We start from the raw sequence: 288,358 nt of genomic DNA, 5'->3' as shown, positions 1-288,358 counted from the left end.
TGTACTTACAGCTGTAGGGTTCGTCAAACATCTTAGTTCTCTAAAATAGCTAAGTGTTATATTTAATAATGTGATGGATTGGATAAATCGATGATGTTGTGGATAAAAATTTCTAGGTTCCGGGACAGCGGGTACATAGGATGAATGGATTAATAGATGAATGATACTGTCCAGTCGATCTACTGATTAAATATATTCTATTATATAAAGAAATAAAATATTTTAGTAAATCAAGAAAGAAAATATAATACTAAGATGGTATCCGTAATGCTTTTCATTTATGTTGATGATGAAAAGCATCTATGATGTTAAGTAATATCCGTAATATTACTTAACATCAAGCATAACATCCCGCAGCTTATTTACTATTCCAATAACATAAAATAAATGTATTATTTCTATATATGAATACATCGAAATAATACTTTAATGCCTGAAAAGATACATTACCGTAAACTCTTGCTTTGATAAAGTAACCAAAATATTATTATTCCTTATTCGTATCTGAATGAATAACGGCCTACCTCCTAAATTAGTGCCAAGTACATTCCTTATTACGTGTGTTTCGACTTTGTATTCAATTGCGGTACTCCTCTTGTGAAGAATGGCGTCGGAACAAATAAAAGAAGCGTGTAATGTGATTTACTACAACCCCTATCAAGGCACAGAATCGCGTAAGGGTCAAACGCCAACGAGGCCCGACGATAAATAATCTCTCTTGTATCTCCTTACGGAAAGAAATGGGTATAAATACATAAAAGTTTTTTATGACATTGCATATTACCTTAAATTCTCTTTTGTCTGCAAATGAATTGTTTTATGTGTCATTGAAGTCTATGTTATAATAGTACGGCCACCATGCGACTATCTGGCAGGTGGAGAAAATTGGAACACTTACCCAAATATGAGTATTGCCATTTTATTTTATAACAAAAATATTATTATTATTTCAACATTCATTATTATTTTAGTAAAATATACTTAAAAGCTTTTTAAAAACCTACTATTTCTTGTTATAAAACCTAGTTCCTAATATTTAAAGTAAATATAGTATATATACACGCAATGCAAACGGATTGTAAAAAATTGTACATTTAAAACAGTTTTACTTTACATGTAACATGGCGTCAAGCTAAATGCAAATTTCAATTTTACTGCACTCACGATCCTTGAAATATAAAAAAACAACCGTCGTTGCCAAAAGTGCCAAGTATCATGCATTAAAAAACTAGTTGACGGTCTTCCTGGAGGTAAGTGGTAACCACCAACTATATACATGACAGCACTATGACGATCACGTTATCATGTGGTACCCATGATAATGTTATGCCTATTAACATACAATTTCGCTGTATTTTCTCACCTTACAATCAAAACAGCTTACAAAGCAAGATGCTTGATGGCTGCAATGGGTGAAATTGAAGTACCCTGTATGGGTACTCCAGTCTCACCTATTCCAGCCGATTAAAAACTCGTTACTTGTTATCTTTAAAAGCAACAGAAATATTTTTTGTAAAGAGTCACAATTCGATGGTTCTTTGGTTTTATTTTATGCATAGTTTTTTCCAATGTACTTAATTTTTCCATTGTTTTTTTTTAATAAACCACTTAGTTCGAACTAAATTTTCCTTCTAATTTAGCTAAGATTGAAGTCCTCTTTTCTGTCTGGTCTGGACATCAAAGGGATCAAAAACCAGCTTTACATGTTACTTTCGCGCTGAGTGAGGACAAAATTGAGTTTTATTGGCAGATTACAGGAAATTAATCGTTATGATTTCTGTAGTGCGGAATTTTCTAAAGAAGTCTAAGAGAAAGTAACACGAATTACTTAAACCGATATTTTAAATGTTAGTTAAATATAATATTAAATTAATATTTTTAGCCTCTTGTATAGTCATATAATATAAAGATTGAATATATCACACGATATAAAGCTCCAAAATTCAAATGAAACACGCGGGTACAAGAAACCCTCACAGGGCCTCAGTTATAATTAAACGTCTTTGAACCGTAGTAATTTAATAATTTAAAATTGAGTTTATAAGGGTTACTTGTGAAGGAGCAATATATTCGTATACTTAATGTCTTCTAATTATATATATGCTAATCAGTAGCTTTATCTAGAGACACAATGTGAGATAAAGTACCTACTCGGCACACGTACGTCAAAAGACTCCTACAATCTCTTAGAGCTAGCTGAAGATGCGATTTTTACTTATGGAGATAATCCGTTCTCCAAATCAGCAATTTGATATATAAAGTATTAATATACCTCTCAATATACACCGATAATATTATAGTTATTGAAATTATAAATTTTATAATGTGCATTTATGTGAGTATGTTGCATGGTTTCAATTGGTTTTGATTATAGAATTACCTCACTAAAAAAAGTAGTTGGAAAAGCGTCTGATGGTTTATTAAAGTTATTAACAAATATTTATATATTACTTACTAATTATCCCCACAACCGTTATTGCTATTGCTATTGGGTGAAAATTTAGGTTTATATGTGTTTTTTTGTTTAATGTGGCATCATTATAATAAAAAAAACTGACCAAAAACAATAAAAATAAAAGTGCTGGTCAACCCGACCGACCGAGAATATGCATATAAAATTTCATAAAAAATCGGTCAAGCCGGTCCGGAGGAGTATGGTAACATTGTGACACGAGAGTTTTATAAGATAGGATTAGATTTAATTCTAACCACAGATAACACATCTATTAAACAAATTATACAGTTTAATTTGGGTACCTTTACTATTACTTAAGAAATATATTTGAGCAATTTATTTTAGAATATTTATAATTAAACTTATTTGTAAATTTCTTTAACACGTTTTCATATTTTACCATTATACCTATACATACAATTGACATAAAATAAGCTATTAAACCCGGGCGAAGTCGGGGTTTATTATGAACTTCAAAAAAGGAAAAAGGATATAGAATAAATCATTATAATTGTGAGATGGTATGTGTGAGAAGGACGTGAAAACAGGAATAACGGCTGACAGGCCGAAAGAATAAAAGAGGAAATTATACTGCGGAGAGCCTAAATAATGGGATAATGGAAAGGTTATATTGTGTTAAGCCAATTACATGTCTATATTAAAATGTTAATTAGAGATTTAATAATATCTTAAATTAATAACAAGAATAATATAAAAAAACATGCCTATAGATTTTTGCCTAGACTTTTTTTGTTATTGCTTCTAATTCTTAGGGGAAAAAATCCTTTTAAAATCTGGTCGGTAACGTAGCCACTCGGTTCACCGTTCAATCCAGACCCAACCAACCATACTGTATGCATAATCGATTTTACTGGACATGGATAACAATTCTGGGGCGACTATTAAGCAGTCTCGGCAGGCGAGCATCCAATATTAACGGCTTTAAATCCTAGCTCCAATTAGCCGTAACGCCAAACAAGCCAGATCATTTGCTCTGAATCGTATTAATGTACCAATCTACCTACATAATTACTTCTAGGAAACACAATGACAGAACATTATGGTGGTCTTCTAATTTTAAAATTTAAACTTTTTGGTCGAAATAAAATTCTGTACAATATAAAACAACATATCAGGCTTGCGTCACTAAAAACAAAATAATTACTGTAAGAATCTGTGTAACAGTTTTTTTTTCAACAGGCATACTAATATAAATTTATTTGGTTAGCTTTATACACATGTTCAAGTCCGCCTTAATTAAAAGAAAACAATTTTATGTGAAACTGTGCAAACATACTTTTATCTTTACTTTAATTATCATAATTAATTAATCATATTATAGTATGGGATGCCACGTGTGTGGATACATTGGCACCAAGTCATGTGTCTGGATCGTCCTCTCGTCCTGGCACGGCAGCAACACAGGCGGCAATTTTAAAAAGACGAAAATATACGATCTATCTGGAGGGGTCGTATTGGTTTTTACCATTTGCCGTGGAGACGTTGGGCCCATGGAGCCCGGAAGCCAAATTGTTTTTAACATATATTTCAGCGCGGCTCATTGAGGTTACTTGTGACCCGAGAGCTGGTAGCTATTTTGCCCAAAGGCTAAGTATGGCCATTCAAAGAGGCAACGCTGCCAGTATCTTGGGTACGCTGCCTCGATGTGCCGCGTTGAATTACAATGATCGTTTTTTGTAATTGTTTGTATTGAATTATGAAATTGATAGGCTGTTGATTAAATGTTCTTAAAGTAAAAAAAAAAAGTTGTCTGTGGAATTTATTTTATTGTTTCTCTATTCAAAAATGAACATATTTTTATCATGTTCACTGAGCAAGTGACCACAATGATATTAGTGCTAAGAAGAAGAACAACAAAAATATATTCATATTTGGGCGTATAATACTCGGTTGTTTTTATTATGTAAATAAAAAATTGTCTTTTAAACAATATTGCAACAAATTTTTTATTTAAATAAAACTATTTTTTATAACACAGTTAACTGTTCACCAAAATTGAATATGGTAACCGTTAACTATTATAGAAATAACTCTACAGATGGTTCTTAACGAAAAGCGTGAAAATATTGTAACATAAGGATACTATGACTTAAATCTTAATAAAAACATACCATGTGGCGTGTAACATTTAATATTATGTTTCAATTACTAATTTTGGTACGCAAAGTATTTTAGGATCTAATGTACAGACAACAAAATCCATATAATTTATAGCCAACCCAAATTATTAGTTTTGTGCCCATCTGGACCTGTAAACTATAAATTTTACGCATTGTTATATAATAGATTGAACCGAACAAAGGTGAAATGGTATATTTCATAACGATAACAAAATTTAATATCAAAGCTGACTTTATTTGAACCAACTTTAAAACGAAGACATTTCAATAAAATTATATCCACAGTAACATTATTATAAGTGCGAAAATTTGTCTGTTTGTACCTTTTAACAACTAAACAGCTGATAATATTTTATCATGAGATAGAACGGGTTATGTTTTATATCAAAAAAGCTATTTAGTATTCTTTACTTCTTTTCTTCTTTAGTATAGTATAAAATAAAATTGCTGCCGCTGTATGTTCGCTTATATGTTTTAAATTACTAAACGGATTTTATTGCAGTTATATGAGATAGAGTGATTTAAGAGGAAAGTTTATATATATACGTTGTAGTAAGAATAAGCCAAGAAATTCAAAGATTTGTAATGCATCCGGGAAAAGCTAGGACGGGTCGCTAGTCGTTTATTAATATAATTTTTTTAATTTCTTAAGTACTGCAACGATTGTAGCATTTGTTACTTATATTGCAAACCATTAACATTTTGTTCTGAAGTAAATAATATTTTTATTGAAGTGCCCATTCACTTCGGGAGAATTTTTTAAGCAACGGCGAGAGTACAAAAACAGTCGGAGTCACGGGTAAGCAGTTTTACATACCTAAAGGATAGTTTTAAAGGCTGTTAGATGAATAAAATCCATATGGGATATCCTTGTTATCCACCTATTCATACGTCACGTGCGATCCTTATCTCTATGCAAGAATAATATGACCTTTTAAACATATTTTGATAGTCACTCACTGATCATCAAAACCTTTTGGCCTTTACCTTTCAAATAAAAACAGAATAGAACGTTTAACATGGGTATACGACCTCGTTGAATTCAAAAATAAAGTGAGGTAAGATATTATATACAATAATAATACCTCTGGACTATTCACACAACGTCATCTAGTTCCAAGATAAGCAGAGCTTGTTATGGGTACAAAACCCTCGGTACATACATACATAATATATATATAGAAAACACCCAGACCGGTACAAACAATCATACTCATGAATACAAATGTTTGCACCGTGCAAGGAATCGAAGCCGCGACCACCGAAAAGTAAGGCGTCAGGCTGTCTATATACTAACATTAACATTAGTAAATTATTACAATTAGTCTTTATATATATGAAAAGTGTCTGATAACATGGAACACAGATATTCTTCATTGTAACGTCTTATCTAAAATGGAATGTGGCTTGCGGAGACATAAATGACGTATGGTTGGAATAATGTTATTTTAATAGTATATTTCAAATAAGATTTGTATTCAAATGTCATTTTAGAGGACACAAAATATATTTTGTGTTCTTTGATTTGTTTTATAATTAAATAGAACATGTATTTTCCTGTCTAATATAAGAGTCAGGAGTTTATGGCAACCGTATGTATACATGAGACGAGTTCTGTTGTATTCCTATCTAACACAGGAGTCAGGAGGAGGGGGGAAGGGGATTGTTAGTAATGGAAACTAGTAATTCCCATTGCTAGCAATGTACCATGTTAGGTCTACCTCCACGCGGTTCCTCCTGGAAACGATCGTGATAAATTCATAGTGAATTTGTCACGATGGGCTGACTGACCTGACCTCATGTTCATCTTATATCGTCCTCCACTGGTGCCCCGACAGTTAGCGCAGACGGTGCACCTATTCATTCTCATAAAAAAAAACACAGGAGTCAATGGTAACCGCATATAGGGATGAGACGAGTTTCGGAGTATTCCTGTTTAACGCATGAATCTATGGTAATCGTATGTATGCTTGAGACGAGTTCTGTTGTATTCCTATCTAACACAAGAGTCTATGGTAACCATATGTATGCATAAGACAAGTTATGTAAGTTACATACTTACATAACTTGTCTTATGCATACATACAGCAATGTGTCTTACCCGTAAGTAACCGTTATAATAGACATGATACCACTACTTTCATATTTTTATGTAGTTATAATAATAAACTGAACAATTCACACAGCGCCATCTAGTCCCAAACTGCTCTGAGCTTCTATTATAGATACTAGACAACTAATATAAAAACTTACATATATTAATCATAAATACAAAAATAATATGTATAGGAAACACCCAAACTTTTACAAACAATCATACTTGTGAATATAATTCTTATACCGTGTGAGGAATCGAACCCGCGATCGTCATAAATAATGCAGTATGCGCCACACCGCTAAACAACTAAGGCCATCAAATATAATATTTATACTCCTAATATTGTAGTCTATAGTCTGTATTCGAGGTGTCTTACCCGTCGGATGCCGTACGTAAACATAGACAATTATATTATGACTAGTATCAGATGTTTTATGTAGCTTCATTGTAACTTTGTTACTATTGTAAGGCATTAAAATGATAAGACATAGAGACATGACATCTTAGTTCTCCGGAATTGCAACGCATGAGTGTTATCACGCATGTCACATAATGACGTGATGCCAGCGGTGCTGTTCAAATTCATAGGCAAATAATTCCACATATCATTAATTGAGCACTCAACTTGTTTGCCTTACCAAGTACATAGCAACAGAGCAATTTTATGAAGTCTCCTTGATGTTCTTTGACCATATACGAGGCGATCTAGGGAGCAATCCAGGGCGTTCCGCATCACTGCTCCAATATTGCCCCTGAGTTTAGTGTGGCGTGATGGCCATTTAACCAGTTTCTGAATTTAAAAATAAAGAATAATATAAATATAAATATTTTTTTATTATATAATTTGTCCAACAACAGATTTATCTGGTGTTAATAAATCTACTGTTGGACAAACCTATTTCAAATACCGTTAATGATCATTTTCTACAAAAAATATGCTTTTATTTACTGACAAAAATACCTCTACAGTTAAGAATCGTCTCCTTTTGAGAATCTGTTAAACTCCAAACAGAAGGCAATTATACCAATTTAAGGGACGCATTAAAATATCAGCCTACTAAAAACATAATCGGGGAAAAGAACGTTCACATTTCATAAGTGAAAGAAAAACATTTTCTTTCAATTACAATCAGCGCTCCGTTTTATACCGTTCCCTGAGGTAATTAGCATTAACTGAATGGAATTTATGAAATAGGTCAAATGTTTAGTTATAAATTATATACACAAATTAAAATAAGTACAACATTATTCTATTTTGTTCGGTTATATGCCCTCATTACAGTGAATATTGTTTTAGGTTACTTTACTAAGTTGCGCATTTCTAACATATTTATTAGGATTATTCTATGATATCTTAAAATGTCTGCCAATTGACAGGCTTTTATGGATATTATACGATACTGGGATAAATAATATAACACTCTGTACGCTCGCAGAGGATATCGGAGAATGGCATAGTCTTCACTACATAGTATAAAACAAAGTCGCTGTCGCTGTCTGTCCCTATGTATGATTAAATCTTTAAAACTACGCAACGGATTTTGAAGCGGTTTTTTAATAGAGTGAAGTGGAAGGTTTATATGTATAATACATGCATAATATTGTAGAGAAACACTGATAAATTTAGAGAGGAGAGTGATGTCGTATATAAACGCTTACATTGTAAACGCTAGTTGACCCCACGAGTAAAAATGTACTACAGTATTGTACACCTTAAAAAGGTCATGGTATAAAAAGGTCATATATCTATCTCTTAAGGATAACCCACAATAACCATTTATGATCCTTTATATTTTACAGGAAAAACTGGCTTATTTACGAAGTGATTTTAAGCAATGCAGCATTATTTTCTTACCTAATTAAGTACCTTAAATACATTGTCCATTTAATATAGATGAATATGGTCATTTACAGCATGTAATTTAAATGAATATTTCCGAAGATATTACAGATTAAAATTCAGAGACATAGCAGTGCGGCGGTACCGGCTCGGCCGGGGTTCGCGGCGGCGCTAAACAAAACATGTTTGTTCTGTCAATGACAAAAAAGCTGTAGACGTTGTTTATAAGGACATTCTGTAGTAGATAGGTATATTTAGTATCGACATTGCACCTGTGTGTAGCCGGGGCGGGTCACTAGTATTACATAAGAAAACATAATCCTATAAAATACACAAAATGTTGGAGTGTAAAATATTAAAATTGTAATAACTGAATTGTTTACAATGTATTTTTTTTAGTATCTATTCCCACTGTTACCTAAATATACCTATCGAAATATCTCACAGATATGAGACTAAATACTATTAATGTTTACTTTATACACCATTGTATATTTTAAACATTACGGTTTTACCATCGTAATCTTCCTTGAAAAGTAAAATTTTAACTAAAAATATTTTACACTTTTTCTATTGTAAAAAATATGCTTTTACCTTTCTAGTCATCTTACTGATAATGAAAAAGTAGCAATAGAGTCATTAATTTCAGTTATTAAAAAACAATGAATAGACGAACTATGTCCCCTAAATCATAAAATAAAACATGTAGAATATAAAAATAATTTAGTAAATAGTACCTAATTCTATATACTTCATAATGTATTAAAGAAATGAGCCTATTTCATGTCAGTATTATCTAGTCTGTTCTGTTATATGGATTCACTTGAAGGGTTTTTTAAAAAAACTTATCTTAATTAAAACAGCGCTCGAGGCTGAAGGCAATCGTTTATGACCGAGAGTGAATACAGACTGACTTGGTATCTATCTTATCCCACTTCCAAGCAAGCCAGATGCTGACCCAGCAATGTGTGGTCGCCAGGGCAGCACTATAGGCTACAGAGTCGGAGTATAACAGTTCGAACTAGGGTTACCAACCATACTTATCTTATCATATTATCATATAATAATACTGTTAGATTATATATAATACTGTTTTCATTAAGCTGGTTAAATGAACAAACTTAATATTTTTTTCCAAAATAACCTAACATCGCATTTAAGAAAAAACGAAACTTGCAATGTCAAGCACAAGCATCTCGCGAATACACTGCATTTTAGCACACCGAACATAACCTTATTCTTTTGGGCACTTTATATTATTTATTTTACTAAAATACTGTATTTTTATTTCCGCCCTTAATATTCTTTCTGTTTTTCTTTATTTTTTGGGTAACCAAAGCAAGAATGGCAAACAGGCTGAAGTTAAGTGGTAAGCTGTCACCAATACAGTCACGGACATCAATTCATTGATAATGTCCATAACTATATCATGTAGTACGCCCGTAGTTCATACATTACCATTTCGAAAGACTAAGATGTTATGCTTCCGTACTCTATAATTATACTGCCATATCTCAACCTCCAAATAAAACGCAGCTTTCAAAGAAGCTGCTTTGCCGCTACCAGAAATGTGTGACACAAAGGTAGACGTGTGCAATCGACTGTGTACAAAATTTACATATTATCACGTTATTTTTTGTATAATAAGTTAGAAACCCTAGTTCGAATGTAATTGCTTGTTTATGTAATTAGTAAGTTAATGTAATTTGTTGCCATAGACAAAATACTTAGATACATATGACAAAGGTGTGAAAATATAAGCAGTGTACAACAATAATATTAAATGCATTTCCCATCTGTTATTCTGATTACTAGATTTCAATCCAGTAAACAGAATTCCTAATGAACATAAAATTGGTTTGATTCATTTAATATTAAATATGTTATATTATTGTAATAATAATTACTAGCAATTAAAAAGAAATCTGAATGCAACTGCTATTAAGTATTATCTTTAATAGTTCTTCGATGAAATTAATCTTTATTTTCCAAGTAATATATATTACTTTAGTTAAGAATTGATACAGGTTAATTCACGGCTATAATAGGTTTTTTATGAACGAAATAATTTTTAATGAATATTTCATAAATTCTATTGAAAATTGTTACCAGTAACGTAATTAGTATTATAGCAACATTGCAATAGATGTGAAGCATAAATAAAAACTTTGGTGCACATTATCATGTTGTTATTCAATACACATACAATTCGTTTTCCGAACTCACACTAAACATACATAACTTATGATAAAAGTACCCAAAACTTGCAACTCATAATAACTTGTTGTACGACTGTTTTATTTGTTTTATTCTCTAACTTCCTTAACAGCATATCCTTAACTGAATATAAAACGTGATTTAGGAGTTCGAAAGCATTTTCTATTGTAATATATATTGAAATTACGTGTATCTATAATTTCACACTTAAATCGTAGAAAAAATATTTGCAACAACATAATAATAACTTAAACAGTTAAATAAACTTGCTACTGTAAAAATATAAATCGCAAGAAGTCTCAACATCACTAATATACTTTCACGGCTGTTATCCCTGATTGGGTAATCAGGCTTTATCAAATGTAGATGCTATGATGAACACAACAGTAAACATGCTCATGATTTACTGGATACATTTGGAACCACCAGAAAGCGAAGCTCTATCTTTCAAAAAAATAAATAAATATGATTCTTTTCAAAATAAAAAAAGCAAATAAATATCATTACTGTAAATTCAGAAGGTTGTGGTAAATGTAAAACTTGACATACCCACATTATGTTAAACATATTCAAATCCAACATGGCAGGGAGCTTACCGCCTTTACTCGAAATTTCATTTATTATCAGTCTTTTTATCGTCGTCATTTTAAGCAAACATCCATAGATTTGTTGTTGTCGTATTCAAACCTTTAAAGTCAACGGTAATATATTTATATACATATGATTGATTATATATGTGTTAAGTAAATAAACTTAATTTCATAATTGAATATAATAAAATAAGTATAGTGTTAGAAAGGGAAGCCTGCTGTAAACCGTAAGTAGTACTTAACTTTCTAAACTTCTTACACATATATAAAGAACTTTTGAAGTGTATTGTAAGCCAAGATAGTAACATACCATTACCACCCCCACTGTACTATGACGCTCCAAATTCTGACACAAACTTTTGTGTAATATATTTTATACATGTATAAATTTCTATTCTTATAACGTTTTTTTTAAATTCTGCGTCTTTTAACATTCTCTAGCACTCATACTACTTGTTAATATTAGAAGAAATAAACGAAACTTAATTAAATATTAATTTACTAGCAATATATTTTTATTTGTAAACCGGTTCGAATAAAAGTAACACAAATTACGCATAGAAATGGGTTAAGTTTTTTCTGAGATTAGCACAAAGTCGCAGATAAAAAGCACAACTTCTAGCAATCACTCTTTTGAGTTGATAATATCCCCCAATTACATTTTACATGCACAAACAAAACAGCTATTATTAACGATTTTTATTATAGAATATAGATAACCAGTCCTACTATCCCATAACTCACTTTCAGCACTAGATATTGCTGATCTATCAATAGATACTTTTCTCCAGTCGTCATATAAAACCCACCGTAATATCCCGAAAGCTATCGCCTCGCTGAATACGACTGTTGACATAAAGTTCTGTATGGCATAATAGTTATGAATACAAAAGCAGTCTTCACAAGATAATATTCATCCAATTCCGATGCCCCTATAACGACTTTATCGATAACTGGTAAAATATTGCAGGGTTATTAATTATTACGAGTTATGCGAGACTTCAAACGAAAATAAAATATCGAATAATCCAGTTTAAAAGTATCGTGTAATCCCCGGAATACTGAATCGATATTAAAAATTCATTCATTACGCTCCCAAAATTGACTGCATGCATTTTATTTTTGTCCCACAAAAAATCATGCAGTGAATGAAATATATTGCGAATGGGAGATAACTTTACTTACGGGGTTTTTTACTCTGTTTCTTTTTTTATGTAATTGAAATGGCTAGCTAACTGAAGCGCTGAACGTAGCACATACATATACATGAATAGCACTACGGAGATCACATTGACGCCCATGATATAATGCGTTTCTATTCCAGAATAATAAGATGCAATTAATACTACTTATACAACATTTGTACCACCTAATCAAACACAGGTTACAAAGCAAGTAGCTTGGCGGCAGAGATAAGTGACACAAAGTTGACTGCGCATATATTTTATTATAATATACCTTTGATTGTTTATACTAGTTTTATTGTACGAGAAAAACAAGTAAGGTAAAATAGTTAAGGATTTTTTTTTCTAAGAGTCTTTTATTAATTAATATTACTTTGGTGTAGTTTTCCCAGAAGTAAAACTTTGTAAAACTAAAAGAAATTGTGGAGTAGTTAAGAAATATATAAATGATCACATGTACATGTAAATACATATATGCAAGAGACAGGCCGTGCTACTGCAAATTTAATTCTCTCTTATTTAATTCATAAGAATTTTAACTTTCATCCGTGGTTAACAAAATAATGTAATTGAATAATTAACTAGAATAGATAAAGTAAAAAATTTAAATTCAATACTGGTCCTATAGCGTTTGCGGTGGGCAACTTTTAAAACCGTTTCCGACGGGGCCTAATGACTGAAAAGTTTTTGGATAGACAAAAAAAACGGTGAACTCCAAACGGGCGGGATCGTCTAAAGTAATTTGGTGGAAGCGAATGGATACACGGTGAAAGGAAAAAAGTTCCTGTGCGGCTTGATCTGAATAATAATAATGTGCCTACGTGATGCCTATTTGTACATATTATGGGAGGAAAACGAGCCATTTGTTGCACACGTCTGCTTACTTAACTATTTCTGTCCTCCTCATGTTTATAAACGATCGTTTTATATTATTTATATTATAATAGCGGTTACTCGTTATGATTTTTTTAAAAGTAACCTACGTCTAAAGATAGATAACAATACTAAGGTCGTATTGATATCTCCCTTTAGGTCAAATTTTATTAAGATTCGTTCAGCCGTTTAGTATGGTAACAAACAATCAGAGAGTCACACTTTCGCATCTATATTACTAGCTGTTAGCTGCGACTTTGTCCCTGTTTCAGACAACAGATAGCCTCCATGCATCCTTGTGATATCGTATTATTAAATTACATTAAGAACAAATATACAGATATATCTTATTTATCCCAACGAATACTTAATCGTACTCAATATAATATGCTCATTGTTACTTTGTGTATTCAGTTACGTGACTATTCGTAGAAGCAACGTTAGATATCTGTGTCAGAATTTAACTACCTGCACTAGAAATTGATCAGTTCGTATGTGTGTGCGCAAATGCAATAAGTGTTTGTGTCGGTACTGAATCCATGTCGAACGTTTTGTGTGTCACAATTGTGAAATTGAGAAATGGTACTAATATATGTAAATTAAACAAGTAAATGTATGTAATAACAACAACTAATATATGTAAACACAAACAATCTATCATTCACCCAAAAAAGCTTTTAACTGAAATTTATTTTATGCTCAAAATTAACAACAGCTAACTTTTCTGCATTTGTGTCATACGTTAAGATTTACCGCAAGGCCTCCGCTGAAAAACAGCATTCTAGCCTGCAGCAATATGCTAAGAGGACTTCCGTTTAGCAAATATTTTATAGCATATTTATACGTACAATTAGGAAAAATTACAGGATCTTACCCGTACTAGTCTGTTGTTACCTGCGATCATAGCGGTTGAAACACTGCCGAAATATCCGAGAACTCAATAAAAATAAATAAATAATTTATAGCATTAGTATGGAAGCTCTGTGCATTAAAACAAGTATTAAAGTGCAATAACAAAGCTAATACTATAAGTAAATAGCGTCACGTATTGCCGATCTATTTTATATTTGTAATCTAAAAGAGACAGCATTATGTCTGTCGGGTTGCGATACAGTAGTTATTTGTAGAATGATTTTATTCGTTATTTTGGCGCGATCGAAAAGCGCATCTTGTTTTATCTGTGGTTTGTGTTTCTCATTCTTAACGATTGTTTGTTTCAATAGTAATTTCAAATAGCGAACCTAAAAATATAGGTCCAGTAGTATTTATAAGACTAGACTTATGTTATTCGATCTAGATGAACCGGGTCAACAACGGCGCCATTCCATTAGCGTATTTCCAAGAAAGGCGTTGTCGGTACGAGCCGTCGACTCTTATCGGATATATATGGGGGCACTAGACATATTCAGTTAGATAATAATAATAAATCGAAAAGCTAGTTTAACTTTTTCTTATATAAGAGGAATTGTGAAATCCGGCGCCTACATACATACTAAAAAACATTACGAATATCACGTATCATTTCGGAGGATTAAGATGTCTTGCCTCTTATCTTGCAATTTCATTGCTTTATACTCTTCAACCGAAACATGGCTTACTGATTGGCGGCTGAAATGGGCAGAGGTACCCACATAGATGCGTCTATCTCAGATTCATGTGTCTATCTCACTTTGTGTGTCTATCTCAGATAATAGAGAAATAGAAACAGAAATATTCTTTATTCAATTAAACTCAATATTTAGCATCTTTGAAGAATCGTATTTTATTCTACCACTCATTCGGAAAGACTCATCACAAGAATAACGAGGAACAGACCTGCGTGACGCTCATATATGCTCTTTTAAATAAATGTTATTTTGAATAGATAAATACACGTCACAATTAGGAGGCATGCGATTATCAACATACAAATGCCTACTCATTCTTTGTGCAATCGGATATTTTTTTTATTTGTTTTAGGCAACTTAATCATCATTATCATTACCATCATTATCATCATTACATAGTTATTAAATATTATAAAATAAATTCGCTGTCGCTGTCTGTCCCTATGTATGCTTAAATCTTTAAAACTATTACACTATGGATCCCAACACTAATGGAATTGTGCCTGTTGTGCTCACGCTTAAGACTGCTTTGCTTTGGTATGTCTGTCCACGGCTGCGACAACTTTTATTTAGCTTGCTCATTTATATCCAAGCTACCCGCATTTTAGGAACATTATTGTTTTTTAAACTAGGTGATGTAGTTATGAGTTTATATTATCCGTATATATTCAATATATTATTATGTCCACACTACTTCATTTCAATTAATCTGATTTCTATGATGTTTATTTATTTTACTGTAAAAATTCGATACGTATAATACAAATGCGCATAACAAAATAACTATTTATTACCAGAACGTACGCGGCCTTAGATCCAAAACTACTACATTCTTTAGAAACATTTGTACTCAATTGTACGACATCGTTGTCCTAACGGAGACATGGTTATTAGATGGCATAATGGATAGTGAATTATTTGATGACCGCTATGTCGTATGGCGTCGGGATAGGAATTATACACTGACGGAACAGTCGCGCGGGGGTGGTGTGCTAATTGCTACACGCAGAGACCTATTCGCTACGCCTCAACTCTCATTCAATTCTACTGCGGAGGATCTATGGCTCACTTTATCATTTAAGCAGCAATCAAATAAAATTCCATTACAATTGCATATTTGTGTATTATATTTGTGCAAACAAAACTTGGGTCTTTCTTTTTCACAGCAATTAGCAAACTATTTATTCAAATTAAATGATAATATATTATTAAAACCACACGATAAGTACTTGATCGTCGGCGACTTTAATCTTAGTGGCATTAGCTGGGTATGTGACCATGAAAATGGTAATGCATTCCGACCTACTAATTACAGTAGTCCCGATGAACTGTTACTTATAGATGAACTATATACTCACAACTTATCGCAATTTAATGGTATAACAAATAAATTTGGCCGGACTTTAGATCTAGTTCTTTCGAATACAGATGTAATGGTATCGGAGTGTGACGAACCATTAGTACCATTAGACCCCCATCATAACGCTCTTCTTGTCTCTATAGATATTGTCGAAAGGGAAATTCTCAAGCCCGCTACAAGGATCAAGTATCTGTACAAAAAAGGCAATTATGACAAAATTAATAATTACTTATTGGAACTTGACTGGGCTACCGAGATATCGTCACGAACCTTCGAGGAAGCTGTGGATTTTTTCTATTCAGTGGTGAAGGACCTTCGTAATAAGTATATTCCATCTAAAATAGATACAAAAGGTTTTAGACCACCTTGGTTTACACAGTCTCTTATAAAATCAATCAAAGAAAAAAAAAAATATTTTCGTAAGTTTAAGATATATCATAACCTATCCGATTTACATACCTACAATTTACTTAAGAAGCGTGTTAAGATCATAGAAGCAGAATGTCACAAAAAATATTTAAATTCTGTAGAAAATTCAATTCGATGCAATTCTAAATACTTCTGGTCATATATAAAATCATGTACCTCTTCCCAGTCCATCCCCAATAGCATGAAATACGGTGATGTCACAGTACAAACAGGTGAAAATATATGTAATGCTTTCTCTTCTTACTTCCAATCTAACTTTCTTAGTCCGCAACTTCTCACTTCCTCTAATGAATTATTGCTATCTGACTCAACGACCACATCTGATATTGTGTCCATCTATATTGATAATGACGAAGTCGAAAAACTTCTATCTAAACTAGATATCAACAAATCCCCAGGACCAGATGACATATCAGCCCACTTTCTTGTCTCTTGCTGCAAAAGTATATCCATCCCTATCGCTCTTTTGTTCAAACGTTCACTAGTTGAAAGCAAAGTGCCATCAATATGGAAATCAGCATTTATCACACCTGTACACAAAAAGGGCTCCAAAACTGATATCGCGAACTACAGACCCATTTCTAAGTTGTGCCACATCTCGAAAGTGTTCGAAAAAATAGTGTATGTCCAACTATATTCTGCAATAAAAATGTCATTAAACATCTTTCAACATGGTTTCTTAAAGGGGCGATCCACAGTTTCCAATCTAGTGCTTTTAAACGAATATCTCACAGATGCTATGGATGGTGGGCACCAGGTTGATGTTATATATACCGACTATAGCAAATGCTTTGATCGTATAGACCACTATATTCTGCTGCATAAGCTCCAACTTATCGGTATCCGAGGTGATCTCTTTCGATGGATGACTTCATATATTAGCAATCGCTCTCAAGCCGTCGTAGTAGATAATTATATATCGAGTTGGATACTCACACCTAGCGGGGTCCCTCAAGGTTCCCTGCTCGGGCCGTTATTATTTGCTATTTTTGTTAATGATATCGGCAACTGTTTTCATTACTCCCAATTACTGTGCTTTGCAGATGATATGAAAGTATTTATGACAATATCGTCACCAAGTGATATGTATCGCCTTCAGTCAGATCTCGAGCGCCTTGACAATTATTGCAATTTGAACAATTTAGATCTTAACCCAAATAAATGTTTTACGGTCACATACACTCGGAAATTTAAATTTATTGAAACGCGGTATACACTACGGGGTAAGGAGCTTCAGAAAAAAATATCAATGAAGGACTTGGGTGTTACACATGATTCAAAATTACTCTTCGACAACCACATTGATAACGTTGTTACGAAAGCTACACAAGCACTCGGTTTTCTTATGCGTAACTCAAGTCTTTTTCAGCAAGCCAAAACCTTAAAAATATTATACTGCACGTTGGTTAGAAGTAAATTGGAATACGCTTCGCAGATTTGGAATCCTAGGTACAAAACCTACATACTACGTCTCGAAAATATTCAAAAGAAATTTATTCGTTTTTTAGCCTACAGATTACGAGATCCGTATGATTCATCTAGGTATCTTGAGTTTTGTAAAAAACACCACCTTCTGCCTATTGAGAAGCGTAGGGAAATCGCGGATATTACATATCTCATGAGAATAGCCTCTGGTGCTGTCGACTGCCCAAATCTCCTGGGTAAATTATCCATTAATGTACCACGAGTATCAACAAGGCACAATCCTTTCTATCTGTTCCCCTAGTGTCATCGAACTATAAGCAGAATTCATTTCTCTGGCGAGCTAGCAACAATTTTAATAAACTATCTAAAACAGTTAATATAGATATATTTTGTAATAATATTAAATCAACGAGACACCAACTAAGTGAGCCCTTCTTTAAATAACAATTAATTATTATTGAAAATCATGTATATATTTACATACTTTATTTTATATACATGTTATATATATTTCTATAAATTTACTATTTGTTACTGTACTCTTGTTAATTAATTTCATATTCTCTGTTAACTTTATAATGCCTTTATACGTAGTGATGTAAATTTTTTAAGAATTAGTCTATTGTTATTAGTGAAAGCCTGTCAGTGGCTTACTGTGACATATATATTGATTTTATTTAAGATGTACTTGAATAGCCTTGGTTTTCCTTTAATAAATAAATAAAATAAATAAAAACTACGCAACGGATTTTGAAGCGGTTTTTTAAATAGATAACTCTCTGCCACGGCAGCGGCAGCGGTATGAAACTCCCTTCGGCTAGTAGTATTTTTGAACAAAACATTATTATCGTTTACAATAAAGTAAAAATAAAAAGTCAGTTAAAATAAAAGAATCGTTGTTTATCAGATTTTGACTAATGGCAATATATTGAAGCTATTACTAGTATTCTTAATCCATTAAAATAAGTCAGTTTCAATAACGGTGCCTCACATTTTGTAAACTTGTATATACATTTTAAATATACGACAATTACATTCCAAATGCGTTGTTTACTCGAAAATATTAATAACAGAAGCGGCTTTTATATTTTTGTATCTTTACGAAACAGGTATTTGAAACAATGAAAATTGACGGGTTGTGATTATGAAAGCTTTCAGAACAATTGTAGGTAAACATTGTGAAGGGAACACGGACATAAACATGCATCATTATATTTCATTTTACTTTGAATCATGCTTGCCTTTCTGCTTTTTGTTGCCTTTTCACCAACAATTCTTTTGTACTTAGGAGTTTATTTATATATTTGCTTTATTGACCACTAAAATTGGTACAAAAGGTGGACTTAATGCTATAGCATTCTCTCCCAGTCAACCTTAGGGATGTGCAGAGATACATGAATGCGGCTAATAGAATTAATATAAAAAAATACACATAAAAAATGTACATACATTAATAGAATTGACCTACTTTTTAATACAATGAATACACTAATTACATACACTCACATGTAATATATAAATATATACAAATATACATACATTAACAATTAAGAAGATGAATAATACCAGCACCAGATATTATGCCACTACTAACTAGTTTTATTAAGGCTGAAGGCTTAGCAGATGAACACGAACTCGTTTTTTAAATGTGTATTTATTGGTAAGTGCTCGAATGTATTCAGGGAGTGAGTTCCAATCTTTTACATTCTACTTTACATTCGACTATGTTATAACATATACTTTCCTACTGCATTCAATTGGAAAAAAAGAAAATAACTTTAATACTATTACATTATTGTATTACCTAGTGTATAATTCTAATTAATTAATCTTAACGAAATTAAAATATCTAATAATAATTAAAATACACTTTTAAAATAGTAATAAGTATACAATTACCTGAGTGCTGTCTTTACTTGTGTTAGTTAAATTAATATAGTCTTTACACTTCAAACAATCTTAATTAATTGTACAACAAACAAAAACAAACGATGTTATTTCATAATGTAAATTATAATAACTTAGGACAATTCACACAGCGCTATCTTGTCTGAAACTAAACAAAACTTGTACAACTAGACTGAAATACATAATATATAATATGCATGTTAATAGCTATGTATTTCGTAATTACATAGCTATTTAATATGCATTTATAATATTGTAAACCTATGAATGCTCGTTAAGTAGGTACCCACCTATACACATACGTCCATAAAACATACAAATTGAGATAAAAGAAAAATATTAAAAATTTCTCCCATTAGCGAGAGGTAGTTATAGTCTACTCCTCATTTATGAACCGGAATACTAAGTAATACCGCCTTAGTAACGAGCAAAACATATTAAATTTTAGTACATGAGAACTTTAAAAATTCAGCACTCGCCCATTTCGCCTGTGCAAACGAAAACCGCGGCATATGCTTGAATGTTTTAAGCAAATAGAAACCACATTAACTGTCACAGTTCCCACATAGCAAGCAGTTGAAATTCAACTCTGAGAATTAGCAATGTGTATGTCGGAAGCGAGATTGTGCACAGAATAATCGGACATTGGTGAATTTTGTATCTCGCTAACACTTAATCCAAAATTCCTTGTACGGTTGGATATTCACGGAACAAATTCTTGGACAAATATCGTACCAAATAGATTCATTCCTATAACAGAATGTAATGTAAAACCTATTTTTTTATTTACTTCTAAGCAATAGAGTTTCCTGTATTTTTAATACATCATTATGTGAGGAGGTATAATCAATCAATAGAAATTCTTCATAAAACTGAGTATTTAAAACTGTGGGTCGACTAATCTAATCTGTCGGATATATATGAGGGCCTTAGACATAATCAGTTCGATAATAATAATAAATCAAAAACTTTTTCTTATATAAGTGGAATTGTGGAAACCGGCGCCTACATGCATACTAAAAAGCACAACGAATATCACGTATCATTTCTGAGGACTAAGATGTCTTGCCTCTTATCTTGCAATTTCATTGCTTTATGCTCTTCAACCGAAACATGGCTTACTGATTGGTGGCTGAAATGGGCAGAGGTAGCCACACAAATTTCTTTATAATTTACTTCGGATAATAGAAAAATACATACAGAAATATTCTTTATTCTAATAAACTCAACATAAGGACCTTTGAATAGTCGTATTTTCTTTATTCTACCACTCATTCGAAACGCAAACTCCACAAGTAGAACGAGCAAGAAACTTGTGTGATGCTCTTTTAAATAAGTGTTAATTTAAATAAATAAATACAAAACAAGTAGGAGACATACGATAATCAATATATAATACAAACCTATAGAGGTATGTACTTATTCTTTGTGCAATCAGATAATATTTTTTATTTATTTGAGGCAACTTAATATATTATACCTTAAGAAATAACATATATAGAAAATAATAGAAACATAAAATAAGTCACTTTATGGTCACTACAGTCACTACGGCAATCTGCCACGGCAGTGACGGTACACAACTCCCTTCAGCCAGTAGTCTTCCTTCATGAAGGAAAATTGTCATTACTAAGAATTTAAGTTTTTTCTACAAACATTATTACCGTTTAATACACTAAAAGTAAAAATCTGTTAAAATAAAAGGGTCGGTATCTATCAGATTTGGACTAATGGCAATACATTGAAACTTTTACTAGATTATTAATCCACTAAAACAAATCAGATTCATTAAAGGTACCTCAATTTTAAAGTTGTATTGTATATACATTTTAAATGTAGGACAATTACATTCCAAATGGTTACAGGTATGGTAAATAATCTGATTTTACACCTGATGGTAAGTGGTAACTGTCACCTATATACCTACATAAACGGTACATCATGTTTATGATGCCCATGATCCACCTTATCGTTATCTATTGTTCAAAAGGACTAAGAAGTCTTGCTACATATATATATAATATTTAATAGTATGTGGATAGTATGATCTTAACAAAACATACAGGTTAAATAATCTGTATAGAAAATAATTGGTATACTTCATTTACTATTAGTTTTCATATTCCCTTATCTATAGTCTACATGGGTATGTTACATACGCAGAGCACAGCCCTATCGAAAGGTACTTAACAGCAGAACCTGCACACGACAAAAAATTATCGTGATGGCATTATCCTAATCTCAGTATAGTAGTTTGACAGTTTTATTAAGAATATTGTAAATTTTATCTTTAGTCGCTAAAACGCTGTCTGTGGTCACGTGGAAACTGTGGTTTGCGATACGAGTTCAGAGATACGTGCCTTCAAACGTCGAACGGTGTTACAGCTATTTTAGTTATATTCGTAATTACTAAGAATGTGTTCTAATTTATTTAAAATTAAATTTAAGTTTAAAATGATACTTTTTACCAGGTGGATGCGACTATTAATATTATTTGGATGTTGACATGTTTAATACACACACAATATATAGTTGGAAATTTTAGTTTTTTAACTTATAAACCGGAGAAACAATTGACGAATAAATACATGTTCTAAGAGCGTGGTTAAAAAATCTACGTATATATGCAAAACTTAGAATTATGCACTTAAATTTTATATATTATATTCGGGGCGGATTTTACTTATGTTAGTAATCGTAATAACATAATTTGTAGGTAGCATTCTTTGATCTCAAAAGTTTCTAAGCAACCTCCAATATATATATTACCAAATACAATAATATATATTATTATTATTATATATAATATATATATTATATTATTATTATATATATATTATAAATATAATAATAATAATCATATATAATTGAATTACGTAAAATATATATCTACTGAATTTAATTTAATAAATATGTTAAATAATGTCCATTTGCGGTAAATATCTGCTATTTTAAAAACCCAAAGCCTTATCACGTTTAAGAAGTTGGATAGAAGTGAAGTGAAGTACTTCGCTTTTCGTAGTAACTATCAGTTCACTGGAAATCTATTAAAATGTTCACAAAAGAACGACTTAAACGGTCAGTTTGAAGACAAATGCTCACCGACAGAATGCAATGAGTCTTCAGGCGAGTTAATTGAATTGAATCCACGACCGCACCTAGACTACAGTGCAGTGTTGACTGTTGACTATCTGGTATACCCCCAATCATATAAACATACTGTCAAGACGGCTATCTATCCCAGATGGGGTAGTCAGAGGCTTTGTGAAGTGTTGATGCGATAAACTCAAGAAATGGTAATTTTCCTGAATATATCTAACGTGGCAGTTGATGAGGTTAATGTCGTCTCTCGGAATAAAATCCCCCGCAAGTGTAGGTTTTGAAGAAAACCCTGTCCTATAAAGAAATCTGTATCCTGACGACCTTTTTTTATTGACTGCTTGTCCTTATTTTGAAACTTCAATCGCATCACGAAACTGATGCCTTTTAGGCCGCTTCAGTGAGTTTATAAAATTGATGATCTTCTTCAGGCCGTCTGTTTTACATTACTGGTTCATTGTTATCTAGAAGGCCTGTGTTCTTGTTTTTAGGGCTGAATGTACGTCAGAACTCTCTTACAAAGCCCATCCTCAATTTGTTTTCCACACATTTATTGCCTCAAATTTTTTCCCATTCCCATATTTTACCCCAAATTTGTGGCAAACTCCCAATCTGGCATCATTGCTAGAGGGTGCGCCAACAAGAGCTTGGCTCAGCAACGGTGTAAGCTACCAGTCGCTCGTTTTAAATGAGATTTGTAGAAAGCTGTCCAAGTTCGTTGTTTCTAGTGAAATTACATTTGTCTCTTTGAATTATTTTACTTGGAACTGTCAACAACTAAGGTAATTACAATTATTTATTTACCACTCTTATAAAACATACTATCTAAGAATTGAGACGCGTCGTACGTGTGTATGTGTAGATTGCCATCAATTAATGAGGATTCAACAACAACAATGAATAAACCATGGGTACAACTCAATATTGGACATATTCACAAAATCAATTCACCTATTCAAGAGTTATTTTTCTCAACTTTCTTTAACTAATTCTTATGGGATAAAGAATACGAAAAATAGAACACCCATATTACACCTATTAGTAACATATTCTATGACATTTTCATCCTAATACCTGAAGCCGTTTTTAGGTAAAACCTTACCACACAATTAGACAAATGATAAACAGATGTTTTCGCCTCTTTCTGATTTTACAATTTTATACGTAAAGTTAAATAATATATACCCTACATCAATTTGTACGGTATATACACTTTTTTTACTTTTATAAATTGAAAAATAAGTTATCATAATAATATTATTTAAGAGATCCGGATCGACTGGAGCCGTGACCAAGACGTTTGTAATAGCGATAGAGTTCCTAAATTAAATTATCATGGTAAACTACCACTACCACTCGACTTCGGACGATTGTACTAATTTTTTTTTTAATTTCTCAACTTGTTCGCGTGTGGTATACATATAAACCTTCCTCTTGAATTACTCTATTGTTGAAAATGCATTCAACTATTGACTTATAATATAATATTATATTAAATTATGTTACATATGTATTAAATATAAGCAAACAGCAGTGGCGGCTACATTTTTTATACTAAGTAAAAATGTACAGTTGTGTTAACAGAGACATCAATCTATCATGTTGTCATTCCATTTTATCGGTTGCTATTTTTTTTAATATTCATCCAAAATGAGACAGCATAAAGCGGAATATAAATTTTAACGTCAGTGGCACGTGCCACGTTGAAATTACAGAACAAATTCTCAAATTTAAACTTGTAAACATATTATATTATATGCTACTCCAATTAACCTACATCAAACAAAATGGTTTCTTGACTAACGCTTCTAATTATTATATAAAATTTAAATGAGTTGAAACAGTCTGTTTGGTGTCGTGTTGCAGCTATTGTCTGAGCGTCAGTCACAGTCTTACTAAATTACAGTACCGTATAATATTATACATATTATATATTATATTATATATATTATACCGTATAATGTTATTACTCTAGGTTATTGTACTGTTAATATTGACGTCCTCTGTAATGTAACAGTTACCTAATTGACGCAGATTCAATTCCCGGTACAATACAAACATTTATATTCCGAAGTTTAATTTTAATTGCACCTATTTGTCTGAGTTTTCTATGTTTAATTGATAGAAAACATACAATTTTTTCACACAGCGCCATCTAGTCCCAAGTTAAGCTATCTATAGCTTGTGTTACGGGTACTAGATAACTGATATAAGTACATAGATAATATTTTTTTTCGTAAATACATACATATTATACATAGAAAATATTGAACTGTTTCTTTCAATTGTTGAGTACTCATAGCACGAAGCTTTATTTAGTTTGAGGCTAAATTATGGTGAAAGTAACACTGTTATTTGTCCGGGGTTATATAAAAGTTAAATAATCTCAACATTTCTTTTCTAACTATAACTACTATCTTTTAAAGAAAGCCAAGATCAATAAAAGCAATTGCATTTTGAAACAATCATAAATAATAATACGGATCGGTGAATAATAATAATGTACGTGAAATTTAATAGTAGATCTATTATATTACAATTCAAACAAAAATAATTAAAAACTACGGTACAACAACAATAAATTATACCCAAAATCATAACATATAAAAAGAACTGTTTATTATTATTAAATTTATATTTTTTAAATTTAATAATAATAACAATCCAAAGGGAATTCGCGCCAGTCGGTCACCAAAAATTGAAATATTTGTATGTTGCTAAGAAAGAACCCGCAATCGTCTTTTAGTGAGACAGTGTGTGAAACCCTTACACCACAAAGGTAGTCAAAACGTGATCGAAAAACATATCTTACAATAATGACCCGTCCAATAAATTTTCTTTCTTTTGTGATCCCAACATGATTTAGGCCTATTATACTCGTGAATGGGCTCACATAGGTCTATGAATATAAACGAGATTAAAAAAGTTTCTTGTATACCACGTACGAGTAGGTAGCTAATAAGGTGTTCTGTGGTAATAGGTACATAGTTAACTTACCACTTAGGGTAAACTCACGAGTAAGTATTAGATATTACATATTCTACGGCTTGGATAGTATTTTAGAAAAAGTTCTCAGTCTTAGGAATAATGTAAAGGCGCCAAGTGTGTTCGTTGCCTTGTTAAGTGTTATGATAATGTGTTTTTATCTGTTTTTTTACATATACTTTAAGGGAATAGTAAATAATAATTTTATTATTCACTTTCATGAAAATTTTAATGAATTGCTTAGTCAATAACAAACGACCAATTACGAGGCATGGGGCATGAAAACCTAGTCCTCAAAAATTGTGGTGGTGTTCATGATCATTACTCAAATAAATAGGTAAAACTGTGTGTTGATTCAATTACATACAATGAATTTACTACGGCTTAAAACGGTACCGCAATTGGAGATATTCAGTGGATATGCAGCAGTAAATATAATTTAGGATATATCGTATCACATTATAGTAGTATATATACTATATGATATTACTGTTTGTAAGGAACTGTAGAAGAGTAGTAATTTTAAATGTGATGGATTAATCTTTTTCATTTCAGCCAATGTCCCTAATACGGTTTCTTAATCCAGTACAGTTTTAATACACTTTACAATTTAAATAATATACATAATATAAGACAACAAGTAGTAGAGTAAACAATAATAGCAAAATAATAAGAAAATTAAATATTCTTAAAATTAATATTAATTACTAGATTACCAATTAATAAAATCGGGCATAGGCTGTCATTTCAGCCACTGTGGCTAATAGTTATTGTAATCGTAATATCAGTTCTGAAGTTATAGGATGGTTACAAAAATAAAATACTATCGACACGTACGTTATTAGTGGTGTGTACAGTATATATATTATTAAAGTACTCTCCCAACATGCCTCCGTTAAAATCTTAGTAAGCCACAATAAGAAAAGAAATACCTCTCAATGCTTCCAAGCTTTTAGAGCAAATTACTTGTGGTACGAATAGGCCTCCGATGCCTTTTGATGTCTTAATTAGAACAGAACGCTTCCCGCTGTTTAAGTCTGTCAAGTCGGGTTTGTAGTTTAACCGACTTGTAAAACGAAAATATGTTTTCAAGCCAACAAAGTCTTTTTTACCGTTATAACTATAACTTTTTTGAAAAACAAATTGTTGCCAATATTTTCAAGTATAATTAGCAAGACAAAAAAAACAAGACAAAAATAACTATGTGATATGCAATGCACTTAGCTTGAGGCGAGACTTTGCATCGCTTTGTGTGTTCTACCGAATATACAACGGACTGTGTTCTGATGAATTGTTTGACATGATGCCTACGGCTACCTTTTACCATCGCACCGCTCGCCATCGACAGGGAATTCATCCCCACACGCTGGAACCTAAGTGGTCTCGGACAGTGCGGTTTCAGAGGAGCTTCCTCCCGCGTACATTTAGATTGTGGAATGAACTACCTGCCGAGGTTTTCTCGAGAGACTACAGCATGGGGGTTTTCAAGAAGGGTATATTAAGGTTTCTTAAGGGTCGGCAACGCGTATGTGACACCTCTGGTGTTTCAGGCGTCCATAGGCTACGGTAACCGTTTACCATCAGATGGGCCGTATGCTTGTTTGCCACCTAAGTGGTATAAAAAAAAAATGTAGTAATAATACACATAGTTATATTGGAAAGTATGGAAATGGAATATGTTATTTTGTTAATTGATCACTAGTAGTAGTGCCTATAGTTTTAGCCGCATGTAATAGCCTATATGCTATTCTGATGTATAAGCTATATTACTGTAAAGTTTCATCAAAACCCGTTCCGTTCTTTTTGCGTGAAAGAATTACAAACATCTATGCATCTATCTATACTCAGAAACTTTCGCATTTATAATATTAGTAAGATATAAAACTGCTTCTCCAATGGAGTAAACTTTAGTCTAAACATAGGTTTTATAATTCTAGGCAGTTAAAGAATGAAGTACCTATAATTATAAAAGGTATATACCTTTATATGATGTTTTGCATATGCAAAACATCATATATTGCATACTACCTATCTATATATATAAATGAAATTGGAGTGTCTGTTTGTAATATTGAATTAACTGGTTTTTTACTACGTGCATATGAATATAAATACGGTACATACACCAAAAAACCTCATTTTACAATTTTTGTCTGTCTGTCTGTCTGTTTGTTCCGGCTAATGTCTGAAATGGCTGAACCAATTTGACGGGACTTTTTTTAGCAGGTAGCTGATGTAATAAGGAAACACTTAGGCAACTTTCATTTTTAAAAAATTGTTTATTTTAGAAAAATTAAATTAAATTCCACGCGGGCGAAGTCGCAGGTTCAGCTAGTATAACATATGAGTATGAATTTTAATTCGAACCTATTGCTTTGTTTAACTAAATATTTTGAAAATGCCTATAGAATTTTACATACCTAACTAAATATTAAATTGGATACAGCGTAGATAAAAATGAAAATAAACAAAATATTTCTGTCCAATATTAAAAATTTTTTTATTCGTTAGGAAATATTGTATAAATAAAATCCAATTGTACTCCAATATACGTTTGATATGACTAACATTTATTTTAAAATTTAATTATCAAATTAGGAAAATATGAAATACCAGCAGTGACTGCGAATTCGCGTTATATTAATAATAATTATTAAGAACTTAACTATTTATTCTAATGAAAACAAAAAATATTCCGGCGTAATATATTGGACATAAGTAAAACCCGCCTCCTACATTAGAGTGCCTAAACATATTTATAAACAGACAAAAATTCTAAAAGAATCAATTTTATGACCTCGCTAAAATATTTTCAAAATGTACAAAATAATATAGCATACCCTTAATAATTAACAATAATTTCTTATACTAACAATAAAAAACAGCTTCTGTATCCAATATAAACCTCCAACTTTTAAAAGAACTCAAGCGTCTATTTAATGATGAGATGCGTCCATGTTTTTTTTTCTCTTCACCCCAATATTTCATATTGGCAATAGGCAAAGGAAATATCTTGTAAGAATTTAATATCCCTTTGTCAATACTAATAAGTGAAATATTTAAGAAGCACTGGTCCTAAGTCTTTTTTCAAATTTTGTTGACATCTCTATTATAGGGTTCTTAATTATAGGATAGGTACAATATTGTCGTTTCTGAAAAGACAACGCATGCAAGGTACCCAAGCGACATATTTTGATAAGCTTCTGTTAATAATAAGTGATGATTACTACTTATCACCAGGTTTTATTTTTATTGGGGGTTTTGGGCTATTGTCAGGGGCTAAGATATAATAGATCTATGCAGGTCGCTGTTATACAGAACAGCTACCTGCATAGATCTATCATGCTAGACTGTTTTCAAAGTTCGCCACCTAGATCGTTGAGGGAAGAATTGAATTGAAGGATATTCTTTGGAGCGATGATTTTTATCTCGTCAGGATATAGTATCATGCATATTTCCAAAGGAGATATTTCGTTTATGCATGAATGGGCTATAGCCAGGTGTGTAGTGGCGTTCTGCTTGGAAAAATCTGCAGATTGTTGTTAAGCTAAGGCCTAATTTCGCCATGTGTTTATTCAGTTTACAATTGGCTTATCCGTCATACTCGTGAATGGGTACTGCTTGTGGGGACTGGTCTGTTCGGGTTACGAACACTAATTACACTATTTGCTTTTGACAAAATTGCAATAGCATATGCTGGTGGTGTCTCCATTCCCCAAATTTGTATTTAAAAATGAATCCGTAATATTGTAAATAATATTTGAAACGAATGCGAGTTGAGTTTCTTGACAGTTCTTCTCATCTCGAAAGCATTCCAAATTGACTATAGATTTGACATCTCATAAGAGTCTATAATAGACCTACATGAATAAAATATTTTGATTTCATTTGCAGTGTCCAGTGAAAGCCCTAATCAGGATGCATATATTGTTTTACTCAATAGCAATAGTATATTGGAGTATTGATTTGAATCAATCGAGAGTATCGCCAATTTGTTAGTCAGCTTGTTTGCCATTTCAGTTAAAAAAAGTCATTATAAAAACGGCGAACTTTGAATTGGGGCCGGGTCTCGATAAGATATTCGGTTTTGAATTTTTCCTCTTCAATTTAATGATGAAAATCTCGCCGGGTGGCTGTAAACATTTTACAATGTCGTTATTATTTATGTAGGTGCGTTACCATAAAACAGTAAAACGATATTTTACGACCAACTGATCCGGAGCTTACATATAAAGACCTACATCTCCTTTGCTCAATACCAGTTCAGAGATATGCACATAAGCACGTACAAGTACATGTATTAAAAAATACACACGAAATGGCTTTTGTTTCTTTTTTTAGCTTTTTTTTTTTACATTTTATTTATTTATTTTTTTACATTCACGTCCATATCATTATTATAAATTTAAAAGCGTGTCTGTCTGTCAGTTTGTTTTTTACCTTTACACAATTAAACCACTAAAGAGATCTTAAGGTTTGACGTTAATATACATTGTATCAAAAAAACTTACATAGACAAGGCTGTCTTTTATTTTTAAATCTCTTAAAATTTGCATCCATTCAGCTTTTTAGCCCTAATAGTAAATAAATAGGCAGACAGATACACTTTCAAATTTATAACATTAGTATACATAAAGATGTGTGTAAATCTATATATAATATTTCTTAAAGTAAATAAAAATCAATATTCTATTTAATATTCTATTGAATATATATATTATTTATTTTGTATTTATTCTATCTATTATTTCTTCCTATCTATCTATTATATTTTAACGCCACGTCCCTTACGGGTATACATGTAATTAAATTAAAGTTTCCTCTTTCCGGGACAATTGTTAAGAAAAACCGCAAGTAACCCTATTAACCTAACCCTTGTACCCTTCAGGGAAAGCCCAATAAGAGGCTCGAGAATAAAATGTCAGCACTTTCACGATCCTTATAGCGATAGGAGTGTATCTTTCATTACATTTCAGATATTTTGCAATTACTAATTTTATTATAGTTAATTTATTATTTACTATATTAATGTTGGTCACAACTAGCTTTTAACTTCATCGAACAATAGGGGGCTGAATAGAGAGGGCATTATTATATTATTTTATTTTATAGTAGTACACGTTTTGGCTTCGCATGAGTGGATGAGGATAACATGATGTCCGTAATACTGTCCATGTATATAACGACGGTTGCTATTTACTATCAGGTAGACCATAAGATTTTTGGGTATTCTAATTAGTTAAAAAAGAAATCTACATTATCACTTATCAGTATTAAACTGTACTTGTTATTTAAAAAATAGTAAGGACTCTTGCGATAATTTGGTACATATGTGTGAAGTCGGAGGGAATTGCTAGTGGATATATGTATATTTACCTATCATAAAAAATATTTATCAAATTTCTCTAATGAATATTTTTAAGTGTTAAATTCACGTGTATTTTATTTTTATTTTTTTTATAACACAGGGGACAAACGAGCATGCGGCTCATCTGATGGTAAGTGATTACCGCCGCCCATGAGCACCCGCAACACCAGGGGAATTGCAAGTACGTTGTCGGCCTTTTAAAAAGGAATAAGCTCTTTTCTTGAAGGTTTCAATATCGTATCGGTTCGGAAATACCATTGCTGGAAGGTGATTCCATAATGTGGTTGTGCGAGGCAAAAAGTTTCTAGAAAACTGCACTGTGGAAGACCGCCATTCATCCAGATGATCAGGATGGTATTTCAGTTTCTGGCGGGTGGTACGGTGGTGAAACTCAGCAGCTGGTATTAATCCGAACAATTCCTCAGAACACTCCCCGTGATATATGCGGTAGAAAATGCACAGAGATGCAATATCACGCCGCAAAGCCAATGGGTCGAGTCTGTCACATAGACGTTGATTACCAATGATTCTGGCTGCTCGGTTCTGAATGCGGTCAAATGGAAGTAGCTGGTATTGTGGTGCTCCCGCCCAGAGGTGAGAACAGTATTCCATGTGCGGCCGGATCTGCGCCTTGTATAATTGCAAGCGATGGGCCTGTTCCGGTACTCTATAACTTTTGCCTGCGACATATTAGCATGGCCGCTATACAAGGCATCTCCGGTACTGTCATCCGCATAGCAATGAATGTTGTTGATTTGTAACATGTCATTGATATGCAGAAGGAACAGAGTCGGAGATTATTGACCATCCTTCCAATAAAATATACCGACGGTGCACAATTTTGTTCTATAAACCATTCTATATAAATCGTACAATATTACGATCCTCGAAAACTAATTCCATTTGAAATATTGAGTAGCATTTTTCGTAACAACATCCTTTGTTCACGTATTCTATAGGAAATTGCCCACAGCAACAGCACTTTTACAGTTGATCTGTACGTGTATTTTATTAAGGAATCGGATATAAAATAAATGAGGACGGCGGCAGGTGGTCCGCAGAACGCACGCCTGGGAACCGTAAGACCTGATTGAACAGATCGCATGAATAGTATTCGGATAATAGTACTCACGTACGTCACGAACACGTTTCCAAGTGTCTCAATTTAAATCTAATACTTAAACGTGTTGGAAAACTGTTAGTCTAGCAGTTTGAGCTCGTTAATTTTTTCTGACAACGAAAAAACAGGATAATTTTATTTTTTTCTATTTATTTGTTTATTTCAGGCTACTAGGTCCATATTATAAACACCTTATATAGACTAACATACATATGAATTGGTATTATAAAACTAATATATTGATATATTGGAATTAGCTGTGGCGCTGATAATAATAATAATAATAATCTTAGGACAATTTACACAGCTCCATCTAGACCCAAATTAAGCTAGCTAAAGCTTGTGTTATGTGTGCTAAATAACTGATACATATACATAGATATTTTTGTAAATACATACATATTATACAAAGAAAACACCCAGAACGATACAAACAATCATACTCATGAATACAAATGTTTGTGCCGTGCGAGGAATTGAACCCGCGACCATCGGTTGTAAAGCGGTGTGGTAGACCGCTAGACCACCGTGGTCGTCATGATATACGTCACTGATGTAGGCAATCTACCACGGTAGTGCCAATAGACTACACACCCTTTGGCCAGTAATCCTCCTTCATGAAGGTGGGCAGCATGTTGGGACCTAGGTCACAAACGCCATGAAGCTCGCATTGTGACTCGACTCCAGCCTCAATGTCAGGTTACTCTTGGTTCGTATATAATCGACAATACTCCTTACTGTTTATTCTAATGTTTATTCTATTATAATGGTTTTTTCTGTGGATTTTTTTTTCGAAAAAAGCCAGTGTTGAAAATTTGCATTGTAGACGGGCACGAATACGTTTCGTTAGGTTCGTTCTAGTTAAAAGATTTGGTTCAAATAAAAGTACATTGGTATAAAAATTTGTACAACCGGGTATATATATTGACTGTAAATAACAATAAATAAAATGTCATTTTTTATTCGCGACTCGGTAATCAAACGAAAACTGGAATAGGGGGAATGAAATTTGCATATACTTAACCTTTGATCCTGAAATACGATGTTGTATCAAAGACTATTCTTTTATGACCTCCTCAGTGGGATGTACTCAGATATTGCGTTGTTCATGATAAATATCAAGTTACAGTCGCAGTGTTCATTAAATAAGAAAAAAATAATACCAATAAACACAATAACCAAAACATTAATATTTTTTATATTTATTAATACCAATTTTTTAATTTCTATTTTACGATATGTATTCAATAACTGTTTCAAATAAGAATGTATTTGTTGATACTTAGTTGATGACTGACCGCCGCAAACTCTTTTGATATTTTTTATTATTTCTAAAATTTATATTTTTACAATAGTTCTTTTTATAACATGTTATTGATATATTTCACTTCTTGTTACATAGTCTTTCCATACTTCGTAGTTCGCAGCTGTATATCAATATATTTCATTATCACAATCTACATATGTGTTTTCATACAGTCCACTAAACCATTACACCACATACACTTAAAATATTTATAATTGTTTGTAATGTGACTATAAAAATACATAGTATGTTTCATAAATGTAATTTTAAATTGAAACTCGTATCAGTGAATCAGGAGTAACAGAAGAACAACATAGCATTCTTATAACAAAACGATTCTTTAAGCCTGGTAGGTAGTATCTGCAGAGACGTATTCAGGGCAGTTATATTTACTGACCACAGACTAAATTATAGTAAATAGTTTATTTATATAAGTGGAATGAAAATAGCAATAGGCGCCTATATATATGAATAGTACAAGAGACAACAGGTGTTATGTAAACGCAGTAGTAACTATGAATAGTTGCCTCATCTGAGAACTAAGATGATGATGTCCTAATCTTCAGGTGGTATTACAAAACTTTTAAGGATATTGTTACTTATTTGAAGGTTTTGTAATTTCACTGCCACATATACCTTATAATAATCATAAAACATATTATGTTAGATTTTTCTATTTATGTTATTATGATTCAATTATACTTCGCTACATTAATTATGGTAGGTATCTTCCAAAATATATCAAGCTCGTTTTGTTTTCAAAGTTTATCCAACACCGAAAATAACGTCAGCCAACAATCAGTCTATTGTGTACATTAATATCATTTGTATGTATAAATAATAGAAAAATTAAAATGCATGGCGAGAGCAAGGCTATGTAAGGATTGCGCTGTACACAACCTGAACAAAACTTCCGAATGAAATCGAATCAATTGTCGCGAAAGAAGAAACCATAGTAAGTTCTTTAAATTCGTAATACATATTTATAATAAAAAATTAATATAAGTTTAAAAAATAATAAGAAATTAATTTCTTAATTCGATACTGGTAGCTTTGAAAGTTTTCTTAGCGATCGCAAAGAAACCTCTCCGATTTGAACTCGAAACTATTAAAACTTTCGGTGTCTGCGGTCTGCAGTTTTTATTGTGGAGTTAATTCAAAATTGAAACTGCAGCAGGAAGCTCTTGTATTTCTTCGTTTTTTTGTAGCTGTAATAGCAAACAAGCTTAGTTCCCACTTTTGATAAATGGTAGCGTAGTACGGCTCAAGTGTTGGCATTCCGCCACTTCCTAAACCAACCCTTCAACCAAATATAATCTTACAAAGCAAGCTGCAACTGAAATAGGTAAGACAGAGATACCCCTGTAGATGTCTTTATAAGATAGAAGATGAGCCTCTAAAAAGTAGTTTCATAATCACTTTATTCAACCAACTTATAATCTGTAGTATTTTTTTGCCAATTCCAATAAGATATTAATTAATCGGGTTGCAATCAATAAATAATATGTATTTACTGCTATATAACGTGTCTATTATGTATATTGAATGCAACAGCCCATATATTGCTCAGTACATTCGAATCTAACCCATCCTGATTTCATATTGCTATTCTCATATATATACTGGCATTACTAATAATCTCCCCAGAAATAAAATAAATTGGTGATAATTTTCAATACTTAAGAAACCAAGAACCTCAGAAATTCGCAGAATTGCAATAACTATTCGGCTTGTAAAAATAACTGCGATATTTTCTCTTTATTGAATTCCTCATTAACAAGATTATAAATAGACATAAAAAGTTTATATTTTTTGCGTAACTAAAACTAACTAATGCCTGATATCAAATGTAGATCGATTTTTATCACATTAAATACCTATAGACCTCTCAAACTACGGGCCTCGTTAAGAATCTATACAAATGCTACTAATCTAAGTACCTACCCTACCTCACATATAAATGTACCTTTGGATTCTTTGTGTATATATACATACATATATGCACGTATACCAGGGTGAAGAAAATTATTTCAAATATATTTTATCTATTTAGTAGGTACATGAATTTTGAAATGTAATATGGGAACATACATTATTAATATAAACCCTATGGACTTAATTTTACTTCCACATAGGTAGTATAAGGAATATTTCAAAATTAAACGAAGGAATGAATAATTTAAATTTTATAATAAGGTAAAGACTGATATAGTTCAAGTTCCTTAAGTGATTATTAATTAATATTTTGTTTTGCTTAGACTATCATCATCATTGTCATTCTATCACTGGGTCGACTTAATATTACTCTCATATTTTCATATTTGTTAGTAGTGATTTCGATATTTCCTCTTTTTCTTATATTTCATTTTCATTTAGTTCTATATATACTCTATTGTAGTAAAATATGCTATCGTAACTATAATATTTTTGAACTATAAAGTTGAATAACACAACATGGCTACTACGTGTACTATGTGTACCTGCACATAACTCTCAAAGGACTCGTATTATGAGATTCATACTGACACCGATTGTCAGGCAAGTCGTAAAAAATACTCATCCAATTCTTCATCAAGTGAAAACCGGATAACATAATGACATTATCAACCTAATCATTACACAGGGCGACGGACAATAGACCTTGTTTAGATACCGTCGACACGGCAAATCATAAAACGTTGTAAAAGCCTCTCATTTAGAAGTCTTTCGGCGGCGCTAAGGTTAAAGCTCATTTACTCCGTGTCAACGTGAAATACGGTAATGTCTTCCATGATTTTACCGCGGGAAATTTAGGAGAAAAGCGGAAATAAATTCAAACGTGGAACAATCCGAACCATTGCATCATTAAACAAGATTAATAATCCAGCCGCCGGCTTAAGTACCTACTCACTTTAAATAATAAAATATGTCGCGTCACGGACCGCCGTGCTAGTATTTGGCTATAATGCTCCCCTTGTGAAATTTTTATGCTGCTGAAAGCAAAGTTGAGAATTACATATTTTGTGCTAAACAAATATGTAGTATATAAGGAACTAATTACTTTCTTATTATATAAAAGTAATTGGAAACAAAATCAGGGTCCGCATTATGAAAAGTGGCAACCGTTGCCTATAACCCTATAGACAGGAACAACACCACTTTCAACACATCTCATAAAGGCTGTGCTACTCCTCGTGCCATAACATGTCCACAAAAAAATTCACAGACTGGTACTGTACATCATTAGCCTGCGAGGTACTACTGTATGTCACCCTTAGAAATGGAGCTCTATAAAAAGTGCTTAGATTTGAGGAAATATAGTATTATAACGACACATAATAAGACAGTGGTGAGTAAGTATCTGGCTAAGAACAGAGAAATCTCCAACAATTAATCTGCAACCGTTTATTCCTTATGCTAGAGTTTTTGTGACTAATCTATTCCCATCACCATGTCTACGTTTATCGTAAAGTAGCAAGGATATGTTGTTTATTTTAGTTTAGAGAATGTAAAAGCTAGAACAAAACTTATATATTTATTTTTAACTAATGTTGCAACTGCATTCACTCGAAACAATCTATTTCTCCCGGCGGTCTATTTCTCTGTATTAGTAGGTACATGTTTTATCTTTTAAACATAGCTGAGGTTATAATTCATTTCTGCGGTTAAACAATGACCTTAAATTCGAAAATTGAAACACAATAATATGGCTAATATTATTATGTTTCAATTTTCGAAATTAAGTAAGTTGTACTAGTATGAACGTATTCACATCAGTATAATGCTATATACTAAATAAGTACAATCTGTAAACCACACTTACCATTTATGTATATTGGATTACAATTAGCTACCGATGAGTCACCGTTTTTTTTATGTAACTGGAATACACTCACCTCACTCAACATACATAAAGATAACCACAAACCTCCCGTCGTCATATAAAGCCATGGTACCATTAATGCGTTGCCATTCCTAAAAGTGTCATAAAGCAAGACTTGAAAAGTACAATAGATATAAAGTATCGATATAATAAAAAAAAAATCCAAATCACTTTATATTTCAACTCGAATTTTATATATATTAAAATAATAGGTATGATAATATACCCCATGTCACTTTGGAATAATGTACATTTCAAACAGCTAAAGAATTTCTCGGAACAGTGGAGTAGTTCCGGAGTTTATCCTCATAACAAAATCCGCTCTCTCTCTCTCTCTTTATAATATTACAGAAGTAGAAAGTTTTCAGCATCAGTGCTCGTATTTAACGTTTAAAATCTGCGACCACGTCTTAAAATCAATTCAGTACTGACTTACTTGTTGTGAATCCCGTCTGCGGATTTAAAATCCAAAATCCTTTCGTATAAAAATAAGCTGCCGTCGAGTATAGCTGCATCGGAAACTCCGTCCGCATTAGCTCGATTACATTTCGTATTCGATGTTACTGATGGGATAGGTATGGGATGGATATATATGTACACATTTCAAATCGTATGTTATTTACGTTGAAATCAAACGTATGTCTTTGGGAATGGAATAAAGTGATATTCTGTCATAATGTGTTGAAGTTATTGATATCATTTGTATCATTGGGAGTTGTTTTCTGAATAAATGAAAACTCTTTATTTTTCTCACAGAATATACAGTCAGACATACTAATAATAACCAAGACATAGACATAACAATGAGCGGCTTAATCGCTAAAAAGGAAGTGATCTCTTTCAGATAAACTTAGGACTGAGAAAAGTGATTAGACTTGCGTCTAGTAGAGGTATAACAATAATAACAATATTGTCTTTTCTCGTCTTCTACTTTTTTTAAGAATTGCCACCATCGATAAATATTATTATAACTGTATAATATTTTAAATAAATATGTTTAAAAAACCTGATTAACTTATATACAGGCAATGTTTTTTGTCTTAAATTTATATATTTCTTTTATGCTGATTGATCGAATGGAATGAACTAGACTAAGAGGCTGCGGTTAATATTCAACTGTTTTTTTTTAATATCTACGAATAGAATACAAAAAGGTTACGGTAAACATATAAACATAGCGCCATTAAATATTTATATTATATAAACAATCAAATATTTGCATCATGCCAGGTACGAACCCGTATCCGCCGCTATTAGAAGTAAGGCTAAACGACTGGACCGCCGAGATCGTCGCATGTAATAAAATTATGAATGAAACGCTCGTTTAAAAATAGTATTGATATTACCATTGACAGAAATCAACCGCATATTTCTTGCCCGCAGGACAAAATAAACGGAATTTTTTTGATGCTTTTGTGTTATTCTTTCATCCCCTAACAGTCTTACTCAAGATTTTCACTCGCGGGACGCAAGAAACACTGGTTTATCTCATAATGGAATAAGCGGGTTTTATCCCACCTGTTTCATCCCTGGCTTTCAACCCTCTTAACAATGCGGTTTTTCTCAACTCCAATGCATTTTTTATATGTTACGCACCATTTTTTAAATCGACTGTGTTTAACCGTAATTTTTTTACGTTTAATTTTTAAATAAATATTAATTATAATAAGTTCAAGTTAATTCTCTTTTTAACTGTATATTTTGAAATATTTGCGTCCATTTTATTTATTTGCTCTTATATATACACACAATTCTTATATAATTTACAGCACGACTTAATGCCTACTGATATAATCTACCATTTTTTTGTCAATTATATATTGTAGGTACCAACTATAAAAAGTGTGAAACAAAACACTAACACGGGAATGCAAATTACAATTGTTCATTAGATTTTAAATAAATGACAATCTGTATCTTCATAAAATGGTGTGGCCATTGCATAAATATCATCAAGTCTCTTAAAATCTTAATAATTAAAAAAATATGTTATAATTTTTCGAAACATATAATCTTATCTTTATTAATATTATATAGCTGAAGAGTATGTTTGTTTAAACGCGCTAATCTAACTACTAATTCGAGTTCAAAAATATTTTGGTGTTGGATAGCCAATTTAATTAAACGAAGAAGTTTATAGGCTATATAACATCACGCTACAAACAATAGAAGCAGAAAAACAATGAAAAATATTATAAACGCGGTGTCGGTGTTAGTAAAAATACATCGATATATTTAGCTAGTTCGGGCCGTCCCTTCTTTCAAGTTGATAAGAACTGGTATACCTTTCCATTCTTCGTTGAGGATTTTCAAAGACGTGATTATGTTGTCTGTGTGTACGTTTATATTGATCGAATGCTTTCAAGCGTTTCTCTTGGTATTTCTCTTATTTTTTATTGTTATTGCGTTCTTATTCTTTAGATATTTTGTTTAGAAATACGTCATTTACTATTAACTTATAGATAATATATTATGAAGTATAAAATAGTCAAAATAGTAATGATTATGTTGGAACACTTATGCATCGACAATCCAGAAAGTTTCTTATTTGACTAGATAAATAAGATAAGACAAATGTAATAATTTGATTTTTATAAATAACTAGCTGTACCCGCTTCATCGTCCGCGTGGAATTTACTTATTTTTCCAAAATAAGATAATTTTACTAAAATAAAAGTAACCTAAGTTACTCTTTATTATATCATCTTACCCACCAAGAAAAGTTCCGTCAAAATCAGTAATAATAATAATAATAATAATAATCTTTATTTATTGCTCACAAGGAAACTTACAATATTGACAAAGTAACAAAAGTATATATTTAATCTTACAAACTATTCCTCAAAATCAGTGCAGCCATTTTAGAGATTAGCCGAAACATACAGACAGACACAAATTGTAAAAATGTTATTTTGGTGTATGTCCGTATTAATATTCATGTGCATATAGTAAAAAACAGTTATTTCAATATTAGAAACAGACACTACAATTTTATTTATATGTATAGATTGTTATTCATTTGATGTTTATATACTCTCATCATAATGCCCATGCTCATAATTCATTTTATATAAATTAAAATATAATTCCTTGGTACTTTTAGTGTGACTGACTTACTTACATAATTAGTATGATTTTTAGTATTATTGAAACTTTTCAAATCTCTATGAAATCTCCGACCTCCCTAGTATACATATATCTAAATAACGTAATAAGGTTATGGTCCATACTATGTAATATACGTGTGATACCACGGTATACTGTATTGTATATACCTATAGTCCATTTTTATTTCATTATATATATACACATCCTCATAGGTTGTATCAATTGAATTCGAATATGGATAGATTAATCTGTTATTCCACTGGGTATAGTTTATTTTTATCTAAACCAACTGTGATTAGATAAAGCAAATAAAAAACTAATAAATCTCCGCCCTCGTCTAACATAATGTTTATTTTGCCCACGTATAATTGAAGTAATAAAATATAGAGGAGTTATAAATCCTACCTTTGAACACAACGTATGAAACAACCCACTATTTTTTCATTCGTCCCATGTCAAATGGAATAATGTTGATAGAGCGAAATTCGTTAACATGTGAAAGGTTCCGTAATCCAACAATTTATTTCGAGAGTGTTATTGTAAAAACAAGTATAGCCGTATTTTATAGAAATTGAATTGAGAAGAGCAATATATGATACACTTATAAATAGATAAATCTCACAGCCCCGTCTTGTTTCAAACAAAGCAAAACTCGTACAATGGCTACTATATAAGTAGGTAATATCTTTTTCTATGTCGTTGGAATGGCAAACAAGCTATCGACGGTGATGGTAAGCAGTTACCGTCGCCTATACATGAATGGCATTGCGGATATCATGTAATTATGTGACGTTGTATTAACACTCATTCCGGAAGATTGAGATGTTTCTTATCCTGTAATTTCACTATATTAAATGGATAGACAGATGTACAGATTTTTATAAAGTCTATCTCGCTGAAGTAAATCTAGAATCTAGAACCTTTAAATGCATCTTCACACCAATCTTTAGTGAGGTAGGCAAACTTCCAGAGTTCCATTTACTTCAGAATTTTCCCTTCATTTGCATTCATAACACATCATCCTAATGCACGCAGGTTTCGGAGACTTTTGACTCCTGCATCAGACAACCTAAGTAATATGAATTATACTTAAATACTTTTTATGAAACACCCATACCAATATAACCTAGCACACATGAATACAAATATTTGTACTATACGGGAATCGAATTAACAACCATGGCAAGGCAGTATATTAAACCAGGTCGGTTTGGTCCGGTAGACTACTATAGTTACCGTATTATATATTTATCTTTAAATATGTAGATGTTCAGTACAATTATTTATTAATTAGAACGTTCATCTTGATAGAGGAAAATAATATGTACAATTCAATTCTGAGACAGAAAAAGATGTCAATAAATCTCTTATTTTATTATACATGGTTCGTTACATAAAATAATACTAAAGACAGATGCCTTAAAATATACTAGAATAATATTATATTACATATATTAGAAAAAATATTAATATGAAATCATATATGATCGAATATAATACTTTTATACTTTCTTTTCTTTATAAATCACTATTTATAAAAGTATAAAACTATATTAGCTACGACGAAAAGTAGTAGCATAAATACTATTTATAATCCTAGAAATTTCGAAATGACTGCTGAAAATCACTTAAAGTTAAGAATATCGACTTTAAAGTATTAACTTTAATGTCTAGTTGCAATAATTTGTTTTTTTTATGTTCATGCTGCATTATATTAAGTGTGTATGAAAGCTATATATGCGAACTCAGGAAGTAAAGATGTGAAAATATAGATACATATATATGTACTTTTGTACTATGTTAAATAGAAATCTATGTCAGTTATTGCTATTAGTTCTGATGGTACTATCAACGTCATAAGAAAACGACGTAGCTTCCAGTCTACGTATCTGAGGCCTACGATTATCTGTGCCACGACTGTCGAATTGATTGTTAATATAAATTTATTTAAACCTTTAAATGCATTAATTCTTTAAGGACGATAATACAAAAAACATTATGTTCTAAATTATAACAGCCATATACCTACCTAAATTTATTTCTTTGTTATGTCTCCACACTAAATATATAGTCTATATATATGATAGACAAAACTACTTACTGCTTATCTAGTAGCAATAATACAAATATTTTATACAAATCTTTGTTTTCTCTTATTAAGGCTGTGCGTGAGTGAGTATTGGAAAAAAAAGATTAAAACCCCGCAGTAAGAGACAATAATAAAAGTATTCAAATTCTTATACCGTTATGACCTAATGCACTGAAGTCAAAAGTTCAAACGTCTTACACGCGGAACCCTAATAAAAAGAAATGTCGTCGTATCTAGTAGGGACTGGCACGTAATTACGGTGTAATCCTGTAATAAAGACGCTGGCAAATTCGCTTTCTGTCCTGCGCTGATAAACGGAAGACTATATAACACGCAACAAGGCAAGCCCTCTCGCTTACCCTAATGACAAAATTATATTTTTATCTCTCTCCGCCGTTAATACCTAGGGTAATTACAGTTCCGACAGAATGAAGAAGGGAATTAGAAAGAATGTATGGTAGTACTGACAGGCCGGCCGTAAATATTGTGCTAACGTCTGCAACACATTTATACAAACACATCTTAACCGGCTGACTGCTGATTCATTGTTGTTAAGTTGAACCCACATTATTACAGAAACATTGTTCAAAGCACAGATCATCATCGCATAGTTTTCCGCCCACTATTTGGGGTCGGTTCAATGTTTTCGTTTTCTAGTTACCAAAGACCTCAACCAAATGAATTAACATTAAAAGTTCTTGCAAATATATTATCTTTTATACTCAATAAAAGATAATATATTTGCAGTGTTCTAAATTTAAAATATTATAACTAAGAAAATAAAACATAAAGATAAAATAAGCTTACCAAGATATATTTTGTAAAAAGTCATCTCCGCAGATACCTCAGTCTCACGTATTTCACCCGCTGATCTTTCAGGTTGCATTGCAACATGTCGTTTTAAAAGTAATAAGGCTAATCAATAAACTATATCATGCAATCTTAGTCTTCTGAAATAGTAATGCATGAGTGGTAACACCGGCTTCACCTAACAACGTAATGTCATAGTGCTGTTCACGAGCGTATTTAGATGATGGTAACCATTTAACGTCAGTTCGATTTCTATTAAATAAACAGAAGGTACCAGCTGAAGTCATGAATATTCGTAATTTATCCACATATTTTTATTTATTAAGAAATTTATTACCGTAAAAATACCTATATGTATTCCTGGGTTATTATTTTTTATAGAAATCATGACAGAACAGTAATGACGCTAATACGCTAATAATAGAATACGCTAGTTGGACTTAAAGGCAGGAAGGTACTTAGCGCACCGGCAAGTTGGTTGCTTATATACGGAGTGTTTTTAATTTTACAACTACGGCCGCTTATTTAAGTTTTTTTTAATCAGGTAATGCTAAAAAACAAAAACTTAAATCTTAAGTAACTTTTCCGAGTCTAGTTTGTACAAACTACTGCAGATATCCATAGAAATAGAGAGTAGACTGAATGAAACCTTCATTTAAGACGCATAAGCATAGAACAACACATTTTTACTATATTTATTGTATAATAGCTATGCCAGCTCTGATGTATGAGCAATATTACTGTAAAGTTTCATCAAAATCTATTCAATAATATTTGCATGAAGAGTAACATCCATCCATCTATACTCACCCATTAGTTGCTGGTTCATGGACAAAAATTGTCTAATGATCTGTCTTAATTACCACGACTCTATGCAAGGGAATCCTGGTGGACAAAGCTACACTGAACAGATATATAGCCGTTATATTATACATGGAAATTTAACTATATTGTTAAGTACAAAATGAGAATTTCCACGTCAGTAAAATTAAATAATATTATTTGAAAAATATGTCTTTTTAACTTATTCATTATATCATCACTAGAACTTCTTGATAATTAAAATGTGCTGGCGACGCGACGTGAAAATTATTTTAATAACGCTTTTATGTTAACAGTCTCGCAGTGGTATGAAAGTTAAATTATACGAGTTAAGACACGACTCATTTTTAATAATCGCCATTCTCTGAATTCATCAACTGTTTACTGGTCTTAGCATTCCTAATATCGCTGATTAATACATTATTTTAATAATAATATTATGACTTCTCGAAAAGATAAAACACCACCATACCATTAGAAATATAACTAAAATACGGGATATAAATGTCAAACTAGACAGCTGAAATGATGCTGGATTGGACAGACATTATGTGGAAAGGATAAATGGTGCAAGGTCATAACTACTTGATACCAAAGACAAGTATAAAGGCAAAGAAAATGATCAAATAGAAGATGGGAAGATGAAATAGTTAAAACAGCAGGGAAACTATGGACAAGAATCACTTAAGACAAAACAGAGTGGAAAATATTAGACGAGGCCTTTGTTTGGACTTCCAAGCAAAGGCCTAGTCAGCTCACTTGAGCAGACGACCAAGAACTACTTTATATAGTGTTCACAGCAAAAACAAAACATTACGTCTAAATAAAGTGTTATAATAAAATAATATTATAACTTCTCTGTAGAGAAGAGTTTACTTTTTTTCATACTACTATGGTGGCAAACAAGCATACGGCCCATCTGATGGTAAATGGTTACCGTGGCCTATGGACGAATGAAACACCAGGGGGTTACTACCTTACCTTACTACCTCGAATTTCCATGAGGTCGTTCAAATCTGGCGTATACTAAAAAAGAAACTCTGCGCGTCTGTTTATAATTCTGACTGTCTGTACCCGTTGATGGAAAAACATCATCTAGTCAAAAATTAAACCGGCAGTAGGCGCGGTAGTAGAATCGTTCCTTCTATTATACATTGGATTCTAAATATACCCAGCGAATTGTGGGCTGTTCTAGTGTCGCATTCAACACAATATCCACTTTTGACAATGCCTCTTACTCAGAAGTAACAGTGACGATATGTTATGTTTATATATCCACTGCATCCAGAGGTATCATAGGTAGACATTTTAACGTTCCTAAATTTCGCAGAATATATTGTATAGACTTATCGTCATTTTTAAAGCTAGAACGACGAAATTTTAATTTTGTATTTTTAGGTTTTTGTTTTTTATTACAGTTTTGGAACTGTTACAAATGATGAGTATCGGGTACAAAACAGTACTAAATAGTACAGCACATGTACACTGTACCGAAGTACCTTATCACTTTTGAATTCTTCTAATTACTAGTTACTGTGGTTACTTAATGAACGTAGTTGTCTAAGTTCAGAAGCTCATTACATACTGTCGTTATGTAGTTATTCTTAGCTATTGCAGTTACTTAGTTCCTGTAAGTATCTCCTTACTGATGGTATAACTGTTATTGCATCCAGTTATTTATCAAAATGAAAGTTATCAAAATTAAAATAATTTAGTTTAATAAAAAAATAAAATACAGAAACAATTACGTACAGTTGTAGTTTAAAATATTTAGTGTTAAATAAAAGAGTGCGATTTAAAAACGAACACAATTACGATCTAAAAACATGGTGCACTCTCAATTGTATCAAAAGTAAAGAGTAAGTACATAGTAGTACTCTAAGAACGAGTATATTTTAGTAATTAGTGCGTACACTACTCTATTCGTTGTTACAGCTCTCTTTCTCTAATATTTGCAGTGATATTTTAGATAACAGACTCTACAGAATCACATTAATGAACGGACCGAAGAAGTTACAGTTTGCCCAAGACAAATTAGACTCGCAAAGAGACTCACTGTCAACACTGCTTTCTAATTTGCGAATCATTAGCATATTTGTAAAGAGCAAATATGAAACGAATACGTACATACATTTTGAAGATGTTTACTTTAATTTCAATGTTTTTCAACACGGTTGGAACAAGTGGAGGCTGTTCAATAAAGAGTAAAAAGAAGTATACCTTTGCAATATCATTTTATGCAATCAATTACATTTATTAATTAATTCAAAATCTGCAAGATTCAAATGTCGTATGAAATACTTTCTGTGTAAAAGTGCTTAATATAAAATTGAAGAGTTTGTAAATGATAATAACGTTTTTGTAGAAAAAACTTAAAATTCGTAGTGCTGACAATATTATCTGATTGCATTAGGAATGAGTGCGTAGCAGTTTCTATACGCATGCCTCTTACTTGTTATGGTGTAATTATTTATTTAAAATAATATTTATTCAAAAGAGCAACAAATAATTTTCTTGATCATTCTTCTTAAGATGAGCCTTCTTTCCGAAATAGTGGTAGAATAAAACATATGACTATTCAAAAGTTTTTGTATTGCGTTTATTTGAATAAACAATATTTCAAATTATTATATTTTATTTTTAAATAATTGAAATGGCTAACAAACTGACGGTATACCTGCTGGTAAGTGGTGCCCTCGCGTTATCATGTGATGCTTGTAAGACTACTCATGTTATGTCATTCTACAGGACTCAGATTTGATGGCTCATCTCATTCTTCCACCGAGTCACGACTTGCTTGGTCAGCAAACTGTGTTTCTGTGTTGAACTGAGAGTATAGACGTAAATGACGTTATAAAAAATACTTCTAATCAGATATCATATGTTCAATAGACTAGCTTAATAATTAATATTTAAATCATTCGTTCTTTAAAGGAAGAAAATAGTTTATTTGGTAAATAACAATATATTTTTTTTTTATTTAAATTACATAGTGATTTGTATTAATTACATAGTACCAAATAGGTCTCCGCTCAGCATATGTCGTGTCGTGTCTTTACATCTTATTAATATTATAAACAAGAAAGTTTGTGAGTATGGATGGATATTTGTTACTCTTTCACGAAAAATTTTTAAACGGATTTTGATGAAACTTTACAGGAATATAGCTTATATATCAGAATAACATATAGGCTATAAATTTAATGCGGGTGAAACCGCCGGCACAGCTAGTAGTAAATAATGCAGTAATACCAATATTTAATTCATTTCATTCATTCATTCATACGATGTCAACTGGAAAATATGTAACCACATTTTGCGATTTCAATTGTCAATTACAACGTATTTGTGACAATAAGTATTTAATAACTTTATGTATGGAGTATACTATAATGTAACACTCATTGTGATTCACATCCCTATACTTGTACATTATATTATCATATATATTATGGATATACATAATTACATATATAATTATTTGGGTACAGTAATTAATTACATTATTGACAATAATATAGTGATAAGTTCGAAACAATTACATACCTAAAACGAACTAACTAATATTGACATCATTGACAATTCTAATTCATGTACATTCAAAAACTTCCATGACCCCAACAAAGCCATCATAATGGCCGGGCGAATGGAACCCAATAATTTCTGTAATTAAGTGCTCCACTGCTGATAATCTTGTAAAACGGGGATAATAACACTTATGTATTCTACAGATAGCTATCAGTATATGTAAGAGAATAAATTCCATGCTCTATCACTGTAATTAAGAAGGTCAGGGTTAGTGTGTCCACTGGATCGGTAGAGAAATACGGGATTAAGTTTAAAATACCATTTACAAATTTACAAAATAGAATCAATTTTGCCATTAGTACGTAATGACATTTTTTAAATACCATTATGTACGAATGACACTTTGAACAGTCATAATTCATTAAATAATACATACAAACATAGTGTAAGATGACACACAGACAACATCCGCTGTATATCAAAACGACGTCAAATTTACCTACTGCTGAGAATCAATATGGAATATATATTGCAGGACCATTTCTAATAATAATGTATGATTGAGGCTTATGTTGAGCCGTGCACAATGAGCTGGGGACCTAATGAGGTCCTCTTACATCCTAATAGAATTTAGTATAATCAGTCAAAAAGTATTTATTATTTAATACGTCCCAACTACAAGAGCCTATTAATTTTGACGGCTTATAAAAAGAACTGATAAACACAAAATACTAAAAAAATATTGTTAATGTTTAAATGTATAACGGCGGATTTGTGAAAATAGTAAAGTAAACTTATATAAGACATACAAGCAGATTAACAATGTTAACCATATTATAGGTACTTATGAATAAAGAAGTGCGCAATCGGAAACATAAAAAAAATTATAAAAAGGTAAAGACTTGCGTCTTCACTCCAATAATCAACATATCCCTATAAAATCGGATTACTTGGGTACAGTAGCCAGGACCTTTAATATAGCTCGACCTCTCTTTACAAGTACATTATACTCTAGTAGGCATCTTGGGGTGTAATATGACTTAAAATAATAGAGTACCAAGTTAAACAGTCTACCAAACAAACGACTCTATAAAGGACCCGTTTCTAATTGCAATTTCTAAATAACTTTGAACATTATTAAAATCTTTAATGACAGTTCTGACAAAGGCAAGGTAGTATTTGTTCGTTAATCACTTTGTTGTTACTCGTCTAAGTATCTACATTGATTATGGAATTTCAATTTATACCGAAAATATATGGCATTGCTTTGTTCTAGACTAAAAACACAATTTTCTACTGAATACGAAATTTTATTTCTTTCATATACATACTTAATTGATTCGCCGATTAATTGTATTTATTATATTCATTAATGATTATAGTATTTGAAAAATTTTGAGATGAGGTGTTTGAAATAATAGGTTATTCCTTGTAATTCATACAGCTCTAAATGCATTTAAAGATATTGAACCAAATGATATCTCTGCATATATATATGATAGTATTCACTGCAAGTCGTAGTTAAACCGCAAACTATAAAACAAAATGGTAGTATTTGAGTAAGCAATAAAATATATCAGAGTAAAATGCGGATGTAAATTCTGCATTCGAATGATAAGGTAAATTGCTTTTAAAACTATTTTATTTATTATAGCATTCTATAGATAATATTAAAAATAAACTTAGACAATTCCAAGCTAAGCAGAACTTGTGTAATGGGTACTAAACAACTGTTATAAATACATAGATATTTTTTTTTGTAAATACATATATATGCTTAGAAAATACCCAGACCGAGATAAAGAATCGCGAGGAATCGAATCCGCGATTATCGGAAGTAAAGCGGTATGCTAAACCGCTAGACCACTGAGGCCGTCAAAAAGATAAAAATTATAATTGAAGATTGAGAATAACAAGTACAAGAATAGCAAGAAAGCTAGCGGGGATCTAATGGTAAATGGCAAACATTACATTTTACGCGACCTGTGTTTGATTTCTAAATATTTAAAAATATAATTGAGGGTACAAAAGAAAGACAACCCAAATGACAATAACAGATATTCAAACGTAGTAAACATCTACCTATCCTTATTATTTATCTCATGTATTATGTATTTTAGATTCAGTATTCAAAGTCCCATCAATATCTTATTGTTAGTCATTTTATGTTTATTTTGCTGTTATACGAGTGCCGTACTCACTATCTTTTAAGCTTAAGTAGTAAGCATTAAGCTGGTTACTACTTAAGCTTAAAAGGTACTGAATAGAATCTGGACGGCACCAAAAAACTTTATTTATTCTAATTTTATTATGACTCACACACATATGATAACCACATTAATCCGAATTTGGTAGGATAGCTCCTTTCCGTATTAGATTCACATATACTGAGCAAAATATGGGCATGTAAATCGTTGCGTTTACTATAATATAACTTTTTCGACAACACCTCCGACTACCCTATCCCACACAGGTTATGAGGTTATGCTTCACCGGCGTGAAGATGTAACTATATAGCTGAAATAATGTTATTTTGACAGCCTCGGTGGTCTAGTGGTTTAGCACACCGTTTACTATCCGATGGTCGTGGGTTCGATTCCTCGCACGGTACAAACATTTGTTTTCATGAGTATGATTGTTTGTATCGGTCTGGGTGTTTTCTATATATAATATGTATTTATTTACAAAAAAATATATATGCATGTATTTATATCGGTTGTCTAGTACCCATAACACAAGCTCTGCTTAGCTTGGGACTAGATGGCGCTGTGTGAATTGTCCTGAGATATTATTATATTATATTATTATTATTTTTAAATAGTATACTTTTATCCCAGGTTTTTCTTAATTCTCCGAATATCTCTCGCATTTATATACATTGCTTTTTCTAGATAGGTTTCCTCTAGTGATCTCATGAAGTAAAAGGAAAAGGTTGATCATACATTGAGGAAAAATGGAATCACGCTCCAAAAGGCCACTGAACATAAGAGAACATTACAGGCAGATGCACGAAAATAACATTGGATTTTCTCTCTATCCTTGGTTTTATTAACAGGGATAGAGAAAATAAGACATTCTTACTTTGATACATATTTGTTTATATTGAGGTTGAAAGAACTTAAATAATACTTGATGAGTTTGTAAAACTTTATTTATTTGTATAACATATATACCTAAGTATCACGAGCCTATAACCTGGCCAGCATAGCAAAAACGAGTAATAGTACAAATTTCACTTCTAAAGACAAGAGGTTCAGACTCAGATTCGAGACATTTTAGGTGGTATTATTATGTACTAATGTACATCTCGAATCTGAGCTTATGGTATATAGTTATACCATATAAATAGTAGACAATCCTATTATTAATATATGTAAGTTATATGTTAATATTTGTAAGTTTTTGAATATTTTTTCCTCAATTACAATAAAACATCTGTTTGTATAAAATTTTATATTCAAACTTACCGAAATTATTGAAATATCTATTACCGAAATTGATACTAGAAATGTTGAGTGATATAAGTTTGAACGTACATACATAGTAGGCATCTGTCTATTCTTAAGTGATATTAACACTACTAGAATTGTATACCTTCTAATATATGGCCAACATACAACGTACCTAATAGTTAAACATTTTTACATGATCTGAAACTAATAGAATATACAAACTAAATAGCATTCGTTTCGTGCACGATGTCGGGAATATCGACTGCATTTTACATTACGTAGATACGATGTACGAACGGATTGCAATGTTTCCTGCTTAGTGTGTTTACTTAAATGCGGACCCATGTCACACGTGATCGTAACATTTGCCTACACTTTGTTCGGAACAACCTTTGTTTCAATATCTTTAACTCGTCTAAACACTGTTGACTCTTAGTACAGGATTTAACTTAGTAATATTATAAACGCGGAAGTTTATGAGTATGGATGGATGGATGCTTTATTACTCTTTCACACAAAAACTACTGAACAGATTTTCAGTAGTTTTTGTTTGAAAGAGTAATAAGCAAGACACGGAATTGTTCCGTTTAAAAATAATCGTAAAAAGTACCTGGTAAATTTACTACAACGGGCATACTGACCTAACGTCACTAACTACTAAACAACTAAATGCTATTATTAGGACTAAACTGCTAAACAGTGGCTTAGCAGTTTAGTCCTAATAATAGCATAATCAAATTACAGGAGGATAGACATAGAATAATAAAATTACATGGTGCCACTATACCATGTAATTTTATTATTCTATGTCTTCAAAACAAACCAACTTGCTTATAAAACATACAGCAATTATTTATTTTTTATTTATTACTAGCTGTACCCGCGACTTTGTTCGCGTGGAATTTAACTTTATTTTTCTAAAATAAAAGTAGCCTAAGTTACTCCTTATTACATCAGCTACCTGCCAATAAAAGAACAAACAGACAGACAAAAATTGTAAAAAATGTTATTTTGGTGTATGTACCGTATTTATATTCACATGCATGTAGTAAAAAACGGTTATTTCAATGTTACAAACAGACACTCCACTTTTATTAATATGTATTGATTAAAAACAATAAATATTGACAATTAAAATTAAGTTACTGTGTGCTATAAAACAGGGTAGCTATAATTGAAAACGGTATTTCAGTCCTTACAGTCGGTACTCTGACGACTTTATACAAAGTCCTTTAGCGTATAAGTATAATTAGTAGGAAAAATAACATTATTCTCGCCAATTACGTACTACAACAGGATATTCGGTGTTACAACCACCCAACAGTTTCTTCTAGTTGATTCTAGCGCATTGCGAAGGACTTTCAAAGCGTCCGTATAAATAAAAGATGGTATTATACCAAATAGCCTGCTATCCAGAAACACGTAGATATTGGGAACAGCGCTGTAAAATCGACGCTACACCCCTGGCTGAGCAAATTTATTAACAAATTCATGAATTGAAAATGAACACCTTTTGATTTTTTCCTGCCCAACGAATTTCGGGGTACGCGTCCAATTTGCGAAGTAGTATTAAAATTTAATAAATTATTTGAACAATTTTTTTTATAATTTCAATTTATGTTTACGTTCATAGAAGTTTGTCAATAATTTCGTAAACTCGCGAGCTAATATTATTTAAAATGCTTGTACCTTTACAATACTTGTTTTCATAATAATAACAATATACCTAAAGAAGGGTTACAGTCATAAATATATATTATTTTATTTTTTAAATAAATATTATAAATATTTATAACAACATAGCATCTTATTTCTGTATGGTCTGAAGAATACAAAAGTATAGATTTAATGGGGTCTAAACTATTTTCCTAATTAATCTCTTTTCGTATTTGATAAATCTTTGATTAAGAGAGGATTTACTGAAATTTCTCCGATATCGTAGTAAATAACAAATTATGGATATTTATTTTAGGCTACTAATGGCCCATGTTATAAATACCTTATAGACTAACATGACAGTGAAATAATCATATGTTTAATGTTTATGAATTAACCGATTGTTACAAGACCTGCATTTTCATTTATTTTAGACAGAGACCACTCAGTGCAACAAACCGAATACTATTGTATAAATTGTATATTAAATTACTAAACTATAATAACAAAGTAATAGGTATACTAAAATTGTGATATTGGATTACAATCAAATATAGCTCGTATATCTTTTTAATATTAAAGAATGCTTCTGGACTGGAATATATTTAGGATTCCTTATTGTGTGCCAGAGAAAAATAAACCTTTTTTTTAACATCTAGTGCATTTTGTAACTTACGAAATATGAGATTCTATTATATTTTGATTTCTATTTTTTCGATATTACAAACTTCATCGTATTCATAACGGCTCTATAAATTTATACATCATTGGAACCGAAAAAACGTGCCTGAGTAATAAAAACTAATATATTCACAGCCGAAACCATAAACTCACTGGCTAAAATACAAATAAATCGACTAAACTTTTGTATAAAAGCCTGGTCAACCGTTTGAGAACCCGACAACTGGAGTGCTCCTCACTCAACACATAAAGCTTAGTTACAGCAGGGTAACGCCTCCAGCATTTCGGGAACAATGGCACACATTTATCTTTTGGTTTTGAATATCGAAAGATTCCCTCGTTTTTCGCAAGAATTGTAAGTGAATTCAGTATGAAAGTTCGTGAAGATATTGAATATGTTTTTAAATTTTCAAATATTTGTCCTGTGTTTAGTGGATCGATCGTATAGCACTAAATAAAAAATAATAACATTTTTTATTTAGTGGCTATACAATCGATTAGATTTACTGTTATTTTAAAAATTACTAAATACAGGACAAATATTTGAAATAAACTGAAAATAATAAAGTCGTTATTGAGTCGAATAATCGATGTTGAGAAAAATAATATTAGGCATAATAATAAGACAGGAAAAAATATTGAATCAAGAAATACTGTCTATTTATATTGAAAAAAATATACCGGTACGATCGTCTTAATATTTATGTATGTGATTCAAGAATGAGGAATTTCTTAGAATTATGCGCCCACCAATGTTTTTTTATTATAATATTTATTGGGGAATATTGTTTTTAAATGCTACTACGTTACGGTTTATTCAAGTATTTGTAAAGTTATTTAAAAGCGATGCTATTGGTCAGAGCGGAACTCACGTAGAAGTCTACAACAACAAATTTCAATGACATTAGATAAGTGTAAAGTTATCTGTCTGTTTATGGGTATTTATAATTATTGCGATTTAATTTGACATTTAGACATAAATTACATTTGTTTTATAAAAAATATGAGCAAAGAACCATTGTCCGAAACCTGACTGAAGCTCTAACAGTCGATATACGAGTTTAAGATAAATAATACCTTATAAGATTTATAAAACATAATTTAGTACTCATATCAACATATACATGAACTGAGGTTCAATTTAATTAGACACATAGGCAGGCAATAGTTTTTTTTTAATTTATGATTATATTTAACAAAAATCTGACTTCAACCAACGACCTTAGTACAAGTTACTCACCACGAGATTAAACCATGCCGATTGCAAAGTTTATCAAACTGTTGCTGTGTATCCACGAACCACAAGTGCCACAATCCTACCAATGGGAATTGACTATAAACGGATTGTGGACAGTGATGCCATATTGGAAATTATCCCTCTAAATTCAGGAGGATATTATAGCAATGGAGGATTACTTTGTGAGATTTGTGGAGAGAAAAAACAGAAGCTGGGTTGTGAAAGTTTCGCAGCTTCATATATGATGAAAAAACAGAACATTTGCCTGCTGAAGCAAACAAGGACTATGTTATAAGAAGCCAAGAAAGGTCAAACTTTACCAATGCCATCAATACATATACATAAAAAAATAAGAATTGTTATAGAATAAGCGGCCCAAATAAACGTCAACGAAATAAATTCTACATTAGGAAATTGTGATTGTCATTTTAATTGGGGGGGCTTTTAAAATGTCGTTAAAATTTTGGGGAGAAACCAGATGGTCATCCGGCAACACAGATAGTGGGTATGGTAATTAATTTAGTTGGTCGCATAAGGTTTACTCCCGCTACGGTGCAGCGACTCGGAACATTTCCTTATAGTTACTTAGATAAGTCTAAGCAAATGTTGGTAAACATACGACTTCTAATATTATAAATACGGCCATATTAATATTATAAATACGAGTCTGTCTGTCTGTTTATCTTTTCACGACTGAATGGCTAAACGGATCTTAATGTTTGACATAAAGATACCTTGTATCATTACAACACACTTAGTCTTCTCTTTGTTCTCAAAAGCGACAAAAATCGCAAGTAATAACTAATACACACGACTTTCAAAGGAAATTTTAAAAAATGACATTATTTCAATAACATGGTTGTACCACTATGTTTTTTCTGTATGGATGATGATGGGAAAATGCACCCGCTGCGCTAACGGTATACGCTGGCGGGGCGAAGGATGAGAAGATTAGTATAAACTCAGATCAGCTAGCTCATCGTGGGAAATTCAGGAATTAACGAGCCTACGGCTCATCTGTTACCGTATCCTATGGAAGCCTGAAACACCAGGGGTATCACGTGCGTATTGCGCAGCCCTAAGAAACCTTAATATATCCTTCTTGAAAAACCACATGCTGTAGTCTCTCGAGAAATTCACGGCAGCTTATTTCCCAATCTAAATGTACCTACCCGTAGTCAGTCGAACAAAATAAAGTTCGATCACAATAACAAACCGTATGTTTCTATTGTAAATCATCGGCTTGTAACAAACAGACGGAAGCTGCAAACATGTTTATTAGACAAGTAGCTCCTTACTCTCCAGGCCCCCAGCTGTATTCTACAACGGCTACGGATACAAATGGTAGATTGTTAATTAGTAATTTGATTAAATGATGCCTTTATGATGCCTTAACGGCACACCGTCTCAGTTCGGATGGTTGCGGATTCGATTCTTCGCACGCTACACATCTATATTCATATTCGTAGGACTGTTTGTATTGTGCTGGATGTTTTCTCTGTATATTAAGCATCTATTTACAAAAAAAAAATATTTAAGTATTTCAATCAGTTGTCTATGCCATACCATAGCACAACCCCTGAGCTCTCCAACTGAAATACATATGTATGTAAGATTGCAGACGACTTTTTACAAACTATAACTCATATATCTGTACCTTAATTTTACCCTTCAACTAAAACACAGTTAACAAAGGCAAGCTGCTTTTTTATATAATTAGGCTTTTGCTTACCATCCCTTTTTTTGCGTTTCGGTTTAAATTCTATTTGTTCTTTTTATTCCTCACTTGCGCCGCGGTTTTGTTTTTTAAAAGAAGGTAATATATAATCGAAAATCTAATATCACCGCGCAACCTGCTTGTCGACTAAAATATGTAAAACATACCCACGCGTACGACTTCATACAAAAGTTACAATAAATCAAATAAAAATATATTCTATCGACCTGAAATTTAATTTCCGATGTGTGTTCGGTCCATCTTGAATGTGTTCATTTTATTTACAGTCCCATATTGATAACGATGTTTATCAATAATATGACAAATGAAACCTCAAATATGTATCAAACACTTGAATACAAAGAGGAATTTTTATTTCTAGCTCATAATATTACTTTTCTTTATTTAGTCATCCTGCTGTAGCTCTGTTACATCCTCTTAAATGGAATCAGGGAAACAATCGGCTCTACGCAAAATATGAAATATCTGATTTCGCTATCTACACTAGGCAATGTTAATGAAAAAAATTACAAAATCTGAGATACTTGATTTTTTTAATGAGAAAAATAAGCATAGAGACTCGTCCGCCCCGGGGGTTACAAGCGGGTATAGTAAAACTCCTACTTACTAAAAATACCAAGATGTCCCTCGTTTAACTTCACATACCAGGGTCACGGGATCGCGATAACAGTCCACCGCGACTCCGATTCCGAAAGTAAAGAAAACATCCCGAAAGGATAATCTAAAACTCCTCCTAGTAGGGTACTACGAGAGGTTTTAGATTATGTGATACTTCATTTCAATTTTAGTATTAAAACACGAAAAATTTTAATCACTAAAATGTGACCAACAACGACAGGCAAGAGGTAAAAGTTCCTAAAATTGGAGTGATGTATTTTGTAGTAATTGTCATGATTCCCTCGCTTGTTAAGCATATCCTAATACAAACCAGTTTTACTACGGTTTATACATACCTATTTAGTTATCGTATTTTGCTTAAACTCTTCTTTCATTTTCTTGGACAAATAAATAAATACGTAAAGCTACAGATAAACTAACAACAGAAACCCCTAATCATCCAGTTTTAGAATATTGATGTTAGCGCGTACAATTCTAAAAATAACTGATCCGGGGTCCCTTCCATTGTACACAGGCTGGTTAATATTGGAGAAAAATCCCTTCGACATTATTTGTCAAAATTTTCGGGTAAAGATTTCATTATTTTGTTTCAGTCGTTAACATTGTACGCCTACTAATTGATCTTACTTTATAATTACGACATTTAAATGTACAAACAAGGCATATAAAGGTATTATAGAATGATTATGGAATGGTACGCCCGCTTGTGCTAATGGTATATGTGAAGAGTGTACCAATGGTAGATGATATGTGAATGAATCGTGGCGAATTCACAAGGAACTGTTTCAACTGACTGATGCAATTTCATCATCAATCTTAGAACCGTGAGTACCAACACTTAAGAAATGGAACATAACCTATTATAAAATTCTCATAAATAACACCAAATCAACGTATATACGGTATTTAGTATTTTATTTAAAAAAACTAATCCCAGTAACTGAACCCCGGGATAGCACGCTATCTGAAAGGACTTTAAGAATTTAATATTCTCATTCGACATTTACTCCCGTCTCTATTCCACAAACGGCGTATCGTATTTGTCATAATATCTCAGAACTGCTCTATCCCCTTCCAAATGCTGGGATATTGCTGTACTGAGTGCTTCTATCAGTTCCACCGTCGACTTGCTTATTGGTATTTCCCGGATGAACCCGAAAAAAGAAGAACGTTCCGTTTCCATTATTTGTGACAGCTATAACAAATTAAAATTTAATAGTTCAAAATAAATAATATTTAGGTGTAATAAACCACTTACCATTTTAATTAAACACTCTATAATTATGCCCTCATAATTAATAAACTTATTTGCAGATAGTATAAAAAATCGCATGCCGTTCCTTCCGGAGGACATGCCTCCAAATCCTGTAATTTTACTGCCTTATCTCACCTTTCAACCAAGCTACTTGGTGTCTTAACTGAGTGAGACGGATGATTTTGCACAAAGTCGACTTCGGTATCGGAATTAAACACTTAACTGCAATCTATATGAAGCTGACTGTACTTCCCTTACTATTACATTAAACGTTATACACAGTTGCGTTAAAGTTTAAGCACAAAAAGCATTATCATCCGTTGTCCCCATAAGTACATAGTACGTACCTATAATTCGTCTCGAACTTTGCAATTTGCCCCAAATTAATGTGATGTGGGTAGACAGTTATGCAAAGATAAAAAGCAAATTCTTGTCATTCTCAACATTAAGCATGAGTGAAAACTTTTCTTAGTATATAAATAAATATTAGTCTTTTGATTTATTGACGAAATAGTTAAGTTTTTTTACGGATGATGATGGATGATGGAATGTTCCAGCCGCCTGCCCTGACGTTACATGCTTTCAGTGCACCAGTGAGGGATGATAGGATCAACATGGTGTTAGTTTAGTTAATTCATCAAAAGTGTGATGTGATTATTTTGATGTGAGATAGCTTGGATGTCGACCTAACATGGTGTATTATTAGCAATGATGTCAATAAGGGAAATATTACAGACCTATATTACTAACAAAGGATTGTTACAAGCAGGAGCCTATTAGGCTTCCAGTTAAAGTAAAAGTTAGTCTATTCTGATTCCGTACCAATCACTTTTTAATTTTATGCATAAGTAACTTCTGTATATCTTTACATTTCTGTTACAACCAGAGATGATTATCTCGTCTAAAACTACCATACCATACATGAATTCAGAATTTACCGAACTTCAAATAACTTTCAGAACTGTATTATTATTAGACAGCCTCGGTGATCTAGTGGTTTAGCACACCGCTTTACTATCCGATGGTCGTGGGTTCGATTCCTCTCACGGTACAAACATTTGTATTTATGAGTATAATTGTTTGCATTGATCTGGGTGTTTTCTATGTATATTATGTATGTATTTACAAAAAAAATGTATCCATGTATTTATATCAGTTGTCTAGTACAAGTAGTAGTCCCATAACACAAGCTCTGCTTAGCTTGGGCCTAGATGGCGCTGTGTGAATTGTCCTGAAATATTATTATTATTATTATGAATAGTTTAATACGCCACCTACTATTTTATTAATTAATAATAATAAACCTAGGACACAGTGCCATCTAATACCAAACTAAACAGAACATGTGTTATAGGTACTACAACACTGATATAAATATTTATATATATTTTTTGCAAATACATATATAATATACGTAGAAAACACGCAGAAGTAAGCATTCAATTTTACCATTACGCCCTATTATATAAGTAAAATTTGTTTTATGTATCTAGTATCGCCAAAGCTGTTGGAAGAGGTCTTCAAGCATCTGGACTGGAGCGGGCTGGGTTAACATTAACGGCGAGTACATCAATCATCTTCGATTTGCCGACGATGTCGTGATCATGGCTGAGACCCTGGAAGACCTTAGCAATATGCTCGACGAAGAACTCAGTAAAGTCTCACAAGGAGTAAGTCTTAAAATGAACATGGACAAGACGAAAATCATGTCAAACACCCATGTCGTACCTGCTCCCGTAAAAATAGAGGATTTTACACTCGAAATTGTAGATGACTATGTATACTTAGGGCAAACTATCCAGCTAGGTAAGTCCAATTTTGAGAAAGAGGTCAATCGTCGAATCCAAAAAAGATCGACGCGTTCGGGGAGCTCCAATATATCTTTTCGTCCAAATTAAGTCACACTAGAGAAAGCGAGTCTCAAGAGGTATGACTATCAAAACAACCAAACTACATCAATAAAAAAATATATCAATACGTACCGCAATACCTGAGTTTTCGTATATGATATAAATAATAATGTTACACTTTATTGTGTTAAGAAATATAGCTGTCATTTTCGTATTACATTATCAAATACTGATTGCCATGCGAAGGCGTGCATTTCAAGATGTTTCTTGTTTCAAGTAATAATAATAGTTTGAACATAAATATTTGATGTTTTAAATATTATTGTATATTACTTGTTTCACAATATTGAATTTTATAGTTACATTCGTTTAATAGCAATAGATTTTTGACGATGTATTTTATATAAAAATATATTTTATCTGAAAATACTGTACTAATGGTCAGTGCATAATATATCATTGTGAAGCCCGATATGTGTGAAATTCTTACTCATTAAAAACCACGTGGTGTACCTACACGCTGACGATGGACCATTAAGCCCTATGGCTAGTGTGCCTACACTTGTAATATTTCTCTCAACACTCAAGAGCTGCAGATCACATACTTTTTCATATAGTTAAGTGTAACGTCAGTCCACGTCCTGACTCCGCGGCGAATGTACTACTAATAAGCCATGTAGCACCCTACCAAATAAACTTATTATTGTACCTACAATATTTAGTCCAATTATTTCACCTGTATGCTCACTACCCACATATAATACTACAATAAAATATAAATTATGTAGTGACACCTCATCACATATACACCGTGTGGCAGTGGTGAGGTGATAACCACCCGCTACATAAGCAACATCTTTGTGTTCAGCCAGATAATACTATTAGCGGAGGTGCACCATTCCTTTATCATCCTATTAAAAACATTTACGAAACGCATGTTTTTTTCTAACAATATTTCTAAAAATTCAGGTATTCATACCAAATTAAACTAGACAAAATTACATTCAATTGTTCAGTACGAAAGAAAAACAAATATTTGACCTTAAGAATAATGTATTAAATTATAAAATTCATAAACAATATACAGTAAATCACAGTACCACTTATTTTCAAGGCAAGGCCTCCATGGTATGATAATATCATGTCTTGAAAATTAGTATATCTTTACATATAATCATTACATAGAAGAATATTTTTAAATTTGATGTGGCGACAACTGTCTGTTTGTCTGTTTATTTGTGTGTGCGTTAAGGTTTCACATAAAAACGGCATGTGAACATTGGATGAAAGTTTCACTGGATACATTGTTAAAATGTTAAATATGGATCAACTTGCAAAGGGATGAAATAATAAATTTATAAATAGTTTTAATATGCCACTTTCTTTTTTATTCATTAATAGTAATAATACCCTTAAACAATAGACATGATGACGCTAACTAAGAATGAGCGAAATTACGATTTCACGTAAATTTCTCATATATAAACAATAAAACAGTATAAATAAAAGTGAAAATTATGACTTATTTTATATAAAGATAGATTGTAGGAACGTCGTGGAGAGTTTTTTTTAAATCAGTCATCATGCCTATTCACTCAATGTCATCTAGTCCCAAGCGAGAAAAACTTGTATTATGGGTACTAGAGAACTGATATAAATACTTATACATTTTTTTTAAATACATGTATAATATACATAGAAAACATCCAGAACGGTACAAACAATCATCCTCATGAATACAAATCTTTGCAGCGTGCGAGGAATCAAACCCGCGACCATCGGAAGTAGAGTGGTATGTTAAACCGCTGGACCACCAAGGCCGTCATGAGTTCGTTTATTAATAAACTGATAGATGGCGTTTAAAAATGTACGTGCGAAGTCAGGCAACACTAGTAATAAAATGCATACTAAAAACTGAGACGTGACCACTACTATCCCTTGACAGTGACCAGTGTGTTGGCATACTGGAACTCTGGACTGTTTTCATACTCGGACATATCGAGAGCTACCTCACAACTCTCGCGTACCACGGGACGTGGGTCGTTCAAATACCTGCAAGTAAGAAAAAAACAATTTCTAATCATAACATGGATTAAATTTGACAATAAAATCAAAAACAATCTGACTAAGATCTGGACAGTTTTTTTAAGAAACAAAGAAATTGAAAAATTGTTCATTTAGTGTTCTATGCAAATATGCAGCTGGTTTTTAGTAGCACCAGTATGATTAGAGAGAGAGGGCACCACTTTAAAATATTAATAGTAATAAATGACACATGAGCGAACGACAATAGAACAACAACAATAGAACAACAACCAAATATAAAGAATTTACTAGTATTACAATAGTATTTATAGTACTGGTAGACTTTGTATGAAGCCTTCTGAGTGGGTACTTTTGCATCACATATTTTAGCCGCTAAGTAACTTACTTTGTAAGATGTGTTTGAGTTGAAGTAGTCATCCTTCTATTGAAACCGAAACACATGTTAAGGCCTGTAAAATTACATGACCTAGAACTCTAGAGGCATGTCATCTTAATCCTCCATAATAGAGTATCAGGAGGAACAAATGATAAAGGTGATGGTTACCACTGACCATCAGGTGGATCAATGAATGTTTACTATTCCAATCATAAAAAAAGGATGCATTATACTATAAATGTGTATATAAACCTTGTATCACATTTGAAACTCAATGATAATTAATGATTTGACAGATTACAATGAGATTTCATATACAAAGAGATTATATATATCCTACATTATTTAGGATAAAGCCTGTCATAATTGAGACTTATTAAATACTTGTCTTCATATTTGAAGGGGATACAGCTGCAAAATGCTACTAGTATATAAATAAAATATTTTAACCTTTTTAGCACTTCTGTGCATTCTTCAGTAGCGATGGAGCCCAAGGCTTCTGCAGCCTCATGCCGCACCATCTCATGTTCAGATGTATCTTCTAATGTCTTCTTCAGGTAGGGTATGCTCCTTTCATCCTGCATTTGTCCAAAAACAAATGCCACCTCATGACGAAATAGTGCACTACTGGCTTTGAAACCTGAAATGTAATAGTGACATTTATGATTTAAGTAAATTAAATTAACTTCAAATCTTATTTAAAAAATACTTTGAAGGAATCAATAAGAAAAAAGATGATTTTTTAAAAAGTAAACACTTATATTGTCAGACTTACAACATACTTTTTTATGCTGATAGATTGTTTTAGTGTCACTCGCACTAATTATGTATGCTAAACCTAAAATCAAACCTAAAGCAATGCTCTCTTAATAAAGTCGTAAAGGCTAAACTAGAAGAGAGCAGTCTCTAACTCTAAATCTCTAACATATGTATAACCCTTTTCTGCATCTCACTCTAAAAACAGTCCATGCAAGCAAATCTAATTGGTAGTAAAAATAAATTACTTGCCATAACAAGTAAATTTTTGTCATGTGAAATAAAAGTAAAATATCATACCTTCGCCTAATGCATTGATACTGTCAGTAGTCGCCATATTCCTCAAACTAAACATAGCCCTATATCTTTCATACAAAGGTTTATTTTCATCCATTAGAATTTTGGTTAATCTCTGTACATCATTGTCACTGCTTGGTGGTGCTGGATCCACTGAACAATATGGACTTTTAGATAGACTTTCCTTGCTGGAGTCATTAGCAACCCAATTAAGTCTCTCTAGAGCTATTTGGCATGTTTCAGCTACTTCTATTGCTGGGTCAGTTATGTATTTCTCAAGTAATTCTCGTAGATTGGGATCCCCTATAGCTCCTAGTGCTTCACCTAGAAATTAATTATTGAAACATAATTAATATTTATTGTTAATGAAAGAATTTCTTCAAAAATACATGGAATAATTTTTCAAAGTAATCTTAGAGCATTATTACATGTTAATGTATTGTAAAAAGTAAAAGAACATATGTAATAATAATTTTTGGTGGGTATCAAATGAATACAAGATTTTATTCTGTAATTAAAGCAAGTCTAATAGATATATGTAATTGAACTTATGTATCTGTAATTATAATTATGTAAATAAATTACATAATTCCATTTGTACATAAAATAAAATGTGTAGATAAACTAATTTTATTCTATGTACAAATTCAATTATGTCTATCTATTATGTGTGCTATGTGTGTATTCACAGTTAAGTAGGCTCCACTATACCATTTTTTTTATTTTCAGTGGTATTTCTAAGTGGGGTGCTGGAAAGTTATTTTATACTATTAGTAGAATAAAATCCCAATGGCACTTTAAATTAAGCTTCACACCAAGGCACTAGGGGTGTCATGTATTTCTTGTACTTAGCTACAGTAACCTATTTTAATTTTTTCGTGGATGATAATGGAATGGTCACTCGTCTGTGCATACAGTTTACGCTGACGGGGCACAAGTGGAGGATGAAAAGATGAGCATGAGGTCAGGTCAGTTTGCCCATTGTGATTAAATAACCAGTAATTAACCACAATGGTTTCCAGGGGGAACCGCATGGAGGTCGACCTAACATGGTACATTGCCAGCAATGGGAACTAGACCTCATTACTAACAAATCCCTTCCCCCTCAGTAACCTATTACTATCAGATGGATATATGTTGGGTTTCCACCGTAACATTCACACAGACACACAAACCATCACAACTTTTATCCCAAATGGAGTAGTCAGAGACACTGTCAATTTTGTTAGTGTATTGAGGCCTAGTGGTTTACTACCCTGAATTACACCCAAGAGGTAATGAGTTCAAATTTTACTGACACCAAAAGAAAAAATAAATCCTAATTATAAACACATTTAATTATGAGTTGTATTTGAAGAAATATCTAATACCTGCTTAATGCAGCGAATATTTTTTAAACATAAATATTTTATTTATATACATTAGAGGAATAAAAAGTCAAATTATGAAATTGCACATGCAAAATTAATCAAAATGTTAGTAGTATTAAAAGTAGTTATCTAATTTTATTTTTAATAATAATAAAATTATTATTAATAATAAAATCATAGTTCAATTAAGTTTATAAACTAAATATGCTTATGACGTGACTCATAGTAATTAGTATATAATTTGTAGGTTAATTGTCACGAAATTACTACATACAATTACAATTGCATTAGTATTACAACAATTTGTGAGTTCAGTTCTTATAACCTAATCAACTAATGCTTCTTAACTCGTAAAAAGGGCTTAACTTATACAGTTTTTATCAAAATTTATCAAGTACGTGATCAAAAAACATTGATAGCAAAACCTACACTTACCGGCTTCGTGACGAACTATTGGATCCTGGTTTTTGTCTTCCAATACATCCCGTAGTATAGGAATAGCTATTTTGTCTTGCATTTGTCCTAAACAGTATGCTAATTCGTGTTTTAACAACACAGATTCATCAGTAAAACACTGACTAATACATTGTATAGAAGCCTCGCCACCCAAATTTCTAAGGGTAAAAAGTGCTCTAAAACGCTCCTTCATGGGCCTCGTGGGATCATTAAGCACTTTTCCTATATTATTTATTGCAGTATCACTAACATTAGACATTTTTAAATAAATTAAACAAAACAGTAACAAGAAAACGTGAGAGGACAAACGTAATTCACATGTTATTAAACGTCAATGTCAAATCAAAGAAGAGAATGACAACGTTAGTTGACAGTTGGCACGTCAGAGGAACTCTGAATTGCCAATAACAAAATTTAAGCGTATTTACAAGTTACATACATTACCTATGTAGTATGTATAACAATACAATATTTATTTTTAATTAATAAAATTAAATTTCTACACATAAAATTCTTCCGATGTTGATGTATTTAAATATTGTACATATGTATGTCAGCAGGCCGCTTCATTAAAATAATAATTTGTAATGAATTGTGGTACTGGATAGATTATTATACGATAGACATAGGTATTCATACGTTGGTATTTACTCCATTGTTAATAACCAAATAGAATTAATATTACGGCTAGTACGATGTGTATCATTCATATACTTAAGACACTTGTTACGCACTGTATAGTGGCTAGACGAATTGATGCAATAGATAAATATCTTTAGGAATGATAATTGTATTAATTGTTATTTAATACATTACTTTAAATCAAATTAACAAAACCTGACACAATTGAACACAAATAGAGTTAAGAAAACTTGTTGAAAATATTATTTGTATCCATTACTTGATAAGCGTGTAGACATATACCGACATAAACCTACCAACTAAATTAAGATAATATAACTTAAATCAAATAGTTCATTAAGTAATTGCTTTGATAAATTACTTCAAGTATTTCTGCATTTTTTGTTCCCATCAATGTGTCTTTAAATAACTGAACAAACATACTAACAGCTCTGCCTTTCTATATATATACAATCAGTCTATTAGTAACACTTGGGCGACACTCATGTGCACTCACATATCTGTTAGTATGAGCAGTTCACATGGCCGATGTAATACTTAATTTTTGCTGTAGACTCCGTAACAAACATGTTTCAAACATAAAAACCATATTTTAATCAAGATTTATACACAAATTATTGTTTAAAAGTGACATAAACTATATGTTTACAATTATGTTCGGTAAGCGTTTTAAATTTATTACTTTAGTCTAGATAAATATTTACTTTCAACCTCGGGAGTCTACCGGTTTAGCACATCGTCTTTCTTTTTAATGTTGAAGGGTTTGATTCCCGAAATACACAACAATTAGTATATAACAGTAGGTGTATTTATTTGGTATTTTATTATTTTCGTACGTATTTTCTATCATTTAGTAAGATTCGTTCATGCCATGATCAAATTTTGCTTTTGCTCTACATACTGACGGCTTCAGTGGTCTAGTTATTTAGCACACCTAGTTACTTCCGGTGGTCGCGCATTCGATTCTTTGTAAGAGTACAAACATTTGTATTCACGAATATGATCGTTTGTATTTGTTTTGGTATATATGTTTATTATGTAGGTAAATATTTACAAAAAATATATAATTATCATTCCATTAGTACTCATAACATAAGCTTAGCTTAGTTTGGGACTACTATTTGAATTGTCCTAGATTATTACTATTACCTGATACGATAATTTTAAAAGTTAGGTACCTACAACAATTAATTTTCGACAAAAATATACTGTACTTTTGTATTTCAACTCCAAATGCGTACCTTTACGTATGTAGAGACAAAAAACGTCATGCAAACTACATACCTATATACTATACATACCCAGTTACGACTTTTCAACTCCAGACATATATAAATATATAAATTAACGCGAACGCAAAAGCTAGTATAGATATATATAATACTAGCTTTTGCGCTCGCGTTAATTTATCCCCTTAGGGGTCGAATTTAGCACAATCCTTTCTTAGCGGATACCTACGTCATAACATCTACCTGCATGCCAAATTTTTGCCCGATCCGTCCAGTGGTTTGGGCTGTGCGTTGATAGATCACTACGTCAGTCACCTTTGAGTTATATATATTTAGATATAGAAACTTTTTTAAGTCGAATACTTAACCCGCCTACACTAATGATATACTCTAGTGAGTCCACGTTGAAGCTAGAACTATACAAGACAGGAAAAAGAATGAAGTCAAATCAGTTTGTTATTTGACGTTTTTGGTTTTATTTTACTCTATATAGATAGATAATACAAATATATTAAAACTTCGTCCGAATTTCATCATATAGATAATACATGACATATATAATATTCTATGTCCATCTAAAATGAAGTATCTGACAACACTCTTGTAACTCACTTAAACAGTGGATCGTTAATAATGGGAAAAGTGACCTCAACCATGTGAGGTCGACATCTACTCCTTCCCATTGAAGCCATAGTGGTTGATAATTAATTCTGGTGAATTCTCCACGATAAGCTAATTGACCTGACTTTATCCTCTCCTTGCCATCCTCCACGCTAGAGTATACCGTTACCGCAGACACCATTCCATTATACATATTCCACCAAAAAATCATAATTTGTATCTTGCATTTACTCTATACTGTTAATATAATATGACTATTAATTTCGCAGCGTATATTCAAAGGGTTTCTTTCTTACTTGAGTTATATTAACTAAATTTCTTATTTTATTCTGCTTCATGTATATTATTAAATCCAATGGAATAAATTATCTACAATAGCAATTTAAAAGGTCTACCAAATATGTATAAATATATACCTACTTGCATATATTTATCGAATAGATACAATACAACGACACAAGCAGTAAACAAATATGAAATACGGTCAAGTAAACAAGATGTATATTTACGAGAATTTGTATCATGTAGGTACATGATTCTGTGACCTTGAATATGTATACAAAATGGTTAATGACTAGTTTTTTTGTCAGGCAACACAAAATTAAGTAATTAAATATCGGAGGTGTGTTTTTAGAGCCTGTTGGATTCATTATTTTACAGAGCGTTCGTTGTCAATTTCGTAGCGTCTTGATTACCTATCATCATCTTGTTGCACGATTTTTTAAAAAACTGACGGTAATTGATTTTAAGTGGTAACCGTCACAATAACAGCTTCACTTTATTATGTGACGGTACCTACTCAACCATTCTCTCCATACCCTGAGATTTTACTTCCTTATCTCACCGTCCAATCGAAACACATCTTACAAGAGCAATCTGCTTGGCACCTAGAAAATTAGGCGAAATAGTTTAGATAGAGGTACATTTACTACATAGGCAGACGATTTTTTTTACAAAGCCTATCTGTCTATCTCGGTAAACATTGCTTTCACGTCCCCATTACGGTAATAACATATTTTAATAACCTTTAATATTTTTTTACAGGTATTGGAGGATTTCTCAACAATTTGTGGTGGGGAGGAAACCCAGATGAGTTGCATCCGATTACAGGTCTCTCCCGTCGTGACGTGTACGCCGTGCAACGCTCATGGTCTCGGATCTACTCAGACCCTGGCAAATATGGACTAATGTTGTTCATCAAGTCAGTAAATTTTTCCAAATTATTCACTTTTATTAGCTTCTAACGATATATAAACATGAAAACAAAATATACTTTACTACGTCGATCAAATTCCGATGGCCGAGGGTTTTATTCCTCGCAGTGGAAACATTTGGCTTTATGAATATGATTGTTTATATCAGTCTGAGTATTTTCTATTCTACATTATATATATATGTATTTACAATAAATAAATATACATTATATATACAGTATTTATTTCAGTTGTCTAGTAGCAAGCTCTGTTTAGATGAAGACTATGTAGTCATCTGACGTTGTGTGGATTTTACTGGGTTATTATTATTATTCAAATACACGTCCTAATTCGGGCTAAATTTTGAGCTAAATTTACACAATATGCAAGCATGTATTTTTTATTACATTTCGAAGTCTTAAGGGTACGTAGTATTAAGGGTTGAGTAATTTTGTACAAAGCCATCGGCGTAGAAATACATTAAAATCTTATCGACTATGGATATGTATAGGTCTGTATATTAACTTCAAAAAGGGGAAGGCAAAGATTCAATCAATGAGGTCGCCATAAAAACAGCCTTCACTCCGATCGAAGGTACCTTAAGAAGACATTAAAAAAACTTAAAAATTGTTTTTATTTTTGATAAAACTAAAAGATGACCTGTAAAGCTATTCTGTAAGCATCACTTACGAATTCGAAGGCGGATTCGGTGGTGAGATTGTACATTGGTATTAAATTCGATAGTGAGTGCAGTGCCATACACGCTCAAGAGCGGGATGGAGGTAAAACAAACACTAGTGTTTTTTAGAAATGTAAGCAGATTCGATAGCACAGTAAGAACTTTATATTTGACAAGTGAATACAAGTGCCTTGAGTGCCTTCAGTGCGACGGGAGCACCATACCATCCATAACATATAATACAAAACCCTAAATATATTTTCACAGGCTATTCAGAGCAGATCCTGAAACAAAATCATTCTTCAAAACCATCCGAAATATGGGAGAAGAGGAACTTTCTAACAGTTTTCAGTTCAGAGCTCACGCAATCAATTTGATGACCTCCATTAACGCTGCGGTTGTCAGCCTCCATCAGCCTGAGGTAGTGATTATACTCATGAATAAATTGGGCGAATCCCACCATAAGAGACATGTGGAAGCAAAACATTTTGAGGTGAGCTCTATAACAAGCTACTCATTTATTGTATACGAACTCATGGATACATGAAACTGAATTTCTGAATAGTATTCATAAGACTTCACAATTTTCCCGAGGAAATATTATACAGAATACTGAAAATTAATTTAGAAGTTCTTGGGGCAATGTTTACAGTTTAATTTCATGTTTCATAAGCCTTTTCATAATCATTTTTCTGTTAATAAAATCCTTACATAAACCACCCAGATTTTTTTTAATTTAGTATATTTATTTAGATTTTAAAATAATTAAAATAACTTTTCAGTTCATAAAGACATAAATATAATAACAGTAAATGAAAATATAATATATTTATTTATTTTTATAGAAATTGGCAAATTGAAAGCGAATTGAAATAATACAATATTTTGTCTAGAAATTATTATTTGAATAAATAAATACCTACTTGTTTAGCTATAATGCGTTTACATTTTGTATAACAAAACAGAATATTAAGTATTGTTATATTTTTTTTACATAATATAAGATACCTAATCTAAGTAATTGTTTTTTTGCAGGAGGTGAAGGCCGTGTTAGTAGATATATTGAAGACAGAATTGAAAGCTAACCAATCCCTCATAGAGTCATGGGGAAAATTTGTGGATTTTATTTACAAACATATATTTGAGAAATTATGCGATGAACCAGACTGACATTGTGTGCAAACTAAATTATATAGAGTACATAGATGCTGTGATGTGTTTTAGTTTTACTTAAGAAACATACAAGTAATATAATATAAAGCACGAGAAAGAAATGAAAATAGATTATTTAAGAACAAAACCAAACGTAGAAAATAAACTATTTTATATTTAATTAGTTTCATTAAAAAACGAATTTCGTCAATTGTACTAAATATATTTTAAAGGACAATCAATTATTTGTAATTTACATTATATTATTTTATTAAAGATGGTATGATAAAATACAGTAACAACGCCAAAAATATTACACCACTCCTTTTCATTCCCAGTATATTGATTATATATTTGAGAACAAAATACTAGGATTAAAATAATTTAATCCTAGTATTTTATATATCGCACATCCCGTGTAAAAAGGCCGCAACTACACTTGCGTCAAAAATGTTTTATTACATAAATAAAGCGAGCTTCACGGTTTACACCTTCTGTCAAAATCTCATGAAGCTATCGACAAAAATGAAGGAATAAATGCAAAAATACTAAAATTTTGCGACTTTAGAAAACATAAAATTCCAGCATAAAATAGAGGTATGCGTATTTGCATTTATTCGCTTTACAATTATCCCGTTCATAAAGTCATAATTGTATTTACGTAAATTTTAAAAGAAGATTTACAAAAAAATGTTTAACGCAAATATACTTAAATACTTGTTCCTATATCTTACAATCTAGGACTATTGTGTAATTCTAATTACTTACTTCTTCTACGAAACTTTTAGCTGATAGTTTATGTGTGATTATTGTTACATACTTTCCCCCCAGCAAAACTTCACAATGCCTAAAGTGTAGTTGTAGTTACTTCTTTATTACACGTAACATTTTATACCTGATGTTGGGTAATTTTAAATACAGCATGTATTTACAAGAAAAAAAAAAAAAGAATATGTTCATGTAATTAAAATTAAGTAAAAAAATAAACTACATATTTTTAGCTAATTGTATAAGCTGACGGGCACCAATGATGGATGATAGGAGGAGCAGGAGATCAGATGAATTTGCCAGGAATAGTAATAATAAATGATAGAAAAATCGATCTGCTTTTAGACATTTATCATAAAAGAGCGAATTGACAGAAATGAAGATAAAAAGAATACTTCTACTTTAAATATGGATAAACGAATATACAATTGCCAGTGAATCTTATTGTAGGTCTAACAGGAATTAACTAACGATGGTTTCCAGGATGGACCGCGTGGAACTAAATGTACCTTATATTGCTAGCAATAATATTCAATATTAATTCCCACTGAATAGGTACACATACAATACTAGCTGGTCCCGCAAACGTTACTTTGTTATAAATTACTAGCTGTGCTCGCGTTAAATTTCAATAAAAAATATATCCTGTGTTTTTCAGATGCATAAGCTATATTAGTGTAAAGTTTAGTAAAAATCTATTCAGTAGTTTTTGCGTGAAAGAGCAACAAAAATCCATACTTACAAACTTTCACGTTTAGAATATTATATTAAGATTAAGATTTCTGAAAACTATTAAAGTACTAATCATCATAATTTCAACTTGTGTCTATCCACAGTTGGATATAGGCCTGTCCCAATTTGGCTTTGGTGATCTAGCGGTTAAGCACACCGATTTACTTCCAATGGTCGCGGGTTCGATTCCTCGGACGGTGCAGATATTTGTATTCATGAGTAAGATTGTTTGTGTGGGTCTGGGTGTTTTCTATGTATATGTTTCATGTATGTATATAAAATCTAAGTATTTATTGATATAAAGCTCTTCATACCGTGTGACTAGAAGGCGCTGTTAATTGTTGAGTATTATTTATTTATTTCCCAATTTCTTACACCATGTGCGATCTTCCGCCTTTTGTTTCCATCGACTCCCGGTCACCTTCGTGATATCTTCGGTTCATCTTGCAGGAAGGCGCCGGACACTCCTTAACTTATATTACAACTAATATCGCTATTAAAATGTAGGAGTTGATGGTAGAAGGAGGAAATGTAGGAGTTCGATGTATGTATTATTATGATTTTTTTATGATTCAGTTAACGATGAAGGTGGTCCAAATCTAGAAGGTTGTCGATAACATACTAATAGATCAATCAAAATAAGAAGTAAACCTAAAATGTGATTGATCAAATTAATATGTTTCCACATAAAGAATCGCATTATCTCCGCAATCTAACAATGATAAATTCTAGATGAAAAGCATAATTGCGCTAAAATGCATCGTTTATACTTATAGTGCATTAAGAAAAACCCAGATTATGAAAATGTTACTCCAGCCTCTCAGAGATGGTACTATAATATTAGGTCCTTACATATGAAATTGGTGTTTTGTCGTACTGGCCACTTTGATCTCAAATATCTCCTCTTTCGCCAGGAATTCAAAGTTCAAATTTGTACAGTTATTTACTCATGCATTTGTTTTTCGAAAACCGTAATCCATATGTTTTTTCCATCTTTGGTTTTTTCTTTACGTCACTGAGTTTACAAAATGGAAAACATAAAATATCACGTTTTTTAAGAGTACGAATTCCGTCGTGGCACCAGTGTGCAGAAACGATTCGAAGAATTAATGATGTGTATGGCGATGGTGTCGCAAAAGAAAACACAGTGCGTTTTTGGTTCCAATGTTTTCGTTCTGGAAATTTCGATCTGCAAAACAAGCCCCGTGAGCAGCCAGAGTCCAAGGTTGATAATGAAGAATTAAAGGCTAATGTGGAAGCGGATCCATCGCTAACCACGTCCGAGTTAACTGCAGGCTGCAGTGTTAGTAACAAAACTGTTTTAATCCACTTGAGGCAAATTGGGAAGGTGAAAAAAGCTTGAAAAGATCATGAATTGAATGGAGCAAATCGACAAACGCGCGTAGACTGCTGCGTTATTAGCCAACCGGCATAATAATGAAGGGATTTTAAATCGGATTATTACCTGTTATGAAAAGTGGATCTTGTACGATAAACGGAAACACTCATCGCAATGGCTGAATCCTAGCAAACTAACCAAATCCTGCCCCAAGCGAAAATTCAAACTCAAAAAAAGTTACTTGTGAGCACTTAGTGGACTAGTGTCTGTGTTGTTCACTTCAGCTTTCTTATATCTGGCCAGAATATTACGGCAGATGTGTATTGTCAGCAATTGCAAACCATGATGAAAAAGCTAGCTGCTAAACAACCGAGACTGGTCAATCACCGTAGGCCACTGCTGCTTCAGGACAACGTTACGAAATTAGAAGAGCTTCAAATGTCCAATATATCCACCGTACTTCCCGGATCTTGCTTTTTTTCAAAATTTGGATAACTTCTTGCAAAGGAAAAAATTCAAGTCCGATTTATCGATACCCATCCTAATGGTTTTTTAGTAAAGGGATCAATAAAACTACCTATCAAATGGCAAAAGTGCATGAATAGCAATGGACCATATTTTGATTAAATAAATGTGTTATATTTTGAAAAATCAACTGAAATTGGCGTTTTACTTTTCTTTTTCTTACAAATTTTATATGTTAGGACAATTTGATATTTACTACACGAGTTGGAGTCAAATTAAAGAGATTTCGGCAGATCCTCAATGTCCGGGGAAATTCCAAATAAAATACGCATTCGCTGATGAGACACCAAATAATAGACAAATAGAAGGGGAAGAGTTATGAGAAAAAAAGAGCTGCACACAGCGAACCTTCTGAAATCAAGCATTAGTATGATGCACCGCTACCGATACCTAAAATATATACAAAGACTTCATGAATCTATATAAAGATAAAAACATACCACCACACTATCGACATTTTATAAGAACTTAAGTACTAAATCTAAGACTAAACTAAACTAAACCACAGAGTCCGATTCCAAAGTTGAGGATAATGAACATTAATAAAAATAATAAAAGATATCACTATTTTGAACATTTTTTGATTAAGTTGATTATGGAGGCAATAAACATTTCTTTAAAAATAATAATAAATTAATAATAACCCTGCTTGTTTTAATATTCTCTAAATTAATTTGACCCTATATTTATACTTTTGACTTACATGCACGCACATAATAGACTATTTACTGTAAGAAGTAGGTATTACATGATACAAATTAAATATTCAGTTACTTTCCGCATTATAAAAGCTATTTTTATAAATACACTAACTAAACTAAAATAAATGGCTCCCTAGAAATACGTAACTCGATGTACAAAAAATGATATTTCGTTAAATAACAACGTAATTATACTTGCAATTCTAGATTTTAATGAAATATAGGAGAGTATAAAGGCGTAAGTAGAGTTAAATTTGTTCATATATTTCAAAATACATAACAATAAAGCAATAATTGTAGTTAACCCTGCAAATGTTCTTTGTGTTTCGTGGAATATAGAAGTAACCGTGTTTTTTTAGATTATCTGGAAGTACATGAAGCTGTTCCTAAATTAAATGACACATGTAGTTGAAGGCAACTGTGACCTACGATTTTCTCTTTGAAACTTATTTCTAGAACTCATACAAAAAATATAGGACAGTTTTTTTAAGCTCCTGAAAAGTTGGTGAAAATCACTTACTTCCTTTTTCCACGAATGGTGCGATATATCCTCCTAATAATAGGAGGATATATGTTCACTTAACTGAATATGAATTTCGCTATTCAATAATAGATTCATGGCATTGCGTACTACATGGTCAGTGGGCTGATGATGATGATGATGATAATGTTAATTGAGTAATACGATAATACAGTAAGTACATGTACGCCGAAGAATATATTTGTAATGTAATTGAGTGACAGCTTTTATATAATATAAAGATTTATTTATTACTTATTTTCAAATTTGTGTAATATTTATTTTCTCTAAATGGCAAACAAGCTGTGGGCCTACCAGGTAAACAATAAGGATCGCATGAGCGGTAACACAGATATCACGTTAACATGTGACGTTCGTTGTAGCATTCGTGCATTCCCATTCCTGAGGAGTAACGTGCCTTATTTACCTATATAACAATACATATTTATAAAATAATAATATCTCTAAATAATACATACAACGCCTACAATATATTTATTTACTATACGACAATGAAAACTACCGGTACTGCTGCACCGATTTGAGAAATGCTAGCAATGTTTAAAAGGTACATTATTCCTGAGCAATATGAGCTATAATCGTACTATCTGTTATATAGCTGCTATCCGGGACTTAGTCTGACTGTTTTATATAAAAGTTGACCTATGTTCGTCCTCCTGATACAGTCCATATTCATATTAAATTTCATTAAAATCCATTCAGCTATTTATACTTTGTGAAAAAGTAATAAACACATACAGACACACTTCTATAAAATTAATATTAGTAAAATTAATATTAGATTAATACTCGTATATATAAAACATACAGGGTTATAAACATTACAAACAATAATGTGGATCATACTATTATATTTTATTATAGAAATATCTCAAGCTAAAATATCGTATATTGTGTTTAAGAAATTACTGCATGAAATAAGTATTCATATAAGTATGTATACTACTAATGAAGCTTGTCCACCGATAAACAATCATATTTACACACTCAATAAACACACAATCGCTATACAATTCCGTATAAATCGGAAAGATAAATAATATAATTAAATTTATCGACAGATATGAACAAAACATTTTTATTAACACTGTAATGCAAAATCATGCGCACTGTATAATAACATTTATGAAATTAATTTAGACCCGGATGGAAGAGATGCAATAAATCTTGGTTATGTCATCATTGTCAACAGTTCAAGGGGTTATAACAGCTAATTTACGCGAATCATATCAGAATTAATTTTGAGGATTGCTGCTGTTAACCAGATATTTCTATTAAATTCACTAGAACTGCATATAATAACGTATCCCTGAACATGGCATGGCTTCGTAGGCGTATGAAGAGAATCTTCATACGCCTACAATTTATTTTAAGGAAAATGATATATTTGTAATATTATATATAATATATGGAAAATGTTATATTTGAATGTGGATGGTTATAAGAGCAGAGGGAGGCCGAGGAAGATATGGATGGACTATGTGAAAGACGATATGGCAATAAAGAGAGTAAATAATGAGATAAAGAGAAAATCATATTATGCTAACCCGAAATAATATCAGATATGGGAAAACTGATGATGAACGTATCATTGAACATAGGTATAAACTGTGACATATCCATTTTTATGTCATCAAACTGGTAGAAAACCAGTTCCACCAATTCATAATCATATTTAACCTAATTTTTATTCTAGAATAAATAATGTTATGATTGCTAATTATAATTACATTAGCCTGTTAATTTTAAATTCTTGGAATCAATTCCAAATGGCTTTTGAAATTAATATCAAATTCGTATACCAAAGATAATATAATTTATGAGAAAATGTTATATAACTAGTATGCTTGTTAATGCCAGTCCTTAATGGTTTAACCAATTGCCTTTTGAATTTAAGTAGCATTAGAGTTAGGGAAGGAAATAACATACTCCATTCATGGTTACACGTACAAAGTCATGAGTAGTAGATAGCTGAACTATAGTCAAAGTAAAAATTATTCACAGCTTACTTCTTGCCATTATTATGCTATATACTAATTCTGTCCGTGGTTTCACCCGCGTAAAATATATAGCCTATGTGTTATCCTAATGTATAAGCTATACTACTGAAAAGTTTTATCAAAATCTGTTAGTATCTATGACTATCCGTGAGTAGTTTATGCACGAAAGAGTAACACACATCCATCCTTACTCACAAACATTCACATTTATAATATTCGTAAGACTATTTTTTATCACCATATCTACGGTTTGATTCAAGATATGGCAATAAAATGAAATGGTTCCTCCCCATACCATTTGTAATATTGTGTTATCTGTGCCATGTATACATATCTAGGGGTATATCGCTCAAGATGCATATTCTTCTATACCATCATAGGTTCGTCGACTCCTGGCAGAGTCTAGGACATCAATTAGTATTCTGAACTCGTATCCAGTTCCCATATACACGTACCTACGAGTAGTTTGCAATGAATAATAATACATAAAGCCAACAATGGATCATTAGCAGATGGTTATCGCTTATTAATCAGTAATTCCATCGCTGAAATCACTATAACTTTGTAGCGCCTTACTTGCATGTTTCTTTGGGTTTTCTTGCCAAAATTCATTATAAGTTGGGTTAAGAAAGGGTATATCGGCCAACAATCAATTTAACAATTTACCATTTATACTTTAGTAAATCACAGAAAGATAAATAATTTTAGAGACAACCTTGCCTGGCGTTAGTTGATCAAAAAAGTGATTTTTGATATTTTAAACTACTGAGTAACTAGTTGTGCCCGCGTTATATTTATAGCCTATGTGTTATTCTGGTGTCCTAGGTATTTCATATTTAAGTTTCATTTAAAATCCATTTACTAGTTTTTGCTTGAAAGAGTAACATACATTCATCCATCCATACTCACAAACTTTCGCGTTTATAATATTAGACATATACACTATTTGACCTTAATGCTTCTTTTTAGATTGAATCTAATAAAAAAAATAATATAAAAATTTACCAGTCACTTGCCAGTTCTTCTCATATCAACTGAACAACCTGATGGAACAATGAGTAAAAAATATATATATGCATAAGTATACCGAAAATATCCTACAATTTTGAGTTAAGTTTTGAGTTTGAAAGAATTGACGACTGAGAGCTAAACCCTGTAAATGACGGTCTTTCTTTAACGCTAGACATTCTTTTAATGATGTGTCGAGGCAAACCGATTGGCAACACTAGGCAGGTATCAATCCATAAGTGTAAAAACAACTAAGATATAGTAATAGGGAAACCCCAAATAATGATATAGATATAATATCTAGTAAGTCATAGTCATATAACGTTACTGTTTAAGAAGATTAATCAGATTGATCGTATGTAACAGACGACAAAATGTTGCATGTACCTACTGGTAATATTAAAGTCTTCGAACTCCTCGCTAATATTAAACATCGTTGCAAAGCTCGTTAACCCTGCCATCTTGTATTAAAATTTATGCTCAACGAAATGAGAATAAACGTTCTCCAAGAAAGCAACACGACATAACAACTCTGTCTAACCCATCTGGAATTAGAATCACATAAGTATAGTGATCACAATATATTCATTCAAAACATAAGTTTATTTTTATTGACACTAATGTACTTCTACTGAGATGTACTTTATACATAGTAATTTGTTTGCCTTTATAAGATGTATTTCAGTTGTAAGCTGAGTTATGGTAGTGAATTTACAGGATTAGTACATTCAAAAGCCGGGTAACAATAACGGGCCACCCGAATCATTACTCTAATAGATTATAGCTATAGAGTAAAACCAATACATGCATCAAGACTAAGGCCCTTTGAGGGCAAATTGAATATACGCATAGCAAACATAGACGTACCTCAACAAAATCTGCAGATTTTGCCAAGCTGAAGAGGAAACGTCACTACACATCCTATATGGTTGCATGCATAAACGAAATATCTCCTTTGGAAAGTACACTCTAGATAAAAACCATCGCTCCTAGGAATATCCTTCAATTCTTGTCCCTGACGTTCTTCTAGGTAGCGAACTTTGAAAAGAGGGCGAACACAATAGATGACAAGCAGGTCGCAATACTAGAGGCCCTTAGCACCAGACAATAATCCAAAACCCTCAATAAAAAATACAGTAGTGAAATTATAGAGTACAGAGGCATTTTAATCCTACGGAATATAATAACAACGCATGAGTGGTACCCGTACCACGACATGATAACGTGATTTCCGTGGTGCTGTTCATTTATAGGCGATGGTTACCACTTCCCATCAGGTAGAGTACGGGTACTTTCCCGTATGCTTGTATTTCCAGTTACAGAATAATCGAAATATAATGCGATATGTTTTAAGTATTTAGATAATGTGATAAAAATATTATAATGAATTATTTTTTGGCCGCAATTTTGCCCATACAGCCATACGGTCATGTGTTTGTCCGAGATATAAATTGACATACTATTATGTCCTTTTTCATCTTGCAATTTCTATGTAAATGTGAATTTTCATAATGATTAGTTACGCACTTAAGGTGTGAAGGCGTAATCAAAATGACATAGTTTTCAAATAATTCTTATATCAGCTTTAGCTTACGGTACGGCCCGTAATATATTGGATAAAAAGCATAATTTTTAATCTAGAATGTGATTATTTTCTTTTTATTGAAACTATAACAAACATCCATATGAACGTATTAACATCTTCACAAACTTTAACATATACGATATTATTAGTAGGTACATAACAAACATCTAGCATCTCTATAACAATACATTACAGTACTCATATTTTTTATGTAACTGTAATAGTAAATATGCTGAAGACCCACCTGATGGTAAATGGGTTACCATTTACCATCCATTAACCATTTACCGTCGTCTATATACATGAACGGCATCACCCCAGATAATAAGAATCATAAGCATCACGCTGATACGTGACGCACTTGGCAATTCATGTTTTGAGGAGTAAGATGTCATCTTATCAGGTAATTTCATGATTTATCCTACCGAAACATAGATTACAGAACAACATTCTAGTCGACTAAAATAAGTAGTCATAGGTCCCAGGTAGACGACAATTTGCAAAGCGTAATTCGGTGAAATTATATAAATTATTAGATAATATATATTTATATACTCTATGGAAATGAAAATTGCCAGGAAGCTACTTTGAAGTCCAAAAATGGAGAAGTAATCATAAATTCAAGACGGCGAATGCAATCGATAGCAACAAGTATCATCTTAGCGTACAAATATGTCACACAAAGTATTATATATTTTTTAATTCTTTGCCACCACTCGATTCCCACCAAACATAGTAGGTAATACTAGTGTGAGGTGCTTATTAATTACACCAGGCAGCAACCTTGGTAAGTTTTGGCTGAAAACCAAGTACTAAACGCTCAAAAGTCACGATTGTTTAGAAGTATAGACCTTAGGAGGCTGTCACACGTATCGCATAAATCATATTTACATAAGGACAATCCCGCCATAAATTTCAATCATAGCGATTTTTTGTTTATTGTCAGGATTTACGTAAAATATTTCGAAAAACAATCCTGCTACCTTGACGTTTCACTTTGAATATATATCTAATCCATCAAGGAAAAAACTTATATAAGCATACTTTCAATCCTAACTCACGAGTATTAAGCCACAGTTCGGTAATATGGTCGAAGTTTGAAATTAATTATTATAATTTTATTATATTTTTTGTAATGGCCCCCAGTGTCCAATCCTATACATCTGAGTACTAAATTGTTTAATCTCAGAACGTATCTTATGAAGCAACTGCTTGCAATTTTTGTCATAAACCAGCAAAGGTTAAATTCATGAGCTTTGTAGAACATTCACTCAGCTGTATAACATTCATCCTTATGAATACGCATATAATATAACTATTGTCAAATTTTACAGATTTCGAAAATTGTTTTTAGTAGATATTGAAAATCTATGAGAATTAAAAAAGACATAATGGTTAGGCAGTTATCTGGTAAAATGCACCGCAAACGTTATAGTTTACGTTTACTCCAGAACTTTGATGGGCCTAACAGCCTAATATTTTCACTGAGTTTATTGCTATCAATGGCAAATGGCAATGAATGGTTAATTTGACAGAAATATGATTTGATGTATTTGATCGTATCTGAATCGCTAATAATTTTATTGTAGTATAGCATAATTTCTTAACTTTGACTAAAATTTCAAAACGTAAATAACTTCATAATTAAATTAACTAACAAATTATTTACTAAGTACCTAGATAATTATATTTCTATTATGGTTTAGTATGATTTTATATATATATATAAACCCAATATATAGATATATGATACTCAATGAATAAACTCTATCACTAACTAGACATTAACCTGAATATTTTACTAGTTAAGTTATCAAACAAGTTATGACTGAAATAAAAATACAGGCATACTCGTATTTGACAACGCTACTAGATACATATATAACAGAAATGAACTATAAAATAGAGTTCTCTACATAAGGCAAACAGAAACTCGTTACCAATTACAGACACCTACATCCTTGGACAACATTGTGTACCAAACACGGGTAAGCTGCAATATCTCACGTACCGAGAGCAATCAGTATGGTTACCCCTTTAGCCATACTATTATCCGATAGGGCTTCGACATTAGGGCGGGCGGGCGGCGGGCGTAGCGTAGTAAACAAGTCAGTACTCTATTGTATCGAGACACGGTAGCACGTGTCGCACAGTTATTGCCTCGAAAAGTAACCAAGCAAATTATAACTGAAAGCGAACGCGCGCGAAATTCGCCGAGACTCTGAAAAACGTTCTAACTTGTAAGTATTTCATCAGTTATACACTTAAATTGCGTGAAACATAAAAGATTCATGTTTTATGCTCGGTATTAACGCCGGCAAGACAATCCTTACACTTGCTTTGTTGTTTTATTAGGAGACGTATTAATTTTTTTAGAAACTGTTGTGTTAAACTAGATTTAAATGAAGTGAGTTATATCTAATTAGAGTGATAATCGAAAGTTGTTTATTTATCATTTATGAATAGAAATTATCGTGCCTGATATGATAATAGTTTATTATAGTAGTCATAACAACAAGATAAACAGTTTTATGCACTTCAAGTCAATTGATATTTATAACTAATATAAATGATAAAACAGTTAAAAATATTGACTGATTGTCATACTTAATTGGTGTACTGAAATTATGTTCATAATATTTTTCTAAAACTCGATTACAATTAGGAAACTTGTCCGATATCGCTGAATATTTTTCGTCAAACTCACATAGCTGGTGACATAAAATGGCCATAAAATTAATCTTTACGACATTCCGACCTTGCACGACACTAAAATTGGCAATTATTTTAAGTACCTACTTACAGACCTCCGAACTGTACTTAAACTTTTTACATATTTTTAATCGAATTAGGTACATAACTATTCTAGTGTAATCATTTTCTTAAAAAGACTATTTTCTTAAAATATCATCTAGAACATATCAATATAAAAATATAAAGTATAAATTAAATATTAACATCTACTAAATAAGTCACGCTTCAAGTATTTTCGTCGCGTCTAATTCTATTCACATGTTCCAATCAGTAAACTTCCTTTTGCGTTATTATTTAACAATATGCATATTAGACATTTTTAGCTAAAATTATAAATATTCAAACACATTTCTAAGAAACGAAGTTTAAAACTTACCTACGTATATTAGATGTCCATACCAATATTATAAAACCTATGCGAGTGTATATGTATATGTGTTTATTACCATTTCACGACTAAATGGCTAATAGTTAGTATTTTATATTCATTCGCACCAAAATAACCGTTACATAATCTAAGCGTTGCATATTTGTTTTTGTTCTAGTAAACAGCGTAGTAATATTATTGACTCTACCTGTTGTTTCTCTTAGTCCAAGTATTTGTACAGTTATCTAGACTTACCATAATTACGGAGCTAACGTATATAAATACAGTTTTTTTTATGTAATTGCAATTACAAACAAACTGTCGATCAGAAGTCAGGTGGGCACCTGATAATAAACAAAAACTGTTGCCTATATGTACCCACCTATATCATAAACATACGACACTCATGCGTTGCTATTCCAGAGAACTAAGGTGTTATAATTTCACGCTACATCCAAAACAGGTTACAAAGAAAGCTGCTTGGATTCTGAAACTGAAAAGAGTGAGGTGCTCATGCATACTTTTTGAGTCGTCGACAACATTAGACGAAATCGACCCTTGGACCTGTGCAAATAGAGGACTATAGAAATATATATAATTATATATATCGCCAAAAAATATATACTCTGTAATATTGAATCAAATTTTAAATATTTCTATATAGTTTTATATATATGCCACTCGTCAAAATACATAGGTATAATTACCTTATAAAAAAACGTTTCTATGATGCCGTATTTTATGCATTCTAGTAATAATAAAGATATTATTATAATAATAACTAGAAAAATGATACAATTTGTAAGTAGCACAATGGTACTATTCTTTTATAGGTTTTAATTAGCTAATAAACGAATAAGAATAAATCTACATAATGTGTCTATAAATAAGTTATCGTAAAATAACAGATTACATATCTGTTATTTAAAATAGCAAGTAATTATACTTAAATTATTAATAAAAATATAATACAAAATACAGTAAAAAAGATAGCGATAATAGTCGAATTTAAAGTTGTATCAGTATGTCCCACAAGTCTAAGAGAAATGCTAATTTCGAGGAGAATTAGGTATGAGTTAATAATAACTTTTGTAGTGTAGGAAAGCCGAAATGCCATTCTCTAAATAATATTCTAAAAGTTATTACTATCATTTTTACACATTTTTTAATATTATCACTAAAGTATATGTTTTTAATAGTAATTATAGGTGCTAATCCCGAAAATAAATTTAATAATTATTCTCTGCTCTTCCTATAGTTGACTGGTAGAAAGTATCCCATGACGCTAATTTGACTAATGTAAATACTTATTGTACTGTGTGCACTAAAGTTGTATATAATAATAAATAAGTAAATAATATCATATACTTTCAGAGCTATTCCAAATTAGGTAGTCAGAGGTATTGTCATTTGTCTTTAATTCGCTTGGTAATAAAAGAATTTACATAAACTATAAGACAAGGTATTAAGTAGATAGGAGTTTACGTACAATAAACAAACTATTTAAGGAAATTAAGATGTTCCATTACGTTTAATTACAAACCAAACAATTGTTTCCACGTCAAGGAATTCCATATATTACTCGTAGATGTGACTCATATTCGTGGAAAGTACTTGTTCATTCACATTACTAAAGGTCAAAAGTGAATTAGTGACAATAATAATAATCATTATGTAAATTTTAGTAGTTCGATAAGGGCCCATGTATACGGTACAGTTATATTCGACCTTATGTGACATGGTGATAATGTTGATAGTAATGATAGTTGAGTTAAATTAATAAATTATAATATAATTCCTTGAAAACAAAGATGGGGTGAAAGTTGAAGTTATGGATTTTTAGGAAAGCCAGGCTTTTTTCGTGGAACGCCAAATAAGGTGACGGCTCGCCTGATGGTAAGTGGTAACCGCCGCTTATAAAACAGCACTATTGACACCACGTTATCACTTGATACCAGTGAGACCAATCATGCGTTGCCAGTCCAAATCTCATTGCTTTATATATTATAAAAACATAACTTACAAAGCAAACAGCGATCAGGTTGTTTTACAAAGTCTACCTCTCTTAAATTATAATAATTTCGTAAATGTTATCAATTTAACTCAATAACATAATACAGACGTGATAATATGCAATATAGTGTAATTTACTCATACAATAATGACTAATCTGAGTGACATTGCTATACCTACATTTTCATTATGAAATAAGATTAAAGTGACAAATTACATGTCACTCACACCAATTTATGAATCATTCATTATGCAATGTGAATCCCAAAGATTAAGAAACAACTACCACGAAAGGAACCAATAAAACCGGAATTTAAAAATATTATAACAGACTTCAAAAACGAGATTCAATTCGATTGTACTACTTACTCGATAATATCGGTATTTGTAAATTCATTTTGTAATATATATTTGATTATATTGTTTTCATCTCAGTTCCAAGCGAATTAAAAAAAAATTGTAATGAATAGTGTGTACCAACCGGAAATAAGTGACGTCCGACCGAAATTTCGATTTCGATTAAGACACCTAAAAAAATTAAGTAGGTAGTAATAACAACGTATAAGTAAACAGAAATTGAATGAAATCACTAATTTTATTACTAATTTATTATCATAACTGATTCTCAGATAAATTATTTTATTTTATTAGTATATTTCATTTACATTATACCTTAATAAAATACTGCTCTAATTGTTGGATAGATGACATATTTGGCACAATCCCATGAACTAAAAAGCACCTTTTAATTAAATTATACCTATACTATTAAAATCACAAATATAAAAATTACCTTTTTTGAAACGAATACCGAAATTTGGATCTACAATTTTCGGTTAATAACTAAATTACAAAAAAAACATTGTATTTAGTTGATTTTAGAACAACATCCTCTAAATACAATGTTTATATCGTAAAAATCTTATTATAATTCCACAAAATTAATATGCACTCTACCATATTCTGATCGGATTACTCAAAGTCAGTTTGATGTTAATAAAACTCTTCAATTAATTTGACTAAGTAAATTTATTCAAGGGATTGAAGACAGGTATAGTACACGTTCTAAGGTAGAAGCTTTGCTCACATTAATTTAGTAAAGATTAAACTGTGATGAACTCATACAGAATTTTTTTAAACATATCTGATAGAATTCTGAATCTTTTTATTATGCTTCGTTTATGTATCAAATGGAAATTACAATTATTCAGTTAGATTTTGTAATAACATACATAGTCATACTGCGTCGATCCCAAATAATTGGAAAAGGCGATGATGATTTTATACTAACAAAAGTACCTATTAAGTGTACAAATGTTTTTTTTTAATATTTTATGTACACATACGGCTCATTTACGATTTTACATATGTATGATAATTCTTCACAGTTACCATTCGTAAATAACACTACAGGAGTATGTTGTAAGCACTATTTTTTGTAAACATTCAGTGCCTATTAAAATTCATTAACCTGTCGCGTCGCTCACATAATACAACAAAAATAGCCAAATATACTTCTCTCATATGAACTCTATTGAAACATAATAAGGATCAGAATTGTTCAGTTCACCTACTTTCGCATAAATACAGCTCATGTAGTGGTTATTTAAAGCAGCACACAGCACTACAGCTGACAGCGTGTGACATTGTAAAGCCCCTGTCAGAAATGATCACTTTAAATAAATAGCTCTGATATTCAATGGATGAATGTTCTATTACCATACACCCGCCTGCTCTAACAGAATATTCTGGTGGGCATAATAATAGAATAACCATGAAGTCAGGTCGGTTAGCCCGTTGTGGCGAATTCACTAGGAATTAACGTATCCAGGAGGGACAAGTGTAGGGCAATCTGACATGGTTGTTTGTAAGCCAATTACTAATAACAACAAAATATCTTATTTTTTTCGGAGTTAATGAATATGGAATTGCGATAAAGAAGTCTATGAACTAGTTACTAAGACTTAAGGCAGTTAAGATGTAGAACATTTATAATCGTTATAAACATTTTTATATTTCATTTATTAGATTTAATATAGTCATTCATTCCATATTTGAAATAAATAACTTAAACAATTGTGTCACTAATAAATAAGATAAAAGTTTATATTTATTTTGTTTTATATATGACTGGTACAAAACAAAATATTTCGCACCGCCAGCTTTGTGATTCAGGCCACATTTCTTCCATAATTTCTCGTTGGCAGAATTTTGTTTTCTGTTTATTTCAAAAGTTGAGCGTAATAATTCCGACCGCAGAATGAAAAATTTTGTTGGAACGCTTCATATTGCGTACCTCTAAATCGTTGCCGCTTGCCATTATAATCCGTTTTCACCATCCCACTGAAACAAGTGAGCCAAAGTGCCTTTTATTATAGCACAAATAAAATAAAATATTAAATGCATCCCTAGAAAAATAAAATGAATATACTTATTCAGTAATGAAAAGTAAAACCTCCTTCTATATTTTAACAATTATTGTACAATGATCGGTCACTTTCATAGAAATGAAAAAAATGCTTGAAAGGAAACGACTACAGTTATATAGATATAAAATAGGTGTCATGGAAGGTCGACGTTTTTATGAAAAACAACAATGATTACAAAATTGACTCTACGAAAATGCGAAAAAATAGTTTTTTGTACTTTACATAGATATTGCAACAGTTATGATAAGAGAGACTTAAAGTCATCTATGTATATAACTCTGTCTCACTTCTGCCGCCAAGCAAATTGCTTTGTAAGCTATAGAAGTGAAAAACAAGATACAATATCTATTATACTAGTAACCAGAAATGGCAATAAATTAGAATTATTTTACGTGTGTATAATATGTAAACAGTATATGTGTTATTTTTTTTCTTTTTTTTCGGACTACCCCAATGCTGTTGGCCGCAGGCCTTTACAGCTTCACCGGACGATAAGGGGCGAGTGCAGATGGCACTCCAAACCCGCGGAAGGACTTATGGAGCGGCTGAAGGTCAACTCCCGCCTGACGGATACGACTTTAGCCTGAGGGCACCGCTAGGGGTTCCAACCTCGGCTCAGGCCGTCGTAACATCGGTCTCCGTTTGAATTGGATGAGGGATAGATCAGAGGGGGTGTGTTATATACGCGTTCTATTTTGGACGGAATATTTTACGTTTTTATGATTTTTATGAGCTCCTCTTATTTGCGTCTAAATATTAGATTACATTACAAGAATCCTGAACACATATTACATATTATATAATTGTAAAGAACCGTGAAAAAATTTAAAACAGAGTTATGCCTATAGTCTATGAACCACTTCCCAATTGGCACCTAAATAACAATGTGATTGCGCTAGACATTTACACCCACATTTTAAACTCAACACACTTGTTATTCAACATCGCGCCACGGTTAATAAGCTAAAGCGATCAACGAAAGGTCAATCTGAGATTACCGTTTAATGTACCAAAGTTCAAAGGGTACCCTTCCTCAACTTTATTTATAAATGCACGATTGACACCGCATATTACATTTATATACACAATAGGTTAACGTTAAAATGTTAAATATAATTAAAGTTAAATATATATTAATAGTTGTTACTCGCAACTTGCTGTCGTTTTTATATCGTCCTCGTGAAATAATCCTTCAGGTCAAATTTCATTAGGACCAGTTTAGCCATTATTATCCATTTATTCGTGAAAAGGCAACAAACGACTAACACGTCATCACATTTATAGTAAAAAAAGGCGAGTATGTTTATTTTATCATTTTGAAAATAATTAGCCATTTGGTTTAAACACATGCGAACCATGTGATGGAAAGAAAACATCGTTTATATGCATAATCACAACCACTCAGGAAAATAACATAGTCCGTGGACCTTTCACGCATTATCCTTCGGAAGCGCTCAAATTGAGAGCACTGTGTCCCAATAATAATTTGGATATATAACTGAACATTTATTCAGGAAATTAAAAAGACAATAGATTAAATGTGTATTTAATTTTTATTTCCTTCTTTATAATTTACTAGCAACACGTCCCGGCTTCGCACTTATGCATTACAAATCTTTGAATTTCTCGGCTTGTTCTATACTATAACACGCGTGTATTACATATATAAACCTTCCTCTTGAATCACTCTATCTGTTTCGTAATTCAACATATGTATATAAGCGAACAAACTGCGGTGGCGACATTTTACTAGGTAAAAAAGATAATACTTGCAATAAAAAAAACACTAGAATAAGAATATTTCAATAATGGTTACGATTATGTTTTAATTATAAAACTACAAGTCATCGATATGACAAAAAACAAATGATTATGATCCCAATTCATACGTGCTGATTATCTACGAGTATATTTTATGATATCGATAAGATAATTCACTTAACCCTATTATTTTTTTCTAGACCTACATACTTTTGAATTTTATTATCGCTTATTAATTAGAAATTGCAATGTTTTAGGACTACTAATACGATATTTCTCTGTAAGATCTTAAAAGTAGCTTGTAATGATTATAAATCATCATCCCCATCATGATCTTGATTGGCCACAAATAATGAATTGTTACTATTACTGCTCATAATTAAATTAAAAGTTGTTAATCGAGACACAACGGTCTACAATCTAGAGAAGACAGTGAGTTCATCCTCTCTGCTGGTCTGTTATAAATATTTTAGGTAAATTGTTACATTAAAAAAAACTTCAACGACGACGATAACATTTAAATTCCAAACAATCCTCTAGTAACAAACTAAACATAAAAATTGACAATAACATTTTTTTCTCTCACAAACGAAACGGTTGAGACAGACAGAGCTACCGCAGTGTTTATTACGACTTAAGGGGGTCTTCCTATGTGACGGCCTGTTTTTTAGGGATATTTTAGGATTTTTTTTCTACGACCAGTAAATATTTAGAGCTTCAAGTTTTTTATCATTTATTAACACATATTTGGACAGTATAAATATAAAATTTCAGCTAAAAATATTCAGTCAAACTAGAGTTACAGCGCTCTGAACACCCCCGCCTCGAAAAAAAGAGCTCCCACTTCCTCCACGATTCCGGCTGATCGGCTTATCTGAAAAAAAAAAAACGGCGTTTTAATTTGTAGGCTTAAAAGCACGGAATGACCTATAATCAAATGAATATAAAAAAAATTGGATTTTTGATAGACATTTGAAATAAAAGTTGCAAATTAGGCGTTTTTTTTTTTGTTTTTTGCTATAAAAAAATCGAAGTTTTGAAAATTTTCGATAGTTCATTCCATGCGTTTACATATATTGAGTGTGCCCTGTATTCTTTCTTCAGAGTATTCCTTCCTCTTCCTCGTGAAACTCTTTTAAAGCAGATTGTTCAGCTCTTGAGTCAATCCTGGCTTGTTTAACGACATCACTTACGCGCCGCTCAGAGCGTAATATTCGCTTTTCATCCCGTTTCTCAACATACGCTTGGGCTTCACGACCAACAGGGCATCCCATAATCGACATAACTTTTAAAATACCTTGAAAACCTTCATTAAAGATAATAACTGCTAAGTAGCTAGCAATTTCAACAACTTTGGGACCAGAATGAAGATGTTTAGGAGCGAAAGTCCAAATCAAAGAATTCAAAGATTCGTTATTGTTTTGTGTCTCTGCTCCTAAACAACGAATTAATAATTCGTCTTTCGATAAATCTTCGAAAACCGGTTTGATAGCTTCTTGGACTTGCGGAATTAGAGGTGGTTTATCGTGATGAAATTGGTCCAGTTCATTATTAGCTTCAGCCTTACGCCATTTACACCAACTGTCTTCGCCTTCTGGACAAAATTGATGCTGAGGGTTTTCATCAGAAGAACATTTGTGATAGTACGTTGCCCAAACTTCCTTTCTCATATCTTCAAGCGAATCTGGATGGCGTCGAATTGCTAATCCGTAGAATTTTGTAATTTCTTGGATAACTTTATCAGTAAGTTTACCTGCTCCTTTTCCTGTTTAAGTCTGTAGAAACGTGTCTAAACTTGTATAAACAAATATATTAATAAAAGGGAGGCCAGGTATAAAGCCGACGGTACACAATAGGCCCGGTCTCTAACTGCCAACTCACCGCTCCGAACCGCTCTTTCTTTTACCTGCTGTATCTTTAAAACGACTTCGAATTTTCTAAAATCGCTTTACTACCGTATTCTAGACATGTTAAGGGAGCAATTTATGAAAAAAAAAAAATCGATTTTTTCAACCCATCACATAGGAAGACCCCATTAAGCTGGTAACATACAGTCGGTCAGTCGTCAGGTTGCCAAAAAGCAACCAACATTAGAAACGTTGGTCCCATTAGGTAACCTCACAGCTAATGGACTGTATGTTACCAGTCTAAGAGTATAAGTTATGTTTTAACAAAATTCATAAAATTAAATATATATCTTTCAATACTCCATGTTGACAAATCAAGACCATTGAAGGTTCACATTGAAATAAAATATTAGCACGTGTAAACCTTAGTAATATTGTCTATTATGTATGTTATTTTATCATTCACCATACATACGCCAATTTGTATAACTTACGTCGCATTTTTATATTCATTACTACTACATTACTGAGGAGTCATACATATTCTATTTCATTACATACCATACAATGCAGCTAGATAAAGGTTAGTCTTAGATAAATGTGAGACTTTAAATCTTAATATTATAAATACAAAACTGAGTCAGTTTATTAAATGTTTGAGGCCTAGCGGTTTAACACAACGTCTTACTCCTGGTGGTCGCGTTCGATTCCTTGCATGGTACAAACATTTGTATTCATAATTATGATTATTTGTATTGGTCTGTATATATTCTATGTATATTTTTAATGGAATGGTGTACCCGCCTGCGCTAACGTTATACGCTGGTGGGGTACCAGTTGTTTAGTACCTATAACTCAAATTCTGCATAGCTGCAAATTTGTAAGCTTTTTCTGTTATAGATAATGGAGAATAAGTTCTACATTTTATTTTTATTCATTAACCAATTAATATTAAAAAAAAAAAATTATTTCTTAAAGAATTACTCAAACAAAGTCACGAGCGGAAGCTAGTTATTTAAATAACATCGCTATACTTCTTAAATTTGTCTTATAAAAGCCTGTACTTAATCAAATCATTTTATCAAATGATCCTCCCCAGACAGAACGCTCTATGGATCTGGCAACTCAGGTAATCCATTTATGAAATAAAACGTTACGTGACCTGACCCTTATAATCGGAATTACGGCCAAACTAGCAATCAGCCGCGACTTCGCTCGCGCTTGTATATTTAATAATTAATAAAACCCCCAATAACTGAAGTAATTATCCATACCTACTATTATTACAAACTCGAAAATGTGCCGTGCGTCAGTATATTTGTATGTCGGTCTGCTTTTACCTGAAAGAATCAGATGAAATCGCTGACAACAGCTAGTACATAATAATTCTAAAAAGTTTTAAAAAATCGGATGATATAATAAAAATTATCATACAATTTTTTCTGTGTCCGTATTTTTGATACATTAAATTTCATTAGGATCCATTCAACCGTTTAATCATCAATTGTTAATAAATGGATAGAGAATCAGACGAGCAAATGAGATGAAATAATAAGAGTTAGCATAATTTTTTTAAGTCTGTATTCGTGATACAACCTATCTTCGGACCTATAAACGGACAGACATTCAGACGATCAAATCGAATGAAAGAATTATTGAATGTTCAGCCGTTTAGTTGTGATATAATAAACGAACATACAGACATACTTATTTCTAATATTAGTGAAGAAGTATATTGCCGTAGACTCGGAGTCTTATTCCGAGCACGTTTGGCGGTAGAAGGCGGGGCCTAATTAAAATCTATGGACAAAGATGTCTCATAGGTACACTATATCGTACACTACGTACATATTTATTCACATTGTATTACTTCGCTTTACTTTCGATGGCCACGGGTTCTCTTTCGGTCCCACTCATTCGAAAAGCTGTCTCATCAGTAAACAAATAAGCAAGAACCTTGCGTGTTCTGTTTTAATAAATATTTCTTTTACATTTTAAAATTAAAATGTGTGAATACAAAGTGCCAAGTAACGCTAATTCATTAATGTCTATATATCGAATATACAATCAACTGGTTGAGTAACTAAATAAGATTAAATTAGTCTTAATGATTAGAGCAGACTAAAAGATTTAACATAATATTTTTTTTCATTGCGCTTCACATGAGCTTGTCACCATTCGTTTAAAGCCATCCTACTTAATAAGTCCATTATTTTAATGCCAACCAAGTTGCAGACAATATAAATAATTTATCCTAAACAATATGACCGAAGAATATAAAATTAAAAAATGAGACGCCACTAGAATTATAATGGCTTTGTTAAAAACTGTACGTCTAGAATAATTATTTAATACGTACCTACATACATATTAGTGTATTATACATATGTACAATTGATATATATTTATGAGAGGTTGCTTGTAATAAATTGTGTATTGAATAAATTTCAATATAATGTCACGTAAATTTGTTTAAATTAATGACAAATATATTTATAATGGTATGTTATCATCTAAAATCATGCAAAAAAAAGTTTAAAGTTTCACATCTAGACTGAACTTCAACTGAACTATATTGTATATATATAATTATATAGTATTGAAAAATTAGTAGATGACACTCTCGGCTTCTTCAGTATTTATTTTGGATAGAATGTGGTACACTTTCTATCTAAAAAGATACTGAAATAGAAGTATGTACTAAACCGTTAAATAGAAAAAAGTAAGAAAGATCTAACGGACGGTTATCATTTATAATATATCAGTACTAGAGGTACTATTTTGTGATCTTTACATATAATCATAATAGATTATAGATCAATTCCAAGAAGATAGCGTTCTAATCAATAATTACGAGATACAAATCTAATCGAATAAGATTCGTTGTCTATGTAGGTAACATATAACGAATATTACTATACTATATACCGTTAAAACTTCGTCCCATGAAGGCACAGAGTAATTAACGCTACATTTTATAGGAATTGCCACCGTGCTATAAGAATTGAAACAAAATTGAATCCATGTAACAACCTGCAGTAAAAAAAGAAAAATTTGCACAGTGTCAAACAAAAATCGTTTAGTTTTAATTGTGGTAGGGTTGATTATTGGGGTTTTCAAACTTACAATTAGTAAATTTCATCTCCTTGAATTGAGTATGATATTTGTATGATTCTTCGAATATTACACTATTTATTTCAACACGCCAACCGTTATTTATTTCATGTAGGACTTTTTAGCCGCTTATCAACGTCAAAATTTTTTATATTATTGTATTTACCTTTAGATACATGCTTTGATACAATTAGTATTTTTGTATTATTATCAACATCTTTTGTAGCATTTATTGAGCAATCAATATTTAAATTCAATTTTCGAATATAAACAAGTTTTCTTGATATGAAAATTAAATAACTAACCTCGTATCAAAATGAAAATAAAAAATTAGAAAGGTCACTGACCCTAACCCTGAGTGACCTTTCTAATTTTTTAATTGTAATTGTTATTCTTTCTTTTGTTTACTTTCTAATTGTTATTCTTCGCGATTTACTGATAGAGAAGCAAACTCCTTTAGTACCTACTACTTAAGATAGAGTACATATCGTTTTAGCCTTTCCATTATATTTACAACGTACATACAACCATATACTAATTTGAAAAATTCTCCATTCGCCTAACTGGTTTACCTACAATGTTTCTTTTTTAATAGAACATTTTTCTCCTGCAGTTATCTCATAGTAATTTTGCTCGAACAAAACCTGTGTTAAAATTTCCAGGCCATCAATTTTGACTATTTTGTAATTTTAATTGGGTTATAATACGCACCTACTTATTAATTTCAATGATTTGAGAATGAATTGTTTCCACATTTATTTATAGTAATTTATATTGCGCCACATATTCATTAACCGTCCGAATATATTAATCCATTTTATTGTTCTGACATTTGCCCCGAGATAATTTTTGATAGCCTTTCATGCGTCCTTACGATAGAACGAGAATACTAAAACACTATCTTTATCAACATAACAACATGATGTTTTTTGTTTGATATTTTTGTAACTTAGTATGCGTGCATGCGTAGTTATTATGAACAAAACAAGGTAATACGGTAAGTTTTTGTGATTACTAAAATAGGTAGGTATGCTTATGTATGGTATGTTTAAGTGGTATATTTTGTAAACAGTTTTGTCGTATCTTTATACTAATATTAATCGTTTAAAATAAAAAAGACAAAACGAAAAGTAGTTTAGTCAATTATACACCTATACTTAAAAAAACTTATACAATTTACTAAATAATAGATTTATAATTTTCCGGATAATAGATAATCATAATCTATCTTCACATCAAGATCTGTTCAGCCATGTAGTCGTAGTAGTTAATGATAAAGAAATAAATGACAGACAGGCACACTTTCGGATATAATATTAGTATGGATGGCTAAATAGAAAATAAAATATATTTATTAAATTTTATTGACTCAAACGATTTGGGCCGCCATATTCAACTTCAAATGGAAAACAGGGAAATCAACGCGAATCAAAATAATGTATTTAATTTAACTTCTACCATAGAGTCAGAAGAATATAGACTTAAAATATCTCCAAAGTGTATAGGTATACGAATAAAGCTAATGAACAAGATAATTCAACAAACAAGACGCTATAAAGACGTGTATATATATTCTACTTAAATTCGTACCTACATACATTTTATTGGTCCTGTTTTAATTTTGTCATGACAGAAGCCAGTTAATTGATTGTGTAACAAAATATAGTAGTTAAGGACACTGGTATTAAAACATTAATTGATATAACCAGTTAACCACATTCCACAATTGTCACTTATAGAGGTTCAATTTGGGTGCCGAGGGGTCACTCATCAAACTCCAATTATTACCGACAAATGCTAGCAACCTACAGACATTGTATGATGTAAATAGGGCTGTCAAATATTACATGACAATTATATGTTTATAAGAAATTCGAAATTCTAATAAATCGTTAATTCTAATCTGTGATGGCTACACAATTTTATCAAGTATAGGTAATGCCGGGAAATGTATTTTGAAGAACATTTCGAATACAGAAATTCTAAAATATTTAGCTGCAACAATGAGCCTATCTAGCCCTTGCCTATATAAACGAACCCAATCTATGTCATAACTGACAAAATAGACTGATAAAATTTTATTGTTGTTTTGTTTGCTGCAACACCAGTATTACCTCTCCAGAAAAACCTCTAAAATCCTGACGTTTGGAATAAGTACTTCCATACAAAATTACCTACATATACATATATTAGTTTCAAAATTTGGTACTTGCCTGATTCTAACTAATGACCTAGATTACCTAAATTTACCTAGCCTAGACTCCTTTCAAAAATTTTAAAGATAATTAATTAAATTAACATTAAAATTTTTGGCTCTCTTGCTAAATAAAATAATCTAAAGTATACTTTAAAATATATATTACAATACATTATAAAACATTAGAACAGAAAAGAATCGGTATTTATTTTTTTTAATCTTAACTGGCAACCTTAACTTCAAGAAGATATGTTCGTAATTAATATTTTGCTAAATTTTTATTAGGTTTTTTTTAGCGACAACCACTCGATGACAGTAAGCGACAACTGTATTTTAACGTATTACGTATTTACTCGCTTTTTCATATATGTATTTTTGCTATCTAAGGTCTATCTAAGATTAGTCCTTAAATCATTATTTAAAAAAAAAGAAGAAGAATAATTTTACACTGCTTGACAAATTACATTCATACATTAAATATAAACTTTCATAACTTTAATTTTAAAAAGTATCAGTCAAATTTGTACATTGTAGGTTTTCCGAAAGTGGCAATAGAAATAATAAATATTATTATAACAATGTATATAGGTACTTAAGTTTTAGTCTATTCTATTTTAAGCAATTACGACCTAATAATACGCAATTTAGAATCGCATCAAACAAACATACTTACATAATAACAAATACTTGTACGACACTCTACCTACTAAAAGTATATGTATAACAATATTGACGGAGCGTTCGTTGCCTCCTAACATGTGACTTGACATCACAAATATTGACACTGTTACGGTTGCTCTCCTTATCAGAGACGAAAACAGAAAACGGCTAACACACGCTTCATAAGGTTTTTTTAAGCTGCTGGAATAGCAAATATGCTGAGAGTTCACCTGATCGTGGCAGCAAATATCACCTCTATACTTACATGAACAGCACAACGAAAACAACGTCATCATGCGACGCCCTTTACTGACTTACATGTTCCCATTTCGGAAGATTAACGTGTAATGTTTCATACCCTGTAATTTCGCTGATTTCAACCGAAACACTCCTTACAAAGCAAACAAATTTCTCTCACTTTATAAAATATATATTCCAAGGAAGGAGATCTTCCGACACTTACGTTATTATAATAATTATGGGAACTAGAAAACTGATATAAACTTATTTTGTAAGTATAAACATTTTGTAAGTAAATGCATAATATTACGTATAGAAAACACCATGATCGATACACCAATCATACTCATGAAAATAAATGTTTATACCGTACGAGGAGTCGAACCTGTGACCATCGGAAGCAAAGCAGTGAATTAAACCGTTAGACCACCGAGGCCGTCAAAATGTAAGCACATATCTACTAAAATATAGAAATGCAAAATAAATATATCTAATACAATCATGTGACCACATACATGTGACACAAAAGCAATGATACATAAAAATGTTGTGTTTGTTGTTTATATGATTTACTTATATTTCTCTTCTCATTTATTTATTTTAAGTGACTATTCATTACAAAATATTCGTATAAAGCCGCTCAGTTCGTATATATTAAACAAAGAGTGAAGTTGTATTATTTTCTATATTAACAATATCTAATAAATAAAAACATATTTTTTTAATTATATATAATGTTACTGTACATATATTTTTCTTCAATATGTCTCCTATTATCTGCGATTCTCGTGCTAAAAAAAATTAAGACTGGAAAAAAGGTAAATAAATTAGGCTAAAAATTATCTTACACATATATAAAATTCTCGTGTCACAGTTTTCGTTCCCATACTCCTCCGAAACGGCTTGACCGATTCTCATGAAATTTTGTGATCGTATTGAGTAGGTCTGAGAATCGGCCAACATCTATTTTTCATCCCCCTAAATGTTAGGGGTAGTCCACCCCTAAATTTTTTATTTTATTTTAAGGCAAAACAACGTTTGCCTGGACAGCTAGTTTTATATAAAAACGTTTAAAGTACAAACTGAATATTTAATATTACAAAGATTATACTTCTGTAGAGACCTTGATTATAAAAACGTTAAATTATCTAATACTCGTTTTATTCTACTTCTTATTCAATCTAGTTATTATTCTACTCTGTGCTTTTCTATCGAGCTGTAATATTAATTTGAAAGCAAGTGACAAAATAAATAGTAAAAATTAATACGCGCTTTAAAATTTCATTGCCACTGAAAAACCAATTTCAATTTAGCTAAAATGTGATAGACTATGCGTAAGTAAACATTTCCGATTCCCAAATTTTAACGGCTCAAATAATAAATTGTATTCTATAACTCATTTTTAAAGTTTTTAATTCATTGGAATAACAAACAAGTTGACGACTTATCTAACGGTAAGAGGTAACCGTTTATTTCACTGTCATATCTCACCCTGAACCGAAACAGGTAACAAAGCAAGTTGCTTAGCGACCGAAATAGGCTGAAGTACCTACACAAACATTTTACGGTGCCTAGACTAGACTTTTTAAAGAAAAGAGGCTCTTACATATATCCATTATATCATATTTTGAATATATAAACATCATGACATATTTTGAAGAATACTGTACTTTAATTGCTTAATCAATGATTCCTCAGGTAACGATGGGGGGTTGGCTCAGTTATTTGTGGTGGGGAGGCGACCCCGACCTACGGAACCCTCTGTCGGGGTTGACAAGACGCGAGGTGTACGCCGTACAGAAATCATGGGCCCCCGTGTACGCAGACGCTGCCAACACCGGCACTGAATTATTAAAAAGGTAAAATAGATAAACTACAGAACATAAATCGATACAGAAAAGTCATTACATTACTTTTCATATCACTTCGAATGTTACGTAGTTAATTATTTATTGATGACTAAATATGTGTTGCCATAGTGTTCACAAAATTGAACTAATATTTTCGTTCATTTTAAAGATACATTCATGATAATTATCCTAGATGAAATAGTCAAAGGTATAATCATTTGGAGGTATCTTGGTAATCGTAACACTTAACATAGTTTTTGCTAAGTTCTTATATTATAACCCAATAACAATGCCTATGATATTGGATTTGGTCTAGTCGAATGTTTTTGATTAAACATTCGACTTCATTTTTTTATTTATACAATTAAAAAAAAATCCCTGAAGAAGGGCTCATTTGCAATGTTGTAGACAGGATATTCCTGATATGGCGCTTATGTTACTTTCTACTGTGTTAAACTGCCATCATTCAAAAATTCAAATCGATCGATACATAACATTGCCGTCGTGAAGGAATTTGTACCTAATGTCAAGTTATTATTACATAATTAGGCTAATTGAAGGCAATCGATATCACATTAAACATATGCTGTTACTAAGTGAACGATTACTTAACAGATGAGCATATTATGACGTAAATTTAATAAATACAATTTTTACCCATTCTTCTAGTCTGCAGCGGTATTCCAAATGCTGCGGTAGAATTAAAAATTATGACCGTACAAATATGTTAATCTCAATGAAGATCATTTTTTATGTAAATGGAATGGTGAACATAATGACGGGACCCTTGATTGAAAATGGTATTAGTCATCTATGTACCCGAATAACAGCAAGGATATCAGGTCATTATGTGATGTCCATGTCAATTATGTATTACCACATCAGAGAACTAAAATATGACAAAGTTTGGATAACGTTGTATTTATTATTGTAGACTAGAGTCTATTCTATTCCAATTAAATTAATTTAAGAGGTCAAATAAATATAATTAAATAGATATTATCCGACTCGCCTAGCAACGCTCACCAAATACAAATTGACGTCTGTACGAGTATAACTCTGCAATATAACAACAACAATACACAATTGAATCACTTCATACGATGTCGTGTAATATGAATGTAAATTCAATTCGGCCTCATTGCTTGCTCTATGACTGGATAGAACGTCAATTTCTATTTAATATATTGGTGTAACGACCCAACACGACTTGGGACTTGGTACCACTTTTGTTAGCTATATTATTGACTTGTTTTGTAGATAACAAACAGACATACAGCAATCATAAAAAGTGCTTCTAGTTTAGTACTTTAAATGGTAATAACAATTCTCAGTAACTTATCTTATTTTCTATCCTATTAGATGCAAGTCAACCCAAAAGGTCGTTATAAAAATTTGGATGACACCAAGAAAACTGCGTTTATAGAAAGACTCTCCATTAAAGGAAACACCAATATCACAGATACCGATACAAAACAATAAACAATCCGATACACAGAGATAGGCTCTGAACTTACTTCACTACCATAGGGTAGTGAAGTAATGATACCCGGTGAAATGTTTACTTGTCAAGTATTGCTTTCACCACAACATCAACAGTTAACAATACCTCTGGCCATCCCACTTAAGTAACAGTCATGACCGTATCTTATTAGGTAGGTACATATATTATATTGATTATCATATCCAGAAACTTGTAAAATAAATACAGAGCATTAATTCGTTGACCGTTTTAAAAAAATATCGTTTTTCTTACGATTTCACAATGGAGAAGTTTCTCAATGTCTATAACTTTGTACACGTAAACATGTAGGAATTTAGGAACAAATACAAATTCGGATTAAGTAGATAATTAGTAAGATTAGTAAGTGCTGTTGAGGATTCTTTTATCGATTAAATTTCCTGCCTTTTCGATATTAAGTATGTACCCTAAATCGTGATATTGTTTCACTAGTGATATCGATTATTTCTTGAAGAAACACTAGTTGTTTCGTTTGCTACGACTTTTCAATTCTATATAGTTAGCAACTGTGCCATGGCAACAACATTACAACTGATAAATGTGATCCAGAAGTAACGATTTATCGTGACGATTTGTTTCTGACAGCGAAGTCAGGGCAGCAGTTGGTCGGAAGAGCTCTACCCAAGCCGCAACCAAGAAACAAATTGCCTATGAAAATTATTCCTATAACAATAAGTGAGTTATTTATTGTCATAGGTATTACATACAAATTGACTAGACAGGTCAATTTGTTTGATTTGTTTTGATGGTAAAATATGATCTCATAAATTTCTATGTATCTACTACTAGCGACAACGACTTGCAAATAGAATTATATATACTAGAGATAAACATAAAACAGACGTAGACTGTAAAACATGGTAAGGGTATCCACTCCGATGAAATGATACGGTCTAATATAGAATGTCCATAAAAGGACGCCACTTTTCACATCAATTTCGATAGCATTGGAATTATTACAATCGAATCTGCTGTCTCCTCCCTATTTCACAATATAACAATAACAACGATTAGGGTCGCAACTCACGACATTTGCAAATAAAGGAAAACTTCTAAGTCCACAATATCGATAGCTTTGCCAGGTGGCACGATTTGCAGGGGACTTTTCCCCAGCAGCAATGGGACAAAAGTTTAATCTTTTTTGTCTTTGTCGACAAAATTGTTTTCAACTTCGTTCTCCGATTGTTTTTAAATTTATCTAAAAACAACCATTGTTTAAGTCTTGCTCCGAATATAAATTTGAATTAAGAGAAGAAAATTAATGGAAATCAACTGAATAATTTATAAGTATATATTTGGATACTTTTTACATATATGTATAGATATTATTTGTTCAACATCCGATGCTTTTGTATAATCATCTTCTATACTACTATTAAATATTTTACTAACTTATAAGTTATTTCTTATAGATCCTTGACTTTAAAACTATAGCACAAAGATTAAACTTACTTACTACTACTTAAATGAATGATTATTATGTTGAATAAAACATTTGAACCTGTTATAACATTAATAGGTAGGTAATAATGTCAAATATCTTGTACAAGTTCAAATGATTATCAACTGTGTTCACGATTTCTAGTTTTTCAAAAAATATGTCCATATAAATGCTTAAATGGCAGTACACTAACAACCTTAGTCTCTGATTTTCATGCATATATGTCGGTTACAATTCAAATGTAGTCAATCATCTCTTTTGCTGGTCAATCAATATTTTTTTTTTATTTTAATAATATTTTATGGGCTAGGTCAAAATTTGGGGCACTCGCCTGTTAACAACAGAAATAAATAGGAACCCGAAACCACAATCAAATTAGTGATATAATGAATCACACGGGCTTTCTTTTGTCTCACGCAATTTATAGGTCAACCGCATAGATTTATTATGTATCTACACGCTATTCACTTACTACAAGTAGAGTAGGCCCGATGCCAAACTAATTTACAATGAAAATGAAAAAAGAGGATACATCTTAAGAGGTATAATTTTTCTGTGTATTTTTGTCACCTAACTCATACTAAACGGCAAGATTGGTTGTATACTAATATAATCAATATATATCTATGTATTCCTGAACAGTTTCAAAACACAGTTGAACCGGTAATAGTAACGTGCTGATTTTCTGGGCAATATATGTCTGCATAGTCCGCTGGTAGAAATGTATAAATGTTGTAGAATTCTCTGAATATTTATCCACTAATATAGCGTCTCAGCCTTCGATTTTAGTAAATAAAAACGAGAAAATAATGCTGAACAAATGAATCAGTGCCCTCAAGTCCCTAAGTATTAAACAGAGCTTGTACCTACTGTATTTTACCTACACTACAACTAAAAGACAAACTGAAATATTTGGTACTGGTCTTGATGTTGGCCTTAAGTAATATTCTTACCATTACCTTTTTTTATTAGGGTATACATAGTTTATTTACCTACGTGTAAATTTACTACAACATCCTCGCATCGAAATTAAAATCAACTCAATATAAACTTTATGATCTACTAAAATTTTATTTTCAATGGCCGCTTAATTTTATGGGCTGTCCAGATCAAAACACATGTTTATTGGACGAGCTTCTATCTACACTCTGACGCCATTGATTTATGAGCATTCTAAAAATCTTAGTGGAATTGTGCTGATTTATTTATTTATATAGCTTAGCCCTAACCCAATTTATATTCTTTTATATTACGAAATGTGTTTGTCTTGTAAAATTGTACGTATATTACAAATAGTCAATCGCCAAATTGGACAAGTTGATTCAATCTGTATAAGAATTGATCGCTACCATACTCATAATATATAAAAAGCTAGTACTCTTACTCAAGCTTTCTAGCGTCTTTCTTCCCGTTGTGATATAGCCCCTCCGAGATTTTTACATGAGATGAACATTCTGAAAAACAACTCTTTTATAATTTATCTTATATTGTGTATGGAGACAAGTGTATGTATGATGTGTGTATGTTTCCTATAGACTTGACTCGTGACCTTCAAACAGTACCCAATCATTTAAACATTACGTATCAGTCAATATTCAATGTTATTTTGATTATATTACAGATTCTTCCGAGCGTACCCCGACGCGAAGGACTTCTTCAAAATGCTAAAGAATGTACCCGAAGAGGAATTTTCTGGAAATATACAATTCAAAGCGCATGTAATCAATTTAATGTCGGCACTGAACTTGGCAGTCGTAAACCTCAACCAACCTGAAATTGTCGCCGCACTGATGGTCAAAATCGGAGATTCCCACAAGAAAAGACAAATCAAAGAAAAGAATTTCCATGTAAGAATAATCAGTTTAATTTAGCGTCTTTTGAGCCCTTTCTGTGAGGCACATTAAATATCTAGACATACTTAATTTTAATATTTATGTATACCTTTACTATTTTTATGTGAATGTATGCTGTATATTATCTATTTCTGTATCTCCGAGTATAGTAGATATACTTACTGTTATTCGTATAGTGTATAGTGTAGTAGTGTATAGTGCATTACCTAACTTTTCTTTAGTCAAAGCTTTTATTTCGTAGATTTGACACTTGATTAGATTAGACACTTTTTGTTTGGTACATTTATTTAATGTTTTATTTTGTAATTATTTTTCAGTGCGCAAAAAATAGTGTTATTATTACTTTATGGTCGCGAAATAATAATACATCAAAATTAGCTCACTTAATATTGTATTTATTTCAGGATTTGAAAGAAGTCATCGTGAAAATGTTCATAGAAGTGCTGAAATTAGACAACTCAACTCTAGGCGCTTGGGCCAAAGCAGTGGATTTCTGGTATAAAAACATTTTCAATTCATTAAACTCGACAGAGGTGAGGTAACAGCTGTACGCAATTGTTAAACCTTTGTAACAAATCTACCTACAGCTGACCAAAGTTGCAATAATAATTCGTCGGTCTCCGAAGGCTTATACAATTTAATTTTATTAATCAGTGTAATGTTATATACATTGATTAAATAAGCTTGCTTTTTGTTTAGTTAGCACGCTATAAAGCTTTTATCACGTTTAGGATATTTTCTTTATGTTTATTACGTACCTCAATTGTCGTTTATCCAAAAACTATAAAAAAAGGAAAATCGATTTAAAATTGCATCAGTAATATTTATCAAATAAAATAAATTAGGTATCCTTAACTAAAAAAAATTTTATTTACTTCGTCAAATTTACTTATTGGATACCTACCAAAGAGAATACGAACCAATTATAAAAAATTCTATATTTTAAATATATCTTAGTTATAGTAATAATTAATTAGTATTTTATAAATACATCAACACTGATTCTATGCACTTTACTAACTTCTAAATCTGTTACTGACATTAAATAAAATTACTTTAAATATATGTTTACGTACTACCTAAATGAGATTATTGTACATTTAATATTGTAAGTCAGTTGTATTAACCATATATCTACCTACCGTATAACTATGTATCCATACATCGATTGATTTATGTTATTTTGATATTCCGATATCATTTACGTTTCATGTATAAAATATGTTATAATGTCATAGGTATTTGCGTCAAATGTTTATATGATTATTTATTGTTTAGCTATTATAAGGTTCAATAAATAAATAATTGTGAATTATATATACTTTCATATATGTAATCAATAAATTCTCGCATAAGATTTGCACATATAGCAGTCGAATTCATTGTCTTATATATAAGTTTTTTTATATTAATGACGTTTGTTACATTTGAAACTCAGAATTTTATACTCATCTTCACACAGGTAAAGATAAGTAACATTTTATTATACAGAAGTAATTTATAAATGTTGTCAGCAGAATGTATATATATCTACATATATAATAAAAGAATATTCATTGTACCTAATTAATGTAATGCGAGTATCTCTTCCATTTTGTAGTGACTTATGTAAATATTATCTAGGTACTTACTTACAGAATGTAAATGAAGGCATTTTTATAATTTTTGTTTTACTTCAAACCTACTTAAACGAGTAACCCCTTTTCTCTGAAATAATAAGCTGAACAGTAGGTACGGCCACAGATAACATAATATTACATAGGTAGTACATAGAATTTAATTTCAATACTGAATTCAGTTATCGTTCCACAATTCTTCACAAATCACAAATTTCTTCACAATTCACAAATCGTGAAACACAATTAATAGCAAACGATTAGTTATAATGTTAATAAAGAGTTAAGTTGAATTACCATGAAATATAAAACATACATTCTAGCAACGCATATAGTTCCTAGAATACCATTCAAATTTACAATTCTACATTTTTTATGTAACTCTATTGGCATAGAAGTTGTCGGCTTACCTAATAGTAGGTAAGTTTTTTTAGTGGATATTTTTTTTTGTGGATGATAATGGAATGGTGCACCCGCCTGCGCTAACGGTTTACCCTGGCGGGGCACCAGTGGAGGATGATAAGATGAGCATGAGGTCAGGTCAATTAGCCCATCGTGACAAATTCACCTGGAATTTAACACGATTGTTTCCAGGGAGAACCGCGTGGAGGTCGACCTGATATGGTACATTGCTAGCAATGGGGTTATCAATGCACATTACTAACAATCCCCTTCCCCCTTAAGTGGATGTTACTAGAATGATGCACCCGCCTGCGCTAATGGTTTACTCTGGCAAGGCACCAGTGGAGGATTATAGGATGAACATGAAGTCAGGTCAGTTAGCCCATCGTGATAAATTTACCGGGAATTTATCCAAATAGTTTCCGGGGAGAACCGCGTGGAGGTTCCCCCTTGAACCTGACATGGTACATTGCTAGTAATGGGATCATCAGTCCACATTATTAACAATCTCCTTCCCCCAATAGTAGGTAAGTGGTAACCGTAGCCTATACACGAACAGCGCTACTTTACCATGTGACGCCCATGGTATCACTGATGCATTGTCACTCTGGAGGATTCAGATTTCATGCTCATTCACGCCCAATGTAATATTTTCTTTCTACCAAAACACATTACACAGAGCAAGCGATAAGACACAGGACCCCAAGAAAACGACTTAGTAAAAAGAATCAAAACACATCTTGATGCAAATTATTTTAACACTAAAGCAGTTAGCAAGTCATATCAGAAAGTTCTCTGTTCCACTTCACGTGAAACAATGGGTCTGCATTCTACTCTCTGGGGTACCTATTCTATTTGCTCAAACACTTATTCCACATTTTAAATCTCCCATTAAGTCAAGCGTGCTTAACCCTACTCAGTCTGCAACTCAAGGGCAAATTATGTACCCCTAGACATACCTCATATTTTTAACATGTGAGATATATTCTATAGCTATTAATCCTGTCTGTCTGTCTGTATCTACTGAACCGATTTAAATGAAATTTGGTACACAGTTAATAGTATGGAAGAATTGTCAATTTTAAAAATAGAAGCTAGAAACTTTTACATTGTTGAATAAATATAAATATGACATTCCATATATAGAAAAATGTTACACTTGCTTTCATTCCCTATTTTATTTACCCCCGTAAATAAAATAGGGGATGAAAGATTATGGAAATTCGTCATTTTTGAAGAACAATGAAATTTTTTTGTTTGGATACTTTGGGTTAGTTTATTGTATTGAATATTCTTTCTTTATTATATCACTATAACATGCGGACGAAGTCGCGGGCACAGCTAGTATAGTAATAAACTATCTGTTACCCGCGACGTAGTATGTCATTTATAATAGACAGCCTATGTTCGCTCTCGGTATAGATCGCATTTTCACTTCAAATTTCATTAAGATCCATTTAGTCGTGAAAAATAACAAAGAGAAACAAAGAAAAAATTTCAAAATTACGCAATTTTAAAAATTACGCACTTATAGGAAATACTTATTAAGTATAGTATAAAGTCGTCTAATATGCCTAAATACTAGCAACTAAGATCTAATTAGTTTAATCTATTTTTATGTAATAGATTATTAAAAAGAAATCTATCCAAAAAGGTTACAAAACAGCCACATTGAATAACAATAATCACACTCAAAAACATTTTATGCAAAGGCAATGTTCCAAGTTCTAACAAGACAATAAACCATTTTGTTTCGCAACATAAACACACTGCGTTACAGGGTAAAAAACGCCAATTTCCAAACATATCCATTTATTTTAAAAAGTACTGTAGAATGAAATCAATTTGAATAAATCAGTTTTTCAAGAGATTAAAATATTTCTTTTATCGTTGATTGGTTTGCTATTGAACAATAAAATACCATTACAACTAGTACCCCTGATGGGGTGATCAGAGCCATGGGGTACTGTCAACGTAGTGGTAGTCACACTTGATATGCCCACATTTCGTTAAGTATATTTGAATATAGGTACCCTGCTAGTGGGCGGATCTACCACAGTCTCTCAGTTCAAATTACGATTATGGTAAAATAAAAATTATACACGGTTAATAAATCAGAAAATTTGTACGGACATGTGACAATTTTTTTTGTTATGCTAAAATTATTTTTGTTTTGTTAGATAAGATATTCGTTATAATCGAATAAGAATAAGTAGGTACAAATATCCCAAGACCACGGTTACAGTCAACATTTTAAAATTATTGTCTAAATACATTGAGTGCATTGCATGACAATAGTTGTTCATGCAAGGGATTTTCATTCAATGTTACACATAGACACCTATATAAGTACCAAAACAAAGTAAGTAAACCGACTTTTCAAAAAAAGCAATTTTGTTAAGTATATTGCCAGTTACCTACACGATTTTTGAAACGAACTGACGACTTCTCTAAGTCCAGGTAATAAACCACTGGACCACAATGACTTGATCGACCTATTGATGTATTATGACGAAATATAAGGGTCAGTTGTTAAAGTCAGTGTCCATGTGGTATATAGGACAGTTACATATGCTTTCTAATAACCATATCAAAATTTAATGGATAAATATATCAAAATAGGACCAAAACTGATATTTTATAACAGTATCATTAGATAAAAAAAACTGATATCAGATAAATAACAACCAAGTGACTGATACATTCTTAATTTTCTGACTGGTTTTAAATTAATACTTTCGTCATTCTGTAATACGTAGTTAGTTATTGTTCTTATGACTAGTGTAGGATTGAAGTTTATATTTCAGAGAGAACAGATTTTGTTCTCCGCAGAATCATTTATCCCTCTGAGTTTTTTTAGCTATTTGTTTAACCATCAATATCATAACATGACACAACTAGACTTAGGGAGAAGGGAAGGGAAGTATAAATAAAACAATACGTTTTTATTGATTTTTTATTTTTTTTTTACAATTAATCAGTAACATATATATCAAACCAGCCCAAGTATGGCTAAACCCATTTATTTATTACTTATGAACAATACACGAAATTGATATAGTATATATATGTATAGTATTTTTATATTATATAATATGCATTCACTCTACTACATCGAAATCTACAACCTACTTACTCATAATCTAGTTTTGCAAGAGCTCCAAGTAAATATGCCCAAAAGAAATATTGTTGAACTATGAATTACATACAATACATATTACTTTTTGGCAATTAATTGAGTATCATTTCTGTGCATAGCAAAATTAATTTTCTTTAACATGTAACTTAGATCTTATTTATAGAGGCCACAAATATAACATGCGTTTCTGTATTCAGTTCGATTACATAGGGACTTTTTGTTTAACATTATTTATTCCTATACTATAAACATTACTCTTATCGAAATGTAAGAAAAATATCCTTACGCAATAACTGAATTAGTCTAGCAGTGCTGTGCAGTGAGAGTCGAGGGTCTACAGGTGGTGGAGTGGTACGTTGCAGAATTTGTATTTAGATGGACGCGAACGTTGCCGCCGCGTCCGTACGCACCACTCGACCCGCCTCACCGTTGTGCGTACACATTGCGCTAACGATACGATACAATACGATACAACACTTCACATAATGATCAAAACAACTATTTGTCACCTACATAAAATTTGCTCCAAATGTTTATATTAAAATATCGTCTATCGTCTACTTATTGTAACTTCTAATTAGTTACAGCCAACTTTACAAATAATTGATACATTAGACTCTCAAATAGATCTCTACTAACTATTTATTAATTAATGGTAAAAATAAAAAATAAAATACTTCTAAACATTGCATTTCAATCACATAAGGTTTAGTTTAATTATACAATAGATATTATAACATTTTTTAAAACCCGAAAATAAGTATTAATATAAGAACATTGATATCGTTGAGTTCTGGAATGGAAAATAGCACACTTAAATTCACTAACTGTTACACTTATATAATAATTATTGTTCTCCTGTTTTGTTTGTAAAATACATTGCTTCTAGGTATCAGAAAAATAACAGGAAAATATATCGACTATTTGATACACTGATAAAGACCTTAAATTAACTTAATGAGAAGAATGTGTGTACCAAATAACAGTGCAGTGTGCATGATAAGTACGGAGATAAAAATAGTCTGATATAGGACACTATGTGAGGTTACACAATGAGGTAATAGATAAAGAAGTTGAAACCGCCGCCAACGGAACTTCTCAAAACTAGATCAACCATTGCCCTCCAGCCGAACTGGACACCTATTCCACCACCAACTCCACTGAACACTTCCACATATAAACGTATTTCTGTATATTACAAAAACTCTATTGAAATACACCAAACAACAACAATAGAACATTTAAAAGTGGAATTGTTCACATTATTTTCAATACATTATTTAGGCCATTAACCAACTTTGCCATACAATTGGCATCCTGTGACCGGAACATAAGGGCTGGTCGAGTTTTAGAGATTAGTTGCTCGGCTCTATTATTTGGTACGTGACGGATCACAGACGACACAGTAAATACAAGAATAATAATAGTTTCTTGAAAATACAAGAGGTTGGTGTACGCATATATCACTATTAAGGCAGCCATTTGTACAAAACTATTTTAAAAAATACAATTGTTTGTTACAATGTGATGATCTTTTCAATTATTAAACAGAGTAATTATAAATTCACCAAATAAATACCAACAAAGTTAATTTGAATATGAACATAACAAAGTCTATAGTAGCAATCAAATTGCGAACACATTTGTACTACACAAAAATAATACACAACCCTTTGCGCGAAAAGACTGAAAAGTTCAACTTTTAAAGTCACATGAAGCCGGGTCCTAACTTAATGTAAGACTATTTTCCCATACATTTTACTATTTCGGGAACTACATAGTACGACCCTCGTTCACTTTCAGTTAATACTAGTTTTCTAGAATATTTTTTTTGCCATCACAGAGCACTTTTGCACAGAAAATTGTTATTTTATTATTACTTATTCACATAATTTAGTATCTGCCTATTACAATTAGTATAAGTGTACCAATAAATATATTGAGGAGAATAATTATTAATTGGTGTATGTGAGACGAGACAGCTTAGATGTACGCTTAACTTAATGCTAATCGATTTCACATTATACTGATATTGTTTTAATGAATACATGTACGTCAATGAAACACGCATTATTTATATAACTACATTGTACTTTAAATCAAAGGTGGTACCGAAATATATTAAATTTTCTTACAAACATCGCCAATCATTACTTTTTTTCTATTTTAATGAAATACTACAATACTACAGGCATCCAATTTAGTTTCGATTATTTTAACTTAAAATTTTAATAGATATTAAACTTAACTCATATGGGAATTATTTAATTGGGGATATGAATACAACAAAATAATTCGAATTAGAAATGTAGTCGATATGCAACGTTCAAGATCAAATAAGTTTCAAATGACATCGGTGGTATTACATATAGATAATAATTTATTTATTTTATTTGTCAGTCTCTGTATGCGCCGATACACTGATGTCACGTAAACATTACCTACATAGGATAGACTTATTGTTTCACGTTCAATCATTGCGATTGTTAGCTAGATCATCGTGGTGGGGTTCATTACAAATTTAAACTTGTTCGTTACTTTGTACAATCTAAACCAATTAGAATAGTAGTCGTCCACGGATAAAATAGTATTTGTATATCTATGTGTGTACGTAGAGACGATACATCGCTAAAGTTAAACGTTCTCCCGTCACATACGGTATGTGCCGGTGGCAGTAGGAAACCTCTAATAAAATAAATATCCTCATTTCACTCACTGGACAATATTAAAAATATTTTATTTAATCACAGATATCAGTCTGTCAAAATTTAAATTAAGTATATTTCAGAATTGGATTAGTCGTTCCTCACTTATTAGATTTATTATTCAAGTACAATCAAGGTACAAAGTGACTAATTAAGACCGCAGAGTATTTATTGATTTTGACGTCAACATTGTATCGACGTAGTGAGGGATTATCGAATGGAACAAACGTTTTGGTCATTATATTAAAATTACGTATATAAAATGAAGCGCGGTGACGTCGAGACCTTACAGTTCTCTTATAGTACAAATGAACATTGAATATAAACAATTTCACACAGGTACAACAGAGATCTAATGAAAAATAATACGAATATAAACTAGAGTCAATATTAGGATATGCAGATTAATTATGCGCGACGACGTAAACTTATTTTAAAGCAATGTTTAATGCGAGAGAGACTAGAGAAGCAGTGTCTTGTGTAATTAGCGAGCAGTACCTTGGAGTCTACTGCATCAATTAACTGTGTGGTGAGTGGGTTGGCCCTGGTACACTGTACACGTACGTAATAAGTACATATATAATATTTACTCGTCGTATAAAACAAACAAAACTAAAATGCAGATACACTGAATTGATTACTTGCTCAGAAAGTCATCCGCATCATCGCCGTGAAAACGGGTGTTGTAGAACGTGAATAGCGACCGATCGCGGTGAAAGGTACGTACTGGATTCCTATACAAGCTGCGTGACGCGGAGTGACGCCGCGTAACACCGCCTAACAACCGACCCGCTTCGCACGGCGCTAATGCACTGTATGGGGTACATACTACAATAAAATCATCGGTGCATATCATTTCGAAGTACCGCTCGGAGAGCTAACGTATGACTTACTGATCTATAACTATACATATAGCAGATAAAAATATTCTCAGCGATCACATTTAGATATTATCCATATAGAGAATTTAGCTTAGTTCAACATTTTTATCAATGGCCCTCTGTTTACACGTAAAGTCACTCAGTACATTTTTTATTTTGTATTAATCAGTTGTTTGTGTTTATCAAGAACACCCTTTGACTTATAGCTATATACCAATAATACAAAAATCCATTCACTATAATTAAGGTAAATTTTAGATATTTAAATACTAAAATGTAAAATATGAAACATCCTAAATAAACTCTGATATTCCAATTTTAGGCATTAGCTCAATTAATTAAAAATATATGTTTCGAGTGACTATTATACAAAAAGAGAAATAAATGCATTATAATAATACTAACCAACCATTCCCTTGTAACATTTCACAGGGTTCCAAGCTGCTCGGGCGACCTATCATAACCTCTACACTACATGAAAGCCTTCGTTATTTTATATTTGGTATTCACTTAACCGCACCACATAACAAGACTAGAGGAATGATTGCCTCTTGTGCTGACGTCGCATCTCCGCCACAATCCGTAAATAAGGAAGACTAGTTTCTTTGTAGATATCACCTAATGTGTTCTATTGTATTAGGACGTCAACGTCGTAACGTACAAAAATATATATAAATAAAGACAACAAGCAAAACTTTAACCTTAAATATTTTAAATTAAAAGGCCCACATGAATATATTGTATGTACACTATATATCACTACCGTAATAACTTCGTAATTAAGATTTATGCGACGGCAAAACGTTATCAACAATGGAAAAATCAATGTCTTTTAGTACGGGTCAATTCGGCTTGTGGGAAATTGGTGAAAAACTATAATAATAAATATTTTGGTCCCTATATCCGAGAATAGTCTAGAAATAAGTAACGTGTGCTGACTTATTAGTGTTCAAGAGTATTAAGTAAACGTTAGAAAGACGAAATGAAACACTGAACAGAGCGTGTAAACACTTTACACAAGGATTCGCTTTGTATAACCCGCCGGCGAAAATGTGCGAGTCAGCTATTGTTACGCCTACAACGCGAGAGACCTATAAAACTTGGCGAGTTATTGAAAGCGAACCCTATTAAGAGTGATGTAAAGTGACGTCATTAGATCCCTAGGAACCTGCCTAGAGCCACACCCACCCAAATTATTGCATTATTTAATCGGTTTTTTCGATAGCAAGATGCATTGATAATACTTTTGTTTTCTGATTTTAAATGCACGGTAGGAACACAGTTGGGTTCGAGTGACTGGTGTGGTACAGGCAGGTTTGTATTCGCCTAATATGTATCACGTTATTTAGGCGGTGTTATCTATTGACCAATAACGTCTCAATAACGTTTATGGTCCATTATAATTAATCAAGAACATTAAAAGCTAAATTGGCGATTACAAAATATTTATAGGATTTCACTACAAAACGAAGAGAAAACATTAATTTATTAGTGTTCAGGACTTACTAGTTCAGTACTCATGTCAGTATAATAAAAAAAATAATGTCATTTGGTATGGTCATATTATGCACTTTATAAATTGTGATATAGATTTACATGAACATACAAACAATTGTAGATTAAGGCAAGTAACAATGTCTACTAATAAAAACTGGTCCTGTACTGAACTGGTATGTCGACTGTCTTAAGATAATAAAAAATTAAAATTAACAACAATATTATGAGCAAACTACTATGTATTTCAATACTTGAGCTAAATTATACCAGAGCAGCTTGGATAGAACAACGACCTTAACGATAGCTGTTTAATATAATGGCTCCCATTTGTACGATCAAAAATTTGTTGTGATGTCGAGATCTACGCACGTTATCTTAGAACATTAATTGTCGTTGATGGCAATCAGACATCGACTTTGGCATTCGAGTGTTTATAGGTATATTGCAAGTTAACATTTCAGTTCGCACGACTCACGTGATTATTGTAAAACGAATCCAATGATAAAAGCAACACAAGTTACACGTCAACACGGGTAAACTTCATTGAAAACCGAAATAAATATAAAAAAATATTTACACACATATGTAGGTACATCATATAAAATGTTGATTGATGACATAACACTTACAATAAAAGTAAAACACAGCTAAGCTCATTGATGATTACACAAGGCATGGGCGCGGGCCGCCGCTCGCAGCCTTATATTGTCTACAGCTAGTCACGAGCGCTCGCGCGGTGCCTAGCGCACAATTCATTATAATAAATTTTTTGAAGGAAACGATTACACCTGCCATTGGTTACGGTAACGTACCACAGTTCATTGAGGCACAATCATTGGTTTCTTTTAATTGCTTTTCTTTTTTTTCGTTTTTTTTTTTATTTTTATTTTTTATAATTATAATTGTGTCCTTACATATACACCTATGATAATTATTATAATTACTTTTAGGTACGTAAATTTATTCTAAATAACAAACAAGTCACAAGAAAATGTTAAAAGTGAAAGCGTGAAGCGTATTAAATCTTCTTTTATGAATATAAATCTCACAATATATACATATTACAGTTTAGACGTAGGATATAAATATACAACAACATAATAATAACACAGACTAAATTGCACATGGCGCAATTGTGTGCAGGAAATAATGACGCAGTCATTGAACCGAGAGGAGATTCAGTAAACGCGACGGCGCGTGCCGCCTCTCACAACCTTGATGTCCGCTCGCGCCCGACGGCCCTCGCAGCCGCCCGGCTCTCCTGACACCTAACACCATTATACCACAACACCTACAATTATGTCCCCATTACAATATCATATTTAAGTACTGTTTACTTTATATCGACTAAAAAACTCTCAAGGCAAAGACTTCTTTCGTATATAATCTATGGACAACGTATTCTAAACAGGGCACAGGATCATTATACTTTCCGTTAACTTGGCTTGTCTAATTTTAAAAATTGAAAAAATGTTATAAAAATTAATATATATTTTCTCTTTATTTTATTGCTGCGTAATTATTAAAATTCAGATAATCACGAGTAAATCACTGCTTTCGAGGCATTTTCTCTAATGTTGGTATAGACGTGGACAGAACAATATCAGATAAAATACATCTTTTTTTATATTATAACAGATAAAAGAAACATCCTTGCTTAAATTGAGCTCGACAACAATAGAATTGACACTTTAGTTACCGCAACTATTGTTGTATAGACATTAACACGAATGTTTTAGGAACATCAGATCATTACCCGTACCAATATTAAACAATTTTTAATTAATTTGGAAGAAATGCCACTAAACAAAGACACCATGTTGTTCCAGTCCAGACACCTATCTTTGATAATCACTCTTTGGCAATCTAATTAATAATTATGGCCCCATCAAAGGCGAAATCAAGTCGGTGTGATTGCATATCATAACGTGCCTTTACAGTGGTTCGAGTAACATTAATTTGACAACAACTTTACCTACTAGGAATGACATAGTTACACATTAACTAAATTCGTGGTTGTAATTTGTATTACAATAAAAGGCAACAAACAATATGCAATTCGTGGAAAGAGACACGTTATTACTCTTCATCGGTCCCTATTATGTAAGGTATAAATGTAGTAATGAGAATTGTTAAATTTCTTTCTAATTGAACACATCATACATCGAAACATTTAATACTATAACTACAGGTCCGAAGCTATCAGAAAGCATAACCCAACTTAATATTTTAGTTTGTGAAGAGTTTCGAGCGTGAGGCTCGACAAGGTACAGCAATTACTTAAACACCTAACTTAGTACTAAATGATTAACATTAATTGTAAGATCACTGGAAGATGTACGCGATAAGATAATGTACACATTATTATAATAGTCATTCGCTTTGTGTGATCGATCGTGGTGATCGTAAAGCGTGGTGGGTCCGTCGTCGACGGTCATGGGCCGGAGCCCGGAGTCTCTCGTCAGGGGCGGAGGCGAGGCGGTGGTCGCTCTCTCCCTCTCTCTCTCTACTACCTACCATCAGCTATTTCAGTCTCGCTCCACACAGTCGAGACCTAAACCCCTATGCGACCTAACCGACACCTCGCCTCGTCTTAGCTAATCCCGTAATATATGGTAATGATTAATTTTGGCAGAGTATCTCTGTGGCACACCATTAATAAATTAAAAGTAAATAAAAATGTAAATAAACTTTTATCATATAACATTCATGTCATCGTTGCCATATATTTTAAGTAGTATGCTTATATAAACCTATAATAGGGCTCCTAGTATAACTTATAACTATCTTGAAGTATTATAATACCGACACAGATCCTACTACTTACTACAAGTATATTATTAACAGAATATCTAAAGCATGTCGCTTTCAATAACGTTTAAATTGAGCCTATAGAAAATACCACAAATCTTTTATTAAATAGATATGATATGGCTAAATTTAAGTTAGAACTTTATCCTTACCTATACACAAAAGTGTAATATTTTAAATTACGGTCATAGCTTTATTATTTTATTTATAAGAAGACGTCTCACAAATGTATGTAATATAAAATGATAAAACAATTTTCAATTTAATATATTAGAATACCCTTACATTAATCGTATATTCTAGATAATCGATTCATATATTAAACATAAAGTGGCACTTGAATCACAAATACTGGAAATAATTTGGGGAAACATCAGCATCAACGGAGGCCGACTACCGGCAACTCGCTCTAATATGATACTCTCCAACAAAATAGATTATTCTTATATTAGGCAAGATATTATACATCACAGGATTACTGGATTGCAATGGAGCGCGCCCCGCCCCGTACTCGCGGCCTCGCTACCACCGCTACCACCGCTACCATCTACCATCGCGGACATGTGCGCGAGCGCCGGCGCCGCACGCTCCCAACGTATATTTGTATATACTTATTTCCACCTCAGACTATACGGCTTAAAAGTAATTTACCACTACAAGAATGCACTTTAAATCTCATTATTTTCAATTTTGTTATTATTATAAACTCACCAAAAATGCACTTGTTTACGTGTCCTTTATTGCTGGATAAAAATATCACTAATGGAAAACGAAAAGCTCATTACGAGTGAGAATTCAAAAACAGAATAAATAATATTTATAATACATCAGTATGGAGAAAACGATATAATTAATAAAAACGACTCCAAAGAAAATCGAAACGAATCGCTCGACGGGCGAAACAACAACAGCCCACGAGCGCAACAAAATAAATACAGACTAAAATAAGGCCACGGGACGAGTGACTGAGGTAGCCCGCGACGCAACTACTCTACTTCGACAGCTATTATTATTTGGTAGGTTTAAAGGAGCGAACCGTTGCGTTCGTCCATTAAATCGAATACGAATACAAATACGAATAGTCGTACGATGGCGGACGAGCGGCGCACGCGGCCGCGTGTTACACTCGCGACGGCGTCCGCCGAGCCACGAGCCATCCTCACCTACTACTATTATATTATTAAATAATACACAATTCGTTACACATTATATGTCTGGATTTGTATATGTATAATTTTATGTACACTAAAATACACTAAGCTGAACACTTACAACACAGTGGATAATAAGTATCGTGGACAGTTGGCTATCGCGATCGCGCCGTGACGCGACGCAACGCGTCCGTCCGTCACGATCTGACTAGGCGAATAAAATTAGTCTATCCCCGTACGGGGGACGATAAAGCGTAATTACAACTTAACACGTACCACATTCGATTCGGAAATCGCGACTCGTCCAATCTTCACCGTCAGTGTGTCACCGATTCGAACGAGATGAAATTCGTAGGGGAGCCACTTTCCCGCCACAGAGCTGGATGCCGCGCGGCGATCGTTCGGTTTACGAGTTCCGAGTCGCAGACGTGGGGCGTCGTAGGGCGGCGCGGGGTGAGCTGTGGAGGTACTTAGATGGACTCGCCGCCGAGCAGGTCGGGCGGCAGGAACGAGTTGAGCGAGGAGGGCGTGGCGCGCTGCTCGTGCTGGTCGGGCCACAGGCCGGGGAAGGCGCCCCAGCTGTCCTTGCCGCCGCCGCCGCGCCAGCCGCCGCCGCCGCCGTTGCCCAGGTGCTGCAGTATCATCTGCACCTCCGACTCCGCCGGCGACTCCGCGAAGATGGTCGTGTTGCTAAGTACGCAGTTGTTTAGCGCCATCTGGGCCTGCGCAACCGGACATTTCACATTCAATCATACCCTATGTTATGTTACCTGATATAATAGACTATTTTAAACGATCTCGTGACTGTACTATATCTTATGAACTATTAAAATTAATATTAAGCTTAACCTATTTTTCACAATGAAGTAAAAATATGAAGTCAATTACAAAAAGTAAAGGAAGCGATATGGCTGACATTGTTTACAGTGTCCTTGTTTATTTTAATGGCTAACTACGGGATGGTAGTAGTAGTAGAATTAATATAAAAAAGATTCAAATTACTGTACCTTAGCCGCCTCCTCGCGAGTAGAGTAGCGGGCGAGAGCGAATCCCTGGTTCAAATACAAGTGGAAGTTTTGCAAGGGACCGTGTTGTACGCAGAGCGTTTTCAAGGTAGATCCGTCGATCTGTAACCAAAGAAAACATGTAAGACATCGAAGTAGTTACATTTTTTTTAATATCAATTTACAGAAATAGATATGTACATGTTATTTTTTACCGAAACATATGTCCACCCAACTAAAACAATCGAGGACGAGATTGACAAGACTGAGCCTTTCGGTAAATCTTGTATTTTTTTTGTCCCGATAAAGTGAGAGAAATGAAGGACAGCATGTGGGTATAAGGAGGCACGTACCTGCGCGGTGAGGTTCTTGAGCAGGAGCCAAGTGGAGGCCTGCCAGGTGTGCGTGCGCGGCGGGGGCGCGTGGTGCGGCCAGGGCTTGTTGAGGCCGGGCGGCGCGGGGCGCGGCTTGGCGCCGCCCCACGCGTCGGCGGGCGGCTTGGAGCCGGCGGCGGCGGCGCCCGCGCTGGTGGCCGGCGGGGCGTAGCTCCACGTCGACGACGACAGCAGGCGCTCGCCGGGCGGGGAGCTCTTCCCGCCCAGCATGTCCGAGTCCTTGATGGCGGCCAGCGACAGCGGCGACCGCACCACCGAGCCCGGGGTCATCGCCGGGTCCTCCTCGGTGCTCTTCATCTGGTTGCCCTGTATATTTTGAGTTTGAGTTCGAAACGGGCCCTTTTATTAGAGGTTAGTCAGATATGAGGTGGAAATAGCGATAGCATGCATTTATAGCTAATATTAGTTAAGTAACTGTGTTATTTGATAATATAATTTAAATATATAGTTACAAAGTGACCAAAACCATAAATGAGAATAGAAAGGAAACAAAGGCTATTTACAACCTTGAAAGGCCTTGGCTAAGAATGTTTAATAATCAAATGTAAATGTTTTTACATAATTAAGAAAAAAGTATTGTCACAATATAATTCACTATTTATATTAAATAAATGAGTGAATCTAAACCTCTACACAATTACTGATGCTTCAACTAGGTTCTATAACATTAACCATAATATGTTCAATGAAATTTTGCAATTAGAATTTTTCACAAATAGCCGACAGAGAACAGTTCTAAAGAAGACATTACCTTCCAGGGCTTGCCAGGTTCGAATTCAGGAACCAAATCATATACAGGCGGATGCGTGTGGGTCGGCCAGGCGTCCTTGCCGTCTGCGACGTCCGCTCCGCTGTCACCCCATCCCTCGGCACCGCGGCCAACTCCCCATGTACTAAATTAAAAATAAAAATGACATTTTTTAAAGAATAAAATTCTGAATTCAACTGGCAAAGATTTCAAATTCATTGGCAAAGCTTGATAAAAACTTTGCCAAATATGAACCGATTTTGATTATTACTTTGCAATCGCAAGAATTTAATTCGCTTTAAGTCTATTTTACTGCCAAAATCATGATTAAACTTTTTTTTATCGAACAATATGTGATTTTATATAATAAACAAACATACTTGAAAGTAAAAATTTTCGTCGATATCATTAGAGTGGTTCCATGAAAATAAATATAAGGTACATTATTAGATAAGAAAACCGATAACAACTTTAAGAGCATGTCATAAATCCAGTCAGTTATAAAATATGATAATTATACAAATATTCAACAATAAAGTTTCAAATGCAAGTACATGTTGTTAGTGTCAGTAGCGTACCAAAATCTACTGATGTGTACAATGCTAGGGTAAGAATATAAGTGTCAACAATCCCGGCTACTGAAATTACTGTAGTATATGCCATATATTCGAAAAAAAACTGTGAATAAATGTGACTTGTGTGTGAGTTGATTGCTATTATACTTACGAGTCAGGTTGTAGACTGAGTTGGTTCAGTTGTGGGCTGGTAGTAGACTTGGCAGTTCCAGGAGCACGGCTGAACTCAGAACCTTCGCCATCTTTATCCAGGGATGGCAATTTCCACTGATTGAGACGTGATTGTTGGTTGCCACTCGCACCATAAGACTAAACAAATTATTTTAATCATTAATATTCCAACAACTAACAATAAACAAATTCTATCTTTAATAATATAATATATATCAGAAAATGGTGACAATGCAACTGACTTTGTGGTAAGAATTCACATAATGACGGCAATAAGAACGCAACTTTCGCAGAATGTACGTCACGTGAAAAAAGTCAACATATAATAAAAAAAAAATGCTGTGAAACATCACATATCGTCCCTATTATTATTTTTATCAATATTTTGCATTACCAACATGGTCAGTCACAATTAGTTTATAAATTACCTTATATAGAAAGTCATTTTAAAAAATCTATTATAAATAAATAAGTTATATATAATTACCGCTTGTGAATCCTTAGTAATGCTCATATCGCTGAAATTATTCTGCAATTGAGCTAAAGGATCATGCGTGGGTTTGAACAGATCCCCACCGCCAGCCTGTTGCTTCATGAACAGGGCCTGTTGCGTAGCTATTTGATTCTGTAAACAAAACGCATATAAGAGACTATGTCAAGTAGGAAATATGCTGTGAAGTCCACAAACATCCACTAATATTTTAAGAAAATTAAAGGGAAGACATTCTTAGACAGGCTTTGAACCGACATAAATTTTAATTGTCATTATAATTTAAAGCAAAGTCACTGGTTTCACCAGTTTCTTCACTAACTTCTTAGTTGATAATCTTATAAGGTGCAAGGATAAGTTGCTTGCTATCATCATATATATATGTATATCATATGCAAATACTAAAAGTTACCTGCAGAGCAGCAATTTGTTGTTTTGCCTTAGATATTTGCATTGAGTACTGCAATGCAAGTGTTGAATTTCCTTTAGTCATAGTATGCGAGCTCTGTTGCAACTGCTGAAGCACTTTAATCTGGAAATAAATTGAAATTATGAAGTATATTCTTTTCTATTAGATTGACATACCTTATTATCATACAAATTAAAAATAAACGTGCTTTAATTTTGTCTGCACTTACTTGTTGCAACAGCTGGTTTAACAGCACAAGTGTCTGCGAGGCCAGTGGCTGATTCAGAATCTGGTGGTTGAGATATCCAGCTGATACTGCCATTTGTATTTGCTGCACTAGCATACGCAGTTGCGCAGCACTTGGCTGACCACTGCCAGAACCACTATAAAAAAAATATTTACTATAAATTCTATGTAGGTAAACATAGATAAACGAAAAGGATAGGAAAGGGATGGAAATGTCAATCTAATGATCTCTTTATTGATCTTAAGTTAAGTGACAAACTTCTTAGCATTTTATGGATTTACAGTGCGGGTGCCGGGTACATGAAATAGGGTGTAGGTTTAAGGAGCCTCAACTTCAACTCTCGTGTTTCTTCCCTGCACAGCCAAATTTTGTAGGAGACTGCTAGTGCAGCTTTAGATACACGTTCTAGTATAGAATTTACTGCCATGCCAATGCCAATATATTTTAGAAGATTGCAGGGATTCCGCTGATATACCTCTCGCTCCCACTTCGACCTCATTTAAATTAACCGCATAGACATTTTTCGTTCATTCATTTATTAGGTCATAAAATTTATTCACTAGCATTACACATTTATAGTAATATATTAATGTAGTTATTGAAGACTTAAGATAGATAAAAGTTTCAACTCAATTATGAACTAAAATTATTTAGGGCCTTTTGACAAAAGTTGGACAACAGATAACTGGATATCAATAAAGGAAACAAGATAGACAAAAAGTCAAAGGCAAATTCCATTGTTTGTGTAATATCACATCATAATAAATATTACCTGTTAGGATATGAGTGATGATGTTGCACAGTCTGAGGAGGCGGTTGGTTAAGTAACTTCTGCACGACAGCTGGCGAAACGGTTGGTACACTCGGTGGAGGTTGGAAAGGCCCATGATGCCCACCAAACTGGTCATCTCTCCTCCACTGTTCTCCACGAGCATTGGTCAGCATTTCCAAAGCCTCTTCGGCATTCATATCACGGCTACGCAACGCGGCTTCTGCATCTTCTTTTTTGAAACCCATCTCCACCAATAATCTAAAAATAGTGAATCAGGGATATAGAATGAGATAATAACATTCTTAAACATATTAAAAACATGCAATAGCACAATGACACAATATTACCATGGATGATAGTATAAATTTTGAATATTTTATATTCAGACTTATGACTATCACTTCCATAGGAATCCATTTTTTAGCATTCCAATTACCTAAATTGCTTGCTGCTCCATACAATCTCTTTAGGGAGTTGCTTCCCGAGAGGGCCACCGGCCTGTGGCGGTTTTGGACCACCCCATTCTCCGATATCTTCTGTCCATCCTCCGGGTCCGTTAGGCTTCGGTTTGGGCACCGACCAGAGTCCCGGTCCGGAGGCTGCGTCCGGCCAGGCGGGTGCCTCGCGGTCGGGCCAGGCAGGCGTGTGTGGTTCCTCCCAAGTGCCGTTGCGCTGGCCGTGCGCGCCCCATACGCCGCCGTCTGGCTTGGTCGGCGTGGGTGGGATCCGCTGTTGCACGGGCGGGCCCTGAGGGGCCCCGCGTCCGGCCATACCACCCATACCGGCTCGCTGGGCCCACAGTGAGGTCCCGTCGTCGAATCCTGAAGCCGCACGTCTGGATGCCGGTGGAGATGGCTCTTCCCATCCGGAACCCTTTATCGGGTCTTTAGGACCCTGCGCACTCCACTGGTTGACGGCTCCACTGGGCATCATCTTGTTCGGTCCGCCGCCGTGCTGGTGATGTTGGCTCCACATGTCGCCATTGAGACGGCCAGAGATTCCGCCGCGCAGGTCGTGGCGCGGGTCTGACGGCTGCTGACGTAGATCAGATGAGCGGTGCGGGTCGAGACGTGGATCTGCCGGCCTATGAGGTTCGCCCCATGCGTTCCAGTCGTCCTTCTTTTGAACTGGCCACTGTTGTGCATGCTGGGGAGGTCCAGCCGGCCACTGTTGCGGTGGAGGTGGTCCGGTCCAAACGTTGGCTGAATCAGCGTTGTCGTCGTCTTCGCCCCAGGTTCCACCGATGTTAGTGGTGGGTGTATGGCCCCATGGAGTCTTGGTCGCAGGTTGAGGAGGTGGTTGTCCACCGTTTCTTAAATTGGCTTCCCAAAGATCAGTTCCGAGGAAAGCACCGTTATTTACGTTCGGTTTCCAAGCCGGCGGACCGCCCGCGGTTGGTTCGATCTTTGAACCTGGTTCAGGAGACCCTGGTACGTCCCAGTTGGTATCTTGATTAACGTGTTGCTGTAAATATTTAGTACAAATTAATGTTATATACAAAAAATAATGCTTTATATATTATACAATTAAAACTAAAGTAATGACCAAATCATAAGGTACTTACACCACCCCAACCATCTTGGCTGTACAAAACTTCTCTCATGAAATTCAGCTGTTCTATCTTAGCAGACGATCCGGTTATAGCGTTACCGTTATTGCCATTGCCGACTGTGGGTCCATTGGCATTTGCAGTTGGATTAGGATTGGCGCCACCATTTGCAGCATTAATAGTGCCTAAAAAAATTATAATGTAAAATTGTTTTATTTAGTTATAAATGTATAGGTAGGTATGTGTAGAGACAGAGATTGCTTAATTTATTTTACCATTATTTGCAGGTGCACCATTGTTATTGGACTGAGAATTTGGCATGTTTTGTGTGGAACCTTGCCAATTCTGCGCCGAGGCTGCACTGGTAGGCGGCATTTGATTATCATTTCCTTTGTTGCTGTTCACTGCAAGAAACATTTCTAACATATATACAAGCCCGATGGATGGAACTACATATTGTTGTAACTTTTAAAAAAGTATATTTGGTTCCACACAAAATCTAATTAGGAAACCACACAAAATCCGCATGGTACCATTACGGGAGTAAATACTATGTTGCCAAATGATCAAAATCCATTCAGTTTCTGTGAAGATATCGAGTTTCATACACATAAGATTTCTGTTAAATTGACACTCTAAAGTGTGGTGAAACGACCATGTGAATATTATAACAGTTCTAAAACTTACTGTCTGCTTGAGAAGTAGGCGGGCGTTGGGCCGAGTTATTCCATTGAGTATTATTAGATGAATTATTTGTTTGGCCACTGGAGTTGCCAGCCCAATTCCCTGGTATAAAAGAAATACATAACAGATAAAAAAAAATACCCTCTTATATCAATTTACTACATATATAATTAACTAAGAAATTTCTTAGTCAAGCATACACTTTGTCTCTAGATATGGAACTCTACAAATATGATATAGAGATGGAATGTGAACAGATAAGGAAAATAAACGAGAAACAAAACATTTAGGTAGATATTATTTTAAATACATATGATTAAAACGAGTACAATTTTTTATGTAATTAGAATGAAAAAGAGACTGACGGCCCATGTGATGGAAAGTGATAATCATCGCCTCGCCATGTACATGAACGACACAATGTATGTCAACTTGTAAAGTAACAGCATGTATTGCTTTTCCAGGAGATTAAGTGAAAACTGTAATGAAGGAATGACAATTTCTCCGTGTAATTTAATTTCCATATCTCACTATTCAAACCGAAAAGGCTAGAATCGAATTGCCTAGCGGGAGACAGGTGAGACAAGCCTGTCTGTGACACAAATCATTGTACAAAATGTACATTATCAATATCATATACCACTAAAGGTGTAAGCAATATTTACCAGTATTGTTAGAAGCGGGCGGGCTGCCCCATCCGCTTGCGGCGTTGAGTGAGCTCTCGCCACCGCCGCAGAGACGCATGCGACGTGGTACACCCCAACTATCCAGTTCCTCTTTCTTCATATCTTTTATCATTCGGTCTTCATTTTTCGTGAGTTCCAACATTGCATCGAAAGTGAGATCACCATTAGGAAATTCTCTAATTATTTCACCAATTTTATTGTCATGATACTCCCTCGATGGCTTGTCTTTGTGAGTAATACAAATCATTCGAGATTTCGTTTTGCATATAATATTATGAGCAGACTTTTCGTTTAGTTGCGACTTACAAGGCTCATGTCGTATAACACAAACGGGGGATTTAAAAGCGTAATCAGACTTGTTCATATACTCCGGCGTTCGGGATGCCATCTTACACTTTACGTTAAAGCTACACAAATACGGGTCACTGTATGAGATACCCTGGACTGTTATGGCGTTATTTATTAAAGGAATGCAGTAGTTAGGCGTTTCGCCAATCATTTGGTTTTGCTGGATCCTATCAACAACATCTACATTATAAATATTATTAATATCTAACATTTTTACAATAACTTGACTCTCATTCTCCTTATAGACTCGCTCAAGAGCACCAATTTATTTGTGTTCACCATCAGCTACTAGGTGAAGTGTTTACATTGCATTGGTTCGGTAACAGTTTATACTGGAGTAACAATTATACTTAATTAGATACGGAACACATAATATTACAGAAACATTAGACATCAGACAATTATTATAAATAATTTGCTACAATATCCTCCTAACATTTAAGTTCACAGACTTGCATATTGTTTCAATTACAGACTAAGTAACAATGGTTCGTAGTGATGCAGTCAAATAAGCAGGTAGCAGTGTTTAGTGCCTCTGTAACAGAGGGCAGGGTGAGATCACCGCTGGAAGCTGCTGAGGACTCGCCTGCTAGCCCCAAGTGGCCCAGCCCTGTGGATAAACACACACACACAAATTAATGTACTTACATACACAACAACTTAGTTTCTATTAGATAATATACTAGTACTTAAGAAATATCTAATCTGTCAGTTTTTATTTAAGTAAATATGACAATAAAATTTAGGATGTCCAATAAAGACATCCATCTAATTTGTTGTATTTCATGGTCATATAAAAACTGCTTTATAGTTATATTTATTAGACCATACTATATTTTGGGTAATAAAAGGGGTTTTTATTTTATTAATAATAAATGAAACCATAATAAAATATAAACTACATGAATAATATAAAAATAACAAATCCTTAATAGAAACTGAGCATTTTTTTTATATTTTCTATTTAATTTGCATTCCTAACTGAATAACCTAACAAAAACTGTGATAATTTATATTAAATAATTTACAAATTATTCGAAGTGAAAATTGTAATCATAATTATGGATATTATTGATAAAAACAACAATACAGACAATTAATCGCGACGTTCTTATCTGAAGCCTTAGGCCCTAATCACAAGTTTCATCATAATTCATTAAAATTAATTAAAATTAATTTTAATAACTAGTTTTTTGTTCATTATTCCTTCTTTTTGCATAATTGCATAGAATAAAAAAAGGTACAGTGAAATTGTAATAAATTACAGTGCAGGTTGTAAACATGTTTTTATTACTTTATTTGACCTACCATCAGGTGTCGAACCTATAACTTGTGACCTTGGAAAATCTATTGTAAATTATAAACATGGCTTTTAAAATAATCTAGAAATCTTGACAAAAAAAAAATTCCATATATATTTATAGCTTTATATATATCATATATGTGAGTGTGTCGAGTATACATGTGAATACATGTACCATAGTCTTAGTTTATTCTTTTTATGATATTTGCACCACCTACAATTTTTCTCTGCATAACCTGTGGTTGAAAATGCCGCAAGGTGTTACATATGTACAAGTCTGTTTCGAATTTTTAAACTTATATATTATTACTATGAAAAATTACAACATTGCAAGAACTTTTTTCATATTTTTTTTTGTAGTGAGAAAAAGTGAGTAAATATAATTTACTGACTGAAGCTCATTCAAATGGTAAATTATATTTGCTCACTCTTGCAATGGAAATAATTGTAATCCAATAAATAAGAGTGTAAGTATGTTAAGGATATCTAAGAACTATTTTACTATTGTAGAATATTTTAAATCATATCTTAAAGTGTTCAATATAATTAAACAAAATATAATTTAAAAAAATGCTCAACCAAGTGTCAGTGTTTCAATTTATTTATGCATGAATCAAATGTCTAATTGTGTCATAATTTCCTTATTTTTTAACTGTAAATATCCATAGTATATTTAATTTAAATGTGACAAATATTTGTATACATTAGTACCTAATTTAAACAAAGTTAATGAATAACATTCAAAAATATGTACTTTTGTACATGTAAAACAAAAATAGCAGCTTAACTTGTGTCCATTGTAAACTATACACCTTAGTTACAAAATATATATATGTCTTTACATGTACATACACAAAACTGTCAATTACAGTCTATTGCAATCAAGGATTGCTAGCAATTGTGTTACATATATAATTTGTGGAAACTAATAATGATTCCTGTAAGTAAATCCTACTTACAGGAAAAGTATAAAAGTATCCAATATGACAAAGGATTAAATTTTTACCTATCTATTTTATTCAATGTCGGTAAAAAACAGTTTACAATTTAATTCTAAGTAATGTAACATGTTCCATCTAAACATACCATTTTATTAGTTAAAAACTATCAATTATTGTATTTATATTTATTTATGTACATTTTTGTGCTAAATCAGTGTTTCCCATCCATTTTAGCCATAGACCTAGGCATTGAAGCAAAATTTTCCATTAATATAAAAACACTGCTTACTACACATGATGATTTGATGATATTTATCATTAGTACTAATAATAAGCCCGGACAAGTCACAAAGTGGTACCTTATGCCATACTGCTAAGTGTAACTTGATTATGAATACTAGAAAACATATGCAAATACTTTTTTTGTAAAAACACAATATGCATAGAAAATAACCAACCTAATACATCATAATAACCTAATCTTACTAATGAATATAAACCTTTGTACTATGTGAAACATCTAACCCGCTACCTTGGGACGGAAGCCACAATATAGCATATAACTAGAATACCGAAAGCTGAATTAGTGAATGGTCTTTGGACCATTTTCTAATTTGGCCATTCAACCATTTACTAATATGATACAGAGGAGTTCCATAAATATATTTGCGAGTCAACTAGCAACCAACTCTGTGGACCACAGCTTAAAGAACGCTGATCTAGACAGGAAAATTGAAGAGGATTGTAAATAAAACAAAAGGCTGTCTTAATGCTAAATAACATCTTTTTGATAACATTTGTTAGTAGGTGATTTAAAAAAAAAATGGATAGTGCAGTAATGAATACAGGTTATAAATTTAAAGGAGTGCTCTGTACACCTTAGTAAGTATACCTTGTCATGATGACAATGATGACGATGAAAATGTTGCACATCAATATATATTACACAATTGTATTGTTTTTGTTATATTTGTCACATATTGGATAATATTACTATTACTACAAATAAGTAAATACATGATGTCATTCTATCATCCATACATTAATACCTACCTAGAGGAAATAATAAATCTGATAAAATTCATAAATACGCACTCACCTTATAGGACGGACGAGAGGCTGAGCTGTATATCACAGATAATGCGGGCCCGGCAGATCCTTCAAGCAGCTTTGCAGTCAGCTCGTAATGTTTTCTATGAACACAAAGAATTACAAAATTAGAATTCTGTATTTTATAATCGTTAAAAAGTTGTATCTGTTCTGTGGTATATACACTATATTGCGTTACTTTCGTGCATAAATTTGTATTTTCACAAAAGTAAAAAAAAGTACGAAAATTTTAAGGTTATCTCAAGGACTTCAAACCTATATACTTAATCGAACAAATACCTATCAAGATGTATATTCACGATTCGGAATGATAAAATACATTGGTGTTCGAAATAATTAGGTAGATACTGCTATTCACCTATCTACGCCATTTAGTTGGAACCAACCAATGTACGAGTACATGAAAGCTTACCAGTAACACCACAGTACGTGAAAAAAATAAATATCACAATATGGCCATAAAAACATAGTAAAGCAACCCGATAGAGTTAATTTCTTACACCACATACGTATTTATGTATTTCTCGGCCTTGAGCCTCGACCACTCGATGTTGAATATCTACAGCCTCGTTTATACATAACTATCTATATAATCATCCACAGTGCCTATCTATATCTAGAGTGAAAGTTAGCCCGACCCATTTCAATGTTTCGCAAATATATTTTCTTATCCGAATATTGCACATAAGACACAAATAGGTATAGAAAATATTCACTACAAATGTTTAATGAAATACATCTATTTTCCCAGCAAAAATACAAAAAAAATCTTACGTGACACGACCGAGCACAACGGTGTTATATTACTAGAAAGAATGAGACAGACAATGACCCATGTTCTGACTTTCCGGTTATTAGAGCGAGACAAGAGATTTGCCTGAGAAAGCGATGCCATAAATGCTCAAAGCATTTGCGGAATTATACAACTATTGTTTTCTACACAAAAACACTTTTTATGCATACCTTTGTTTTGTATTGTTGTTGGCACATTAACTTTAGAGATTTATACAAAATCACAATCCCAAACCCCCGAGAACACGGCTTCGACGGCTGGATGGAATGATTTCGTCGTCGGGGTTCGCACGTAAAGCAACAGAATACAACTTTTCATATTGAACACAACTGTCATACGAATGGAGGACGGATTGAGTCTTTTTATCACGGGCGTATAATAGCAATTTTCTATACATACATACCCAACAGTATTTTATATAGATACCGTAAGCATTATCTATAGCGGCAGCATCTATAAACAATGTATAGTGTATACATATATACATAACTATATATAAATTGTATGGACACAATATCGTCATCCGTGCGATTGTATGGGTAGGTATCTAATTATTTTTATACCTACAGGTTTACAGTAAACATTGTTGAAATATTTGTAGCTGCTATATGAAATTATGGTGAATGGTAAAAGGAATAATTTATTGGACTTATCATAATACTATGTATATGTAAATAGGCAGGTATATACGTAGTAGCTCATTGCCTAGCTAAATATCATTACGTAGTTAAAAGGTAGGATACCTATTTACATCTAGCTTTGGTATACATAGTGTAGGATTAACTTTTCTCCTAAAATATGTAGATATAGACAGAATACCTACATTGTAATACGTAGGTAGGTACTTACCCAAGTATTTATACACAAATAAGTCCTATTGATAAAACTCAGAATAAAGTACAATTTTAATGGGTTCATTTATATACCTACCTATAATAGTTTCATAGATGGAAGCAAAGAATATACTACTCAAGAGCAAGACTGGTTTTAGTTTATAGGAATATTGTTATCGCTACGCAATTTAGTTCGACCCATACCACTGCCTGGGCCCGGCCGTGCAAACTACGAATACAAGCCACGAAAGGGCCGTATACATGACGCAATCTATGAATCTCAGTGATACCATCTACTCAAAGTAAGATGAAGCGTATTTCCAATAACAGTATAAAACGTTAATGTTTAGATAGGTTTGTTTTAAACTAACTGGCATGCAATGAAGTACCTAACATCACATTTTATCATTATTATAGTGGTCATTTTATAAGTTCCAGAATGAATTACCGATTTTTGGCGCTACAAAAGATTGCAGTCCGATTTGCACCTGATCGGATTTTTAGTCTTCATTTATTTACTGAAGCTGAAAATATACCTAAATAGTTTTCTTATTGGTACTTACTGATGTATTAATAATTAGTAAACAATGTTATCTTAAAATAATTTTAAAACATTATGACCAACATTTTTATAAGTAGAATACCTACCTACATAGTCTATAAAGGTAGATAGGTATATATATATAAACACCTCTTTGGGCACTTTGTTGATCACGCCACAACCTAAACACTTGCCGATTCCACCTTTTGCACTGAATAACTTGACTCCTATCGCGTATATCTCAGGCGGTATGGCAACGTCGCATTCTATTTTGCGATGTGGCCATATATATTCGTCGATAGTACGATATACTCGACACTTTTTTTACTAATAATTCGTGACTGAATGGCTCCGAACGGCTAAATTTTTGGTATACACAAAGACTTTTTGGCTCTGAATATATTCCAAAAATCAATTAATTATGTTGATCACTTTATATACTCGTCCTTACTGCGATACTTACTTTCATCCGAATATATATAGATACCGTAACGGTCTATCAATTATGACTTTATTAATTTACTAATGTAGATATTTTATATTCGCAATGCTCCATACATGCAAGCTCCAGCAACGGTGGAGGCAGGGTCCCCCCTGCACCGTACACCGCACCCCGCGCACACAAACAAATTAGATATTTTTTGAATACACAAAGACTTTTTGGCTCTGTATATATATTTCAAAAATCAGTTAATTGTGTTGATCACTTTATATACTGGTCCTTACTGCGATACTTATTTTAATCCGAATATATATAGATACCGTAACGGTCTATCAATTATGAATTTACTAATCTACATATTTTATATTCGCAATGCTCCATACATGCAAGCTCCAGCAACGGTGGAGGCAGGGGGAGCACCGTACACCGCACCCCGCGCACATAAACAAATTAGAATAAATTAAATTCATAAGATTATTTATATATTTCGACTGCCTCGGTGGTCACACCGCTTTACATCCGATGGTCGCGGGTTCGATTTCTCGCACGATGCAAACATTTGTACTCATCGGTCATCGATTGTTTTCATCGGTCTGGATGTTTTATATGTATATTATATATGTATTTACAAAATAAAAATATCTATTTATATCAGTTCAGTATCAGTCTGTGTTAATTGTCCAGGGTTATTTATTATATTTTTATAAACGGTTATCTTTTTCCATCGCACCGCTCGCTATCGACAGTGAATTCATAGAAATGTCACTCTAAAAACAAAAATAGTTTTGTGTTTTGTATTTCAAATACTAAATGCAAAATAGGTATTTTCAAAATACTTTTTAAAAATTAAGTACCTTTTGAATTTTTGTCCAAACCTCAGATATTTTATTTATTTTAGGTATATCAATCATTACATAGTAATATAAAAACAAAGTCGCTGTCGCATCTAACAGTACATAAACAAAGAAAGAAGACTTTGGCTCTGATACCGTAACGGCCTATGAATTATGAATTTATTATACCTAATCTAGATATTTTATATTCGCAATGCTACGTACATTGTAATATCCGCCTCCATTCATTGTAACGGTGGAGTGACTAAATAGTTGAATAAAACTGAATAAGCAGTTGCTCCACTCTATAGGTACTGCGTCGTCGTCGTATGCTGTTCATTTTTTCACTCGTTTTGGCGCCAAGAGAGGGTCACATAGTCGTGGTCAAGTTAAGAACTTATAATTTAATTTTGATAACAATAGATACAAGTAAAATGTAGGTATTATATTAATGTACGTAAGTACTGTACTTAAAAATATTTATTCTTTACTGTATGTACATTTGAAAAACTTAACACTTAAGGACTTGTACATATACACGTACATACTGCCATTTTCTCTTAAAGACATCCAGAGAAGCACTATTTATCAAATACGCGGGGTGCACCGACCTTTGACCTTATAACATCTGATTCGCGCGTAACGAATTACATTGCTACTTTTTGGTATTTTATAGTGGATATGTCACTATAAAATATTATTATTTCTTTAGATTATGACATAATAACATAGTTTACATGATTTTAAGGGAAACATACGATAAAAAAAAATCCCGTAAAATGTAAAAGATAAAAAATGGTTATTGTTGGTTATCCTTAAGAGATAGACATATACCATCACGGACTTTTTTGTTGACCTTATTTTGATACATCTCAAAGCACTAGACAACACGCATTTTCATTAAACAGTATTGTATTTTTTTATTTCTTTAACTTTAATGCACAAAAAAATTTGTACATGTGGCGGACTTAATATTTTGCCGCGTTATTTACCAGGCAACCATGAGTGGTGCAGCGAAAGATTATTGGCGGTGCACTAATATAAATAAGAAATGTCAAAAAAAGATTTATAAAGATAATAAAGATAAGCAAAATATACATTTCTATAAAAAAATAACAATATACATACATAAATATATATCTAAATATAACCCATAAATGTATAAATATTATATATAAGTAAATACATAATGATCCGATAATCAAATTATAAGTACAGTCTCAAATTGAAAGTAAGAAAATCAGAAAATATAGAGAGAACTATATGGATATAACAGAAAGATGTGAAAAAAGGAGAAGGACAGTAAAAAAGTTACAAATTTAAATAATGTTCCCGCAATTTCTGTTTAAATGAATTTATTACATTATTATATATATTAGGCATACGACTAGCCTTATGACTGTTACTTTTTTTTAATCTATACATCTATACATGTAAATAAAATTGGAGTGTCTGTTTGTAATATTGAAATAAGCGTTTTTTACTACTTGCATATGAATATAAATACGGTACATACACCAAAATAACATATTTTACAAGTTTTGTCTGTCTGTCTGTCTGTTTGTTCCGGCTAATCTCTGAAATAGCTGGACCAATTTTGACGGGACTTTTTTTGGCAAGTAGCTGATGTAATAAGGAGTAACTTACGCTACTGTTATTTTAGAAAAATAAAATAAAATTTCACGCGGACGAAGTCGCTGGGGCCAGCTAGTCTATAGATATACCGAGATTTAATGTTTAAGTTGCTATTATGTTGTTGACAAAATTTTACTGTAATGTTACTATTACGTTATCCTACACAATTTGTATTATTTTGGATGAATAAATAAATAAATAAATAATAATCTATACATCTATACATTTAATAAAAATTGGAGTGTCTGTTTGTAATATAGAAAAAACCGTTTTTTACTACATGCATATGAATATATATAAGGTACATATACCAAAATAACAATTTTTATAATTTTTGTCTGTCTGTCTGTCGGTCTGTTTGTTCCGGCTAATCTCTGAAATGGCTGGACCGATTTTGACGGTACTTTTTTTGGCAGATAGCTGATTTATAAGGAGTAACTTAGGCTACTTTTATTTTAGAAAAATAAATTTAATTCCACGCGGACGAAGTCGCGGGGACAGCTTGTTTTTAATAAAAACTGTTTATTTGATAAAAAAACATCTTTTTTGTGGTACTTGAGAATGTTGAAGCCTGTTGTTTGTAATATTGAAATAACCGTTTTTTACTACTTGCATATGAATATAAATACGGTACATACACCAAAATAACATATTTTACAATTTTTGTCTGTCTGTCTGTTTGTTCCGGCTAATCTCTGAAATGGCTGGACCGATTTTGACGGGACTTTTTTTGGCAGGTAGCTGATGTAATAAGGAGTAACTTAGGCTACTTTTATTTTAGAAAAATAAAGTTAAAAACCTCGTGGACGAAGTCGCGGGAACAGCTAGTGTATAATATATTAGAGATACCTACGTGTTTTTTTATTGATGACTAGCTGTACACGGGATTTCGTCCGTGTTGAATTTAACTTTATTTTTCTAAAATATAAGAAGTTAAATTCCACGCGGACGAAGTCGGGTGTACAGCTAGTTATCGGTAGTCTAGCGATTTAGCTAGCACACTGCTTTGATTCCTGCTTGGTGGTCGAGGGTTCGATTCCTCGCACGCTGCAAACATTTGTATTCATGAGTATGATTGTTTGTAACGGTCTGGGTGTTTTCTATGTATAGATAATATATATGTATTTACGAAAAAAAATCTTTGTATTTATATCAGTACCCATAACATAATCTTCAGCTAGCTTAACTTGGGTCTAGATGAAGCTGTGTGAATTGTCCTGAGATTACTATTATTACTATAATAAATCTTTTCAAATCAGCCGATGTTTATTTTTGCCATAATACGTGCTGTTACCATGTGATAATATTACGTACGTACTTATTAAACTATTAACTTATTATTAAATTGTTTGTAACGGTCTGGGTGTTTTCTATGTATAGATAATATATATGTATTTACGAAAAAAATCTTTGTATTTATATCAGTACCCATAACATAATCTTCAGCTAGCTTAACTTGGGTCTAGATGAAGCTGTATGAATTGTCCTGAGATTACTATTATTATTAATTGGTACACAGGTAAACTACTAACTAGGCCATATTGGTGTTGTTTGTTATGGTGAAAAAACTAGTAGGTATATATATAAGTTACACGTACAATTTCAAAGACTTATTTCTTGAAAACTACTGGCTATTCTGAAATAAAACTTTAGTGTTTGTATATGTAATGTTTGCATATAAAATATGATTAAAGGTTACCAGTGTATTTACACTTTTACTGAACAAACAGAGTTGTTTAATACTGAAAATATTGTGTGGAAGGCATCAATTACTTTCAGTGCATGTATAGCTTTTCTCTTTTCCTAATTATTATTATTATTAAGTTTAAAGTGGTTGAATTTTACGTAAGGGGTTTTTATACATTATTTCTAATGTACCATTTATTTTAAGTTTTTTAAACTCTATTCATCGAGACCTATCTAATGAGTCCAAACACGATATTTCTGCTGTAAGTTTTCGAAGAGTATGTTCATCATCTGATAATACTGGTGCCAGCATGAAGTCAAGGTTAACAGATAACTAATTACTTTTATTTCGTCAAAATCTTTAGATTACGTATAATAAATTCATAATATCGCTACCTATTCAAATCAAAACAAGTATTAGGTACTTCATGTACTAGTATATAAATTCATCAACACACAAGTAAATGATTTTTAAATATATTCAGAGCCAAAAAATCTTTGCGCATTTAAAAAAAATGCCGATACGGATTCACTATTGCAGGAAATTGTTGAAAAAATATATATCGAGTATAAGTATCTACTACTATCGACGAATACATTTGGCAACAACGCATGGTCTCGGCCGGAACGGCAACATCGCATATTAGAATACAAAGATAGTGATAGAAAGAGAGAGACAGTGGATCAGCAATATCTACGGATCGTGGCTGGATCAACTAAGTGTGCAAGTGTATATATAAATATATATATATATATACATTTGTCTTTAATTCAAAGGAAATATAAATAATGAACGCATCACATTTAAAACAGTATAAATAGTTAATAATTTAATAATAAGTTAATAGTTTAATAAGTACGTACGTAATATTATCACATGGTAACAGCACGTATTATGGCAAAAATAAACATCGGCTGATTTGAAAAGATTTATTATAGTAATAATAGTAATCTCAGGACAATTCACACAGCTTCATCTAGACCTAAGTTAAGCTAGCTGAAGATTATGTTATGGGTACTGATATAAATACAAAGATTTTTTTCGTAAATACATATATATTATCTATACATAGAAAACACCCAGACCGTTACAAACAATCATACTCATGAATACAAATGTTTGCAGCGTGCGAGGAATCGAACCCTCGACCACCAAGCAGGAATCAAAGCAGTGTGCTAGCTAAATCGCTAGACTACCGACAACTAGCTGTACACGCGACTTCGTCCGCGTGGAATTTAACTTCTTATATTTTAGAAAAATAAAGTTAAATTCAACACGGACGAAATCCCGTGTACAGCTAGTCATCAATAAAAAAACACGTAGGTATCTCTAATATATTATACACTAGCTGTTCCCGCGACTTCGTCCACGTGGTTTTTAACTTTATTTTTCTAAAATAAAAGTAGCCTAAGTTACTCCTTATTACATCAGCTACCTGCCAAAAAAAGTCCCGTCAAAATCGGTCCAGCCATTTCAGAGATTAGCCGGAACAAACAGACAGACAGACAAAAATTGTAAAATATGTTATTTTGGTGTATGTACCGTATTTATATTCATATGCAAGTAGTAAAAAACGGTTATTTCAATATTACAAACAACAGGCTTCAACATTCTCAAGTACCACAAAAAAGATGTTTTTATTAAAAACAAGGTGTTCCCGAGACTTCGTCCGCGTGGAATTTAACTTTATTTTTCTAAAATAACAGTAGCGTAAGTTACTCCTTATTACATCAGCTACTTGCCAAAAAAAGTCCCGTCAAAATCGGTCCAGCTATTTCAGAGATTAGCCGGAACAAACAGACAGACAGACAGACTGTACTATGCTATACTATGTATTGATTGATATACCTAAAATAAATATAATATCTGAGGTTTGAACAAAAACTCAAAGGGTAATTTATTTTGAAAAATTATTTTGAAAATAACTATTTTGCTTTTAGTGTTATAGTACTTTAACTGTTATGTTTTAAGTAACAATGTTTAATTATAATTAATACTACTGCACCAACACTCCGATCGTGCAAAAAAATTTGCTGTTTCATTATTTTTTAGTTCAATTAGTGGTCTACCTAAGTTCTGGGCTAAGGGGGGGGGAGAGTCATGACGCCCCCATGACTCCCATGACCTCCATGACGCTCCCCCCTGGATCCGCCGTTGCGTCTTCTCTTTATTCGCTCAGTAATGTTGTTACAAAAGAAAAGATTCCCATCCAAAAAATAACAAGTATTGAGGTTTGATCTGGAGTCACGTTACTCCAGACTGATTTCTATAAATATTTAGATTAGGTAGACTATTATTTTTGAAATACTAGCTAGACATTATTAAGTTACTGTAGCCATAATGTAGTAGCCCAAACGTGCCAATGAGGAAGCCCTTGGCAAATGCTGCACCCTGATTGGCCCGTTTGAATTGGATCAAGAACTGCTCGTATGCCAAAAAGGTGGATTTGTATAAAATCGTGTATAAATCGCTTAATTATTATTATTACTCGTCGTGACAGTTGTGGCTCAAAACGGATCAACATTTATATGTGGTCATCTGGCATTAGATCAACAAAAGGCCTCCGGATCAACAAGTGAAAAAGGATCAACAAAAAACTACCTATACGGCACGTCTGAGCCACAAAGTGCCCAAGGGTATATTTATATATATATATATATATATATATATATATATATATTTGTTTCTTAAAAACAACATGGTGTCAAAAACTATCCTTGCACAGTTTTATTAAATTCAATTGTATCGTATGTCTTTTAGCAGAAACCTATATGTGTATAAGAGTGTGCTCACATTATCAGGGCAAAACCTTACGGTCCGTGCAAATGACGCTGTTTGATTAGGGTATCGGTTTCTTATTCTACGTTCTGCCCTCTTTGGAAATGCGCCAATCGAACGGCGTTGTTGCACGGGCTGATTATATATCTATTCATAATACCGTATTATGTATCTATCATTACATTCTACTCTTCTAAAAAAACGAAGTATGTTTGGATCAATATATCAATATAGCATTATAAATAACTTATTACTTTATTTATATTGTTAATATCATTAAATTATTCGTAAAATATCTCTTTCGCTCTCAGCTCGTGACCATGGTTAAGTAGTGCAACATAGTCGAAACATCGAGAGAGGTCGAGAAAGGTATTTAGTAGAAATACCTTTATTTACCATAAAATTATTCTTAAGATCCGGTTAACACTATAAATAATGTAGGTATATTAAACACAAACGATTAAAAATAACTTATTACTTTATACTCGTAATTAAATTTCAATATATAAAGATTTTGTAGATAGATAGATAGAATATAGGTACTTTATTTGCAAACATACTTTATTTTAAATTGACTTCTCTGAACTTACGTATTATTTTCGTCAGTACTGTACATGTAGATTGAATCATGTATACGGCCCACGAAGGCAAGCTGGCGACGGACGAGGCGAGGCGGTGTGGTGCGGCGATCGTAGGTACCTATAGGTAGGTACCTACGTAGAAATTGCTGGCAGGTGTACATTTGTACATGGTGCTTCCCATCGTTTTATGTCAACTAACTTTATTCTAAGGCACTTAAGCACATAGATATAAGTTTCTATAGTAATTATGATACTTACTGTAGTGTATGTGGAAACACTAGCAGTTTATTATCTATCGTCTCGAGCCGAGCGTACACGAACCGCCGTGCGCAAGAGGGAAGGGATTCCCTGCGCAAGCGCCGCGGAGTAAAGACGTGGAGCTATGGCTAACGAGCCGATATTACGTCGATAACAACTTACATACAAGAAGACATAAATAACAAATAAGTGAACACTATATGTGGCGACGAGGCAAAATGGATATAAATAAAGATAAGTACAAAATCATTTAATAAGATATACATATACCTACGGGTACGGAGTAATTACAAATTTAGAAGGATTATGGTGGGGCCGCACGGGGAGCGAATTATATAGACCTATACAGAAAAAACAATAGCTGGGTAACATCGGTTTACGATCGATTTGCGCCAAGTGAGTAGATACCTAATTATAAATTGTACTTGCTATACCTATAGTGTCTCTAGCTGGTAGGAATAGTCGTATTAATAATCATTGTAGTAATATGTTTACGTATATCCGTGATTTATTATTTTTAATGTATGATAATGGTGTACTACCTGCGCTGGCGTGGCACTGATGGAGTATGGTGGAATGAGCGGGGGGGATAGGATCGGTTGGCCCGTCGTGGTGGGTTCGTGTTAGTTTATCGCGATGGTTTCTGGGGGGAGCCGCGTGGAGGTCCCTCTGGCGTGATACATTGTTAGCAGTGGGATTATTTTAACAATCCCATTCCCCCTTCCGTATTTCCGTGTTGAAATAAAAAATCGGTAATGATTGTAGTTGCCGCTGCATGTTCGTTTCATGAGGGGACGGTGACGGTGAGATGTTTAGTGGGACATCATATTACGTGATGCAATAGACCTGTGGGTATGAAGTATAATAGAGCACTGTGCGGACGACACGTTTGTTTTGCTTTATCTTTTCTAGGTGTCGATGCACTTTAATTACTTTTGGCAATAGGGCCGCCTTATTGTATTTATACAGAGGTGGTGACTAGTGTTCAAATGTCACTATTTTCTTTTAGAGTATTGCTGCAAATGGAAGTGGTCTAAAGTTCCTCTTTCTAACTGTAATGATCACATGATAATCTAATATTACATTTTGTACGGGATAATATTACGAATTTACGATGTTGTCGGGTGATACGATATTATTACAAATGATGGTGAGCTGACAATTGTACCTGCATTATATGTAGTACTGATGTTGGGTATTATATACAAAACAACAATAGTAAAATCTAAGGTGGGGTGACACACACGGTTTGAGCAGTGCTTGGTGGACAATATTTATATTTGCCTTAATTGATTGCAAGTGTTGGAGTATGGGTAACAGTGTCCCATACATTTCGATGCAGATGAGTTGTTCGGAATACCTACAGACTATTTTATTCTGGTATTAGAGCAGAGCCGCGAAGTAGTGTGGTTAAAATGTTTTTATTTGGATTGGATTTGGCTTTTGGATTATATAATTTATAAATAATAATTATTAGTGAGCATTCCAATGGATGCCGGTGGGAATTGCAATTGTTTTGCATAGGAAAGTTTTAAATGTAGATTAATTATTAGTTTGATATATTATGTTGGGGTCTACTATACATGTTGTGTAGTGCAAGGTGCCTATCTACTTGTCTGGCATATTTTTAACAATTTGTGCTTTGTGTTAAAATGAAGCGCGCATCTACACTTGCGACCTAGAAGGCAATCTTTTGGTTTGGTGAATTTAGTGTATAATGAATTTGTTGAAGAAAAACAAAAAACAACGTAGTCAAGAGGTTGAGATGCCGACTATTATATTGCGAGGAAGTGTGTCGCTAGTTATGGTCGGATGTAAGGCACAGGAGTGCTGTCTCTGTATGCGGTGTGTGGTTTCTATAGTCAGTAACACTGTAACGAGAAAAAGGATACCTAATTATGTATATAGAATTATTCTATTATTTTTACAGCAATGACAGTGATTAACTTTTAATAATAAGCTATAGTATAGTACAGTGGTGGTGAGTATGTCTTTATGGAATCATATTTAAGATTCTCTCTAATTTAAAAATACCAGTAAATTAGAAATTGCACAATAATGGTTAGATGAAATAGAACTACTATTAAGTTCTGAATTATTGTACCTACTCGCCTAATGCATTATGCGGATGAGTGAAGGGGTTATTAGAGTGGAAAAAAAAATGTTTTTTATATTCTTTGAAGTTTCGGGAACATGGAATAGAATATGAATATTCTTTATTTAAAGAAGCTTGAATAAATAATAGGAATAATAGCCATAATTGCATTAATGTACCGCATTTAGTAGCTGTGGAATGGAGTTAGAATTTGTTTAGTGATCACATGCAGACAGTGCTGACAGCTGTTTTATATGAATGTGACGGGGATGTTGGAGCGATGGGGAGTCATTTTTAATTGACAGTTAATCCAGTTGCGGCTGGAGTTGTGTAGTGTCGCGATACGCGAAATAAGTGTATTAATGTGGTTTTGAGTTTTGAGATAGCCAATAGGAAATGATACCTGCTTCATTGTAGTAGTTGTAAAATATATACATGTATTTGTTTATCGTCATAGTACTGGTGTTGTTCGCTCTCTAAATACTTTGGCCGCATTGCAGGGTAGCTTAGACAAATTAGCGTGTTTTAACTTTTACATACGTACTACAGTGCAACCTCGATAAAACAAATCGAAAATATATATATATAGTATATCAAGTAATTCGTTGAACTGAGATTTACTATGTTGAAGGTACGTTGGTCTAAACTTCGTTATAAAAAGGTAAAAAAAAAACCTGTCTAAGCCATTTCATTTCACTTGAATCTTTAACAATAGTGACGAGCAGCAGTGTTTACAAAACTTTACATTACTTTCCATCGAACAATAATTATTGTTCTACGAACAAAAGTACGTCGAAACATGTCCTGACATGAATCACATTTTATGAGATAAGAGATAAGTAGAGCTAGAGTCATACCATTGGTGGGAACATTATATAAAGGTTTTGGGTTAAGAAAATTCCTTAGAAAGAGGTGTTTTTCCAAATTAAAAAAAAATAATAATAATAATGTCGCAATGTAAAGGTATAGGTATATTTTACATCGATTCTTATGGAAAATTCAAGGGATTACAAAGAATTACTTAAATCAAGGAAGTCTTTATATACGAGGTATATTATTGTGAATGACGTGCGTTATATTATGACTGCACAATTATTATTATTATTACTAGATAATAATGTAAACCATGATGCATGATAGTAACAATTACTAACGATACATTATTGGAAAAAAAAAATAGTTCTGAGGATACTATTAGTATTCCTATACTTTAGATTAGAATTATTTACTGGACATTCTTGTGGAGTAAATAAATCTGAAATATGTTTAATATTAGTAGTCATAAATGTATATATTGTGAAAATTAAATGGATAAGAGTGGCGTTTAATTATGCTATAATTATAAAATTTGGTGTTTTGCAGGAGTTCATGATTTGCTTATAAAGTGACTATTGGCTCAGATGACCTTAAAGAAATTAACAAAGGAAGAAAAACAATGAGCATAATACTAATAACCAATACTTAAAGAGGATGAATTAAGAAGTTCAATGGAGTTATAATGACGGTGACAATGGCATTGATATTCTAAAAAAGGAGCTACAGAGGTAAGGTAGACTGGGCCGTCAAGCATTAAATTGCGTATTGACGGACAGGTTGCATTAAATTGCGTTGGCTGGGCCATCAGGCATTAAATTGCGAACTGATGGACAGATTGCATTAAATTGCGTTGGCTGGGCCATCAGGCATTAAATTGCGAACTGATGGACAGATTGCATTAAATTGCGTTGGCTGGGCCATCAGGCATTAAATTGCGAACTGATGGACAGATTGCATTAAATTGCGTTGGACTGGGCCGTCAAGCATTAAATTGCGTATTGGCGGACAGGTTGCATTAAATTGCGTTGGCTGGGTCGTTAAGCATTAAATTGCGTATTAACGTCCAGTTTGTGTTAAATTGTCTTTGGCGGGGTAATCAAGCATTGTATTGTGTATTGATGAATGGTGTCCTATTCATTAAAGGTAAATTGATAGAATGTTGCATTAAATTGCGGTTGAATATAAGTAATAAAAAATTGCCAGTTTTAATGCATATTAATTATCGGAGTGAAATGGAGCGGATTCAGTAAAATATAATAAATAAAAAAAAAACAAATTAATTCTGGTCGAAAATATAATTTCTATAACTAATATAATTGACGATTGCTGGAGTACGTAGAGTCGCTGTGGTGATATATGTGGTATATGTCGATCGCTCAAAGACAAGTCTGACAACCTTTCCTAATATTTTAGCACTGAATTAATGCAGGTGATAAGAGAGATAATTTTGGTACGATGAAGAATGGTTATAGTTATACCCAATTAATACTACATGGACTGATATCAGATGTGTAGACAGAATATAGTGGAAAGTCGTTTGCAATTGTTGATGCAACTCTTGATATAATAATAGTATTCTGGTATACCACCACAGGACCCATCAATATTTTATGGAATGACAATAATAAATAGTTTTGAAGAAATTCCAGATTATGTTTTAGATAATCAGTTTTCAAATGTACATGATAAAAAAAAATACTACATGTAAATAACACATTGCATGAGACAGATAGAATGGAAAAAAAAAATATAAGTATTTACCTTAAACCTACAAAATATAAAGTAGTGACTACTATGATAGAGATATTCTGGTCATAAACATACAACATTTTTTCAGAAGTGCTTTATACTAATCTTACATAATATTACACAATAACAAAGTGGAATAACGATTATATGAAAACAAATATAAAAGAAGAAAGGTGAAGTATGTGAAACACAGAGCAAATTGGAGTTAATATATAAATGTAATTTATATTCAAAAGAGGAGGAAAAATCACGGTGCTGGTTACAATGGAAAGGCCAATCGCACTAGAGGCATTCGGCTTATGTGTGGCAGTATAGTGTCAAAATGAGTCCACCATCGTTGTAATGTAGCACACATGCCTCCAAGGAACAAATACCTAATAGAGTGGATTGATTCATGCTTGAAAAGAAAATAAACTTAAAAAGGAAAGAGATGTAGTGTATGTGGAAACACTAGCAGTTTATTATCTATCGTCTCGAGCCGAGCGTACACGAACCGCCGTGCGCAAGAGGGAAGGGATTCCCTGCGCAAGCGCCGCGGAGTAAAGACGTGGAGCTATGGCTAACGAGCCGATATTACGTCGATAACAACTTACATACAAGAAGACATAAATAACAAATAAGTGAACACTATACTTACCTACTTATTGTTATATTATATTGAATGTATTTTAATGAAGTATAATGGAATGATGCACTTGCCCGTGCTAAGGACATACAGTGAAATATGTTATGGTATAATCATGGCGAAATGACAAAGAATCAAGCACGATGGTTTACAAGGCAGACTGCGTGGAAGTCGTCGCGTCGCCGTCGCCTTGTCCCATTGCTATTAATGAGGTTTATAAAAAGAACGCTGTAAAGTGAGCTGTAATATAAATTTTGACCTATCTGAAACGTAAATATAATAACAAAACATGATACCTTTATCAACTTAAAAATTGTACATAGACGTCCACCATTACGCCGCGCCTCGTCATTTACTCCGCAATACGACTTGGTGTAGAAGTTCGTTTTTACTTTGAATGGATAAATATTAAATGGTGTTTTCGCCTCAGTTTTATCTACATCCTGGCAGGGCACCAGTGCAGGACAATAGTATGAAGTCATGCCAGTTCGCCCATGCTGAAGGATTCAACAGAAATTGCCCAAGGTTACCAAGGAGTAGCGCGTGGAGGTCAATCTGACATGCTAGTTTGCTCGCAATGGGTCACTATTACTCATTCCATTACTAATAATCCCTGGTGTTGAACATGATAATGCAGTAAAAAATTTAATAGCGTAAGTACCTATAATGGCTGTTCGTCGTGAAGGATGGTCAATGCCCTACGCCGAAACGGTGTCACATGCCGGCAATACGCTGACCTGTGTATTTTTTGCTTTATCGATGCAAAGTAATATTTTATGCAGACGTCGGCGAAACTAACAGTGTGAATTTTTTGCGTTTGTTAAAGTGTTTTATTAAATACTAGTGTACATTATCTTATTTTAGAATGTCATAACAACGATTAAACCAAAATGTGATCGCAGTATTCAACAACCACTTCAAAAATTCACAAATACCCCATGCACAAATTATCAAAAGTAATACTCAAGAGTAAATTCAGCATTAAGCAAATAATCACTACGTTTATAGACACGCGATAACTATGGCAAAAAGATGGCAAGGGGATTGATTAATAAGAAGACAATATTCATCTTATAGAAAAAGCATATTTTTAACATTACTCTGATTAAATAATTATTCCAAGACACATTGGAAATACATAACAGTCATAAACAATATAGACATAGGTAGGTATAATAGTACATAAACAATATATATATATAACCATTGGTATAAAGAATAATATCGAATTTTCATTATTCTATTCTTAGTTATGGCTCATTACAGAGATTTATTGGCAACACTACCTCTCTCACTCTATTAACTTTGTGGCACGTTCTTATTCTCTATTATTAGTCTATGGTAAGAATTGACTTATGTACTGTTTGTCATAAATATGAAATTTTGTTTTTGTTTTAATAACTTATGTTTTTAATTAGACTCATCTGATTGCAGACGTCCTCGTCTGGATTACAAATGAAGAGCACGTCACATCAAATATTAAGCAGACGAATAGTCACCTAATTTACTTCAATCACATGTCAGCGATGTTGTTTATCAAACACGATCTGTACAAAAATTTTTCAGGTTTTGAGCTTTGAAAAAAGTCTTAAAAATGCCTCTCTCTGAGAATGCAGATCAATATTCAGTGTGGGTAAGTGAATTTTACAAGTTCAATTTCCTTTATAAAATCAGCCACTAAAGCAACATGCTTGCAAACATATGGTTCTTTGTCATGTTAGATTCATGTCTGCTATTCTCTTATTTATATAGCTCCTCGAGAGATATTAAGTTAGGTTCTTGGCTTGTAGAATTTAAAGTCTGTCTGTATTTATATTTGTAAAAAATTGTAGTGTTAAAATCAAATAGCAGAAAGATAGGTGATCACTGTTGGTGTCCGTCAAAATTATTTATTAGACTAATGTTGTGTATACAAATATATTTCTTAATAAAATACAATATAGGAGCTATAAAATTATGCAGCCAGTATGTCAGTAACAGTCACCATTAGCCATTCTTCAAATTGAAATTAACTTAATACAGGTATTCACTTTCAGCTGCTTATGATTTTGAATTATTATTTTTTTGTAAGTAATAAACTTATTATCCCTACTTCAGAGACACATTTTTTTAAATTATTGATGTCATGAACATTTCATTCTGTTTTTGATCATTATTAATGATGTAATCTATAAATATTTATACTCAGTTTATGTTATCATAATCTTGTTTTAAAATTTTTTGGTATACAGTTTTACAGTTATTTGGGTTGTGTAAGTTATGCTTAAATAGTAAGCTTATTATTCAATCTCTTTTGTATAAAAAAATATAAAATAAATAAAAATGTACAAATATACATAATAATACATAATAATACATATTGACAGAATCTTTTGTTTCTAGGTTGGTTTAATCTATATATTTAACTTGATTGTGGGCACTGGAGCACTGACATTGCCTGCAGCATTTGCTCGTGCAGGATGGGGCCTCAGCACTATCTCACTTGTGTTCCTCGCGTTTATGAGCTTCATGAATGCTACATATGTTATAGAGACAATGGCCTGTGCCAATGCTGTATACAAATGGAAAAGACTTCGAGCTTTGAAGAGAGATAGTGTAAGTATAATTATATCATTTGTGCTTAGGGAAGTAACCTTACACTATTTTTTTTAATGGATAAGTATGGAATGGTGTATAACTTTTTATGCTAGTGAATATTTGGAACCAGATGAATATGAAGTCAGGTTGATTAATCCATTGTGATAAATTCAGCAGTAATGAAATTTGTTCTCAGGGAGGACTGTATAGAGATCAATCTGATAGTGTACATTGCTATGAATGTGTGTTTATTCACAACCAATAAATTAAACTATGGGAAAATAAAAAATAATATTTAAATGGGAATAACTTAATAACATTTAAAATATAAAAAAAAATGTACTAAAAACGCACAATCAGGGTACTTTACTGAGAAACAGAATTCCAAAAAAAGACATTGTGCTGGGCAAGAGCTGGTTTATGCATAGCTGTATTCACATAACTAACTTGTGGTGACAATAATATTAAGCACTCTCACTTTGTTTTAAAAAATGTACCTGCTAAGTTAATAACTTACTAAGTTTATTGTTTATTATTTCAGATCCAAGATCATGATTCTGATGAAGATGCTATAATATCCCAGCAAAACTATGGTGATCTAGAAGAGCCTTTAGTATGCGGGAACTCTATTCCATCTCGCTACTACAGTCTGGACCGGCGAGTGGAACTCGGTGAAATGGCAGACTTGTTTCTAAATAAAATGGGACGGACGATGTTCTACTGTACACTGTGCATTTATTTGTATGGTGATCTCTCTATATATTCAGCCGCTGTCGCCAAATCTGTAATGGATGTGGTGTGGTTCGTACCTTTTTGAATAAAATACTAAATTTAGCATGGTAAAATTTGTAAAACCACTAGTTTTCTGGTATTAGCTTGCTTTGTGAGATGTGTTTCGTTTGAAAGATGAAATAAAGGGTGTGTAAAGTGAACAGGGTATGTAGACATGATATCTTAGTCCTTCAGATAGGTAATGCTAGTGTGATAACATAGAAACATGTTTTATCATAATCATAACTATATATTTGATGTGGTTCATTTATATAGGAGATGGTTCCACTCACCATAATGTAGGCAGTCAGCCTGTTATCGTTCAAAATCATCATTTTCAAATTGCGAACTCCTGGAGTGGTTTAATGGTGGTAATCCTTCATTTTTACTGAGAAATATGTCTTTAGAATACAGTTTAGAGACAGCCTTCCCACTAACATAATTTGTTGACCTCAAAGTTGTGGGAGTTCGAAAGGCGACACAAAAAATGTCTATGTCTATTTAATGTCAAACTTCATATATATTTTTTGATCACCTTTCAGTAATTAACAATAACAAGTCAAATTAGTCCAAGAGGATATTATTTGGTTCCTGTCATCTTAAAAAAATATGTAATAACGGACAATATCCACAGTTGACAATGCTTGTAATTAATCTATTGCGGCGTTGTGAGGTTGTTGGTGATATGTCTTTACTTTTACTATTCCATCTTACAGTTCACCTCTACCACCAAACACAACCGATTCAGATTGGGATCAGATGCCATGCTTTAACAACACGGCAAGCGAAGCCGGCGTTGGAGCATATACACGGCTACAGTGCTATCGAGCAGCGTTACTCGTATTTGCTGTAATAATGGGCCCCTTCGTGTTTTGTAATGTTCAGAAGACCAAGTACTTGCAGTTATTCACATCGGGCATGAGGTGGTTGGGTATGTAGAATTTTTTTTACATTTTCGATGGAAGTAAACAAATAGAGGGTAGGGATAAATATATAAACTAATACCATCCTTAACACAATACGTTCTACAAAATAAATCTAATGATTGCGGTCCTGATTTGTGTCACAATAAATTGTAATACGTAAATTAATGTATCTTCATATAAAATTGTGATTACATTATCCTTCAGTTTCAATATTTTATCCTTATGTCACCATTATAGGTTTAAAAACAAAAATATAATAAACAATTATAAAATAAAATTACTAATTATATATTGTTATATTAATAAAGTGCACTACATAATTACTAAATGCCTAACAACATATCACATTTATAATTGTTGGTAAATAAATAAAGAAATTGAATTAATATCCAATTGTATTGAAACGGTTAAAAATATTTCCTTATTGGGAAATTCAATCGTGTCCAATTTTAATTGTGCGAAATGAATACGCATAATAATATAAGCCTAGGGTTTTGATGGTGATTTTTTATTTTCAGCATTTGCCATAATGATTTCATTGGCGATACATCTGCTAATAGGATCCGAACCGCACACGCAGCCACCGGCGTTCGACTTCACCGGCCTGCCGACACTCTTTGGCGCGTGTGTCTACTCTTTCATGTGCCATCATTCACTGCCAGCACTCATCAGTCCCATCAGAGGCAAGAAACGATTGGGACTCCACTTGTCTCTAGATTACGGTATTATAAGCGTCTTCTATCTCGTTCTAGCCTTCACGGGTGCATTCGCGTTTCCACATCTTAACGATCTGTACACACTTAACTTCGTGCCAACCGACGCTGATAATATATTTCTGAGGATCATAGAGTATTTCCTTGCCCTCTTCCCTGTATTTACACTTTCCACTAGTTTTCCTATAATTGCTATTACACTAAGAAATAATTTACAAAGCCTCTTCTTAGACACCACTCGTATTGAATCGTACAATATTATACTGAGAAAGCTGCTATTTCCAATTATAACAGTGGTTCCCCCTTTACTGTTGACATATTTCTTGGAGGATATAAGTAAGCTTATAGAGTTTACAGGGTCATACGCTGGTACGGGTATACAGTATTTGATACCAACATTTTTGGTGGTGTTTGCTAGGCGATATTGCGCGAATTTGTTAGGTTTAGGTGTCGTTAATATATATAAGAGTCCATTTTCTAATATTGCCTGGGCAATATTTGTATTATTATGGTCATGTATGTGCATAATTCTAGTTTCGGTACATATGATTGAAAAGATATCGTGACGGTAATTTGCTGTGATTTATAGTATATTTACGTTGCTGTCTGCAATGTCAAATTGCAATGCCATTAAATTTATTACTTATTATAATTAATTAATGTAAATTAGCCGCTTGTTATCAAATACTTTGTCATTTAATGCCACAATGAAATGTTCATTTTTAGTAAAATTTATTTACATGCAAACATTCCTTACATGTACGTTACGTCAATTTTATAATTTTATATTGTTAAGTATGCATCGATTTTATATTAAAAAGTCTGATTATAGATTATATTTAGCACGTTGCGGTATGATACGGGTGACAGGTAACAATTCGAAACTTTTTATTCTAAATTATTTTATATGATTTTTTAACCAAGTCTAATTAGGCATAAATAATAGTTCCTTACAATGTATTATTAAATTAAACAATGTGAGTCTTGGTAAATAATCCATATATTAGGAAGGTGTATCATAATATACCGCACCGAGGATAGCTAAAGTGCTACCAACTTAACTGTAAATTTAAATGTAATACATTTTAAATGACAAATCTGAAGACGCCCCGTTTGGGAATTTTCAACAGTTTGAACTCGTATATATTACAAGTAGCTAGCTAGGTAGATTCTCGTAATGCTTTAGCAGCGACGATATACGAGCTAAGGACGGTGAAGCCCAGTGGCGAGCCTTGTAGTACATTCGAATTTTTATTATATAATATATAAGTTGGTGGCATTGGAAATTATAAAAAAAAAATCATTATTAAATCAACTGATATAAATGTTTTAATTCTATATAATATAAGTATTTTGTGATGTAAATCTCTATATATTCTCTCTATATAAAATACACGTGCATATAGAGAATATTTATATACATAAATAGATTATTACTGGAATGAAATGACAATATTTAACGTATGAGTATTTTAAAAGTGGTGCCATGTATATATACTTACTAAATGGAATATATATTAAGTACATAATTACCTATTTACCTTTTTATCATACGCTGAAGCTTAGCATTTTGACCAGTGAATATAACTTGTTTACCATATCCAAAGATGGCACTTAGACGCTCAAAACTGTGAGTATTGAGTCTTCCGCTAGCAGATTATTTAGCAATTATTTCAGTAGAAATTGGTAGCCATTTTTTGTTAAGTTACATTTGTCACACAAATATGAAGGAATTTCATTACAGGGTTCTTTTTGATATTGTTTTTATTCAGTTGTATAAAACTTGTATGAAAGGGCTACCTTGATGCCAAATAAAACATTCTGTATTATATAAAAGTACCTAGTATATGTTTAGGTTTTGATGTGGAATACCACAAAGTAAAAGTTGTTAAATGGTTACAGCATAGTGTGAATTGCAGCCGATATTATAAGATCTTTTTTATTTAGGAACTGTGTGATAAAATGTATGATGAACGCAACAGTTGTCACGCCATTTCTATGTGTATATGTATACTTAATTTCTAAGTGGTTAGGATGAGCTCATTCCTACCACATTTTTCAAATTTATATTAGTTATTTATGTTTCCATCACAGAGGATGCAGTCAGAAATAAAATTTATTGCACAAGCTTCAGTGATTAGTTAATAATTAGTATACTTACTTAATTTAGTTTAGTATGAAGTAGCTTACATATGTTCATATCTAAGAGATAAAATGTAACAGAGGTCCCACACGGCAGCGTTACTATGAAGCTGGTTGTGCTTGTTTATTCATCAACAAGAACTTTATTGTATTACTAGCTTTTACCCGCGGCTTCGTTCGCAAGACTTCTTTACTGGCTGCTAGATGGCGTTGATTTATAACTTCATTACTGGCTGCTACATGATGCTGAAGTAGCAAAACTATAAGATAAGATATGATATTTTATATAAAAAATAATTGTTTAAATAAAAAGTATCCTATGTTCATTCTAATATCACCAAGAACATGTTTCATGATGATCGGTTCAGTAGTTTTTGCGTGAAAGTGTAACAAACATACCTACTTTCACATTTATAATATTATTAAGGAAGTAAGGATTACTGTACTGCAACACACACTGTTATAACGCACAGAATATAGATGTTAAGTATATTTTGTCCATATTGTTTTTTTCAATAATGAGCGTGAACGTGAAGTGCACGATATATTTTATAAATATATTAAGTAGTTATTATGTTGCATTACTGTCACCGCCCATATATATAGTGATATAATTTAAAAATAAGTTACACTGAAATATTTTTATAGAGACGAAGGCTAGATAGATTTATACAAAATTGAATAAGAAAGATATAACAGTGATACTAAAATATATTTTAAATGTGTAATTGATTCTTGATGAAGTAATACAGATTACCGTTTTTCAAACCAATGTTATCTATATTTATTTGGTTTTTTTATCTATGGTAATTATTTATTCTGAATTTGTTTTGTAAAGATTTGCATCCCAGAATTTGCATTACAATTGTAGTCAGTAAAAATGTAAAAAACTATTTACCGTGTTTGCTACAAGTAAATGATTAATTCATTCATACAATAGTTATTTGTAAAGATGATGTAGCATCTCTCTAAAATTAATTAATTATTGCATACTATCCTAAACGTATGTCTAATAATAGATAATACAATAGTTTTAATAATATACAATATTACTATACATTAAAGAAATCTATGTAGACTAATGAAATACGTTTCTAGTCAACATTGTGTTCTTAGAGCTAGAACCGATCCGATATTTTATTTATATGCCAAATTCTATGTACTGAACAATTTCTAATTAGTATTTTGCGTAATGTTTTACCGTAAAAAAATTGGCATGAATATGTATGACAATAAATGTTTTTTTTTATTTTAATGTCATTTTTAATAACCAGCTCATTTAGAGCCGCGGATATTTTGTTACGTATAGTTTTAGTTATTTTTCTGTGATAGTGTTGGTGGAGAATTAAGTGAAAGTGTGAATATTTATCAATAATACATATTTTTCTATTATTAAATATTACTTGTGTGTTCAGACATTTGTTTTATTTGTTAATCTATAATATGCATTTTTTATGTAGCTGGACTGACAAGCTGATGTCTTACTCGATGGAAGTTGGCATGGCATATCTTGCATCGATCGGGGACACACATGAACAGCATCGCGTACATAAAAGTTCAACCACACAACGTCTCATACGTGTTGTTATTTCTAGACTATTATGCCTTTGTAACATGTAAATGCACTTGCATATCTCACATATTCAGATAGAAACGCAGCCTATAAAACCATATTCTTGGCGGCAAAAGTGCATAAAAAACCACACAGAACCGAAAAAAAACCACCCACACAGACGACATTGCAGTCCGAGGTTTACCTTGGTAATGAGTTATAATAATAATACTGTGTAAGGTTGAAGAATTATTTATTTTATCATCATTATACATAGTTGTCACTTATCTCGCGTACACAAGCGACAAAAGCCTTTCCTAGCTCAATTGACTTTGGCATGAAGTTACATTGTATTGTGCAGCCGCATGGCGGCGCTAGTGGGCAACATTGAATATTATTGTCGGATATACTAAAAGCAGATCAAAGTAACGTTCTTTTAAATTAGATTCTAAACAGTTGTGAACACTCACCGTACTATCACTAGGTGAGCATTGTTAATAATCTCAATATCGTAAAAGCTTTAGAACAATAGCACTAGTAACACTGATATTCTTGTTGGAACGCTAAATATTGTCGATCTAAAACTATAGTGGTACGAAGTGGTTGCCAACTAAATGTTTTAAACGTGTTACCTGTACTTATACGTAAGACCGATCACAGCATAACGATTCTTTAGTACCTAATTGTAACTATTATTGATCTAATTAATTTCGAATGACAAATAATTTAGAATCTTAGCAATAATGAGAAACAATTTTGAGAACCAATTGTTATTGACTAAGTAATTTCAAGTAAACATTATCAACTAAATTAGCATCCTAAAACATTTTCTGTACTGGTTTTCAACACTGGACGATTTTGTTGCTCATAACTTTTAATTACAATGTAAATTAAATAATACCCCGCGGATAAAACAAACATAAAAATTAGATTAAAAATTGTTTATATTTATAACATTACGCACACAAAGGGAAACAAATTAGACATTCATAATACACTCTCCATCCAAATAACTTCTACAAACAATGTACCACAACTACCGTAGAAATATAAATCAACAGGAACAACATCCTATTATATGTTATATTAATTGTCTTTATTATAGCAACAGTATGAGTGTAGCGAAATTCTAATCAGAGCAAGCTTCCTCTTTAAAATATAATTTCAATAAGTACTTGTAAACCTAGAAATTACCACGTTGAATGTTGCATCAAAAGTATAATTACTTTTCAATAAATAAATATTATTAATTATCTATTCATCAATTAAAAAACCTATCATTCACATAAGATTGAACATTTTATTTAGAATTTGGTTTAGTAATAATTCAAACCGGTTACATTCATATTAACTAGCAATATGAATAACAAATTCGATTTACATGCACTCGCCACGATAATACTATAATATAATATAATAAGAAATCGTAATAAGAATTTCAATTTTAATTCGTGAATAAAAAAAATTATATAGAAAATAATAATTAAACCTAACAACGCTCGGCTCGAACATCTATAATATTCCTATAGTCGAAAAGTACATCACAATAAATACTATAACTACAAATATATTTTTTTATCTGTAAAGAGACGTCTCGCGTGTGGAATCGAAACTAGCTTGACTGTCGGTGGCGGTGTACGTGATACAGGTGAATTAACTTAAAGACGTTTATGCGTTTGTAGTATTGTACGATCTGTGGATGAATAAATACACAAAAAAAATATATTTTTGCTATTTTCATAGGTAAAGTTTAGTCATGTACTTCATCAACTCTAATGATAAAAACAACAATCGAGAACCGTGAATTCGTTACCAAGAAAATCATTAAGAACATAATGGCGTCACATTTTTAATGCTCATAAGCGACTGATGCGATAGTGACTCATATAAAATGTCTCTAACTCGTTCATTCCGGTTACGTTGACCGTATACAACACGATTACAAATGCATAAAAGTCTTTACGTAGAATCGCCTGTACGTGATTCGAATAACGCCGACGGTCGGCGCCGAGAGCGTATAAACAACGTATTAAATACTAGTGCTATCTATGGGTGTTACGCGGTCGGCTATAAGGTAGAGGGGGGCACTTGGATGTCGTTGCGGCGGAGCGCGTTGCGGAAGGATTCTAGGGAGGAGCGAAGCGTGAGGCAGAAGCCGCGCGAAGCGGGCAGCAGCGGGAAGTCGGGCGGCGCGGGCGCCTCGTCGGCCACCAGCGCCTCCAGGCGGCGCACCAGCGCGCCCGCCTGCTGCCGCATGTGCTGCAGGATCTCCGCGCGGAACGGCTCCGGCGGCATCATCACCATCTTCGTCATCGACTGCACCAGCTTCAGCAGCACCATTTCGTTGTACATGCGGGAGTTCTCTTTGCCCTGTTGTGTACCTGTTAATTTGTATATAATGTTTACTTTGTTCTATTTAGATGTCGCTTGTGAAGTATATTTAAGTTGGAATTAGTCATAGCGTTAGAGATGATTAAAAATTGTCATGTCGCCAAACAAGGTTCACGAAATAGTCATTGGCTGTGTAATCAATGTAATGCGTTTATATCTAAATACGTACCTTTTTGCTTCTCATAGCCGGCCTCATTGAAGTATGGCTCCGCGTTGAGTATGAGCCCCTGCAGCGACACTATGACCTGCAGTAGCGAGCTGTCCTTGCCCCACACCTCCACGCCGCGGCCCGACCACGTGCCAAGCAGAGACACGCAGACCTACAAACAAACACACAAAATTAAAAACAACGGAGTCAACAGGCGAAACATATTCAAATAAGAAATGATTACAACTCGTCATATTTTGGATATAAAAATTGCTAAACTATCTATTATAATCTGTTACAACGGACACGTCATCATTAAGTCTCCCATACACGAACAATAGATGAATAATCAATAAATCGAATAGATAATCTTAATGATCCATTATCTGTTACAAAATTGGATGCGGTATCACTGCACTCACGCGTCATCAACTATTGATTTTGACATTGAACGGTAATAGAACCTTGAAAATAAATACTGTAATAAATTAATGGTATTGAGTAAAAATGATATATACATCGTAACTACGGCCCTCTGGACACTACAAATTTATTAGAAACATAGTAATCCTAGACCTACATATGCTTATCAAAAATCTGCTGGCTATCATATCCTATATGGTGGTAGCGCACTCATGCATAAACGAAATATCTCCTTTGATAAGTATACACCCTACCCTGACATCCATTCAAACCATCCATCCTATCCAGAGAAAACCATCACTTCCAAGAATATTCTTGAAAGTATATACTTTAGCGAGAAGTGGAGAACTTTGTAAAAGGACGTGCATAGTAGATCTACGTAGGTGCTGCAGGTCTAAAGAACCTGGAAATAGCCCAAGCCCGTCAATAAAAAAGGGGATATTTTATATATATATATATATATGCGTATTCCGGTTACCTTCCCGTCCTCATAAAGGTTGGGGTTGAGCCTGTCGGTGCAGTAGGAGTGGTAGTGGCAGAGCGGCGGCGCGCGCGGGTACTCCCCGCCGAGCTGCACGTCGAACACGAACAGCCCGCCCTCGTACGGGGTCTTGGTGGGGCCGGCGATCATCACCGACAGCAGATCCATGCGGTCCATGTACCCGCGTACCCACACCTGGTTGACCACGTGAAACAATGTCGTGTAAAGATGGCTTAAAAAAAGCTAGAACGCCACGCAGTGATCTAACTATTTAGCACACCGCCTTACATCCGATGGTCGCGGGTTCGATTCCTCGCACGGTATAAACATTTGTATTCAAAAGTTTGATTGTTTGTCTGTTTTCTATGTATATTATGTGTTTATTTACAAAAAAATGTATCTATGTATTTGTATCAATTGTCTAGTACCTATAACAGATGCTCTCCTTATGGTACTTTGGGACTTGCATCGTGTGAATTGTCTACAAGTATTGTTATTGTACTACTCACACCAGGCGGCAGGTCACTCTTGAGCAACTTGATCTCTCGCTTGACAGCCGAGTAGAAGCTTTTTGGCTCCGACGGCTGCAGTATGGAGAGGTGGAAGCGGTGTGCGGCCGGTGCTGACTCGAGCACATAGAACCCTTCGCCGCCCTCGAGCTCTGCGTCCGACTCCGCCTCGGGCTCGGCCTCCACGTCGGCCGCCTCGGCCGTCGCTAGTGGCGCTGTGTCCGTCGTTGCCGCTGAAAAATTGCTGGGTTATACTTTTCAAAGTAATATTTATTATACACAAAAAGCGTCCTGGCTTAGTGGTATACGGCTTTAAATTACGACCAAGCGTTCGCAAGTTCAAATGTGGTCGAAACAAACTATTTGTGTTAATTTATATTTTGACTGACTCTCCCCTGAAATAAACAATGAAATCAAACCAAGAATTAATCCGATAAACTACGGTAGGCTCGTCCTTTTGCTTAATTAAATTAATAATAAACTATTTGTAGTGTTTCCTCAAAATCGTTTATGTTTAAGGTGTTTAAAAGGTTAGGTCTAAAAATCTTAAATGTTTGTATTTTTTCTGTGAGAAGAACAACAAAGAATTTTCTTTTCATTTCATAATATTATCATTTGTTTTTAACAAATATAAATAAATACTCACAAACTCCCTCTATTTTTGGTACTGTAGTGGTTGTGGCGTCTTTGACTTCTCCGGATGATTTATTATCGCCTTTTTCATCTTGATCGGCCATGCTCACTACCAGGGCGCCGTATTGACTAGAAATATATAAAAATATCAATTTATTTGTCCATATACTGTCCTCAGAAAAACACAGTTTATACATGAGAATAAATATGATTAATTACGGGATACGGGTATCTGTTATACCATGCGAGAACATACGAGAATCTCTAACAACTTTATGAGCATATGATCTAGTACATCAGTGTAAAATTCACTGAAATACGTAGAGAAATACAAATATGTACATGTAAGTAATAGTATTAGTAGAAATAATTACAACATTATTACAGAATATCACCAATTACTATGAGTATATACCATGCATAGATATTGTACCTTCACTTATAGAGCTCTAATACATTTAAACAAGACTTAGTTGTAAAGGACTAATTTCTACCGCCCCAAAAACATGTAGAGAATACCCATGAAACTTAATGAAAATGCAAGAAACAAAATTACATTTTTTAAAATATTCATACAAATTTGATAAGGGGCTATCCATAAATTACAATACACGGTTTTCATGACTCTTGCTCACCCCGTTGTTGTTACAACTGGCTATTTGTAACACTGTCTAGTATAATATATGTGACGTTCTTTTATATATATCAATTTTATTCAATACTAGCTGCGATATAGCGACTAATAAAAGTAGCCTAAGTTACTCATTATAATATTAGCTATCTGTGAGTAAAACTACTGGCTGGTCCAGTCGTTTCAGGCACTAGCAAGAGCAAACACACAGACTAACAAAACTATACATAAAAAATGATGTAAGTCCGGTAGATACATTCACGAGCATTTAATGAAAAGCTGTTAATTTGAAATTACAGACACTTCGATTTTATTTATTGATATACATTATGAAGTAATAGTTCAATTTTCATATTTTAATAGTTAAACATTTTTGAAATGTAATGATTTTTAGTCGATTCTCTAACGTAACGTAATTTCTGGAAGACCTCTAACGAATCAACATTTTTTGTATGAAGATTTGAAAAAAAATTCAGATTTTAACTTGGGGAATTAGTTAAGTTTCATGCATACACTAACTTTTGGATTGGTTCACTCTTTACAACTAACCCTGTATACGAGTCCTGTCAATTAAACCGACAAGAATACTATAGCATGATATTATCTACTCACTCTGCATAAGTGAGTACGCATATGTACAAGCAAGAAACACGCATACGTGCGAGCGAGAGACAAATAATTACAGTGGGTATTTCGGTCGTGTTTACAAGGACTAGTACAAAATTACACTACGCAAAACTTACATTAAACAAATGTAGAGAATTACTATGCGACTATTGATTAGTAAAGGTATCGACGTAATACAAAGTAACATTTCGGAAAACAGAGAAATTAAGTTACCACTTTTTACAGAGGATTCTATAGGTAAAAACAAAATATATCGCTACTGTGAACAAATTTTTTACAATACATATAGATATTATGATTCGGAACTGACTTAAATAAAAAAAAATAACAAAAAAAATTCAACTAAAAAAAAATGTTATCGCAATGTCAAGTAAAGAAAAAATAGCAAATATATGCATAATATACTATTTCTACTTATTAGCCGATTTCGCCATTTTGAATATAATTTCTATATATTTAGATTACAGTTTTATCAACTATATGAAATTTATATTAGAACTTCAAATACTGTTATTACTAGATATAATTTATTAAAATAAAAAAAAATATTTCGTATCAAAAATCTTTTCATTTTATCGTAGTTATATAAATACTTATTCGTATAAACATGTTAAAAAGATTTCACTATTACAAGTGAACTCATCTTTAATCGAGACCATAAATAAATACTATATGATATTAAAAAAAAATATGTTCAGAGTATCGAGTGTAATAGTTAAAAAAAAGGTAAAAGGCCAAAACAATACAATATAATAAATGCTGACTAGATTGACAATGATTTGTTTAATATAAGTATTGCGAGACGCTCACTAGGAATTGTCTAGTTGAAAGAATATAAATAGGTTACATAATAGAACGGTGAGTATTAATTTTGGAACATTTGTATTTTCTAATCTTCTATATTTTCCATTTCTGTAAAGGGTACACCCAGCCGAAAGCCATTTTTTATGAAATTAGAATGGCAAACATGCTTACGGCCAACCTGAGGGTAGGAGGCAACCGTCGCCTACATACATGAACAGCACTACGGACATCACGTTATTATATGACACCCGTGATACCTACAGCCGATAATACTCATAAAACTTAATCGTTTTCACCAAAAAACAATGTAGACATGCAAAGAAAAATTATGAATATTTCATACTATACTGATTACGTCCCTACGCAATTTGCATGAAGGTTTCGTAAATAATTTTCAATTTCCACATCACTTCTTAGTGAAACCTAGGTGGTCGAATAATCTAGCAGTATCGTTCGACGTTGGGTTTAAACTTTAAAGCCTGAGATGACGCAAAACCGCCAAGAGTGGTGGTAAAAAGTATCAGGAGGGCTAACTCCAAATAGGGAAATAGTCAGGAGACTAATGATTGCTCCTTGAAGAAAGTGGCTCGTTTTCAATAGTATTCTATCTAGCTTTCGGCTTGGTATTAAACTCTTTACGACTAAGCCTTTATAATACATTTAATACAAAGCATAATATAGCAATTATGTAAAATAAATCCAATAGCTATCGGGCTGACAGTCCACCCAATAGAATTTGACCACCAGGGGCTTCACAAGTAATTATGCGACATCAATGGTACACCCATAGGTTGAAATTACAGAGGACTACTATCGTATAGGAGGTGAAATGTACAAATATATTTAATAAAAGCAGTAGTATATAAAATGACACTACGTAAATATATGTATATAAGAAATTGTGGGACCACAACAGCCAGACACAATATTAGTATAACATTATAATAACTACATTGCACATGAATCAATGTATGATGTAATATTATAAATGAACAATATGCAAAAATAAATATAACATACATTAAAAAAATAATTTGGAAAACCGTATATGATATTCAACATTAACAACAGTAATAAGATTATTATTTTTTTCATTTAAGAACGAATTCTTAATTAATAATAATTTAATTTAATTCGTTCTTAAATTTTCATTTAAGAACGAATTCTTAATTGTTTAAAGTGTTAGAAATAAAACGCGAAACATTCTAGAAATTCATATCATTACTTTTCAAGAACCTAATATCACATACAGTATCCCGAGCAACAAAAATGAAAGGGGAGGTATCAAAATAAAAATGGAGGCTCACACTGAAAAGTGGTAGGGTAACTTCTCCTCTGTCGCGGTTTGTGTTTTCATTAAGCTGTTAAGGAATTCGGCCAGTTCTTGGGGCCTTCTCCTGTGGAAGACAACACAGCTTTTATTTACCGATTAATCGAATACTAACGAAATGTACAACAATTATATCTTCCACGCTGTTATATTTCTTATATTTTCATAATCGCCGTAAAAAACACATTTTGAATTAATTCATAACAAAATAAAATACAGTACATAAGTGGAGACCTTTTCCGTTTGTTGTGCATAGATAAAAACGGATATAAATTAATATTTGCTCTATTATTTCCATAATTACACATTATTACGACGCAATAAATATGTATAGACTGTTAAATAAGAGAAAACGGAAATATCCTAAGAATATATACAGACAAAAACAACTAGGAACCTTTCCAGGCGTGAAAAAGCATTTGTATGGTGGGAGCGATGGATTCCATAACCACTTCCATCAGGTGGCTATGGAGTGAGTATTGAACTTGTGACTATTGAGACAATAAAATAAAAATATTTTAAATGTTAAGTGAGTAATGTTGTTATGCGTTATTTAACTTCACATAAGCAATATTATAACATTTATGAAGTGATTTTCGTATTTTGGACGTTAGTACTATTATAATCATTTCGATTGCAATAGAATTTTATTAATTTCTTATACAATTATGACGTCATAAATACATATGTGTACTCAAATACAACTTAATAAGATCTACATTATATATAGCAAACTGAAGTATCCATTCAGTGAATTTATTCAGCATCATGTCCAGGATTGAAAACACATTGGTCACTAAAGAACGTATATATGTATATTGGTAGCTAAAGAATTCATATATTATATATAAATTAATTATATGTTTGTTAATTACATACACACATAGAGCAAGATCCTAGACCTGCATCAGAATTAGCGTAATTAAAATTGAGTCTGTGGGATTTTTAGACAGATTTTAGAATTTTAGATTCGTAGATCTGACTGGTTATTTTTTTAATCGTTTTAAAATAGCTGTCTGGTTTCATAATATATAAATCACACATAAACAAATAACGAATGTTAACATTTTTTGTTTACACCGTCAGTACCTAATGCCTGGTAAATGGCCGTCTGGTCAAACTAGCGAGTAAGCATACAATATTACAAGAGTAGATTAGTATCTATTGATTAATCACGCTAGTGCATAATTCAATCATTACACATTTCTTTCATCATAACATAAGTGGCCGCTGGCTAGCCAGGGATCTTGGTCTAATTCTTTCGTAATTATTACATATTAGCTACTCGCCCCGGCTTCGCACGGGTGTACATATATTATATATATAAACCTACAATCACTCTATTTAAAAAAACTGTTTCATAATTCGTTGCGTAGTTTTTAAAGATTTAAGCATACATAGAGACGGACAGACAGCGACTTTGTTTTATACTATGTAATAATTATGATTTAATATGCCTGCCGTTTAGTATATACCGTTGTAGCGGTTTCTTCGTCAACACCTTTATTGGTCTATACTATTATTTCATCTATGGTATTACATTCAAAATATTAATAATCTATATTTAATTTCATATTAGACAAAATGTTGATGTTAAAATGAGGAAAATCGATTCAGTAACCACTGCAACGATACATTAAAATTTTTCACTGGTTAACATTATGAACATTATTCCAGTGTTACATAGGTAGATATTATATAAATATTAGCAAACCTACAGGTATACATTGTTTTGCAATATATATATTCCTGAATAGGATCGCCGTTATCGCGTTGGGGTATAAAAAAATAGCCTACGACAATTCAGACCTACCAAATGTCAAACAGTTTCGGATGAGTACGAGGACGTACACGATATTGTATCTAGTAGATATTCAAAATCCACAAAATTATGACCCTGTGGTCATAATTGACGAACTCGGTGGTCTAGCGGTCTAGCACACCGCTTTACGACCATGGCCGCGGGTTCGATTCCTCGCACGGCACAAACATTTGTATTCATGAGTATGATTGTTTGTATCGGTCTGGGTGTTTTCTATGTATAATATGTATGTATTTACAAAAAAAAAATATGAATATGTATCAGTTATCTAGTACCCATAACACAAGTTTTAGCTAGCTTAACTTGGGTCTAGATGGAGCTGTGTGAATTCTCCTGAGATTATTATTATATATTATAATTTAGGTGAAGTCGGGGCGGCCCAATAATTGTTTATAAAAATAATAATTATACATGTTTAGTTGTCAATACATTTACACTGTGAATCTGTATGCAGCTTTAAGGTATCTACAATTATGGAATGGTTATGAATATGAATGACATTTATATAAATGGCGATCAATCAATCGTTACTTTAAATAGATTGAAATCGATTTATCAGTAGCAGTTACATGACTCACAATTGCAATTATGCCACACAATCAAGTTGAGTACACATATAATCATGAAATTCTAATTGGAAACTAATAAAGTTTGTTACTTATTTTGTAAAATCAGTTCATGATAATTTAGCTTGCATTATATTGAAAACTACATTTCCTGCCTTTTTCATACTTTTGAATACACTAGCAATTTATTAATTCCATATTTCGTAATAAAGGAAAGGACTGACATCGTTATCGATTTATTTGCTTTAGATTTGATTAAGTTCGTTTTTTAAAATAACAGTACAAAAGTGGATTGGTATGAATTAGACATACGACTTGATACAGAGTAGTTACTGGGGCCCAGATGTGTAATTAACATTTGTCGATTGTAATGGATTAAAATCTACATTTTTGCAGTTATGTATGGAGTATTTTACAGTTGCAATTGCGAACCATACCACTAAACTCGCATTTGCAACTCGTTCAGAATCATAGAAATTAGACTTCTGTTTCACAGCTAGCGCTTATTACATTTAGACCTATCAGTTGTAGGACTACTATTGATTGTATAAACCTAATTAATACAATAAACTTTATTATTATTATGAGTATTAGAAATGAAATGGGTGCATACATACCGGCTGACTTCTGCGTGAGCTTTGACAAGTTGCGTGTGGATGAGCGAGCACAGCTTATAGCACACGTTGCGAGTCGTACCATCAACATCAGCGCCCTCCACACCCGCTGTAAATGATGTCAATTCAACGTAAATATTATCATTTTTGTACGTATAATAATAGACCTCGGCGGTGTAGCGGCTTAGTGTAAGGCTCTTTAAATTCCGCACGATTTAAACATTAGTATTTACGAACTTATTTTCAGACAAATTTTCATCCTGTATTTCATTATTTGACATAAAAGATAGCCTACATGTTCATATTAAATTTAACAAAGAGATATTTTCTAATTTATAATAAGTAGTATGGATATGTAATATACATAAGTATCAGTTTTCTAAATAACAATAATAATAAATACTGTCTGATGTAACTTACGATTTTCAGTAGTAGCATTTTCTTGTAATATATTATTTTCTGATCCAGATGCTTGGTTAGACTCCAAATTCAGATGTAATTGTTTCTTAGGCGTTGCACTTTCAACCTAGAAAGTATGGATTGTTTTTATTTAGATAGTTTTAATGCCAGATGGATATATTCTACACCGTTGTACCTTTGCCTCATCAAACTCTGCTAAGCCTGCTTTGCAAGTTGTGTTTTGACTTCAAGATAAGTAAGTGTAAGATACAAGAGAGTGCATTCTAGAGTATATTACTTGTACTAATTATGTTCTCAGTCTTTAGGAATGGCAATGCATAAGAGTATCATGTGCAACACAACATATTAGGTACATACATGTATGCGCTCTCATCGATAGGGAATTCATCCACATACGCTGGAACCTAAGCGGTCTCGCACGGTGAGGTTTCAGAGGAGCTTCCTATCGCATAGTATAGGATTATGGAACGAATTTTCTGCCGACATTTTCTCGAGAGACTACCGGTTGGGTATCTGTCTCTCCTATTTCAGCCGCCCATAACGGAGCAGCAGCTTACTTCACATTCCCACTACTAAAAAAAAATTATAACAGACATATGTATGTATATGACATCGCGACCGACCTCCATAGGCTCGACGGTGACGTTGGCAGTGATGACCGTGTCGGCGGACGCGTCGTCGTCCACGAGCATGGCGGCGTGGGAGTGGTGGGAGTGGTGGGAGTGGTGCGCGTGGTGCGCGTGGTGCGCGTGGTGCGCGGAGTCGGGCGGGTCCGCGGGCGCGAACAGCCGCGCCAGCTGCTCGTGCACGCGCCGCTCCCCCGCGCGAGGCGTGCTCGCACCGCGCTCGCGCACTCGCTCTAGCAGACCCTATGTACACGGCCGTAGAGAATGAGTACACGAGCGAACGAGTTGGAGCACTAGCTCTACCGGACCCTACGTACAGAACCCTATACAATATATACACAAGTCATAATACTAATATCTAATTTGCCGATTGAGATAGTACTCAAAGTTACACATGCTGGTTTACAATTCTATCTTCACAGTTTTCTTACTTATATCAGAAACATGTAATTAAATTACTTTAAGATAATAATTAAATTTAATAAACAAAATCTTACCAGAAAGTGATCTTCATGGAAGAACGAAGTGCCCATGAGACGATCCAAAAACCGGCAGTCTTTATATAAATTTAATAGTTTACGCATTATCTGAAACATATTAACAATCCCAGTCATTACAACAGCCATTCTCCTATTTACATGTTCATTACTTAAATAAAATCAAATAATTTATACTAATAAAAACTCAATAATATACATAATATAAAATAATACGCAAAAGTAGCGTATTATAAAACAATACAATTACAGAAAAAAGAAATCAAAATTAAATCCTGTTAAAGTACTAATTATTCACTGTAATCGGACTTATAAATACAATTTATTCTTCGTTTCAATTGGACGTAAGATATGACTATTACTTGCTAAGTAATAGTCATATCTTAAGTCCAACAGTACTAATTGTATATGTGATGAATTATACGTTATCCGCAACATAGGTGTCTAATGTTTACCTCCTGGCTCTGCAAGGTGGGATGCTTGGCGAACATCTCCTCTAGACGGCGCATGGCGACCCGTCCACGCTCGATGTGCGCGGCCACGCGCGGCTCCAGCAGGCGCGGCACGGCGGCCCCGGGCGCGGCGGGCGCGGCGGGGGCTCCGCTGCCGGCCGCCGCTGCAGCCGCCGGGGCCGCCGGGGCCGCCGGGGCCTCCACCGCCACCGCCTCTTGCCGCATCGGGTTCGCGAACACTGTACACAAACCCCCTAACGACTTGAATATTATTCTGTTATCACGTCACCCGGCCGGTATCTTTACTATGTACAAAGTCGTCTGCGCCGCTCCGATCTTTCAAATCTTCAATTTAATGCATTGTTTTGTTTTCGTTTATATGATATAATAATTTATATGCTACTGTAATACAGTATAATTCATATATAACTACTAACCTATTTTAGCGACGATAATGTTTAATCAAGTTAGGTTTTATAGTAAGGACCCAAGAAAATATAACCGCTTAGTGCGACTTTGGTTTAAGCGATCATCTGCTTATAGCAATCATATTTACGATAATATGTCCCGTTAAAACGACGCGCAATGTTTTGTTTAAACAACCTACAAACAAATACCTCGTCTTATTGGCCCCGCGCGCTTAGTAATTTGTTACAGAGGCGTGAATCACAGTTACTGTTTGTCATCGTTTATGACAAGTTCAACAACCTTAACAAAATGAGTTCTGTGAAGCTAAAAGTGTTTTATAATTGAATAAAGAAAGTGCAATATTACATAGATTAGAAGCCGGTGAAACAAATGCAACCCTCGCAAAGAACTATTAAAATAAAGCACCCATCAAGATTCCTATAAACTATTTTATTTAACTAAATAGGAAAATCATACATTCATTTATATGTATGTATATATGTTAAGAAATAATCCTGTTGTTTTGTGCTTTATCCGGTTAGCATGACATGATATTGCAAGTCCTTTGAAGGTTGTTATATCCGGATTCTACTGTGATTGTTATTCTATTCTTAACAGTTTTTTTGTAACAAACATACTTTATTGCATAAGTTCCTACATTTAGTGGTCGCACTTGCAAGTATTTATGCACCGATTGTAGTTGGAACATACGATGCGACGCATTCATTGCCTCAACGACACGATTTATTTTATTTATAAGTATACCCTATATTAGTCTTATTTTTTTCATTCAACTCTTAAGAATCGTATAGCATGTTTTCTTTAGGTGGGCAATGGTGTCTGAGATACAGGCTAGGCCTAGTTTAGACACTACTGCACTGTACTTGATATTAAATAGTTTTATGAACTATTGTATATATATAAAATAATATAGATATATAACCTTAGTTAAGTCTCTTTTGTATTTGTTTTTTTTTTTTTTGCACAATAAAGTTATTATTATTATTCTATTGTATGTGTGTACGCAGACGACTTTGTACAGCTTGTAGTATGGGGACGGTACCCTGGTGGTGGTCGTGGTCGGCGGGCGGCTCGAGTCTGTCTGCGGGGTCGGGCTCGTGCGCGGAGCTCTGCGTCTCCCACGAGTCCTCGGAGCCCGACCCGTCCGAGCCCCACAGCTCGCCCTCCTCCGAGTCGTACTCGCCCACCTACGTCACCAGTCCACACATATTATAACATAAAATTCTCGTGTCACAGGTTTCGTGTTTATACTCCTCCGAAACGGTTTGACCGATTTTTATGAAATTTTATATGTATATTCAGTAGGTCTGAGAATAGGTTTATAATTAATTTTTATACCCCTAAATGTTAAGGGTGACTGCCCCCAAAATTACACACAATAAAAATACATACAACCCTAAATTATAACCCTTCTATCACCAACCCCTATTTTTTAATAACGATATTAATTTATATGGCAAAACAACTTTTACCGGGTCAGCTAGTACATTATAACTTAATGTATTTATAATTATTTGATTTAACTCCGCTATAATTAGCATGTATGAGATAACAAACATTCAGAGCGGAAACCTGACTACCGTTACGATCTTCTGTAATAGTGATCAAATTCCGACCATTATTGAGTCTACACTTATATTGCTAATTGTAACGGAGTTGAAAAAAATAATATTAATCCATTAAGTAGTAAAACGGATTTCCGCAAAATAACACCTAATTCGATTAATTACATACATTATTTTCAAAGTCAATGTCAAAATCATTTTTAAACATTCGTGTTTAATATACATTATTTATAATGTTAACCGGATCTTTATTTACCGTAAAAATATTCATATTAAGACCTATTATAAGAATTATCTAGAAAATTTTATAAAAAAAATCCAGTTGAGTTCGTCGCAAAAAATACTTGCCTGGTCGTTGTGAGTCGCAACTGTAATGTCAGATCATCAGCGGAACGCTCATTGAACAATGTAATATACGTTACATTGTCCAAAGTATGTTGGATGTTCTGTTTATTTTAACATAAAATAGCTTAGGCCTTATGAGAATTGTAGGTCTCCCCTAAACTTCTACTTGTTAACAATTACATAATCTGCTCTTTATTATTGTAAAAGAATTTAGTGCAAATACAAGAAATTCCTTACCTTGTATAGATCCTGTGGCCAGCACATGCTGGTGTGGCCATCCACCCACCAGACCTTGACGCGGCCAGTTGGGAAGTTATCGATGACCTGCCCAGCGGTGCAGTTCGCATCCTCGCCGGTGAAATTGGCGACTCGGATGACCACCGTCCCGGGTCGGTACTGGAAGTCCGGATGGTCCTTCAGGTCGTAGACGCTCATCTCGCTTTCGTGCAGCATCTGAGGACTGTGCGGAGAATATAAAACTTTTGAAATTCAACTCTTGACATAAAAAAACATGCCTTACGTGCAAAGTGTCTATATTTTGTTATATGTTATTGGAATGGCAAACAAGCCGATGTTCCACATCATGGTAGCCGTGACCTATATACAAGAACACCACGGAGATCACATCATGTGACACCCGAGATATCACCAATGCGTTGCTATTCTAGAATATTAAGATGTCACACATCTTATCCTATAATATCACTGACCAATCTAATCATACATCTGATCAAATCCAATCAAAATTTTAGTCAAACAAGTGAACGTGTAGGGGCGTAACGAGTCTGTCCATACTGTCATAGAAAAACTAATGGGCTCTAGTATGGCAATCTGTGTTTATTTCGACGGGAATAGGGTTTTATTTTCAATACCAGTGATTATATATACGTACACGGGCTCGTCCGCGCTGGTGTAGGTCCGGTACCAGTGCACGATGGCTGTACGGCCGTGATGGTCGACGCGCTGCACTACGCCATATTCTCTGTGCTTTAGCTGTTGCCACGGGTAAAAAAACAAACAATTAAAATAATGTTTTGAGACGATGTCAGTGATGTAGTAGTTAAGAGTCTTAACTTGCAAGAGTCGCGGGTTTGATATCCACAAAATACAAACATTCATAATAGTAATCTTTGTTTGGAAGTAAAGTAGTTTATAACAAAGGACGTAAACAACAGCGTATTCATTCTATTTTGGCATGTGTAGTACAGGGAAATTGATAATCTCCTTATTTTTTTAATCGGTTAAAAATACTTAATATTATGTATTCCTATGTTTGTAGTTTTTTAAAAAGACCACCATTTATCATGGTCAGTTTGTCTACCACTCTCAGTGTACATACCTGTTGGTTCTCTTCAATATTGGCTGCGCCGCTGACTACGAAATCACCTGGGAAGCACTCCTGTCCATCTAAGTGGTGTATCGGATACAGTTGGGTTGATGGTATACCCATCTCTATGGTTCCATCCTGTTAAAAGAAGTTATTACATTTATGGACATTATCTAAATTATACACATTAATATTGTAATAGTATTTAATTTCAAAATTGATTAACTGATTGTTGTATTTAGATGTGAGTATAGAGAGAGAGTTCCAAATGGTGTGAGTGTGGGGTGTGAGTATAGTGTGGTGTGAGTATAGTGTGGTGTGAGTATAGTGTGGTGTGAGTTGTAGTGTGCAGTGCGGCGAGTGGTGCTAAAGCTACGTGCCAGACGACGTAAGCATAGCTGGTGGTGTGCAGCGTCAGCGACGTGTGGTGTGAGTGTTGGGTGTGGTGCGAGTGTGGCGTGTGGGGTGCGGTGCGAGTGGTACCTGCCAGACGACGTTGGCGCGGCTGGTGGTGTGCAGCGTCTCGACGACGACGCGGTCCGCTAGTCGGGGCGGCGGCGGCGGGGGCGCGCGCCTCACTGCCCGCTTGAGTCGCTTGCCGCGCAGCAGGCGCACGGCCAGCTGCGGCGACCGCTTGCCGCGTTGCGACGCCGCTGACGAACACCGTGACGACCACGTCGCGCCGCTGTGCACGCATTTAATTCACTCCATAAACAAACATACACTGTCCCGCCCGGGGTACTATACTGAGTGACTGCTTGTTCGGAGCAAATCAGTCTATATACGCTCCGAAGTAAAAGGATTGAGCTAGAATTACAAAAAGAAAGAAGCGATTTCGACTTTCTGTAACAATACAGTGTGTCAGTCAGTAGTCACGATGCGATAGTTACGGAAGGTATTCACAGAACGAACGCCGTAGGTAAAGCGTAAGATAACTCGGGGAGCTCTAAAAATTTCGGGATACAAAGCCGATAGAATATACTCTCTTTGTCCAAAACCAATTAATATCTAATACAGATCCAGATCCTAGCACCGTAGGTCCTATATGTATAACTATTATGTCAATTATTTTATTAGAAATTGTTGCAACGAGCCAACATATAAATATATTGATTTACCTATCAGTATCACTGCCATCGCTGCTGGTGTTCTCCCAATTGTCTGAGTCATCATCATTGCCCTCAGAACACTTGCTGTCACCATTTAGCAGCGAGCTATCTTCCTTTGTCGGCTCTGGGCTGTGGATCATTCAATTTGATTAGATTTTGGTAACAACTTTTGGGTTTAAAGAATATATAAAATTGTAAGAGTGAAAGTGAACATGTTTGTCCATTTGGTATATTAGTACCTAAATGACTGTCATTTGTTCTGAAGTTTGGATAGACCACTTTTTAGTCAAGTTAATCATCACATTCCATGATGTTCATGAAGATGCGTAAAGCATTATCTTAACTATTACACATTTGTTTTTTCTAAATAAAGTAAATTTGTTAGTTTTAAAAAATATATACCCGTGTTTCCAAACAGACTCGTCGTTTACACCTATTTCAGCCGCCAAGCAGCTTGCTCTGTAAGATGTGCATCGGTTGTAGGGTGTGATGAGGCAGTGTAATTAAAGGATAAGAGATACGACATCTAAGCCCTCTAGAAAAGCTATCCATGACTGTCAAACAGGATGTCAGAAATGCTGTTCTTGTTAATAGGCGACGGTTACCACTTACCATCAGGTGAGGCATTAGGTTGTTTGCCATTAAATTACATAAAAAAGTTATGACAAACCTTAGTATGTTATTGTAATAGTATTACAATTTTATATTATACCTGATGCCCGAGTCGTTTTTCTCCTCGGTCGCGGTATCTTCTTGGCTGCTGGCCATTGGCAGTGATATATCTCCGCTGGGCTCGATCTTGATACTGGGGCAGTTTGTGTCCGCCTTTAGAGCTTCTTCTAGGCATTCCAACTTGTCATCTGACGCGTCTACCTCCATTTCAGTCTGTTTACATATTCAAAGCATATTTCAATCAATAATAATCATTTAATTTCATGTATATTCATATTATATTACTAGCTGTGCCCGCGGTTTCAACCGCATGAAATTTATAGCCTATATGTTATTCTGATGTATAAGCAACATTACTGTAAAGCAGTGATTACCATTGATTAAGTGATCTATGTATATCGACCCCCAGGGGTCTGTAAAAAATTACAAGGGGTATACGACATCGGTCATATTGTTATTTTTACTTTATGTTAATATTGTATTTTTTACATTGCACTGAATAAAATATACAGTTAGAAATTTACAAAAAATAAATACCAGGTAAGAATGGGGGGTCTACTCAAAATCGAAAAATATGGCAAAAAAACACACGAAAAAGTTTGGGAACCTCTGTTCGTCTGAAGTTTCATCGAAATCCGTTCAGTAGTTTTTGCATGTAAGAGTAACAAACATCCAGCCATACTTACAAACTTTCGCTTTTATAATATTAAAATTAATAAGATACAGAAGAAAGATTAGAGCTCTAGTTTGTAAACTGAAAATTTGTCAAAATTTGTAATTTTTAAATAAACAGCCACAAAATGTTTTAAGTAAACAATAAGCCAATAAACTTTTGTTATTTGTTTTGTACATAGAAAGTAGTAAAATTACTTACATCCACAGACTTAGGTTTACGGTGTGACGATGCTCTCTTTTTGGGTCTGGACGGCATATGATCGGTAGAGTTAGTCTCAGATTTAGATAATTTCTTAGTTGGCCGGGTTTGTTTCCGAAGATTCCTATAGTGTTTACCTGTAATAATAAATGTCAAATATTATTAATATAAGAACAGTGCATATCTAATAATCTAAATGCATTAGGCAATAGTTTTGTATAATATATAAATTGGTTGTATCTCTCATTCATAAGGTCTAACTCGCTAGAATTTCCACCCTTATAAAAAAACAGAGCTGGTGTTTTTAGGTATGCAGAACGTCAGTGATACTAATTAAACTAAACATAGTTCTCAAAGAAGTAAAGTGGAAACTTTTAAAACCTTTATACAAATTATGTGTGTTAGTGACCAAAAATTTATTATGTTCCACACAATATGTACATTACAGTAGTATCCTGATAATACCAGAACTGTCCTAAGTAATTTACTTTGGACATTTCTGATATTATCAATTTTGGGTAGTATTACGTGGATAAGGTACTCTAATAACTTTCATGTACTGAAAGCAACATTTGTATTATATGCATAGATTAATTAATTAATAATTTCATACTTTGCTGTTTCCTCCATTGCTTCTTGCTGATAAATGTATCGTCTGGACCAATGGTGAGGAAGTTGCGATCACCGACTTGAAGAGTGCATGGTTCAAACACGTTGAGCAACTTGAGATTTTTAAGATCTTCACCTGTATAAAAAAATACTTTAACACAAGTCATAGTAAAATTAAATACATAAATCATTAATATATCAGGATAATTCACACAGTATCATCTAGTCCCAAGCTAAGAGCTTTGCCATGGGTACTGGACAACTGATATCAATATAGGGATACAGTTGTAAAAAGACCCACCTTCTACGAGGAATTTAGGTTGAGCAGGGGTGGCTGTCGCGTCCGCTACATGGGTGCAGAGGGCTCGGCACTGCCAGTGTACACTCACGCTTTCAGTCACCACCGCTTCCACCGTGAACTGTAATCAAACAAGTTATATTTGAAAGAACGAATTTAGATAATTACAATATCTTGAGTTATTACAAATGGACACTCAACACTCAATCAATCAGAATATGAACACAACACAAACATATATTAAACATAATGTCTATGCAAATAGTAAGTAGTAAATAGTAGTAGTAGAGAAATTTTGCTATATTATGTATCCCACAAGAAACAGAGAAGAATAAATATAAATAAAAAAAAACATTGCCAAATATGGTATATTGTAAATAATATTATTACATACCTTATGATCATGCATCTTGTGCTTTCTTGCAGCTTTCATCTCTTTTGTCATGTGAAGCCAGTTAGCATTGTCCAAGGAACCGAGTGGACCGTACACTACTTGGCCAGGGTAGAACTCTGACGAAGAATATGGTGTGGAGCGACGGCGACGCATTGAGTAATCTTCTAGAGGACAACTGTCGAGGTCGGGGTACTCGAGACGGGAACCATCAGCGGAAACCAGCCGCAATTTACTGTGGACTGCCTGTTGAAACAATTAAACAGTTTTTTTATAACTGGAATAAGAAACATGCTGAGGGCTCACATGATACTAAGTGGTAACTGTCGCCCCACAGGTATAAAGGGCGCAACAAATTATGTCATCACATCATGCCCATCATACTGTTTTATGCATTAATGCCATTCTAGAGACAATATACCTAAGATGTTATACCTATAGACAATATACCTAAAATGTGCCATGTAACTTCATTACCATACCTCAACCTGTTTTGCAACTGGCTGAAATAGATGAGACAGAGATGCTCATGTAGATGTCTATGTGCAAACTAAAGCCTACCATCCACCTACCTATGTAATGGAGTTGAAACATGGCCATGTTACAATAACAGTTGTATGTGTGCAATGCAATAGTCATTTCATTTCATTAATAAAGATAAGCCTTAGTTTAGATTAGCCTTAACTCAACTGATGAAACACTCAATACAAGTCAGACTATTAACTTATCCATACTATGTAGAAATCTGTTTGTCACTTTATTACATTTTCACCACTAAACAGGTAAAAAAAATCTTATTATTGGAACTCAATGTGGAGATACAATTGTATCATGAGTACATCATGCAAGAGACCAACAGATTCTAATATAATATTATAGCCATTACCCAACATGTAATAATCTAGAACATAGTAACCTAAATTTTAATTGTTTATAATATATACCTTTGAAGTTCCAACCCAAGATTCAAGGCACACTGCGAGGTCGGGAGTGAACTCTTCTAACGGTTGCAGCCTCTCACTGGCTACACTTGGAATCACATGCTTAGTTCCAACTATTTGTAGGGCGGCAGTCATTACAATGTCTCTGCAGTAACCTCTCTGTGTATCCTTGCCAGCAATAAGCCGGCGGACTACATCGCCTGGCATTAGTGAGCGATCAGCTAGTCCGACCTGCAATAAAAAAAAATGGTTTTATATTAACAACAACAATTATGAAATCTTATGGGGGATAGGGGATTGTTAGTTTGTAGCAAAGTACCATGTCAGATTGACCTCCATGCGGTTCTCCCTGGAAATTATGATAAATTCACAAGGAATTTGTCATGTATGCCCCTCCAGCGTATACCGTTAGCGCAGGTAGGTGTAGTATTCTGATAAAGTACTATTAAAATAATTAATAAATAAAATAAAGTACTTTAATACTTATAACAAAATAAAATAATACTTAATCAATTTTAAAAACTCTTTCTCTTACAGTAAGAGCAATGACAAATTTTATTAAAAATAAAAGGTAACCGATAATGTTATTTATGTCAAATTGAGAGGAAGAGAGGACCCTATTGCTACTAATAAACTATCAAATTGATCTCCACTTAGTTGTCCCGTGTAAACCATTATATTTAGTTGCTGTGAAAAATTGAACTAACTTATGGGCTAATTGACTTGACTCCGGGCTAATATGGTATCCTCTACTGGTATTCCATCAACATAATGATGAATGTTAAATGGTACACTTAAGCGCAGGCAGTTTAAGTGTACCATTCAATATTCATCCATTAATAATTAAACTATGCATAATTATATAGGGGCTTTATACAATACAATATTAATATTTGTGTATAATATTGTATTACTTTTTGTAAGATTATGTTAATGGGTAATTATCATTTTTTATTAGAGAACTAATTTACACAGCAAGATAAGATAAGTGAAATAACAGTATATCTCTAAAAGTATAGGGGATTCCCCACAATTCAGATAAATACAAAAAAAAATTTAAATCTAATATTATAAGAGTTGAACAGAAATGCACCGCACCCATGCAAAGCTAAGATAGGCCACTAGTCAAATGAGAAGTTAAAAATCAAAAGTTCTTTGACAATCATTGTTTGATAGATGCATAGAGCTTTTGCTAACCACCGAATGAAAATTGATCCTTGTCATAAATAAATGTCAGACACTCATTCAAAAATATTTTACATCTCAAGCAATACAAATGTAAGTATATATCCAAACGTATAAATATAAGCTTAATTCATTTTAGTAGGTATGAAAAACTAACCCAAAAAACTAATATTAAAATTACATTTAAATCTGTTTAACCAGCTCAGCTCTGTGCAAATTTACTTGCAATAGAATTTTTATAGAGTTATTCCAAATTTATTTAGTTAAGATAGGTTATCATAAACAAAAAAGAAGCAAATTTGAAAGATGTAACATATATTGATGCCTAAACAGTCAGTGTCACATTTTTATTACGTACAGCATGATACCTGAGAAGTTAATTGTCAATAATTTACTATCACAATACATTATAATACTAATACTCTAAATTAAAAAGAAATTACTGGTAACAAAAAGATGATAAGATTAAATTTGACAAATGAAAAATTATAATGATTCCATATAAATCTTAAATCAATATGAAATTAAAATTTTATGACTACAGAGGGCAATTACTATAGAAATATCAATGCCAACAAAATAAGTGATTTTTATATATTGTTGTAATTGAAAAGTTCATCAACTTGGCTTTTCTCCAATTTCATAAATTAACAATTTTATCAGACAACAAATTATTCTAATTGATTTTAAATAGTAGGAACTATAAAACACTGCAATTATTATTCTACCCTCAAGGGACAAGTTATCAATTTGAATACCATCAATTTAGATAATCCTGTACCCTGTGAACCCTAATTTCGAGGTAGGGGTTGTTGTACATAATAGAAATTTATTTTTCTGCAATAGACAATAGTTCACCACCATTAAGTGCTAAAACATGACTGCAATTGAATGTTAAAAGGCAGCGCCTTTCTGGAAGGTGAACTTGCTTACCGTCTTTTCGGATATGACCCGTTCAGTGCCGGAGGGGTGCCATACAACACGAATTTCGCCTTTTTGTACAGCTGCTTCAATGTCGCTCTCTTGATCGCTCGAGATGCCTTCATAGTTTTCAAGTACGAGACCGAAGACGACTTGACCACGGTTGTTGATTTTATAGACTTCATCCTCATAAAAATACTGAAAGTCTGTCGGCGAACCTGGATTTTGCCCCGCCATATTGACGGGAATTATCTTAGGACACAAATAATTTTGTTTTTTACGTGATTATGTTCTTTTTGACAGCTGATTGCAATGTGTGGCGCATGCGTCAATTAATTATGCAACGGAAACGCCATCTTGCGGCGAATGTTATTGCAAAGAAGTATTTATTACGTTCCATTTCACGAAGATGCCAATATCTGTACCACAGATAATAATTGCAGTTAAAATAATATGAGTCAATAATTAATTTAAAAAAATTATAAATTATATTTAAAATTTTGTTAAGTTAAATATAATTTTAAATCAAAGTCACATAAAGGTTGTTCAGGCGTTTCATATTGTGTAAGTAAGTAGGTAATTATCTATATTAAAGCTCAGAATCCCATAATGTAAAATAAAATAGTTATTGAAATTGTAAAAAGAGAACCAGAACCCCAAAGACCCTGCTTTTAGGCCAAAAAATGTGAAAGGCCTCTTAATGTTATATATAAAATTCTCGTGTCACAGTTTTCGTTCCCATACTCCTCCGAAACGGGTTGACCGATTCTCATGAAATTTTGTAAGCGTATTGAGTAGGTCTGAGAATCGGCCAACATCTATTTTTCATCCCCCTTAATGTTAGGGGTAGTCCAACCCTAAATATAATTTTTTATTTTTTAAACAAAATTTTTAGTTTCAATTTTTTTATGATACAACATACAAAAATACATACAATCCTAAATTTTCACCCTTCTATCAGCAACCCCTATTTTTTTATAGCGTTATTAATTTATATGGCAAAACAACGTTTGCTGGGACAGCCAGTATTATATATTGATTTCCTATTTCTAGGTAATTAATATGATTAAAATATCATTATCGAAAGCCACATAGGTTCCATCTCCAGCCGGTAAAACTTGCTGAAGGTAGAATACAAAAATATTACTACGCTAATTATTTAATGTCTATGCCACACACTCTCGGTGAGCACAAGTATTAAAAAGATAGTGCAACATACTGTACATCACTATCCTGGCAGTAGTAATAATCTTTATTTGTCAATCATCGTATAATTAATGACAAGAAAAGATGTTGAACTGCGTAGGTACCTACCTACAAGTAAATGTTATCTAGTTATATACTGTTTCTCATAGGAATGAACAGTGAAAAAAAATCAGGATTGACTTAAAATTTATAATTGTTAGTAAAACTTCAACATCTTTATTTCAATTTTTATTTAAGTAACAAATTTGAACAGGTTCTTTTTATATGAACAGTACTACTACATTGAAAGCTTATAAGCAATCTTAATAAAAAGTGATCACCGTCGCCTCTAGACATGTACGGTGTAATGGACCCCACAAAATATATTTGGCATTATCTAAGACTGTTTCATCGAGGTGGACCTTGTATAAACTCGTTTGCGTGACTGTTTCAGCCGCTAAGCAGTTTCCTTTGTAGTCAGTGTTTCGGTTGTAGGATGAGAACGCGATAGGTTAGGTGATAGGTTTGCCATGTGCACTTTATATATTGAGTTTTTAAGATTAAGTTTTAAGTTTAGTCAGTGTAATTATAGGATTAGAGGCATAACATTTTAGTTCTCAGGACTGGCAAAGCTTGATTGGTATAACGTCACATGTTAACGTGACGTCTGTCCTTAAATAAATAGACGACGCAATGGTTACTTCTTACCTACCGTTAACTTGTTTAACATTCCAATTCTGTTATGTCCTATGTGCAAATTTTTGCAACTATTCAATTCAGAAAACAAAACAAATAAATTATCCTTGTTTACGTATCTGCCAACTTAGTTACTTTCAGATCGTGCTGTTCATATTTACATCAATTTCAGCTTGCATATGGGCACATATTAACATCTGCTTTCTCGAATAACTATTATAAGTGCCGTTATGTGAAAATATTGTACTGTTTTAATAAATGTTAGGTAGGTTATAAGCAAAGGGGTTGTCCATTCAGTCATGCTCAAAAGGAAAAGGGGAAGGGGATTCGAAAAAATACGATAGGTAGGTAATGTAATCACTGTATCATGTTTCTCATATAGATATATAGGTACTTAAGTAGCAAATTCTTATGTTCGCAGGTCTTTTTACACAATAGTATTTGTTTTAGAACCATTTTACAAATAAACGGTAGTACTGTAATGTTCTTAATTTGTATTAGGTATAATTAAATTATTTCAAAAACTATAACTCTTAGACATAGACTGCAAAAAATGATAATATATGAAAGATAAAAAAAAAATCTACAATGGCTATTATTGACTTTTTTTCTAACTATGTACTTACATAATTAAAATAAAAACCTAATAATTTTATATTTTTCTATTTAAAATTGTCTTTTTTTAAAGAACCTATTTTTAATTTAATCTTTTCTCACTAGACACAGAATCATTGCTGAGCAAATATTTTGATTGTATTATTTTATATTGCGCAATTTAAATAAGACGTATTATCTATATAATTATAATAATACTATATTGTTCATACGGTGCTTCTATTTTATGACGTCATAGTATAGGTATTTTCGACAGACAATAATAGCCATATAGCTGACAAAAAATATTTTGTTATTTTTATTTGCAACATAGGGTTTCGCGAGCACGAAACAAATATTTACCCAGTTCTTAACATCGTGAACGCAAACAGCAGTTTCGTAAGGTAATCAATTAGTAATCTAATAATTAGTTCTGAATTACATGAGATTTTTTATTTGTCATTACGATGATGGCAAACCTGGATACGGCTCATCAGGTGTAATACGAATACCGTAGCCTATGGACAACTCAAACACCAGGAGTGTCAAGTGCTCGTTTTGACACTTAAGAAACTATAATACACCCTTCTTGAAACCACGCTGTAGTCACTCGCAAAAACCTTGGCAAGTAGTACTTTCCACAATCTAAGTGTACGCTGGAGGAAGCTGCTCTAAACCAGCACGCTTTCCTAGACAGCTTAGGTTCCAGCGAGTAGTGATGAATTCCCTGTCGACGGTGAGCAGTGCAATGGCAAAAGGTAACCGTAGGCATCGTATCGAACAATTCTTCAGAATAGAGTCTGTTGTATATTCGGTAGAACACACAAAGCGATGCCTCGCCCCAAGCGGTTGGTTGGTGGTTTGATACGGACTTTTGGACTGAAGATATTTTTTTAGTCTAGGCCAGATATATATTCATAAGAGTAAATATTTTTTGTATTTGTGCTCTTATATTAATATAATAATAATAATAATGTCTCAGGACAATTGACCCAGCGTCATCTAGTCCCAAGCTAAGCAGAGCTTGTGTTATGGGTACTAGAAAACTGATATAAATACATGGATACATTTTGTTTTAATAAATACATATCATACATAGAAAACACCCAGACCGATACAAACAATCATACTCATGAATACAAATGTTTGTACCGTGCCAGGAATCGAACCCACGACCATCGGATTGTAAAGCGGTGTGCTAAACCACTAGACTACCGAGGCTGTCAAATTATCCCTTTTGTATATGTCATATTTTCTTTTCGTGTCCGGTCTATTTCCATGCTAATAAATTTATCATTACCTTATCATTTTGTTTCACCTACCCATAAACCCATACCTACTCAGGTATAAACATTATCTCAACTTCTACAACAGTTAACTTTATTCTATCCTCATTTATTAATTACAAATCCTATTAGAGTTTGGACTCATCTAGGTACTCATCTACTATGAGTTGTACCATTTATAATCAATTTATGATGAAATGACAAGATGTGTTTAGAAATATACAGTAAGGTAGGTAATTTAAAAATGCATAGATTTTTCTAATTGTTTTTGTATTTATTCCTGGTACTTAAACAAAGCTGTTTCAAACTCTCGTTAGATATATTTTTCATAATCATAAAAAAAGTAGCACTGATAAAATGACATCCGTAGATGTCATAAAAATGTTTAATACCTGACTTGATGACTATCAATTCAATAGATATTTTTTCTAGGTTAAAAACAGCAGTTCGTGCATTGTTACTTCTCGGTTTGAAGTGTGAATATTTTTAACATGTTTATGAAACAAAACAAATTGACCATTCCTGTTTCTTTATGAAGAAAACTTGTTAACGTAATTAAATTCTGTAGAGAACCTTAAAGAAACCAGCATAATCTCTGAGAAGCAATGACGTAATATAGTTCGAAGAGTGGTATGTGAAAGTTATAGATTTCTCTCAGGATGACTTTCTGTCATTTCCCCTAATATTCAGGGTTTGAGAATAATCCGCCCATAGAGGATTCTATATTAGCAGTTCTTTGTTTTCGAGCTTTTATTACGACTTCTTAAAAATGATTTGTTATTTAGTAGTTCTTCTATGTTTTCACTCAGATTTATTTCCGCCATTGTCACAAAATCCTTACAAATTTTGGGAAACTCCATTAATCTGGCATGACTGTAGTACTTCTTACAAGGCGGTATAGGAAGGTGCCATGGATAACACCAATACTGTGATGAGCGTACTTAATTTTGTTTCATGTCTCTAGGTAATGATATACCTAACGTAGGTACTTTATACTATATTTTAGGGAACGGTTAAGTGGAACTGCCCATATGTTGTTAGCTTGTTCGTCAGTTCCGTAGCAGTATAAAAATAGATTAATAAAATAAGTTAAATAGTTAATAAAGGACCTCTTTATTACATTTTTACACGGTATCTATATATAGGTATATAACTGGTATTTACTAACGATTTTGACGGTATATATTGACTTTGATTCGAGCAATAGTAGTTTACTGGTCTCAAAAAACATATTTATGTAATTGATAATGATGTAAATGAATTAATAATGTTGAAATAGGCAGGAAATGTTTAGGACCAACGGGTGTAGTACATCTGTGATAGTGACGTCGCACGCCGCGCCGTGACCGGCACTCCACGCGGATCAATACCTACCGCTTATCAACATAACTGTGTGGGTGTTTACATGCGCTCAGTGCACGTACCGCGCTTCATTGAGCTCGTCGTTTGCGACACGATACGCCTGTAGTAAATGTTATACTCGCGGTATTATATGAAATGTGAACAAATTACCAGTCCAAAATGCCGCTGCCCGATCTTCTAAAACGAGCTTCGAGCTACTTCCTCGGCCTGGAGTTCGACGAGAACGAGGAACCACCCGATTACGTAGACAACGAAATTTTGTTTTGCAAGAACAACGTATGTGTTCATCCGCCGACCATAGCACGCCACGAATTGGATATTGTTCATCATCCGGGATACTTGACAGTGACCACAAAAGTGTTCACCGATCAGCACAACAATTCTAAACGACCTACGCTGTTCCTTAACTGGATACCGAACTCTACGTTACGAAGATGCCCTTCAGCCGTCGAAACTAGTCCAAGCGATGAACTAGGATGCGGTACAAACAAAACTAATAATACCAAAGAAATATCAAAGTCACTTAATGCGAATCGGACGCCCAAAGTAGACCCGAACAATGAAAATGCATTTTCAGATTCCTCGGAAACGACTAGTCTAAATTCCAATTCTGATAAGCAAAGTATTAAATCGTCTGATACTAGATATACGCAAAATGATAATACGCAGGACGAATTATCATCCAGCTCCAAACCAACAGTGAGGTCTATTGAGTCTACGAAAGATGTATTTAATAGCTTCGAAAAGGATGAGACGAAGGACGATGTATTTTTATACGACAGGCATGTGCGGTCGCAATCGATGACATCTGTGAACATAACAATTGCAAATCCAAATATAGAAAATGTTGACCTAACGCCAGACTCAATTTCTGGGGACAGGTTCATTAGATCCCTTTCGATGAGTTCATGTGACGAGGGCAATCCTAATTGGATGAGTACCCCGGAATTTTTGGCTCTAAAACATAACTTAGTGTTTCCTGACAGCGTGCATAGTTCACCAGTGCCGCAGCGAAGGATTCCTATAAAATGCCGCAGGTAATTAATTGGTATTGCATACATGCCATTTAGGCGTAGTATAGTACATTTAATATTGTGTTATTACGTAATTTTAGAACTTTTGAGAACACACTGTCTCAAAAGTCACCAATAAAATACTAAACTACGTCGCGTGTATCGATTACAAATGCTTTTAAGCTAAAGTTTAAAAAAAATCATGCAATTTACTTTAAAAATATATATTATACCCGTATATTTAGTCTAATAATTTCCTCATTCAAATAGGTACCTACATAACGTTGAAGTTTATTAACAGCTTTTCACTAAATGTATTTAAAAAAAAGTAATTTTAGATATATTTTTTTGTCTGTTTTGTATTTTTCTGTCTGTTTGTCTTACTCGCAGATAACTAATGTTGTAAAAAGAAAGAAGTAAATTAGGCTACTTTTATTTTAGAAAATTAATTTATTTTAAGAAAAAAATGTTTTAAGCCACTAGGTATTATTTTATATATATCAATAAATTTATGTAAAGAAGGTCACTCGGGATAGATTCTATATTAAAAATCTGTATAATCTGATATAAGAAACATATCTCCAAAAAATATTTTATAAAATAAAATGTTCTTCTTTTTGAACTTGGCTGAAAATGCTGTAGTTGTGAACTTATCAATACAAGAAAAAAAGTTACAAACGGAACACATAATAATAATGACCTAAGGTTGTAGTTCCATTTAGTCTTAGCGGGTGGCCATAAAATAGAGTATAAACGTCTACGTACGAAAAACAACACAATATTTGGTAGTCGACTGTTGGGTCGAGTTTGTAGAACCAAATCTCTATTGGAACGAAAGCCGATTCGTTGGATTACATAGGTCTACATGCAGGTTTAATATAAAGGTTCATATTGAGTAGGTATACTTAGATATTAAAAGTATATATATATAATTATATAATATAATTTAACTTCTGACTTACACGTCTACACACTCAGCAGAATTGGGTTTTCGATCAGCCCGGTCGGTTTGTAGTGGCACGAAAGTATGCTATTTATGTGGGTCAAGCCGATATGCAGTTTTAAATTATAGGTTTATAGAGTACTTAGGTAATATAGGTAGTATATGTCTATATCTCGTCTCCCTCGGCACGGAGACATAATCTGGGGGGTTACATTCCTCCCACGCTTCCATCGGCATGCGATTATTGCTGTCGCTTCGCCCTGTAATTATGAAGGGATCACACATCTATTAGACGGGGATGAATTATATTAAACTCAAGTACAGACATTATTGTAACTTCCACAGTTTAATCTTGCCTATATCGCGGTTTATACAGTTTATTTAGAGAAGAATCCTGGTCTGTTGTTATTACCCCTTATAGTCCTCGAATTCTTTGCCAATTTAAGTTTTTGTAGAACATAAAAGGAATAAAGGACTAAAAATGAATTCTAGAAAACACAAAAAGTCCGTTACCTATTGTATAAATTGTATTCAAATTTCTCAGCGAAATGTGGACAACTAAAGTATTGCGTTCGTCACAACGTCGACAGTTGATAATGTTTCTGATCCATATCGGATTACAGTCTGGAGGATACATATCTATTTTATGAGTAATGTCTTTATTTTAATAACATCCATTGTCCGTACTTAATAAAATGCTAAAGTGTGCCGGTCCGTCTCTACATTTGTGTCACGAGGACGGCCTAATATAATAAATATAAGACTTGTCACAAAAAAATATCTGGGGTGTGGAATAATTAATAAAATTTGTGCATACAAAGTCGCGGTTCACTTAGTAAATTATACACATAAATGCCGGAAATTTGCTCTCTTTCTAGAAGAATATAATGTTAATTAATTGACAGTATTACCTGTATTTTGCCTAGGGAACTTGCTATGTTTAGATATCCAACAAATGTGATTCCAAGCTCATTCATCGTCATCCACTGGTGCCTTTCCAGCGTATACCGTTGGCGAAGGCGGGTGTACATTCGCATACATATACATTATCACGAACTAAAAAGATCCTTTATTTTAGATTTTCAGTGGATCTAAGTCAGATGCGCTCCCTGCGTCTCTTCTTCAACGACGACAGCTGCACGTGTGGACAACTGGTGGTGGCGTCCCGAGAATCTCAGTACAAGATTTTGCATTTTCACCACGGTGGTCTAGATCACCTTGCACAGGTGTTGCATAGGTGGCACTCGTTACTGCACAATATTAAACTGACACCAGGTAATAAATATGAGATTTAGATACGAGACTAGTTTAAGACTAATATAATTAAAATGTAGGTATATATAATTATAATGTATTTGAGATATAAGATGATGGGTGGAAATGTTTGGTTAATATTGAATTATAGGTGTTAATAACATATTTATTTATAATGTGATATTTTATAGAATATTTTTTTGTACTCCAAATATCAATCTCTATTTACGTAAACTCTTTTGTACATTAAAATTGTAGACATGTACGCTTTTATTGTATGTACAACAATATGGTATAGTAGAACTACAAATAAGATAATAGGTAGAACATAGGTATATAAAATTATTCGTGTTAAGACCCGATTAACTACATTAGTAACGAGCTGACCCGCGCAACTTCGTCCGCGTCACATTTCTCATGTTTTTGTTACATTTTATTATATCTCCATTCCTATTGTTCGTTGCATGATATTATATATACACAAACTTTACCTCCCTATATTATTGGTATAAATTAACTCACCCGTGCTCACTTTGTTGGGCGGTTCCCATTTCCAACAAGTCAAGTAACGAAGTATTCTAATGGTAAAAGAATTTTCAAATCCAGATCCAGAAATTAGTCTCTACAAGCTCCCAAATTTTACCTCTTTATAAAATTAGTATAGATGTTTTCTAAACGCGAAAGTCCAGAAATAATTTTAGTTTTCATATGTTTTTCAGGTTCCGAAGAACCTAATTTACCATATCGTCATTTTATGGTCTGCCGACCAGAAGTGCAAAAATCAGAGCAGCACCCCGAAGAAGGGAAGCCTCCTAAAATTACACCTGAGTTATTCTATGGAAGGATCATGAACAGTAAAGGTGTCATAGAAGACGATCTCTTTTTGAGGAAGTGTGTATTTTTCGGTGGCTTGGATAAGGAGTTGAGAAGAGAAGTTTGGCCGTTTCTCTTACACTGCTATCCATACAACTCTACTTACGACGAAAGGGAAATAATCTTACAGATAAGAACGAGGGAGTATGATGAGATCACGCGGAGAAGATTGGAGAAGATGACGCCCGAACAGCATGCAGTTTTCTGGAAGACAGTGCAGTGTGTGATAGAGAAAGACGTAGTCAGAACCGACAGAGGCAACCCGTTTTTCGCGGGCGATAATAATTATAACATAGTAGTAATGAAAAATATTCTGCTGAATTATGCTGTTTATAATCCGGTATTAGGGTAAGTACAAGCTTTTATATAAAACACTTTTTTTTCAGACGTGGGATAAATGCGCCTGCTGTCTTTTATCTTTATACAACTAAACAGCTGAAAATATCCAAATGCAAATTTTAAAGATGAATTGTATCATGATATATTGTATATCTATCTTTCGTTTCAAAATAGATTCTGGAAGGAGTTGAAAGTTTCTATAGGAAAACAATGGAAAGTCACCATAAAAATCAAAAACAAACGTTTCGAAGTACCTAGTTAAATGAACTAATTCTAAGCAGTTAAAGTTGCTGATATCGGCAAGTATGAACGATGTATGAAGTATAAATATTACTTAATAATTAATTATTGTTTATCTGTCTCAACACTTATTCTCTCTGTTAATAAATATATTTTCTACAACGAAATTGATTTAGAAAATGCAAAAATATCTAGTCATATAGTGTAGTGTATGTACACACAAAAATACAGTCAGAATTTTTAGAGAACGCCGCCTATTATGAATTTCAGTTTATAATAATAGTATATATAGTTATAAACAGTTCAGTAAATACGGCTGATTATTACTCTATCTATAATTCTATATGTAATCTATATCTAAAACTATCTGTCTATGTATAATAAAATACTGAATATTATTGTTTGTTTCCTTTGAAAAACGCACGAATCTCGGAAACTGCTATTTTAGTGTTATGTGACCCATTTATCCAGTAAGGCTATCACACTACAACGAATATGTGACGCAGACGAAGTTCCTGCGGTCAGCTAGTAAACAATAAAAAATGACTATACTTCATGCTGTTTAATGATAATTTGAACTATGTACTTAGTTGAGAAGATACTTCTTATGAAAAAAAATACGACAGAGTATCAAAATCTACTAAAATCTACTTTATTGCATTTATAGGTACACCCAGGGAATGAGCGATCTTCTAGCGCCCGTTTTATGTGAGATTAAGTGCGAGGCGGAGGCTTTCTGGTGCTTTGTGGGACTAATGCAGAGGGCTATATTTGTGTGTACACCGACAGACAACGATATGGATAATAATCTCGTAAGTGACTTACAATTAGGTATATATAAAAAGTACTGTAATTTAGGTATCTATAATATTATACTAATATAATATTATATTAGTAGAACTAATAGTCTATATTATAAAATACCTTATACACTACCATACATATGATATACGATAGCGCCGATACACCATCCCTTTAGGCCAATAGCCCTCAAAATTAAAAAAAAATCAACATTCAAAATTAAGGTGGGTAGTATTATGGTGGGGACCTGGGATAATAAAGGGATATTACTTGGCTAAAGAGTGAGGCATTGAATAAGGTAGAGAGATTCTACGGAGTCCAGATTGGTAACGCATTAGTGTTGGCACAGGTGTGATATGATGTCATGATGTCTATGGTGCTGTTTATATAGGCGACGGTTTGTACTTATCATCATGTTTGCCCTAGTAAGGACATAATTAAAATATACATGTTTCTTTGTTATATTTTAAATTATTATTAAGAATATTAAACGTTATGTAGTTCGTTTGAAGTAATTTTACATTTATATCCTTATGACTACAGATACGATAATATTGTTATGACTAACTTGTATGCAACTGCAAGCTTTATTTTTAGAATATTTCGGCATAGAATTATTTTCGGTTTCGACCCTATAAGGAAATACTCTACAGTGTCTCTCTATATGTATGTAGATATGAATGTTGGTTTGCATATCCTTTAGGATAATACGGAAAGTATTTATTATTTATCTTAATTATAGGTATTTAAATATTTTTAAATTTTGCTGTTGTAACCACATAGACTAGTGTTTTGGGTACTAGACAACTGATATAAATACTTAGATTTTTTTGTAAATACATACATAATATATGTTTAGCGGCTACGTTGGAACCGCTAATATTGATGTATTTTGTATCGTATCGTATCATCGTGACGCTATCCGTATTCGCCACATATGTAGGTATATAAAAAAACACCCAGACCGATACAATCAATCACACTCAGGTATAGAAATGCAACGTTAGACCACCGAGGCTGTCAAATTGTCAATATTGTTTCTTTATTTGATTCTCAGAATTTGTAATTCCAAAAAAGGTTAATCTTTAATGTGTAATTTGGTTTGTTTTTAAATACCTAGGTATACATTTACGGCTTATTAAATTATTGTTATATGCGAGTAGCTTCTACGTAATTTTTGTCGGGCATCATTTGATTATATTTTACATAAAAGGTATTGCGTGTTTCCTAGAAGCTCTTTTGAGACATAGTATTATGAGTAGTATTACGTAGCAGAGACTAGATATGTATTTCTGTGGTTATTGTGGTAGATAATATGTTAATTTAACAGTAGCGAGCGACCTTGTCGTTGTAAGAATTTACATTTCTTTATTTATTTACATATGAATTTATAGCTATTTACATACTCGTATATACAAAGTTTAAAAGTATCTATTAACCAAATTCTTTCATATAAAAACAGCTCAGTTTTAAATGCTAATTGGTAAAATGGATTTAAATACTTTTGTGAAATAGGTAATAATAATAAACTCAGAACACACACTTCCATCTAGCTCCAAACTAAGCAGATCTTTTACAATGGGTACTAAACATCTGATGGAAATACATATGTAGGTACATAATACACGTGTTAAATGGTAGCTGTAAATAGCCTTAAAAGAAGAATACATATTTTATTTAAATGTACTTTATTTTAAAAAAATATTGGAAATAAAGAAATATATCTAATTAAACGAAGAATAATTTGTGTCAAATAAATATTTTCGTTTATTTAGGTTTTTTATTTATTGAAATATTTATTTAAATATCTTAGTGCGTTTATTTTTGAATTAGAGAATTTAATATATACCGGATTAAAAAAAAACTTTTGTCTGTTTACTTCCAGAGTTATCTAAGAGAGCTGATTAGGCTGATGTTACCACATTTCCATAAACATCTTGAGAAACATGTGGATGCAATGGAATTATTATTCTGCCATCGTTGGATACTGCTGTAAGTTTTGAACTATCAATTATTTTAATAAAAAGTGTACATTAATATACCTACATTGAATTAATCATAATTTTATAATATCTATAATCAGCTAAACTACTAAACTTGATGCATGATTATACTAATAAAAGATGAAGAAGCTATGGATGTCTTCTAAGAAGTTCTCACATTATTTTTGGAATTACGATAGTATTTCAGTCCCAAAACTTTAAAGACATTGTCCGAATGAACATTTTTTTTAAATTTGTAGTGTGTTTTAGTTTAGACTACAAAATATGAAAACTATTATAAGAGTTTATTGGTAAAGAAATCATAAATCATATTTCCTTTAATCAAGACGATGAAGACTCGATATAAAATTCTATCCAGTGTAATAGTACGCTAATTATCTTCTCTTTTGCTTAAAAACACTTATCCTATAGTAAAAAATACATGGGTTGGTGGTGACAAATTCACAAGGAATTTACCATGGTGGTTTCTAGTGGGAACCGCGTGCAGTTCAATCTGACTTGGTACATTGCTAGAGATGGAGTTGTTCACATTGCTAATATATAATTATGATGATTCTTTTTTGCAGATGTTTCAAGCGCGAGTTCACAGAAGCGGTCGCTCTACGTATGTGGGAGGCGTGCTGGGCAAATTATCAAACGGATTACTTTCATTTGTTCCTTTGCCTCGCTATAATTGCCGTGTATGCTGATGATGTTATAGCACAGGATCTTAATACTGACGAAATGTTGCTTCATTTCAGTTCTTTAGGTATGTTGTTTTTTTTATTATTGTCATAAAGAAATCAATATCCGGGGATATTGATTTCCAGGCTTGCTACTATTTATTTACACATTCTTTATGTCCCGTCCTTGTGACCAACAAACACCACAGACTCTACAACGCATAATATCCTACTGCCCTCGCTTTGGAGCAAAAAGACCGGAGTAAATACCGGGAAATAGTAGAAAACCACAAAAGTAGGCAACAATTTTTAGTTTACAGCAGACTAATTAGATATTTTGTTAGATTCCATAATTTTTACTATTTATTAGGATTTTTTATGTAATTCGAATAGTAATCAAGCTCAAGGTATTATCCCCGGTATCTGGTAACCGTCGCTTACATATCTGGACAGCATCTCTAATATCACATCATCGTATTCTTTCATAGGTTGCCATTCCGAAGGACTACTATGTATGCCAATAAGCCAGGTTAGTTAACGCATCGTGGTTTATTCACTAGAAATTCACCACTATGGTTTGTAGGTATGACGTAAATTGGTATCAGTAGCTAGTTCACATTACTAACAATCAATGTTAAGTCTTGCAATCACCACAATAGAAAGAGAAATAATCTTTATTCAAATAAACTTAATATGAGCACTTTTGAATAGTCAAGTTTTTTGATTCTACCGTTTATTCGGAATGCAGATACATCATAAGAAGAATAAGTAAAAACTTATGTGTTGCTCTTTTAAATAAATATTGGATTACTTATATTTAATTAACAACAAGGATTAGGCATGCGACAATCAACATAGAAACCGCTACGCACTTAGTCTCTGTTCAATCAGATAACATTGTCAGCGCTATGAATTTTAAGTTAGATATTTTCTACAAAAACGTTATTATCATTTATAAATTCTTCAATTTTATAATAAGCTTTTTTACAAAGAAAATATATTATGACACATTTGTATTTTTTTTCTGGCAAATTGATGTCGACAGATTTCAATACTTCTGACTACCTCATATGTGATTATAATTTTATATAGTTGAGTTTCTTTCCAATCCTTCTCAACAGAAATGGACGGATGAAAAATATGACTGCACGTCATATTTTTCATCCGTCACAAAATTGAAAATTATAGTCTATGTGTTATTCTGATATATAAGCTATATTATTGTAAAGTTTAATTAAAATACATTCAGTAGTTTTTGCGTGAAAGCGTACGAAACATCCATCCGTTCATAGATACAAACTTCTGCGTTTATGATATTAGTAAGATATATGAATTACGAAAATCTTATTCCTTGCAGCCATGTACATGGACGGACGCCTGATTCTTCGTAAGGCTCGTGGCCTTTTACACCAGTTCAGACAGTTGGTGAGGATCCCTTGCACACTAGTTGGCATGTGCCAACGTTGCGGACCTGGAATATGGGATTCTACACATAGGCCGAGTGTAGAATGCACCGGAGCCCACGACGTCTGCGAATATGCTGTTCAGTAAGGCAAAAGTAAGGCAGTTCTAGAATGAGTGTATAAACAACTGATTATTGTAGTATTTGTGCTACAAATTACATATGGAAAAATTAATAATAATAAAACATCCAATTAGGCATCATTCAATTATAATGGCTTGAAGTTTGGAATTATTTATTTATTTATTTATTTATTCATTTATTTCAGGCAACTAGGCCCATATTATAAATACCTTATAGACTAACATACATATAATATAATATTTAAAAACTAATACAATCATATTGTCTGTGTGAGCACGGCACTGAAGATGGCAATCTGCCACGGTAGCGCCGATACACCACACCTTTCGGCCAATGAAATTATTGCTGTGTCGAAGATGATGAGCGTTTAAAATGTTATTTTTTATATAGACAAGTGTGCTTGGAATTAGTGTAATGATACTATGTATACAAATTTAGATATGCATTCCCGAATTATACTTTTAAAAAAAAAACAGTATAATCCTATCAACTGTTATTATTCTCGTTTATTGGGGCATTATTAATTATTAGCCTACTCCATAGGAATAAGGTCTCAATTCCCTTGTATGTTATGTTATGATACGTCACTTTATAGATGAAGAGTTTTGTTTATTAAAGCTATACAATATTATTAAAACGACATCTAATTTCTTGAATATTCACCACAGTCCGTTATATGTACTTTTATCTTGGTACTTTGTGCATAGAAGTTATATAAATAAATAAATACATTAGAACCAGCGCAAGAATATAGTGGCAGAGCGAGATATACATTTAGGATATATCTTTTGGGAATAATGTAGTTGGGAAATTATAAGTACAAATTAACAGTATTAAAAACCAAAGAATTAACACTAAGTTTTCGGGACGAATTATTGCCGAGTATACTCTGTGTCCAATGAATTATTTGTCATGTTATAATTGTCAACATAAATTGTTAACGTTTCGTTAATTTAATAATGAATGTTTAATACGACCTCTATCAAATCGCAAGAACATATCAAAATGTTAACATGAATATGTTCTGTATTCATAAGAACGCGTATTAACGTTCTAAGTTTAAAAATGAAATGGATAAATCGTTGTACTTTTAATAAATATTATAAATCTACGGATTAATAATTAAAAATGAACGGTGTAATTTTTGTACATATTAGAGAAGCTTTCTTTCACTTAATTTGCTTACTTTCTCTATGTTAGTTTCCACATGTGAATAAGAAGTTATTAACTTTAAATGATGGGAGAAATAAGTGTATTCACGAACGTTTACAAGAAAATTGATAATAATGAGATCTCATAGAGAAAATAGACTTAGAATAAGTGAAAGAAAGATATATTTTCTATTAAATTATGTATAATTAGTATATATTTTATATAAAAACTAGATTCGCTTGTATTGTTGTGTTGATTGTTATTATTATTCTAAAATTACACCTAATATATTGATAACAATTTTAATGCGTGGTTTACGTAGATATATAAACGTACCAGTTGTATCTGTTTATATATAGATAAATACAATATACAAATATTTCTCTAGACAGTAAATTAATCATATCATATTGGGTATTAACATGTTGTGACAACCCTAAATGTGTAATGGAAAAGGCTTGAAGGATTATGTATGGGGATGAGAGCAATCATAGTAGGTATATTTTGTGAAACAATGAAATATTTAAACTTACGTTGTGTATATTTCGTTGTTTTATCGAATAAAATGTAGATACGCTTTGTTTTATATAGCTGTATGTAATTATTGAAAGCGATTTTTAAACAAGGATTTCAGAAGGTAGATACTAATGTTTAATTTATGTAGAGGCAATGGGCATAGTTTTCGAAATAGTAAAAACTATAAAATCATTAGTCAATCGAGTAAAAAGGAACATTAAAAAAATATCATGTACGTAGGGCATGTGGACTTATGTATTAGTTATTTTGAACGATTGAATGAAACGGTTCATGTGTTCATCAACCTTCACATTTTGAATACGAGATTAAGAAACGGGTTCTCATTAAATATTGAATTTATAAGTACAATCTCTTATTGACAATACAAAATATTCTATGCTCCGGCACGTCGTTTAATCATTAGTGTTGATTATTTACAAGTATTGGCTGTTGTTATAATTATAGTTATACATATGCAAAGTATACTTTACAAACAGAATGGAAAAAACGAGCGGGTATGGAGGTATATATTATTTTAAATTAATTTTAAATAACATTAATATCTGTTTTAGTTAGAGAAATAAACGAATATATTATTAAAATATACCTACTTAGATTTTTAAAAGTATTACCTGAACCGATATCTAAACAATTAATAATATTTAATCCCACCCCCCATCAATTTGGGGCAATCGGTTAAGATTTTTAAATATATGAATGTAGTTTTTCACGAGATTTAATATACAATCAATACCCAAGACCCGCTATTTTTTCCGTGTATATGCTATAGGTGTAACGTATTTATTTACTATTGTTATATTATACGTACCTAATATGTGCAAAAGGGTATTGTATTGCATAGATGTAGTATACCGGCGCTATATGTAGAAACACCTTTATTTGTAGGTAGATAAGATTTATTTTGTAACAATATATTTTTTAAACGTGGCGACATTTGCGTATGTACCTAGGTACCTAAATATACTTTACAAATGAATAACTGATATATCAATACCTGCATTATTATTTTAATATATTGTTGTATAGTGTTGCATAGTTTTTGTGTATTTATATTGTGCTACAACACGGCTAAATCTAAAAATTCTCATATAAATAAATTATACAATTTCTACAACAGACTTCAGAATGAGTACAAGGTTAAACTATATATGTATATTGTATATATAATAATAATATTGCTAGCTATACAATCAGTGCATCATTTCTATGAGATAGGTATACCTACCGATTTTTATTTGACTTTATTATGTGAATACGACAATTTATTTCGCATTTGTGAATTGTTACGCATACTGTGATATATTATTGATCTGCTTGTAATATATTGTGTAAAAGTTACTAATGGAATGGAAATTATAACTATATAGTTAGAAATAAATGTGCAAGCATTCATCTGTTTTCATATTTTAATACAAATATTACCTACACTAGCTGCAAAATTATAATAGCTGCAAAGCAAATTGTTTGCTTTTTGGCATGAAAGATAATCTACGTGCAGTCTATAATATGTAAAATTTCATTAAGATCCGTTCCGCCATTTAGTAATGAGAAGGCAAAAGCAGACAGATATGGAGACACATTTTCATGCATTTATGTGATCAGTAGGGATTAAAATAATAGTTTCTCTAGAGTCTAGACAAACCGATTCTTCCCATCAAGTTGTCACTCACTCTGTAGGTATCATTTGCCTAAATATGCTACTTATATAACCCAAAATCAATAAACATTCACTGATATAGGTCAAGGTTGCCATATCTTAGGGTTCAAGTGATTCATCTCTTCACCCTAATTTCATTTTGTATATATTAATACAGGTAATATATTCCTTTATAATCTATTATCTAATAATATATATATAATAATAATAATATATACACTCTGAAATAATGAACGTTTCAAACAAATAATTTTTGAAATTGGTAGGAGTTTATTTTCCTCAACGTCAACTCTGTGCTGATAGTCCATTTGCACAATACATCAAAATTTTAAATGGATTAAGTAAATAAATAAATGTAAATTATAGATATATTTAGTAAAATAGATTTTAAATAATTCGATTTAGCACATCACTATTATAGGTGATCGTCAAATTACTCCCAACACTAATATAACCTAAAAAAAATTGACGTTTGGCATTGGCAGTTCAGAATTTCTGTATGTCATTGTATGTTACCGGCTATATTAATTATAATTCATTTATATGTTCTATAAGTTTTATTTTTATATCCTTTTGTTCGTTATAGCAAAATATACATTATATTTTTCTATGATTGCACATTGTGATTAGCGCGTATTAATAGGTGCGTGTAACTTCGTAATAATTAAATAGGTACCTACTAATATAATAATATACTTATCTAATCAACACACAGACGGACGTGGTGAAAATAATAGATATCTTAAATTCCCTGTATAGAATTATAAAAATTACATTAACAATTGTTTATCCCTTTTTTTTGGAAGCTGCAATGATAAAATTGCAAATGCAATCAAAATATTACAATGAGTGAAATCATTGTAATATTTTGATTATTCGTAGGTACTATGTACGTAGTACCAATAGTACCTATATTTTTAACAATACTATAGAGCTACAGGATTGAGTTCGTGGTCTAGATTTAGAAATTTAGGGCAAATTCAGGTGAAAAAAGGAACTTTTTTCATCATCGTTGTGTGGTAATATAAGTAATGTTAATATATAATAATAAAAGTTTTATTACAACTACCGCAGAGGTGAGAGCTTGACGGGCTAAACTTTTTTGAACTTTAACAAATAGGCACGAATATATTTTGTTCTAAAAATAGAACTGACTACGCATCTTAATATTTGTCTAGCATGGAGTAAAGACAAAATAGCTGTTTAGCCTGTGGGGTCCAGAACCTGATAAATTCAGTAATTTACCAGGTTTTGGGCCCCACAGGCTAAATCATAGTAATATATGATATCAGTGTATCATATGTAACGATGAGTGCACTTTAATCAAATACTAAAAATAAGCCAAAATATAACAGGAACGTAGGAAAACGTAGTTCCGTTATCAGTTCTTTACTAATTAAGACCGTCCATTCATTAAAGTAGTTGGTAGGTAATATGAAATTGAGTAAACAAATCAGAAAAATCATATAAACTGCCACTGAATTTGATAAAGACATTAATCATTCACTTACTAACAGTCAAATGATCGACACGAGTCATAGTCAGCGTGATTGTAATATTCGTCCGGTTTATCGCGGGTGATAACAAAATTAGATAAACAGCGTCTATTAATATATAAAAGAGTTATGTTTATTTCTTTTGTAGTGATAGTAACGTGTGTCGCCCAGATAAGTGCGTCTCAAGACATAGCAGAAAAGATGTCGCAAAAATTACCAGCTACTATGAAGGCCGTCGGTCTTTACAAATATTTGCCGATTTCTGATACGAATAGTCTTCTCAATTTAGAAATTAGCTTGCCAGAGCTACGGAAGCGAGATGTTTTAGTCAAAGTAAAAGCTATTGCTGTTAATCCTATTGACACGAAACAGCGTGCGCCAAAGCCTAAAGTAGAAATATCTCCAAGGATTTTGGGATGGGACGGAGCTGGCGTTGTAGTAGCAAAAGGAGTAAATGCCAGAATACACAACATAGGCCAGGAAGTATTTTTTACAGGAAACCTAGCCCGAAATGGTTCTAATGCAGAATACATTGCTCTGGATGAAGTTCATGTGGCACTGAAACCGACAAATCTGACATTCGAGCAAGCAGCAGCTATGCCATTAACAAGTGTAACTGCTTATGAGTCTTTGTATGACCGGTTATTATTAACGGAAAAAGACAAGGGCAAATCTATCTTGATTATAAATAGTGCTGGCGGTGTTGGCTCCGTAGCCTCGCAACTGGCAAAACATTTAGGGCTCAAAGTTATTGGCACCGCATCTCGCTCGGAGACCAAAGCGTTCTCAATTGATAATGGAGCTGACATAGTACTCAACCATACTCAGGATTTGTTGCCCCAGTTGAAAGATATTGGATACGGCAATGGAGTTGATTATATTCTAGTCAACTATGACCCTTATCCATACTGGGACACATTGATGACAGCCATAAAGCCGCAAGGAAGGATCTGTTTGATAGTTGACAGTAGTGGTTTAGTTGATTTAAGGCCACTTAAAGAAAAAAGCATTACTCTGGTTTCTGAACAAATGGGTACAAGAATTAAATATGAAACAGAAGATATCTTTCGGCACCAAGAAATTTTACAAACAGTTTCACAGATGCTTGAAAAGGGGGACCTGAAATGTACTCTCACAAAAGTTATGAAACCAATTAATGCTGAAAATCTGAAGGAAGCTCACAGACTTTTGGAAGAACAACATTTAATTGGAAAACTAGTTTTATCTGGTTTTTAAGAAAGAAAAATATATTGGTACCTATAATGAATTATGAGAAAAATATCATTTTCTTATATTAATTACTGTTAACTATTATTTAGGCATTTATCTTTGTTTCATAAATATGAAAATAAATAAAACACGAAATAAAAATAATATAGTTTCATTTTATTGTTCGGGAAAAGAATTAAGCAAGGACTGATTGAGTATTTTCGGATCAAATTCCTTACCACTGAAAGGTGATCCAGGGGCATTCCAGGCTTTCTTAAGTAATTCCATGTTACGTATTTCTTCACTAGTTGGCAGACCTTTTCGTTTTTGTTCTTGATTCCACTGTAACTCTCTCACCTAAATTGTAGAAAAAAATTTGGTCTTCATTTAACATATGTGTATGGTTAGAAATAATTAATATTAACTTTTTTATACTATAAAGTTTATTGTGCACTTGTTTTGATCATGATGTATTTAAAAATATGTAGGTATTTTGGTTTTAGTAGGTATCAATTAACAATATTAAATAGAAATCATTGGGCTACATACATTGATGTAGTGATTAATAATATAATAAAATAATTTACAGAGGTGACCGCAAGGAGATACATCTGATATTAGTAGTAATTTGACTACTTGTTTCCAACACTAACAATCCTCCCCTCACCTAAATTCGCCAAGGCACTATATCATAATATTAGGTACTAATATGAGGGAAGCATGAACCATTACCTTATCTACATGGTCTTCAGGCAGTTCATTTAGAGGCCTTGAACAGTCTATTCTTGAAAGATCAATTGGTTCTTCATCATTTAATAATTTGTCCCACCAGCGTTCCTGCACTTTTTCTAGAAACAAATAATGATACAACTCAATTAAACTGTATATATGAAGTTGAATATATTTATTGATACTATAAACACTATACTAGAGTGTTATCAGTTGAAACTTCAGCTGTTTCTTCGCCATCTCCAATACTATATGTATGCAACATTTCATGGTCAGTAGTATTAGGTGGACAATATGTTACAAACATATAAACAAACTTTATTATTTATAATATTACTAAACATTATTAATTTTCACAACATTCATTATAATATAATAATAAGAATCTGTATTGTTATTTAAAGTTTATTAGATGGAGATTTAAATAAATTCAAATCTCCATTAGTCAATATATATACACATTATAATACTCCATAGAAGGTAGTTTAATGATGAGAATTTTAAAGATTTGTTAATAATTGGATATTTTCAGAAAAGTTAACACACAAAAAACGATAAAATGATAAGGGCATCTAGCCAGGGAAATAAGTATGGGCTACTTACTACATATTACAATGTATACTTATTTATATAATTTACTCTCTCTATTATCTCTCTGTCTAAGATTTTTTAATTACAGATTATGGAATTTTTGAGATTATGTAGTTGAAATTATATATTCCTTCTACATAGTTCAGGATATTTACCTAAATGTATATGTAGTTTTCTTTCACTTATGCTCCAAAAGCTGTCAATTGCTTTAATTTTATATGGCAGGGTGTCTTTAATTATTATGTCACCACTGCGACTCGCAGCACAGATATCTCCAGCATTGATTGTTACTTTGATATCTTTAGAAGTTTTTACATCCGGCGGCAATTTTACTATCACATCTAGAAATTAAATTGTTCTTCAATTATTACACATACTTAATATTATATAAATAAACAAAAATATTGTTATTTTCTATATTTTCTATAGGAAACAAATTAAATTGGGTAGGATAGAATATGTTTAAAACTTTTTTATATTTGAAGTGAGTACTATAAAATGACACAAAGTATTTTGGTGTCTAAAATTAAACTCTCAACTCTATGTTATATGTTACATACTTAATATTAAAATTAATGATATTCAAATACAATGATTAACATACCCAGCTCCATAATTGTCTGTGACCAACAATATACTCCTCTGTCAGCTCCATTGTAAGTGTCACTGTTATTTTGTGTATATAATTTAGGTGGAATGTATTCATCAGGATTTGTTGGGTTTTCAGAGCTATAAGCTCCTATTGATGTAGAGTCACTTCCTTGTGCTTCTGTGCTACACACTGCATTATCACCTAGTTTTTCATCATCATCTGCAATAACTTCCACCTCTTGAGCTACTGTCGAGCACATAATTTCGTTGTTTAATTCAGAATTCAAATCAGGCTTACGACCATTAGGCTTGTAATTCTTTGGGTCACATTTTCTAAGAACTTTTAGTACAAGCTCCTCTGCAACTCCAGGTGGAAAGCCTATGTTTTCATAAGGTCCGTCAGGAACTAAATAGAAGTCCGTTCTTGAATGATATAGAACAGAATATCAGATACAATACTAATAGGATTTGCTGTATTAACATAAGGAACAAATAACTTACCGTCTTGCTAAAAAATTGAATATAGCAGATAAAAATCCTAGTATAGACTCTTCCTTCACTAAGATCGACGATAGTGCATCATCATATTTATCGAAATTTTGAGACATTTCTGTTTGATTATATGCTACAAATACAATTTTTTTTAATATAAGACAATAAACATAAATCAGAAAGGAAATATACAAAATCCTTTCAAATTTACAACTACAGATTAACCAATAGAGTAAATAAATAAAAAATAATGATCTGTATACTGCTAACTACTCTACGTATGATCATAGATGGAGCAAAATAATACTTGTCAGTAGTTATTCTGATTTCTGAATAATACAGCCAAAAATATTAATAAATATGTCTTGAAACTAAAATATCGGTTTTTATTTATTAGTTATTAAACTGTTTCTACACATGTAAACTTATCATAATTAATTACAATATTATTCTAAAGCAGTAAAGTTTATTTTTCATTCAGCCTGAATATAACAGAATATAATTTTGACATGAGACTTGGCTATAACATACTCTGTTACATTCGCACAGTTTGGCAATATCTAAACATTATTTGGCTTTTATACTTGTACTTTAATGTAAGTTCAAACATAAATTAAATAAATTAAAGTCTGTTAAAAATAATACTATGAAAGGTCGACAGAGTTTATTAATTAGAGGATCGTTGGATTTGCATTTTGTCACTGGTTATTTTAATAACACCAACATTTTTAAGCCTGGCATCACTAAAACCAGTTTTTTTAATTTGCATTCCCGCCACTTGGAGGAGTAGTCTCGCTTTCGAAAGTTTCACATCCGCAAGAGAGCGGCTGGCTAGGCAAGGCAAGTTGAATTAGGCGAAGAAGTCTCGCGCGCGAACTCGGTACGCTGCAGGCGATAACCGCATTCATATGAGTTTTTATTATATTGTGAGTGTGCTGTCGAGTTTTCCGTTCCGTAGTGTGTTTACGAAAATGCTTCATAGGTGAACAATTCTATTCTAGAGTGTTGTGATTGTGTTATTCTCCTTGTTACTTTTACCTTACTGTATTTAGAAGTTTTTAAACATGCCTTGCTCAGCGGTAACATTGTCTATAGCGACCATTACAGCAATCGTGGCCGCAGCTTTAATGGCTATAGCATTTTCTACAGATAACTGGCTTTACATAGATGTAAAACGTACTAATATACAGGTAAGTTTTTAATTTGTTTATAATACCTAGCAATATAAGAAAACTGTAATTACCTAATTGTAGTTCTTAATTCATATAATAATAATTTATAATACTTAGTTTGAAATGTAATTTAAATAATGAGAGATGCCATTTGTATTATTTAAGTAATAATTACGACAGGAAAATCTGATGCAATGTTATCGAGGGATACTTGCTTGTCTATTGTCCATCTACCTCACCACACCATATGCCTGTTTAATGAAGACAAAGTCGTCAGGTTTTTATCAATACTAATTTGTAATATGCTAAACATCAAGAGAATAAAAAGGAATGAAACTAAACTACCCTACGATCTGCTAAGTAGTAACTTTACCTAGTTATGATATGATTGAAAAGTGCGTTCTATAATAAAGTAAATAAATGTTTCTTGAGATTACATCCTGCTCTTTATTTTATATATCACAATTGTAAGGAACAATATAATTGTTTCTGTAAACCTCCTGACCTCCATCAGTATGATGTAAATACAATATAAAGATGCTATTTACCTAACTTGAATTCAAAGAATTAAGTCTGTAAGTCATTGTAACACGTATTCTTTTGAGTCCTTGCTACAGCACCGTTAGAGCAGACACGTTACGCATAAATATGCACGTATCAATACCACGAACAAATGTATGGTTAACTGTACCATGCCGTGCTCCTGCTCACCCACTTGTTGAGATAAAGAAAAAACTAACGACCGATAACATTATCTGTGGGCCCAAAATATCTTTCTGGGTTCAATATTATATGTGGAATTTTGGTTTAGGATAACGAAGAACAGTTGAAGAGGGACAGGCACTTTCTTTAGAAATACAAAATGGTTATTTAGTTCGTTACCTAGTAGGAATCCTTGTAGGGTACTTTAAAAATAGCTGATAGTTTTAGTATTTATTGTTTTTCTATTTAATAGGGATTATGCTCCTAGCTAAAGTTCTGTCAAGTGCCAATACTTTCTCGATTATTATAAGCAACTGGCACTTTCTGAAACTATGTCAAGAAAATATATTAATCAATTATTAGCGGCCACATAGATACTTTTAGATTATTTAAATAATGTAATGGCAATACAAAATAGACTAATCCCCCTGTAACCTGATCGGGCAAAAGCTAATTATTCTTTATTAACTTCCTCTTCAAAAGATCATTTGGTCATCTTTTCTCATATTTATGAAAACGACTATTAACATCTTCTATACAGAAACGTTCGTCAAATATTAAAAACTCTGTCCCAACTATAATAAAAAATTTGGAAAGGCAGTAATTTTATTTCAGCAAATTGGCTGGTTGCCTTTTGCGTGCTTTATATTAGTTTACGTCGTATTTACGTTCTCACTTCAAAGGATCTGGTTTCTATAATTCCCAACCTTTTTTTGTTAGAGCACATGAAGACCTGTTGACAAAAAACTTTACCTGTCAAAGAATCTTTTATCAACTTGTGTGTGAGGAACCCTCTGGCATTGACTTTTATCAGCACTTAGCTGCATTGTGTCTACTTCTACCACGTTGTTTGGTGCCGTTGTTGTAGAAGTGAAACAATATGAAATAATATTACTACTACCGGCTCGTTATTATATCGCCTCTATGTTGAGGCTGTGTTCACTTAGAGTAAAGTAGCTATATAATAGAGAAATTTATACAAAAGTTACACAATATATGTGATAGAATTCGTAAAAGTCGAACTCTTTGCACAGCCGATATTTCTGAACTGTTGTAGTGTGAAATTTTATACAGGCATTCTTTTTTTTTATTTATTTTAATTGTACCATAGACAATAAACTAACAATACATTAAATTGATAATATACACATGGTACATTAAAGGGTGTAACAATTACATTGATATAATATGACATACTGTCATCACAAGTAAAATAAGTAGTATTAAAGTACTGATTTTGGGTACCTACGCTCTGTTCTCGAATTCACTACGTTTAGACAATTACCATATTTCAAGCGTGCGAAGATGTGGCAAATGATTTCCTAACCATCTAGTCAAACGATTAATTTATGTCTGCTATTTCTATTTAATGTTCAAATATTTTTTATTATTTCACTTCATGTACGTACCTACCTATATACCAGCCATCATTCAGGTACGTAAATAAAACTAGACCTATCCAAATAGACTCGAAACGATCAGTGAAATAACTATGAAATTCAGAGATAACAATGCAACTTCAAATTGAATAACTATTACAGCTAACAGATAGATCACGCCTATGGGATGTCAGTGGAAAGCTCAAGAGAAATCGACCGTGAAAGTGTCTAAACTCATGCCAATATTACCGAACATGAATATGGTGTAGACGTAAATCAACGTACCATGTTATTACTACGTAATCGTGATTTTAACTGTACTTAAGTAAAATCACCACAGTGTGTGACAAATTACCGGAGAATAAGATTGGCTTTCTTTTTACAGACTCGGTTTGTAGCAAACGACTGAATCGCTGAATGTATTATGCAAAGATCAAAGAAAGTAGACAAGTCGGTGTCAGGCGACTGTATAAGTTCATTAGAAAATGTGATTTTATAAGTCACGGTTGCTTGACGCATGAGCTTTTAGTATATTCGGATTCAACCGTACAACGTTAAGTATTCATCAATCTGTAAATTAGTGGACATAGCAGAAATAATGTCGTAAATAAATTCCTTCGTTTAACATCGTCAATAGTGTAATTAATTAATTTTCCCGTTCTCATTATGTATCTACTAAAAATATGTTGTCATTCCAGTTTTTGAGTATTTAACTTAGTTGTTTACTTTACCAGTTATTTTAAAACAGGAAACCAGGTCTGAGGGATACGAGAAAAAAATTGAGAGTGTTGTTTCTTGTTACCTGCAGTGTGTACCGGATGTGCTCTTTGTCAATAGCGCATTGCCTTCTAAATATTTAGTATGATACCCGTTCATGGTTCATGATTATGAGTATAGGACTGTCAAACTTTGGATCATTGCTTATTTTAGCCTCTCCAACTAATAAACCACAGATGTTGTTTTATGTTAGAATAAAGTAAATAATTGCTCAAGAACGTATGCACTGATGTTGCGTTACACCGTATAACGGCTACGCATCACTGCACTTTTCAGCAGCCAATAATTAATTGGCAGTTACGGCGCGGTTAGACTTTGAAGGTTTTAACCATACTTTTTTAATAACATGATTTATAAAAGTTTTCGGAATAGTTACTATCTAAAAATATCAGTGTTTGTTCAAATATATTCAACAAACACTGAATGAACTGAGCCTGAATAATAAAATTAACTGCATTTAGAATATATGTACTAGATATAGAGTATAATGTACTATATGTAGTACATATATTCTAAATACAATTAATTTTATTATTCAAGCTCTGTCATTATTTTATATCAGTTACTTATTAAAAATATACTTTAAACTTTATGCATTCAACCAAATCCGTAAAAAAACAAATAAAACTGTACCGTGGAAAGTGTGGATAATCTAACATGGTCGTTTAAATCTTCACCTTTCACAATAAATGATGCGTATATGTTTTATAGCCTGTCTACTTTCACTATATATTTTGGAATAAAATAGAGGTCCTAAATAAAATGCAATGCTTAAATTCCATACTAAAAATAGCAGAAATAGTGATATTGTATTAAAATATGTGAATTTTATTATATATTTCTATTTGGTTTTTCAGTCGTTACCTAAACTTTTTAGTATAGGTAAACAGCTGAAACAGTACAGGGAAACAGCCAAACAGTGAGATACCCACTGTTTGGCTTGAAAACAGATAGAAGAGAGATATTATCGCAGGGAAGGAGAAACGATATTTTTTAAAATAAAAAGCATATCGTCGCGTAACACCAAATTTTGCCAATTTAAATAATAAACAATTATTAGAATCCATTTAAAAAAACGTATTCTAGCGACTGACTATATTCTGCTTAGTGTGAAATTAAAGTTACTAAAGTTTGTGGATACCGTTTCTGTTACTGTTTGTTTTTTTTCTAACTATTTTCTCATTATTGTTCACTGCTGTGTTGTCATTTTAATTTGCGGATGTTCTTACTTATTTTGCAATTTGGGTTTTAAATGCCTCCTTATCTAAAAAACTAAACTAGAAAAACAAAATCTTCAAATTTGGTATTATAATATATATAATATACATTCACGACAGTTGTCCCAGATGTATAGTCGCGTCGTGGTGAATACAACACTTGACATGGTCCCATTGCGCTCAGTACTATCAGTAAATATAGTTAAATTCAATGTGTTTAAACACGGGTTTGGATATCATTTTCTACGTCATCGTTTATGGACCAGACACACTCTACACCAGATTTCGGACATTCCTATAGTATAGTTTATATAAAAAAATATGCGTTGACTCAACTATGGTCAAGGAATATCACTTTCTCGTGTAAATCTGTATTTATTATCAGTTTAAGTTTCTCGTATCGATCTGGTGGTAAGGTGGTAAGTAGCTACCGTTGTTTATATTTTATATATGAACTGAAACATGAACTTCACACCATCACATAACGCCCATGCCTCATCCATTGCCATTCCAGACAACTAAGATTTTATGTTTTGCCTCCGTGCTATATAATGTTACTGACATATCTTACCTGAAATACAGCTTGCAAAGTAAACTGCTTCGCTGCTGCAATAGATGTACCAGACGACATTATACAAATTCTATCTCAATTGTTCTTACTAAGTTATTAAGTTTTCTGGACCTGAATAGGACACAGGACTTCAATAGTAAGACGGTATCTATCTCGGTAAAGTCATAGTATCTATATTACTTCAGTCATATGCGCAGTACTTTAGCGCAATAATAAAATGATGTACTTTTACGTCACTTTATTGTGGTTAGGTACTCTGAGCATGCAATCTCTAGGTATGTTTTTTCAAGGTATATAAGGTACTTGTAGGTATAGATGGTATTGGAATTACTAGAAATATTATGAAGGACATTTAGAGGAAATATTCCATAATATCCTCATGACAGGTTAAGGACATAATGTTATAAAATATGTAATATATACATACCTATAGGTTTGAATAATGCTAACTATTAATTTATTTCAGACATTGTAGACACCATATTACGTTTGTTGATGTTTATTTGGAGTTGACTAAAAAATAATTACATTTACATTAATTTAATCCTTTAGTCACTTCTGTAACTTGAGCTTCCTTTTTAACTATTTTTACTAATTACCACACTTCAGTGTAGTCCACTCATGAACAAATGAAATATCTCTTTTGGAAGGTACCTTTGTAGTCTGAACATTTCTAAGGAGTCGGAGAATGTCGCAGCGAGTGACATTCCTGTCTCTAAAAGGAATTAGAAGCTGACTCTACAACTGAGCGCAATAAACTATAGAGGGTCGGTGTGCAATAGTTCTGGAGATTTTATAAGGCTAAAATAACTTGCAAATTAAAAAAAATGCTTTTAATCCTACACTAATTACTAGAATTAAAATAGTTTATATTTTGTTTTATATTAATATAAACTCAATTTTTATAGTAAACAATGATTGAGAATGTTTAAACGTTTGTGCTTGTCTCATTGTCTATTTATTAATATTTCTTGAAAAAAATATAGTTGACTGTAACGAAAATACATAAGCTATTTGTATTAAGGTTAATATATAATTTAGTTAAATCATCGGCTAAAGAAAATTAAAGAAAATAAATTGTTGCTAGTTCAAATATGTACTTAACGTAAACGAAGTATAGTGGGCATAGTCAATCTTTTAAAATGATCTTGTTTACTCTCTACAGTAGATAATTTTAAAACATATATTTAAGAAATTGTAAATTTTAATACAAAAAATATGATAGTAATATCATAATAACACTGCCCATATTGTAGTTTAGGGTCAGTCCTATAGAGTGAATGCAGGTACCTTCAGATTTATGCACTACATTAATCTTACCTGTATGGTATGAACAATGTACCTACACGTTTGCAAGTTGCAATCTTTCGCATAAATTAAGTTCTGCATGCAAGTATTAATTCATTTGTATCTTTCTAGTTTTTATTAATACATTACGGTTCTTGTTTCTTTTTTACATAAGAATGTAAAAAGGGTAGACATGGTTTGCCAGAGAATGGGTTTAACCGAACATTTTCCGCACGCTTGATTTTCTTGTCGATGTTGTCGTTAGTCTAATCAAATTCGGTTGCGACCTAAATGTAGTATTTAGCATAGTAATGTATGACTGATATGAATAGTAGACTAATGTAGAAGTTGGCATAGTAATGAATATACATAACATGTATTTAGGAACCCAGTTACGGAATTTTCTAGGAGATCAGTCGATGAATTCACTAGTAATTTACCACTATGGTTTATAGGGGCCATCCTAATATAGTACGCGTTAACTACTACAACCTGCTGTACCATTAAAAGATGCTTTACTCCAGGTGTAAACAAGTACCTACATATGAAGCAAATCTGGAATAACAAAATAATATTATTATCGACATTCGTATCGAGAACAAGAATTTGTGCACAAAATTACTGCAATAAAGGAAATTAGCAGTTTGTCAGCGATATTCTCTTCTCCATTGATAATCTTTGAAATTTATGTACTTTCGGAATATGAACAAAGCAGATACCAATATTGAATCTATGTCACCGAAGCTTTACAGTTGTAAGTGATATGCATATTGTATAAATAACTAAATTTTATCTATAGGAGCGTACTTATTACATAATTACCGTATCTAATAGGTAATCTACTGCAAAATGTAATCCTCATATAGGTACTTATTTCTCTATAAGTTAGTTACCATACCGCACTTTTTGTTGAATCTTCAAGGTCGACAAGTTACGAAGCAAGGTAACATCTGCCTTAACAAAAACTGAACTTTAATACAACATGGATATGTACGTATTTATGTACGAGTATACGATGTTGTTTGTTTACATATAATTATTTATATAATAGAATATGAATAGATAATTATGTGTCGTACCTACCTAGTTATTTCTGGAATTGTTTTATTATTTTATTCTTAAATTACTATCGTGTAATAAACTTCTTTCAGGCGCCATATCTATACTGTTTATATAGACTACTTTCAAATTAGTATGTATATCATCTATCAGTTGCTGTACCCAATTATAGCAAATACAACCACCACTTAGTTTCGTCCTTGAAACTAACATATAATCATAATCATCAGCCCACTGCATTTCACTGTGAAACATAAGCCTCTCCCACAGCACGCTACTGGGGACGATATTCAGCCCTTCTCAAATAATAATAACTAAGGGCAATTTATACATTGCCCTCTAGTTCCAAGCTAAGCAGGCTTGTGTTAACGACCGAGGAATAGAAACGGCGACCAGCCCTGTGCTGAACCACCGAGCAAACACAACCACAGACCACCGTTAAAATTTCTATTAACGTTATATTTTTTACATAATGCCTTTACGCTTTATGTGTATTTAATCAAGTTGTCCTTTTTCCCTCTAATCAATCCCCCGTCCGATTCAAATGAGTTTCGAACCCCTAGCGGTGCCCTCAGACTAAAGTCGTATCCGTCCGACGGGAGTTGACCTACAGGTGCTGCATAAGTCCTTTCACGGGTTTGGAGTTCCGTCTGCACTCACTGCCTATCGTCCAGTGAAACTGTAAAGGGCTGGCGGCATTAGAGTAGTCCGAAAAAAAATAGTTCATCAGTTACAATTTACAATGGACATGTGTCCCATGTGAGTGTAATGGACACTCAATTGGACACGAACGGGACGCACGTACACATGTTGGGGTGACTGGCATCTACTCGGCAATGCAAGGTGAACAAGGTGCGTGTGCGCACGAGCAAGGTATTCAAGATCGTGGCCTGCACCTCGGTCCCTACCACGCCCCTATAACGATACCCTTTGTAATTTTAGGTTTAGTCTTTATTCCACCGTGTAAAGGAACTTGGTACCGGCAAGTAGATATTTATTGAAGCTTTAATGCACAAACATGCATATAATGGTGCACGGTTAAGTACCTAGATTTATAAACGAACCTGTATAAAAAAATGTACCTGTGGAATTTTATTTCATAATTATATTAACATTAACTCAAAAATTACATATTTTAAAAATCGTCACTAAAGAAAAAAAAAAATTGTTACTGATGTTTTACATTAAGTATTTGAGGTTATGGCGGGAAACCAGCAAACAGATAACATCTATTCTTTTTACTACTACAGTCGCTACAAGTGGCACTTGATAAATACATAGGCTTGTTTTTTAATTAGAGTAATGTTCGACAAGTATTGCCTAAAGCAAAAGTCGGAAGTACGGCGAAAGTCGGCAGACGGTAGACAATGGGTGAGTCTTGTAATTGTCGTGCCACGAGATGCGCAGGCAAGGGAAAGTAGACGAAATGACCATGTGGGTACTCACCAGTGTCACTTGGGCACACCCATCATGATTTCGGATTCCCACGGTTTTAAAATCTTTGGAAAACTAGTGGTCTTTTTGAAGAAACAAAACGACACTACCTAGATATGTTTTGTAGTGTTACTGCAATTCATAAAGTTACCATTATCTACTATTGTTAGATGCCATTTTTTTCGAAATTATTACACATATACGAAGAAAATATAAGATAAAGTGCATGGATTTTATGAATGAAGAAATACATTTTATTTTATTTATTTATAACATGTTATTGCACCATTACTGAAAGGTAGGTAATAAACAAAATTAAAATATTAAAAAAAAACTACACAAGGCGGTCTTATAGCTAATGCAATCTCTGCCAGACAACTTTTGGTCTTTGCAAAGGAATACAAAAATAGGTGGCACATGTATGGGAATAAGTCCAGAAAATTATACAAATATAAATAACATTATCATACAATTTTATATAGTTATTATATTTAGGTTATGTACAGACAATTTTTCTTTTTTTTTAAACTGAAAATAAGAACGACTACCATCGCCTATATTCCTATACAGAATCTTGGTGATACGTCACCAATTTATCATGTAGCTTGTGTTTTGCCATTCTTGGAACTTGTCCGTTGTAATTCGTAATCATGATTAGTCTTATGGCTGCTTGATAGAACGTGGTATTACCGACTATTGGTTATAAATTCAAAATGGAAATATGGACACTAAAGGATACACTATGCTGTATATGGTATCTTTTATGTATTGCTGTTCCTGTGGACTAAGTGTTTCATATATGAGAAACTAGCGGTTACCTGCAATTTCGTCTACATACACTTCGTCCCTTGCATCCGCTGTATATGACAGCTTTTAGAGACTAATGTGTTGTTTCATATATAAATAACTAGCTGTTACCTGCAATTTAGTGTGCATACATTCAATCCCAATTGCACCTCATTTTAGTTACAAGATGCCGATCTCCGTTATTGTAATGTACCTAATCTTCATGTCAAATTTAGTTTTGATCCAGTCAGCCGTTTAAGTAGCCTGTAGCCGACCGACAGACGTACTTTCCAATGTATGAATAACATATGCTATGTTGTACCGTCATAGACATATTGAGAATACCGAAAATTTTGAAACGTTACTTATTGATTTTATGTAACTAGGGGAATTACAGTATTTTCCCATTTAATATGTTTAAAGCTATAGGTATGTCATGCTTTTTCCTGTAAATTAAATTACATTAAATGACTAGATGTTTCCTGTGCTATTATACATATGGAACCCTAAATGAACATTTTGAAAACTAATGTTTACATTATAAAATAAATCTATGATAACCAAGTGTAGATTGTAAAAAAAATTCTGCGTGTCCAAGCAGTTCGCTTTGTAACTTGTGTTCCTGTAGAAGGGTGCGATTAGTAAAATTACAGAGTAAATAGTGTGACATCTTAGTCCTCTGAAATGACAATGCATTAATAGTATCATGGGTTATATGATAAAGTTCATAATGCTGTTCACATAGGTATATCGGCAACGGTTACCGTTTACCATCAGGTAGCCCATCTTGTTTGCCATTCCAATTACATAAAAAAATCAAACTTCACGTTTCTAGATTTAGTAATATCAATTGTTAAAATTTTATTAGTATACATTATTATACAAATACATATTTTTTTCGTATAAATACGGTAATGATATGAAAGCAACTGGCGGAGAATGTTTTGATTTTTTTTCCTACTCAGTAATTTAAACAGAAGGCATCAAATTAATAACAACCAAGTAACGATAATTTTCTTGTGAAATCTTACTTAATGTGGGAGATATTTTAAAACTTTAATTTCTATTTATTACGCAGTAGAAGACATTTTTCTGTGTAACAGGTGAAAGTAATAAACGAAATTTATGGCCACTAACACTGTATTAGCATACTAACTCTCTAACCTTTAGAGCCGATTATAAAAGAAATTATATTATTGTAGACTTTATAATTATACAAAAGACCTTTTCTATATATGAGACTGCATTGGGCCGTGTTTTCAAACCTGTTAAGATTTATTTGTCTACTGTATATATATGAATAGGGTATGGTTTGTACTAGAAATATTTTCATTCTGACAACTGTGTTTCACCTTTTTTAGCCGCCAAACCTGTGTGAGCATGGTAGTGATATCCTATCACTTCCATACTCATATGCCATGGAGGCATGACACTACTTTACCCGGAATGGCAATGCAAAAAGTCTGTTACTGGCGTTACATAACAGTAATAATAATATCTGTTGACAAATTACAGTGTTATCTAGTCCCAAGCTAAGCAGAACTTGTATTATAGGCACTAGACAACTGATTCAAATATTTATATATATATATTTATACATAAATACATAATATATGTAGATAACATTCCGACTGATACAAATAATCATACTCATGATCGAGAATCCATCCCGCAACCATCGGACTTAAAGCGGCGTGCTAAAGCCTAGACCACCGAGGTCATCTAAATAAACACAATGATGGCTCGTGTAGTATATGTGTTATGTGTATATATAAAACAAAATTCTTCATAAGTGTATAGGAACGTCTTTTTTAGAACAAATTAGGTATATGTATTATTTGAATGGCCTTCTTTCAGTTTTTACAGATATAAATATATGAATAAATACACACTACGCTATTAGGTGAGAAAATTCGCACGTATACCTAAACTCAATAGTCACAATCATGTAACACCTACACAGTTTCTTGTTAAAAACAAGTGATTTACTTGTTAGCTTGTTACTATTTAATTGCATTGCATGTTTGGCAGCTTAATCGCTCAATATTGTGTAACTGAATTACAATGACAATACAAACTGGTTCAGTGCTTTACGCTGCCTCACCTTTACCAATTTGGAGCATTCATCAATTTGTTTCTTAATATTGAATGATTCATATAGGTGGTTATAACTCTTACTTGAATATATTTTATATATAATAATTTTTCGTGGTATAAAAATGCGAACATCGATTTCGTGTAAAACTCAAAGGAAAACTAATATATTTGAGTGGTTTAATAAATAAGTGGAACGTCAAAGTAGAATTTAATACTTAATTTATTTTAGGGCTTGGCGTTGTATTCCGCCTTATGTTACTATTTAGATTAACATAAATAACAAATACTTTTTATAATTTTTGAGAAGTAAAATATATAACATATACTTATAGGTATTTCCAGTCGCGTTGTGCAGATAAGATTTTAACAGTATTATTTACCGAAGAAAGTGTCTGTTTTCCGTCTAATCTATTAGTAGATTTATGGATCAATACTTTCATCTTACTTTCCCATCAACAACCGTCACCCGATCTTAATGGTGTTCTGATGAAAAACAACGATCGATGAACTCGAGGTGAAGGAACGCTTCGCTTCGATGGTTGATCATCCTCGCTACTTACTTCATTTATTTCATTACAACTTTTCCAAGAAAAAAAAACGACCTTATATCATTGCGTTAAACGCAGTTTTATCGTTTATAAATAATGCATTTTGCGATACGATAGTTGAGCAATTATTCGTGGGAATGTGATCGGATTTTTATTGTTACGTATCCAATACGTGTCATGTTCGTCATTTTGAAATTGGAGCCGTCATTTTGTCTTTATCAATTAAACGCCAATCGTAGTAGGTACCTGTGTAATGATTACATTTACACAAGCGTTAATGAATAGGAGAGTTGATACCTCAGGTATGAATACAAGTAGGTATACCACTGAATGTAGTAATTAGTATCTCAGGTTTCATATTTCTTTATGTAGATGATGTTGAACCATCTGCACTTTTTATAAATTTATAGATGACTGTAGATAATGATCTGCTGACCTATTTCAAGATGCTGTATATTTTATTAACATATAAAAGACCTGGCGAATTGTTGGCCATCCAGGACATAGCAATGTTATTGGATACGGTTTTCTGTCAAGCTGATGCATCAAATGTGCTCATACCACTACTTTATCTTTGTGTACTATCCAAATGACATCTATAGCTCACCCTAGGCAACAAACTAATCTTGAATCTAATAGGCTGCTATTCCCACCACGTTGGTAATCGTATTTACGTCCATTAGGATTCTGTCGTTACGGCGGATTCCAAGGAACTGGTTTCTTTGATGGCTACTCGTGGGTACGAGAGAGATGGGGTGTACATAGCAACGTAAGTAGATAAACCTTAGATCCGGGAAATTATGTCTCTCATGCACCTAATTATGTTCAGACTAACACAATATGTATATTGTGTTAGTCTGAACATAACATAATGATAAGAATTCTAATAATAATACGTTAAATGGCACTGATACAAAATCATAAAGGCCTTTATAAACAGTATTTTTGTTTTTAAAATGCTTTCAGGCTATGTTTTTGATCAGAATGTAATCCAAAACACTTCAATAGTTTAAGTGGATATGTAGGATTTTAGTTTTTAAGAGTAAGGGGGCAAGATTCAAATTTACTTACAACAATAAAGACCTATCTAGTTTATAATTAGTTATGGTAGGTATGACCCAGAATTTTTAATAGGAAGTTATTAAAAATTCTGGGCCTCGATTAAAAACCCAATTTGACAATCTACTCCAAAAGGTGTTCTAACCTGAATAGTTCGGCCAGGTTAAAAAACTGGTCCTGAAATTCTGACACGACGCTCTGCGAAACACGGTCGCTATTCAAGTCCATTGAACAGGTTTTTTTTCTAAAATAATGAGTGTTAGTGTTTTACTTCACATTTTAAAGTGTACGGATATCCAGGATTACTCAGTTGTTCCCAAATGTGGTCATAAGTCGGAATGACGTTATCGCGTGATCATTTAGTTGGTCAACTTAATGTGTTTGACGTATTAGGTGTTCAAACTGGAATTCACCGTAGGTATCTTTCTTTATACGGTGATTCGGTAGCATTCCAAGAATTTGGATGACAGTGAATTTTAGTTGCATTGTGGTTGCAAGAGTTGTTCTCGTATAATAAACAATGAGTTTCCTATGCCTATTGTTTGACACACAAAAGGCTATAAGGCTATCTTTGTATTTGTTCAACTAGAGATATCTAACCTCTACGGATTGTGTGCATAGTTTTGATTCTTTGATTATACGTAGTAGGTACAAATGTAAAGTCAATGTTCTGGTTTTTTTATGATACTGTCTGATGCATCCGCCTGCATTAACGGTATACGCTAGCAGGGTTTGATGGGATGGATTGATTGGGACCTGATTTCATCTCCATTCTATCCTTCATTGATACCCAATGAAGGATAGAATGGAGATGAAATCAGGTCTATTAGTTCATCGTGCCGAATTCACCCTTGACCCCATTGCTAGCAGTTTACCACCATAAGGGCGAGAGCGAATGGAACTTTAAGTTCTAAATTAGTACAACCGTTAAGATAATGGAGGTGTTACAGTATTATACAGTTATATTGAAAATTAGTTTTGTTTCCGATATTTATTTATTGACATCAAACTAAGCGAACCTTACAGCTTCCCAATATGCTCACTTAGGAAAAAATATAAAACATATGAAATATTAATAATTACAAAAAATATATATATTAAAACAATAACAACCGACAATTTTACGCATTATTTAGGAAATCCATTGCCATTCTGCTAAAATATTTTCTGATATTGTAGAATATCAGAAAGTATGAGGGCTACCAGAGGCAACAGGCAACTAACTAATCATCATTGAGGCCTTCGACTTCTTTTTTATTTAAATTAAGCATTTAATAATTAGAATTGAACATGTTTCATATATTTAACACATTCTGTTACTGGCAGCTTGTTCACCATTCTTTTTATAAATATTATATTATTTTGAAAACTGTTTTTTAAATGTCTTTTGCTTACTTTCATTGGGAGGCGGAGCCCTCTTAGGTATACACATATGATAAAATTATTCTGTTTTTTAATAATAGTTGTTGTTATGTTTCCGCTACTGGCACAAATTTATTATTTAATTTTGTACGTTATTCATAATATACATATCGAAGTAATTTGTTATTTAGAAAACTTGGACTTGCAAACTTTTCTATAGAAGTCTTCAACAACGGTTGCGTGTCGGTCTGCATCTAACTTAACTAATAAGTACAGTATCTAATAGCATAAAAGCTATTAGATACTGTGCTTAGTAATTACACACGGACTGACACGCAACAGACTCTTGCGTTATTTTATTAAGAAGAAAGAACTGTGTCTGTCTTACACTATCGATGTTCCACAGACAATTTGTGATATTTTCTTAGACTACACGCGGTGCTGCGTACACTGAATAAAGTTTAATATATCTAGTGACTACCAAATTCCACTAATATCTATACACTAAAATATTGATCAGTGTTTATTAAAAAATAGTGACGGACAAACTAGTTCTACTTTATAGTAAAATAGCTGTGCCCGCGGATACACTCCCATGAATTTTATAGCCTATGTGTATTATAATGCATAAGCTATATTATTGTAAAATCTAATTAAAATCCATTCGGTAATTTTGCATGAAAGGGTAACAAACGTCCATCCATCCGTCCATCCGTCCACACTCACAAACTTCCGCGTTTATAATATTAGTAGATAGTTTATGGTAATCGTTTACTATCACATGGGCCGTGTGCTTGTTTGTCATCATTGTAGTGTAAAAAGAATTGGTAGTTTATTTAACTCAATTTTGTGAATTTAACTAAAATTTTGTTGTTTTCTACTAAAGATTTGTTATTTCTGGAGTACCTAACTCAACAAATTCAATTAATCATTTTATTCAGTGTGCCTGCCTGGAATAGGGCCTCTACTAGCTCGCTGTTGATGTAGCTCTGAGTAATTCAATTGTTTTTTTACAGTCAGTTAAGTAGTTTTTGAGTAGGTATTTATTACAAAAAAACATTAAACTGCATTAAATAAAATATTCCCACTTTATAATGTTAGTATTGACAAATAGTTCGTAAATCTGAACAGTAGATAACAATGAAAACAATAAAAATATAATAAAATTTTACATGTTAGCAGCAGTACTTTATTGTATATAGTCTATATATTATTCATTCACCATTATTAAAATACCTATCTAGTTATATTTTATATATATCTAGGTATATTAGAAACAGTTACACTAAAACCGGCCAGGCCGCAGTGGAAACTCGTTTGACTGGATAACAAAATGAGGTGCCGAAGATCTATATATTTTTGTCTAAACTAATATTGTTAAACAGTGGAAAGATTTAATTTTTTGCTGGTAATGGATAAACTCAATAATAACTTAACGGATTCTATATTAAATCTATGGAAATAATATACATTATCAGCTAATAACGTGAGAGATGGAGATGGAGATGTATTTTAATTTCCAAAATATTTGATTTGATATATTTGCAATTAGTAGAACCTGCGAGTTCGTATCACGTATCAAACGACAATAATGACAATAGATCATTTAAACAGTTCCAACTATTATATAAAAAATTTTCATTATATAAAAAATAAATAAAGATCTAGGTAGTTTTTTGAAAATTTTATAAATTAATAAATATTCCTATTTGCAGGGTATTTTTTATATTAAACATTTTCCTTCCTTCCCTTTAACGTGAAACTGCAATACACAACGACATAAACATACAAACAGACTATTTACGATACTATAGCGTAAGGTAACCCTCTAGGACAGACTTATTGATACTACCGAATCTTGAGTAATAATACTTTAATTCATATCAAAATACACATTATATAAAATGTTAAGAATACATGCTTAGTTGTTAACCCTAAAATATGAAAAAAGATAAAATAATTCTTGCAAATTCCAAGAAAAATTCCAAACGAATGTTCATCTATCATATCATTTGTTAATGCAGTGTGTAATTAAAATTTCTCTATAGCTTAGGTAATTACGAAATAGTGAAAATGCTTTGTCATGTATACCACAAAGTGCTTCTAATGATACTAGAATCACATTATATTGATAGAAAAATTGGTAATGTTATTAAAATATAATTTACACATAAATAATAAACTTGAACCTTCCTACTATATCGACATAAAGTCTCAGATACCACAATAATAAAATTGAACCGCAGGGTTGCTACAGCCCGCCGACTGCAGTGTATGTGCAGTGCATGTGGATGACCAATTTTGCTGGCAGATTTGATTTTGTGAATAGTGATCCAAAGGTTCTTAAACTATTCAACCGTCTTCAAAATTATAAAATTAACAACTTGCTAATACTTTTCAGTTATATCGCTAATTTCAAAAAGATTTACATGATTCTCTTTCAAATTGAAATGTTACTCTCGTATTGGTATTGTCAAATAAAATATAAAATATTGATGTTTTACAATTTAGTTTTTATGTATGTATTTAATTATGTACATTAATTTACTTATTCTTATCCCCAAAAAGCAAGCCAAATCAATTCCGCTGTAGAGAAAACAGGCAAAGGAATGTGGGCTTGAGTGAGGTCGACCGGTCCCTATAATTATCCCTTTGATATCTGCCGAGTCGAACCTCGGTATTATGAGACCCATTGTATTGTGGGATTCTTTCTTTCTATCTCATATTATTATGCATAAAATGAAACGTAATATGTAATCAAGATTTCGCACAATTTCTTTGAACATTATAACGTAATCTGTACAAAACGTTTCAATGAGATAGACTTCTAATTATTATATAAAATATAGAATTACATAAAATACTCGAGCTTTCACGGCTATCATTAAAATTGAATACAATATTTTTTAAGAATAATAATAACTTTTCAACGTAAGTTTAACAGTCATAGTTTGACTTGACATTGGTACGGCAATCAGAGATGATAATAATTCTACATTTATATAATACTAATATTGGTAATATATGACAATAGATAAAAATAATGATAACAAATGAATATGAAAAAATCACGAAATTGTGTCTGTTAGTAGTACTGGACAATACAATTTTACTGGATGTTGGACATTGTTATTTAAGTTACATTGTAAGTAGGTAAACTTCGTGCAATTATGTTTACAAGTTACATTGTAAGTGTACTGGTTAACATACGTAAAGATGTTACTGTTAGTTGTTTCTGTTTACAAGTTTATATAGTTTTAGTCTATGATAGGTTGTACAGATTGGACCAGATGGTCTACCTGGTAAAAGTGGATTATAATCAATCTGAAGACGATGTATCAGTCCTAATTGTTATATAATTAACTTGCAAAGATATATTAATATTATACTCTGTAAGTCCTAATATTATGGACAAATTACTTATATTGTGTAATTCATTGTTTCAGACATATGCTGCAGAGAATTCGGCTGCTAACTCGCAGATACTAGACAGCCTGAACAACAAATATTTCTTCTACACAAGGACGCGAGGCTTGTTCCGTATATGTTATCCCAAGGAACGACCACCCACAGGTAAGATGATGCACTAATCTAATATTTATTTTATGATCGATGAGGATGATGATTGAATGGTGCTCTCGCCGGTAGTATCGGAAACCAATGGAAGTTGATGAGCATGAGAGTCCGTTAACTCGCCATAAAGAATTCACCACAACGGTTTTCGATTCTGAGATTACTAGCAATAAGGATAATAATAATAATATTACTCTTTATTGTGTATAAAAACAACATATAGAAAAGGAACATCATATAAATATGCTAAAGAAAGGGTGGCCATATCGCTTAAAGCAATCTCTTATTTAATAATCTCCATTGCGAATAATCCTCTTTTTCCTAAGGACTAATAAATTAGGTTGTATGTCAAAAAGGATTTAGATAATATGCACTGCGTTGATTATTTAGCTAATGTCAAGTATGGATTAAGATTGGGCCAGGAATATGTAAGTATATTTAATTACTTAATTTTATACTTAGTTAATTTTAATAGGTATTTTATAGATTTTAACAAACAAGAAAATAAAATATGAACTCAACTTACTGACTAATAAGACAGTGTTGAAAGAAACAAATGCCCGTTAAGAGTAGCAACAAGCAACAGGAAATAAAAAATATATAGGTGCTGAACTCATCTAAAAGGAATAAAAATATTTCACCAATATTATACACGTGATATTATATAAAAAAATATTAGAGATCCCAACAATAAATTGCATCTATCCGAGCTGGGGCAGTCTGCTAGTAATTTATAATTACTATAACCGCTAATTATTAATCAATCGTTGTTAAATTAACGCGCCGATAGACTTCTGAAGATACAGCTTAGATTTATATCGTGCTAAATACCATGCTAACTAATAGCGCATTTTCTATCACAAAGCGGTAATCACAGTTCTTAACCTCATTAAATGAATGTAGTATGATTATTTTGAGCTATTGGAGCGTTGAATGTTTACCATCATGTAGTTGATGGTATTAGCGTTTCTATTTCCATCGGCGCATGAATTGAAATTGTGAGAATCTGATGGTCAGCGGATCATCTGTACGGTACCTCGGTCTAACAGGTGTCTTACCGCTGGCAAAGGCACGATACTATAATCATAAAGTTAGTAGCTTTGTGTGAGCAATCATAAACGCATAACACTTTTAAACTCATTTACTTTTTTCCGGAAATATTGGTTGGTTAGATACTGTTAGTTGTAGACAAATAATATGATTTGCACACATAAGAAATTATTTTGAGACTTCAAGATAATATCGATGACTTCTATATATAATTATTTGTTAAGTCACTAAACCTATTTATTGAATTGATTGCATTTGCATAGATACACTTATCAACCTTAAATTTTACTTACTTTACTTTTTTTACATTTAATTTTTTTGAAGGCTTTTATACGACTGCTTTTACACTTCTTCTATCTTTTATATTTTTTATGTTTCTGTCATATTTTTTAGGATTTGATTTTAGCTTCCTGGATTGAACCAAAAATCGAATATGTTCAAGGATTATTTTATAGTTTCTTATTCAATACTAAGATATTGATGTTCATTACATTATAATTAAATGTTGGTTGTAAGTAGGATTGAATTTCATTTAGATATATTTGGACTCGATTAATTACGGTGCTTGTGGTTTGAGCACATAAGAAATAGAGATCCTGCTTTTATTTACCTCCTTTACCTCTCCTAAATATATTCAAGCTGAAATTATTTCCGTTACCTTCGTCTTAAGGAAAAAAATATTTGGAGTAAGTAGTACTTTATGCATAACCGGAATGCAGTACGGTTGGTTACCATTAAACATCCTAATTACTTATTGATGTTTAAAAATATATACTTACACTTACAGTGACGGCGCTACGAGGTCAATGTTACGACGGCATGATTATGATTGATTTCACTCTACAAACATCATTGCAATCACAAAACTAACCGCCTTATGAATAAATCATAGTTGCCACGCCTTGATATCGTAGTGAAATTTAAGCGAGCCACATTCATGATTTTACAACTGCAATAGAAACTGTAGAGACGGCATTAACATTAATTTCAACACCAACCGATTATACCTATCTTAAATCAGGTTTTAAAAGCTTGGTTTCATATAATTCAATGTTAGCATGCTTCTTTTCTCTTTCTTCTTAAAATACATAGTGTCTTACTAATATTATAAATATAACAATTATGGTTTAATATTGTCTAATGTTTTCACGCCTTATAATGATGTTAAATCGTGTGCTTATTCATCATTTGCATTATCTAAATTAGAACTTAATGTACAATAAGATGCAATTGCCTATATTCACGAGATACCTGGGAATGATTAGATATATATACTATATCATCAGTAAACACAAAAATACGTATTAGATTTGCTATTTCATTACTTTCAATGTTGCCCTTTACTACTTCCGCATATGAACCCAGTTCCGTTCGGTTCGGTTCGAAAGTTGATACCTATTAATTATTGATATATTCACCGTGTGTCATATCAGTCCTTATAAGTCATCATGACCGTGTCTGGCCACAGTGTCTGTATTCGGGACGAGAATTATTGGAACATTTCGAAGGTCTAGGTCGTACGTGTTCATGGAATTGTCGTTTGTAAGGCATTGTGGTTTGTTGTCTGATCTCGATGCACAGTTTATAAACGGCACCATTTTATATCCAACTAGTGGAAGGTTTTGACCTTTATCTTTTCCTTTTATTATCTGAAATTTTATTGTATTTTTATACCACAATAGTGTTAAACAAGCATAAGGATCTGATAATAAAATACCTAAATATAGACTTATAATTGTGCCACGTGCGTATTAAATTTTTTTAATACACCTTTCTTGAAAAACCCCGTGCTATTGTCCCTAGAGAAAACTTCGGCATGTAGTTAATTGCAAAATCTACTTCAATTGATCACAGAATTAAATCTAATACCTATTTTTGCGATTTTTTCTCTGCTACAAAAGTTAATCAATCAAGTAATACGTATCAAATGATGTCAAAGATATGAAAAATGAAATACGTAAACATCAATCCCGAAAGGTTTCTAATCGCTGAGAAAAATTGAGATCAATAATGTTATTTGCGATGCGTCGCGTCATCTTAAGGGAGACTTTTCCTCTGCATTGGCATACTTTTTGTTCAGTCGTACACTCTGGACAATCGTTGTGACTTTTATGACGGTATGGTATGTATTCGATGGCGAATTCGAATTTCATCCCACCCCAGCAGTACGCCCGGGTAAGGAGCATTAGCTCGGGGCCCGGACCCAGCAGGTACGTAAGAGCGGAAGAACCCGACCAGACCGCACCTACAATTAGGCTTAAAAATATATTGAAGGTGGTTCGTTCATAAGTTTTTGTAATTGTATTGAACGTAAACACCTTATTTATTGACACGTGTACATCCACCTGGTTATTTTTATCAGCAACATAGCAATACCTGTTTGATGTTTTTTTTACAACACTTCTTATAAAAAACAAACCGGTATAAAGTAGCTATTAGATCTGACTTTTGCTTTTTGTTGTTGATGGATCATCTCGTATTTCAAATACCATATGTCTTTGTTTAGACATCTACATTTTAGAGTTATTAACTTATTCTATTATGACAGTTAAGATTCTACATGTAAAAGTTACTATTACTTTATAGGTACTTCCTTATTATCGAGTATTTTTTTGTATGATAATGGAATGGTGCACCCGCCTGCGCTAACGGTTTACGCTGGCAGGACACCAGTGGAGGATGTTAAGATGAGCATGAGGTTCAGGTCAATTAGCCCATCGTGACAAATTCACCAAGAATTTATCTCGTTGGTTTCCAGGGTAAACCGCGTGAAGGTCAACCAGACATGGTACATTGCTAGCCACATTACTATCAATCCCCTTTCGCCCCTATCGAATATTATTAGTTATTACTTACTTGGTACTTAGATAGTCACATATATTTCAGTCTCCAAACAGCTTGGTTAGTAAGCTTTATGTAATTGGAATGGCAAATAAGTTGATGGCCTTCTGATAACGAGTGGTAACGGTTGTCTATATACATGAACAGCCCTATGCTTCGCCCTACGCTATAGCCCTACATCACGTTATCATTTAACGCCCCCGATACCACTCGTGCGTTACTATTTGTACTACGGATTGAGATGTCATGCCTCTTATCCTTTTATACCACTTCCTTATCTCACCATTCAACAGAAACACAGCTTACAAATTAAACTGCTTGGCAGCTGACATATATACAGAGTTATCCACACAGTTGATTTTTTACAAAGTCTACTTTGGTATTATCAAATGTATTGGATAAATCCCAATACATTTGATAATGTAATATCCTCTATGTTTATATTAAAGTATGACTGTTCTAACTTCTGTACGTGACTTGTGTATAGGTACTATATAGTAGCTCTTAAGTTACATACCTTCAATGCTATGTGACCAAACTAGACATCTTATTGTATGTAGATAACTCACGTATAGTGATTCTACGTACTATTGCAGATAAAATGTAGATAGATACAAGAGTTCTGTAACTTTTTCGATAAAGAAACGAAGCCTTTTTAGCGTTTCATGCTAAAACGGTGATATAGAGGTTGCACAGTATACCTGTGGTCTCTATTTAGGATATTTCTAATTTTCTACCTCCAGGTGAAACAGACAACCTATGTATGCCTACAATATGTTACAATATGTTTATTTACTATGTTTATGTACTATGTATACAATATTTTGCCTATTATTGTGAAATATCCTTTAAATATTATAAATTTAAAAGTTTGTATGTGGTGTTACTCAGTTGCGGATGAGAACCATATATATTAACACATAGAACCAATACTTTTAGTTGCGTTATTTATTAATACTATTAAAAATAATCAATGAACACGTCATTCCGATTTCACTTTGTTTTAGGATGTTGCTAATTCAAGGTACACTTTTATATATTCCGGTCTGATATTTAGGTTAATTATTTTTTAATAATACATTTATTTATGATAATCAATTTAAAATTACATATATTTTACTGTAAACCAGGATCAAAAATGACAATTATTAAAAATTAAATTATAAACATACTCAGTATATATAATAAGTTTATGATATTTTTATATTATATCATAGTAGCTACCATAGTATATTTTATTGCATGATATGAAATGTTTTTATTTAAAAAGCTTTTTTATTTTATTTTATTTATAAAGTATGCCGATCATGACAGGTGACGTAATGAGGCCTCCACCTCCATTTGTATTTCTTTCCAAATAATATGTTTATTTGAGCTCAGCTAAGTTACTTTGCAAACAAATCGTATAACAGTCAATGTCAACAGCTACTCATTATTCGCGAGTGTGCCCAATGAACAATGGGTACGGAACCCAGAGGTCGTCGCCTACTGGCCGATGATCGGATTCGGAACCCATGACCGTGACCCCCACGCCTGATTTGTTACGATTTTTATAATCGTCATGTATTTGATTTTATAATCTACCGACAATAATATGCTCTCCGGCATAGAACTATTCAACGAACTACGAGTATAATTTAATAAAAGACTGATAACAGTGGCACACTTTTCCATTTAAATACAGGAGTATAAATTTTACTGAACCTTACTAATATTATAAATGCGAAAGTAACTCTGTCTGTCTCGCTTTCACGCAAAAATTGGTAAACAGATAGTCTAGACCCTGACAAAGGACATAGGCTACTTTTTAATGCAAAGAAAGGGTTGTAAGGGGTTGAAAGGGGGGATGAAACGTTCTATGGAAGTACTGTCATTTTTAAGGCTAGAAGCTTGAAACTTATTTTTTAATGACTATCAATGTGACATTCAAAGTTTGTACGAATTTTACCCTTAAGGGGGTACAATTAAATAGGGGATGAAATGGAAATTCTTCATTCGTCTCTATTCCTCTATTCCTTGCGAACGAAGTCGCGGGCACAGCTAGTTTTAATATAAAACATCAATATGTATTCCTACTGAATTAAAAATGCAGTTTGAACTAAGTAATCTTTATGTAAATATATACTCTTATTTTTGAATACTTATTTATTGTTTACAATTACTAAATAATTTAAATACATGTCTAATGTATGGATATTTGTTTTTGCTTAAGTGTATTCCTAAATATTTTATCTGAAGTTCTTATTTTTGCAACTTAATCTTGTGACGCCACGTAGCGTGCAATTCAAACCTTGGCAGTTAACCTTATCATTTATAATAACTCGGCAGTTAGTTCGGTCAGTTAGCCTTACGTAGTTATGAATCTGCGGAGATAATAGCTGACAATTTGTTAAATGGCATTGGTATGGTATTTTTTAAAGATTTATTAGAATAAAAAATATTTATTCTATTTAATGACTGTAGTTACAGTTCTAATAGGAGAATCCACGATGCTAAATAGGAATTAAATCAAGCATTGTGGAGACCTATTGGATTTCGAATAATATAAGAATACAAGTGTGTATAGAGTTCTCTTTCATATTTTTATTTATTTATTTTAGGAAAATTGACGGTGTAATTTTACATGTTACTGATCATATTGAATTGTCCTATATCAATTAATATGGGGAAAGCGACTCTGTTTTTAGTTTACTTACTACAAGGCTGATATTCCAATATTTTACAGTATCTATTAGAGCCTTTTATAATACTTAAAATGATAATTTATTTTTATTCTAATTTATATCATCAGTAGCTGTTGTCTTATGTTTAGTTAAAAAAACTAATATAAATAATAATAAAAATGACTATTAGTCATTACCATGTAATTTGTGAGTTTATTTACTGTAAGTTTAGTAATCAAAAAAATTCTAAGTATATTGCCTAATTTGTTTAAATTTCTGGTACAATAACGATTATAATAAATTAATAACTATTAGTATTAATTGATTATTCAATTTATGAAGTAAGTAACTAAGTAAGAAAATTAAGTTCAAGAAGTTGCCTATACATCTATAGTCGATTTCATTGAATTCCATAGAGTTACTCACCACTTTCTCATTGGCAATGAAACGTCTCATGGTACCATTTTCCATCAGAATCAATGGCAGGTGAAATCTTCGTTCCAGAAAGCGAGTTATAACCGGTCGACCTGACTGCCAACTATTATAACTTGCCTTAGCTCTGATACGACGAAATATACTTAAAAAAAACTTCTGTGAACTTTTTGTGTTCGTTTTTATAATGAATGATTTCATGCAAATTGCTCATTCATAATTAATTTGGCTGTAGGCGAATGGTTTGGATATATTAAGAAGGTGTACATAACTTTTTTTTTATAATAATAATTATTGTCATTGTACCTGTCTTACTTTTTTATGAATGCTTGAATGTCATTCCTATATGGCTATCTAGCAGACGGCCCACCTGATAGTAAAATAGCATAGAATAGAATAAATCTGCGTTAGATGATAAAAAATAAAACAATATGACAGTCGTCACTTACATAGATAAATAGTGCCACACATCATGTGAGACACACGTTGTAACGAGACCTAACGACTTACCTATATACTTACCAATGTGTCGAATAGATTTATATATAAAAAATGTACCTATATGGTATGGTATGGCAATTAAAGTGTACAATAACATCATGTACCTATTATATAAACGTAAAATCGGTCAAGAATCGGTTATTGTATATAAGTGTTTAATATATATTGTTATAAATATTCAAGTATATTTTACAAATATTAATACTTTCTTAAAATCGGCATGCATGTTATAGTCAATGGTTGCAGATCAATTGCTTTTTACGTAACAACTTATCTATTGTACCAGTACTTCATTTCATTTTTCATAATTTAATTTCATGCTCAGGTTGTGGGTGAAATAGATACGACATTCGTCACACGCAGACGTCTTGATATGTAGTTAAGCTAGATAAAGGACATTGGGCATCTTAGTATAAAATTTGTATCCACCTACGCCTACAAAAAAAATTGACTAGGAATTTTAGATAAACATCTCTAGTTTACGAACCTTTATCACATTAAGGCAGGCAATGGGATTCATACCAAAATATGAATAAGAAAAATAATTACTTAACAATTTCACTTTATTTGATTTTTTTAGGAAAACTTTGTTAACTGGCTTAATTTTTGCCCAATGTGCCAAAGCCAATTTTGGCCAAAGCCAAAAATTGGGTAACAATATTAATGATACCTATTTTAATGCGATACGTTGTATCCAAGTATATCATTATTATTCATCGAGTTACAAAAATGGCTACTTTAAACAGTGTATGTAAGAAATTTTATTAAATCTCGGAAGTTAATTTTCAATCAATTTAAAGTGAAAAATTTTTGCCAAAGGAAATTAGGCTTTACTGTATTTTTGAGCAATTACCGAATAGTATCAAAATGGCCAATTTCTATTATATAAAGTCTACTGATTAGATGATAAAAAATAAAACAATGTAGAACAATAGCGGTTACAATTGATTGTGTTTTAAACCATGAACTGTTTTGTTACGGTGTATCACTTAAGTGAAGGACGTATTTTGGCGTGCTTCCTATATTACCACATGTATGATATATCTTAACACTTATGTGTTAGGCTGATGCCTATGAGTATCACATTCTTGTATATGTGTCAATGATATTTTAAAACTATCAGTTTTTATATTATTTTTTATTTTTATCATAAATTCAATTCATTTTTGTTTTTATATTTGGCGCTATTTATGAAATGATATTATCCGTTAATACTGCGGGTCTGTAGATTTTTAAAATTCTGTTTGAAAATGTGTATAGGACAAATATTTGTTATGTCGCCTCCAGATATCTCTTATCTGATTTATAATACACTACATAAACACAATTACGGTTTTATTACTCAAAGCGACAATACTGAAAATACTAGCAAAAAGAACAGATGTTTCAAAATATCAAATAGGTATGATTAATGTTATGAATGTCTTTATTACTAATAATTAATGATTCATATTTAGAAACTCATTTAAAACTAATTTATTCAGCAAACAGGTTTGTTTCGCTTAATTATTAGAGTGAAATTTAATCAAATAATATATCATTACAATGTAATGACAGGATACTTAGCAGTAACTTTTTAATTAATAAATAATTATAAGGTAAAACAGGTATTTGAAACAACTGCTTAGAATAAGCAATAATTATTCTGCATCTAGGAATGTGGATACAGCTTTATTCATTAATTACCTATTTACGGCGATAATAAATTTATGTCATTGTGTTATTATGTTTATTTTAACTGTATAATGTCAGTCTGTGTTTTCATTTTGAGGGATAAATATGGAAAGGTAGCGGTATAGGGATCTTGCTCATTGACGTTATGTCTGAACATGTATGATGATGGTTATGGTTACCATTTACCATTTTTCGAATAGTAAACAAGGTGACGGCCTACCTGATGGAGGTAGGCCGTCACCTTGTTTACTATTCGAAATAATTTAAAAAAAATGTGTCATACATATTCAATATTTTGATAGTAGATTCTTATTATAGATCCAAACATATATTTGACAATTGTCATTGTCTTTCATATGTAAAGTAGCTTGTGATACAAGGAGCTTAATTATACAGGCCCAATATCTTGATCATAATTGTACCATAATTGTATTATATACAATACCGACCACGCCACCACGCCACCACATCACCAGTTGTTGATGACAACACATTAATATAAATGATTATTGTGTACCTACATATGTTGATGTTCACTTATTTATTTGTACTGATCATGTTTTATGTATTTTTATAGATTATACCAGTACAGTCTGATATTATTACGTATGGTATAATTTTACAATAAATAAATGACACAAATAGAAATAAAAAAAAATCAATAATTCTTTATTTAAAAAAACTTTTATTATAGTGACTATTAAATATATAATTATTCTTTGTCACTTGTGTATAGATGTTCTGGTAAATTCATAGTTTGGTCGATCACAGAGACGATCAAAGGCGTTGGCGTGGTGTTATTTGCAAAATGGAACAATTTATAGACGGAACTCTTTGAAGTAGTCAGGTTAAAATCATTTATCTATATTGGACTGTTTTACAGCCATTACTATTAAAAATGAAAAGAATTATTTTGAAAATGGAACGCAGAACTGCGTTTATTTTAATACTTTTTTTTTTAATTATGCACCTACAATATTCTTCCTACACTATCATTTTCTACGCTACTTAACCGCTAGCTACTTCTGTTGAGAAGAACTGACAAGAAACTCAATTGATATAACAACGAGGGAATGGTGAAGAAGAAATTGTTAGTAATGGGAATCATTGGCGTCATTCCTTTTAAATGTATCATGACAATGGCTTGAAAATTGACTCCCTCTGAAAACCATCGTAGTTAATTTCTGGAGATGATATCACCATGGATTAACTGACCTAACTTTGTTCTCCTCTTATCATTGTTCAATAATGCTCCGTAAGCGTATACCGCAGACAGCTATACCATTCTTTCATGGTCCAGTGTTAAATGGGGTACTATTTTAATAATTTTATGAATTTTAAACACTTCCTATTGTGATTATCACATTGCTATAATGGATTTGACTATATTACGCGTCCAAATAAGTCCAATGATGTCATGAACCGATTGTTTGTGTACTCTATTACAGCATCAATAGTAAACAACATTAGATCAAGTAGCCATAATCATAATCTTAATTTTGTTGGTAAAGATTAGTATTTTACTGTTTTTATCTCAGTAGTAAATAAAGATTATCGCGGAAGGCCATGTTTTGTACTCTTACGCATTAGTCTTCAGGGTTAAGAATTAATAAGTAGGTACGTATATCTTGTTCAAAAGAAATAGGATTGACTTATTTTGACATTATTAAAATAGAACTGCCAAAAGAGGAGAACTTGTATAATCCCCCTTTCTTGTTGGACGATTGACGTTGGCTGCAGTATAAGCAGAAGTTTGAATTATGGCAGAGAACGTACAGGGTTCTCTATATATGTAATTAGAAAATTATATGTATATATTAGTTGTTTATTACCCATAATAGAAGGTCTACTCACTTCGGTTATAGATGAGTTATTGTTATAAATTATGGCACTTACCTATCCCATGTAAAAGACAATACATAATTTAATTTTTCCTCTTTGATTTACATATTTTACTGTAGAATATATATATATAACACAATAGCCCATTATTGTACAGTGCCCTACCAGTACATAGTACACCTACCATTGCTAAATTAGAGATCTCGCTACATGGAAGAAGGTTATATAGGTATTTGTAATACCCATATCGTATACATAATTAGTTTACAGTCCCGCTAACGTCATCTTTTACAGAATAACAACATTTATATCCGTTTAACGGTCTAACTTCTTTGATAACAATTTCTATTTGTATATCTTTTTGTATGAAAGTCATAATGTATAACATTATGAATTTAATTAGACCGTACCATCAAGCGTTACGAGTGAATATATTGTCTTTAATTACAGTTAAAAAACATAATACCTGTGTATAAACGTACTTAAAAATAACTGAGTAATAAAATATAGAATATATGTTGAATATATCTTGAACTAAGAAAGTGGAAGTATGAAGAAAGTGGCAATCTATTCGTATATCTACATTTTGATCATCATTCACACTTGTGTGGTACATGCTCCTATCCACGGCCTATTATCATACAGTTTAACATTTTAATCCAACCTTTAAATCCAAGTTTTGAAAATACCTTTCCTTTTTGTAATTAAAATTACGACATTAATTACTGTCAAAATCATCTTCCGCTTCCATTGGACTATTCATTGTTGATAAGTATTTTGTATGTAAATTTGTGTATAAATATTATGTACATTATTAGGTGATTATAATTATACATATTATGTATTTTTATTTAAGTATGTATTTGGATATATATATACATTTTAATTTATGAATTTTATTATATTTGTACCTGCATACTGTTATTATTTTTATTTCATGTTATTTACTTTAATGCACCGCCCACTAATATCTGTTTGCGCTTTAGTCGACTGAGTCCGCTAGGTATATGCAGCTTTATTTTTGTATTTGTGCATTAAATGTTTAATAAATCATTAATATATTATTAATAAACGCGCGTAATTAAATGAAAGCATTAATTAAATCTTTATCGTTAAACACTTCAAAATAAAAACCTAATAAATTCAAATAAATCACGTTTCTTTTCACGCACAATGCTCGGCCACAAGAAAAAAGTCACGACGTATTGGAACGTGGATTGGTTTCGCAACGCGGCGTCCGCTAGCGAATTTAAACCTTCTTATATGAGTATCTGGCTAACTCTAGTTTTGTAAGGAGCCAACGTACCGTGAAGTTATTACATGTTTTTCAGGATACTTTAATCGTCATATTATTATTGTTATCCACTTTTTATAGTTTGATATAAAACAAATAGATGGAAATATATAATAATGATTTCTGTTAACAATTAAGCTATTATGTATACATCTATACATATAAATAAAATTGGGTCTGTTTGTAATATTAAAATAACCGTTTTTTACTACACGCATATGAATATAAATACGGTACATACACCAAAATAATATTTTTTACAATTTTTGTCTGTCCGTCTGTCTGTTTGTTCCGGCTAATCTCTGAAATGGCTGGACCGATTTTAACGGGACTTTTTTTGGCAGGTAACTGATGTAATAAGGAATAACTTAGGCTACATTTATTTTAGAAAAATAAAGTTTAAGTTTTAATAAAGTAAAATTAAATTCCACGCGCATGAAGTGCGGGAACAGCTAGTAATTAATAACATTGTTGTATTTAATATTAGTTAGTTAGAGTTATATATTCTGCGTTCAAATCCTAATCCTAATATTATCAGTGTCTACTCGGCATCAAGATATACGTATATACATTTCTTGTATTTATTAATTAAAATAAACAGTCATAAATGTAATAAATATTTGTGACTGTTTATTTTAATAAGTACCTTATTATTTATACAGATATTGTGTACTAAGTACTCATAATAGCTTTTTGTGAATATTAATGAAATGACTGTAGATATATGTTGGCGGGGCAACAGTTAAGGTTGAATATGTAGATTTATTATCATATAGATATTATTTATTAGAAGTATTTTTTAATGTATTGCAGATACAATAATCTTTTTATATGGTCTATGACTGTGCGGGTGGGTATAGATTAAATAAAAAAGATATAGAATAAGAATATTAAGGAACCAGAAAAGACATAGAATAAATATATTTAACACATACGGTCCCGAGATACCGTTGTATGACCGCGTGCTTGGCAGCACGAGTAAATACGGGATATTGAAGAGTGCGGAGTGATGAGTGGTGAAAGTCGCGCATTTGTTTACAATTCCTAATAACATGTGGTTTGGTGTATGTACCCGGTATTTTGTGGCAACGTCGGAAGATATACCTACATACAGTCTGTAGGTTAGCGAAGCGTGGTTTTGCGTATTTTATTGTGTAATTTTAGAAATCTAACTTTTAAAACAGACTAAGGAAAAGTTGTAGTCGTGTTGTATCAACAACTGAAGAGATTAATGGAAGATCGTGGTAAATAACAAGAGCTTCACCGACAGGATCGCGGCTCGTAAATTATGATTGAATGAATGAACTTTTCAAATTAACTTCATATGTGTAGCAATATAACATTCAGTTTTAGTATCTCAGATACATTTTTTATATGAAACTGAAAAGGAGAACAGGCTGATATTGCACCCAAAGGACAGTGAAAACTAAATGACAGGTACAGGTATCAGAAAATTCGTTATGACGCCAGTATCGCACGACGTTGTTATGTGCCACGGATAAATAATACTTATAAATAATGACCGCATCAAATTTAAAGTATTCTATATTCGTTCATTTTGACATCGCAGGCTTTGATAGCGAACCGAATAACAAACTCACGACTTGCTTGTATTTGAAACGTCGATGGTGTGCTAATCAGCACCTCGTTTAGTGCCTAAATGGAGGTTAGATCGTTACAATTGTTCAAATATACTGAACTAATAGAGCTGTTGCATTCGTGTTACGTCGTGTAGTCATGTTATGTTTCTATTAATTATTTATTTAAATATGGTTTAAAGTGATAAAAGAATAAAGTAGAAAATTGCTCGCAACTGCAATTATAAGAAAGCAACTAATTATTATGTGGACTGTATCTCGCAATTTTGCACAATAAGAATCATAAAGTTAAATTGCTAAGAACAATCTTGATCATGTCAATTTGTCATTCAAATTTTAAACAAAATAATTGTCATCTTAGTAGGTCCATTTGTTTGAGAGCTACGACACCACAGACAGACAGACAAACCACGTCAAACTTATAACGCACCTACATATTTGTGTCAGGGATTAGAAAATATAAGGTATTCGAGTATTCACTTGCTTAGTTTAAAATTAATATTTTTGCTGATCGTCGTGAAAAAAATACAGATTTGTTTATAGTATTTACTAACAATTAAAATATTTTTAATTTATAATACTTAGTTTTTTTTTATTAAAAATGTGCTGTGATCGTAAAATGGTAATATTTACATTCCAAGCAATATGGCAATTCGTGTAAGTAAGTGGCTAATAAGGAAAATGATTGAAGTGAAAGCGAAACTGGCCTTAGGTAATTAGTAGGAAAAGTGATCAGGTGAAATACTTGACCAACGTTGTACCTAACTTTAACTTTCCCATATGTAAAAGTAGTTTTTCCATGTGTTTAATAACTAAATACTTACTTAAATAACTTCGAAGGTATGGGCGGAAAAGGGGATTGTTAGTAATGTGGACTGATGACCTCAATGCCAGCAATGGTGGTACATTGACATCGGTTGACTTCCACGCAGTTTCCCCTGTAAATCATCATTTTAAATTCCTGGTGAATTTGTCTTGATGGGCTACCTGTCCTGACCTGTCCTGATACCTGTCCTGGCATCTTATAATCCTCCACTGGTGCCCTGCCAGTGATTACAGTGAGTACCGGTTAGCGCAGGCGAATACATTGTACTATAAACATCTCTAAAAACATCGAATGTATGAAGCATTTGATATTTTTAGGGTAAAATTGACAAGATTTTTATTATTACCGAGGTAGGCTTTATGTGGGTATTTTAGTCTCATCTCTTTCAACCAACAAGCAGCTTGTTTTGTAAGCTGTGGTTCTGTTGAAGGCAGTTAAAGTGATAGGCGTCACATGATAACGTGATGTCCGTGTTCGTGTTGTTCATATATGTTATACATGTATATATTATGGTTAACATATAGCGTCAGCTTTTTGCTATTTCACTTAAGTAAAAAAAATAAATTTTAATTTATTTTATACTCGTAATTGAAATATAATACATACTCGTAAATACATTAGTAAGTATTTGTTGCACCTACTATGTAGTAGATATTTATGGTTGCATAAATTCTGCATGAAATTATTTAAAAAGAAGTCAATAGTTAATTCGTACGTGTGATTCCTATTGTTTAGCTGTAACAGAGCATTGCTTTTACATAATACTTGTACCTACTTTCATAAAATGTAAAACGAGGAAGCTAATTTACATTTTCATTTGTGTTTTATTTGAATAAAAATACAATTTTGCTTACATGCCAAAATTTTATAGAAATTGTAAGATTTTCTGAATTGTGTGATTGACATATGTGTTATGCTGAAGTATTTGTGTTATCTATTTATTGTCGGCCTCGGTGGTCTAGCGGTTTAGCACACCACATTACTTCCGATGGTCGCGGGTTCGATTCCACGCACGGTACAAACATTTGTATTATAACTCATGAAGAGTATGATTATTTGTATCGTATAGGGACGTCAACGCGCACGTGATAGCCCTGATGTTTCAGTAGTCCATAAGTAACCGTTTATCATCAGATGAGCAGTATGCTTATTTGTCATCTACATAGTATAATAAGTATTTTTATCCGTTATCTAGTACCCATAACACAAGCTCTGCTTACCTTGGGACTAGAGGCGCTATATGAACTGTTCAGGGATATTATTATTATTATATTTGTATGTCTGTGAAAGTAATATTAAAATCATAAATAATTCTTGGTAACTCCGTCTAGTTGCAAAGTAAGATATGTTTGTATTGTGGGTGCTATACAACAGATAGACATACATAATAGAAAATAGCTAGGTGAATACAAACAGACATATATGCGTATGTAGATATACTTATGAATACCAATATTTGTATTGTACAGTGATCGAACCCGCAATCTTCAAATAGCAAAGATGTGTATTAAATTGCTAGACCACTAAGGCAATACTCTTTACAGTCACACTGCATGCTCGTAAACTGCATAATAATTTAGTAGGTGCCTAGTTAACAATCGAAGGAACGTCCAGTCTTGCAAGCAATTGATATTGCAAAACGCTAACACCTGCCTCAATTACTCGACAACAAGGACGCAGGCACTTTCTCTATTCGCCTACGGATTGGGGACTGAAATGTCGCACGGACCCGGTTACCTATTTGTTGCACATGTTTATCATATTTGGCTGTGGCCCAAATGATAGACGTGAAGCGATTTTTGACTATTGCTTTCTATCGGTACGATTTATAATACATGATTTGAAAGGCACAGTAATAATTAATACACAACTTTCTTTTGTGTTTGCCTTCCTATTTGAATACGTAATATTATTTGTCCGTTTAATTATTTTATTTAATCCGTTATTTTTGGGAATAGAAGCTTTTTATGTATAGGTAATATAAATTTGTTATCTGTTCAAAAATGCCTTTTACAGTAGAAGACAGGAATAAGTTTTAAGTATATTTTTATACCAAATAACAGTAACCTAAAGTTACATTTTACTGTTATTTCAATCAATTTTGGAAAAGAAGAGTTTTTCAATTCACCATAACATATATTTTCATTGAACATATATATTCGCTAATATTGGTCGAGTTATGAAATGATTTTTTTGTGTAATTATTATATTAATTTTGAGATATTGATTATGTAGAGTAAACTTTGAATGCTTGAATGTGATGAAAATATTAATTATTATTAGAAAATGATAATTCCGTGAGTAAACAGACAGACAGAAAAACCGTTAGCCGTAAGCCTGCCTGCCTGCCTGTCTGCCTTTATCCATAAGTATCTATATGAATATTAGAAGTGTCCGCTTGCGAAGTGCGATTGCATACCACAGTTACTTGTAGGTAGAACAATGTGGCTCTGTACATTTAATGTTTAAGCTCATTGAATATGCATTAGTAAAATACTATCTAATTATATAAGCAACCTTGTCTCATAATTATATATTGCTAAATTGAAACTAAAATAGTTTCATTTCACCATTGAATTTATCATATATTACCATTTCACCTCGCTTGACTCATATTGTCATTCTATACCTCAAACTCAGAGCCCATCGTTAAATATCCAGCAAGCAGCTGTTATTTTTTTGATCCATATAAAATTTGAAATATTCAAGATATTTTATGATTCATTCGATTGAGCTGTCGGATTCTAATTTTTACACGTCAAGAAGGACATGTTCGTCACTTTTATTCCTTAACGAAAATTGAGTCTATAGGACGGATGAAAATGTAGGTGCAGTAGGGTAACCGCGAAACCAAACCCACGCAGGTACTTATGAAGCAGTTGAAGTAGGTATATCTCCTGCCTGACAGATACAACTTTAACCTGAGGACACCACTAGGAGTTTGATCTTTGGTGCACACCATTTTAAATTGAATGTTCTCCATTGACATAGCACTAAGAGCGCTTGTATTTTTCATAGACACTTACTGCGTATTTCCACACATAGTGTAAACAACAATTCGAGGTGAATTAACGTTTTATTCTATTTACTTTACCACTAAAAATGAATAACAGCATATCTTTTATCAACAGGAAATGTATAGAATCCGTAGTAGGTATGCAGAGTTTCTTAGCTACATGTGTCATTATATATGTTTGCAAAAAGAAGCATTGCCAAGTGAAATCGAATCATGATAGTCACGGCGCGACTGTTGAAACTAGATCTATCACTTTCATTTCCAACAACAAATCTTAAGCTAGAGAGGGAGGCATGCCCAATTATTGTAGTCAGCTGGTTAAGTGAATGGAGTTTGATTGTGGGAACAGGTTACAAAGACCGCGTAATTTTTACTGCATTGTCTGTTAATTATAATTAGAAATGTTACTTTAAATCTGGGTTTTTGGGATAGGACATCATATTTTGTGGGATACGGAAGCAAAATTATACACTCTCCTTGTGTAGAGTTTTCCAAACAAATGAATGCAGAATGCTGTTTCCTCTTCTAGTCGTAAGATAATTTAGAGACGCTCTAAGTACAGAAGTTTCTGCTTGATTGCATTTGCGAAACATTTTATACCGTTTTTCTTTTAATTTAGTCCTTTTTGCAAGATCTTACAATCTACATACATTTGAAACTATCTAGCCGGGCACCAGTGGAGGATTATAAGATGAGCGTGAAGTCAATTAGGCCGTCGTGACGATTTCACCGGGAATTAACAACGATGGTTTATAGTCGATATGAGTATATTGTTAGCCGTAGTTAGTCACTAAATCCCCATTATTAATAATTTTCCTTATATAATTTATTTAAATAACAATAAGCTGAAGTCAATTAAAGAATAAGTATATAAAAGCTCCGAATTCAATACTGACAGATGTTTATCATTTAATAGGTATACGAATCGAGACGAAAGACAATAGCGAACTACGAAGGCGTTGCCTCCGGGGTATTGTTAGAAGCTTTATAGACATACTCTTCCTGGTTCATCGCATTGGAAACTGTTTTATGGAGAACAGATGGTGGTTAGCTATAATAGAGCAAATCGCAAATGTCAACATAAGATATATTACATTTTTATGTAGTTGTAGGTTCTTCTTAAACGATCGTATCTTCGAGATAATACTATTTACAATTCAATGAGACTACAAATATAATTTCCCAAGGACTTGCTATGAATACAGGATTTAACAGAATACCACATCTGTTGAAGTTGTACAGCAGCTTCCATTGAGTCGGGAATCCATTACCTATTGCGAAGTAGAATTTGGTGCTAAGTATTTGTTTTAAAATAAGTGTAACTGTTTTGCAGAAAGTGAGTTCAATAAATTATGTTATTTAAAACGTATGTGTTATTTTTAGCTAATATTTGTATGAGATGGATGAATGGACAGTATGTATGCAGTTTAATATATTTTTATTTCTCATGACAATGTATTTCAACCTGAAGTCTTCTTCAAACCTAGTAATGGTCGGTCCATTCGACATAGTGTCTTGCTTCAAACAGAAGTATAAAAGAAGTAAACAGAATAATTTCAGTAAGTTATAGTTCACAGTTATAAAAACAAGTGTTTTTCTTTTAAAGTAGCAACGGTTAAATTCGTAATAAGGGTGGAACGTAAGAAGCGACGTAGTTTCTAGTCAAACACCAATCTCGAAAATCATGCAAATAGAAAACGCACACACGTTTACAGATATCAGTGTGCGACGACTAAGCATAAAATAGTGCACAGTTAAGTATTTATTTAGTCGACTTTGACTCGAGCATTCCAAGGCTTCGACGTTACTGCCGTAGAATGAGAATATTTTGCGTGAAAGGATGTGAACTGCACAGTAACACATTTCGTCACCGTACGAGGCGGCCGGTTGAATGATTCAATCTATTGGCATTTATATCTCCTTAAGTATTGTTTGTAATTCTTGCTGTCAGCTCTGTTAGTGGTTATATTCAATCATAGTACAGATGTTGAGGCAACGTACCAAAACCAGTTCTAAACTACGCACCTAATTGCAAAATTATGCTAAAGCCTATTTCTGTTTAATCTATTATATATATAGGTAGATTGATTTGTATATTTGCTGCTATAAAATAAAAAATACGCTCACTAAGAAATTTGTAACATGAACTGACTGTGCAAATTTATACAGAAATAAATAAATTGGACTCCTTAATTTCTTAATAACATTGTGTCTTTTATTTCAAGTTTTGTGTGTACCTATAACGAAGTTTTTTTAAGCAATTTGTGTTGGCAATCTCATATAATTATAATCGTTGTAATTCCTGAGATTAAGGAACTAAGATCCCGTACCTGTATTTATTTATAAGATGAGATAGAGCTATTGTTGAAGTTGACATTGTAAAGTAAAAAAATCGACGGTCGTTACATCTATATTCGTCATCCACCTTCAGGTGATCCTAAAGAACAATTTCTTTCTGCATTACAAAATCTACTTAATAACAAAACACGAATACAAGTGGAAATGTTACTGAATTATTATGCATGAAGAAATTTTCTTTAAGAATGAACCTGAGTTCCTAAAGGAAAATTTAACATAGAGTGCAAGCGTTATTGAATTTGTCAATTTTAGTAAAAAACCACATTAATTGTGGCATAATGTAGTATATAAAAAAAATTCACACATATTTCGTATCGTTCATAACTGTATAACAAAAACGATGTTGTGGTATTTAACTCCGGTTTGATTTGATTAGTCATTAATTGTGATCTCATGATGAATATAACATGATTCAATTATTGTTTCCAGTGGAGATCTACCTGTCGCCAGTGGAGACACACTGCAGCAATGTGGATTACTTCATACCGGATGAGAACAATGAAACCAAGGGACTGTCGGATGATGCGATGAACAGGTAAATAAGTTACTCAGTGTTGTCAGGTCTTTATTGTACTTTTTTTATGGATGATAATGGAATGGTACACCCGCCTGCGCTAACGGTTTATGTTGGCGGGGCATCAGTGGAGGATGATGAGATGAACATGAGGTCAGGTCAGTTAGCACATCGTGACAAATTCACCAGGAATATATCACGATGGTTTTCTGGGGGAACAGCATGGAAGTCAATCTGAGGTGACAAGGTACATAATGAAGTCATGAGTCCACATTACTAACAATGCCCTTCCCCCCTCTTTATCTTCTTTGAGGTGTTGTCGCTAAACAAACTCTTCTTACACAACCTTTGGGTTTGAGAAGGTAAAGAAAAGAAATATGGTAGTATATAAGCCTTATATTCATCAAGATTCAATTTGATTTTTAATTGATCTTTTGAACCTTTTTTATTGTTGGGTGAGGGTCTTGATTTACTCAGAAGTTAGAATATGTGATGGATCTACAACAATAAATATGTTTTGGATTTATGCTTATGAAAATCAAAAGTTTTTAATATTCTTGATTCTGAATTCACTACTATTAATATTGGCCACTGTAAGTATTGGTCATAGTTTGGGCCTTGTACCAGATAGAATGTAAGTGGGTCAACAGCCAATAGTAAAGATTTAAATTGATACAAAACTAATCGATTCATTGTTTTCGTTGCACTTATTGTCGATATGATTTATGCTATCTATAATTTAGATGCTATGACTAAAGGTTGAGAATTTAATGACTTGTTTCTTTATGGGATTATCTATGGTTTTTAATTGTTATTTTGATACGAAATATTATATAATTTATTACATAACGTACTTAAATCTATAAATAGACGTACTTTACTAGGAAGTAATGAGTATTTTTATGTAATCATATGGCCCACCTTATGGTAACTAGTCATAAATCAGATCTATAAGTCGAGAGATCCTCATTTTTTTGTGATGAACATAAATAGGCTGTGTAAAATTAAATCAACTAGAACTTTTTATAAAAAATAGGAATTTGAAAAAAACAGATTTTTTACACATACGTAGGACAGGCCAACTGTCCTAAAAATCATATTAAAGTAATATTGCTCTTTGTAGAGGCCATACTTTACTTTGATACTGCTTTAGTTTGTTCTTCATTCAAGTGTAGATTTGAGATTTATATTATTATTGAATGGTGCTATTTGGTAATGTACTCACACATATTTGACATGAGATTGTGGATAAAGTTGTACAACATTTGTTTAAAAGAGCAACAAGTAAGTTTCTTGTTCATTCTTGTGTCAACTGAATTCCAAATGAGTTAACGCTCATTCGGAATGCAGTTTCAGCACTACAAGAATTTAATCTATCCATTGAAACAATGTGACTATTCAAATGTATATTTCATATTTATTTGTATAAAAATTATTTCTATTGATGGATATTAAAAAAAATGTTTGCAATACTATTGCAGGTTGCATATGGCCCGGTCAACGGTAGCTTTGTTCATAGTCGCGTTTCTATCTCTGTTCATCGCGTTTTGGACGGGCGTGGTGGGATGCTGGAAGCGAAGCCCGGGCAACATAACCGCCACAGCTATTTTGATGTTGGTAACATGTAAGTACAGACAGATATTTAATTAAATTAATATATAGGTCAGCTATTAGTCTTGCGCATAATTATAATATCTCAGGACAATTCACATAGCGCCATCTATAGTACCAAGCTAAGCAAAGCTTGTGTCATGGGTACTAGACAACTGACATGAATACGTAGATAATATACATGAAACCACCCAGACCGATACATACTTACAAATACAAATAATTGTATCGTGCGAGGAATCGAACCCGCGACTTTTGGAAGTAAGGTGGTGTGCTAAAATGCTAGACTACCGAGGCCGACATAGTAGTTTACGATTGGGATCACTCACTTTAGTTCGCATATCTCTTGCGAACTAGTTTGTACGCTCCCGAATTATATCAGTGAAATATAGTACGTTGGTCAACCTCTATGTTTATTTTTTAGCAAGACTTTTGCTTTTCATCAAATGAAATAAAGAGCGAAAGATCTGCGAACTTGTTCGTATTTGGGAGCGCTCCTCCGTTCTAGTTCGTTCACGAACTATAACCTACAAGTTGAACAGTACCTAAAGACACACTGTCTATTCATGCAGCATGCATTAAATTTCATTGTATGACAGTAGAATTACTGTACTTATACTGTTACTGAATGTACTGTATTCGTTATTGTCGCTCATATCGCTCGAAAGCCTCAGGATTATACTAATAGAAAAAGAAGTACAGGTAGACGTTATACCGAGTTGGCAGCAAGGCCACCTCTATCGTATCTATAATGTTAATTGATGACCAGCTTACTCTGTAAGATGTGTTTCGACTGATGAATGAGATAATCAGTGATTACGTGGTACGGATGCATGAGTTGCGGGCAAGTTATGATGACGTCATGTCCATTGTGATTTTCATGTATTTAGGCGACGAATACTGCTTACCATCAGATTGTTTGCCATACTAATGACATACATCGAACTCGCAACTGTCGAAAGACAGTGCTTTAAACTGCTACGCCATCAAGGTCATCCACAAGCAATTGTATAATTCGTCTAAATGTTGCCTGTAAGAAAAACTCCATGTTACTTTGTATAATACAGAATTATGATTAATTAATTTCAGGAAATCTGGTGTAGATGTATGCGTAATGCAAATTATCACTCTTTAATCTATACTTAATATTATTAACACTGAAGAAGTTTGTTTGAACGGGCTAATATCGGAAACTACGGGTTTAGAATTAAAAACTCTTTTAGTGTTTGATTGCCTTTTTGTTGAGGAAATCTGACTACCATAATATGCTACGACCAATAGGCGAATAACATCAAAAATATGTTGGATAAAATTGGCCTTATTAGACCTTTTGTTGCGTATGTAATTGATGTAGACGCAGATGCGCGGGGTAGTTTTTATTCTAGGTATTATATCTGGAAATATGTTCATTACTAAGTAACATATATAAATCACAAACTTATATTTTTCAACATTGTATTCTGCATTATAAATCGTCCTAAAATATATCAAATTAGTTTTGTACTATATAAAATACAAATACTAGCTGCCCCGCGTAAATTCGTCTGTGTTTCTTTTTCCCACCTTTTGCAATATTTATATTTTTCAATACAGCTCCGCTATTAGTCGTAGCGTAATGTTATATAGCTTAAAGCTTTCCTTGATAAATATTGTCCATCTATCGAGGAAGGCCAACACAAAAATAATTTTTCAATTCGAACCTGAGATTAGCACGTACCAACAAACAAACTCTTCAGCTTTATAATATTATTATTATTATATTAAATATTAGTATAGATTACGAATAATATGACTTATAGAATTTACTTGATGTTTCAGGTCTTTTAGCGGCTGGAGCGATGGCGTTATGGCACGGGGTGGAGTTCTACGAGAAGGAGAAGGTAGTGGGTGAGGAATACTATCAGCAGTGGCCCAATGTAAGTTTCCAATGCCTTTTATGTACAATTTATTTACAAAATAACGTGGATATCGATAGGTTAATAGTTTAATATTTATTTGAAATTTGAAGTCCCTATCTATAGGAAGACGGACATTTAAAAAAGGTTTAATTACATAACTTCCATTAAAGTATATAATAATAAGAAATCCTTAAATCGGATACTTATCTGGTCAAATCTAAACGGATGGTCTAATATATGGAGAAATATAAGTATACGACAATTTTCTCTACGAAATTTTGACGTTTATATTTAACTCAAATCTTGAATTGTTATTTATTTCATTTATAATTATACTAGTGTGAAATTCTCTCCAAAATCGTAGCAACCAGATATAAATCGAAACCTTATAGTATACTAAGTGTCTACAATCTACATAGTTAGCGTGCAGCTGACGACATGTGTTAGAGCAAGACAGGAATACAACCGCTAACAACGCAGTTTGGAGATGCATTGTGACAATATGGGTCATACTTCTATTATACTTACCATTAAGTCATAACATGTCCTATTATTAAAAATCAAATGCTGACAAAAAGCCTAACGACAGGTGTTAAAAGACAACTCGTCAATATGGTACGATTGGTCGTACATACTCGCCTGGTTGTCCGTCGGCGTCTCCTTTGGCAGTTCAATTATGTTCTTCTCCGCTGCCATTTGTCTCAGCAAGGAGAAACAACGAGAACAGCAGAATAACGTGCAGTACATAATGCCAGGTTAGACCGCCATTTGTCACCACGTGGCAGCGGCCATCTTGTCGACAGCTCTAATGCTTGGCGGTTATGGATTTGGATGTGTTGCAGGCTCCTTAATCTTTTGTAAATTGATTCTCGAAATACCATTAACTATATTAATATTTAGTTTTTAAGACATGTTCTAAATTATATATATATCAAAATATATATTAATGTATAATAAAAGTATGTGTCGGACATTGTACACTCAGAGCCAGACACAATATTTATTTATTGTATTTATATATAACGTCAAGGACAGTAATTTGTGCATTTTAAGTACTATTTCTATTTATTTAATATCTCCATTTGATGGAACCTCTGTTCCATTCAAACGGGGATCGAAATCACGACGGCCTGGGTCGAGGTTCGTACCCCTAACAGAACCCTCAGACTCAAGTCGTATCCATCAGTCAGGAGATGGTATTTAGCAGCTCCATAAGTCCTTCCACAAGTTTGGAGTGCCTCAAACTTACCCCCTGTTTCTGAAAGCTTTAAAGGCCAGTTACGGCCTTTTAGAATAGTTCGAAAAAACTATTTAATACAGTTGGATGTAATGAATATCCGAAAATACGAAACAGAAACCCAAAATAAGTGTTTGGGTGTGATAGATTCAGTGTTATGTATTTACTATCACTGGTTTTCTGAATGATATAAAAATAATATGAAAAATCTAACCTTATATAGAGGCATAAACATTTATATGTGTATTTGTATTATACCAATATCATAATATTGATTTAGGTCATCATCACAACCATAACCTAGTATGTAAGTGAATCCCATGTAATTATACCATATTACTAACAAAACGCTTTTTTCTTTCTTTTCATGTTTCTATGAAACTTGGCTACCGCGTTTAACGGACTACGGATATGCGACCGGTCAATTAACGCATATATATAATTGCGCTATTTCTTAATATCTGGTTTACGCCATTGCAATACTAACATGCTTACGGATATTAACAATACTGTGGTGTATATAAACATAATTTACTAAAATTAAATAATAAAATGTACATACAAACAATAAAAAAACACAATATTATAAAACAAATCCGTATGTACCATAATAAAACGAAATGGAATATATGAAATTCTGCGTTTCGCTCGCAAATCGTTTTGGAAACCGGTATAAACCAGATATTGCGGGATAACGCGCGCGTTTGGTACGACTGGTCCTACATGGTGGCATGGTGCGGCGTCGGCTTGTCGCTGCTGTCCGCCATCTTGTTCTCGTCGGCGGCCATTTGCTTGCGTGGAGAAAGGGAGAGGGAAGAAGCGCTTAACATGCAGTACCTCATGCCCGGTAAATAGTGCTTCCACTTAGGTTTATCATCACGCTATATGGTAATAGTAATTATTTATAATTGTAATATGAAAAGATTTAACAGATATTATTGACAACATATATACTATTGTAAAATATTGTTTTTAAGTATATTAGCGAGAAACAAAGCATAAATATTGTATATAGGTATATAAATAAATAGTATAGCTACTTAGGTAAGTACCTACAACTTTATTAAAAAAATAAAAATATAATTGCAGCATTTTCAAAGAGAAACATGAATTCTATTGTAAATATATACTATCTGAATTGTGTTCTCAGTGCTTATGACTGCATGGGTGTAAGAATTAAAACGGTCGGGGATTAACTTTAACGGTGTTATATTTAATAGAAACAATATTAAACGTAATCAACTATTTACTATCTCTCATATCAATGGCGCTGTTATTGTAAAAGATTGAATGTTTACAGCGTTTAAAATTGTAATTTCCGTAGCTTAATATAATTATTATTTATTTTTATATTATAAGTGGATGTTAGATATGTGGGGTATGCCTGATGGTAAGCAATCACCGTTAGTCTATATACGGTTATAACAATTCTCCCTCCTCTCCGGACTTAATCGTAAATTTTGATATGCGATAATATTGTTTGGAAAAATCTTCAAAAGACCTACCCCCCGTCAGAGAGGTGACGAGGGGGTCTGTGGGATTCTTACTGACTAAAAAACTACACCGTGTTCTTAACAGCGCCATTGGCGCCAATCGCGAGGTTTTACCGCGAATATGTTACCACTACCTAATTATCTGTATGCGTAGAAAATTCTCTTATCTGAGAAGTCTTCCAAATACAATTTCATAATTATAACAGATGTAATGTATGTTCACAGTGTACCCACAAAAGCAGCAGTATGCGTACGCCGGGTACCCGCCGCCTCAGGCATACACCGGCCCCTACTACCACGGCTCGCAGTACGGGCCCTACAACTACTGAGCATGCGACCAGATGAGGGAGCTCGTGGCGGCACACTTCGCCAACGCGGCGGCGGCCGCCCCGCAGGCGCCCGCACGGAACACCTCGCCCGCAAACTACCCACCATCGCCTTCCATAGACACCTACAACTCCCACCGCAAGATAAAAAGACCTAAACTTGGAGACAAGAAGGTCTACCGCCCCGTCCGGAGACACACGCTGTCCAGAATTGACGAAACCCCTCCTCAGACGTTAAGACCTAGGTCGAGAAGTCTTCAACATTCCACGGATTTCTCATCGACGCGACCGATACTCCGATCCCGGTCCAATATATCGGCAGACACGAGTCGGAGCGTGCCCGTGTGCAATCAGAGTCATGAGGTGGAGAATCAGATAGAGTCCAGCAGTCCGCAGTACGCCGAACCGAAAGGATACGACTCCGCGTCGTCGTATGAAGACCGGCCGGTTTCCATGTCGGATCTCCCCATCATGGTGCCGTTGGACCCTTCGACCGGCGCTTATATCGCTTATCCGGAGTACTTCCGAGACGGCGGCTGCAAGTTCAACCCTTCCAGGTGGAAACGTAAGAGGTCGAAGAAAGCGCCTTCCAAACATAACAATTTATATTTAGCGTTCATGTACTAGTTGCGCGGGTGTAGGTAGTTTACGGGAAACCAATACAAACACAATGGTTATGAGTTTCGAACAAACGCCGTTCAGTGTATGACGCCACAACCCATATTTTCATTCAAAAGTACTTATACTATTCTTGATACAATCATACACTGTCTTATAAATAAATGGGTGGCCCGAATCTGGTTGAGTGATAAAACTGTTACTATTGGCACATTTATTTTGGCCGTAGCGGGAGTTCGATATCTTGCAACTTCTAAGACTGCTCATATAAATGAAGCAGCTGCTTCTTTCAACATATGACAAGTAACTCCCGCTCGGCTCTGTGCACGGCTATACGAAACTCTGACACCACTGGTCTCTTCGAAGCATAACGATGTTTCATTTCGAACAAACATCTCCATAACGAATTTAGTTAATATTTTTAACAAGGTGTACTTACTTATATGTAATGAGTGGATACAATAGTTTAGGAGTAAGTGTATGAGATAGATGTGACTCCGCCATAAGAGTATCGCGATTGAACAAAACATTTTAGTTGTAAGATCCTCTGTAAGATGTAATAAATAGAAATTCGTCATACGTAAATGCAATGACAATATAATGAACAAAATATATCTAGATATTGTAATTCGTGCCTTTCCTCCTATATCGTTATTGTAATTGAAATGCTCATTTATCATTGAAATTTAGTACGTACATATCATAAGTGAATTAAATTATAACATTGTAGTTCAATATTATATAAGTATTGTATAAACATACTTACCAATAAGTCGATGCGAAGTTTATATTGAAAGAAATACGATATATATGTTATAATATATATATTAACATTTCTTTCTTGTATATTTAATTAAATGAATATAATTTTGTCTAGTTAGAAGTGATCGTGGAACTGACTAAGGCGTGAGATCGTCCCGAGTGAGACTTAGTAAAATACATTTTCTCACATTTTTTATACGACATAATATTTTTTATGTCAATATATTTATGTACTGAGTTAGTTAGAACCGCGGGCTCTTGTAAATGAATTTAGTTTAATATGAATGTGAAATATCGCATCTCTAAGGAGATGTTCACTTATTTTGTCATTTGAAATATATTTAAAATTTTCTAAATAAAAAATGTAAAGTATGTTTTTGTTTTTTTAATACGCCCAATTATAATATTACGTATATACTTATTTTAAAACTTTTGTGTTTAGTACACTTTAATATATTTTGACTAGGTTACACTTTTCGTGGTCATGAGCTTACCACTGGACTTAGGTCGAAACGTCGATTTATTTATCATAAAATTATTTTTGTATTATATGTATATATATATATATGTGTGTGTATCTAAGGTAAACGTTTCGAATGTATAATCAATAAAAAACTCATTAAAAATAATACAAAACGTTATATTTTAATACTTTGTACAAAAATATTTAATATGGCTTTGCCGGACGTAACTGGAATGCAATGATTCGCACAACATATGTGCGCACATTTTGTGACGAGCATACTAAACTTATATGGTAGATATTCACAATAGATGCAAGAAAAAAAAAACGTTTATGGAAATAAAACACACATAAAACAAGTAATAAGCTACGCACGTGAATCCAGAAATATTTCATCGCATAAATAAATATTTAATACCTAAAAAATATGTGCATGATTTCAATTTTCAGGCTGTAAATTCAATTCTATTTTATTTTATTTCTAATAAAAATGAAAGATATATATTGTTTATTACATAACAGTTTATCTATATCTAAGTACGAATAATTAAAATATATATATTTTTTAATTCTCATTCTTCTGATCTCATGTAAAATCATTGCACATTTGCAGATAAATTTAATACATATCCGTAATTTGTTCATATATAAAATACCATAATATATATATCTTTTGATTGAAGCGTTCATTCAGGTATACTGCGACAAATAAGTATTATAATATTTCAACTGTAAAAGTTTATGATGTACTTAAGTAGAAACTTAGAAGAAATAGTAACAGAAATATCTCTATGAACACACACTACACACACATTTTATATAGGGGTGTCAACAATGGGCCCAGGATGGGAAATGGCTTGCTTTCTCTCCTGTACGGCAGTGACTAACTTTCTATAGGGTCCTAGTGGAAGGCCCAGAGACTTCATGTCACTCTCAGTGAGCAGCATCAAGGCATCCAGGTCTATTTGTTCGTCTTTGAACTTCTGCACGTACTGACCGAGGCCCCATGCGGTGAGGAATCGTTCCAGAGACGCATATCCCGACTCCTCGGCATCGCCTTCCTCGTCAGAAGTTACTGTAGAGCTTTCTGAAACATTTAAATAACATATTTGTATATCAAAGACAATAATATATATATATATATATTTGAATGGCTTCGGTGGTCCAAGGGTTTAGCACTCCGCCTTACTTCCGATGGTCGCGGTACAAACATTTGTATTAATGAGTATGTTTGTTTGTATCGGTGTTGGTGTTTTTTTATGTATAATATGCGAAAAAAAATTTATGTATTTGTATCAAATGTCTATTATCCATAACACAAGCTCTAGCTAGATTAACTTGGATGTAGATGGCACTGTGTGAATTATCATGAGATTATTATATTATTTACATCACCAACAATATACTCTGTATTAGGAACCCATGGTATTCTAGCTTATTCTAGTGATGGTTATCACCTCACTACTTTCTCAGTATTATATAAGTGATCAGGTGTCGCTACATACTTTACTTACTTAAGTTATTTGTTTACTGTAGTGTGAATATATAGTATACAGATGGAATTATTTTACTACACTAATTACTTTACTTGATTGTATGCTACATGAACTATTAGTAACGCGTATAATCAACGCTGAGTCGTAACGTGAACTGGCTTTACACTGACCTTAAATCTAAATAATGTGGAGGCGTAAATAAATGGAAGGGTACCGAGTGTTGACAGAAATATTCAAGAGGCATGTGTTGCGAGTAAAATAAAGTGAAATATTAATTTTGTGATGTGACAAGGACGAAGTCACATACGAGTAGTTAGGTTGTCTTACCGGATTGATTCCACTCAGCAGGCTGGAAGGATTGTCTGGCGGCCAGCGAGCCAGCAGACCCAATAGATAAGTCTTCGCCCGCTGTGCCGGCTGGTAACGCGCTCAGAGTCGCTGTTATAGATCGCCTGCACACATATTATAATCCTACTAATATGTTTTACTTTTGAGGTTTCTTCGAGAGATTACAGCATGAGCTTTTACAGCAGATATATTAAGGATTCTTAAGGGCAGGGAACGAGCACGTGACAGCATTTATTTTATTTCTACAAGGACTCATTTGGACATCATCAAGACACACAGCCGGAGTAAAAGAGAGAAGCATTGGATTCATACATTACACTTCTAATACCCTGCACCGCTTTCTTTGTTATTTATTAATTTTTGTATTTTCACATATTCAAAACTATTGACATATACATTAAGAAAGGATTCAGAGATTTCTCACGAAATAGAAGATAACATTTCGTTGCACCGAAACAGTGGTAAGTATTAGTAGTTGGAAAGGTCAAAGATTAAGGGATTATTATATTATCATATATTTGGTATAAAAGAAAATATAAATAAGTATTATATACTTCGACATTATTTCTTTATTATATGAGACATTGTAAAGCTTTATAATGGTATTAAAACTACATCATAAAGTGATACAGCTATAATATATTTGATAATATATACATGATAATGCAATAACCGCATTGGAATATGTATATATTATTAGATCAATTGTCAAATAGTGTGTGACAATATTCTTAGACATGGTTTGCAACAGTAGATAATATATATCTATAATTAAGCTAGCACCTAGCGTTTATCTATATAAATATATATCTTTACATAGTGTGAAACTAAGTTTGTGGATTATAATTTTTAAATGACGCACGGGATTTTAATGTAGTTTTAAGCAATAGATAGTGATTTAAGAGGAAGGTTTATATGTAAAATGCATGCGTATTATAGTTTATATAGCCGAGAAATTTAAAGATTTGTAAAGCATTCGTGCAAAGCTAGGACGGGTTGCTGGTATATTATAGAGCCTCCTGCCGCGTCTCTGTATGTTCGCGATAACCTCAGAAACACGTGATGTATGAAAACGGATTTTCATCCTGTTTTCATACATCACGTGGTTTTCGATGATATAATTTTTAAGGTTTTCTGTAAACTGTTTCAAATGCGATGATGATTTTTGAAATAACAAAAAATCAGCCGAGTCAGAGAGGGTCGCTTAAATCTACTAATATTATAAGTACTTATTATGTACTAATATTTAATGAAATTTGATATCGAGATAGAGTGGATTACAAGGATGGACATAGGCTACTTTTTATCCCAAAATGCAGACGAAGTCGCTGGTAACGCCTAGCATCTAAATCTATAATTACAATAGATATAGATAACTAAGATAAAGTTAAGTATGTACAGACTAATAAAGAATTATAATTCTTGAATTGATTAGATTGTATATGTAGTATGTACGATACGATATCATACGAATATGTTAGTACCTAGATAAACAACACATGCAGATACATTAACTGGATTTATTTGATGTATAATTAGCGAAATATAATGTCGTATACATTACCAGAATATTCTTACAATAATTATTTATTTCCTAACTACCTGACCCGGCTTCGCACGGTATGTAGGTACATGTATTATACATATCAACCTACTACTTAAATCACTGTCAATTCCTAAAAACTGTATTTTGCTATTTTTTTATTATATATATGATTGCTTTACACTTATATATTTTACTAGCTACTCGCCCCGGCTTCGCACGGATAAACATGTTTAATATATATAAACTTTCCTCTTGAATCGCTCTTTCTATTTAAGAAAACCGCTTCAAAATCCGTTGCGTAGTTTTAAAGATTTAAGCATACATAGGGACGGACAGACAGCGACACAGCATCTTCAGTTTATACTATGTAATGATGATGGCAAGGACAGGACAGCACTAAGCCCAAGCAGTAGCAACAGCCTTCCCTTTATTATATATTGCTAGTAACCGAATGAATTGGAAGAATGTTTCTTATCAATATTTTCTAAAATCAAAGTGTATGTCAAAACTCTTGGCCAGACTTGAGCCCGCAAAAGGCTGGTTAGAAAAAATTTTTTTGGTCACTAAATTGAATCTATTAGACTATAATTATTTACTATACACATGTAAACTTTAGTTTCGTTCAATGCAATCACTTATTGTCTATTCTTCGAGTTAGACACCATGATATGAGAAACCAGCCAATAATTGTGCTCTAATTCACTCGGGTTCTAATATAAATACAGGATAACATTGATATCATCCGTGAGTGGTATTATACAGTGGTCACATGATAAAGTGATATAGGTAAAGTTGTTTTTTATACTACGATAGTGGCAAACAAGCAACTACCTATCCGATAGTAAACCGCCTACGGTAACCCGAAGAAGGGGTGTTGCGTGCGCGTTGCCGACCCATAAGAAACATGTTCTTGTATATATACGACGGTTACCATTTACCGTCTTATCATTTGAAGCGTCAGCTTGTTTGCCATTGCACAAATTACATTAAAAAAAAAATTGATCAAAACTTGGTACTGGTTTTCCATATACTGGAACGAAATCAATCTTGGAAACATGTTTTCGAAAAATAATATAGGTACCTTTGTATTGTTATATCAAATTATGTATTATGGTAACGTAAAACTATGTTACTAAAATTATTGATTTCATTAACATACGATAACATATTGATAAGATTTATTAGTCCTTACAATCGATAAAACATGCATATATATTAATATTGGGAATTATTTTAATTTTAATTAAAACGAGATTATACGAATTACTGATACAGTATATAATACCTTCATTTACTTAGTTCCTTATTGTTTTTTGAGTTAGGTGTTATTGTAAATTGTTAAATACTATATTGTATTACCTAAAAGCGACACTGCCAAAGCCTGGTCTGTCGAAGATGCTCGCCGGCTCCTGTAGTAGCACCTCGTGGCCAATTCCACTGTCATCGTTTGGCGGAGCTGCAAAGTCTGGTTGACTTGCGGATCTGGAATATACAAAAATCGTTATTCTTAAGTTAATCTTAACACAAATATAAATGTTTTTGTCTTTGTTGCTTATTGACGCCTAAACGGCTTAATGGATCTTATGAAATTTGATATGGAGATACAGTGTATCACAAGGATGGAGATAGGCCATCTTTTGTCCTAAAAAAGCAGACCAAGTCGCGGGTAACAGCTAGTTGTTAAATAAAATGTGTAGGCATACTCATGAATACAAATGTTTGTACCGTGCGAGGAATCGAACCCGCGACCATCGTAAGTATGGTTATTTGTTTGAACACGCTAATCTCAGGTTCGAATAGAAAAATTATTTTTATGTTGGATAGTCGATTTGTCGAGAAAGGCTTTAAGCACGGCTTAAAGCTACGACTAATAGGAGCGGAGCTGTAATGAAAAATATTGCAAAAGGCGGGGAAGTGACACGCAGACTAGACAGACAGACACAGCTAGTTTATGTTAAAAGGAGTATGCCCACCTTGCGAACGGTGGTTTAGCGGTATCGACATCATTACTGACGACGGGAGCCCGAGATTGGGGCCTGGTGCTGGCCGGGACGTGCCCACGTACATCACTACCGAGTCGCGACAAAGTCCCGTCAGTGTCTTGGTCGTTTAACCACCGGAGCCGTAAATAGAAATGATAAAAAAATATGATAAAAGGTGTATACTCACCTTGTGAGCTGTGGTTTAGCGGTATCGACGTCATCACTGAAAACGTCTGCGACGGGAGCCCGAGGTTGGGGCCCGGTGCCGAACGTGCCCACGTACATTACTTCCGAGTCACGGCGAAGTCCCGTCAGTGAAGTCACTGAGCGCCGCCCCGTCGTCTCCATCTCGCCCACCTGGCACAATACTTGGGAGTCAACAAATCACACAGCGCCATCTAGTCTCAAGCTAAGTACAGCTTGTTATTGGTTGCCTGGTTGAAATTCAGCGATAAGGTCGCCCATTGTTGCCTCTTTCCTTAGTCAATGTTGTATGTTTATACATATTTATATGTAATAGTGTATATAAAGGTTTTTTTTTGTATTCTATGAGGAGAACAATAAAGAATTTTCATTAAATTTCATTCATTATTAGGCAACTGGCATAATGATTCTTACCATTTTTTAATTTTTAATGGCTTAGATATATTTTTTAAAATACATAATAAACATAGAATATTTGACGGCCTCGCTAAGCTGCTCCCAAAAGCGCAGAAGTATCCTGGTGTCTTCACAGGCTTCATGGGGCGACCCCACCCTAGTATTTGTTTTCGTTGTGTGGCCACTGCTACGCCCTCCAGGATTACGTATTCAGCCGTTTCTTAGCTTTAAAGCAGCCTCGACAAGAGGTTTGACTGTCTGTAGAACCTATTATGTACAGGTGTTTGTTTAAGGGACAATGGCCGTTATTGTCCTTATCATTTTGAAGTTTTGCCTATATACGTTCAGTAGTCGTTTTGTGAATCGTTGGTTTAGGTTCTACTGGAATTGCCACTTTTGATTACTTAATAAATGGCGGTGGAAGAATGAACATAGCTGTGATGACGAAACAGTGTAGGTGTCATACCTTAAAGTCGTCATTAGGGCCTGACCGGCCGACTGTGTTGTTCCTCATTTTGTTAGCCAGTGCCTTCTTGTAAACCGCGCCGCGACCTCTCGCACCTGAGCTCACCGTGCCGACTAACGAACTGTACGTAGGTCTCGGTTGCTCTTCCACTAGGAGGTTACCTAAAGAGAAAATATAATAATACTTCGTTAATTTATATAAGAGAAGAATAGAAAACTCTTTATTCAAATAAACTTATATTTAAGCATATTTAAATAGTTATTAGTAATTTTGTTAATCTACGGCACATTCTCAGAGTCATTACAAGAAGAAGGAACAAATACTTGCGTATTGTGAATAAGAGCTGAGCTAAGAAGAACTGACAAGGAATGTTAGTTCTTCTTAGCTGGAAAGTACTCCGAACTGGCAGTAGATCTGCCATATCATTAGAGTGTATAATAGACCTACAAAATTTTTATTTAATATTCGGTACCTACCTTATCGCAGGCGAGATCGCCATTCTATGATCCTACCTGAATTAAGATATTTTACTTGATTTGACGGTCAGATTTTCTGTTATACCCGTTGTATGAATCATTTACCTTGGCTAGTAGACTTCGTCATCTTCTGTTTGAGCGCTACAAGCACATTACTAGACCTGTGCGGCATCGGTGTCACATCCTCACTGTACGCATGGTCCCATTCCTTTGCCAATTTCTTGAATTCCTTCTCCGCCATCAACTCGGCTTTACTCTGCCTCTTTTGATACTGTTTCTGATATTTCTCATGCTCTTTTTTTGCTTTATCTTTAAGTGCTTTTGCTTTTTTCCTGCAATTTTATATTAAAATTGAATTTGAAGTACATAAATGTTAAACAAAATTTAAAAAGCATTCACTTTTGGATTACTGATGTTTTTGCATGCGTCTTAGTTTAAATCTTTGAAAATAAATATATAGATATAAGAAAATAATTATAAAGGATCTTCAGTCCTTTATAATTATTTTCTTATACATTTCTTACATTCCAAAACAATAGCACATATATTGTGTTAGCCGGTGTTATTATTTTTTCCACTGTTAGCTGTAAAATAATATTAACGCCCCATCTATGAGACAAACTATGGGACTTCTCATAGATGGGGTTATAGTGTCCGAGTCCAATAATTGGATATATATATACGAAGGATCGTAGATGAGATATTAAGAGGTACTTTTTGGAATGTTTTCGAGCCAACTACCAGAATACTTACTTATCATTATTCTCCAATTTTGCCGTCGCCTGGTCCAAGTACCTCAGTATTTCGTCTCTGCTGTTAATGGCAGCTAGCTCTTGAGCTGTGTGGCCGTCGACGTCCATAGCGAACACATTAGCCCCGAAGTTGACCAGAAATGTAACGCACTCCTTGTAACCCCTCGCTGCTGCGAAGTGTAGGGCTGTATTCCCGAAGTAATCGGCTTTGTCTGGCTCACCTCTGTAGAAATATATTGATAATCTTGGTGAATTTATCACGATGGACTAACTGACCTGACGTCGCCTCAAATTTCATTCAAATCCGTCCAGTCGTTTAGTTGTCAAAAGGTAACAAAAAGACAGTGTTAGAAAGACATTTATATCATTAAGTACATTTCGATATCAACATTTATAATATCATAAAGTAACATGTACCTGGGACCTGAATTTTCCTCTACTATATGTGCCATGTTTTGGTTTACTAACCTCTTGTGTTTTATGATATCCTGGGGATGATTTATTACTGATATTATACTTATTACGTCCCCACATATATACTTCCTGACTCATCACAATGTGTTACGAACTCAATATTGTTTGCGTGATTATAGACATGTATACATGAAAAGTTGTTGTTAATTTGGAGAGCTCAGACACTTATGAAGTGACACTTATCATTCTTATAATCTCTTTACTAGCAAGCCCAACATTTTGTCGTATACCTATTAATTCCTGCTAATGTATAATAATTGAGTCATCATAAACGTGAAAGTTTGTAATGTTTAAACTTTAATGATTAAATGTTTTTACTCAGTTGCGTGCCTTATATTAAATCATTGAAAGCATTTCTAATACTTACTCAGAGAAATTAATACACAGCATTCTTTTAACGACTAACGTTCGTAGTAAGTTTTGTTGTAGTTTTATTTTATTTGCGTATGGGTAAAACGAAAAGATATTGACAACAGAACGAACTATAAAAGGTTAATAAATGTAAATACATATTTAGAATAAAAAATACATTTCTGATTAGCCAGCTACAAGTTTCTTTTTCGGACTAGTCTAATGCCAACAGGCCGCGCAGCTGACCTTTATAGCTTCACCGGACGATAAGGGGCGAGTGCAGATGGCACTTCAAACCTGCGGAAGGAGTTATGGAGTGACTAAAGGCCACCTCCAGCCTGACGGATATGTTGATGGTAAGTGGTAACCATCGTCTATATGTTATATATAGGTAAACGGTACGAATATCACGTTATTAATTGACAATTCATATGTCCGGAGGACTAAGATGTTGTTCATATCGTGCCTCATAATATAAGTTGTATATTTTATACAACTTTTAAAATACGTAAACAGTATATTTATGAATTGGATACCAATATATTTATATTCATAGAGCAATTTGTTGTTATTTACTGTAACATAAGTTTGATTGTACAGCAAACTAGGCAATAAAAAAAATATTTTAATGTGATAAGTAATTAAAACTATTTTTCTTTTGATTTGTCGTCTGATCTCACGATAACAATCCTTTGTATGTACCGACGTGATAATCATAAATATATTAAAATATCTGCTATCAATGAATCTAGGCCTACACTACAGCGTTATTCTAAAATAAACTTTTTTTATGATGTAGTAGTATTTAATCTCAATCCTTACTAATATTATTAATGCGAAAGTAACTCTGTCCGCCAGTCTGACTGTTTCGCTTTCGAACCAAAACTACTGGACCGATTTAGATGAAATTTGGTACACAGAAAATCTAGACCCTGAGAAAGGACAAACGCTACCTTTCAATGCGATAAAGGGTTGTAAGAGGTTGAAAGGGGAGATAAAAATCTGTATGAAAGAATCGTCTTATTTAATGCTAGAAGCTTGAAACTCATTTTAAGGCTGTTGATTAAATATAAATAAATATGACATTCAAGCTTTCTAAAAATATTACTCTTAAGGGGGTAAAATAAAATAGGTCATGAAAGTTTGTATGAAGAATAGTCCTTTGTAAAGCTAGGCCGATGATACTTTTTTCTTTGGGTTAGATTAATTATTATTTTTCATTTGGTCAAGGTTATTATAATTAGTTAGTTGATAGGATAATAATTAAGTCAGTTTGGCAACCGTGGTCAATCAGGAATTAATAGACTTTATATTATTCCCACAGGCAATATGGTCACATAAATAAATATGAACAAATAGTTAACAATGGGCGGTCTTATCGCTATTTTTATTAATTCCCTTACTTTTCAGGGTGAACGCGTAGATGTACCTCCCCTTATAACTGATACCACACAGGTTCATATGTCTACATTACTATTAATCCCCTTGTGCTCACAATATTTAAACTGGCCACCCGTACTTAACTCTCACGGGTGGACATTGAATGATCGATATTTTTACACCTCGGGTCACATTACTGAAGTTTTAGTACGGATCCCATTTTTTTACAGTAATAATAATAATAATAATAATCTTTATTAAATTCAGAAGGATCGTTACAATATTATTTATACAATAGGTACACATTCCAGACAATATCAATCCTTTCAGTATTTATGTGTAGTCCTGGCTTCTGAACTAGCATTAGCCGTATGACAGAAGCCAGTTCCTTCCCAATACATGTACTTTTATTATAGAAGGATGAAAATTATTAGAACATGATATATATAAACAATATTTTATCAATAGATACATATTTAAAAATCTAAATTATAAGAAAAACAAAGGTGTTGAAATAAACATAACATTTTGCACTATATTGTGTGTGTCTTATGTACAAGTATGATGTAAGTGTGTTTATATGTATGTATGATGGATATGTAGGTGAGCGTGCATGTACGCATTTGATGCGTGTGTTTAAGTAAAAAAAAAAATATATATCTGCAAATTAATCTTTGTGATGTTAACAAAGAATATTACTGTACATTTAATAAATTTTCCGTATCATCGTATTGTAGCTGATTTAACCATTGTTTAATTTTATTTTTAATTTGATATTGAGTCATACTTTTTGGGTTTACAACCTGACTAAACACATTGTATAGTTTTGGCGCAAGATACTGGTATTGTTGACGTGCAAATTCACTTTTGACCCTAGGTACAGGATAACGATTAAGTCTTTTATTGTTGTTGGATATAGATGATGCACTTCCATGGTATCTACGAATACATTGGTATATATATAGTTTGCGAACAGAGAGGACATTGGCTAGTTCATATACTTTGTATGTTGGATGCCTAAACGGTAGGCATAGCAGTACCTTTAGTACAGCTCTTTGTACACGTTCAAGTTCTAATAAATACGTCTTAGCAGCTGCACCCCACGAACAAATACAGTAGGTAAGTAGACATTCTACTAACGCTTTGTACAGCTGAATAAGTAGTTTATGGTCCGAAAGTATTCGGAGTTCTTTAAATAGATATATAAATTTACGAACTCTTTTGGAAAGTGTGGATATATGTTCTTTCCAATTTAATCTATCATCAATGACTAACCCTAAATACTTTACATTGAATGCTCTTTCAAGTATAGAACAATCACAAGATTTGTTTTCGTTTTGACTAGAGCGATTACACGGAAAAGAATGTAGTTTTAATCGTAAATCTCCTGGTGAGCCCCTGTTTGTTTTGCTAAAGCAGAGATATTTCGTTTTACTAGTATTTAACCTGAGTAAACTATCTTCTAGCCAGGCTGTGACCACACCTAGACCATCTTCAGTAATAAACACAGCTTATTTTATTCAGGGATAATAGTGAAAGAGTTTTTGAAAACGGATTAGAAGTTTTTGAGTAAGTACTTTCGTTGCAAATATACAAATTCATGTTTAAAATATTAGTCATGATGTAACTATATATTATATATAAAAAGTAATTATTGGTAAGCAAATCTATTGTCAACGCACAATCGTTTAAAATATAATAGTTGTTTAGAATAAGGTACTGAATTGACATCAATTATGTTTGGTGCCACGCAAGCAAAACTGCGGAAAACTAGTAAAGTACCTTACTAAAGTTACTATATTGTACTTTATGAAGTCATTACTAAACCGAGAGATATATAGACATCATTTGGATGGTAATTTTGTTCATAATGTCGGCACAGTTTCACAGAAAATTTAGCGTTACTTAACACTATAAAGTGTCATTGCATGCTTAAAATTGTAAAAGTGAAAGCAAGGTCCGCGCTGCGATGCGGCAAGTAGTCGGGTTGTAATGAAAGAAAATTCCAGATAACTGTAAACGCCTCTGGTTACCACAAGAACAATGTGCGAAAACGACAGTGAAAAATGATACCTTGATCGGTTCCAATAATAATTAATTTCCGAGGTAAAAAGTACCGAGTCGTTTATATGGATACCTGATACTCGTATTTCTATTAGATTTTTCTAATTTAGAATTTTATTGACTCGTATTCACACAACAATAATGGCGAAATATGCGCTAAAATGCAATAATACTAGATTAATAGTTTCATTTTTATTTTTTTATGTAAGTGGACTGACAATCGACTCGACTGATAATCGACAAGCCGACAGCCGACTAGAACCGTCGCTTATATAAGCGATATTAACAGCATTAAGAACATCACGTTATCATATGACACCCGATACTCATGCGTTGCCCTTCCAAAGAGGTAGGACGTCATGCCTCTAATCCAGTAATTTACCTGCCTAGTCTGTAAGCACCTTACAATGAAAACCTAGTCATCAGTAATCGTAATACGGGCTACATGTTATGTTATTGGAATAAATAAGTTAATAGCATACCTGCTGATAAACTATAACCGTCGCTTATACACATATGAACCCGCGGACTACGAACTAAGATGTCATGCCTCTTTCTGTAATTTCATTGCCTAATCTGATCCGACAACCGAAACAGAGCTTACAAATAAGCTGCCTGGCGGCTCAAAAAGGTGACACTGGACAAGTGAAGTAGGTACCCACGCAGACTACCCATGGTAAAAGCAGTATTGTTCCTGTATATAAAGGTATGGTTCTTATTTTCCATCAGGTGGACTACAGTTTGCCATTCCAGTTACACACAAAATCGTCAGTAAACACCGATACGTGAACGTTCCAATAATCAGCAACAAATTTATTACAATCATTAACATTTGCAATTGCGCGTAATATTTAGATAATGCATGATCAGTTATTGTTATCGTGTGCTGATAGGCATCATATTTTTACTGTTACAACGTATACAATTGAAGAGTTATAACATGAATAATTGCTGAATAACGATACAGTCTGATGACGTTTTGATAAGTACCATAAAAACGACATTAATCCGTATGAAATGCATGCATTTCTTTTTAACTCCAGATGTCTTGATGTCGATGTTTCGTTTTATTAAGTAACTGAACTCTCTGTTTACGGTTGTTTTGTAAATCAATACTAGTACATTTATATATAGTATTCAATTCATTTATCGATACAAGTTACTACACTACACTTGAATGTATAATAATTATTTTATGACCGTTTTATGACCGCCTAGTTAGTAAAACATTAGCTGTTTTCTCAGAAACAAAAAACGATCTAGCGAAAGCTAGATTACCACTACACCTTTATCCTCAAATAAATTAACATTATTAACATCACATAGACATTATCATATTATGTGGTGTCGGCGCAATATTTTCCTAGTTATCACTAGTTTACATAGAAATGAGAAATTTGTCATGCTCAGACATTATCAGAGACGTGTAGCGGACGAGTAGACATCACGAGTTTAGAACATAAATACTAACCCTCTCCCACATAACAGCCTCAGTGCCTCGATATGTCCCTCGAAGGCGGCCCACAGTGTTGGTGTCATGCCTGACTCATCCTTGTTGTTACACTCCTTCCTCGTCGCCTCTCTTAGCACATCTAGTAGGCCATCTTTGGCCGCTCTGAAACAATAATATGGAATAAAATAATTCGATTCATCCATCATTTTTTATAAATTCTTAGATAGTATACATGTAAATTTTAATATGTCTGATATGTTATAACTACTACCACCACGAATATTTGAATTGGATTTCCTCGAATTGTATCCTACTTCTCGTAATAAAGTGAAAATTACAAATGTGAGTCATAATAATAATGTAATTACTGTTGTACTGTTGATACAGATTTCCGTTAATAGATTGACATCGAGATGATCTGCTGATGGAGAAGGAAGCTGGCTATCTGATAAGTCTTTATCGGTTGCTAAAAGATAGAGTAAAGATAAGTAGAGTTTGACCACTGGTTTTTCCAAATTTACTATTTAGTTATCAATACCACTCAATTGATAAATAATCATACATTGGCAAGCGGTTATTGTAGGATATTGATCATCCCAATACGTTATACGAGTATTATGGGCCTAAATCTAAAAAATATTCACATTTTATTTGAAGGATTATGTGGCTGATTCTGGGAAAGCAGATAGCATCGGTTTTCGACAGGGATCGATACATCGATCGAGGGAAACGATACGTCTGATAAAATCGGTAATTGTCAATTAATAGCATAATACTACTTGAGCACTTATGTTACATCTTGCGTCAGAGATTTAACTATCTCAGTATTCATGTCGAAATATAGAAAAGACGGATCGCGTACGTTGTAAATGTATAAAACGCTGATTACTACTTATCTAGGTGATTCAAACAAAAAAACCAAACTGATAAAAGTAAATTACTTATGATGTTGGCAACGACAAAATATTCGATAATATTAAGATAGTACAATTTAGGTACAACAATCAAGGCTCATCCTGGGATATTTTACGACATACTTCCCAGTAGGACAAATCTTATGTTAGGTTGAGTCATATGTATTAAACTACTGAATACAGAAAACATATTGGAAAGGGATAAAATATTCAAGATGATACAGTCGGCTGGGTACCAAATTAAATTCCTTTGAGTTGAAATACGAAATATTTATAAAATAGTATTTTTGCCCCATAATAAGTATGAAAGTTAGAAGTTAAGGAACAACTGACAGCAGCATACTGCCAATGATAATAGAGCATAATATTGGATGAAGACTGCTATACATGAACAGCCACGAATGAGTAAAAATACACTGAATTTTTAGGTATAGGTAAGGGTGGGATTTTAATAAATTTCGAAAAATGAACAAGAGACCAGACCAATTACTTGAAAATGACTAAACATTAGTAGGAGGTATATATATCATAGAAGAGTAGGTTGGCATTTCAATAACTAAATTGCAAAGTACTCTAAAGTTGTAGGTAAGGGTGTAATTCCAATAAAATGCGAAATTAAATAACAGATCAGGCAGTGCCTCAATTTTATTATATATCAAATACTGCCACTTGGGAACTGGCTATCACCTGTGTCACCAAGGCAACCTTACGTATGTCACCATAGTAATACTAATCGATGTGATCCAATAGTGGAAAAATATATCCTCAATTCAATGCAGTACTGATCAAAATTCGATGTCGAACATTTTCACCCCATGTGATCATGTGCACCGAACCGCGAAGGTGCCGGCTGTAGTTCTAAACGATAAACCTAAATAGGAAGGCTACTGCCCTTACCACATGGCAGGGTATTGACTTAGCTGTTTTATACATGACAGTAGAATAACGGAATAGACTCAGAATAGAACGAAATAGAATAATCTCAGATCAGAACCAGCAGTATACAAGTGCTATTTTCCGAAATGAACGTAGAGTCTTAGAAAACATTTTTTGGATAATTTAAACAATGATGTTATTCTCTTTCCTTTTTCTGTCAGATAGTTCATATGTATGTCTTTATATTCAAAGTTCTTTAAAAAAAGTATAGAATAAACAGACCGAAATACTACAAGTAATAAAGTTGGTCGCATCATTTCAGCTATCTGGGAATTATGGAAAACTAAAATTTATAGCGATTAATTTTGAATGAATGTTGTTTTCATCTTTTGATAAATAAATCTCTCGCAGTATGGTGGATCTATCAGTCCTTTGTTTAATTTTCTTACTTATTGGCTTGAAATAAAATTTCATAAATATTACACTGGACCACAAATAATAGGTTCAGTTTGGTTATGAAATCCGCAAGAATCCGGAAGTTAGAAGCATTGTTCTTCACCTGCTTGCACAACGTCATAAGTGTCATAGTAAGATGCTGCGTGACTGATTACCAGTGCTGGTACACAATGCAAAATGAAAATAAGTAAGCTACAATACGTTATTGAATGTTATTTAATTGTCCACTGCGTGCACGGAAACGTCGGTAACGCGTAGGAGACACGCTTCGCGTACTGTCAAAATAGTTCAATGTCCTACAACAAATTCATGTTTTGCGGTGAGAGCGCTAATATAAGGTAATCGACAAAATATAGCGCAAGCGTAAGCGTCAGCGTTTAGTTTATCAAAGCAAAGATGAAGCGGACAAAGCGTCGTCTTGATTACTTGAAGTTACCAGTCTCAGTGGTGACACTTCAATTTTTTGGAAATCCTTGGAAGAAGAGATTTCAGAAAAAAAAATTCTGTGTTTAACTAGCATAAATATTTTTGTTCTCATGAGATTAAGGAGACTGAAAAATGGAGAAATTTCTGTTTGTCGTAAAAGTAAGTATTTCATCCTGGCCACTTAATAACAGTAGTTCAAACCAGTTGACAATAAGTTACCAGAAATCGCTTTCGTGGGTACCTCATCCTAACCTATTTCAGCCCTCTAGCAGCTTGCATTATAAGCTGTGTTTTGGTTGCAGGGTGCGGATTTAATTCATTCATAATTTAAGGGCCGCTGTCTTGTAAGTTGATCTGGTATTCCGGATTAGGCAGTGACATTACAGGATATGAGGTGTTACATCGTAGTCCTCTAGAATGGCAAAACATGAGTGATATCGCTGGTGTCACGATAACGTGATGTCTGTAGTGTTGTTAATGTCTATAAGCAGCGCTAACAGCTTACTATCAAGTGGTCAACTTGTTTGAAAATCGAACGACAACAATTCTTGCACCGGAATCAAGTCGGTAAACCTAACATCTATTTATCTATGTTTGCACAACGACCAGCAACCGGAACAGATTGCAATTAAAGCTGAAATAAGAATTTCGCAAAGGATCGTCAATTTTAGCTCTCTTTTCTCTTGCGTTATATCCGTGTGATCAATTATAATATCGAACACGTACAATTAATGATGACAGAGGTGTCTCTACTTGAATTAATTATAAAATTCGTTGTTTCAGTAAGTCTTTACAAAAGAATATTTATATACTTACTTTTATTAAGAAAGTTAGTCCAGTTACACAGAAACCAATGTCTAAATACGTTTGTTTTTTCCAACATATTATGAGTAAAAAAATATTTTTTTTATTATCTATCAATTGTGTCCGATTATAATATCTAATTAATTAATTAATATAATATTTATTATTACTAATTATTAATTGGTTGAGGACACCAATTCCTATAATTTTACTGTTTTTTGTTGTTTCAACCACATGTAAACTCTGAATCTATAAGTGTGTACTGTTAAATCAACTGACTCAGAAGTTCTGGAAACTTCTTCTTTCTGTATGCAATATTAGTCAGTCAATTAATAATTCATATAGATATCCAACCAGAATTATCTGATAGCGTGATGTTTTCACTTACTAATGTGATTTCGCAATTAGAATATTTATATTTACTCCACTCGTTTAAAATTTACGGTTCAAAAACCGTGAATAGTCCGTAAATGAAATTTAATTATCAGAGCATCTCCGATTGACGCAGATGAAAGGGACTGTTGTATATTGGGTAGTAACTGGAAGATAAGGGCTGAAGATCGTACCCAGTGGCGTGCCTTGGGAGAGCTGATGATGTTGTTGCATATCTATGAAATAGGTAGGTATATTGTTAACTAGTTATCGGCGAGTGAAACTCCAGTCACAATCTATCCAGTCGTTTCAGAGACTAAGAAGAATAAATAAACAAACAGACAAATAGACAGGCACTAATATTTTTTTATTTACGTATCGTAAGTATATACTTTCATATGTGGAATTTTATGTTTAGTGAAAAGCTGTTAATTTGAAATTACAAACAGACTAATTTTATTTATTTGTATAGAATAAGGCTATCCTAAACAGCAGGCCACATTATACGATTGTCGGGAGAGGGGATTGTTAGTAATGGGCAATAGTAGTTAGTGGTGGTCTCCAGGCAGTCAAAAATGTTAACCACAGTGGTTCATTCCCTGTGAAATCTCACTTGACTCGAATGTTTATCCTATCATCCTCCACCTGTGCTTTGTCAGCGCATACTACCAGGAAAGGGGTGCCCTCCAATCCACATTCATCCATTAAAAAAATCATCTTATGGGATAGTGGGCTCCATTTCCAATTTTAATCAAGGGCAGAAGATACTCTATTTCATACACTTACCTAGTACATAAGAATATACAACTAAGATATCTTGGGTCTTTAATATTTCACTTGGGTATATCTTCCGCCAGACAGGTACCTTGTTCTTGTATTTTTAAGATTTTTCTTGGCGCAAGGTACCTACATACCTAGTAAGGCATGTACCCTGTAAGTGTAGCCATTTTCAGGCTACTGTATATGCCTACACAGGCGAGCCGTATGCTTACCAAAAGTGTAAACTTGTTGTATTAAAAATACCTATACCATTTAATTAGGTACCTATATGGATACAATAAAAGGTTTAGTAAAGGTATAGTAATAAACTTGAAAACAATCAATTCCTAATCTTATCTATATAAAAAAGGTCAGATAATATTCCATACTACTCACTTGTGGAATCTGTCCGTAGTCATTTTGATGTAATTAAAAAAATTAATTCATAACTGGGTAAATCTTGAGTTTGCAAAGTTTATTCAACTCATGTTTTAAACGGATTCACTCACTAACACCGCGAAATTGTGAACTGCTGAGAAAGTTACAGTTTTAAAATACACTGCAAAACAAAATATGATAAACTTGTACTATAACACAAAGTTATTACTTTCAGTAATTTGTTGTTGGTTTTTATTGAAAATTCTAAACATTCGTATTTATTACACGTAACAAACAAAAACAAGTGTCTATGCATGTACCGTGTGAGACTTGACACACGGGCACTATAGTATTATTGAATGAAAGAACGTCAACTGGACTCGATTAACTCGAAATACTCGAATGACCACTTTGCACAAACAACTCTCTTCACGCGAATCGTTCGTAGAAAAAATACAAATGAACGAATGAAAACATAGACTAGCAATCAATATTTTATAGTACAGCACCATCTGTTGGCGGAATATTAGAATAATGAGTATACATGATAAAGCAGATGTTTGACGGTTGTTTGTCACAGTAACTTATCTATTCGACGGCAGATGGCAGCACTAGTTTTATTCAAAGTATTTTGCTGTCATTATATGGCATCATAACTTGCGTAGAATAACATTAAGTATTTCCTATCACAATACAACGATGTCGAATTGTAGATTAAATACGTCAGGTCTACATAATTTTATTAGTGTAGATTTCAAAATAGGTAAAGTCAACCTCTCAATCAACAACGGTTCAATGAGCGGAAGCTTTGCCTGTAGAAATATTAATATACCTACCTACATTAAATTAATTATTGTTAATTTTAAGTAGGCTTGCTGATTCATCATAAACCACGTTTCTAAAGAGTTTCAAAACAAATGACAGTGACAAGATGAAAATCTGTTGAAAATCAGGTTCTAATAGGATTTTACAAGAAGTAAGTGAGAAAACGGGTTGACGAAAGCAGCGACTTTGTGTTATACGCTTATGTACATACTTATTTAGAGTTTTGAAATACAAGAGTGAATGGATCGATCGATCCCTCGGATCGATTCCTCGTCCAATAGAATGAAATTACGACAGCTTGAGTCGAGGTTCGAACCCCTAGTGGCGACCTTATACTAAAGTCATATCTGTCAGACAGGCGTTGGCCTTCAGCCGCTCTTATAAGTTCTTCCGCGGGTTTCAAGTGCCATCTGCACTAGAACCCGCGGAAGATGAAGTTTATAGAAGGCTTTGCAAACTGTAAAGCCAGCAGCAGCCAACAGCACCAGAACAGTTGCAAATCATTTGCACCAATGAAAATCCGTTGCGTGATTTACTAGAAGTAAGCGAAAAAAGCAAGCGCAACACCGATTTTGAGTCATATTGTATATACCTATTTGCAGATTTTAAATCTGAGACTAGATAAATGCAGACATCGGAGGAGATCCAGGGTAACCTATCATGGTCAGATTATTTGTATTATCTAATGGAAGACTTAAGAGGCTCTACAACCAAAAATGAGTCGTGTTGTGATTGTAAATGGAGTACATAATTAATTGTATTATAATTAGTTCTCTCTGTCAACCCCGTCCGGGATATAGCGTGTAGGTACATAGATAGATAACATCACAGCTAAAAGCTAACCTGTTACCTATAGACGATAAATATTTTTTATCGCTAAATGATATAATGTGTAAGCGTTTATTATATATGGATTTTAATGTATTAATAAACAACATAATCGCGGCAAATTACACAAATGACCTACTACGGTAAGTCATTTAAGTACAGAAGGCGCCGCTATGTAAATATTTGCCATCCATTTATAGGCATTATCGTATTAATGTGTTTTACATGTACCTACCTAAGTACCTATATCTCGTGCCGTGTATCTGATTAGATCCCTTTGATGTTCCAGAGCTTTTATCTGTAAGTGATAGATGACAGGCATTTTGATTATGAATAAACTATTGAATATAATACGACAATGCAACCTTCGTAAGTATCCATTAAATTTATATTTTTTGTTTTAAAATATATACCTACATATATACCATATATTTTAAATATATAATGACGACCTCGGTGGTCCATCGGTTTAGCACACCACCGCCTTACTTCCGATAGTCGCGGGTTCGATTTCTCGCACGATACAAACATTTGTATTCATGACTATGATTGTCTGTATTGATCTGGGTGTTTTCTATGTACAATATGTACATATTAACCAAAAAAATATATGTAGGTATGTATTTGTATCAGTAATCTTGTATCCATAACACAAGCTTTAGAGATAGCTTAACTTGGGTTTGGTTTTGGTTGAATTGTCCTTTATTATAATGAACTCATTGGAATTCTTAGTGAAATATACAAAATATTATTGTAAATTAATTTTTAAATGTATCTAAAAATACCAGCCATTTCATGTGATAGCCAATTTAGACAGGAAAACAAATCCAAATATTTTTATTCCTGTAGCTCTACAACAGATTCTTATCTTAGAAAAATCTATTGTCCAGTGCTTTTGAGTTCAGAAGAACTGACAAGAAATCTGCTATTTCTTGTACATGATTACAAAAATACAGATTCAAGGAAAATTAAATGCTTTAATAGTCCTACATGCTTTAGCTTTTACTTAGAAGTCTTCGCACTCGCTGTGTAGGCGAGTTAGTAGCTGGAGTTTTTGGTAAAAATATGGGGCAAATGGTTGAAGTGGATATCAAAGTCATTTGGGCATATTTAATGTCTGTCAAATAGTCCTTGATTTTCATTCGGTATAGGTAATAATAAGTTCTCGGAAAATATTATGAGTAGGTATTAGGTACCTACTCGTAATATTTTCCGAGAGTATTTATAATACAAAATTGTATAGGTAAGTACCTCATCTCAATGATAAGTGAACACTAAAAGTGTTATAATTATTTATATGTAATTTTTTCTTGCATTAAAACAGTAGTAGCTGGTACGATCAGTAATGCTTTCTTTCGCCATCTAGACCCAAGTTAAGCTAGCTAAAGCTTGTGTTATGGGTACTAGACAACTGATACAAATAGATAGATACATAATTTTTTTTCGTAAATACATACATATTATACACAGAAAATACCCAGACCGATACAAACAATCATACTCATGAATACAAATGTTTGTGCCGTGCGAGGAATCGAACCCGCGACTATGGGAAGCGGTGTGCTAGACCGCTAGACCACCGAGGTCGTCAATATATAATATTATAATTTAGAATCGAAATTTAGAGGTGTGAGGTGTGAATCGTAATTTTGGTTTATAAGTTCATATATACCTACAACGTACCAACTGCAATAACGATCTATTTCTATCCATATCTCTTTTAGGTGATTAGTGTTCACTCTTAATTTTTTTTGTAAATTTGTTCCTGTATAGTTATGAATTATATCTATAAATATTTTTAGTTGTTAACAACCGTTTGCTAATAACAATTGATATCCAAAAAAGGCCTAAAACTTATACTCCTTACTTTATTGAGGCATATTTTGCTCAGAAATGTAATTAGCTCGATATATTCTCGATAAATCCACATGTAACAATGTAATAACGTCATAATCCCCGTCAGATGATTGCCTCGTCACGATATATCTTTTTTATGCCCGTTTATCGCCCGATAATATAATAATCATATCACGCTGACAATAATGGCATGCCAAATAAAATCTACCTACCCTATATTTCACATACTATTAAAATAACATAACGTGTTTAATGTATTAAACACAAAAGGTAATACAGCTTCTAAATCTTCACTCGTTAGGTGGATTATTGAAAGACAATAGTGGTGGGCTTAAGCTTTTCTCTATATTAAAAAAAGTGCGATGTTCGAAAACAGAACGTGTACAAATTGGGCGAAGTCCGGAGCGCGCGGGAAAGCAATATGTTTTTATTTCTTTTTAATTTCCGGTTCGTTTTAATGGCGTCGAAATCAATATAATGGTGAAGCGGCAATCGCCATTTTTGCATTTTGTGGTTTTGCTCATTTAAAGTCATTGAGCATGTTTAAACTGTGGGATGAGCAGTTAACGAGATGTCATTATGCCTGTCGAGTGATATTCCGCAACATTTTGTTACACTTCTGTCCTAATAAACAACCTCGTTGCGGTTAAAACATAAAAAATTGGAAAAAGCTGTTAAAGTAAAATACATACATATAATAAACTTTCACGAATGTTATCCGGGTTTATCAGGTTTGCCTACAAATTATACTTATTATAAAAGAACTACAAAAATCTGATGAAATTACACAAATGTATCAAATATTGGAAATAAATTATCATTAATATTGTTACAGAAATTAACAGGAAAAGTCACGTGTTAACAATTTGTAGGTAGCTGGATACAATATTATCTACCCATATTAAACTTAAACTCTTCAGACGAAGTCGCGGAGCAACTCCGCACAACTTGTCTGCATCACACTTACTTGACATTTATCATTATATATTTCGCCTAATATACATAATATATATTTTTAAATTATAGCCTATTTGCTATTCTGATGTATAAACTATATTACTGTAAAGTTTCATCAACATCCGTTCAGTAGTTCTTGCGTGAAAGAGTAACAAACATCCATCCATCTATACTCACAAACTTTTGCGTTTATAATATTAAGTTAAAAAAGTATCATAAATAAATACCACAAGTAATAATATAATGTTGATATTTTGGTTAGTATTAAATTTTGTCTTTCATAATTTAGATAAGAGATAAGGTACAAACCTGACTATTGAAAAAAACATAGCTGATCTACTCTAGACTGGTTTCTCGGTGTACCGAAAACCGTAACGTAATGGTGGCTTAACTTGAAAGTGTTTTATGAATGATTCCCCACAAATCATGGCTCAAAAAGGAGACTAATATAATAAAAATATCGCGCGGAGCGTTTTAAAATTCCGTTCACCTTCCGACGTTCCATCGGCTGATTGCGTCGAGCCTGAGGCAAATGTTTTGCATTTTCAACCGTCTTTGAAAAGGAGGCGATTCTCAATTCGACTCTGCTGTTTTATGAGTTTGTTACGCGATATCTCAGCTGTATATTCAGAATTGATTTTAATGATTATCTATAGTTTCTATATCTTGTAGTCAGTCTTTTCGTTAAAAGTTCTTCGTTTTGCTTCAAGGATTGAAAAAAAACTCGATAACAGTTTAAACAATGTTCTTTAAGAACCACATACAAATAATATATATATATATAGCAGGTATATTGTAACGATTTCTGTGATCTATTATCTATGAATCTTTAGCACGCTTATCAATGAGTATCCGATGGTCATGGGTTCAATCCCCGTATAGTACCAACATTTGTATTCAAATTAAAAAATATCTTTATTCATGTAGGTCTATTACAGACTCTTATGATATGTCAAATCTACCGTCAGTTCGGAATGATTTCGAGATGCGATGAGATGATAAGTATACGTGTGAGTGTTTTTATGTACATTAGTTATTTGCATATCACTAGATGATGCTGTGTGAGGAGATGTATGTTGTCCAGGGTTCAGTATAAATAAATCAGTAATTCATATTGAATATTAATTACTCATTAATTTATATTTAAATGGTTTGTTTTGCGAACTGTAGTCCAGTATGCAGGCTGAGATATGGCAGTGAAATTACTGGCTACTTATGGTAACTTATGAGAAATACCACAGACATCATAATATACATCTATATATGGTATATAAAATACTTTGAAACTTTCGTCGTATTTTTATGTACATAAAGCTATAGCTGCCATGTTTGCCATTCAGTTTAAATAAAAAAGAAAGATATTGCCACCTCATCAAGGTACTCCACTCCCCCAATTCACCAAGTCAACACCTTCACAATTTAAACCGGTTTCCGTAAGATTGTAAAGCGACACCATTAGTCCAGGCGTGTCATCTGATCGAGCGGCCACGTGGCCGTCACTCGGCTGACTTCCGCCACTTACGTGTAGCTGTTTGTATTGAAGTCCATTAGGCTGGAGTATACACAGTGAATCGGCAATCGTTAGGACCTAATCTGATGACGAATTAACGAAAGCTTTTAATTTCTCAATCAAAAGGCTTTTAATTTTATTGAATGTAGCCCAATACCTACCTACTCTATTGTACGTAGAGTCTACAAATATATAACTATTTATTGATGAAATATAATTGTTTATATATGTTTACTATCATTTCTGGTACAATTAGGTAGTAGATGTATGTAGTAAACCCTTTAAGAAAGTGTTAGTATTAATTCTGAACAACTTTCTCAAAGTAGCTGAGGAAAACTGAAAATATTTTTAAATATTTTGTATGTTGAATATAAAAAAATCATACTAAGTTAACATATAATTTTTTTTAAGTAATTGGAATGGCTTACGAGGTAGCGTTAATCTAATAGTAAGCGGTCACAATTGCCTATACATACATTTTCAGTATTACGAGCATGAAAATTTTAAATATGATTTTTTAATTGCACCTTGTTTCTTGGTGAAAGCGGCTCAGTATCATGTAGGTATATACATATATGTATGTATATAGTATGTATATATCTATATTTACTTCTGATTGGTATACTATATAGACTAACCTAAACTTTATGCTTATTAGAATACAGATCATACCCGTTCTATTTTATTCTATCCAGCATCTGTTAAATAACCAAATCTAGATGTTTTCAAATTGAATACATGAATTCCATACGATATTATATGTTGACAACTAAAATATATTCAGTACATTATACATATTGTGTATAGTAGAATATTTATTGATATAATGTAATAAATAGGTGTAGGTTCATTTGTACAAACTACATTTGAAAAAAGGTTCGGTACAGCACAATATGCGGTTTTAATTAAGAAATATACACGTGTTATTAACACGTGTATATTTCTTAATTATTTATTTGAACTCTTCTAATAAAGGTTAAAGTTAAGTCTAACATATTTTCTACCATTATAGGATGAAACATCCAAACTTGCGGAAGGACGTTTATTGTGCATGGTAGGTATTATTTTCTATTTATTTTTACTTCAGATATATTTCATACTTATTTTCATGAAAAAAGGATTGATATATATTACATAAAAAAAGAAAGAAAAAGTAAATTTATTTGTAGAAAATTATCAACTGAATAATAAGACTATTTGGTAGATAAAAAATGAATTGTTAATGTTCAAGCTATTAAAGCCTTACCTTATATTACTTTGCCGTTTTTTTCAGCAATAACTGTTGTGGGGTAATGTCGCACGGCGGCGCTATGAGCGCCGGAAGTTAGCAGGAAATGGCCACTAATGGCGGCGCGCCGGAAGCAACACCATTACGCTTTAGAGCTGCTCAAATAATTACTTAAGACGTCATTTATTTATTGTAAACATTTTATATATGTATACGTACTATGGTATATTTTTTCTAGATGAAGAAAATTATTCTGGCAATGGTTATACCATTGCCAGAATAATTTTCTTCACCTTCACGCCAGCGTATACGCTGGTGGCACAGCAGTGGGGAATGATGGATGAAAAAATAAGTATGTTTAAAATAAGACCATTGTGACGAATTCACGAGAAATTTAATGAAATGAAGTGATATTTATTCGGTAGGTGCTTCGAAACACTTCAATTATAATCGACTTAATATAGAAATAATTAAAAACAATTAAAATCAGAAAAATACAATGAATGTTGAATTAGAATACTTTTTCATATTCATCCATTAAAAAAATACATTTATTTGATGAAGGAGCCTGAGTCCGATCCATACCAATATTTTAATCACTGAGCTCGTATATGGTATACGCTAGCACCAGTTCCACTAGTGTAGAATGTCAGGCTAATGGTCCATTAGCCTATTATGGTAAATTTACCTAGGTCTAAAGGGAACCACGCGAAGGTGAACTTGACCTGGCAAATTGCTAGCAATGGTGCCAGTAGTCCCCACTCTTCATAAATAGAAATAGTAATAATCTTTATTAAAATAAATGTAGTCTAAGTAATTTTGAATAATCATAAATTTTCATTCTAGCACTCATTCAGAACGCATACTCATCACAAGAAGAATGAGCTTAAACTTGAGTGATACGCTTATAAATTTTTCTTTTTCATAATTACATTTTTAAGAATTTTGTGTGAATACAATCTACCAAATCGCAAATTGGCGAAAATTAATTAATCGTTACTTAAGTAACAAAATAAATCAGCCATAGTTATCAGAGCAGACTAGTTCCTACAATTAGCACCAGTTTACGAGTATGACGGTATTTAGAAAATAAATATCAACTTCTCAGCTGTCTGGTGTTAACCCAACTAAAAGCGTAAAATATAAATTTAGACTAGCAACATTTTTACATCCATTGCTATACAAAACCTTCTGAATATTCGAAGTAAATGAATGAATTAGTTTCACGAGTCGAAACGTTTTTGTATAAGTGACGTTAACGCTGGTCGGACGGTACAAAAACTTAGGAATAGCTGAATTAGTAATTGTCATTTATCTTGGAATTCTGCCGCAAAAAGTTCAGCTTGTTGTTGACATCTGAAATGACAATATTCTTCTGGATGGAAGTAAGTTATTCAGAAATAGGTTTTATATAAAAACTTATTGAACTCTAAATCTGAGTATTACATAAGTATCTATTTTAATAAGTTGTACCTACCTACCTGTGGTCGTTACTCCAAATTAATTTTAATTATTCTTTTCACTAGATGTTGCGGGTAAATGATACGATGTTGTTGGTCGAGACGATGTATATTACAGATGGTAATAAACTGACAATATGTACATAGAAATAATGATCTTATATACTAAATAACAATAGGAAAATGTAAGGCGGGGTGACACAGTTTTGACGTCTGCAGTGCTTAGTAGACAATATTGAATTTGTCTTACTAGATATTATTATTTTGATGTATCTAGCTAACTGTGTCCCATACTAGATATAAAAAAATATTATTTTTTTGGTATTAAATATTAATAAAATATGTAAAAAGTTCATAGTTTTAGGTAGATATACTAATACTTCGACACTAATACACCGTCTTACTGCCGTGGTCCTGAGTTTGATTGTTTGTAATGGTCTGGATGCTTTGTATGCAGAGTATATATATATTTACAAAAAAGGGTTTAAGTTTTTATATCATGCTATCCATATCACAAATCCATTGATGGCTACTAACTATTTCTATTATACATGTGACAGTGTGTTTGTATGTTTGTCTGTCTGCTGGTAATGTAACCACATCACGACTAAACGATTTAAAGTATCTTAATGAAATTTGATATGAAGATAGTTGGTGTTACGATAACGGACATAGATCATCTTTTATCTCGAAAATTTAGCTGGAAGGGGGCGAAATAGGGGATGAAATTTATGCACATGAAGTTGCAAAATACAGTAATATAGCTTATACATTAGAGTAACATATAGGCTATAAATTTCATGCGGCTGAAACCGTGGGCACAACTAGTGTAATTATACATATAATATTAAATCTGACATGATTTTCTACCAAAATAATATCTCCACACCTTAGTAACCTACACATTTTCAAACATAGTTTATAAATAACCAACGCTGACAACTATTCGCCTTTGTTCTTACGCGAAGTTCCCCCATAAATCCTGGGACAAGTCCAAGTGAAAAGAACAGAGACGACCTCTCAGTGTACGTAACGAGTTTCAAATTGGAAAATCTACCTAGACTCGAAAGTTTGCGCGCGAACTTCGCTCCACGACGTTGTTTTTCTTGTTTTGCTGCGCGCCCCTGCGAAACTTACTGCACAGTTTATGTAAATATAGTTCAATCTATTCACTACGGTACACCTATTTCCTCTCATATCTTCATATTCTACCTCAAGGTTGTCTGGATGGTATTTGTTGAGTAATATATCAAACCTATATACATATACTAGCTGTGCCCGCAGTTTTACCCGCGTCAAATTTATAGCCTATATGTTATTTTAATGTATAAGCTATATTATTGTAAAGTTTCATGAAAATCCGTTCAGTACTTTTTGCATGAAAGAGTAACAAACATCCATCCATACTCACAAACTTTCGCGTTTATAATATTAATAACATAATTAATTGTTATTAGGTTCCATGATAGAGCATCAATAAAAGAGGAAAGTGAAATATTTCATGTATTCACATTGTAGTTTAAATTTACAGTCCTTTATTTGTAATATTTTAAAATTATCAAGGAATATATATTTCTCAAATAATATGTTCTTTATATGAACGAAAGAGTTCTTAACAATATTGCTTAACAATCGCCTATTCTACAACTAATATATATATACTATTTATAGTAATGTAATAATATTAGTATGCAGTATATTGATAAGAACAATGTTGTAGGAAGATTTCATGAAACGATGTGTCAAGAAGATACCTAAACGTGTCACAGTAAATTACGTGTTCTCTACAACTCTATTCCATTGTTCGCAAAGGATTGCAATTGTCGCTTTATCACCCTTCACACAATACGAATGTGAATATGAAACACGAGTGCAAGTAACGCAGATTAAAAAATATTACGGCATAATAAAGTGTTATCAACTGTGAGATCTGATTCCGGTGCCTAACAAATCGAAAAAAAAGTAAAAAAAATGGCGGGAATTTATGCATAATGACATCGAATATGGTAGCAGTGATTGTGATCTGAACGGTAAGAATGGGGTAGATAGCGAACTTGCGGTTTTTATTACAAAGGTTTGATATGTCTTTCATCTATTTATGTATGTACTTGTAGATGTCGTCTGGCCTATAGATAGGTTTTGATATCATTCAGAATACAAGAAATTGTTTAATATTGCATGACATTAAACAATTTCTTGTATTTGATACTACCATTGATTTGGCAAAACAATGGTACGATGACGTCAATAGTAGGTATAGGACAAGTGTCATATAGCATTTTTTTATTTATTTAAGTCATTACATTGTACATCGTGCTTAAGATTATTTTGTTATATTTTTAATTGTTTTATATTATGGTGCCTAAGGTGTAAAACCTTATATACATTACTTATTAACAATTACTACTCCTATTAAAACTAATTTAGATTTACAATACAAGGAAACTAAAATATTTCTAAATATTAAAAGGTAAACACAAAGGTCTGTCATATACATTCCTTGTCTGTAACTATCATATACCTTGTAGGTATATATCAGATGAAAACACTAATAATTGAGATAATAACTACAATAGATATTATAAATATTTCGGTTTTTTTAGATCCTTATTTGTTGTTGTTGTTTAGGATAGATTCAATTAGACACCTTATTAAAAGTTGTCTATTAATGAATTGTTTCTGAACACAACTAAAACCGTACCAATAAACCGTACCATAACAGACTGCAATCAGTCTGTTATGTATAGGTATATGTTAAAAGAAAGATTACTGACTGGTAGAGAATGCTATCAGGCAATCCTGATAGTATTCTTTAACAGTCAGTAATCTTTTTTTTGTTATTCGGAACCTTTATAGGAGCAGACTATATTATATCAATATTTTTTTAAAGAGACATTTCTCGTTTCTATAGTTCCACCTACCTCTTTATGTTACGATCATATATACATATATGATTGTGTAATGAAGTCATAGAAATTCGAAAATTGTCACTAAAAAGAGGATATCTGAAGAATAGTCAAATTACGAACGGGCTATAAACTGAAAAAAAAAATATATACCCACTGAGACGGACCCTTCGAAAATGTAAATAGGCAATCTTAACGGAATTGGTCAAAGGGCAAGAGGCGCGAAATCACTGTCGATTTGGATGATACGACATATAGCGACAAGTTCGAATACACTTTCGCAAACTATAAATCTCATCGACAAAATACACCCCACACACTTATCACAAAGTCGTAAGGTTCAAATTCCATATGAAAAGTTTTCGAATGAAGCAGTACTATCCATGTTTATCTATAGGTATTTGAACACAATACAAAGCGTAATAAAATAAACTGGCCACAATAATTTTTATTGTAAGAAGGGCCCTCGAATTATCATTTAGATAGGGTGGGATGCAATATGGCGCGAATTCGAGCTCAAAAAAAAATAGACGGCCGGTGAACACGGGGCGACAATTGAGTTACGGTTAGGGATGCCCATTTGCCGGTGTTTTTTTGGGATTTGCGTAATTGCATTCATTTTATTGGGATTATATTATATTAGCGGTTAGTTTTATATGTTATTTTTTAGGCAATTATATCTATGAATTTAAAGTACGTTCTTATACTCCAGTAAGATAATGAATAAGATATTTTTTTTTGTATTTGTTTAAAATATTAATTGTTCAATCATAGATATGTAGGTATATATAAATGTAAAACAAAACAATAATAATGGATATTAACATTATTTTTAATGTTGAATATATAGTATAAATATGAAATATTGTGATATACTCGTCAATTAAGAACACCCATTGATTTCTTAACCTAAGAATATCTATGTACATCTACGCTTTCGTTTCTTATCGATTGCAAACTTTTATTTTGCTAAATGTAAAACAATAGAAATGGCCAGACGAACATCTTAACTGTTAGGTGTATTTTTTCAGTTGCAATTTTCAATGAATGACGAAAATTTTTACTTCTATGTAGGACAATAACAGATTTAAAAAAACTGATAATTTATTAATAGGCAAAACACGAAACCATTGTTGTCATATTGCGTATTCATAACAAGCATTGCAATTTAATTCAAATATTAAATTTTAATCTGGACGTCAGCACCAACGAGTATTAATGACGAACTCCCCGCAAGATGGTATTCCCCTGAAACACATTAGTCTGCAGCGCACAGGGCGAGGGTGCGTACTGTGTCATAAGCGGCAGCGGAAAAGACATATTAATTCCACAGAATTGAAAAAAACAATCGAAATCCTTTATTGAAATAAACTTAATTTAGGATTTTTTTTCATATTAATTGCACAGAATAGAAATAAAGAGAGAATAGACATCCTTCAATGCAATAAACTTAATTTAAGCACTTTTAAATAGTCACAGTTATCGTTCATTTAATCAACCGCTCATTTGGAAAGCTGTCTCATCACAAAAAGAGCGAGCAAGAATCTCTTATCTAATCGTTGTAATATTACATTTTTAAGTCGAAATGTATGAATATCAAACATACCGTCATAAATGTTATCCTAGATGAGGTAGTCAGAAGTATTGTCAACTGTTGAAGCCCACATGGTTTATCAACTGTTACGTTTACCACAAAATCAACTCTCTGAGTATATTTGAAATCATAATATTTGTTGTTTGGTTACCTAAATCTAGAATCTAGATGTTACACGTTTCTCTGTTTACTTCTTTTAAAACAAGCAACGGATATTAATACGGGTTTCAGTATCATTTGCAGAAATGTTATATGTATAATGGTTACATATATATTTATAGATATATCACCTCTGTAAGATACACTTTTCGTTCGTATAGGTACAGCAGAGTTAGGTTTAGTTTATAAAAATAGTTTTATATATTTACAATGAAAAGGCTGACCTATTCACGATTAAAACTTTTAGCCTTATTCCTAAATAAGTTAACATTTTATTTTTATATTATAATTTAGTAAACCTATTATATTATGTTTTTTTAGTGCTTCTAAATATTCGAAATTTTGGTATACTGCATAATATATATGTATATACATTATATTTATTAGTACAACCATGTTATGTACATAGGTATTTTAAAAAAAAGTATGTCTATTCGTTGTTTAATACACAGAGCAACAAGCTTTGTTTAAGCAAGAATATGCAGTGTTTGTTGTATTATTAATTTATTTCATTATATTATAAATCGTAACGTTACGACTAAACGGTTAAATGGTTAATTCTTAATAAATAATTAAATTTGTTGTCAAGGTAGAGTGAATTACGAAGACGGATATAGCTAGAAAAAAGCATCCACAAACTAAAATCGCTGTGCTTCGATGTCTGTGGTATTAGGTCTATAATGACATGGCGCGGCGGCAATGGTGTGGGCTAGGGGAGGACGCAAATGGAAAGAGAATCAGTGCTGATAAATGATTTCGGTACAAATGTTATTTTGATCTTTCGCGATACAGTCCGATTTGTTTGGGGCGTGTTCAATTACAATTCGGCTGGTATTCGGCTTTTTGATTGCATTGTTATTTGATGCAGGTTCGTTGCATTATTTATCAGGCTTAACATTGGTGTACATATTAGAGTTTTGTTTCAAGACAGTGGATTTTAGTCTAACCACCTGTTCTGTCTATTATAAAACTGCCCATAATTAAGTAAAAACAGTATTTTATAAAAATACGAAAAGTTTTCATTCATCATACTCGTGAACTAGGCCTATACTACTTGTTGAATTGAATAATTTGTAAAATATTTCTATTGAATGTTCTCATGTTCATATTTACACTAAATATGTCTCTTACCCATTGTTGAATGTCGAATTAAGAAGAATTAACATTTCTATTATAATGCAATACTAAGTCTGGATTTGTAATAATTTATTTCAGACTAGTTTCTAGGTATGACATTGTCCGCGTGACTATGACCGATATATATATATGTATAAAAGTAGCCTATGTCTTTCTCTACGTCAAATGCTGTGTATATGCCAAATTTCATGACGATTGGTATACCGTTGATGCGTAGTGAAACGAACTTCTTAACCTTCCATGGATTCAGGGTGCGGGTGTCGGGTCTATCATGTGGCGAAGAGGGAATCTCCGATCAGTTTCCGGGACTTGTCACTCGGTTGTTTAAGAGGTCTCTATACCGACGTATGTTAACACTCACCTGCGTCGCTCGTTTTCTCTCACCACGTCTCTCTCGTCACCTCTATCTTTCTGCCTAACTAAATCTGGTTGGAGTTTGCTAGTGCAGCTTCAAATTTATGTTCTAATATAGAATCCAGTGCAGTTCTAGCCAGACCAAGATCTTCTTGAGTACTGATAAATTCGCCATGACCTAACTGACCTGGCTTCATGTCTCCCCATCGTCCTCCAACACTCCGCCAGCGTATACCATTAACGCAGGCGGGTACACTATTCCATTATCATCGACAAAAAAAATAATTAAAAAATTATGATTTTTTGGTCAGATACAATAATGGCTACATAAATATAAGAACAAATAATTAAAGGATTTTATATACGTAATACTATATTTAAATATTTAAAGGCATTCTTATTACAATTTCATCATATTTAATTCTTCTATAGGGACCTCTAACTACAAAGTTTCAGTCTTGGCTGGTTTACCCTGCAATTGAAATAGAAAATATCTATACTTTAGATTTAGTCGTTGTTAGTAATTAGTATTTATTCACAAATTCGAGGCATTTATAATATGTATAATTCATAATAAATAAATAAATAGGGGTTATTTATTTATTTTATATTATGACAATTAACACAGCGCCACCTCGGTCCCACGGTAAGCAGTTTGTGTTATGGGTACTAGACAACTGATATATAAACTTAGATATTTTTTTTTCAAATACATAATATACATAGAAAATATCAAGATCAATACAAATAATCATACTCATGAATACAAATGTTTGCATCGCGTGAGGAATCGAACTTGCGACCATCGGAATTAAAGTGCTGTACTAAACCGCTACCGAAGCCGTCAAATTATAAATTTTTATATATACATACGCAATTTATTTTTACTAACTATTTATATATCTAGCAAAAATAAATTGCAAGACAAACAGACAAAAGAAACACTACCTTGACTCAATATGGGACCAATGAAGTCGTCGTCAGTGTACGACCTCTCGACATTTATAATTAAAAATTTGTAAATTCGTTAAATGTTATAAAATAAATATTATTTCAGTATAAAGCGTATGCTTACCCATGCGTATGCAATCCAGGCTAAAGTGGTATTATTGAGACGTGGTCCTACGAGAGGATTCATCTGTCCTATGTATACCGTCACCCAACTAAAACAGATTACAACTAATTTCAGTATTTGTTTGTCAGAAAAATCGTGACAAAATTAGCAAAATACCAACACAGTAAATTGACTTCAAAAGAATATAAAACTATTGTTTTATATTTAGCAATTAAAAAACAAAATGAAGGTGGTTACAGTCCAATGTAAATGGTACGCACTTCTGGTGCAGTCAAACTGCCAGGTAGGTCTGTATTGATGTATGCTTTTTTTTGTATTATATTTGGGTGAAAATAAAAACAAAACATTTTAATATTAATTATTTGCTTACGGAATCTTAAGGAAGCCATTTTGAAATTAACTATACAACATAATTAATTATAAATACTTACAATATCCACATGGAAAATGCCGTTAGCATAATTCCACATCTAACAATTCTAGAAAAGAATAAGATTAGATATCAAACAAATCAAAAATAATTTATTCATATAGGCCTAGCATTCATTTTAGCCGCTTACGAATGTTTTTTTTGTATTAATAGTTTTTCCCTACCGTCCAGTTCAGTATACAGATTCAATTGAGAAGAACTGAATAGATTGTGCACTTAGGTAGATCTATGTCTAACAAAAAGTGAAAATCTGTGTATGAACTACTATTGCCATGCACGTTTGTCATTCAATATTCAATAATATTAAAACTTTAGTTTATTTATGAATATCTCTATACTGATAGAGATACTCATAAGTGTCCGGAATCTATCAACAAACTGTTGTTGATACATTCCGGCGATTTATACACAGTCATGAGCAAATATTTTTAATATAATCACAGTACCATGTAACCTGCGTAGTAATTATTACATATTTAAAGGTTAGAGGCAGTATTTGCCAAACTTCTCTTTATCAAATGTGAGTTTATGTCTTGTGACTGAAAGAGGAGAAATAATTCACCATATTTCATATTAATTAATGGTATTTTGAAAACCGTCTTAAATAAACTTGAAAAAAGCTTAAAATTAATATTGTGGTCTATATCCATATGCAATAGTGGCATGTGGACTTAGTATTTAAAAGTAAATGAACTCACTCTTTGTTAGGTCCTTTTCGCACAAGTAACGGACCAATGATAAAAATTACAGCGAAAACCACAGTCAGAATATATATTGGTGTATGAATATCGAAGCTTTTCAGACTTTTCGATATTCCATCTGAAGGAAATGCTTTATCTTTGTCATCAGAATCCATTCCGTTATTTGTTTATAAAGAACCTATTTCCCCTGCTACATAGAAGCAAAGACTTAAAACATCAATCTTATATAAAATGAGTTGGTACTATTTATTATTAAAGTTACAAATAATTTGACGGTCTACCTAATGGAATCTGGTAACTACAATAATCATCTGTTATAGACAAATATAGAAATAAAGTCACAGATTTCAAAATATATGCATTGCCCTTTCTAAGGATTAAAGTGATGATGACTCTTGTTTCAGATGCTATACAGGCTATTTCAAATTATAAATCGTAAGTAAATTGAGCACTGAATGTTATTTTATAACAGATATGATGCAACTCTATCAAGCTATCTGGAGTATTTACAATTATTGAAATGCAGGTTTTTTTAGGTAGTTTGAATGAAACAAACAAGTTGACGAGTCACCTGATGGTAAGTGGTAATCAAAGCCTAAATACATGAACAGCATCAGATCATTGTGTGACACCCGTGCTATTTATAGAGTAAGATGACTTCTGACGATGATGACGTACCTGCTGTGTACCTCGGTGATTCTTTGTGGAATTACTTAAAATAACAGATAATTACAGATTTGGCAGATGATGTTTGGGTCCAGATTTTATAACTTTTAATTATCTTTGTTACTATTCTGCTTCGATTCCATCTGTCAACGGTAACAATTATTTTTTTAACGTTTAACGTCATTTGAAGTCAGTTTGCATGCTGCCATGAAACAGCTAAGATGCTGAGAATTCTATAACGAGTTCTCATAGCAGTAACCGTGTATTTCCTCATAGGACCCGAGGGCCGATGGTCTGATCGCTCGCTATCGCCCGATCGCGATAGTGGGAGAGCGGGCATGCGCGCGCGCACCTACATATAATGACTCAATTATCCGCTTAGGAGGGGCGTGGTCCGGAACAGTATGTCTTCATTACACGACCATAGTTTGATAAGTATGGAAGTGGGCTTAGGAATTTTTAGAAACATTTTTTTTTAAATAATATTTTATTACTAGCTTACTTACGCAACTTCTTCTGCATTAAATTGACGTGACTTTATCATTACATTTCGCACAATTACATAAAATCTTTTTAAATTATAACCTATGTGTTATATTGATGTATAAGCTATGGTACTGTAAAGTTTCAAAATCCGTTCAGTAATTTTTGCGTGAAAGTAACAAACATCCATCCATCCATTCATACTCACAAACTTTCGCGTTTCGCGGTTATAATATTAGTATGTAGTAAGATATTTATTTTTTACTTAAATTCCATTTTAAAATATTTTAAGTTAATTTTCTAATTAACTATTGCTTTGAAATTGAGAGTATGGTCTTCACGACTGCGGTTCGGCTTTGATTATATTTTGTGATTACTTTTTTTCGATATTTAATCTCTCCAAACGTATTTTTTTTAAACAATAAATCTAGCCTATTCCTAAATCAACAAACATTGGCGATTGTTAACAATGGGTTCTGATGACCTCATTGTTAATAGTAGACCAAGTTAGATTTACCTCCACTTGGTCCCCCTAGAAACTATAGTTGTTAATTCCTGATTCTTGCTTATAGTAACATCCTCACTGGTGCCCCGCCTGCGTATTATCGTTAGCGCAGGCGAGTGCGCCATACCAATATCATCCATTAATAAAACCTGCAATATATCCAAATTTGGTCGAACATGGTCTATCTATATTTATTCAACTCTATCACGAACATGCACGGCATGGGACGTTATCTATTGGTACTGGGAAACCGCAAAGAATTTATTGGTAATATCGATGGACGGCGTGATGGCCATTTACGGAGTATACTTGCTCAAAAATATAGTCCGCTTAACTTTATCTCGGTGATCATCGTGGCCGACCTGTTGGGTCATGAATTGATTCTTAAGTTTCTATTTTAGATACGGTTCGCAGCAAATCATATAATATCCCACGATTAAGCATCGTAGTTTACTATCTCAACTTACGACTGAAAGGTCGTCAGTTTGAATGTGGTCTACAATAGGAAAAAATGTGTGCGTGTTAATTTAAATTTCTGTCTATTTCTTAGGTAATGGAAGCATTGATTACAATTTAATTTATTCAGAGAAACAGTAACCCTCTGTTACGTTGCATTCAAATATAGCTAGCTAACTGCGCGAAATTTTGAAAAAATATTTTAGCAAATTAAATATTTTCCAAAATTTGATTTTACAAGACCAGTACATAGACTAACATAGTCTGTGAAAGAATTATTCTAATTCTTCAGATGTCTTTACGTGAAAACTTAACAAAAATAAATAAATAGACAATTTTTTGGCTCGTCACAATTTACGATTTTATTCTAGATATGTAAAGAATTAAACAGGTTCTAAGTGTGTAAATTTAAGTAAAGTAGGTAAAGTTGTATTCCCGGTTTATTGTATTATAAAATCAATATCGTAACGAATAGTCCGAAATCTATAGGGTTCTAGGCGACGCACCCTTACTGTACGATTTCTCTCAAAGGGTGAGCGAAAAGGATGCTTTTTGACAGGTGTCAGCCTGTCACTTTGGTTGGGTCAAACAACCTTTAGCAGAGTTCAATTTCCGGGTACGTAGATGCAACGCGATTTGAATTTTAATTCTGCATCAGTGTATTCATATATATAAAATAATTCAATATTTAAGTTATAAAGGTATACGTAAATACAGCTGTAACAGAAATTATAGTATAACTAGCTGTACACATGGTTTCACCCGCGTGAAATTTGTAGCCTATATCTTAATCTGATGCATAGATAAGTTATATTATTGTAAAGTTTCATCAAAATCCGTTCAGTATTTTTTGCGTGAAAGAGAACAAACATCCATCCATACTCACACACTTTCTCGTTTATAATATTAATAAGAGTAAACAGCTGTAACACAAATTATACTATAATACAATTCTCTGGGCGCTTCAATGAGAAATACTCCTAAATTTTTACCATGATCCAGATTTGTCCCGTATAACTAGTATAGACTTATATTAGTTTCTGATAATGTGAGTTTCTTATGGATGAACTTTTTTTAAAATAGGTGTAGTATTTTTTGATAGTACACTACGGTTCTAAGTACTAAAATTATAGTAATTTATCTAATTTTTAATTTTTCTATAGTTAT

The 288,358-nt window shown here is 32.9% G+C and overlaps 13 protein-coding genes across 17 annotated transcripts; 7 read left to right on the top strand and 6 right to left on the bottom strand.

Moving 5' to 3' along the window:
• Nucleotides 1–62,228: 62,228 nt before the first annotated feature.
• On the bottom strand, nt 62,229–66,342 carry LOC131841128 (deoxyhypusine hydroxylase). The gene is made up of 4 exons (XM_059189376.1): nt 65,992–66,342; nt 64,190–64,510; nt 63,584–63,773; nt 62,229–62,763 (listed from the first exon to the last, which is right to left on the bottom strand). Exons 1-4 carry the CDS (start codon nt 66,269–66,271, stop codon nt 62,643–62,645), a joined length of 912 nt encoding a protein of 303 aa, XP_059045359.1. The 5' UTR covers nt 66,272–66,342; the 3' UTR covers nt 62,229–62,642.
• Nucleotides 66,343–67,218: 876 nt separating this feature from the next.
• LOC131841168 (globin-1-like) lies at nt 67,219–71,779 on the top strand. Its single transcript, XM_059189427.1, has 4 exons — nt 67,219–67,314; nt 69,549–69,705; nt 70,644–70,869; nt 71,412–71,779. Exons 1-4 carry the CDS (start codon nt 67,296–67,298, stop codon nt 71,544–71,546), a joined length of 537 nt encoding a protein of 178 aa, XP_059045410.1. The 5' UTR covers nt 67,219–67,295; the 3' UTR covers nt 71,547–71,779.
• Nucleotides 71,780–82,848: 11,069 nt separating this feature from the next.
• On the top strand, nt 82,849–106,423 carry LOC131841156 (globin). The gene is made up of 4 exons (XM_059189414.1): nt 82,849–82,967; nt 99,808–99,968; nt 104,544–104,769; nt 105,180–106,423. Exons 2-4 carry the CDS (start codon nt 99,814–99,816, stop codon nt 105,315–105,317), a joined length of 519 nt encoding a protein of 172 aa, XP_059045397.1. The 5' UTR covers nt 82,849–82,967; nt 99,808–99,813; the 3' UTR covers nt 105,318–106,423.
• Nucleotides 106,424–118,978: 12,555 nt separating this feature from the next.
• On the bottom strand, nt 118,979–131,443 carry LOC131841109 (protein Gawky). Its single transcript, XM_059189356.1, has 16 exons — nt 131,373–131,443; nt 130,399–130,492; nt 126,687–127,665; nt 126,025–126,123; nt 125,613–125,741; nt 125,353–125,522; nt 124,225–125,252; nt 123,789–124,046; nt 122,999–123,152; nt 122,773–122,892; nt 122,358–122,495; nt 121,851–122,008; nt 121,128–121,269; nt 120,335–120,682; nt 119,985–120,104; nt 118,979–119,699 (listed from the first exon to the last, which is right to left on the bottom strand). The coding sequence occupies exons 3-16, from the start codon at nt 127,264–127,266 to the stop codon at nt 119,448–119,450; spliced, it is 3,696 nt and encodes a 1,231-aa protein (XP_059045339.1). The 5' UTR covers nt 127,267–127,665; nt 130,399–130,492; nt 131,373–131,443; the 3' UTR covers nt 118,979–119,447.
• A 16,214-nt stretch (nt 131,444–147,657) lies between these two features.
• On the top strand, nt 147,658–151,859 carry LOC131841081 (transmembrane protein 104 homolog). Its single transcript, XM_059189318.1, has 5 exons — nt 147,658–147,708; nt 148,458–148,670; nt 149,194–149,453; nt 150,140–150,354; nt 150,868–151,859. Exons 1-5 carry the CDS (start codon nt 147,670–147,672, stop codon nt 151,626–151,628), a joined length of 1,488 nt encoding a protein of 495 aa, XP_059045301.1. The 5' UTR covers nt 147,658–147,669; the 3' UTR covers nt 151,629–151,859.
• A 4,319-nt stretch (nt 151,860–156,178) lies between these two features.
• Nucleotides 156,179–178,744, bottom strand: LOC131841157 ((E3-independent) E2 ubiquitin-conjugating enzyme). 2 transcript variants are annotated; one of them, XM_059189415.1, is made up of 24 exons: nt 178,409–178,744; nt 176,294–176,521; nt 175,353–175,595; nt 174,962–175,079; nt 174,665–174,796; nt 174,052–174,188; nt 173,218–173,390; nt 172,515–172,634; nt 171,880–172,081; nt 171,409–171,534; nt 170,962–171,062; nt 170,307–170,529; nt 169,202–169,346; nt 167,734–167,984; nt 167,279–167,368; nt 166,779–167,024; nt 166,156–166,261; nt 165,739–165,844; nt 162,711–162,800; nt 159,355–159,470; nt 158,709–158,941; nt 158,197–158,394; nt 157,317–157,467; nt 156,179–157,137 (listed from the first exon to the last, which is right to left on the bottom strand). In XM_059189415.1, the coding sequence occupies exons 1-24, from the start codon at nt 178,631–178,633 to the stop codon at nt 156,824–156,826; spliced, it is 4,074 nt and encodes a 1,357-aa protein (XP_059045398.1). In that variant the 5' UTR covers nt 178,634–178,744; the 3' UTR covers nt 156,179–156,823. The 2 variants fall into 2 exon arrangements, with proteins under 2 accessions (XP_059045398.1, XP_059045399.1); XM_059189416.1 differs by having other exon boundaries at nt 167,734–167,969.
• Nucleotides 178,745–183,582: 4,838 nt separating this feature from the next.
• LOC131841099 (TBC1 domain family member 16) lies at nt 183,583–193,339 on the top strand. The gene is made up of 7 exons (XM_059189340.1): nt 183,583–184,556; nt 186,554–186,750; nt 187,449–187,950; nt 188,849–188,993; nt 190,868–190,974; nt 191,552–191,733; nt 193,005–193,339. Exons 1-7 carry the CDS (start codon nt 183,679–183,681, stop codon nt 193,196–193,198), a joined length of 2,205 nt encoding a protein of 734 aa, XP_059045323.1. The 5' UTR covers nt 183,583–183,678; the 3' UTR covers nt 193,199–193,339.
• LOC131841100 (zinc-type alcohol dehydrogenase-like protein SERP1785) lies at nt 193,118–199,374 on the top strand. 3 transcript variants are annotated; one of them, XM_059189341.1, is made up of 2 exons: nt 193,118–193,205; nt 198,184–199,374. In XM_059189341.1, coding segments are annotated over exons 1-2 (1,089 nt in total). In that variant the 5' UTR covers nt 193,118–193,204; the 3' UTR covers nt 199,272–199,374. The 3 variants fall into 3 exon arrangements, with proteins under 3 accessions (XP_059045324.1, XP_059045325.1, XP_059045326.1); XM_059189342.1 differs by lacking the exon at nt 193,118–193,205 and adding an exon at nt 197,049–197,182; XM_059189343.1 differs by lacking the exon at nt 193,118–193,205 and adding an exon at nt 197,049–197,211.
• On the bottom strand, nt 199,357–201,801 carry LOC131841101 (nudC domain-containing protein 3). The gene is made up of 5 exons (XM_059189345.1): nt 201,657–201,801; nt 201,169–201,578; nt 200,720–200,905; nt 199,977–200,092; nt 199,357–199,601 (listed from the first exon to the last, which is right to left on the bottom strand). Exons 1-5 carry the CDS (start codon nt 201,761–201,763, stop codon nt 199,422–199,424), a joined length of 999 nt encoding a protein of 332 aa, XP_059045328.1. The 5' UTR covers nt 201,764–201,801; the 3' UTR covers nt 199,357–199,421.
• A 639-nt stretch (nt 201,802–202,440) lies between these two features.
• LOC131841069 (uncharacterized) lies at nt 202,441–247,847 on the top strand. Of its 2 annotated transcripts, none has more exons than XM_059189302.1 (7): nt 202,441–202,837; nt 220,544–220,670; nt 241,195–241,300; nt 242,761–242,903; nt 244,709–244,806; nt 245,378–245,543; nt 247,744–247,847. In XM_059189302.1, exons 1-7 carry the CDS (start codon nt 202,712–202,714, stop codon nt 247,845–247,847), a joined length of 870 nt encoding a protein of 289 aa, XP_059045285.1. In that variant the 5' UTR covers nt 202,441–202,711. The 2 variants fall into 2 exon arrangements, with proteins under 2 accessions (XP_059045285.1, XP_059045284.1); XM_059189301.1 differs by lacking the exon at nt 245,378–245,543 and adding an exon at nt 246,707–246,872 and having other exon boundaries at nt 202,445–202,837.
• Nucleotides 247,848–247,859: 12 nt separating this feature from the next.
• On the top strand, nt 247,860–249,598 carry LOC131841070 (uncharacterized). The gene has a single exon (XM_059189303.1). It carries the CDS (start codon nt 247,860–247,862, stop codon nt 248,469–248,471), a length of 612 nt encoding a protein of 203 aa, XP_059045286.1. The 3' UTR covers nt 248,472–249,598.
• Nucleotides 249,599–250,353: 755 nt separating this feature from the next.
• Nucleotides 250,354–268,441, bottom strand: LOC131841068 (pre-mRNA splicing regulator USH1G). The gene is made up of 9 exons (XM_059189299.1): nt 268,079–268,441; nt 263,094–263,237; nt 257,355–257,576; nt 256,707–256,933; nt 256,126–256,286; nt 255,247–255,416; nt 254,437–254,559; nt 251,511–251,635; nt 250,354–250,774 (listed from the first exon to the last, which is right to left on the bottom strand). Exons 1-9 carry the CDS (start codon nt 268,099–268,101, stop codon nt 250,503–250,505), a joined length of 1,467 nt encoding a protein of 488 aa, XP_059045282.1. The 5' UTR covers nt 268,102–268,441; the 3' UTR covers nt 250,354–250,502.
• A 14,843-nt stretch (nt 268,442–283,284) lies between these two features.
• Nucleotides 283,285–285,236, bottom strand: LOC131841084 (V-type proton ATPase subunit e-like). The gene is made up of 4 exons (XM_059189321.1): nt 285,079–285,236; nt 284,382–284,429; nt 283,951–284,038; nt 283,285–283,347 (listed from the first exon to the last, which is right to left on the bottom strand). Exons 1-4 carry the CDS (start codon nt 285,234–285,236, stop codon nt 283,318–283,320), a joined length of 324 nt encoding a protein of 107 aa, XP_059045304.1. The 3' UTR covers nt 283,285–283,317.
• Between the last annotated feature and the right edge of the window lie 3,122 nt (nt 285,237–288,358).

Source organism: Achroia grisella, unplaced genomic scaffold, assembly GCF_030625045.1.
Source record: "Achroia grisella isolate CSIRO2021 unplaced genomic scaffold, CSIRO_AGI_Agris_v1 utg1573, whole genome shotgun sequence".
In the NCBI taxonomy this organism is placed as follows: domain Eukaryota; kingdom Metazoa; phylum Arthropoda; class Insecta; order Lepidoptera; family Pyralidae; genus Achroia; species Achroia grisella.
This window is presented reverse-complemented; position numbering and strand designations above follow the sequence as displayed.

Coding starts and splice junctions, on each gene's coding strand:
- LOC131841128 (XM_059189376.1), bottom strand. CDS start 66,271: ATGTCTAATGTTAGTGATACTGCAATAAATAATATAGGAAAAGTGCTT. Junction 64,511..65,991: donor AATAGTTCGTCACGAAGCCG/GTAAGTGTAGGT, acceptor ATTAATTTCTAG/GTGAAGCACTAGGAGCTATA. Junction 62,764..63,583: donor TGCACAGAAGTGCTAAAAAG/GTTAAAATATTT, acceptor TCTTACTTGCAG/GTATTTGAACGACCCACGTC.
- LOC131841168 (XM_059189427.1), top strand. Junction 69,706..70,643: donor GGACTAATGTTGTTCATCAA/GTCAGTAAATTT, acceptor ATATTTTCACAG/GCTATTCAGAGCAGATCCTG. Junction 70,870..71,411: donor TGGAAGCAAAACATTTTGAG/GTGAGCTCTATA, acceptor GTTTTTTTGCAG/GAGGTGAAGGCCGTGTTAGT.
- LOC131841156 (XM_059189414.1), top strand. CDS start 99,814: ATGGGGGGTTGGCTCAGTTATTTGTGGTGGGGAGGCGACCCCGACCTA. Junction 99,969..104,543: donor GGCACTGAATTATTAAAAAG/GTAAAATAGATA, acceptor ATTATATTACAG/ATTCTTCCGAGCGTACCCCG. Junction 104,770..105,179: donor TCAAAGAAAAGAATTTCCAT/GTAAGAATAATC, acceptor TATTTATTTCAG/GATTTGAAAGAAGTCATCGT.
- LOC131841109 (XM_059189356.1), bottom strand. CDS start 127,266: ATGTTAGATATTAATAATATTTATAATGTAGATGTTGTTGATAGGATC. Junction 126,124..126,686: donor GCCCGCTTCTAACAATACTG/GTAAATATTGCT, acceptor CTTTTATACCAG/GGAATTGGGCTGGCAACTCC. Junction 119,700..119,984: donor CTCGCGAGGAGGCGGCTAAG/GTACAGTAATTT, acceptor CCGGTTGCGCAG/GCCCAGATGGCGCTAAACAA.
- LOC131841081 (XM_059189318.1), top strand. CDS start 147,670: ATGCCTCTCTCTGAGAATGCAGATCAATATTCAGTGTGG. Junction 147,709..148,457: donor CAGATCAATATTCAGTGTGG/GTAAGTGAATTT, acceptor TTTTGTTTCTAG/GTTGGTTTAATCTATATATT. Junction 150,355..150,867: donor ATCGGGCATGAGGTGGTTGG/GTATGTAGAATT, acceptor TTTTATTTTCAG/CATTTGCCATAATGATTTCA.
- LOC131841157 (XM_059189415.1), bottom strand. CDS start 178,633: ATGGCGGGGCAAAATCCAGGTTCGCCGACAGACTTTCAGTATTTTTAT. Junction 171,535..171,879: donor GCGCCAACGTCGTCTGGCAG/GTACCACTCGCA, acceptor TTCTTTTAACAG/GATGGAACCATAGAGATGGG. Junction 170,530..170,961: donor ACCAGCGCGGACGAGCCCGT/GTACGTATATAT, acceptor TTCTCCGCACAG/TCCTCAGATGCTGCACGAAA.
- LOC131841099 (XM_059189340.1), top strand. CDS start 183,679: ATGCCGCTGCCCGATCTTCTAAAACGAGCTTCGAGCTACTTCCTCGGC. Junction 188,994..190,867: donor ACGATATGGATAATAATCTC/GTAAGTGACTTA, acceptor GTTTACTTCCAG/AGTTATCTAAGAGAGCTGAT. Junction 190,975..191,551: donor TGCCATCGTTGGATACTGCT/GTAAGTTTTGAA, acceptor TCTTTTTTGCAG/ATGTTTCAAGCGCGAGTTCA.
- LOC131841101 (XM_059189345.1), bottom strand. CDS start 201,763: ATGTCTCAAAATTTCGATAAATATGATGATGCACTATCGTCGATCTTA. Junction 200,906..201,168: donor ACAGACAATTATGGAGCTGG/GTATGTTAATCA, acceptor TTTAATTTCTAG/ATGTGATAGTAAAATTGCCG. Junction 200,093..200,719: donor AAAACTACATATACATTTAG/GTAAATATCCTG, acceptor ATTTGTTTCTAG/AAAAAGTGCAGGAACGCTGG.
- LOC131841069 (XM_059189302.1), top strand. CDS start 202,712: ATGCCTTGCTCAGCGGTAACATTGTCTATAGCGACCATTACAGCAATC. Junction 244,807..245,377: donor ACTATCAGCAGTGGCCCAAT/GTAAGTTTCCAA, acceptor GCCTAACGACAG/GTGTTAAAAGACAACTCGTC. Junction 245,544..247,743: donor CGTGCAGTACATAATGCCAG/GTTAGACCGCCA, acceptor GTATGTTCACAG/TGTACCCACAAAAGCAGCAG.
- LOC131841070 (XM_059189303.1), top strand. CDS start 247,860: ATGAGGGAGCTCGTGGCGGCACACTTCGCCAACGCGGCGGCGGCCGCC.
- LOC131841068 (XM_059189299.1), bottom strand. CDS start 268,101: ATGACTACGGACAGATTCCACAA. Junction 256,934..257,354: donor AAATTGGAGAATAATGATAA/GTAAGTATTCTG, acceptor ATAAAATTGCAG/GAAAAAAGCAAAAGCACTTA. Junction 251,636..254,436: donor TTTGGCAGTGTCGCTTTTAG/GTAATACAATAT, acceptor ATATGTGTGCAG/GCGATCTATAACAGCGACTC.
- LOC131841084 (XM_059189321.1), bottom strand. CDS start 285,236: ATGGATTCTGATGACAAAGATAAAGCATTTCCTTCAGATGGAATATCG. Junction 284,430..285,078: donor CGAAAAGGACCTAACAAAGA/GTGAGTTCATTT, acceptor ATTCTTTTCTAG/AATTGTTAGATGTGGAATTA. Junction 283,348..283,950: donor CCTGGATTGCATACGCATGG/GTAAGCATACGC, acceptor TTTCAATTGCAG/GGTAAACCAGCCAAGACTGA.